The sequence below is a fragment of the Orcinus orca genome, chromosome 7 (assembly GCF_937001465.1).
Source record: "Orcinus orca chromosome 7, mOrcOrc1.1, whole genome shotgun sequence".
Classification (NCBI taxonomy): Eukaryota; Metazoa; Chordata; class Mammalia; order Artiodactyla; family Delphinidae; genus Orcinus; species Orcinus orca.
In genome coordinates this window covers 90851790-91106878 of record NC_064565.1, presented here as the reverse complement: position 1 = coordinate 91106878, position 255089 = coordinate 90851790, and the positions used below count along the sequence as shown (strand labels likewise).

General features: G+C 40.2%; 5 protein-coding genes, 2 non-coding genes and 1 pseudogene across 11 annotated transcripts; 4 read left to right on the top strand and 4 right to left on the bottom strand.

The window, feature by feature from the left end:
• The first annotated feature begins 36364 nt into the window (after positions 1-36364).
• On the top strand, positions 36365-38088 carry LOC101290250 (60S ribosomal protein L6-like; annotated as a pseudogene).
• A 34059-nt stretch (positions 38089-72147) lies between these two features.
• Positions 72148-102414, bottom strand: ZDBF2 (zinc finger DBF-type containing 2). The gene is made up of 5 exons (XM_033429231.2): positions 96979-102414; positions 96195-96273; positions 94534-94638; positions 90279-90406; positions 72148-84014 (listed from the first exon to the last, which is right to left on the bottom strand). Exons 3-5 carry the CDS (start codon positions 94591-94593, stop codon positions 76895-76897), a joined length of 7308 nt encoding a protein of 2435 aa, XP_033285122.1. The 5' UTR covers positions 94594-94638; positions 96195-96273; positions 96979-102414; the 3' UTR covers positions 72148-76894.
• Positions 102415-106148: 3734 nt separating this feature from the next.
• Positions 106149-189059, top strand: CMKLR2 (chemerin chemokine-like receptor 2). Of its 5 annotated transcripts, XM_033429272.2 has the most exons (6): positions 106149-106284; positions 108209-108885; positions 131942-136183; positions 139141-139292; positions 171639-171701; positions 183119-189059. In XM_033429272.2, exon 6 carries the CDS (start codon positions 183147-183149, stop codon positions 184212-184214), a length of 1068 nt encoding a protein of 355 aa, XP_033285163.1. In that variant the 5' UTR covers positions 106149-106284; positions 108209-108885; positions 131942-136183; positions 139141-139292; positions 171639-171701; positions 183119-183146; the 3' UTR covers positions 184215-189059. The 5 variants fall into 5 exon arrangements, with proteins under 5 accessions (XP_033285163.1, XP_049567882.1, XP_033285135.1 ...); XM_033429244.2 differs by lacking the exons at positions 106149-106284; positions 108209-108885; positions 131942-136183; positions 139141-139292 and adding an exon at positions 164981-165082; XM_049711925.1 differs by lacking the exons at positions 106149-106284; positions 108209-108885; positions 131942-136183; positions 171639-171701 and having other exon boundaries at positions 137300-139292.
• LOC101269427 (DBIRD complex subunit ZNF326-like) lies at positions 157623-160477 on the top strand. Its single transcript, XM_049711939.1, has one exon. The coding sequence runs from the start codon at positions 158686-158688 to the stop codon at positions 158896-158898; it is 213 nt and encodes a 70-aa protein (XP_049567896.1). The 5' UTR covers positions 157623-158685; the 3' UTR covers positions 158899-160477.
• A 4108-nt stretch (positions 189060-193167) lies between the features above and the next one.
• EEF1B2 (eukaryotic translation elongation factor 1 beta 2) lies at positions 193168-197175 on the bottom strand. The gene is made up of 6 exons (XM_004262808.2): positions 196741-197175; positions 196148-196270; positions 194367-194493; positions 194023-194089; positions 193479-193604; positions 193168-193366 (listed from the first exon to the last, which is right to left on the bottom strand). The coding sequence occupies exons 1-6, from the start codon at positions 196818-196820 to the stop codon at positions 193212-193214; spliced, it is 678 nt and encodes a 225-aa protein (XP_004262856.1). The 5' UTR covers positions 196821-197175; the 3' UTR covers positions 193168-193211.
• LOC117201903 (small nucleolar RNA SNORA41) lies at positions 193735-193867 on the bottom strand. Its single transcript, XR_004484043.1, has one exon. It is a non-coding gene; the product is annotated as a small nucleolar RNA SNORA41 (small nucleolar RNA).
• On the bottom strand, positions 194172-194250 carry LOC117201901 (small nucleolar RNA SNORD51). The gene has a single exon (XR_004484034.1). It is a non-coding gene; the product is annotated as a small nucleolar RNA SNORD51 (small nucleolar RNA).
• Positions 197176-197267: 92 nt separating the features above from the next.
• Positions 197268-227499, top strand: NDUFS1 (NADH:ubiquinone oxidoreductase core subunit S1). The gene is made up of 19 exons (XM_004262809.4): positions 197268-197454; positions 201280-201344; positions 201869-201960; positions 204006-204113; positions 204811-204887; positions 205541-205622; positions 205704-205834; positions 206289-206474; positions 208824-208958; positions 209631-209745; positions 210661-210806; positions 211171-211299; positions 215041-215170; positions 218199-218359; positions 222453-222607; positions 224219-224394; positions 225073-225207; positions 225311-225383; positions 227130-227499. Exons 2-19 carry the CDS (start codon positions 201284-201286, stop codon positions 227219-227221), a joined length of 2184 nt encoding a protein of 727 aa, XP_004262857.1. The 5' UTR covers positions 197268-197454; positions 201280-201283; the 3' UTR covers positions 227222-227499.
• Positions 227500-255089: the final 27590 nt, after the last annotated feature.

The following is a 255089-nucleotide window of genomic DNA, read 5'->3' as shown; positions in this document are numbered from 1 at the left end:
TTTGAATACAGCCATTCTATACAATTATTTGTATAACTCTAAAACAAAACCTAATTATGGTCCAGATATTTGTTTCTCACATTGAAATAGCATTCCACAAGACAGGGCCAAGATCCTCCCTTACCAGAGAATTTAATTTTTTCTAAAATTTAAATTAACCAACATAGCCACCTATTCGATTTAGTTTAATTATAACTAGCAACATTTATTAATCTACCTTTATCAATTAATATTAGCTTTTGCCAGCATATTAGCATGTTCAGATTTCTAATGACATAACAAAGAAAGCTTAAACCCTGATCAGCATTCATTAAATATTTTTATCCTTTTGTTGTTCTGAGGCAAAAAGAACGGCTAACACATAGCTCCTTAGATCATATAATTTGCTTTTGCACAATTTTGTCATTTACTATATTTTAGCACATACATTAAAACTGAACTAGCTATATTATTCCTGTTAGATTGTCATGGTATTAGACTGTTCATGTCATGGATATAGACATGACTTGGAGATAGAAAACAAATGACAGAGACAGACAATCACTTCTCTAGCAGAAAAAGATAAACTCTAGCCTTCTCCAGAATCCAATTCTAAGACTTTGTGTTTGTTATTCTGATAAATTATCTGAGAGATAGATTGCATGCTGAAAATGCCCTTGCAGAAAACATGAAGTTTTTCCATGTAATGAAATGTTTGGATGAACTGAGATAAACTGTAAACAAAATGTTTTGAAGCTGTGTGACCTGACCAAAAAAACTAAGAAAAGAATTTCAATATCAACAAGTTTCGGAAAAACTAATCTAAACTATTTGTATATCTAAATAGCTATACATCCCACTTTCAAATATCACGGCACACGTAGCTTATTATCCATATCACAGCTGGCGATAACACACACACACACACACACACACACACACACACACACACTCCACACCAACATGGGAAACAGACTGTGGAGTTGACTGTCCTTGAACAAAACAACTTTATTTTAAAATGCCAACAAAACAATATTGATCACCAAATGGAAAATATGATGAAAATTACACCAAACTGTGATGCACAAGCCCTATGAATAAATTGGACATGATCCAGGAGTAGTTCTGTTTCCTACGGCAAAATGTTAAAAACAACAAGACTAGCAACAAGATACAGGCATACCTCATTTTACTGCACTTTGCTTTATTGTGCTTCACAGATGTGGCATTTTTTTACAAATTGAAAGTTTGTGGCAACTCTGCATCAAGCAAGTTATCAGTGCCATTTTTAAGTAAGAGAGGCTCTTACTCGCTTCAATTCTGTGAAAGCTGAGAGATGTAAGGAAGCTGCAGAAGAAGAGTTTGAAGCAAGCAGAGGTTGGTTCATAAGATGGGAAGAAGACATCTCCCTAACATAAAAGTGCAAGGTGAAGCAGCAAGTGCTGATGTAGGGACTTCCCTGGTGGCGCAGTGGTTAAGAAGCCCCCTGCCAATGCAAGGGACACGGGTTCAAGTCCTGGTCTGGGAAGATCCCGCATGCCTTGGAGCAACTAAGCCCATATGCCACAACCACCAAGCCTGTGTTCTAGAGCCTGTGAGCCACAACTACTGAGCCCATGTGCCACAACTACTGAAGCCCACACACCTAGAGCCTGTGCTCCACAACAAGAGAAGTCACCACAATGAGAAGCCCATACACCTCAACAAAGAGTAGCCCCCACTAGCCACAAAGAAAGCCCACGTGCAGCAACAAAGACCCAACACAGCCCTAAATAAATAAATATATATATATATATATATATATATTTTTTAAAGTGCTGATGTAGAAGCTGCAGCAAGTTATCCAGAAGATCTAACTAAGATAATTAATGAAGGTGGCTACACTAAACCACAGATTTTCAATGTAGATGAAACAGTTTATATTGGAAGAATATGCCATCTAGCACTTTCATAGCTAGAGAGGAGAAGTCAATGCTTGGCTTCAAAAGACAGGCTGTCTCTCTTGTTAGAGGTTAATGCAGCTGGCGACTTTAACTGAAGCCAATGCCCATTTACCATTCTAAAGATCTTAGGTCCCTTAAGAACTATCCTAAATCTACTCTGCTTGTGCTCTCTAAATGGGAGAACAAAGGATGACAGCACATCTGTTTACAACACGGTTTACTGAATATTTTAGGCCCACCGTTGAGACCTACTGCTCAGATAAAAAAGATTCCTTACAGCTCATTGGCAATGTACCTAGTCACCAAGAGCTCTTATGGGGATGTACAACGTTACAGATTAATGTTGTTTTCATACCTGCTAACACAATATCCATTCTGCAACCCACGGATCAGGGAGTAATTTAGACCTTCAAGTCTTATTATTTGAGAAATACAAGGCTACATAGCTGCTAGAGACAATGATTCCTCTGATGGATCTAGGCATGGATCTAGGATCTAGGCAAAGTCAGTTGAAATCCTTCTGGAAGAGATTCACCGTTCTAGATGTTATTAAGAATATTGGCGATTCTTGGGAAGAGGTCAAAATATTAACATTAACAGGGGTTTGGAAGAAGTTGATTATAACCTGTAAGGATGACTTTGAGGGGTTCAAGACTTCACTGGAAGAAGTAATTGCAGATGTGGTGGAAACAGCAAGAGAACTAGAATTAGAAGTGGAGTCTAAAGATGTGACTGAATTGCTGCAATCTCCTGATAAAACTTTAATGGATGAAAAGTTGTTTCTTATGGATGAGCAAAGAAAGTGGTTTCTTGAGATGGAATCTACTCCTGGTGAAGGTGCTGTGAAGATTGTTGAAATGACAACAAAGGATTTAGAATATTACATAAACTTAGTTGATAAAGCAGTAGCAGGATTTGAGAGGATTGACTGCAATTTTGAAAGAATTTCCACTGTGGGTAAAATACCATCAAACAGCACTGCACGCTACAGAGAAATTGTTCGTGAAAAGAAGAGATCATCGATGTGGCACACTTCATTATTGCCTTATTTTAAGAAACTGCCACAGCCAGCCCAGCCTTCAGCATCCACCACCCTGAACAGTCAGCAGCCATCAGCACGAGGCAAAAGTCTCCACCAGCAAAAAGATTTCCACTCACTGAAGGTTCGTATGATGGTTAGCATTTTTTTAGCAATAAAGTATTTTTTAATTAAGTTGTGTATTTTGTTGGGTGTTTTTTTTTTGACATAGTGCTTTTGTACACTTAATAGACTGAAGTGTAGTGTAAACATAACTTTTATATGCACCGGGAAGCCAAATATTTCATGTGACTGGCTTTATTGCAATCCTCGCTTTGTTGTGGTGGTCTGGAACCGAAACCACGATATCTCCGAGGTATGCCTGTATTTTTACATTTTATTTTGAAAGGTACGCCGTAATATCTGTTAAAATTAAATGTTCTGGGAGGGCTTTAGTGCTTTTTAACATTTTGTAATTTTGTTTAACATTTTGTAATTTAAATAGATGTAGCATGCACTCGAAACCAAAAACTTCGTGCGACTCGCTTTACTGTAACATTCGCTCTATTGCGGTGATCTAAAACCTAATCACAACGTCTCGGAGGTCGGCCTGTAGTGCAACTGACATGGAGCTGGGCTGCCCAGATGCCACTTAAGAAAGGACTTCTTGGGCTTCCCTGGTGGCGCAGTGGTTTAGAGTCTGCCTGCCGATGCAGGGGACACGGGTTCGTGCCCCGAGCCGGGAAAATCCCACATGCCGTGGAGCGGCTGGGCCCGTGAGCCATGGCCGGTGGGCCTGCGCGTCCGGAGGAGCCTGTGCTCCGCAGCTGGAGAGGCCACGACAGTGTGAGGCCCGCGTACCGCAAAAAAAAAAAAAAAGAAGAAAGGACTTGTTGCCCCAGCTGCTGGGAGTGGTGTCAGCACACAGCCCTTAGATGTCAGCCCTTTTAGGGATTGCTTCAGTAGCAGAGAGTAATGCCATTCCCAGGGGTGCTTAGGGTCACACCATCCCCTAAGTGATCCACATGCAATAACAGGCAGGGAGATAAAAGCCTGCCCATTTTGGCTCGCACCGCCAGCTGTAGCAGATGAAAATACAATACAGCCAGCTAAATTTGAATTTCAGATAAACAATGAATAATCTTTTAGTAGAAGTATGTCCCATTCGAATTTGAATCTGAAATTCAAATCTAACTGTGTGTCCTGTATTTTATCTGGCAGCCATAATTTACCCTAATGCAGTAAAACTCTGATGAGCCATTTTCACTCCACAGCCCCCTGTGGGGTGTGCCAACGCAGCTAGTAGGTCAGCTCTCCTTCTCCCTTTGCCTCCCTCCTCCACCCTTCCACAGGGCATTGATCCCAATGCCTTTCCATAAAAAACATCCTGTATGCCAAACTCCATCTTCGAGTCTGCTTCCCAGAGACCCCAACCTGCAACAGAATGCAACAACCATCTGTTCTGCCCAACTTTTGAAAGATGAAGATCATAAAAATAATACCACAAAAGTTCTCCTAAGTCTAAAATGACAGGAAAATAATTACTAAGTAAATGTTTAACTGATGGTTACATTTTTTAAGTTTTAAAAAATATTTATTTATTCATTTAGAATAATATTAATAACCCATTACATGTCAAAAGAAATAGTATATTTTTATAAAAATAACTATTTCCAAAATAAAATAGTGTAGTGAGAAGAGTGGATCTCTTTTCATTTTACATTTTTGCAAGTTGCATTCTTGTCGGTCTTTTGAGAAGATTGTTGGATTTTCATGTCTGTTTATGCATTTAATTTGTTTTTATGGTTAAAGGATATGAAAAAATTCAGCCTCACACAAACATATGAGTATTTTTAATAATCTATTCAGATAATTATGGATTTTCATCTTTGATGCTAAACTAAAACTACACAAGTGTTGGTTTCTGAAAGGTTAGTTGTAATGTAGAACCTAAAACTCTGTCATTGAATATTTTTGTACTCTGTTTCATTAAAATACATAGGTCTGTCCTGCACACTTAATTGATGGTTATTTTAACCAGAATATTCACTTTAGGTGGGTGGTATTTATGATAAAGGAGAGCTAGAATTTTTCCAAACTTTATATAAACTATGCTATATTTGAGCCCTTGTGTAATCAACACATATAGACATTCCTTTCCATTTTATAGGACTTAATTTTATTATCTTTTAAAGAGGAAATACTGTAGTTAATCTTTGATTTATTTAATACGGTATTTCATGTTTTAAGTGAAGAAGGCAACCCTCAATTATGACATTATTCTTTGGGAAGTACACAATCCATTTTGTGGTGATTTGCTATATTGAAGGGCTTACAGAAAATGCATTTTAGCAAAACCCAGGAACTGCTAAGAGCAGCAGAAAGGCAGTACAGTACAGTGGCAGGAGCATGCAATTTATGATTGGAAGTCATGTCTCATCACGGTGTTACGAGGAATTTTAAAAGGCGTATACATGCAATCGCTAGGTAAACTCTAACATACTGCAAACTTGTCAATTATCATATGTTGGAATTTACATTTAGTTAAATGTTTGTGGTTGATATAAATTATTAAAGCAGGGGGACTTCCCTGGTGGTCCAGTAGTTAAGATTCCACACTTCCAGTGCAGGGGGCACGGGTTTGATTCCCTCCGGGGAATTAATGTCCCACATGCCGCATGGTGTGGCCAAAAAATAAACAAATAAATAAATAAAGATGCAGGTTTGACAATCCAGTTCTTCTCTAACATCAACATAATGTTTATTAAAAAAAATTATTAAAGGGAAGTAACAGGTTGACATATGGCTCTGATATTTGATATTTATGTCACGGAAGAAAAAGAGGCTTTATTGTCGCATGAGCCTTGGGACAGATCATGGGCTTTAGTTTGGTGACACCCAAGGGTATATACTCTATTTCATTTTCTGGGACATATCCCAGAGATGGGGCAACATCTGTGAGTGAAAAGCCACCCTATGAAGTAAAGTGCTGCATATATATGTTGCATTGTAGTGGTTTTATCATTATTAATATACATATCCCTTAGTATCTAGGGTTTCTTTTCCTTTTGTCATAATATCAAGTGTTCATCAATTTATCAGCTCTCTGTCAATACTTATAAAGAAATGAGATACAAGCCATGGTCAGTCAACGAGATGAGGCAAACACAAAATTAACCCACCTCCAGCCCAGTACCAAATTATCCGTAAAGGTGACAACAGTAATCAGAATCCCTACTTGACAAAGTTTCTCCTGCACCCACTCTGTAATGCACCCACACTTTGCTCTGTCCCTCTCCTGCCAGTCCCTCCTCTGCCCTACTGATGCCCCCTTGACCATCTGGCCTCCCCTTGTATCTATCCCCTGACATCCTTTGCATCCTCTTCCTAGCTTCTCTAGAATCATTCCCTGCCTTATCTACTTCCTCGTGGATCAGGTTTCTTTGTGCTGACTATGGACTATATAACCACTCTGTCATGGCTTTGGAATCACTTCTCAAAAATTAAGCCATGCTTAGCAGTCCAATAGGCCAACCAGGAACCATGTAGGGTGCTGTGAGACCCTGTTAAATAGTGACTTGGGAGGGCAAGCTGGGACGATGCACCTACAGCAAGTATTCAGGGGAGCCCCCATTCTCAGTGATGGAGCGCTGCGAGGGAGAAGTAGTGCCTCTAGCTAATTTGGCCACGTCCCTACTTGCGTGGGCTTAGGCCTATCTACAGATCCTGTTCACCATTTTTAGGCTTAATGCCAGTTGAAAACCTCACACAGTTTCTCTAAAGCAAAAAAAAATATTACCAGAACAATGAAAATGAAATAATGAGATGAAAAAATGATAATGAAAATAACACATCACAGAAGGAAACTGGTCTTATTTAAAATGAGATTAAGTTATACATAAATGTCCAAAGAACTTGGAATCAGAGAAGCTGTGAGTCAAGAGCTATTGAATTCATTTTCCTTCTCAGTGTAGAAATTCCCAATACAACAATTGTGGAAAAGTCAAATGCCTACATAGGGACCAGGCAGGTAATGAGAAAAATAGATGCCATACAATAAGGAATGGTGAGGACTGTGGCAAACAGTAAAGCACACGCCTTGTCTACATGGGGAAGACCTTACAGAGCTCTGTCCAACTGTTGTCTCCAGGTAGGTCCAGTAGTGCTAGTTCAAGAAGAACCTGAAATCCAGACTTCTGGTGACTTTTTTAAATTACTAAATATTAACTGCTTATTCAAATGTTTTAAAACACTGCCTAAAGTCAAAGAAAACATGAAAGTAGACCAGACGTGACTCACAGTGGTGACTTTTTCCCTATGAAAAACCTGACTGAGAGCCTAATACACATTTCAACACCTCTAATCCTGACCTCTTCCTTACACTGAACCAAAGTTTTCAATATTAGCGTAACTTCCACTCTAGATTACATAACTCTATCCTCTGGATCAACACAGGATAACCCTGTTCCTGTATTTCTTTTTCATTCTTGAAGTATGTCTTCCAAAAACAAAATGCCTAAGCCTTAATTACTTCTTTCCTTTTCTAACATCCAGTCCCTCTTTGCTCTCCAAACTTTTTTTTTAATTTATTACTGAGTTGTGCTTTTCTTTAAATTGTTTTCAGCTTGCTCCTTCTCAAGCACCTACAGTGACTCCCTATTGCCTTTTATTTCAAGAGCCTCCATGATCAGACCCACAATTACCGATATATATCTCCCAGTTTGTATCTTCTGCTCTAACATATCATTAGCAGGAAATGATTCTTCCATTCCTGATGCTGCTTTCCAAGGCAGTGGAAGTCTACTGCATTCTGCTCCTGGCTTCTCTCTGTCCCTTCCTGTCTCCACCTCTGGGATACAGAAGTGATTTGTCTGATGAGTAAATCTGAGGTGAATAAACTGGGCATGTGCAGATCAGCTTTCCTTTTTCCTACTGGGACTGAGCTACCCACAGAGGACAGAAGTCCTCCATCAGAACAGAGTGACGTTTTGGCCTCCAGCCTTCTTTCGGTTTGTACAGAATCTGGTTAGAGAACTGGGGAACTATTAATTGGGCCCTCTGAAAAATATAAGCCACCATATTCCTTCTCACCTCAGAAGATTCGGAAATGCCACAGATCATTACAACTGAAAGGAACCTCGGAGAATATTTAGTTCAGAATCATCATGTATCAGAGGTAGAAAAAGTAAGTCCTGGAGAATTTCAGTAACTTGTCCCCAAACTAGCTAGTTAGTAGTAGGCATTAGTTTTATGTTGATAACAGCAATAAAGTTCCTTATTTTTTCATTCTAAATGCAACCATTAGGCGATATTTGATAAGAGTTTTCAAAGTAGAAGAATAAGTAAGGCTAAATCAGAGAAGGATCTAATTAGAATGCAAGGAAAAAAATCTTTGGCAAAAATATCAGTGAGACTAAAACAGACTCATTGTAAGCTTGAAAAAGACCCCATTCAACTCTGTTTTTGTAATCTAGTCTGCAGTCACTGGTAGACTTGAGGACGGCAGTTAAATTTTGACATTTTCTGTACCCTCTCCATCCCAAACAACTCCAGCTTAGTCAGTTTTCAAATTTAAAGCATTTCTAGAAACAAGACACTGTTTAACATAAAGACAACAAAAAATATGATGTCTCCTTTTTGTCTTTTTCATCTTCAACATGTTCTACTAAGATTCATTTATATTAGTGACAGATGTGGAGAGCTAGCCAAAAAAAGGACACAGCCTTCTGCACATGGTCAGGGAGACTATCTTTCCACTGATCTATGTTGACATGAACTAGCAACATGGCTGACATTTCCCCTCCTTGGAAGTGAATTTTGCCCCGTTACTGAAATACCTTGCTTGCGCTTCACAGATCTGACCGTGTGAGCCTCAGGAAGCCCAATCATCAAAGTACTGGCTGGCACCACCTCTAGTGGGCTAGAAAATGAGCAGTTCTGTGTTTCTAAGGCCTCTGGCTATTTAGGGTGAAAACAGAAAGGACCCAACGGAGCTATCAAGATGCAAAATCGGGGCTTCCCTGGTGGCGCAGTGGTTGAGAGTCCACCTGCCGATGCAGGGGACACGGGTTCGTGCCCCAGTCCGAGAAGATCCCACATGCCGCGGAGCGGCTAGGCCCGTGAGCCATGGCCGCTGAGCCTGCGCGTCCGGAGCCTGTGCTCCACAACGGGAGAGGCCACAAATAGTGAGAGGCCCGTGTACCGCAAAAAAAAAAAAAAAAAGCAAAATCATGCAAACAGTGAAATTTATTTTTTTTCAGTTCTTCAGACTACAATCTGCCAATCACTTTGGATTTTAATGCACTGGGAATTAAAGGAATTACTATAAAGCAGCGTTTTAGCTGGTAATGAATTATCAGTTTTAAACTAAGACTTTTTTTCTAAAGGAGCATTTAGTGAATCAGAGAAACTATTCACCAAGAAGTCTCCTTCTCCTCAACCCACCCTGAGGCCATAACCCCAGTCACTCTACCATAAACACAAAGGTTCATTGATACAGTAGAAGATCCTTTGAAACCCATCCGAACACTTCTCTCTCTATTCCCTCTACTCACATGTCTCTAATATTAAGGTAACAAATAGAAAGCACATACAGATAAATAAATGTCAGAGGCCTAGGGAGTAAAATATGACGAAAGATGGACACTGGCACAGAGGGTGCTAGCTGCTCACCAACTAACACAGAGCAATCTAATCTTTCTCTTTTCTGGGCACATAGCAAAACTACATTTCCCAGCCTCCCCTGCAGTTATGAGGAGCTATGTGATTGAGTTCTGGCCAAAGGAATGCAGGCAGAGAAAAAGAACATAAAGATCTCTCATGCGCAATCCTCTCTCTCTCTCTCACCTCACCCGCCAATAGAATGAAGGAGCCCCCAAGAACATAAGGACTGAAAGAAGAGAGCTGCCTAGGAACTATTTGTCCAGGAACACCTATGTTGAATTACTGCATGAGCAAAAACCAAACTTGTATTATGTTAAGCCACTGAAATGTTGGGATTGTTTGTTTTAGCAGTTAGTCTACCCTGACTAAAAAAGATATGATTACATGAATTTAAGCAACTATAAAAAGAGGCATCTACATAGAGAAATTCACCTATTTTTCATATTCATGATGAAAAACAGAAACTAAAAATGACAAAGTTGATGTTTTCAGCCCATTGCTAAATACTTTGAATTGCTGTTTGATTTAACAAATCACTTGTTCTATGAATACAACATCTGAAACTTTTTTGCATAATTTGGCTGCTATAACTCTGAGAACTTCACATCACTCTACAAAGGTTGTGATTTAATTTGGGTGAAGGCATCCCAGAGGCTGTACTACTTCAGCTCAATCTTGAGAGATGTAAGAGTACAACAGATGATTAGTCCTAAAATAGTCCTAAAACATTAGTCTAATGTCAGTATAGATCAGTGAAAAGTCCCTTTCCAACATGAAAGGGTTCTTACAGATGAGACTAAGATCCAGAAAAGTTTGAGCTTGTCCAAGGTCACACTACTGTATTGTCGTAATTCTTAGCTTAGATGAGGAATTCCTTGGCTTCCAGTCAAGTGTTTATTATGTCACATTCTCCCCCATATCATTTCACCTAACAAAATGTTAATGTTCTCTAAATTATCTGTCATAAAGCAGTGACTACATGCATTTTCAAATTTTCAAATATCTATCTACACACACACACACACATAAATATATGTAGGAAGGTTCCTAGCTGAACTAGAGCAAAACAATCATGTCTTTCATTAAGGAATAGTACCCCATTCTTGCTGTTTTCAAATAGAAAATATCTCACCACAACACTATGTGGTAGCTAGTGTTCAAAGACACCTGCCAAAGTGCATGCCTATGGTATCCATGCCTTCTTCCTTTTTTTTTTTTTTTTTTTTTTTGTGGTACGCGGGCCTCTCACTGTGGCCTCTCCCGTTGTGGAGCACAGGCTCCAGATGCGCAGGCTCAGCGGCCATGGCTCACGGGCCCAGCCACTCCACGGCATGTGGGATCTTCCCGGACAGGGGTGCGAACCCGTGTCCCCTGCATCAGCAGGCAGACTCTCAACCACTGCGCCACCAGGGAAGCCCCATGCCTTCTTTATAGTCCCCTCCTACACTAACTCCAGATTTCCAATAAAATGTGCCAGAAGTGACACAATACCAATTCTAGCCTTTAGGAGGATTGACTGCTTCTCTTTTCTCTCTCTTGGAACATTCAGTTTGGGAAGTCAAGAAACCCCATATAAGAAGTTCAGGGATTTCCCTGGCAGTCCAGTGGTTAAGACTCCATGCTCCCAATGTGAGGGTCCCAGGTTCAGTCCCCGGTTGGGGAACTAAGATCCCGCATACCACAACTAAGCCCACACACCACAACAAAGACCCAGAGCAGCAGAAAGAAAGAAAGAAAGAAAGAAAGAAAGAAAGAAAGAAAGAAAGAAAGAAAGAAAAAGTCCAGCTACCCTACTAGAAAGATGATATAGAGAGGTCACATGAAGAAAAGAGTCTGAGACTACACAGAGAGGGAGCCCCAGCTGCCCAAGGATTCCAGTTACCATCTGACTGCAGCCATGAGAAAGACCACAAAAAATGCCAGTAGAAGAACTGCCCAGGCGTTCCCAATCAACACACAGAGCAATGAGAGATAATAAAATAGTTGTCATTTTAAGCCACTAAGTTTTGAGGTAGTTTGTTACATATCAATAGGTGACCAAACCAGAATTTGGTACCTAAAAGTAGGATGTTGCCCTAATAAAAACCTAAAATATATGGCATTGGCTTTGGGATTCAATGGCAGGCAAAATATGGAAGGATTTCAAGGGGATAATTAGTGAAGGCTTGAAGAACACTGAAGAACTTGCTATTGGAAGCTGAGAAAAAGTGGCCTGAATTATGTGCAGACCAATTAGCAAAACTGTCACCTATAACTTGGAATGTAGAAGGGGTATCTTTGCTTTTTGGCCCAACATATGATTGGTCCTGGAGAATGTTCTGTGTGTGCTTGAGGAGAATGTATGTCCTGTGGCTGTTGGGTTAAATTTCTATATATGTCTGTTAGGGCCATTTGGTCTAAAGTATAGTCCAAGTCCAGTGTTTCCTTACAGGTTTCTGTCTGGATGTTCTATCTATTATTGAAAGTGTTGTATTAAAATCTCCTACTGTTATTGTATTGCTGTCTATTTCTCCCTTCAGTTCTGTCAATGTTTGCTTTATATATTTAGGTGCTGTAATGTTGGATATATACGTATTTATATTGTTGCATCTTCTTCATGAATTGACCCTTGCATCATGTAATGTCCTTCTTAGCCTCTTGTGACAGTTTTGACAAAGTATATCTTGTCTGATGTAATTCTGACCACTCCTGCTCTCTTTTGGTTACCACTTGCATGGAATATCTTTGTCTACTCTTCACTTTCAGTCCATGTGTATCTTTAAATCTAAAGTGTGTCTCTTGTACACAGCATATAGTTAGATCTTGTCTTTTTACCCATTCAGCCACTCTCTGTCTTTTGATTGGAGAATTTAATCCATTTACATTTAAAGTAACTATCAATAGATTAGGACTTGATATTGCTATTTTGTTAATCCTTTACCTGCCAAGGGAGAAGCTGGTATTTGGGACTTTTCTTCTGCTCACTCTGCTTTGAGGAGCTCTGGTGGGTGACTGTGTACTAATCCAAGCCTTTGCCCTTGTTCTCAAGGACCTTCGGGAGTCTAGATTATGCCAGTCCCACCAGTGCTCTGAGGTGGGTGAGACAGATATCAGTCTCTCAGACAGCACTACAAAAAAATTGGAATCTTTGATGTATGGCCCACCACTTTCCCTCCCCAGGGAGAAGCTGAGATTTCAGATTTTTTTCATCCTCTAACTCAGTACTGAGCCAGGAGGAAAGGCTATGGTGAGTGCTTGCATGTTAATCCAAAGAGCTGCATTTGTTTTTAATGGCCCCCAACATAGGGTCTTTCCGTACCAGCACTCAGATTCAGGCAAGGAAGAAACCAGTACATGGTCAGAATGTTGGACGTTCAGTCTAATCCTTTCTTTCCTTCTCCAGGGAGAAGCTGGGAGCTGGGGGTTTACTCCCAGTCACGTAGCACTGTACCAAAGGGAGGGATTATGGCAAAATGGAGCCTCAAATTCTCCTACCAGCTTCAGTACAGGTGGTTTTGCTCTTGCCTTGGTAATAGAGTCCTCTGAATTGATTTCTGGATCTCTCACAAAGGGAATTGGTCCAGGTAGTGTTGTTGAATTGGTGTGTCCATGAGGGAGAGAATGATAGAAGTCTTCCTATCCCCCATCTTGCTCTATCTTAAGCATTTTTAAGTGTACACTTCAGTGGCATTAAAAACATTCACATTGTTGGGGAATACCCTGGCAGTCCAGTGGTTAGCGCTCCGCACTTCTACTGCAGGGGGCACAGGTTTGATCCCACATAGTCAGGGAACTAAGATCCTGCATGCCAGCATGACCAAAAAAAATTTTTTTAATTCATGTTGTTATGCTAATTTCACTGCCATCAATCCACAGAACTCTTTTCTTCTTATGAAACTGAAACTCTATATCTATTAAACAATAATTTACCATTCTGCCCTCTCCCCAGCTCATGGCAACCACCATTTTACTTTCCATAAAATATCAATGAATTTGACTACTCTACGTATTTTATATAAGTGGAATCACAGGATATTTGTTCTTTTGTGACTGGTTTATTTCATTAGAATAATGTCCTCAAGGTTCATCCATGTTGTAGCATGTGTTGTATCTTGAGTCTTCGAAAATTACAAGGAAAGCTGAATCTAAAGCCAGCAGTGGAGACGACAAAGACATGATTCAATTTACACATTAAAACTGTCAAAAATCTCAAAAACTGACAGTGCCAGAAAACAGAAAGAAAAAAGAAAGAGAAAAACATGAAATAGAGGAAATGGGGATGCAACAAAGGAGAAAGGATATGAGAATCCTCAGAATGACAATAAAGAGAGATGCCTGATGACAATGGTCCCCAGATAGAGAGGGGCAACTGGTTCACATTGAAGAAAGTCAGAGAGCTCTGGGAGAGTTTTTGTCAAGAAGATAAATTGTTAAAAGACATAATACAGCTGAATATAATAAAAAGAGATTTAGACAGCTAGAGGAATTTGGCCTTGAACTAGTGATATATACACAGAAAAATAAGCAAATACAAAAAGTAAGATAATTATTAAGTCCAAGGAAAGCAAATTTGGGCAGAAAAGGAAAAGTTGTCATATAATATCAGCTATCAGTAGCACTTTATAGCAATAAAAACAATAACTCCAAATATTAATCTAAACAAAATTATGGTATGACTGTATTATGTCAGATATATGGGAAGGGTATGTTCTCATCTGCCATAGCATCTTCCATAGCAGGAAATCAATAGATTTTGTATAAGTTCCCCTAAAATTATATAGTAATATAAGCGTGTTATTTAGGTACATGAAGGTAAATATCAAAAGAATCAGCTAAGATATTTTAACATATTTGCTTCTGAGAAATGGAGAAAATAAAAAAGTCAAGGTAGAAGCTGCTATTTTTTTTCTCATAAGAAACATTTTGGAATTATTTGACTCTTTTTCTTTACATTTTTTTTTAAATGTGGACCATTTTTTTTTAAGTCTTTATTGAATTTGTTACAATATTGCTTCTGTTTTATGTTTTGGTTTTTTGGTCATGAGGCATGTAGGATCTTATCTCCCCAACCAGGGATAGAACCTGTAACCCCTGCATTGGAAGTCTAAGTCTTAACCACTGGATCGCCAGGTAAGTCCCTGGAATTATTTGACTCTTTTTTTTTTTTTTTTTTTTGCGGTAGGCGGGCCTCTCACTGTTGTGGCCTCTCCCATTGTGGAGCACAGGCTCCAGACACGCAGGCTCAGCGGCCATGGCTCACAGGCCCAGCCGCTCTGCGGCATGTGGGATCTTCCCAAACCGGGGCACGAACCCGTGTCCCCTGCATCGGCAAGCGGACTCTCAACCACTGCACCACGAGGGAAGCCCTATTTGACTCTTTAACTACATATGTTTAAAACTTCAGTGCAAATTTTTCTTTTTTTGGCTGCATTGGGTCTTCGTTGCTGCACGTGGGCTTTCTCTAGTTGTGGCGAGTGGGGGCTACTCTTCATTGTGGTATGCGGGCTTCTCATTGTGGTGGCTTCTCTTGTTGTGGAGCACAGGCTCTAGGTGTGCGGGCTTCAGTGGTTGTGGCACGCGGGCTCAGTAGTTGTGGCTCACAGGCTCTAGAGCGCAGGTTCAGTAGTTGTGGCACACGGGCTTACTTGCTCCACAGCATGTGGGATCTTTCTGGACCAGGGATCGAACCCATGTCCCCTGCATTGGCAGGCGGATTCTTAACCACTGCGCCACCAGGGAAGTCCTTCAGTGCAAATTTAAAACTTAAACTAAGGACAATAACCATACTCTTGCAAATCATCTCCATCCATTGCCACCAACATAATGAGCTTGACTGAGAGTGGGTATGACTCAGTATGGCATTTCTTATTTTATGATTGCTATATACAGTCATCAAAGAAAATAGACACATGCATGTTTTTAATTATAAAATTAGGAGGTTCATGACAACTAAAAACAATGTGCAATCCTGAATTGATCCTGGACCAAAAGACAGATCTATCTATCTATCTATTTATCTCATTATTGGAATAATTGCCAAAATTAGAATAAGGTCCATATTATTATTAGATAATAATATTCTATCAATGTTATTTCCTGATTTTGATAATTGTACTATGGTTATGTAAAAGAATTTCCATCTTTTTTAGAAATATACACTGAACACTTTAGGGGTAAAGTAACATCTGGTCTACAGTTTATTCTTAAATAGCTCAGAAAAAAATATTTACACCTATATCTACCTTTCTAAACAGAGAGGATGCTCACAGACTTAGAGAACGAATTTATGGTTACCAGCGGGGAAGGGTGGAGGGGAGGGATAGACTGGGAATTTGGGATTGACATGTACACACTGCTATATTTAAAATAAAATGCCTTTCCATTAAAAAAAATAAAATACATTTTCCTCCAAAAAATAAATAAATAAAAAATAAACAGAGAGAATGATAAAGCAAATATGGGAAAATGTTAACAATTAGTGAAACTGAGTAAAGGGTATATGAAAGTTCCTTGTACTAATCTCGCAACATTTCTGTAAACTTGAAATTATTTCAAAATAAAAATAATAAGCAAGGCAATAGATGACAGTCATAAGTGGCTAGAAAGATGGCCACCACATTCCCCCTCAGCTCACATTCGATTCTCTAGTCCTTATATGTGCTACTCCCATTTCTGTAAAATACAGTGGTTTGAACAGCTAAGAAACTCACTTAACTCAATCTAGATATCATAGGGGTTCAAATATTTAAATTGATTGGCATATTCATGGAAAAACTCTTCTAACAGGAGTTGTGAAGGAAATATTTCCTATTCTCTTTTCTTTAAGCCTATGTTCTTATCTAGTGCAGGTCAGTTAACATGTATTTCTTTTACTTTAGCCTAGAATTGACCTAGTCACTTTAGTCTTTCAAAATATTGATTAAAGGAGCCAACTATTTTATTTCCACACTGTATCAATTAGAAATGCATATGGCTTAAAGTACGTTGATAAAAGCTAATTTTCCTTATATGACAAAATGTCCAATGGTAGGTACTGCTGGCACTCGCCCAGCTCAATGCGACAGGGCTGGTATTTCTATGATTCTCTTGGGCTGGCCCTCATTCTCAAGATGGCTGTCACATTTCTCAAACATTAATTTCAAGGCAGGAGGAAAGAGGTAGGAGCAGCAGCAACCACATGGCTCCTCTTCTTAGTAGACTTCCTTTTACATCTTATTTATTAGAACTGGGTCATATGGTCATCCCCTAGGAAGGGTGAGGGAGGTTGGCAAAGCAGAGAGCAGGATTGTCAAAACTGGCCTCTTGGACTGTGGGTTCTACTTGGGAATTCTGCTTGCTTAAGACTGAGCACATTGCCACCCTGAATGAAATTAGGGCTCTGTTAGCAAAGAAGGAGGGAGTAGGAAGATTGGGAAGGAAACCAGAAGCATCTCCCACACCTTCCTCATCCTAGTCATCAGATTATTGGTTATAGCCTAGAAGTCCCCAAAACTGCGACTCATTCAAGTTGATGCATATTAAGACCTTCCTGTCAGTTAAGAATAGAGTCTTACAGGCAATTTTTAAAATTCTAAATCAATTTTATGAAAGGAATACACTGGTAAAGAGAAGGTGAGCTGTCAGAATAATTCGATAACTTATATGTCATCTGAATACTTAGAGCCTCTGCAGCTTATTCATCATAGTGCCGGTGGCAGAGAAGTTAGGAGAAACTTTGGAAGCCGATCTGTGGAAAGTGAGATATTTTATATTGGCTGAAAAATAGCTTTACTATTCTAGCAAACTATTCAATAATAAAGGCTACAGTGGTCCAAGTACCATCGGCCACGCTTGCAGTTATACATAATTGCACAATTATTCTTGCAACTACCATTTTCATGCCTTTAGGCTATAGAAGGAAATTGAAGCCATAGGAGAAAACAGGTTGTGTAGGAAGAACACATAGGGTGAGAAAGGAGAAAAGTGAGAATCAAAGATCGCTCTAAAGAGCACCTTTGGACTTCCCTGGTGGTGCAGTGGTTAAGAATCCGCCTGCCAATGCAGGGCACACAGGTTTGAGCCCTGGTCCGGAAAGGTACCACATGCTGCAGAGCAACTAAGCCTGTGAGCCACAACTACTGAGCCTGGGCTCTAGAGCCCGAGAGCTACAACTACTGAGTCTGCGTGCCACAACTACTGAAGCCCACGCGCCTAGAGCCAGTACTCTGCAACAAGAGAAGCCACCACAATGAGAAGCCCATGCACTGCAACGAAGAGTAGTCACCTCTTGCTGCAACTAGAGAAAGCCCACGCGCAGCAATGAAGACAAAACACAGCCAAAAATAAATTTATTTTTTAAAAAATTTTAATTAAAAGAAAAATAAAGAGCACCTTCATGTACAAGACTGTCAGAGGAAGGGGGGAAATGTAATATTTATAATATTATTTAATTCCAGTTCACTAGAATGTTCTTTTACTGTGTCTAGTATAGTGTTTGCCCTATTAAACTTTTAATTTCATTAAATTTATTTTCATTCTCACAATTTCTAATTGTTTTTTATTTGGACTCTATCCGTTCTTTACTCAGATCTGCCTATTCCTGTTTTGTCATTTCTTGTTCTTTATCTCTTTGAAGATCTGGAACCTAATATTTTTAAATCATTCCATATGTTTGCATTTCAGTAGGAGTCAATCCATCTGATTAGTCTGCTGACTCACTTTTTTAGTGGTAGTTTTCATAATGGTGAATTTATATTTGGGTTGGTAGGCTAATCTTAGGTGGAACTGGGTTTGTTGTTGTTTTGTCTTATGTTCTCTCTCTGTGACCACGCCTCTCTATGTATAAATTATGTGGTTGCCTCCACTCAGCCCACAGGGAGACCCACCACCCAAGTCCAGAACCAGGTCTTACACTGGAGGGACAGCTCCAAGTGCAGAATGATGGGGCTATTTTAGATCCAGTTACTGAGCTAAACAAGTCCTGCTGCTGGGCTTGCTCTACTTCCTCCTGCCCCCCACAGGAACTCAGCTTTATAAAGCCACAGATTCAAGCAGTGATCAGAGCTGTTTCCACCTCCTTTCATGGTCATGGTAGGCCTACCTAGCCTTGGCTTTTACACGGTGATCCTGGCCCTGGTGCCCTACCACATGTGGACCACTTTGGTTTTCATTCCACTGCAGTAGTCACCCTCCTAACTCTGTCTATTTCTGGAACTATAGCCCAGCAGGCCTATGCTGCAGTCCCGGCTTACTGCCGAGTGTTTCCATTTCTGGCCCATGAAAACGTCTAGTTATTGTTTGGATTTTTTTCCCCATTGTTATGTCTTTTAGGTTTGGAACAGAGGGGAAACTTTTAAGGAAACACTCACAGCACCACTTGATGGGGAAATCTGGAAAAAAAAAGTAGGGTGTGGCTATAGATAAATCTGTAGGTCAGGAGTCAGAAGTTGAAGAATATCACAGTTTCCTTAAGGAAGGCCCTGCTTCCAAAGACATGGAAATAATCTAATCAAAGGCAGCAGGTGTGTCAGCTGAGGAATGAATAATGCTCAAATGCATATTTACTGTAAGACTAACACAGATACATTCTAAAGAGGAAAAGGGAAAAGAGAAAAAGGCATTGACAGGATAATCCATGCAATTTTTCAGAGTCCATTCCATCACCCCCCCATGACCTTAAACCCAGAAGAAATGCAATCAAGAGATTAATTGTGATACTAAATTCCAAATTTTATTGAAAAATCCGTCACTCCTGTAAACTGTCCTTTTTATTGCATGACTCAGAAATTTGCAGAGGGTTCCACCAATCCCCAGTGCTTTCTAGGATTCTCTTCTTATTGGTGTTCCTTCTGCATATTGAAAATTTCTTAAGTTGCTTTCATATTTATTCCCTTATTCCTGGTGCCCAAATGCTGGAATGAGTTTGAACCCCATCTAAGAGTACAGGTTCTTCTCTCTTATAACAGTTCTTGCCCATTTACAAGAGACATCTCCAAGCACCCAGGGTATTTTTCCCATAGTTCCAATTTCCTGCTCATGTCTGTTTCTCTGTCTCCCACCAGATGCCATATGTTTGTTTGTTTCAGGTCCTATGATATCATCTATGCCAAAGATGCTGCTCTTTTAGACTCTGGAGTCTAAAATTTTTTAGTCCTAACAATCCTACTTCCTAGGTTAATGTTTCCTTCTGCTACCACATTTGTACTAGCTGGAGAATCCTTCCATCAACGTATTTCTGAGCTGGAGTTACCACTGGTAACATTTCTCAAGGCTTTAGTGGTGTAGGAAAAAGCAATATGTCTTGTCCCATGGGCTTTCTAGCTTTCTTTCAGGCCAACAAAAATACTGCTTTCTCTACCTCTTTTTCTGCAGCAGCACAACCTAATTCCTTACTCTTGTGCTCCATTTCCATTTCCTCCTAAGGAATCCCTATTTCTTTCAGTTAGAGTCAGATTTTTTGGGGGGGTTTTCCCCCAAACTTCTGCCTGTGCCAAAGTTGGTCTCATTCCTCCTCTACAACATATAGGATTACACTGTTTGTCTGATGACATCGTTTTCATTATGTCTCTTTCCATTGGACTGCAAGACAAAAATGGTTTCTTTTGTTTTTTTGGCAGCATTGGGTCTTTGATGCTGCGCACGGGCTTTCTCTAGTTGTGGTGAGCGAGGGCTACTCTTCGTTGAGGTGTGCAGGCTTCTCATTGCAGTGGCTTCTTTTGTTGCGGAGCACAGGCTCTAGGTGCACAGGCTTCAGCAGTTGTGGTATGAGGGCTCAGTAGTTATGGCTCACAGGCTCTAGAGTGCAGGCTCAGTAGTTGTAGCACACAGGCTTAGTTGCTCCATGGCATGTGGGATCTTCCCAGACCAGAGCTCGAACCCGTGTCCCCTGCATTGGCAGGCGGATTCTCAACCACTGCACCACCAGGGAAGTCCCAAAAATGTATTTTTAAAGCTAGTCCTGTTCCATTCCATGCTCCAGACTTACCACTTGTACATGAAGGTGCTCTTTCGAGCAATCCTTGATTCTCACCTTTCACCCTTTCTCACTCTATGTGTTCTTCCTACACAATTTATTTTCTCTTATGGAGCTTCAATTTCCTCCTATAGCCTAAATGCATGAAAATGGCAATCGCAAGAATAATTGTGCAATTACATATTACTGCAAACAAATTTAGGCCCATATGATCAAAGACTCCATGAACAAAGCTAAAAGATAAGGAAACCTGATTAGGAGAAAGTATTTGCCACATACTTAAAAGATTATCTTACAGATTAATAAGAAAAAGACTAAAGATATAATAGAAATACAAAAATAGAGGTTATGAACAGACATTCACAGACGAGAGAATACAAATGGCCAATAAACATATGAAAGGATGCTCAGTCTCACTAGTAACCATGGAAATACAAATTAAAACAATAATGACAGTATTTCTCTCCATTAGATTGCCAAAAATGGTTGATTTTCTTATTGAGCTTTTGCAAGGTTTTGAGGAATTGAGTACTTTCAGATATTACTAGTGGAAATATAAATTGGTTCAACCAGTTTGTACATTCCCTACAACTCATAAGTTCCACACATAGATTTCTATCACAACATGGCACAGACATCTATATGAAGGTTCAGTGCAGCACTGTCTATAATAGATAAAAATTAGTAACATTTTAACTGTCCATCAACCAGGAAATAGCTAAATAAATTAGATTCACAATAGTATATTATATAGCAGTTAAAAGGAGTATACTAGATCTATTTGAATCAACATGGATAAATCACAAAACATAACTGCTAATTTAAAAAGGTAAACTACAGAATAACATGTATAATATGACACCATTTGTTAAACACACACACACATGATACTAAAACAATATTCTGAAAACTCATAATAGTGGTTTCCTTCAGGAACTGGGGAAAAGTACACATCACAAGTGGAAAGCAGGGTAATAATAACAAACATTTTTAAGAGCTTATTAAATATGATATGGTATTTGTTTTACATAAATTATTACATTTTATCCTTAAAACCATCCTGTGAGGTAGGTTATCTGGAGAATGGAAATTAATAACATTTCCATTCTCCAGATAAGGAAACTTAGGCACAGACGGGTTGAGCAACTTGCCTAAAGTTGCACAGCCAGTTAACTGGTAGAGTTAAACTTAAGCCAAGGCAATCTGGCTATAGGCCTCCTTTAATAACAATGCTCGGGATATGGCATTGGGGTAGTGGGGCAGTGCTCCAAGAGGACTTCACAGCAACTTTAGCTTTCTAGGTTGTTTTTGTTTGTTTGTTTGTTTGTTTTTGTTTTTTACGGTACGCGGGCCTCTCACCGCTGTGGCCTCTCCCGTTGCTGAGCACAGGCTCCGGATGCGCAGGCTCCGGACGCGCAGGCTCAGTGGCCATGAGCCATGGCCCACGGGCCCAGCCGCTCCACGGCACGTGGGATCCTCCCAGACCGGGGCACGAACCCATGTCCCCTGCATTGGCAGGCGGACTCTCAACCACTGCGCCACCAGGGAAGCCCTAGCTTTCTAGGTTTTTGAACGGAGAATGTATTCAGGAACCACTTATATAGCTAAAAATCTATTTTAAAGAGGAAAAGCAATTATTGATACATCTTAGATGGAACCACATCGAAAAGGAAAAGAAGAATGAATGAACAAAGGGAAGGGAGAAAGGAAAGAAGGAAGGAAGGGAGGGAGGGAGGGAGGAAGGAAGTCTTCTCCCACGTACTTTCTAGCTTGAAGGAATGAATGAAGGGAGGGAGAGAGGTAACTAGAAGGAGAGAGGACTTTCACCCCTCTTTATCTGTTTAGTGATGAATTTCATAGCTCTGGTTTATCAGACACTTCTAGTGATCCAAAATCCATGCCATTATTAAGATTTATCTCAGTCCAGATTGAGAAAAAGGAGATAAAAAGGAAAACAAAACCCTTGGATTGTGAATACACTCTCCTGTCCACAAATGCTGGCACTACCAGCCCAAAATTCTCTACAGAGAAGCTCTTTCTTTTCTGAGATGAGCCCTCCTTTGCCCTTGAAACTAATTCCCAGCACAGGACAATCAGTTCTGTCTCATTGCCCAGAGATGTTACCTGGCCTGCAGTTATCCCCATTGTTTGGCTCTGGTGGAGAGAAAAGACAATTCCAGCCAAATTGCAATTAAAGAAAGGAAAGAAAGAAAAGGTTTTCTTAGTCTTAGGAATCATCCATTGTTCCCCCAAGACCTTCCAGGGGGCAACAGAGCACATCTGTCTCTGATTAAAGAGGAAGAGCCCTCTTTAATCACCCCAGCTGTACGGGGAAACCAGTTTTCCTAAAAAGCCAACCAAAGAAAACCCTACAATATGAGAACCCAAAAAGAAATTTACCGCCAGGAACCGCATTTACCCTCTACTTCACCATAGAGAAAGTTCCAGGCCCTAGCACAGTGCCCTAAACTGTGTTCTTGGACTTGACCAATCCAATGTCCGCTATCAACCTCTTTGCGGGTGGAGTAATAACTGAGGGAAGTGAGATTTGAGCTCCCCCAAGTGGCTGAAGCCTTCTGCTAACCTGTACGGGCGGAATAGTCTTTTGCGGTATCATGGATTTCTCGGCTCTGTGTGCAATCCACTTATCTTCTTTTGATGTGTTTTTTATAGCGTTTTCTGAAATAACATCATTTTGTGACGAGTTCTTATCCGGAAACATTGAATACTGCAGTGTTTATGACTTGGGTTAGCCCAGAATTTTTCTCAATAATAGATAGTACAATCTGCTATTCCTTCCTTTCTTTTTTGCCAGCCCACACAGCACTACTTATGTGAACTCATTTTTTTGAGCCAGTTTTTGTTTTTAGGGCTGCATTACAATTAACTTAGTATCAGATTTTCCAAATATTCTATGACCAAGGAGAGAAATAACGCCTGTGTGTGGTTTACTCTGATGCAGTCCTCAAAACAAGGCATCTAGTTCTATGATTAAGAACAAAATAAAACATATTAAGTTTGATACACATTCTTCATGCCCAAATACCTCAAGAACACAAAACGCAGAGCCCCTTAGCCAAAGCTTGCAGTACTTCCTGTCTTCTCTGTCTTACGAACTCCTTCCACATATAGAACAAGTCTTGAATTCGGCAATTCTTCTTGCTGCAGCAAGAAGAATTTTCTTTTCTCATTTAAAAAAAAAAAAAAAGTTCTTTCTCCTAAAGAGTAAGATAACCAGAATTAAAAGGTAAACCACAAACTGGGGAAATACTGCAACTACTATGATAAAGCACTTATATGAGACTCTCAGAGAAAGACTATTACCTCAATCAATAAAAAGATATAAATATTATTTCCAAAAGAGGAAACACTAATGAGCAACAAAATTTGCAAATACTTCACCCTCTAAAGAGATCAAAGAAATAAAAATTAAACAAGGTAACATTTTTGTCTACCATATTAACAAAGATATTTAAAATGCTAAAATGATGCATTTACATACAGTAAAATAGACATTGGAAAACTTATTTTTGAAAGCAAGCTGATAACCCCTCCTACACTGTTGGTGAGAAAGTAAATTGGTGCAGCCACTATGGAGAACAGTATGGAGGCTCCTTAAAAAACTAAAAATAGAGTTGTCATATGATCCAGCAATCCCACTCCTGGGCATATATTTGGAGAAAACCATAATTCAAAGAGATACATGCACCCCAATGTTCATTGCAGCACTATTTACAATAGCCAGGACATGGAAGCTAACTAAATGTCCATCGATGGATGAATGGATAAAGAAGATGTGGTACATATATACAATGGAATATTAGTCCTAAAAAAAATGAATTCCCACAGGAATCTCCCCTATCTCACAGCTTCGACTATTACTTCTATGTCAGAATCTGGAACTCTGTCTTCCCCTGATCTCATCACTTCCCCAGTCTCTAATCTGGGGATTTCCAACCTGTAGGAAGAGGAATCTGGAGGGGCATGGGGCAGGCATTTATTAGAAGGTGTCTGGGAAATAATTATGAACTTCTGTCTGGTGCTCAATAAATAATACACTATGTGTGTGACGCATGAAATTAAAAAATAAGAATGAAATAATGCCATTTGCAGCGACATGGATGGACCTAGAGATTGTCATACTGAGTGAGGTAAGTTAGCTGGAGAAAAATAAATATCACTTATATATGGAATCTAAAAAAATGGTATAGATGAACTTATTTACAAAACAGAAATAGAGTCACAGATGTAGAAAACAAACTTATGGTTACCAAGGGGGAGGGGACAAATTGGGAGATTGGGATTGACACATACACACTACTATACATAAAATAGATAACTAATAAGGACCTAATGTATAGCCCAGGGAGCTCTCCTCAAGTGGCTGAAGAGAGCCTACATGGGGAAAGAATCTAAAAAAAGAGTGGAGGGACTTCCCTGGCAGTCTAGTGGTTAGGACTCTGCACTCCCACTGCAAGGGGCACAGGTTCGATCCCTGGCTGGGGAACTAAAATCCCACAAGCCACGCGGCGTGGCCAAAAAAATATAAATAAATAAATATGAAAAAGGGCGGATATATTAATATGTATAACTGATTCACTTTGCGGTGCAGCAGAAACTAACACAACATTGTAAATCAGCTACACTTCAATAAAAATTAATTAAAAAGAAAAAAGAAAAGCTGATAGCTTTTAAGTCTTATTCCTCTCCCTTCTGCTGCCCCACCTGGGCAAGCTGGTAAGAAAGCGCAGATGCTCCCTCCTTTGATTCAGATAAGAAGTTCCAACTATACAAGCCCTTGCCCGTGCCTGGGAACCCTCACTGGTAGCCCCACCCCTTAACCCAATAAAAGCCAAAGCCAGTCACCCTTCTTGCTCTCGCAAGCCATTTTCAGACATGCTTGGGAGCCTACCCTACTCCTTTCAAAAAGGCTCAAAATGTGAGTCATAAACCTCTTTCTATCCTCTTGAGGTATGTGTGTTTGTGTCTGTGTGTGTCTGTGTGTGTGTGTGTGATCACCAGTCTCGACATCTGAACCAACTTCAGGTAGGAGGTCCATCTCACCTCTACAAAAGCCCTGCTAATAGTTGAGGTGTTAACGTCACACGATTAAGACAGTATTTGCCAGATCCTGAAGAGTGTAAAGCCGTGTTTTCCCCCTTTTGCAATAGATAAATATTTTGTGGAGAGATAACTATGTAAAATCTGATTCTTTACCTCACTTTCCCTTACTAGTTTTGACACCCATTAATGTTAATTATTACTCTAATTTTTCAAATGGAGATTTTCTAATATCATCAATTCTTCTACATTTAGTAATTGGCTTTTTACTCAAAGGAAGACTTCTCTAGCCTTCCTATTTATTTATCCAACTTTACTGAGATATAATTGACGTATCTCATATAATTGACACATAACATTGTAAAAGCTTGGGGTGTACAAAGTGATGATTTGATACGTGTACATATTGTGAAGTGATTACTACAGTAAGGTTAGTTAACACCTCCAACACCTCCCATAATTACAGTTATGTGTGTGTGTGTGTGTGTGTGTGTGTTGAGAACATTTAAGATCTACTTAGCAACTTTCAAGTATATAACACAGTATTGTTAAATATAGCTACCATGCTGTACATTAGATTCCCACTTATTTATCTTATAACTGTAAGGTTTTACCCTTTGACCAATATCTCCATTTCCTCCACCCCCTACCCCCAAGCAACCACCACATTACTCTCTGTTTCTATGAGTTTGGCTTTTTTAGATTCCACATATAGGTGAGATCATACAGTATTTGTCTTTCTCTGACTTACTTCACTTAGGATAATGTCCTCAAGTTCCATCCATATTTTTATGAATGGCAGGATTTCCTTTTTTATGGATGAATAATATTCCATTGTGTGTATATATTCCACATTTTCTTTATCCATTCACATGTAGATGAACACTTAATGTTGTTTCTATGTGTTGGCTATTGTGAATAATTCTGCAATGAACATGGGGGTGCAGATATCTCTTCAAGATACTGATTTCATTTCCTTCATATCTATACCCAGAAGTAAGATTGCTGGATCATATAGTAATTCTAATTTTAATTTTTTAGGAAACTCCATACTGTATTAATTTGTGTTCTCACCAGCAATGTACAAGAGTTCTAATTTCTCCACAACCTCATCAATACTTACTTGTTATCTTTTATTTTTTGGATAATAGCTATTCTAACAGGTATGAGGTGATATCTGATTATGTTATTAATTTATATTTCCCTGGAAGTTAGTGATGTCAAGCATCTTTTCATGTACCTGTTGGCCTTTTGTATACCATCTTTGGGAAAATGCCTACCCATTTTTAAATCAGATTATTTGTTTTTTTCTATTGAGTTGTATGAGCTGCTTATATATTTTGGATATGAACATCTTATCAGATACATGGTTTGCAAATACTTTCTCCCATCTTGTAGGTAATAATTTCATTTTGTTGACACTTCTGCTGTGCAGAAGTTTTTTAGTTTGATGTAGACCTACTTGTTTATTTTTGCTTTTGTTGCTTGTGTTTTGGGTGTCATATCCAAAAAGTTGTTACCAAGACCAATATGAAGGAGCTTTTCCCCTATATTCTCTTCCAGGAGTTTTACAGTTTCAGGTCTTACACTTAAGTCTTTAACCAATTTCAAGTTAAGTTTTGTGAGTGGTGTAAGACAGGAATCAAATTTCATTCTTCTGCATATGAATATCTAGTTTTCCCAACATTGTTTATTGAAGATCTTATCCTTTCCCCATTGAGTATTCTTGGCTCCCTTGTCAAATATTAGTTGACCGTAAATGTGTGGGTTTATTTCTGGGCTCTCTATTCTCTTCTATTGTTCTACGTGTCTATTTTCATGCCAGTATCATGCTGTTTTAATTACTATTGCTTTCTGTTTCTGTACATGGGACCACAACAAGTCAGCCACGTGGTTGTGAGCTTGTCTTGCCAAAACAGCTCTCCTTGGTCTTGACCTGAACCAGGGTTTCACAATCTCCTACCTGGTGCCCAAAACTCCCATGGAGGCACTTTTGTTTGTAGATTTTTACTATTTTTCCAATGCTATGCTGATACCCCTGATACCACACTGCCTTGACTATAGTACCTTTATAATAAGTTTTGAAATGAAGCATTATAAGCTCCCCAACTTTCTTTTTTCTTTTTCAAAGTTGTTTGGTTATTCCAGGCCCTTTGTATTTCCATATAAATTGCAAAATGAGATTGTCAATTGCAACCAAAAAGAAAAAACAAACAAACTTTTGGGACTCACACTAGACTGTAATTTAGGGAGAATTGGCATCTTAATAATATCTAGTATTTTAATTCATGAACATAATATCTCTTTATTTAGTTAAGTCTCTTTTAATTGCATTGTTTCCATTGAGAAGTCTGTGGTTATTCTTATCTTTCTTCTTTCCATGTGTCTTTTTTCTCTGCTTGCTTTTATGATTTTTATCTTTGTCGCTGATATCAAGCAATTTGATTGTGATGTGACTTAGTATAGTTTTCTTCATGTGTCTTATTCTTGGAGTTCTTCTCATATCTGTGGATTTAGAGTTTTCATCAAATTTGGAAACCTTTTAGCCATTATTTGAATTTGAATTTTTTTTCTGTTCCCACTTACCTCCTTTAGGATCTCCCGTAATATGTGTAGTAGGCTGTTTGAACTTGTCCCAAGTTCACTGAAGCTGGGTTCACTTTCTTCAGTCTTTTTTCTTTCTGCATTTCATTTTATATAGTTTTTATTGCTATGTTTTTGAATCCACTAATCTTTCCTTCTGCAGTAACTAATCTATTAATTCCATCCAATATATTTTTTTATTTCAGACATATTTTTAATCTTTGGAAGTTTGTTTTGAGTTTTTAAAAATATTTCATGACTCTACTTAATATATTTAATTTTAATCGACTTTCTTGAATATATGAAATAAAATTACAATATCCATTTTTATGTCCTTGTCTACTAATTCTATAACCTATGCTGTTTCTGAGTCTATTTTTATTGATTGATTTTTTCCATTGTGGTCCACGTTTTCCTACTTCTTTTTATATCTGGTAATTTTTTTATTGTATCACAAACACCGTTAATTTTACCCTGTTGGGTGCTGGATGCTTTTTTCCGTATTTCTACAAATGTTCTTGGGCTTTGTTCTTGGAGTAAAGATATTTAGAAACAGTTTTACTTTTTTAAGGCTTGCTTTTATACTTCTTTATGTGAGACCAGAACAGCTTTTAATCTAGGGCTAATTTTGTCCCACCACTGCACAGCATTATCCTTCTGAGTACTCTCTGACTTCCATAACTTACAAGGTCTATCCATCCTGGCTGGTGGGAATACAAACTCTTCTAAGCCCTATGTGAATCCCAGTGATTTTTCCTTCTAGTCCTTTTAGGCAGTTCTTTCCCCAAACTTGAGTAGCTTCCTCACACAATTATGCTTCTCAGTACTCAGGTGAAAATTCAAAGGGGCAGGCGGGGGGGCTTCTCTGGTGGTGCAGTGGTTAGGAATCTGCCTTCCAATGCAGGGGACAAGCGTTCGAGCCCTGGTCCGGGAAGATCCCTCATGCCACGGAGCAATTAAGCCTGTGTGCCACAACTACTGAGCCTTAGTGCCACAACTACTGAAGCCCACACGCCTAGAGCCCGTGCTCCTCAACAAAAGAAGCCACCACAATGAAAAGCCCGCACACTGCAACTAGAGAAAGCCCGTGTGCAGCAATGAAGACCCAACACAGCCAAAAATTAATTAATTAATTAAAAATTTTTTAAAAAGAACTCAAAAGGGATATGCTCTTCAGAACTTTAGAGCTTTATTGCTCTAAAGAGTCATCTCTTTGGTACTTTGCCCCATGAATTCCAACTGCCATGGCCCCCCTGGACTCACACTGCCAACAACTCATAGGCTCCAAAGAGAATCCAGTCCTTAGTCTATCTTGTCCAAAAGCAAACATTTCCTTAATGACATTTTGATGAAGAAAGAAGGGAGAAAGAAAAAAAAGTAACAAAACAAATACTTTTTAAGAAAGAGAATGGAAGGGTAGGGAAGGAGAAACAAAAGAGGAGGCGGTAAAATTGCTTATAAAATTTTTAATAATACTGGAGAAAGCTTACGACACAATATTTTAAAGAATACAGAAGTGTATATGGTCTCAATTATGAAAACACACACACACACACACAATTGGGCCAGGATTAAGAAAGGTACTTAAAACACTTGCCCTTTGGAATAAAATTTTTCTTATTTTTAGTTTTTCTGTATTTTCTATCATTTTAGCAACAATAAGTAGAATTTTCATAATAAAGAACAAAAAACTATAAATGAGATGAACTGGATTCACCTTAAAATAAGAAGGAAAATAAGGAGAAAAAGATCAAAATGTCTCAAATTTTGTAACAATTATTTTAGGTAAAAGGCTTCTATGAGTTTTCATATCAAGATAAGAAAGTCCACTTATTTATTTATTTTTTATTTATTTATTTATTTTTGGCTGCATTGGGTCTTCGTTGCTGCACGCAGGCTTCCTCTAGTTGCGGTGAGCAGGGGCTACTCTTTGTTGCAGTGCCCGGGCTTCTCATTGTGGTGGCTTCTCTTGTTGCCAAGCACGGGCTCTAGGTGCACGGGCTTCAGTAGTTGTGGAACATGGGCTCAGTTGCTCTGCGGCATGTGGGATCTTCCCAGACCAGGGCTCGAACCTGTGTCCCCTGCATTGGCAGGCGGATTCTTAACCTCTGCGCCATGAGGGAAGTCCCCGGAAAGTCCATTTATTTAACTTCCCAGAACATCACCACTCACACCATCACCGCTGCTAAAAATGTAGCCACCAAAGATCCAAGAGACTTGTAATCCAAATAAGACACTACACAATGTTAGGTAAAACTGCCTTCTCCCTTACACTAACCTGAAGACTCTCCAATGATAGTCAGTGACCAAAAGCCTGCTGGCATTTGAAGTGAATGCCAGAAATCGGGCTCCAGCTCTCCAAATTCTTAACTCACTGCTATGATGTTACAAATAGGTTTTCAGATAGGATATTGAACTTTGCAGTAACATTTAAACTCCATAAAATTCAAAGAAAAAGGGACTGTTATTTTAAACAGTCCCAAGAACAAACAATCTGTAGGGGTTACTGCATATGAAAACCTAACTCTCTTTGCTAGACTTATGTGCAGCATGTCCTCCAACCATGCTTCCTCTGCCATCTTGTATTGATAAATTCAGTGTTTGTAGGATTTAAAGAGATTTTGTGTAAAGATAGTTTATCTAAATGAACGTAAACAAAGTAAAAATAGTCTTTCCCCAAAAAAGCAAACATTTTGCCTCTTTGTTCACTGATTTCCCAGTAAAATTCAGTGTTTCTTCTTCTATGTAAACCTTGTATATGCCATGGCTAACTCAGTTTTCTGCTATTCTGTTCATACATATTAAAGGACTCAATGACATAATTGGCTTTGCTTTTCACTCAGTTGCTTAGGGCTTATAAAAATAAAACGCAAATACCCACAGCTGTTCAAGGCAATCACTCAGCTCTTTGAGAAAAAAATACAGACATAGGGACAGGTGGCCTCAGTCTCAGCACAACATTCAGAATCAAGGGTGCAGCAACTGCAGCTGTGTTTCCAGGAGAAAACAGCAAAGTCCCTGGCTTTCTAGGCTAATTATAGCTATAATATGGACAGGCGAGATCAAGAGAGTGATGTGTCTTGAATCTTGCTTCTCCTGGAAGTTGACCAACCGATATCCAAAGTCTTCCTCTATGGGAATACCTCAGGATTTCTGATTACCCAGGGGAGGTAGTTCAACAATCCAGAAAATGAGGAGTTAGCAGCAAACTGATTTCTGGTGCTGAAGTCGGTGAAAAATGTACCAGGAGGTCTACCCGCCCTTTCTGCAGATAGCTTGATTGAAATAACTTGACTTTCTAAGTACAATTGAGTAAAGGCACAAAGATGGAGCAAGGGAAGGTGATAGCTGAGATGGATTTGAAGGAGAATAAGTAAGTGGGTGATACTGTCTGGTTCTACCCTTAATATACTTACAGCACTCTGCCTAGTCAAAGTTTCCAACTGATACCCAGGGGGTGTGAGATCACAGAAGTCATGACTCTTGTTTCAAACATGGCTGTCCTAGCTGGTTCCAGTTCCCTTCAGCCATGGCTACCCCCAGAGCTTGCCTTATGACCCCTTGAATCTCAGAATTCCTGCACAACAGTTTTCAGCTTTATTTACATTCCTAACTTCAGATTCATCACAGAATTGGGTTGGGAGTCCCTACTCCATGTCTCAGTCCTACTGGCCACAGCCCTGACCAGGTCATCCCTCCCCGAAGTGGCAAGTGAACCAAATAGCAGCTTAAATCTTGATACCATCTTTCTACCCTAAATTACCATAAAGCCTTTCCAAAACAATTCAGCCATTGATTTAGGGGCTATATTGGCACTTCTCAAACATTTTTTATGGCAGCTCTTTTACCTTATTCATTCCTAATTTCCAGTGGAAAAAGAATTTGAGAATAATCATCAAGATGATGATACAAGAAAAAAATCTAACAAAGGGAAAGCCTAGCGGTAATTTTTCATATATGTTAATAAATATTTATTAAGTTAATGAATATGTGTATAACAATGGAACACCATTAATCAATTCAAGTCAAAACTGATGACACACTCATAAAGATCAGTCCTTCCAAACTTTATGGACATTCCAGTCATCTCCTTTTACGAATTCTAAATTTTAAGAGGTTAGAGGATACCTACTTTCACTGCTTCTATTCAGCATAGTACTGGAAGTTCTAGCCAGAACAATTAGGCAAGAAAAATAAATAAAAGGCATCCAAACTGGAAAGGGAAAAGTAAAATGATCTCTGTTGGGAGATGATAGTAATACCAGAGCTGTGCTAAGCCATATTGGAGCCTATGGCAAAAGGAGAATTCGGTAATACTGATTCTGTATTTTATTTAAAATTTGATATTTTGTTCATCATTGACTTTTTACATTAATTTTGATGTTTTAAAATATGCTTACCTTGACCATTTAGTTTTTTGGTGCTTCCTTAAATTTTGTACCTGAGGTGAGTGCCTCACTTGCTTACCTTAGTCTGAGCCTTGTTTAAAACTCAGCAAGTTTCTAGTTTGTAGTCTTAATCATACCCCAAAAATTATGTCACTTTTCTGTAAGAATGGAAGGAAAATCTTATATCTGCAGATTACTTCCCAACCCATCTGGAGGCTCTTTACCATCTCGGGCTTTTGCATTTGCTATGTCTTGCCCTGCATTCTCTTCCTGTCTTCACATGGTTGGCTGTCTCTCATCCTTAACAGATTAAGTGTCTTATCAGAAATCTTCACCAAACTCCTTCTGAAATGGGTTTTTTAATGTCTCCCTTATTATTTGGAACACAGAATCCTATTTTTTTCTTTCATAGCACTTAAAAAATTGCATTTATGTACGTGTTTGCTGAGTTCTTTATCATGTGTACTCCCCCCTGCCATTACTCTATAAGCACCAAGAGGACAGGAACCCTATCTTGTTCACCATTATATCACCATTACCTAACAGAGGGCCTAACATACAGTAGGTTCTTAATATGTATTGATTGAATGGGTGAAGAAGCTAAGGGGGATTTAGAAACACCCAGATGAGTTGGGGACCTTCCCAGACAGAAGACTTTTGCTCTGCTTCCTGCTGAACGTCTGGAATGCAATCATCTTATCAGTTCCCCCTACCACCCACCAGAGTCCCAAACTCCTGAAATTAAATCAGGTGGTGAGCATGGTTTGGGAGGCGTGATCTAGATGGGATTCAGTTATCACTGAAAGCTGGTAAGGGGGTTTGGAAGAAAAAATACTAGTCAGGGTAGAAGTGGAATGTGTAGTGGGAGGGAAGAGTGTTGTTGCACCAGGGCCAAATGGGAGTTATAATCAGACTTCAAGGGGTTTCCCTAGTACTAGTCAGGACTGGGGTGAACCCAGTCAGCCAGGGAAACCACTGGCCCTGATCAAACCAGAGAGGCCAGAACACAAATTACACTAAGCAACAGCTTCGCCCTGGAATGCATTCAGGCCTGGCACCAACCAGGTTGACTACCGATATTGCTAAGGAGCCAGAAGACACAGGTTTATGAACACAAGGACGCCCTCCACTCAATACCATAAGGTTATATAAGCAAATACACCAAGACACCATCTTGGAGTGAAGCAAGGGGGAAGAAGAGGGGTAAAAACTAAAAGACCAAAGACCAAAAAGACTAGTTACAATTGTTTTTTTTTTAATATTCATTAGTTCTTTTCTTTTTCATTTCAGTAATACTTTTTCTTGGCCTTGTTAGAGAATTGTACAATAAGCATCTGATTTGCTGTTAATCTATTAAAAATAGAGAAGGATAATTGAAAAGTATGCTGAACATCAAAGCTGATCTTGTGCTCAATGGAAAAAATGGAGAACAGACACTATCATTTTGTCTCAGTCTGCTTAACTTTAGGTTTAAATCATTGAATTGGGCTAAATTTGTTTTTCTTCTTTCTCCTGTCTTGTAAAGAACACCACTTCAGTTTTGGAGAACTAAGAATCTACATTTTCTTAACACATTCAAGAGACAATGTAAGAAAATTAAAAGATTTCACGGCAAATGAACAAAAGAACTCTGATGAGCTATGATTTGGAAACATGGGTCTATATGGCTGATTTGAATACTAACTATTGTTGCTTTTTGTTTGGTCCTAGAATGATTGACTTATAGACTACTAGAGCTGGGCAATTCCTTAGTACTCACGTGTTTCAATCTTCCTTATTTGACAAATGAGGAAAGATATTATTTGTTCATCCCAGTTTTATTCCTTTAAAATGCCATCCTCACCTCACAAGTCATGCCAGAACTCATATGGAAGATGTCCCCACTAAGTTACATGGATCCTCCACCTTCACTTGCCCTGCACTCCCATCCTGTCCCAGGCTCTCACTCTCTGTTAATGCTTCATCCAGACTCTCCCTCCGGTGCATAACTCAATACCGTAAGTCCCCCTTTAGTGGTCTGACTTCAGAGTTGGCTCCATTTCTAAGCAGTTACTCTTGCTATGGCTGTGCAGTAAAATGATCTTATGAGTAGCTCCTATCTAGATAAGCTTCTTCCTGGTTTGACCCGGCCCTCAAGACTTCACACCAGTATATTGATCAGTAGGCAACATTCTCAGGTCTGTTCTGACCTTGGCAATGGGAATAAGTATCTTTTTTATTTTTCTACATCTTGATGTCTTCAATTAGATTATAAATTCCTTGAAACAAGGATTATTCATCTTTATATTCTTCCCCACATTACCTAAGACAGTTGTTGGCATATAACTAGTGACAAAAGTATTGGTTAATTGATTTAAATCACTCCCTGATCACCAATACAACCCCACTCCATATTCTGAGTGAGCAGGGTAGGCAGCTGCTGGCTTGATATAAATTTAGAATTTAGGAAAGCTCTCCCAGCCCAAGGACTGTTTCTCTCTGCCAGGATCCCTAAAATAACCACATTACTCACCGCTTTGAGTCAAGGCCTTGAAAATTCTTGTTAAAATGCAAATGTCATTTGAGAGAGATAACATGAAGTTATCAATACCTATTAATAACATAGAATATTATTAGTTTAGCAGAGAATATGAAAGATCCAGGAGATGGAAGGGCAGACTTAAGTCAACCCCAAAATTTAGGACCTAGTAATATCAGGAACAGTATCTTGGCAATAGGTGGATGCGTATTGAAGGGAACAATTATCTCAGAAAACTCAAAGGAGGTGATAGTAAAAATGCACCTGATACAGTGAAAAATGATTAATAGTAATATAATAACTTTTTTAGGTACATACGCTGTGTCATAGTTTTCTAGGTACTTTACATATTTTAGCTCACTTTTCATTTCTTCATCTCTAAGATAGGTATAATTATTATTCCACACTTTTAGTTGAAGAAACCAAGTCAGAGAGGCATTAGTGATTTGCCCAATGTCACAAAGCCAGTACGGGGTAGGGCTGGAATTGGAACAAGCTCTCTGGTTCTAGAGTTTCTAGGTTGAACCTCCAAGCCACAGCCTTCGATTGTTGTTTTCGTAATATGGTCATGATTTTAACCACAGAAAGAGGGTTGACCATTCATTCCTCTCAAACTCACTCACCTACAATCTACGAGTTTCTCCATATGTCTATTCATTTCCATTCCTCCTACAAGCTAACCCAAGTTCTCTATTTCTTTTCTAGGAAGCACTCACTGTCTGCCAAGCAACGTGCCAGACCTTATCTCATTTAAGCCTCAGATAAAATATTAATAATTTCTACATGAAGAAACTAAGGCATAGGAGGTTCATTACCTGCCCCCTGCGAAAGTCATTCTGTAATATTAGTCCTGGGACTTGAACCCACAAAGGCTGATTCCAGAGCCCTTAGTCATATTTCCCATGTGACCCAACCACATGGTTATCCTACAAGTTTCCTAACTCACCTCCCTTTGGCAGGTCTTTCCCCCAACACAACTCCCACATCTCAAACCCTAAGGTCCCCTCTCCTGGCTCCTAATCTGTTATTCAAGGAAATGGAGGCTGAGGCTCCCACCTTCTTCTTGCTTCTCCAGGTATAACTACCTACTGAATAGCTACTAACACATTTGACTACATTTTTAAAAAGAAGAAGAAATTAAACATTTCTCCAAGGCCACAAACAATTCAACAAACAAAGGGCAACACAGTGGGGAGTGGGAAGGGGGGAGGGGCAAGAAAGAGGTAGGGGGTTAAGAGGTACAACTACTATGTATAAAACAAATGAGCTACAAGGAGCTCTTTCCCATCTTGCAAGATGGCGGGTGAAAAAGCTGAGAAGCCAGATACTAAGGAGAAAAAACCTGAAGCCAAGAAGGCTGATGCTGATGGCAAGGTTAAAAAGGTGAAGAAGGTTAAGAAGGGGAAGTCCCGCTGAAGCTGAAACCCTGTCCTGGTCAGAGGAATTGGCAGACGTTCCCGATCGGCTATGTATTCCAGAAAGGCCTTGTACAAGAGGAAGTATTCAGAAGATAAAGCCAAGGTTGAAAAGAGAAAGAAAAAGAAGCTGGAGGTTCTTGCTCCTGTCACAAAACCAGTTGGTGGTGTCAAGAAAGGTGGTACCTGAGTGGTTAAATTTCGCAAAATGCCTAGGTATTATCCTACTGAAGATGTGCCCTCAAAAATTGTTGAGTTGGCAAAAAACCCTTCGGTAAGCATGTGAGAAAACTGTGTGCTAGCATCACTCCTGGGACCATTCTGATCATCCTCCCTGGGTGCCACAGAGGCGAGAGGGTCATTTTCCTGACGCAGCTGAGCAGTGGCTTGCTACTTGTGACTGTCCCTCAATTGAGTTCCTCGGTGTAGAAATTTGTCATTGCCACCTCCACCAAAATTGATGTCAGTGGTGTGAAAATCCCAGAACATCTCACTGACGCTTACTTCAAAAAGAAGCTGCGTAGCTCTATTTACAATAGCCAGGACACGGAAGCAACCTAAGTGTCCATCGACAGATGAATGGATAAAGAAGATGTGGCACATATATACAATGGAATATTACTCAGCCATAAAAAGAAACGAAATTGAGTTATTTGTAGTGAGGTGGATGGACCTAGAGTCTGTCAGAAAGAGAAAAACAAATACCGTATGCTAACACATATATATGGAATCTAAAAAAAAAAAAAAAAGGTTCTGAAGAACCTAGAGGCAGGACAGGAATAAAGATGCAGACGTGGAGAATGGACTTGAGGACACGGGAAGGGTAAGGGTAAGCTGGGACGAAGTGAGAGAATGTACTGGACTTATATACACTACCAAAGGTAAAATAGGTAGCTAATGGGAAGCAGCCACATAGCACAGAGAGATCAGCTCAGTGCTTTGTGACCACCTAGAGGGGTGGGATAGGGAGGGTGGGAGGGAGACACAAGAGGGAGGGGATATGGGGATATATGTATACACATAGCTGATTCACTTTTTGATACAGCAGAAACTAAGACACCATTGTAAAGCAATTATACCCCAATAAAAATGCTTTAAAAAAAATTTTTTTTTTTTAGAAAGAAGTTGCATGGGCTTCCCTGGTGGCGCAGTGGTTGAGAGTCCGCCTGCCGATGCAGGGGACACAGGTTCGTGCCCCGGTCCGGGAAGATCCCACATGCCACAGAGCAGCTGGGCCCGTGAGCCATGGCCGCTGAGACTGCACGTCCGGAGCCTGTGCTCCGCAACGGGAGAGGCCACAACAGTGAGAGGCCCGCATACCGCAAAAAAAAGAAGCTGCGTAAGCTCAGGCACCAGGACGGTGAGATCTTCAACACGCAGAGAGAGAACTACGAGATTACAGAGCAGAGCAAGGTAGATCAGAAAGCTGCGGACTCACAAATTCTGCGAAGAGTCAAAGCTGTTCCTCAGCTCCAGGGCTACCTCCGCTCTGTATTTGCTCTCACAAACGGAATTTATCCTCACAAAGTAGTGTTCTAAACTTCTTACAAAGAACCTAATTAAATAACTGACCCATTTGGGAAAAAAAAAAAAAAAGCTGCAAGGATATATACAACACAGGGAATAGTACAACACAGGGAATATAGCCAATATTTTGTAACTATAAATGAAATATAACTTTTAAAAATTGTGAAACACTATGTTGCACACCTGATGCTTATATAGTATTGTACCCCAATTAAACTATACCTCAATTAAAGGGGGAGGGCAATTCAGGAAGATATTTATAGCATATGTAGCAAAGGGCTAATTTTCTTCATTTACAAAGAGCTCTTAGAGATATGTCTCCCCAAAAGGAAAAATTGGCATGGGATATAAACAGGTTAAGTCCAATTTAAAAGATTTGCACTTAAGAGATGGGCCAAGATAGTAGAGTAGAAAGACCCTGAGCTCACCTCCTTTCATGGGCACACCAAAATTACAACTATTTACAGAACAACCATCAATGAAAAAGGCCAGAACCTACCAGAAAAGATCTTCTACAACTAAAGATATAAAGAAGAAACCACAACAAGACACAAGAAAAACTTTCTGGCCTCCCCCTCTGTACCAGGAAGGGCAGATCGATTCTCAATCATCGGAGAGAGAACTAAACTCTTATCAGCCCGCAGATGGCGCCAGAGAAACCTACAGAACAAACCTTGCTAAAAACAAGCCTTATTTTCCATTAGTTCCCTTTATATATTTACCTTTCCACAATTTGCCATCTCCTAGAAGCCCAACGTGCTTTTCCTTTGTTTTGTCACTACTCTAAAAGTTTATTTTTCTTTATTAAGATGCTATAAAAACCCAGCTGACACCTTTATCTTGGACTTTCCAGCTTCCAGGACTGTGAGAGATGTTTGTTACTTCAGCCACCCAGTCTATGGTTTTTATTATAGCAGCCCAAACGGCTATAAAAGGCCCTTAGCTCGCGGGGGGGGGTGGGGGGGGATTGTTTTGTTTTGTTTTGTTTTTTTTGCGGTACAGAGGCCTCTCACTGCTGCGGCCTCTCCCGTTGCGGAGCACAGGCTCCGGACGCCCAGGCTCTGCGGCCATGGCTCACGGGCCCAGCCGCTCCGCGGCACGTGGGATCCTCCCGGACCGGGGCACGAACCCGTGTCCCCTGCATCGGCAGGTGGACTCTCAACCACTGCGCCACCAGGGAAGCCCCAGCTCTGGGGTTTTAAATTACTTCTCCCTACTCCTTTTCCACTCCTCTTCCTCCTTCCCAGTCCAGTGCACCATATGACCCAGCAAAACAATTTACTCACAGATTCTCATTTCTGTATGCTGGGAGATACTCCTCCACGGGTCTCTCACATTCCTACATGTCTTACTGAGTGTGCCAGGAATGCAAAGCCCTAACTGATCTTTACCAGGACCATTTCTCAGGATTATATATAACCTTTGTAGATGAGGCAATGTCTTCCTCTGGGACAAAGAGCAAACTTGCTTACTGCTTGCTATAAAACAACAGGTTCCCAAGCTCAGTGTTTCTCTCTTGTAATACAACCCACTACGTGTGCAAGCATCCACTTAGACACTCTGTGTCACTGTTGTGGGGCTTAGGAAATAAGGAAACTGACACAAATATGCTGATTGATTTTTACGCTACTAGCCAGGCTGTGAGTAATATTGTCCTTTGTATCTTACCCAGGAATCTTGTGTCTTCTGCCAACACCCATGAAGCCATAATAGGACTTCTCTGGTGGCACAGTGGTTTAGAATCCGCCTGCCAATGCAGGGGCCTTGGGTTCCAGCCCTGGTCCGGGAAGATCCCACATGCCTCGGAGCAACTAAGGCCGTGCGCCACAACTACTGAGGCTGCGCTCTAGAGCCCTCAAGCCACAACTACTGAGCCCGCATGCCACAACTACTGAAGCCCACGCTCCTAGAGCCCATGCTCTGCAACAAGAGAAACCACCACAATGAGAAGCCTACACACCACAACAAAAGAGTAGCCCTGGCTCGCCGCAACTAGAGAAAGCCTGCGCACGGCAACAAAGACCCAACACAGCCAAAAATAAATAAATTTATTTTTTAAAAAAACATACTAGGCGAAGTTATTAGCATGTAAGTAGAGTAAAATCAAATTTACCTGACAGTGGAGCTTCTTCTCCACTCCTATGCCATTGCTCACACATTCTCTTGAAACATTCCTTCCTCCTGCCTTTGCTTCTTTGTTTCTTCTTCTTTCCTTCTTTTTTTTTTTTTTGCTATTACAGTTTTTAAATTTCTTTTTTCCTACTAATTTCAAAATTATACTTTATATTTTTATTCTTTTATTATCCTTAAGTCATGCTCCTGTACGTCCAAAAAATGTTTACTCAGAATCTCCTTTCCTCTCCCAAACTCTAAGAAGTTTCGGCATGCTTTAACACCAATTACACAACCTCTTTTTCTATGTTACGGTTGTCTTTTAACTTAATTTCACCTCATTTTAATTTTCCTCCCCTTTCATTAGTTTTATTTTGTCTGCTATAGGCAATTATTCAGGTTTACCACATGCTTACCAATCGTTTTGCTCACCATTGCCTCCTGCATCCCAATCCTTCCTCCCAGGTTTCAATCTTTTCTTACAGTGATGTCTTTCAGTAGTTCTTTCAGCAATGGTTTGTGAGAAGTAAATTCTTTCTGCCTCTTTATCTGAAATACCCTTATTTTATCCTCACTCTTTAGAGATTGTTATAGCAAATGTTTTTCACATTAGTGTACATAAGAGTGATCTGGGGAAATTTGTCAAATGCAGATTCTTGGGTTCCCTAGAGATTCTAGTTTAGTAGTTTGGGAAGGGATGGGATAAGATTAAATCTTTTCAATTACCACTCAAAGTGATTCTGATGTAAATAGGTCAAGGCCACATTTTGGGAAGAAATAGGTCTATAGAGAGACGGATGCCATGGAAAAGATTTTTAGTTTGTTTTTTACATTTTTTCCTTATAAAATTTATACATACACATTAAATGGATTTTAGAAAAGTGAGAAAGAAAAAGTCATTTAATTATATCCAAATATAATTGCTGGTAATATTATTTACAGCTGATGTTCATTATTAGCGGATCCCAAATTTGCAAATGCACCTACTCCCTAAACTTTATTTGGAACTCCAAAATCAGTACTTGTGGACAGGCACACAGCGCTGAACATTTTGAGTGGCCTATTGGACCTGCACTGGTTTCCAGATGAGGAAAGGCACACGCCGCCTTCTGGTTCAGCTCTCGTGCACAAGTGGCCAGAAGATGGAGCCGGTAGGGGGCAGTGTGGTGTAGCGAAAGAAGCTCCAGCTCCAGAATCACCTGGACAGGACTTGAATCTCAACTCTGGTTCCTGTGACTGATGAGATGGTCTCAGGCAAGTCACTTAACACCCCTGAACCTCATGGGTTTCTACCATGATGACTTGGTTTTAGTATTTAAAATGATAATCTATGTGACAGACATATATACATGAATATATTTCCCCTAGGAGCAATGATTCAGTATTTGCTAATACAGTGTTTCCAGACTTTATGGAATATAACTACCGTTTTGAAGATTGACTGTATTTTCTCCCAGACTTTTTAATATGCTTCAGGTTTTTGCAATATTGCTGTCGAGCTTTGTATATTTCTTACCCAGGTGAGCCTCTCCCTTTCCGGATCACCATCTCCAAGGCAGTGGTTTCAACCTGGCTGCGCATCAGAATCACCTGGGGAGCTCTTACAACATTCTGATGCCCAGACCCCATCTCCAGAGATTCAGATTCAATTATTATGAGGTGAGGCCAGGAATCAGTAGACTTTGAGTGCTTGCAGGTGGTTCCAGAGCAACCTGGAGCAGAACCTCTGTTTAGTTTCTTTGGCAAAGAAGCTAATGGTCTCAGTACACTTTGGAGGCACCCCTTTGGCAGCCCCCTATCCCTAAGGAATAGTACTACCCCACCCCCAGCCCTGCTCTGGCCATGGCCCATTCCTCTACCCGCCAGTGCCTGGAACTCACATCTAGTGTCCTTCCCCGGACAATGCTACTATTTGTGCCACTGAGCTCGTTGGAGGGGTGAGGTGGGAAGGGACCCATGGTGCTTTTACTGACCTGCTCCTTAATCGCCCTTCAACAGTACCACACAAGGCTGAAAGAGCGACAGGCTTTCTGGAAGACTGGAGGTAACGGAAGGGAACCGCAGAGCAAAGCAAAATGCAAACCAGGCACCAGAGGTGACTGTTCTAATAGTCCAGGGTAGAAGAGCCATCACCACCAAACCTGTCTGCTTGCAGACCCAGATCCCTGACGTTGCCTTCTTCCCCTTAGGCAGTCCACGCAACACACCTCAGTGGAGCATCTCCCAGAGTTCTGAATTTCTCAGACTCGAATGATATTCCAGGAAAGGTGGAAAGGGGTCTCTACCATTATAAGCTAAAGATATGCATCTTCCTTCCCGACAGATTCAGCAGATAACCATTGAATCAAATGCACACACACACACAGAGACAAAGAAAATTCTCAGAGCTCAGTCTCAGTTCAGACCAAGGGTTTAGAGAAACAGTTTCCTAAACGAGAGTTAACAAGGCCTCCACATACATCAATGATAATGTTTTACCTTATTATACGCAACAGTGTCAATCTCACCGCCCCACAACTGTCTGCTAGTCTCCCGCCCACAAACCCTTCCCAGGTCTGTAATGTCTGCATCTTTTTTAAGCATCAGAGCCACTTATCTCTGATGGCCACATCTGGCTCCACAAAGCGATAGGAAAGTATTGAAAACCCTTCTTGCTTTTCTATTCTATCAAATCATTTTCTTAGGCAGGGTATCTACAAGACTAGCTTTTGTCAGTAATAGAACGCAATATAAGGTTTATTAGCCTTCCCTACCTCACCCGGGGCAGGGGTTGGGGTGGAGATGGGAGGAAGAAAGGGAAGGTTTCAACTCTTTTTCTGTATTTTATGTTTGTAGATTTTGATACAGTTTTGTATTTTAACATGTTTACTAAACTTTGTTGCATAGGCACTTTCCTATGCTATAAAATAATATAATTAGGTATTTTTAGTTGCTGAAAAATATTTCATTGACTGGGTATACCATGGGCCACTTAACTATGTATATGTACATTGTTTGTTTCCAATTTTTATTATCTTAAATAATGCTGCATTAAACACCTCTATTCAAAGCACCTTGCTTAGGATTACCCGCTGAGGATGGATGCTGCGAAAAAGAACTGCCGAGTCACAAGACAGATATATTTGTTAAATTCTTGAGAAATATTGGCAACACTTTTCCAAAAAACATGCACAAACAAAAACATGCATCTTCCCCAAGAGACTGGATGGGAATGGTTTTTAAAAGAGAAATGACATGATCAGATCTGCATTTTAGAAACGTGTCCGGCTTCATGTCTAGGCCTGGTTAGGTGGGGTTTTGGTAGTCCAGGTGTAGATGGTAGGGGCCTGGTAAAAACTAGAGGGAAGGTTTTACTAAGTAGACTTAGTCACCAGACAACCAGGATAGAAGCAAGGTCCATATTGGCCTTAAAATCACCATGAATATATCACGAAGTTGAAGGGAGCCTAGAGCAGTATTCCCCTCTCTATCACAATTGTGACATCACATAGTGTCTGCTAGATTTGGTTGGAAATTACTGCAGCATCTGAGGACCCTTGAGGATGTTTTCTATCCACATAAAATTACATTGTGCAGAAATGCCATCTACGTGGATATCAGAGTATCAAGAAGCATACAAATAATGAGATATTTTTCATAATCAAGCTTTTGTTTTTTAAAAACAATTAAAACACTTTCCTTTCTTGATTTCTAATTGCAAAAATAAGCCATGTTCACTCTCCTACTTCTAATTTTCATGCTGATTCTCCCATGTTCTAGAGAGCTTTAATGTCTTCAGAATAAATTTCCCTCAAGATTACTTTAGAACCCAAAAATAGTCACTATAGCACTAGAGTTCCCTTTTACTTCACTAAGAAAGATAATTTTTTTTTTTTTTTTTTTTTTTTTTTGTTGCGGTACGCAGGCCTCTCACTGTTGCGGCCCCTCCCGTTGCGGAGCACAGGCTCCGGACACGCAGGCTCAGCGGCCATGGCTCACGGGCCCAGCCGCTCCGCGGCATGTGGGATCCTCCCGGACCGGGACACGAACCCGCGTCCCCTGCATCGGCAGGTGGACTCTCAACCACTGCGCCACCAGGGAAGCCCAAGAAAGCTAATTTTTATAAATCATTTTAAATTGTCCATTTACAAATAACTATAACTTACATTTCTATTTTAAAGACAGTAAAACTTACATTTTAAATTCCAGTACACAAAGTATATTGATCTAAACCTCAAGTCCCGGACATATTAACTCTAACCCCGACAGGAACAATTTTAACCAAAAAAGATCATCATCATCAAAAAAAAATCATCAAAATGATAATCATCAAAAGAGGTGAAGAATATTTATTTCATGTAGTTTTACCTAATTTTGTTTACTTTATATCTATGGAAATTTTTCTAAAGATTAAAAAAAAATCAAAGCTTTTCATGGGGACAACATGAAAAAACATTTGTTTAGGCTAAATCTTAACGGTTACTCTATCCATCTCTTAGGTATCTGTCTCAATTGGTTCTTGCATACGTGATGCTTTTCATTAAAATCGGACATGGTTATTTTTACAACAGAATCTGCTCCACACACTTAGAATTTTCAGTCTCATTAAAGGATACACCAGGCCTTCCCTGGTGGCGCAGTGGTTGAGAGTCCGCCTGCCGATGCAGGGGACGTGGGTTCGTGCCCCGGTCTGGGAGGATCCCACGTGCCGCGGAGCGGCTGGGCCCGTGAGCCATGGCCTCTGAGCCTGCGCGTCCGGAGCCTGTGCTGCGCAACGGGAGGGACCACAACAGTGAGAGGCCCGCGTACCGCAAAAAAAAAAAAAAGGATACACCAAAAGCCATGGAGTGTTGGGCACCTTCAAGAATATAATCAATTTCTTCAGATAATTTTCTGCAGACTATTAATTGGCTTTCCTCTAATACCAACTCTGGTTTTAATTACATTGAAGAATAAGCTTTTTGACCATTCTTTTGACTGTCAAATACCAGGGAGATAATGCTCTATATTTTGCCAAAATAGTGAAATACAAAAATTGCTTTGCTTGCCCGAGTATACTAAGGGTCACACTGTACCAGAAAGCAATGCCCAGTAGCCTGTGGGGAAACCTTCACTTAAAAAAAGCTTTTGGGCTTCTCTGGTGGCGCAGTGGTTGAGAGTCCGCCTGCCGATGTAGGGGACACGGGTTCGTGGCCCGGTCCGGGAGGATCCCACATGCCGCGGAGCGGCTGGGCCCATGAGCCACGGCCGCTGGGCCTGCGCGCCCGGAGGCTGTGCTCTGCAACAGGAGAGGCCACAACAGTGAGAGGCCCGCATACCGCAAAAAAAAAAAAAGCTTTTTTCTAAGACAGGAAAAGAAGCAGAAATGGCCAGCTACTATTGAAAACTCTGCATATAGTCCTAGAAGCATAATTTGTCGCTTCCTCTTATGATCCTTGTCTAAGCCTGTCACTCTTCTGGAAGCCACTGATGCATAAATCATGTGTCATAGAAGCCGTAACTGCTCAGCACTACTCTGTTATCCTACTTGCTCTCCACTGGGACCCAGAAATGCAGTTCCAAATGAAAATTACTTCCTAATTTAGGATAAAGAGAGAAGAACGGAACAAAAACTAATTTTCTTAGCAATTTTCAAAATGTAGCAGAAGGAGTGGGTTCAGAGGAAGAAAGACCTAATCTACATGCTTGTTCTCCAAGACAGGTCTTGGCTCCCCACACAGTCCTCAGCCCCTCCCAGTCTCAAGAGACTGGCAGTGGCCAATAGGTGCCTTTGTGGGTTAATGGGGAGGTGGTGGCAATAGGGACGAGTTAATATATATGTGAAGCCCTTAGAACAGCTCCTGGCACACTGTAAGCATTCTAATCGTCAGGATTATTATCACTGACATTAGGAAATGGTGAATCAGTCTTATTCCTTCTCAATACTCTGGAACATTTTGGAAATTCTGAGCCAATAAAGAAGACCCCAGAGTGTCTCATGACAAATAAATGTACAGGGTCCTTAAGTGCATCTGATCTTCTCCATTGGCCAGGCAGAGTCTCTGGTGGCTTGTGTTTTCTCACGAGAGGCCATGACAGCTTCTTGCTGCTTCTGTAGCACCAGCACTGTGGCCTCCCCACGCTACCACAGTGTAGTGATGAATAGCAGGTACAATTTCCACAACAGCTGCCACTCTCATCCACTGCTGCTGCTATTGCCTTTGCTGTGTCTATCACAACGGCTAAAGGTGATCTCATCACCAGGATTATGGTCCTTCTGGATGGACCACTTCTATATGGCTCATTAAAGTGTAATCTGACTCTTCCAGCTTATTTTCTCAAGCAAATAGAGGCACGTGTCCTTAAGGTTGGATCAGAAGACTTTATATGACATCGTGCGGTGCCTCCCTCGTCACAAACCCCAAATCTTAACAATTAATCCCCAAACCCTTAATGAGTCTTCTTGAGAACAGAAGTGCTGGTGGCTTTTTATGGACAATGACATTTCTTCTACCGTTGCAGATTAGATTTCCCCCCTTTACTCTTAGGAATATCTTCATTGCATTCACAAGGGTGATTACAGTGACTGATTATGAGCTCTCACAACCCGTTCGAAGTCAAAGTGCCAAAGATGACTGAGATGAACAGTCAATGGTTATCTTAAAGTATGAACAAGAACAAAGTCATATTGTGTGACAAATGAAAGAATACGTTTGAGATATGCAGCTGAGATCCATGTTGGCATTTTTAAGAATAACAGGTTTGTGGAGACAAATGTAAAAGAAATGTAAAACCAAGAGGGGCTTCCCTGGTGGCGCAGTGGTTGAGAGTCCGCCTGCTGATGCAGGGGACACGGGTTCGTGCCCCGGTCCGGGAAGATCCCACGTGCCGCGGAGCGGCTAGGCCCGTGAGCCATGGCCGCTGAGCCTGCGCATCCGGAGCCTGTGCTCCACAACGGGAGAGGCCACAACAGTGAGAGGCCCGCGTACCGGAAAAAAAAAAAAACCAAGAGAAGTGACACATAATATTTAATAATCCAGGAATATTCTGAGAAGTCAACAGTAGATAAAAATCTTTAGGATAGAGCCGTACTCAAAATCTTGTGATTGTAATCAAACTTCTTTGTCACTCTTACTAGGCAATTCCTCATTCTTGCGCTCCTACTGAAACATTTTGAACTCTCTACAAGCATTCTGTTATGGGAAAGAGAGACTGATTTTTTTTCAAATAATGGGATTTCAGGAGCATTCAGAAACATGATAGAGGCAACCTTGATGTGGATGTGGGGAGGGAATAGAACAATACTTTCATTTAAATGTAGAATATTTCATAGTTCTACATCTTAGAGCCCATTTAAATTATCTCATGAAAATCATAGTCTCACAATATTGGATGTTTTACGAGAAAGCATGCCTCACAATTTTTACCTCTCTGACCAGACATTAGAAGCCAATGGGAGGGAGTCTTCTTCTCAAAGTCTGTGGGTCTGTCTTTGAATTCTCAAGGCTACATTTGATTCCAAAAAACACAGGTAAAAATTAGTCTGGCTGTTGAATAGAAAACACTATTTTAAATATAGTTACATTTTCCTCTTCCTAGAATCGTGAGGAAAGTTCACTTAGGTCTCGAAAGTTCTGCTGATGACAAGCAAGATTCCATGTGAACTTTTTCCATCTATTTGGGAATGTCAGCAGGCCCATCGTGAACTGCAGCAAAAGTGTTTCCCTAAAAAAAAAAATGTTTCCCTGCTCCCTGCTTTGCATTCACAAATCAGTCATATGCACTCTGTTCTTTTGTCAAGGTGACCAATATTTATATAATGCCAACTATCTTTCCAGTACTACCTTAGATATTGAGCAGAATTCAGACAGATAGATGGATAGAAGATAGATAAAAGATAGGTAGGTAGGTAGATAGATCTTTTTAAATCACATAGTCCCTACTCTCTAAAATCTTACAATGCAATTGGGGAGCTAGTTATGCTCATGAAATAACTAGAAAAATGATACAAGATGGTAGGGAGTCAAGCGTTTGAGTGTGTGAAACAAACTGCCAATGTTAAAAGTATTCTCATATGAAAGAGATCAAAGTGGGCAGATAGGGAAGACAGCATGGAGTGTTCAGTTGTTACTGAGCTACAGTTCATGAATCGGGTAAGAATTTGATTGAAAGAATGGACACAGATTGGTGGGAAAGTAGGGAGAGAAAAGATAACAAGAGTAGGAGAGATTCCATAAGCTAGTGGGATTGCTCATGAAAAATGAAAGGGAAGGGAAAGTCAAAAACACCAACTAGTCTGAAATAATTTATGCTAGAAAGTAAAAGGGGGGACTTCCCTGGTGGCGCAGTGGTTTAGAATCTTCCTGCCAATGCAGGGGACACGGGTTTGATCCCTGGTCCAGGAAGATCCCACATGCGGAGGAGCAACTAAGCCCGCGAGTCACAACAACTGAGCCTGTGAGCCACAGGTGCCACAACTGAGCCCGAGTGCCACAACTCCTGAAGCCCGTGCACCTAGAACCCGTGCTCCGCAACAGGAGAAGCCACCGCAATGAGAAGCCCGCACAGCACAAGGAAAAGCAACCCCCGCTCGCCACAACTAGAGAAAGCCTGTGCCCAGCAACGAAGACCCAACGCAGCCAAAACATAATTAATTAATTAATTTTAAAAAAGAAAGTAAAAGGGGGTTCATTCATTCATTGAACTGTAACTAATGATAATTATGGGTAACGCCTGGCTCTGCTGTTAGGCAGAGTTCAAGTCAAGTTCCATGACTAAAGAGAGATTCTTACAGAAAAACAAAAACAACAACAAAAACAACAGATATGGTGGAGGAGGTAACTCTGGGAGAAGACCTAAAAATATCCCCACATACATCCCTGCCTATTATCTCCTATCCTCACCCCTCATCACCAAGACTAAAATTATTTTGGAGGTGCTAACTTCAAAGTAACTGTGGGGAGTATAAGACAGAGAGAGCTGAGGACAAGCCAATGGTGGGAAAACAAAGCATGTCTTTGAAGAGGAGGAAGCAGAGTATAAGGCAAGGAAACAGAAAGAAATCAAGCATCGCAGGCATATGAGGTGATGGCAGGGGCCTCAACACGGCAAGCAGGAAAGAACGGGACAGGAAAATTCCCCACAGAGGCAGAGCATATTGAAGGACTGGGACTCCAGCTGGTTTTTTGTTTCCATGGGGCATCTGAAGATTTACGTGTTATACGGTTTTCTGCTCAGCAAGCCATCCCAAGCAGTAAATTTCGCAGGCAGACCATGTGAGAGGGAATACCCAAAAGACGGTACACAGGCACAGGGCAGAGACAGCTCGTTGCATTCAAACAGCTATTCCCACCCTTTTCTTTGGCAGAGACTCCAAATTTACTCAAGCACATTGCTGCCTGAAATAAAGACCCCATTTCCCAGCCCTCCTTGCAGATAGCTATGGCCTGTAACTAAGTTCTAATCAATGAGGTACAAGCAGAAGTAGCAAGTGGATCTATTAGAAAAGCACCTCAAAAGAACTGAATCTTGGAAGACTCCTTAAAATAAGCCACTGATTTTCTTTTCCTTTGGGGAAATGTGAAAAATAACTAAATCCTACTTCAAGGTTGATGGGGATCATACCAGACACAGAGACAACCACCATCTGGTTAGACAGACAATATGCTATAGAAGTTCTTTGGAAGGAGATATGAAAGGTTTGAATGGGTAAAGTGAGAGCAGAAAGAATAGTGGTCAGGGACTGCCCTGGTGGTCCAGCAGTTAACACTCTGCGCTCCCAATGCAGGGGGCCCAGGTTCCACCCCTGGTCAGGGAACTAGATCCCACATGCTGCAATTAAGAGCCCGCATGTCACAACTAAAGATCCCGCACGTGGCAACGAAGATCCCGTGTGCCTCAACTAAGACCCATGTCAGCAAAAGGAAGGAAGGAAGGAAGGAAGGGAGGGAGGGAGGGTGGGAGGAAGGAAGGTGAGCAATTTTACTAGGGCGATAAATGGCAGAAAGTATCAAGAGAAAATACTAATATTTGCATATTCTCATAAACCTTCCAGAGAACTACGATTTAATGGGATGGTTATCACAATGAGGGTTTTCAGGACCATGTCAAACTGGCATGGCAAAAATTGGGGATCAAATGGACCTTTCAGTAACTCTTAAATCACACCTTATATGTAGGTGACTGATAAATGAAGGGAGATAAATAAGGGAAGCACCTTTAAAGCAGCTATATATTTAGTGAATACTTACCTACTAGGCATTCAAAGATGAATAAACGTAAGTCCCACTTATATATCCATCTTATATATCTCATCTTATATATCCATCAGATTTTCAGTTTATTTTATTTCCATAGAAGGGGACAGCTACTAAATAACTACTAAAAAGCTCTTCAATGTGACCAAATTACTGTGTTCTAAAATAGTTTGGTCTCAACTAAATCAAAACCGATCTCCTTTGAGCTCTGAAGACCTGTGACGCAAGCAGGATCAGAACAGTTTATATGCCCAAAAGATTTTTACGATAATGGTGTTTCCTGTACAATAGGTACACCCTGCAGAAACTATCTTATTCAATTCTGAATCATAGTCTAGCCACTTGCTATCTCTTCTAAAATGGAGGGAATAATATTCCAACTCCAAATAGCTCAGCAATGAAGACAGTGAATTAAACCAGAATACTGAGTAAGACAGAGAAGACAGTTTCAGGGCTTTCTCATTTAAACTGAAAATGAGACGTTAAGCTGAGGACAGGGGAGGAAAATTAGTGCAAAATGCAACGTTGGAGTTATGATAGCTCCAGTGCGGTACCATAATGACAGGCTTTTAACCCATGATTAGTTTAACTATTCACATGAGTCAACCTGCCAGTTACGTCAAAACAAGTTGGCCTGAACAATGAATTCTGGAAATAGTTCCAGCAGACCTGAGAGCGAGGGGGAAAGGAGGTGGAGAGAAAGGGGAGAGTGGGGAGATTAGTCAGAGAAAATGGGTCTTGGATGTGAAGCAGAATTCTATTCACCTGCCAGTTCACTGGCTTCACTTCAGCACAATGAACCCTTCAACACAGGCTCCATTCAAAGTACCTCATAAAGGAAGAAGTAGTCTAACTCCCAGTAAGACACTGCATGTTCAGATTTGGAACCAACTGTTCATAAAGTCAAAACTAGCAGCCACCTACCTCTATGGTGTGATTTGAGAGATACAGAACGGTCCATTTGCCCCTAAATTTTTTGCACTTCCAGCTTGACATAGGACCTGAGATCCTCACTATTATAACCCTTCCATTAATTTACATCATTCTCTGGAAGGTCTCTGGGAAAATGCAAATATTTGTACTTATGCCTAGTCCTGACTGCCAAACCATCTTGTTACACTCCTGCCTAGAAATCCTTTTTTTTTTTATCGTGACTGGGGTTTTCCAAAATCGCCTGGGCTAGTTCTGCGACTAGGCCCGTGGATTCTGACAAGTGACTAACCCAAGAGAGTATGCACATGGTTAAATATGTGGCTCTTTGGGAGATACTGACATATGCTATATATACTGCATAGACTGACATTCAACTTACAATCCAGACTTAAGCCCATTGTAAGTCGAGGAAGATCTGTACTTGAAATCTGTACTTGAGTTTACACGAGAGTAAAACTCAAGTGTTCTCACCACACACACACAAAAAAATGAGAACTATGTGAAGTGATGGATATGTTAATTCGCTTGATTGTGGTAATCATTTCACAATGTATACATGTTTCAAAATATCGTGTTGTATATACATTTTTAATATGTCAGTCATACTTCAATAAAGCTAGGGAAAACCATGGGCAATGGACTTGAATAGATATTTGTCCAAGAAAAATATACAAATGACCAATAAGCCCTTGAAAAGATGCTCTACATCACAATTCATATAGAAATCATGTAGGGAAATGTAAATCAAAACCACGATGAAGGGCTTCCCTGGTGGCGCAGTGGTTGAGAGTCCGCCTGCCGATGCAGGGGACACGGGTTCGTGCCCCGGTCCGGAAGATCCCACATGCCGCGGAGCAGCTGGGCCCGTGAGCCATGGCTGCTGAGCCTGCGTGTCTGGAGCCTGTGCTCCGCAACGGGAGAGGCCACAACAGTGAGGGGCCCACGTACCTCAAAAAAAAAAAACAAAACAAACCACGATGAAGTAGTTCGCTGGCGGTCCAGTGGTTGCAGTGGTTAGGACTCAGCGCTTTCACTGCCATGGCCTGGGTTCAATCCCTGGTCAAGGAAGTAAGATCCCACAAGCCACGTGGTGTGGCCAAAAACAAAAACCACAATGAGATACGACTTTATACCCATTAGGATGGCTATCATCAAAAAATCAGAAAATAACAAGTGAGAATGTGGAAAACTTCACTCATTGCTGGGTAAAATGATGCAACTGCTGAGGGAAATGTTATGGAGATCCCTCAAAAAATTAAAAATAGAATTAGCATATGATCCAGCAATTCCACTTCTGGGTATATACCCAAAAGAACTGAAAGCAAGGACTCAAACAGATATTTGTCAACCATTCTTTTTCTTTTTTGGCTGCACTGGGTCTTTGCTGCTGCACGGGCTTTCTCTAGTTGCAGCGAGCAGGGGCTACTCTTCGTTGCGGTGCATGGGCTTCTCACTGTGGTGGCTTCTCTTGTTGTGGAGCGTGGGCTCTAGGCACGCAGGCTTCAGTAGTGTGGCACGTGGGCTCAGTAGTTGTGGCTCGCGGGCTCTGGAGTTCAGGCTCAGTAGTTGTGGCACATGGGCTTAGTTGCTCCTCGGCATGTGGGATCTTCCTGGAGCAGGGATCAAACCCATGTCTCCTGCATTGGCAGGCAGATTCTTAACCACTGAGCCACCAGGGAAGTCCTGTATACCATCTTTAAGCAGCATTATTCACAATAGCCAAAAGGTAGAAGCAACCCAAGTATCCATCTACATTGTGGTATATACATTCAATAGAATATTACTTAGCCTTAAAAAGAAAGAAAATTCTGACACATGCTACAAGATGGATGAACCTTGAAGACATTATGCTGAGTGAAATACGCCAGTCACAAAAGGACAAATACTGTATGATTCCAGTTGTACGAGGTTCCTAAAATAGTCAAATTCACAGAGACAGGAAGTAGAATTGTGGTTGCCAGGGGTTGGGGATAGGAGAGAATGAGAGTTATTGTTTAATGGGTACAATGTTTCACTTGGGGAAGATGAAAAATTTCTGCAGATGGATGGTGGTGTCTGCAAAACCATGTGAATGTACTTAATGCTTCTGAACTGTACACTTAACATTGGCTTAAGTGGTAAATTTTATGTGATATGTATTTTACCATAATATAAAAAAAAAGTCAGCTACAGCAAAACACAGCCCACAACTGAAGCTGTACTCTCAGTCAGTACTTCTGGACCATGCCTCGTTAACTACATAGGAATTACTTTCAGAGCTTGGTCAAAATATAAGCTATATATAAGGCACACATCAAGATTCTAGTTCATGTTGTCTGGGGTGGGGCCTGAGCATTTTTTTTATGTTCCCCTGGTGATTCTAATATGTAGCCATGTTTAAAGGCTGCTATTCTGAAATTTCACCATATCAGATTTAGAGGCAAAAAAGCAATTATCTATCTTTTATTTGTAATTGACTCAACACTAAAAGGACTAATTTTATATAATAAAACATGGTGATATTTATGTATTTTTTACATAATGCTATATTGATGTATAGCAAAAAATTGAAGTCTGAAAACTTGACTTAGACACTTATTACTTAATAAAAAGAATTCATGTGAATCTTTTAAAATTAAGTTTTTAGACACATTTTCCTAATTCCTTCTGTTAACTTTGCGTTGAAATTTCTTAGATGTCCACAGAATACTTTCTAAGCTAGCAGGAAAATGTCATCTCACATGACATTTGTCTTAGTAGATGCTGGCATTATAAAAATGTTTGATTATTTGCTCATGGGTACATCACAGTTTATATTTTAAAAGTCAGCTTCCACCTGAAATAATCAGTGTCTTTTCAGTGAAAGCATGACACAGTAATTATATCCCATTTGCATCTACAGATTCATTCATTATTAACAACTTTATGATTTTACGTATTGATAAGCATCTTTCTGAAGCCAGGAAATTTTTTTTGATTACATGCTAAGTCAACAGCCAAAAGATGTCTACAGGCAATTCTTGATAAGTGGTGACACATGGTATCATGGAAATATTGAACTGAAACCAAAGACCTGGTGTCTAGACTATGTGCCACCCAGGTCCCGTGTTCAGAGCTAAGTACTCACTGCCTCAGCTGAATGAAAGAAAATACCCTTAGTCCAAAGGTTATGCTTCCTCCCAGGGTCAACCTACATACAATGACACATGGATCCAGACCTCTTGCCTCAATCCACACATCTCTGAAGGTCTTATCCCCGCTTTAGAGTTTCCTGGCTAAAGCTTGCCTATGATAACAGCTGCACCACAATTCAACCTCTCTCTCTCCCCAGTCCTGCTTTCCTCACTCCCAAGAGCAAGCTCTAATAAATCATTGGCAACAGCATAGTCATCTCAGAGTCTGTTTCCATGGAAACCAGACTTGCATCACCAATTTTCTCAACTAGCTCTGTAACCATAGTAAAATCACTTAATCACACCTCCGTCTGTAATTGAAGAAGATTTACTGAGCTTGGAACCACTGGAAATTTCCAGTGCCACAATGAACAATGTTCAGCACTGGCAGAGACCTGATCTCGGAACTCACCTGCTGTGACCAAGTTCATACATTTTCCAATCTATCCCTTTGCATCCCACCCCCTTTAAATGGCAAGGAGGGGAAATTCTGTATCACTACCAGGCACTATCTTTAAGGTCCATCAATTCCAAAGAAGACTTTGGCTTTCCACTGATAGAAAATATACTGGAATGGGGGTAGCTGAGGGTGATCAGGGTTTACCTGGGTTTGCACTAACAGACTCATGTACCAGAAAGGCTCTCAGTCCCAGGAAAACCTGGTCACAATTACGTGGCTCCATATATCCCCTGGTCCTTGGATTTGCACAGTTGGTCATCATCTTGGTGACTCTGGCGCCTGACTATACACAAGACAGAATATAAGTCCCAACCCACAAAACTAGGTCAGATCTCCTGCTGTACACATTCATGGCCCTCTCTGTTTTTCCTTTGTAAGACTTATCACAACTGTACTTTTTAGTTATGCAACTATTTGTCTAATTTTTGTCTCCTCAACTAGACTGTAAGTACCAAATGGACCCATGTGCCTTGTTCATGGTTGCATCCTTAGTGCTTAGCAGAGAACCTGACACACAAGCAATGACTAATAACTATTTGTTGGATAAATTAATGAAGTGGGAAGGAAGGAGATGTGTAATGCCTGGGACCCACTCAGAGGGTGAAAGACTAAAAGAGGATTAAGTGCAGGATACTGAGAGTGAAAATAGATAAATAGGGAGTGGAAGACTGTGTGGGCATTCAACCTTGTACCATGTTTCCACTTTCCTGTATCATATCACTATATTACTGAACTATTGGCAAACATTTGGTTAATTGCAACACTGAGATTTGACATATATTCATAATTTTCTATCAGATCAAGTACACTGTACCCGGAATATAGTAGGCCCTCAATTTAAAAAAAATAATAATAAGTGTTGTCTTAACGAATGAACTGTATCACCACTCTGAGGATTACTGTTTCAAATAAATTCCCTGACAAGGAGATTTTAAGCACTTTATCTAGAAGAAACCTTGGCACATATTTGGTCAAACCTTCCAATTTCTCTCTTAAGGCAACTACATATCACATCTTGGTTCCCTGAAAGTAGTAATATCTGTAGAATTCTAGTTTCTTCTAACTGGCTACTACTAGAATAAAGCAAGCCCTTTCAGAGCACTGCAAGACACACCAAAATTCCCCTTTTGTGTAGCTTCATGACCATAACAAACATTTTATAGTACAACTCCCCACCCACATAACAGCTTTTTGACCTTATTGATGCTTAACCTGAAACTAGCCTGAATTGAACATATGTTTAAAAAAATATAGAAACTTCTGTGTTCTGTGAAGTTACTAATCAATAAATGTTATTCATTTTGAACAACAATTCATAGAAACAAAATTCATATTGAAAACGCCATCCTCTTAGATTCTGGTGTAATTAATTTTGGAACATGAAAATGCATTTTGCCAACATGAGATACTAGAATTGATTTCTGCCCCTGTTCTTGGCTCTTATAAGTGACTTTTATCTTTGGACCACTTAGAGCTCTGTAGAAGCTGAACAGCTTCATTTGTCAAGCTGAAAGATTATTGTATCTCATCAATCTATATCATACCATTAAAATAGTTATAAAATTTTATTGATTTAAAATTCACTGCTGTAGCTTATAATGTAAACCATGTGAATCAAGTGATATAAATAAATAAGCAAACAAGCCAGATGATAAACAGATAATTGGTAGACTAAACAAGTCAAACCTTCTTTGTCTCACACCTAACTTCATCGCAAAATTGTGAAGTTTGCAGCCCCCTACCTCCATTATCAAGGCTCCTTAAGCTGAGATGATGGGGGGTTTAAAGCTTCTAGCAGTATTGCATTCAGAAAAAGATGCTCTAAGGCAGCAGTTCTCACAGCATGACCCAAGGACCATTGGAGATCTGGGACACCCTTTCAGGGGGTCATGAGATAAAAATTTAATTTTATAATATTACTAAGACATCATTTGAGGATTTTGCCCACCGTGTTAACATTTCTGTTGATAGCACAAAACAATAGTGACTGAAAGTGCTGGCACCTAAGTACATATCAAGATCGTGGCTCCGAGCTGTGCTAGTGGTCATTATATTCTTTACCAAAATGTACTTATTGAGAAAAAAGAAAAAAACAGTTTCATTTAAGAATGCCCTAGATGAATCAGTAAAAAATATTAATTTTATTATATCGGGCGGTTAGGTACACGTCTTTTAAATATTCTGTAAGATGAAATGATAAGTACACAAAGAACTCCTGTGTATTACACCTAAAACTCTGTAATATTGTCAATCAACTATACCTCAATAAAAAAAAATTAAATTAAATAAAAGACAACTACTGTGTACTAAAGTAAAGTAGTCTCCAGGAAGAGCATTTGTGTAGTTGATTTGCGAACTGGACTTTTTCCTGTAACCCCATTTTATTTGAAAAAACAACAAGTGGACAAGGTATGCTTATTCAGATTTGGATATTTGGCAGACATTTTACTGAAAATAAACAAAATGAACCTTTAACTTCAAGGAAAACAGCTGACAATATTGTTGCCAATAATAAAATGAAAGCTTTCAAGTGAAAATTAGGATTTTAGAAAACTGTATCCAACACTGTGAACTTAACAGTTTACCAATACTTAAAGATCTTTCTGATGAAATTGATAGTAACATCAATAATTTTTTGATATTATATAATGAACCATGTCACCATTTGAAATATCTGCATATCTCAGTGAAGCGGCATTTTCCAAATGACCAATGCCTGGGATGTTACAAAATCAAGCATGGGTGAAAGATTCATTCAAGATGCAAAATAGACCAATGGATTTTAATGTTACAAAATGTAGAACCCAGGCCTTTGAGTTCAGTTATTTTGTCATTTGCAACTAAAGTCAGAATTGATATAGAGGAAAAGGAAAGAAGTTAAGTTTCAAGTGCGGCATCACATCAATGCAGAGATAAAGAATCAGCTTCAATATTTAGAACAAAGAACAAAAATTCAGCCAATGTAGAATATAGGAGGCAGATGACTGAAAATTCAAGCCTTCTTCACACCCCCTACTTAAGGATCTGTAGAAATATCGAGGATACTTGGACTTGGAATTGTCTGAGTAGCCTCAATATTTATTTCAAATATTATCCTCAATATATATTTCAAATTTATTCAAAATACTGAGAGGAAGGATGATTCAAACTGACATCAGGTAGTGTAAGTTTCTAATAGAAAATTTTCTCGTATAGAAATTTGGTTTCAAGAATTTGTACCCAAATGCCCATCACTGGTGAATGGATAGGCAAAATGTGGTATATCCATACAGTGGAATGTTATTTGGCCATAAAAGGAAATGAAGTACTGATGCTTGCTACAACAAGGATGAACCTTGAAAACATGCTAAGCGAAAGAAGCCAGATCTAAAGGCCACACGTTGTAAGACTCCATTTATATGAAGGGTTCAGAGCAGGCAAATCTATTAAGAGACATAAAGTAGATGAGTGATTGCTAAGGACTAGGGTTAAGGGAACTGGGGAGTTGCTGCTAACAGGTATGGGTTTCTTTCAGGGGTGATGAAAATGTTCTGAAATTAGATAGTGGTAAAAGTTGTACAACTTTGTGACTATACTATAAATCAGTCAATTATACATTTTTAAAGGGGAAGTTTTATGGTATGTGAATTATATCTCAATAAAAAATTACATTAAAGGGCTTCCCTGGTGGCGCAGTGGTTGAGAGTCCGCCTGCCGATGCAGGGGACACAGGTTCGTGCCCCGGTCTGGGAGGATCCCACATGCCGCGGAGCGGCTGGGCCCGTAAGCCATGGCCGCTGAGCCTGCGCGTCCGGAGCTTGTACTCTGCAACGGGAGAGGCTACAGCACTGAGAGGCCCACGTACCACAAAAAAAAAAAAATTACATTAAAAAAGAAATTATAAACCTGGTGCATTAGTTTCCTGAGGCTGCTGTAACAGACAACCACAAACTTGTGGCTTAAAACATCAGAAACTTATTCTCTCACAATTCTAGGGGCCCAAAGTCTGAAATCAAGGTGTCTGTAGGGTTGTAGTCCCTCTGGGAGCTCTGGGGGAGAATTCTTTCCTTGTCTCTTCCATCTTTGATGGCTGCTGGCATTCCTTGGCCACATTAATCTCTGCCTGTCTTCACATCACCTTCCTCTGTGTGTGTGTGTGTGTGCGTGTGATATTCCTCTCTCTAATAAGGACACTTGTGACGGCATTTAGGATCCACCTGGATAATCTCATCTCAAGATCCTTAACCATATCTGCAAAGACTCTTTTTTTCCAAATCAGGAAATATTCACAAGTCCCTGGGATTAGGAGGTGGACATATCATTGCAAGTCATTATCAACCTACCACGCCTTAGCTTATATATAAATAACTGATGTAGTATGGTAGCCGTAGAGGTGTGCCACTTGGATCTGCCAATCAGCAAAAGGAATGAAGTTAGCGGACAGCCTCCAGCTACAACATCTTCAGGATCTGCCACACTCTGCCTGGCAGCCCCAGGCCAATGACTGATCATGGCATGTATGCAAGGGGCTGGTCATCTCCCAACATGGGACCCCTCTACCAGCAGTCCTTATGCCAGAGCCTTCCATTGAGCTGAGATTTAGCTCTTCCTATTTAATTCATCTCTCTTCTCCCTCTTTTTACCTGCCTGTTCCTGTTGCCTCTCCCTTTATAATTCACAGAGTCACTCTCATGAATCTCTTTCATTGCCAACTTGGACTTGACATCTTCTTCCCGGAGGATCCAAACTCAGTCAGTTGATCCTCAGAGTGGTCCATCCATGACAGCAGATAGCAAAATGGACTTTCAGGACTAGGTTACTCATTGCCCAGCTGCACATGAGGACCCCCATGCCCCAGTGGCATGGGTAGTCCCCAGCACAGTGACAGCTTATTCACTAAACTTTTACCAGGGCTGACACAGGAGAGTGTTCTGATGGAGCAGACTTCTCTGGCCAGTGCAATCATTCAGGCATTTGAGAGTGAACAACGCATACAAGGACAATGGAATTGGCCGGTTATTAAGGGATACAAAGGGCTAATGAGAAACCGAAGGCAATTAACACTTAAAAACTAAGTGTATGAGTCAGAGGACATCTTTGACAGCTTATAAAGAGATGTTATCTCCTGCAGTTAAAGAACAGACACAGCTGTGGAGCAAATTCAGCATAGCCAAATTTCAAAGACTATTGAACACACAGCCAAGGCAAGTCTGTTGTGCTAAGACCAGGGCTCTGGCTAGAAAATACAGGACACTAAAATATGGCATAAGAATGGATTTCCCAAAAGACTTTGGCTCTGTTGACTACCCTGAACCCTCAGAGACTGCAGAGGCTACCCACCCCTCCCTATGAAGACTTAGCATTTCCTGCATGAGGCTCTATTCTGAGTTAGCACTTCCCCTATGAGAAAGACACTGCAGAGACCTCTCCCCTGCCAGCCAACCAGCGCCCCACCTCAGAATCTGTCCCCATCTCCTCACTTGGCTGATCAATAACTAGGGTGAAATCCCAACCTAGTACAACTGGACACATGTTGGAAATAATAAGGGAAGAAGAGGTCATACCCTAAAGGACCTGCAAGGATTAGCTAGGATATACTAGTAGAAGCCAAAGGACTGGATTTTTGAGTGTGTTTGATCAACTCCTGTACAAGCAAGAGTTTACTGACTTAGGGACACTATATCAGAATACATGATTTAACACCCTGGCAAGGACCCAAAGGGATGAGAGAAACTCACTGGTAGGGTGGCTTTAAAAACCTGAAGAAAGCACTGACCCACGCTAAGTGAATTTGAAATGCATGAGTTGCCCTGGCAGGCAGTGGAAAAAATCATTTAAAGCCTCAGGGAATTGGACAGGTTGGGATGCAAAGATATATGTGGGACCGGAAGATCAATCAGAGAATAATATTCCACAGGAAAACCTAGAGGACACACCATTCACAAAGGCCATTAGAAATGCAGTGGGGAGAGGGGCACCAATGTCACTAAGAAATTCAGTGCGGTCCTCCTCTGCAGATTAAGGCTGATCGTCAGAGAGGCAGTCACAGAGAGTGGCTCAGAAATAGCAATGGTGATAATGGGTCCCTGAAATAGTAGAGACCAGGCACATAACCGCCCAGCAGAAGTCCCTTATAAGATGGAAAAGATACGCCTGGGATCAAGCTCATGCAAGACAAGAGAGCATGTGTAAGTTGCATGGGGAAGTAGTTCAGACTCCTATTTGCCTTCCTTGGTTGCACCAATGTTCCTCCTTTAGCTTACACCTCATGGTCATATGGAGGGTCCCACATGAACAGCTGAACCAAGAGGAAGAAACCTGAGCTTGGTTCACAAGTGGATTGGCTCTGAATGTGCAGGAAAGCTGAAAATAGATGGAGGCTTCATTACAGTCCCATTCAGGGTTGACTCTGAAAGACAGTGGTGAGAGAAAATCTTTACAATGGCAGGAGCCTCACCTGGCACACCTGATCATTCACTTGTGTGGAAGGAGAAATGGTCCAAGGTGAAAATATACACAAAATCATGGACAGTAAAGAATGGCCTGATAGGCTGGTCAAGGGGTTAGGAGGAAAATTCTGAGTGACTGGAGAAAAGAGGTCTGGAGTAGAGGCAAGTGGATGGGCAGATGGGAATGGGTCCAAAGTATAAGAATTTTTATATCAAATGCTAACCTCCGCCAGAAAGCATCCACCACAATGGAAGCAATAAACAACCGAGTAGATAAAATGGTTCAGCCAGTTGACATTAGCCAGTCTTCATCAACAATCACTTGAGAACTAGAAAGATGGACATACAAATAGAGTAATCACCATGTCAGAGATGGAGGCCCAACAGCATGGACTTTTACTTACCGAGGTCCATCGAGGTACTGCTATCTCTGAATGTCTAACCCACCAACAACAGAGACCAATGTTGAACCCATGATTTGGCACTATTTCTTGAGGAAACCAACTAGCCACCTGGTGGCAAGTTGACTACTTTGGACCCCTTATGTCCTGGAAAAGCCAGTGATTCTTCTCTCAAGAATACTTATTTCAAGTAAAGGGTATATCTTTTCTGCCTCCACCTTTCCTGCCAACATCCATGACCTGGGGGCTTAGAGTGACTAGTCTGCAACCATAAAATCACATACAGGGACTTCCCTGGTGGCACAGTGGTTAAGAATCCGCCTGCCAATGCAGAGGACACGAATTCAATCCCTGGTCCGGGAAGATCCCACATGCCGTGGAGCAACTAAGCCTGTGCGCCACAACTAATGAGCTTGTGCTCTAGAGCCCACAAGCCACAACTACTGAGCCCATGCACTGCAACTACTGAAGCCCACGCGCCTAGAGCCCACGCTCCACAACAAGAGAAGCCACCGCAATGAGAAGCCCGCGCACCGCCACAAAGAGTAGCCCCCGCTCGCCGCAACTAGAGAAAGCCCGCACAGCAACGAAGACCCAACACAGCCAAAAATAAATAAAATAAAAATAAATAAATTTATTTTTTTTTTAAATCACATACAGCTTAGCATCCAACCTACCTCACAGCAAAGGAGGTACAGTAATGAGCTTATGACCATGGGATTCACTGGTCATATTACACACAATACCATGCAAAGAGCAACCAGTCTGAAAGAGCAGTGACATGGTTTGTTAAAGTGTAAGTTTAAAGGCAATACTCTCCTCCAAATGTGATTGGAGAAGAGGATTTGCACAGCTCAAGGCGAGGACTATGGTAACCATGGAGATGCATCTCTCGGATCTCCCTTTAAGAGGAACTCACTGGTCAGCAACCAGGAATGCAGTTAACTGACAGCCTCTAGCTGCAGCATCTTCAGAATCCACTAAGTGTTTGAGCCGAGCCCATAAGCCCCCTGGACAGCCCCCAGCCAATGACTGAGCCATTGCTACCCAATGTGGAACTCTTCTATGGGTCATCTTTACCTTGGAGCTCCATTTTGGACTGGTCAAGACTTTATCAGGCTGTACCACAGTGGCTCTTCCCACCCAACCCTCTTTCTTTCTCCCGCTCCTTTCCTAGGTGTCAGATATACACTACATTTCCTAAGTGTCAGACATACACTACATTTGAAGACTTTCTCTGCCTACTCTTACTCCCTCCCTCTTTATATTTCACAGGCATTTTTACTTGACAAGCATGTTTCACAACAAGTCTCTAGTTGCACTTCTAACTCTATCCCAGTGTTTCTTCCTGGAACACATGCAATAATTAAATTTGTCTTATCAATCAATAAAGCTAAATTAACTTACATTTCCTGCCTCACCACTACCCTACCAATGGGCCTCTACTTAACACCATGCAATTCAAGCATTTGTTAATGACTTCAATATGTATTGTTAGCTACAGCACCTATAAAAAGCCCAGAGTCATTAATTTATTTATTCAAAAATTATGTATTGAGTACCTACTCCGTGCTAGATACAGGCATTGGAAATACAGTGTTAAACAAACCAGAAAAAAGTCCCTCTCTTCATGGAGCTTACATTCTATGGGGACAGAGAAACAATACGAAAGACACACTACCAGAAGTATGCCTATCTGTATTATATCGCTTTTTTTCCTCAATGGAATTTCCTTTCACAATATGACAGCACAAAAACTAGCCTCAGCTTTTTATTATGGACCAATTTAAGAAAGAGCCATATGTTAAATCTCTGCTGCACTTTTTTGGTAGAGCAACTAATTATAAAACCAGTTTAGTCTACATTCGAAAAAGCACTTGAAAATGCACATAGGCTGTGTTGCAACAATTTTACTTCTAGGAATTTATCCCAAGAAAATAATCATGAATATTCAAAAAGCTTTATCCACAGGAATAGTAGTTGCAGAGTTTTTATACTTGGAAAAAATAAACTGAAAACCATCTAGTATATGACAATCTAGAATTATTTAAATAAACATTTGGCCATCCATGCAATGGGATACTGCACGGCCGTTAAAAAGTATGTTAGTCAAAAATATGGCAAGGAAAGATGATCACAATGTGTTTAATGGAGGGAAAACTAGTCACAAAGCAATACTCCATACACTATTTACAGGGTCATCCCATTAAAATGAATCTGGAAGAATATAAACCAAAATACCAAAACTGTGTTATTTCTGGATGATGAGATTATGGATAATTTTAATTTTCTCAGTTTGCTTGTCCATAGCTTCAAAGTTCTCTACAACAAACAGGGAAATTTATTTTATCTGCTACCTTAAACTTATTAAAATTGTGCTTTCATTTTTGTTTTTGGTAAAGAAAAGTCACTCAACATCTCTGACATGAACATCAATACGTAAATTCGTCACATGACTTCCAGATAGTTAAGAAAAAACACACATGCGAACACATACACATGCACGCACAAACATACTCACAGGATCCTGCAATAGCAAGTCATCAGAAAGGACTTTGTAATGAAATTCAAGGAAGGGAGAAAAAAACCCTCTTCTGCATAATAACAAGTCAAAAACTGCATGGCAATTGACAAGAGGTTAACTCTTCCAGAAACCCAATGTTTGAATTTTAATATATAATTTACATATATTTTTATATATGTATAATTTTTTCCAAGGCCAATCATAAAGAAAGAAAAAAGCATGCTGCCACTCCAAGTGCACACCCCTCAGTGAATTTTCCCCTCTCCATCCTCAGGATCTTCTACTTCAACTTCCAAAACTGGAAATAAAAACAAAAAAGATTCATACACCACACCAAAGTTTCAAAAATTAAAAGGTATCTACGAGAAATAACCAAGATCTGGACTTCAAAGCATATGGGCTGAGTCCTGCAGAGGAAGGGAGGCATGGCCAGGTGAGGGAGAAGCATGTCACACATTTGGGTTGAGAGGACTCCCACTCTGGGATCAGGGCCCTGTAAAGGACACAGCAGCAAGAAAGGCCAACGCTGGCTACCAGATTCAACTGGTAAAGACACATTCGCTCTTTTTAGAGTTAGACAGTTCATTGTTTACGCTGGAAGCAAAAGAGTAGCCAAGACTCCAGCTCCTTGTCATGCTTGTTCCACACAACAGAAAGGATGACCCACTACAAAAATAGAGGCCAGAAGATTGTGACACAAGCTGTGAGACATTCCATTGGTGCGGACCCAATTCTGAACTGCAGCTGAGGGAATTTCCTGGTGGTCCAGTGGTTAAGACTCTGCGCCTCCACTGCAGGGGGCACAGATTCATTCCCTGGTCGGGGAACTAAGATCCCGCATGCCACACGGGGCGGCTGTAGATAGATAGATAAATAGATAGATAGATGATAAAATAAACTGCAGCTGAGTGGTTTTGGAGTCTGCAGCTCTATTCTGAAGTGGCAAGGCAGAAAACTTTATACATCGTTAGTACCCCGAGGCAATGAAAAACTCAAGAGTGATGGCCTTGGGCCAGCTCATCACAGACCTTCCTTCCACTCGTGTTCTGGGAGAATAATAAAGTGTTCGGCCAAGACTCAGATTAGCTGTGGCTCAGGTCTTTGCCTGCATGACCTATGTAGATACGTGTAAGGTTGCTAGGGTGCCATGTGGAGTTGTTCCCCTACAATCTCCACGTAAGTTCTCTCATGGTGAATTTTATGTAAAGACTCAAATAAACTTTTGGAGCTCTGTGAATACTCATTTGTATAAGACAGGAAGAAACCAATCACTTGACCAACCATACTCAGTAGGGTGAACCAGGGAGGCCCAGAATTTCCTGGCCTAGAGATCATCTGATTGTTAACCTGCGTAGTCTGCTAACCAAACCAATTTTTCTAATGGTCTTTCCTACCTCCAAGATAAGGAAATTAGTGACTGGATTATAGGGATAATGATAGGTATCCTAGACTAATTAAGATAATATATATAAATATAGTACAGCGCATGATATAGAGCAGATGCTCATCAAATGATTGTTCCTTTCATTCATTAATTTGTTCATAATTTATTCATTCAACATATATTTTTAAAAAGTTACTATCAGCCAGATATTAAGTCAGATGCTGGATAGATATTGCTGAATAAAGTAGACAAGACTCAATTCTCTTGAAGTCTCCAAGCTAGTGAGGAAGACAGGCACACAATAAATATACATTCACAAATTATGTATGCTGTGTGCTAAACAGGAAAACTAGGTATTACACTAGACACATTGAAAGACACAAAAATGTAATTGATATGATAACTACTACATGCTTAAGGAGCCTACATAACCTACTAAGGAGGACAAGATCAATAAGCTTTTAAAGAGAAATGTGTGAAAAACTTTTCAACTCTAGAATTTCTCTTTGGTTCTTTTTTCCAATTTCTCTTTATTAATATTGCCTATCTGGTAAAACATTGTTTTCATACTTTAATTCTTTAGACATGGTTTCCTTTGGTTCTTTATATTTATAAATACTAATTTCTATACTTATATTATAGATTGCATATCTATATTGTATATAATGACTGACTTAAAGTCTCCAGTAAGTGCAACATTTGGGTCCCCTCAGGGACAGTTTCTATACACTTTTTTTTTCCTGGGTATGGGTCATACTTTCCTCTTTTTAAAAAATATTTTAAAAAATTTTACTGAAAACTGAACATTTTTTCTTTTTACTTAAGCCATAGAAGTTTATTTTCTCATACATCTGGAGGCTGGAGAGGCAAGAATGAAGGTGCTGGCAGGACTGGCTTCTGGTGAGATCACTCTCCCTGGCTCGCAGACACCTGCTTTCTCTGTCCTCCCATGACCTTTTCCTTTGTGAGAACACATTCCAGGTGTCTCTTCTGCTTTTGATAACAACATCCATCTTATTGGATTAGGGCTACACTGTTATGACCTTATTTAGCCTTAATTACCTCCTTAACAGCCCTATCTCCAAACAAAGTCACATTCAGGGGTAGGGTTTTAACATATGGATATTGGGGGAACAAAATTCAGCCCATTTATATTAACCTCCCAATTTGAAAACTGGACATTTTAGATATATACTGTGACGACTCTGGAAATCAGATTTCCCCCACCCCCAATGGTCTGTTGTTATTGCTCTTTTATTGTTATTGCTGCAACTCTTTGTTAGTTTAGTGGCCTTCCTGGACTAATTTTATAAATTCCGTATTCTCTATAGTTGTGTAGCCACTGAGTTCTCTGATTGATTAGCTTAGTGGTCAGCTAAAGATGGGTCATATATGTCCTTAAATGCCTTGAACCAATAAGCGTTCCAGCCTTTGCTGAGAAGCTCTGTGTGTAGGTATGTTGGTACATGCCCTTGACACACAGGCAGTTTACATCTCTGTCTTAGCTGTCACTTCCTGCTTGCACAGGGTCTCTAATCAGCCAGAGGTGAGAGACTGGGGCCCTCTTGAGTCTTTCCCAGGCATGCACACAGCCTTTCACATTTGTAGAGACTTTTAGACCCCCAAGAATATATCAGAGTTTTTCAAAACCCCTGTGGACACCTCATTCCCCAGATCTGCCTTTTAAGTTTTGACCAAGCTCTTGTTTGCCCCCAACTGGTACCATAGCTTTGTGATGTTACACAATTGTACTGGTTGTTTTTGACAAATGCCCTGAGTATGGGCATTTTCCACAGATTAAACTCAAAGTCAGGACAAAAAAAAATAACTGAAACAAGCAGTTCTAAGAGGGAGGTTTATAGCAATAAAGCCTACCTCAGGAAACAAGAAGAATCTCAAACAACTTACATTTACACCTAAAAGAACTAGAAAAAGAAGAACAAACAAAACTCAAAGTTAGTAGAAGGAAAGAAATCATAACTATCAGAGGAGAAATAAGTGAAATAGAGCCTAAAACATTATTAGAAAAGTTCAATGAAACTAAGAGCTAGTTCTTTGAAAAGATAAACAAAATTGATAAAACTTTAGCCAGCCTCATCAAGAAGAAAAGAGAGAAGGTCCAAATCAATAAAATCAGAAATAAAAAAAAGAGAAGTTACAACTGACACCACATAAATACAAAAGATCATAAGAGATTACTACAAACAACTATATGCCCATAAAATTGACAACCAAGAAGAAATGGACAAATTCCTAGAAATGTACAATCTCCCAAGACTGAACCAGAAAGAAATAGAAAATATGAATAGATCAATTACCAGTAATGAAATTGAATCAGTAATTTAAAAACTCCCAACAAACAGAAGTCCAAACTAGACAGCTTCACAGGTAAATTCTACCAAACATTTAGAGAACAGTTAACACCTATCCTTCTCACATTACTCCAAAAAATTGCAGAGGAAGGAATATTTCTAAACACATTCTATGAGATCAGTATCACTCTGATACCAAAGTCAAACAAAGATATTACAAAAAAAAGAAAATGACAGGCCAATATCACTGATGAACATAGACACAAAAGTCCTCAACAAAATATTAGCAAATTGAATCCAACAATGCATTAAAAGGATCATACACCATGATAAAGTGGGATTTATCCCAGGGATGCAAGGATGGTTCAATATTCTCAAATCAATGTGATGCACCACATTAACAAACTGAAGAATAAAAACCATATGATCATCTCAGTAGATGCAGAAAAAGCTTTTGACAAAATTCAACATTCATTTATGCTAAACACTCTCCACAACGTGGGTATAGCAGGAATATACCTCAACATATTAAAGGCCATATGTGACAAGCCCACAGCTAATATCATACTCAATGGTGAAAAGCTGAAAGCATTTCCTCTAAGATGAGGAACAAGACAAGGATGCCCACTCTCACCACTTTTATTCAACATAGTAGTGGAAGTCCTAGCCACAGCAATCAGAGAATAAAAAGAAATAAAAGGAATCCAAAATGGAAAGGAAGAAGTAAAACCGTCACTGTTTGCAGATGACATGATACTATACATAGAAAATTCTAAAGATGCAATCAAAAAACTACTGAAGCTCATCTGTGAATTAGTAAAGTTGCAGGATACAAGATTAACGTATAGAAATCTGTTGCAGTTCTATACACTAACAACAAACTATCAGAAAGAGAAATTAAGGAAACAACCCCATTTACAACTGCATCGAAAAGAATAAAATACCTAGGAATAAACCTACCAAAGGAGGTAAAAGACCTCTACTCTGAAAAAAAAAACAGATGGAAAAATATACTGTGTTCTTGGATTGGAAGAGATAATGTTATTAAAATGATCATAACACCCAAGGCAATCTACAGATTCAATGCAATCCATATCCAAAGACCAATGGCATTCTCACAGAACTAGAACAAATAACATTAGTATAGAAACACAAAAGACCCCAAATAGCCAGAACAGTCTTGAGAAAGAAGGACAGAGCTGGAGGTATAACCTTCCCAGACTTCACTATACTACAAAGCTACAGTAATCAAAACAGCATGGTATTGGCACAAAAACAGATGCAATAGATGAATGGAACAGAATAGGGAGCCAGAAATAACCCCATGTACCTATGGCCAATCAATCTACAACAAAGGAAGCAAGAATATACAATGGAGAAAAGAGGGTATCTTCAACAAGTGGTGCTGGGAAAACTGAGCAGCCACATGTAAAACAGTGAGATTAGAACACTCTCTCAAACCATATATAAAAATAAACTCAAAATGGTTTAAAGACCTAAATATACGACTTGAAAACATAAAATTCTTAGAAGAGAACACAGGTGGGAAACTCTGTGGCAAAATTGTAGCAATATTTTCTTGATTCTGTCTCCTAAGGCAAAAAAAAAAAAAAAAAAAAAAGCAAAAATAAACAAATGGGACCTAATTAAACTTAAAAGCTGGGACTTCCCTGGTGGTTCAGTGGTTAAGAATCCACCTGCCAATGTAGGGGACATGGGTTCGATCCCTGGTCCGGGAAGATCCCACACGCTGCAGAGTAACTAAGCCCATGCACCACAACTACTGAGCCCATGTGCCACAACTACTGAAACCCGCGCGCCTAGAGCCCATGCTCCACAACAAGAGAAGCCACCACAATGAGAAACCTGTGCACCACAACGAAGAGTAGCCCCCACTCTCCACAACTGGAGAAAGCCCGTTTGCAGCAACAAAAACCCAATGCAGGCAAAAAATAAATAAATACATTTAAAAAAAAAACTTAAAAGCTTTTGCACAGCAAAGGAAACCATTAACAAAATGAAAAGACAACCTCCTGAATAGGAGAAAATATTTGCAAATGCAACCGATAAGGGGTTGACACCCAAAATATATAAATAGCTCATACAACTCAATATCAAAAAAGCAAGCAACCCAATCAGAAAATGGGCAGATGGCATGAATAGATATTTCTCCAAAGAAGACATATAATGCACATGAAAAGATGCTCAACATCACTAATTATTAGAGATGTGCAAATCAAAACCACAATGAGAATTACCTCACACCTGTCAAAATGGCTATCGCCAAAACATCTACAATTAATAAATGTTGGAGAAGATGTGGAGAAAAGGGAACCCTTGTACACTGTTGGTGGGAATATAAATTGGTGCAGCCACTATGGAAAACAGTACAGAGTTCCCTCAAAAAACTAAAAACAGAACTATCATATGATATAGCAATTCCAATCATGGGCATATATCTGAAGAAAATGAAAACACTAATTCGAAGAGGTATATGCACCTCAATCTTCATAGCAGCACTATTTACAACAGCCAAGACAGAGAAGCAACCTAAACGTCCATCAACAGATGAATGGATAAATAAGATGTGGTATAGGGCTTCCCTGGTGGCGCAGCGGTTAAGAATCCGCCTGCCAATGCAGGGGCCATGGGTTCCAGCCCTGGTCCGGGAAGATCCCACACGCCATGGAACAACTAAGCCCGTGCACCACAACTATTGAGCCCACGCACCTAGAGCCCATGCTCCACAACAAGAGAAGCCACTATAATTAGAAGAGTACTGCGCACCGCAACGAAGAGTAGCCCCCACTCACCACAACTAAAGAAAGACCATGCGCAGCAATAAAGACCCAATGCAGCCAAAAAAAGAATTTTTTAAGTGGTATATATATACAATGGAATATTACTCAACCATTAAAAAGAATGAAATACTGTCATTTGCAGCAACACAGATGAACCTAGAGAACATTATGTTTAGTGAAATAAGTCAGACAGAGAAAGACAAATACTGTATGATATCACACATGTGGAATCTAAAAAATAATACAGATATATGTATCCAAAGAGAAACAGACTCACAGATATAAAAAACAAGCTTGTGGTTACCAAAGGGGAGAGGGAAGGGGGGAGGGATAAATTAGAGGTATAGGATTAACAAATACAAACTGCTATATATAAAATAGATAGGGGCTTCCCTGGCGGCGCAGTGGTTGAGAGTCCGCCTGCTGATGCAGGGGATGCGGGTTCGTGCCCCGGTCCGGGAAGATCCCGCATGCCGCAGAGCAGCTAGGCCCGTGAGCCATGGCCGCTGAGCCTGCGCATCCGGAGCCTGTGCTCCGCAACGGGAGAGGCCACACAACAGTGAGAGGCCTGCGTACCACACACACAAAAAAAAAAAAGATAGGCCACAGGGATGTACTATATAACACAGGGAATTATACCCATTATCTTGTATGACCTATAATGGAATGTAATCTGCAAAAATACTAAATCACTATGCTGTATATTAACATAATATTATAAACCACCTATACTTCAATTAACTTTTTAAAAATTTTTTTAAAATAAGCATCTGATGAAGATATCAACTTTTCCTTAGGAAGTCATTTTTGTGCTGTGATTAAGATGGGTAACTGAGTCTATATAACACTTCATCCTGGTGCGTCAAACCAACACAGGACAGACTGTTCATAATAATGCAAACACAGGAAAGCAATCTTTCCAGGTAATCATGAGAAATGCCTTGCAATGGGCCTCAACGTAGAAAGTTGAGGAATTTTTCAATGCCAAACAGCAGTATCTTGTGTTATCTATACAGGTTTTTTAATGATCTTTTGAAAGCCTAAGAATTATGTTGTAATTCCAGACTTACCACTATTGAAATTGTCTTTCACTCATATCAGTAATGAAAGTTAGCAACTAGAGACCTGTTTGATTGATGTTTGGATCCTTGGCACCCAGCATAGGGCAAGGCACATAGTAGGGGTCTAAGTAATATTTGTTAAACGTATGAATAAGTAACTCTCTTATCTATGATCGGGTAGATGATAAACATAACAGATAAAATATTCACAGTTACAATTGCCTCAAAGCTCGGTTGTGAAAAAATGTAACTATTTGTTGATAACTCATCTTACCCTCTATAAGAGCCCCCATTTCAGATTATTAAAAGCTTTTAGTCTAAAGCATGAACAAAAACTGGATATCTTCAATCACCACATTTATTCAAATTGACATCACATGGCTTCTGTTATGATACACTGAGAAGTCCACAGAATTTCTGCCCTGCCCCCACAAAGAAAAGCATTATGAAGAAACATCACACAAACTCAAAATGAGGGACATTCCACAAAGAAACTTGTTTGTACACTTCAAAATGTCAAGTTATAAAAAATAAAGGCTGAGGAACGGCTCCATACTGAAGGAAACTAGAATCACGACAGTATGTGACCCTGAATTTAATCCTGGACCTATAGAGAATATTTTGGAACAATCTGTAAAATCCAAACAAGGCCTGTGGAGTAGAGGGTTGTATTGTATCAATATTGATTTCCTGATTTTGATGATGTACACTGTGGTTATGTAGTACAGTAATTTTAAACCAGAACTTTCACTATGACCTGTACATCATCAACAATTCCTGGCTTTACTGCTCATGTAGGTTAGAATAAAGGGCAACTTGAATATGAATCTCAGTTTGGTCACTTGCAAGCAATTCATAATGAAAGGATTGGGAACACAGAGTAATGTGTTGACACTGAAAATGAAAATTCACAAAGCACAATGAAAAGAATGCCAAGATGGTCAGTAAAGGAAATAAGAGTCAAAGACAGAGGAAGCATAAAGCATTCAAGTATGCAATAAGAGCACTCACAAAGGCAGATATGCAGGTGGTCGTGGATTTGGGGTAGTGATCGAGGATAACAGGTGTGAGAGGCATAAAGGAACATCTAGCCTCAAACCTAACAGTTTTTATCATATTTGTCATCAGAAGACCAGTGTTCTGTCACCAGCTTCATTAAAAACTAATTATAAGTATTATTCAGCAATTTAAAAAAGAAGAAAATACTGATACATGCTACATGAATGACCCTCTAAAACATTTTGGGAAATGAAAAAAGTCAGACACAAAAGACAACATATTGTATGATGCCATTTATATGAAATGTCCAGAAAAAGCTAAACTATAAAGACAGACAGTAGATTAGGGGCAGCCTGGGACTGGGGATGGGAATGGGGATTATCTGTAATCCCCATTTGATTACAGTCAACATTCATTTGTAATCCCAAAATTGAGGCTCTATGCCTTAATTTTCTCATCCGCTATTTAGTCACAACTATAGTACCTAACTCAAAAGGGCTCTTTGAAAATCAAATGAGATAATACAGGTTAAAAGTCTAGAACAATGCCTGGTACTTAGTGAAGGCTCAACATGTACACATACATGTCCAGTTTAAAAATCCAGAAAATAAAATGCATGAAAAAAGCAACATGCATGTAATAAATTATAAACATAGAGAAAAGTAAAAGTTCATACTTCAAAGATTCAGCAACAAACTATAGTTCATCCTAGACAACTCCTTAGCCAAGGTAAATAATTTAAAATACTTTGGGAGAAATTTTTAAATATGTATTGTACAATCAAGTATAAGAAGAACAAAGGAAACATTAAATATACTGTTACTTCCCTACTATTTACGGTCTCAATGAAGTATAAGGAAATGTTGAGACTCTTCCTCAGCCTGTAATCTTCTTACGTTGACATTTTGATGTGTAATTTCCTAATTACATGATTTTTCACATATTTCCACATTTTTTTCTATACATAAAAGTCCTTTATTGAAAATGAGCTTCCATCTTACATTTTTACTCTATTAACTTTTTTATATAAAGAGAAGTCTGTTGTTCATCTTAACAATATAATCCTGGACCAAAAACTCTAGAAGTCAATACTGCTGAGGCCAAAGGCACTGACCTCACTGACACAGATACACTCTTCCATGTTTTCTCGTTCTTTAAAACATACGCTATGGTATTGGAGGCACCAAAGTTCTCTCTTCCAGTAGGTGTCAAATAATGATATAGATACTGCCTCCTGAACTCAGTCCTGTTCACTGACTCTTCCAATACAGGTATACAAAGTAAAAAGTTGCTAACCCACCACTCCACCAAAGAAACAGTTGTTTAATTTTAATCCTTTGAAATAACTACTTCATTGAACATAACCTGCATATCTTTGGTTAAACTATTTTCTCACCAGCATCAACATTTATATTCCCCTATTTATTATCTCTAGGACCATTTATAAAATGAACTTCTGTTTTCATTAATCTATGATTCCTTAAGTATTCCCAGATAAAGTTCCTAACATGAAGAGAAACTAGAGGCAAATTTCAATTATTTGATCAATTTTATCTTGATAACTTTGAAAACAAACTTACTCTTTAAATTGCATTATAAAAAATACATTACTCTTCACATTAGTTTTACATGGAAATATATAATTATTTGAATATTTAAATATAGTTTCTCTTTAGCAAAAAAACCTGTCACTCAGAGCCCTAGTTACACAAAAAAGTTAAATGCACAAATCCAAAACACACTTCACACAACGTTGTCTACATACTGCACAATTTGGAACAATTATAGTAAACATCTATGCAAGATACTGAACAAGGACAAGATTAATAAAATATTCACTATAGTTATAATTCGATTTTTTACTATTAAAAGAATTTAATGCATACCTGAATACACAAAAAACATCTAATTTTTACCTAATTCGCAAATTAAGCCAAAACAAATTTTGACAAAGGGGCACTCTTGTATCCTACCAAATTCTGAAAGTTATTCACTATTTATTTAATTTCAATTATAACTTTTACAATTTCAAGTTTTCAAGCCTGTCTAAAATAATAATGATTATAGGAACTTAGTAAACATTTCCAAAATGTTTTAAAAAAATCATCAGGACTATTTTATACTTTAATATAATTCAGATATAAACCTTTTCCTCTAAAAAAAAAATGGTACTTAGAAGTTTCCAATGTGAAAAAGGTGGTATTTTTTTTCAACTTCAAGTTTTTATCACTTGAATTATAAGAACTATTCTCTGTGCACGATGTAATCACAATAGATATGATACATCATAATTACATGGTACATTTTTTCCGTATGATCTCTTGCTTTTAAACTGACACTAAAAGATGGCAGAATGCCTACCAACAATACTCAAGGGAATTATGTGTCTACTTCACAAGGAAAAAAAAAACAATACCCACAAATAGAATATTTTTATGAATTAGCTGCTTGTTTACTTCCTAATCAGTAGGACAGTTTTCTTTCTAAATTCAGATTGGAGGATTAAACTAGTGGTTTACAGATATTTTAAGAAAGGAAATTAAAATATTTGTAGATGAGGCAAAGTTGAAGTTGCTTTGGAACTAAAAATATAAACATTTGTCCATTTTTTTCAATATCATTACTGTTTTAAATTTACAAGTACAGAAATTACAACGTGACACCATAACATACCCACAGGTTCAATAATGGCCCCTGAAATAAAACTACATTTAGAAACCAACTGTTACACTATACTTAATTCTAAGATAACAAATTTTTATCTCTGAAATCATGGTACACTGATCTAGTTTCAATAAAATATGGTTTATACAATGTAGTAGCTGAAATTCATGTTTCTCTTTAACAACAGTGATAGAAAAGGATCCAGGATCCTTGACTTAACAGGATAATTATCTGTACCAGCTCAACCAGTATCCCTGAATAAAGGATCTAAAGACTTTCTGAGTACCTCAGACCTAAACTGCATATCTTGACATTTTTATGTGAACTACCAAAATCAGTTAGCAAATTGAAGGAAAGCCAAACCAATGCACAAATACAGTTTTTCACTTGCAAAATGGGCCACCACTTAAGTTATCAGTTTTTATTAGATCTTTTGAATTATTAAGATTATAACTTGTTAATAACAACAATTAATGATCTGCCCAAATTACCAAACCAGTCATTTCAGTTCAAGCTATTAAAAAGGATATGGAAACATCTAAAATATTTTTAAGAGATAAGGCCATAAGATAACTGGATTCTCACATTAAACCACCAACCCTTCAGGTGGAGGGGAGAAAAGGTGGTAGAAAAGCATAATCACACTGGCAAGATCATTTTCCCCTTAAGGTCTAATAATGCTAAAGAAAAACCTGCAGAGATTGCATGTACGCATGTGTCCAAATGAGGAAAGTTAGATACCTGCAGATTCAGTTTAAATGAAGGAGGAAGAGTTTGTGTTATGTTTGTAAAATCACCGGGCAGTTTTTTAAACTGGATTAAAGTTTATGAAATCTCATTCTCTGGAATGCTTTTAAAAGAAAGATAAATTATATTTTGTGCGTGATTATTTAGGTTAATCCCACTCAAAAGCTGAGATAATCTATTAGAGTTTCTTCTTTTTAATTATCTAGTTAGAATATGATATTGACAATGCCACTCTAAAACACACAGAAAATAACTACATATTCATTTGTTCCAATTTTTAAAAAGTAAAAGCATTTTATGTTTGCCACATCCATTTTTGCAATAATATAACCTGCTGACATGAGAGACACAATCATAAAAAATAAATAAGAGGGACACGATTTGAGGGAGAAAGTTGTATATACTGTGCTAAATTATGTGAAATAAATTAAGATGAAGCTCTTCCACAGCAAATGGACAAAGGAAGTTTTTTAATTTGAAAAAAAAGGACCCTAAACACTAACTTTAAATTAATATAAAAGTTCTGAAAAATAAGTCTATAGCAAAATAGTTGAAGGTGCATTTTTTTCACCAAAGTTAGGAAAGCTATGTACACTAGGTACCAAATATATTTTCAATTGAAGTACTGAATCTTCAACTAGCCCTTAATAGAAACACCTCTAGTTTACCTCATTACCTCACAATTTGTTAGAGAGCCGTGTCCTCATTCTATCAGAATATGGTACACCAGAATACATACTTCTCAAAGCATATGTTCTAACAGGTCTAGAAGGTTTTCTTTGTTGTCTTCTAGGGCGTTTTTTATTACCATTCTTCTTACTTCCTGCAACGACAGAAGAGCCCCGCACAGGTTGCTTGGGAGAAGAGCTTGCTATAGCTCTTGACTGCTCTTCAGCTCCAGCTGATGGAATCGAGGCATTTGAAAGAATTTTAGCTGGTCTCTTTGCCTTCTTTAACCTACTGACATCAGAGTTTTTCTTCTTAAGATGCATCCTAACAAAAGTGCTCCTGGACCGATATTTGTGACGCAAAAACACAGAGTATTTTGGAATATACTTTTTAATTATATCACTTAGTTTGGTCTGAATCCAAATCGACCGTTTTTCTGAAGCAATTCTGGATTTTTGCTGGGGAATAACTGGTCTACAGTCTTCTTTGGGAAAACCTGGCTTATTATTAGTTGTCAACTTCCTTCTCTGAATTTTCCTTTTACTTTCCAAAAACTTATTTCTAATTGATTTCAGAGAAATTTTGGCAACATCATGATTTAAAAGAGTAGACTGGAAATTACTTTCTTTTGAAACCTCACTAGAATTCAAAATCTTGGATTTTTCCAGAAACACAGATTCACTGGCCTCCTGATGTGCCATTAATTCATGTCCTACTGACACTGTCATAAAAGGTGCCGAAGCAGAGCTTTGTACATAAGTATCATCATCTCCTGCATTAGAATTTAGGTGGCTAAAATGAATTTCCATACAGTTATTCCTGTCAGGCCCCGGTACTTCTATGTTCAAAGAAGGATCAATTACAATCTGTTTATTCAATGGGTCATAACAATTAAAGGAACTCTGGTTAAATTTGTACTGTATGCTAAGATCCCAATTATTTCTACTACCGTGCCTCCTTTTAGAGAAGTCGTTGGATTCACCTTTCTTCAGCTTAATATTTGAAGAAAGAACATAAATTAAGGCATTTGGTTGCAAAGGCTTCAAAACTGTAATACAGGACTCAGGAAATTCAACTTTTCCAATTTTTACTTTCTTTCTTGTTTTTCTGTCATTCTGTAAAAGTAAACGCTTCCTTACTGGAGAGTCTTTCTCTTGTCCAGTTATTCTTCTTTTTGTCCCTGGGTGACTTCCAAGATTGGTTTGAGTTCCATGGCTGACTTTTATAGCCTGGCATGGAGAAGCCACTCGGCATGTTTGTTCAAAATGCTTCTTTGCTGAAGGATAATGGCTAGGTTTATCTAAGGCCACCGAAAAGTCATCAATATCTGAAATACCACCTGCATTATCATCACAACCCGAAAGAACTTGAATTGATGTAGTGTCCTGATTGAGGTCACTCCAGGTAACCTTTTTTCCTTCATTCGATTTTTTTTTTTTAATTTTCCTGGTCTCACAGTCATCATCAAAGTAACAGTGGAAACGACCTTTCTTAAATTCCTTCACGACAGCATTAATTTTCACGTCACCTTCTCTCATTATCTGAGACCATGTTTTCCCCACAAATGAAGGAGGGACATGAGGCAAGCCTTCAAGAACTGGTTCATCAGGATCATCTTCCGTGACTTCCTTTGCTTTTTCCAGGTTCCGTATAGAATCAACCATGGGAACAGAGCCTGAATGGGAATTATGGTTTGTTTCTTTCAGGTCAAAAGACGTCTTCTCAAATAGGTCTATTTTATTAACAGCTTCTTGAGGCTGGTCATTGTCAGACTGAAGAGAGGGATCACATTGAAAATTCTTCCCAGAACCACAAGGTTCACAGCTCATACTTTTTAGATTGGTATGTTTTAACTTCAAAAGGTTTTCTTTATCAGGCATTTGATGAATCACCAACTCAGGAGACTCATTACAATCCACTGCAGAAACACTCGATTCACAGTTCTTATCTTTTAGGCCAATATTTTCGACATCTTTCCAAAGGTTGACTCCTTTGTTAGCCTTCTGGCGTTGCTGAGTCACTGGCTGAGAAGTCTCCTCCCGTTCAAAATTTCTTTTAGGACGATTAGGTTGACAGCTCTTATCTTTGGGGTCAATATATTTGGCCTTTTTTTTCCCAGGCTCTTGTGACTGGGAAGTCATGGACTGATGAGAGGCATCAATTTGAAAATTTAGTTCAGAAATATAAGGCTCACAGCTTGTCTCTTCCAGAATAATATAGTCTTGCTTCTGGTTTACTACTTTAAAGGCCTTTTTGGAATGGTTTGTCACTGATTGAGGATATTCTAGTTCAGAATCACAAGAGTCACAGTTCTCATCTTCTGGAACAAAACTTTCTTCATTTATACAGCTGATTTCATTGACAGTCATCTGAGGTGAGTCAATCACCGGCTGAAAATGGACATCAGAATCTGAAATCATTTCACAATCGTTATCACTGGTCATCAGGTCCACAAATAGCATCTTCTGAAGATCTGTTTCTTTGTCTGACACTTGTTCGTTTATCACTATTTGAAGAGGAACATCAGAATCACACACTATTTCAGAATCACTAGGTTCACTGACTCTTTCTTCCATGCCAAGATGCTTTTCCATCTGAAGGTTTACTTCTTTGCAAACCACTTGAGGTTGGTCAACTTCTAACTGAAGATGAACACCAGAATCACATTTTATTTCAGAAACACTAAATTCACAGTTCTTATGAAGGTCATGATCCTTCTCTTGCAAGTTTATTTCTTTGACAGACACAGGAGAATGCCCAGCTATGAAGTCAACATCAGAATCATAACTTACTTCAAAATCACCTAGTTTATATCTCTTATTTTCCAGGTAAATATGGCCTTCCTCCCAAAGACCTATTTCTTCAACAGCTTTTTGAAGCGGTCTAGTCACTAACTGAAGGGGATCATCAGAAACAAAACTTATTTCAGGACCACAAGGATCATTGCTCTTATCTTCCAAACTGGCTTGTTGCTCTTCCAATATGTGTGGTTGCTCAACCACTGATTGGAGATGGGCATTTGAAACATAAATGACTTCAGAATCATTGGGTTCATAGCTCTTAGTACACAGACAAACATGTCCCTCCCTCAGAAGATTTATTTCTGGAATAGCCTCTTGAATTTCATTAGCCACAGACTGAAGAGGTTCATCAGAAACAAAATCTATTTTTGAATCACTAGGTTTGACCACCTTATCTTCCAAGTCAACATCCTCCTCCCAAAGGTTGATCTCCTTAACAACTTTAGTTTGGCCAGCCGCTGACTGAAAAAGGACATCAGAATCATACACAATTTCAAAACACTTAGATTCATCTCTCTTATCCTCCATGTCAACTTCATCCTTCCAAAGGCTTACTTCTTTAACAGTTTCTCTAAGCTGGTTGGCCACTGGCTGAAGGGGGTCAACAGAATCAAAACTTATTTCAGAGCCACAAGATTGATTGTGCTTATCCTCTAGCTCAGTATGCTCCTGCTCCAAAATAGTTATCTGAGCATGATCAACTACTGACTGAACCAAGAGATCAGAATTCAAACTCATTTCAGAACCACTACATTGGCTGTTCTTATCTTCCAAGTACACATGACCTTCGTTCTTGAGGTTTCTTCGTTTAACAGCTACTTCAGGTTGATCAGACACAGACAGAAGAGGAACATCAGAATTATGTATTAATTTAGAAGCATTAGGTTCATCAACCTTATTCTTCTGGCCCATACCCTCTTCTTTCCACAGGTTTGTTTTTTCAACCACTTCCTGAAATTGTTCAGTCAATGGCTGAAGAGGGTCATCAGAATGAAAAGCTATTTTACCATCACTAGATTCATTGTTTGTATCTTCCAGATCCACATGTTTTTCCTTCAAAAGGGCTAGTCGAGGTTGGTCAATGACTGAATGAAGAGGGGTATCAGTACCCAAATTTTTTTCAAAACCTCTATGTACAGTACTTTCATCTTCTGGGTCAACATGGTCCTCCTTTAAAATGGTTATTTGAGGTTTTTCATTCATTGACTGAAGAGGGACATCAGAGTCCAAAGTTATTTCAGAACCACTATATTTATCACTCCTGTTCTCTAGAACAACACGTTTTTCTTTCTGAACATCTATTTCTTTAACAGCTATTTGAGTTTCAGTCATTGAATAATCAGAATCTAAGTTTATTTCAGAACCACTAAATTTAGCACTTTTACCTTTTAACTTAGCTTGCTTTTCTTTTTGAAGCCATAGTTCTTTAACAACCACTTCAGGTTTGTGAATCACTGACTGAAGAGGGATATTGGAATCCAAATTTGTTTCAAAAACACTTAACTCATTACCTTTATCTGCTAAATTTACATATTCTTCTTTTTGGTTTACTTCTTTAATAGCTATGCCAGGATGATCAGTCACTAAATGAAAAGAAATATCAGACTTCATACTGCTTTCAGAAACAACAGGTACATTACCCTTACTTTCTAAGTGTATAATCTCCTCTTTCAGAAGGTTTCTTTCTTTAATGGGATCTTCAGAACATCCAGTCACTGAACGAAAAACATCATAATCAAAACTTAATTCAGAACCACAAGGTTCATTTTCCTTATTTTCTAAGGGTGCCCACTCTTCTTTTTGAGGATTTAGCTTTTTAACAGCTTCTTCTGGATGGTTAACCACTGAGTGAAAAGGGATATAAGAATCCAAACTTATTTCAGAATCGGTGGGTTCATCATCCTTCCCTCCTAAGTGTATATACTCTTCTTTCTGAATGAATGTTTCTTTAGCAGCTACTTCAGGTTGATAAATCCCTGAATGAAGAGGTATATCAGAATCAAAAGTTATTTCAGAAACACAAGATTCATTACTCTTATTTCCCAGATCAATAGACTCCTCCTCATAAATGGCTACTTGAGATTGGTCAACTACTGAGTGAAGAGGAATATCAGAATCAAAAGTTATTTTGGAGCTAATTGACTCAAAGCTCTCATCTTCCAGGTTAATGTGCTTCTTTCTTATTTCTTCAACATCCAGCTCAGTATACTCAGTAACTGACATAAGAGGAGGATCGGAATCAAAACTCAACTCAGAACTGGAGCACCCATAGCTCTTAATTTCCATATCAACATTTAACGCTTTCAGATTTATTTCACCACAATCCCCCTGAGGTTGATCATTAGCTGATCGATAAAGAGAAGCATGAGAATCAAAACTTAGATCAGAAATGCTAGATTTAACACTCTTATTCTCCAGGTCAAGAGCTACTTCCTGAGCGTTTACTTCTTTAACTGCCACTTGGGATTGGTCAGGCACTAACTTAGCATCTGTTTTCATCAGATGAAAATTCATCTCAGGACCATGAGACCCACAGTTCATATCCACAATGTCATTCTTCTCTTTCAGAAGATAGATTTCTTCAACAGCCCTCTGAGGTTCATCAGTCATGGTCTGAAGAGAGACATCACAATCAAGATGTGCTTTAGCACTACTAGGCTTACGATTCTTATCTTTCAGATAGACAAGCCTATCCTCCAGGTTTCTTTCTCTGACAGCCAGTTGAGGATGGTCAACTACTGACTGAAGAGAAACATCACAATCGAAACTTGTTTCAGAACAACTCGATCCATAGTTCTTATCAACCAAGCTAATGTGAACCTTCTTCCAGAGTTTTGTTTCTGTGACAGCCACTGGGAATTGGTCAACCACTGACTGACGTGAGAAAACAGAATCAGCACTTATTTCAGAGCTACCAGATCCATAGTTCATATCAACCAAGCCAACGTGTGCCCCCTTGGAAAGGTTTACTTCTTTTTCAGGCTGTTGGGGGTAGTTATCAGTTGACTGAAGTGAGGCATCACAATCAAACTTCATCTCAGAATCACTAGATTCATAGCTTTCATCAACCAGCCTAATATGCATTGCCTTCTGAACACTTACATCTTTAACAATTACTTGAGTTTGGTTGGAAGTCAACTGAAGGGAGCCATCATAATCAGAGCTTATTTCAGAAACACAAGATTTATTGTTCTTATACTGCAAGTCAGCATGTACTTCCTTTAAGAGGTTTATTTCTTTGGCAGTCACTTTAGATTGGTCCGTCAGTGAATAAGAAGAGGAACTGCCATCAGAACTCATTTCAGAACCTCTTGATTCACAGTTCTTATCTTCTTGGTCAATTTGTTCCTCCTTCCAAAGGTCTGGCACAGCCTCTTCATGGTGATCAGATGCTGACTGAAGATAGCCACCAGCAAACTTCATTTCAGAACTCACTGAGATCTTCTGTTCCAAGAAGGCTGACTTGTTAAAGACCAAATGCTTTCCTTCTTGGGTATGATCCATATTAGGAAAGAATTTCTCATGATGCTTTGGAATGCCATCTTCAAAGATTCCTTTATTAGAAGGCATGTCAGTTTTATTCAGGTTGACTGTTGGGTTTACTGTAAATCTGGAAAGAGATTCCAATTTTAAGAAGCCTTCAGCACCCACAAATTCACGGACTTTAGAGCCAGTTGACAAAGTTTTACCCTGAGATTTTACATCTTCCTGTATAACCAATTTATCTGAATTTATACATAAAGATTTCCTGTTTGATTCTTTAGGTTTCTGATAAGTTATTGAAGAAGTTTCTGGATGGGATGATAGCATAGGGTTTTTAGAGCCCCTGTCTAGCTGTTTAAAGTATTTGTCAACTTTGTCTGGGTCACATTTGTTAACTGAATCCAAATGGGATCCTAGTGGTAACCCAGTAGTAGCATTAGTTGTAACTGGTCTTTCATGAGAACTTTCAGGTAAACAACTAACAGAAGCATTAGAAACCACTGATGAATATATTACGTTTTGTCTACTATTTGTAGCATGACCAATACCAACTGGGTTAAATTCTTTCATATGGCTCCCAATTTTATGAATGAACTCCAAGGGCTGCTGCTGTCCTTTCTCCAGTTTTTGAATAACTGATGGCCGAATTGAAACACTCTGTATATATTCCTGAGATTTACTAGGTTTAGAATACAGCTCTTCAACAGGTTCAGAAGCCTTGGAAGACATCTCTTGTCTGACTCCAGTAGCATCCTCAGTCATTATTTCAGGAACAAAATCGTCATTCGGAACCACTCCAGAAGGTGACACAGTAGTCATATGAAGTCTCTCATTTTGCATTGATCTAAAAAGCAAGGGGGAAAAAAATCCATAAAAATACTCTAACATCTGTTTAAGATTTTTATTAAATGCATAATAAATGTTATTTTCTTCCTACCCTGGGCAAGATTCCTAGAGGACACAGTCTCAAATTAAAATTAATTTTGTAATATTTGGCTAAGAAAAGAAAGGAAGGCAGAATCATAAAATCAAACAAGTTGGAAATCCCAAAAAATTTTCATCTGTATTCATGTGTGTTTAAAATTAACAACTAAATAAATAAATAAAATTAACAACTAAATCACAATCTGTATTTCTACTCATTTTAAACTAACTTTACAACAAAAAAAGGCCTCCAAAAATGTAACCATTAAAGGTTAAAAACCACTCTTTTATATAACTCTTATGCTAAAAAGGAAAACTTTTTAAACTATCTACAAACAAAATAAATAACTATATATTAAATCTATGAGATGTGATCAAAATGAAAACTTCACACTTTTAAATTTCCCATTAAAATAGGAATTAGTAAACAGAAATTAACTAAATGAGCATCTAATTCAAAAAGACAGAAAAATAACCAAATCCCCCTACCTCAGGAAACTTGAAGATATAAATTAAGAAAAAGACCAATAAATAGGAAACAAAAGTAAAGCAAGAGCTGACTTTCAAGAAGTCTAAAATAATAGAAAAACCAACAATGTCTAGACAAGGGGGGAAAGAGAGATGAAATTTTTTAAAGATGAACTATATAATTCAGAAAGCTTATAAACATAAGTAATGTGGTACTGGCATGGGATTAAAACCATTCAATGAAAGAAAATGGTATTCAAAATCCAATATATAGATATAGAAGTAGATGTAGATACACACACACAAATACAGGAATTTTATGTTACAGGTGATGTTTTATATCAGTGGAGATAATTAGTATATTTAAAAAGTAAGTACTGCTATATACCACTTATAAAAATAAATTCCAAGAAGATTAAAAATATTTAAAAGAAGAGAAAAATGGAATTAAGAAAAAGACATGAAAGAAGCCATAAAGAAAAATTCTCCTTAGATTGTGTCAAAATGTTTCTTTCTATATGGTAAAAAATAACATATAGTTGATAAACACATGATAACAGAGTTGATAAACACATGACAGATTCTGATATTTAAAATACAAATAACATTTAAAATACAAAGAACTATTATTCATAAATATTGCATACAAACCCAAAATATACAAACAATTCAATGGAAAAATAAGCAAAGTATATTAAAAAACAATCCATAGGATAAATATATTTCTAATAACTATATAGCAAGAGAAATTCTACTTTACTCATAAATAAATAAAGGTTAATTAAGAGACACTTTTTGGCCTATTATTTTAGGGAGAAAGAAAGAGGTTGATAATCGCAATGTTGGCAAAAGTGACAGGAAATGAGCACTGTCATATACTACCGGTGTATATACATATATATACAATTTATGCAATAAATTATATATAAATTGGTATAGCCTTCCAGGAAATGTCTATCAAGAATTAAAATTTTCTTCTCTAAATGTCTGGTAGAATTCACCTGTGAAACTGTCTGGTCCTGGACTTTTGTCTCTTGAGAGTTTTTAAATTACTGATTCAGGGCTTCCCTGGTGGCACAGTGGTTGAGAGTCCGCCTGCCGATGCAGGGGACACGGGTTTGTGCCCTGGTCCAGGAGGATCCCGCATGCCGTGGAGCAGCTGGGCCCGTGAGCCATGGCCGCTGAGCCTGCGCGTCTGGACCCTGTGCTCCACAACGGGAGAGGCCACAACAGTGAGAGGCCCGCGTACCGCAAAAAAAAAAAAAAAAAAAAAATTACTAATTCAATTTCATTACTGGTATTTGGTCTGTTCATATTTTCTATTTCTTCCTGGTTTAGTCTTGGGAGATTGTATTGATACATTTCTAGAATTTGACCATTTCTTCTAGGTTGTCCATTTTATTGGCATATAGCTGTTCACAGTAGTCTCTTATGATCCTTTGTATTTCTGTGGTGTTTGTTGTAACTTCTCCTTTTCATTTCTGATTTTATTGATTTGGGCCCTTTCCCTTTTTTTCTTGATGAGGCTGGCTAAAGGCTTATCAATTTCGTTTATCTTTCAAAGAACCAGCTTTTAGTTTCATTGATCTTTTCTTAGTTTTCTAAGTCTCTATTTCATTTTTTTTATTATATCATTTTCTTAATTTTTTTTTGGCTGCATTGGGTCTTTGTTGCTGCGCATGGGCTTTCTCTAGTTGCGGCAAGTGGGGGTTACTCTTCGTTGTAGTGTGCAGGCTTCTCACTGCGGTGGCTTCTCTTGTTGCAGAGCACAGGCTCTAGGCGTGCAGGCTTCAGTAGTTGCAGCACGTGGGCTCAGTAGTTGTGGCACGCGGGCCCTAGAGCATGTGGGCTTCAGTAATTGCAGTGCATGGGCTCAGTAGATGCAGCACGCAGGCTCTATGGTGCGGGGCTTCAATAGTTGTGGTGTGTGGGCTCTGTAGTTGTGGCTCATGGGCTCTAGAGCTCAGGCTCAGTAGTTGTGGCACATGGGTTTAGTTGCTCTACGGCACATGGGATCTTCCCAGACCAGGGATCAAACCCATGTCCCCTGCACTGGCAGGCGGATTCTTAACCACTGCACCACCAGGGAAGTCCCTATTTCATTTATTTCTGCTCTGATCTGTATCATTTCTTTCCTTCGACTAACTTTGGGTTTTGTTTGTTCTTCTTTCTCTAGTTCCTTTAGGTGTAAGGTTAGGATGGAAAACTTCTGAATCAATCTATGAGGCCACCATCACCCTGATACCAAAACCAGACAAAGATACTACAAGAAAAGAAAATTACAGACCAATATCACTGATGAATATAGATGCAAAAATCCTCAACAAAATACCAGCAAACAGAATCCAGCAACACATTAAAGCGATCATACACCATGAACAAGTGGGATTTATCCCAGGGCTGCAAGGATTCTTCAATATACTCAAATCAATCAATGTGATACACCATATTAACAAATTGAAGAATAAAAACCATATGATCATCTCAATAGATGCAGAAAAAGCTTTTGACAAAATTCAACATCCATTTATGATAAAATCTCTCCAGAAAGTGGGCATAAAGGGAACATACCCCAACTTAATAAAAGCTATATGTGACAAACCAAAGCTAACAACATGCTTAACAGGGAAAAGTTGAAAGCATTTCCTCCAAGATCAGGAACAAGACGAGAATGCCCACTCTCACCATTTTTATTCAACATAGTTTTAGAAGTCTTGGCCACAGCAACAAGAGAAGAAAAAGAAATAAAAGAAATCCAAAATGGAAAGGAAGAAGTAAAACTGTCACTGTTTGCAGATGACATGATACTATACATAGAAAATACTAAAGATGCCACCAAAAAAAACTACGAGAGCTCATCAAAGAATTTGATAAAGTTGCAGGATAGAAACTTAATAAACAGAAATCTGTTGCATTTCTATACACTAACAATGAACTACCAGAAAGAGAAATTAAGGAAACAATCCCATTTACTATCACATCAAAAAGAATGAAACACCGAGGAATACATCTACCTAAGGAGGCAAAAGACCCGTACTCAGAAAACTATAAGACACTGACGAAAGAAACTGAAGATGGCACAAACAGATGGAAAGATACACTATGTTCCTGGCAGAATCAATATTGTTAAAATGACCATACTACCCAAGACAATCTACAGATTAACTGCAATCCCTATCTAAATACCAATGGCATTCTTCACAGAACCAGAACGAATAATTTTAAAAGTTGTATGGAAACACAAAAGACCCTGAATAGCCAAAACAATCTTGAGAAAGAAGAACAGAGCTAGAGGAATCACACTCCCTGACCTCAGACTATACTGCCAAGCTACAGTAATCAAAGCAGGATGGTACTGGCACAAAAACAGAAACATAGATCAATGGAACAGGACAGAGGGCTCAGAAATAAACCCACGCAGACTTCCCTGGTGGTCCAGTGGTTAAGAACTGGCCTTCCAATGAAAGGGACGTGGGTTTGATCCCTGGTTGGGGAACTAAGATCCCACATGCCACGGGGCAACTAAGCCTGCACACCACAACTACTGAGCCCATGTGCTCTGGAGCCCATGTGCCACAACAAGAGAGAAACCCATGCACTGCAACGAAAGATCCCGCATGCTGCAACTACAACCCGTCACAGCCAAATAAATAAATAAATAAAAAGAAATAAACCCATGCATTAATGGTCAATTAATCTATGACAAAGGAGGAAAGAATATACAATGGAGAAAAGATAGTCTCTTCAATAAGTGGTGCTGGGAAAACTGAACAGCTACATGTAAAAGAATGAACTTAGAACATTCTCTAACACCATATACAAAGATAAACTCAAAATGGATTAAAAACCTAAATGTAAGACCAGATAATATAAAACTCCTAGAGGAAAACATAGGCAGAACACTCTTTGACATAAACCACAGCAATATTTTTTTGGATCCATCTCCTAGAGCAATAGAAGCAAAAGCAAAAATTAACAAATGGGACCTAATTAAACTTAAAAGCTTTTGCACAGTAAAGGAGACCATCAACAAAATGAAAAGACATCAGGCATACCCAAATTTAGGAATATCCTACAAAATAACTGGCCAGTACTCTTTTAAAAAGTGTCAAGGTCTTGAAATCAAAGACAGACTGAGGAACTACTCGAGATTAAGGGAAAGTAAGGAATTGTGACAACTCAATGCACTGTGTGGTCCTGGATGGAATCTTGGTCCAAAAAAAGGACATTAGTAACACTACTGACAAAATCTGCATCAGGTCTGTAAATAGAATGGTATCAATGTAATTTCATGGATCTGATCACTGTACTGTGGTTATTTTAGATTTAACATTTGGGGAAGCTAGGTAAAAGTTACACAAGAATTCCTTGTACCAGTTTTGCAGCTAAATTTTTGTAAGCCTGTAATTATTCCAAAATGAAAAGTTAAAAAATAAAAAATATTTTTAATGTCCATAAACTTTAGCCCCAAAGTTCAAATTCTAGGAATCTACTCCACAGAAAAAGTTGCATGTACAAATATGTTTGTTGAAGCATTGTTTATATACACTATAAACTGGTAATTTATACTGACCCCAAGATAGGCTAATTCCATCTTTCCACCAGCTAAGAAACCACATAATTTTTTTTAACATCTTTATTGGAGTATAATTGCTTTACAGTGTTGTGTTAGTTTCTGCTGTATAATGAAGTGAATCAGCTATATGTATACATATATCCCCATATCCCCTCCCTCTTGCGTCTCCCTCCCACCCTCCCTATCCCACCCCTCTAGGTGGTCACAAAGCACCGAGCTGATCTCCCTGTGCTATGCGGCTGCTTCCCATTAGCTATCTATTTTACATTTGGTAGTGTATATATGTCCATGCTACTCTCTCATTTTGTCCCAGCTTCCCCTTCTCCCTCCCCATGTCCTCAAGTTCATTCTCTACGAAAACCACATATTTTTTTCCTGACTTTTTCCCATTAAAACTTTTTCGCCATTTACTAAGTTCTAGGTTGGTGACTTGCAAAGCGTTCAAGAAGTTTATCCTTTTTTCTGCTGCTAGTGCTGAACTCAAATAATTCTGCACAGATGTGCTAATGATCTATTTTGCCTTATCTTGTATAGCTGTAGTTGCAAACTCACCACAGTACATAATCTGATTTTCTACCAAAGTTCTTCTTTAACATAGGACATTAACTTTTTTAAATGTTATCAAAATATTTATTTTTATTAAAACCAAAATAAATTAATACAAGAGTAAGCTATCAAGATACTGACAAATTATAAAAAGAGCCAATTCTATTTGACAAAATAGCAAATAGTTCCATTAATGTGGAATTAACTTAGTTTTTACCTTAACCACCCTTACTTGGCTACTGTCACCAACTTTCTGGTTACTAATCTCGTAAAAGTTATGTTTGCTCCCACCTTTTTACCGTGTTTAATCCTGTGACATCCTTACAAAACACCTTAATGATATATAATTATTTATTGGCTTAAGACTTTTCTTTAGAAAAAGCACAGTGTAGTCCATAACTTTTAGAGTGAAATTTCTTACCTAAGCTAGGAAAAATTTTTAAATAATTGCAAAGGTAAGTTACTAGATAAAATTTCACGTTATATTCCTTGATTCAAAGGTTCATTTTAGGAAGTATTAGAACAATTAACACAAACATTTACTGTAACATATAACTAACTTTGTGCTAATATTATTCCACTCAGTTACTTTACCTGCTTTCTTGATAATGATATGGGTGGTGCCTCAGAACATCCTGCAAGAAACGATCCATCAAACTAGTGGTAGCCATCAATTGTCTACTCTGTGTGGTCAAGTATCTGTGTTGATCACTGGATATATGCTATAAAGTAAAAAGAAAATGAATATTTTTAAATGGGTAATACTCATTAGTAGTGAGAGTGTCACAATATAAATTCATTATACACCTAGTAGAAGTATAAATTAATATACCCTTTCTATAAAGCAATTCTAAAATATGCATCTAAAAACCATAAGGGGGGCTTCCCTGGTGGCGCAGTGGTTGAGAGTCCGCCTGCCGATGCAGGGGACACGGGTTCGTTCCCCGGTCCGGGAAGATCTCACGTGCCGCGGAGCGCCTGGGCCCGTGAGCCATGGCCGCTGAGCCTGCGCGTCTGGAGCCTGTGCTCCGCAACGGGAGAGGCCACAGCAGTGGGAGGCCCGCGTACCGCAAAACAAACAAACAAACAAACAAAAACATTCTGTTTTTCACTTTCTGTACAGTATTCAATAAATTACATGAGCTACTCAATTATTATAAAATAGGCTTTGCATAAATGATTTTGCCCAATTGTAGGCTGATGAAGTGTTCTGAGTAATTTTAGGGTAGACTAGGTAAGCTATGATATTCAATAGGTTAGGTGTGTTAAATGCATTTTCAACCTAAGATATTTTCAAATTACAATCAGGATGTAATCCCATCATAAGTTGAGGAAGATCTGTATCATCTTCCTCTCTGTGGCTTGCCTTTTCACTTTCTTTTGTGTATGTGTGTGCATTTAATTTTTAAATTTTTCTTAAATTTCTCTCAATGTTTATAGTTTTCTGTGCAAAAATCTTATACATATTTTTTATACATATTCCTTAAACGTTGATGATTTTTGATGCTGTTGTAAATACCTTCTTCAAATCTCATCTTCTATGTGGTGTTTATATATAGAAAGACAATTTTTTTATTCTTTTTTTCTAACTATTTTTTATTGAAGTATATTTAACTTACAATGTTATGTCAGTTTTATGTGTACAGCAAAGTGATTGCTATACATATATATATTTACTCTAAGAAGACAATTTATTTTTACGTTGGCCCAAAAGTTTTTAAAAATCACTTAACAATTCTAATAGTTCATCTAAATATCTTTAGGATTTTCTTTGTGCACAATCACACTGTATACAAATACTAACAGTTTTATTTCTTCTTCTCTAATCTTTATCATTTTCTTTTCTTTTTCTTTCTTTATTTCCCTGACTAGGACCTCTGATAAAATACTGAATATAGTTTAATTCAAACATCGTCTATTTTCACGTAATTTATTACTGATACATTTGTAGTTAATTCTTGTTTTTATTTTTAAATCTGTTTTATTATTCTATTCTTGCCTACACAGTGTCCCTATCTCTCTGCTTTCTTATTTTTTTGTGGACTACTTTTTATTATTCCAATTTTATATAGACTACAAAGATCTATATTTTATATAGACTTTTTCCTAGTCTATTAGTGGTAACAGACTATAACATGCAACCCTGACTGATCAAAAGTACTTGTTACTTTTACTCTCTCTCTCTCTTTTTTTAATTTGGCCATGCCTCACAGCATGTGGGATCTTGTGGGATCTTTGTTCTACTGACCAGGGATCAAACCTGCACCCACTGCCTTGGAAGCACTGTAAGTGCCGAGTCTTAACCACTGGACCACCAGGGAAGTCCCCACTCTCTTCTTGAACAATGCAAGGTCCTTAGGTATTAGCTCAATTTACTCCCCTTCCAATTTATATGCCACTGTTGTTAATCTCACAAGATATTATTCATTTACATTGCCCACCTATTTACCTTTCCATTGCTCTTCGTTCCTTCCTGTATCTCTGAGCTTCCAACTGGAATCATTTTCCCTCTACCTGAAAAACTCTTTTTAGTACTTCCTTTAATAAGTGTCTGCTGGTGATAAATTCCCTTAATTTTTGTTTCCTGAAAATATTTTATTTCACCTTATTTACTGAGTATAGAATTCTAAGTTGGCAGTTGTTTTCTTTCTTTTGGCTTCCATTATTTCTGTTGAATATTCTGATCAATATTCAGCTAGATCTGGGCCCCATATGTCTTCACTGCCTTAGTAGTTCACCAAAGCTTTGAATCATATATATACATATATATGTGTGTGTGTGTATTTTTTTCAAGCTTTTATAGTTAGTACAAATTACCTCAGCTACCATCAACAGAATCTTTTTAAATGTCAGTTTAGTACAGGAGTATCCAAATGTCTAAAAATTATTATTCTAAACCTTAAGCAAAAAAATTATACTGAATGCTTATTGACTAGAACTTGTAGTTAAAGCATAAACATGTTTTATCACTAGCAAAAGTTCAACAAATAATTTTCCATTCAAGTGATGATATAATTTCTCAATCATGAGAGAAATATTGAAGAGAACTTGAGATTTATTATCTGCCTCCTCATGTTTATAACCAGCATTAAAAATTATTTCTTTTTTAAAAAGGCAGAGATGTAGAAATCACAATAATAAAAACTCTTCCTAGTATGAATTTAGGTGTTTACTATTAGATCATTAAACAAAACAAATGCTACTAAACAGCATAATTTTTATATATTATAAACTTGTCTTAGATATCATCAAAGATCAAACAGTTTAGCACTAGCAGAAGCTTCATTATATGATTGCTTCACCTATGAGACAATTCCACAGCTGAAGAAAAACTTGAGAATCTTCTAAGTTAACAATCCTGGTCAGAAAGCTGCAGCTACTATGACCATGAATACTTATTTCAAAATCTCCATACTTGATGTTTCACAAACTCTTCCAACAAAAAGAAGAGAAAGGAATACTACTCAACTCATTCTATGAAGCCAGTACTACCCTGATACCAAAACCAAACACATCACAAGGAAAAAAAGCTACAGATGAGGACTTCCCTGGTGGCACAGTGGTTAAGAATCCGCCTGCCAATGCAGGTGGCACAGGTTCAATCCCTGGTCCAGGAAGATCCCATATGCTGCAGAGGAACTAAGCCCTCACACCACAGCTACTGAGCCCGCGTGCCACAACTACTGAGCCCACATGTCACAACTACTGAAGCCCAAGCACCTAGAGCCCGTGCTCTGCAACAAGAGAAGCCACCACAATGAGAAGCCCGTGCACCGCAAGGAAGAGTAGCCCCCGCTCGCCACAACTAGAGAAAGCCCGCACGCAGCAATGAAAACCCAACACAGCCAAAAAAAAAAAAAAAGCTACAGACAATATATCTTATGGATATATATGCAAAAATCTGCAACAAAATACTAGCAAGCCAAATCCAGCAACATATAAAAAGAATTATACACCATGACCAAGTGGAATTTATCCCAGGAATGAAAAATTGGTTTAACATCCAAAACTCAAACAGTGTAAATGCTATAGACTGCACTGCGTCCACCCCTCCCACCTCCGCCAAATTCTTATGTTGAAGTTCTAACCACTAATGTGGCCGTATTTTTAAAAGACAGGGCATCAATCTTCATGAACTTGGATTAGGCAATTTTTTTTTTAGGCAATTTTTATGACACCAAAAACACAAGTAACAGAAGAAGATAAGACAAATTCAACTATAGCAAAAATTTAAACTTTTGTGCATCAAAGCATAAAATTCAAAGTCCTTACCTTGTCTTACAATGACTTACAAAATCTAATGCTCTGAATTCCTCACCTGTCACTTAACTTCCACCCCCCACCTGACCTCCACCGCAGCCACATTGGCCTCCTGGCTTTTAGTTAGCATGCTAACCACTCTTCTGCCTCAGGGTCTCTATCCTTGCTCTCCTGTCCCTCTACCCAGAAATTCTTCCCCCAGATATAAGCAAGGCTGGCCCCTGCATTTCATTCAAATCTCAACTCAAATGTCACTTCCTTAACCTTACCTGGCCACTCTCCCTAAAATTGCACACTCTTCCCTATTTTATTTTCCTCATAACATTTATCACAATCTGACATACTATGTACTAAACTTATATGACTACTTACTTCCTGTCTTACTGCACTAAAGTATAAGCTTCATGAATAAAGGAAACTGATTTTGTTCATGGCCATATCCCTAGAAACTTAAACAGTATCTGCCCATTAGTAGAGTCTCAATATAGTCTGTTCAATGAAGGAATAAATGAATTTAATTAAACGTAAAAGAAGGGAAAGTTACGACTAGGTCCTTTGTGGTATAACCATAGTAATAGGATCTTCTCACCTGTTCCAGGTTATTATAGTGCACACAGCAATAGCTGCAATATCCTGGTCTGTTCTGCATATTGAATAACCAAAGTCAGATGGCTATTGTCCTTGAACACTCAAACTGGAAAAAAACAAAAATGGCAAAAGCACAGTAATTCCTTATTACCATAAGGAAAATAGCTATGATAATATCAGAGACCAGAAATTCATTCTTGGGTCCTACCCACTCATATTTCTAATAATTGCGAAAACAGACAAGGCTACCATGAGCTACTGAACCAATCAATGAGCCTGGAATAAAATGAGACCTCTGAATCTTCTTTTCTTTTTTAATTGAGGAATAGTTGAGGCACAATGTAAGTTTCAGGTGTTCAACACAGTACAATTCACAATTTTTAAAGGGTATATTCCATTTATAGTTATTATAAAATATTGGCCATATTCCCTGTGTTGTACCATATATCCATGTAGCTTATCTATTTTATACATAGCAGTTTGTACCTCTTAATTCCCTACCCTTATCTTGCCCCTCTTCTCTTCCCTCTCCCCACTGGTAACCACTAGTTTGTTCTCTATCTATGAGTCTGTTTCTTTTCTGTTATATTCACTAGTTTATTTTTTAGATTCCACATATACGTGGATATATATGATATCATACAGTATCTGTCTTTCTCTGAGACCTATGCATCTTCTAAAAGAGTAGTGTGTTGCCAGTATTTGAAGCCTAGATGACTACATTTTTTATTGATTTTCTAAGTTGTTAAGAGTTATCAGAAAGTGATTCAGTATTGAATACAGTACTCAATTTATAAAGACAAATTACTATTTCTAAGTTGTTACTATAGTATATTTACTATACTTTAACAAAGCTTATTAATTTTCCCATTATGTTTCTACACAAAATCCCAGATTATGTGAACTCTCAGTGTCATATATAACATCTTATTCTCTAGCATGAGAGTAAAGATACTACATTTATTTTCTGCTTAATCCACAGAGGCAGATTTTAAAGTAATTTATCCAACAAAGTTGCTAAAAAACAAAATAGCAACTAATACAGCCTCTGAAACAAAAGACATTTCTCTTCTGACAATTACATAAACCAAACGAATATGAAGAATTTTTTTCCAATTAGTGCAATAAGATTTCTCTACAAATAAAGAATAGTTTCCAAGTTTCTACCCTCCTCCCCAAAACTATAATCCTTCATCATTACATACTGCATTACATACTGGTTTCCAAACCAGGCTGAATATAAAAATCATACCCCAAAATTCTGATTTAGTAAATCTGAGAATAGAGCCTAGAATTCAGAATTTTTTAAATTTCCCAAGTAATTATGATACACACACAATTTATTCACATACACAAAATATAACAAATTTAAGTAATAAATTAAATACAATGAGTTTTTTTGCTGTTTTGTGAAAGTGAAAATAGGATTTTAAGAGATAATTTCATCAAGGTTTTAATTCTAATTATTTTAAACACTCTTATCTGTCGAAAAAAATAAAGAGAATGATCCTATAACGTTATGAGTGTTTCTGATAAGATTATCCTGCAACAGAAAAAGTTTATTCATTAAAATCAATGTTCAAAAATTGAAACCACAGCCTTAAAACCAATAAGAATAGAAAAGCTTCATTAAATCAAAATGCTATCGTAACATTCACTTACCCATTACTTTTTATTATGAGAAACTTTGATAGTTTCTGACTTCTCACTTATAGGGAAAATAAATCAATTAAACCAGCTTCTGAAATAAAGAATATATAAGAAATTATTTACTTAAAATTTCGTCTTTTTTCCATTAACTTACGTCACTTATTAACCTGAAGCAACAAAATGAAAGAAAGTTTAAGTTGTATTCATAGATGTGGCAATTTTCAGGCTGAGAGAACTCTAGAGTTTAAACCTGAACTCTGAAAAATCATTAAATAAACTTTTTAGTGCTTTATTTAAAATATAATTAAAACATTCATTGAATAAAAGGCAAAATGAAAGCATGAGTCTAACATCACACACACACACACACAAAATTTAAAAACTTTAAATATTTTTTGATCTTTAACCCTTATGGACTTTAACTCCCATGGCATTATTACCTGCCATTTCATCATCTCTAGTGCCATGCCACAATGAAACAGAGCCACAGTAAACCAAAAGCACCTGTTGGCATTTGGAAAAATTCACATGCTAAAACCCCAAAAACTTATGGAATCAAAATCCCCTGGTGGGAAGCCAGGCACATGCATATTACACATATTTAAAATGTTCCAAGGTGATTCTGATATAGGTTGAACCAATAATACGTCATTTTTCATGTACTAACAAAATTCTTAAAGAGATCATTTCTTTGGGGCCCGGGATTACATCACTTTACAAGACCAAATGGGTCTTTTTATACAAACTCTGAATTCTATTGGTACCTGGTATTTTTATAAAGTAACAAATCATTTACCTTGAGCAGAAAAGGTCAGATATTTCATCAGCTATATTTAGTCCTGGCAAACATCTATAAATTAAAATAAAACTGTTTAACAAAAAATGATAAGCCCTATGAGTGTCTACCATTAACCAAATTAAATAAATACCCTCGTCACAATTTAAGTTTGAAGACTGACACGATTATGTTTCCAGTAATAGGAGAAAAACTACTAACTTTTGAACACAAAGCACTTTACATACTATGACGCACTGAATCCCACATGACCTCTTAAGATGTTCTGGAACAGAGTAACTCTGAGGGTGCATATAACCCACCGTCAAATACTTCAGATCTCTGGGTTCTGGGAACAGTAGCTGTAAGAACGCGAGGCACACCTGTGCCTCTGGGAGGGTTAAGAACAGAGGCCATCAAACCCAAAATGAGCTTCATGAGAGACTTTTCAAAGAAATATTTATGTGAAACTTAAGTTTGAGTCCTGAACTAACTACACAACTCTTAGCTTTTGTGTTAGTTTTAATAAAAACTACTGTCAATTCCTTATCACCTATCTATATCAATTGACAATTAAGCCAAATTATCCTTTTTTTATTCGTCCACATTGTCGTGGGCAAAGTGTTAACCCCCCTACCGAGGATCACTGGTTAACAAGAAATTCCAGCACTTGAACTCAACACTTGACACCACCATACGATCAAGGAATAAACATTTAGCACCTACCCTGTGCAGGGTTCTATGCTAGGAGCGTCAAGGGATAGACAGAAATATAATACAAGCTTTCTTGCTCTCAAGAAGTTTAGATGGAATTGGGAAATAAATGCAAAAATATCAGGTGGTATCTGAGAAATGCCTAGGCACAAATAATAAGTGCAAATAGGTTTAGCTGCAAAATTCAGTTTTAGCTGGAGGAACCAGGGATGTCACGGTGGATATGTTTTTTTTAACTGGACATTGGAAACTGGGTAGAATTTGTTTACACAACTGTCAGGAAAAGCTATTCCAAGTAACAAAGAAGCAAAGTATAAAAGCAAGAAAGCGCAAGATACTTTTGGAGATAGTGAGTTGACAAATTCATCTGGAGCTAAGTTTTCATTTAAGAATTTAAGGGGCAATAAAGCAAGAAAAGTAGACTGAGTTTTGACATGATAGGATTTAAAAGCAGACTAAAGATTTAGACCATATCTTCAGGCAGTGTATAAATTTTTTGGAAAGCAGTGTACTCAAGGAGGGCTTTAAGAAAATTCTGGAACAACAGTTCTTTCCTACTCAAAGATGCTTTTCATAGGATAAGGAATATAACTGTTAAACTATTCAGCACTATTTCCTAGAATATTGGAGAATTAGTTAATACCCAAAACATCCAAGTTCAAAGAGTCAGTATCCCTTAGAGCAAAGACTTAGTCTCATTTATACTTATAAATTAGGAAAACACACATTAATTTTTTCTTTAAGAAATGACTTTTATTAATTTTATGATATTTATTAATTTATTAATTTTTATTATGAAAGTAAAACAAAATGATAGTACAATTATAAAAATTAAGAAATAAAGAGCATAAAATCAGCCGTAATTCCACTACCCACCATTTACATTTGCCATATATTCTTCTTTGTTCTAAACATGTTTTTACAAAAAATGGAATGGTACTACCCATTCTATTCTATAGTCTCCTCTCTCATTTAACCATATATGATGAGCACCTCTATATGAGATTATATATAATTCAAAACAGTATGTTTAAAGATTGCATACTATTGCATACTATTTCATTTTATCAGTGTAAGATAAAAGCCCTCTTATCTGATAAGACCCAGTAGTTGGTGAGTTAACTTTTTAAAAATTGGTCAATAAGATGATTTTTAAAATACATACACACATAACCTTAATATTTTATCTAACTTAAAACATACAAATGAATACATGTTTGATTTAAGGTCAAGATAGACTTTTTTGTTTCATTGAGGGCTTTTTGTGGATAGGACAGCTAGACTTCCAAGTCTTATTTTTTCATATTTTCATAAACACATCATGATTTACCCTCAAGGAGTTTCTGAAACCAAGTCCCCCTAAGACCAAGTTCCCCTGACGAGTTTATGATTAACCTCTCTATCCAAAACTTTACTCCCTTTCTTGTCCCACCCCTGCTCCCTTTAGGATTGAGAAGTATCAAAGAAAAGGGGAGACTGAGACCAAGCAGGACCCTGTGGGGCCCTCCCAGTTACAAAAGCCCCTCCATGTCCCCCATTTCTTGTTTGTAGAAAAAGGCTTTAGTCTCCTAGGCCTTCCCTGGTTCCAAAAAGCAGACTCAAACAGTTACAAATTAGGGAAGTGAGGGAATGCAGAAACAAAGGAAAAGCAGTTAGGCAAGAAAAGTAATGATAGCTTAAACAATATTTCAGCAGTAAAACAGAGTACTAGTTCCTCTTCAAGGGATATACATAACAATCTGAAGCATATCTTTGAGTTTTTCTGCAGAAACTAAGACCCCCCCACCCAGTGGAGGATGGTGACTACATGCTAACAGGAAGGCAGACCCCAGACTGGTTGGAACCAGAAGGTTAATGATTAAGAATCCCGAAAAATCACCCTGTTACCTCACCACCAACCAATCAGAAGAAAGTCCACGAGCTGCAACCCTTGCCCCAAATGTTGGCCTTAAAAAACCCTTCCCTGAAAGCCATCGGGGAGTTCGGGTCTTTTGAACACGAGCTGCCTGTTTTCCTTGCTTGGCACCCTGCAAATAAACGCTGTACTTTCCTTCACCACAACCCGGTGTCAGTAGATTGGCTTTGCTGTGCAGCGGGCGAGCAGACCCAAGTTCGGTTCGGTAACATTTCCATTTTGGTTCCTCTAAAACAGAATAAGAACTTAAAGACATTTTCAAAACTGAGAGAAGTATTACAATTAATGTTTAAGATTTCCCCCAACCTTTTACAGTTGTGATACCCAATTAAGTGCTTTTGCAACAGCCTTTTTTTGAGGCCAAAGCATTTGATTTATTTTTCATAAAAATAAAGTGCTATGAAAAATGACAATGCTTACACTCTTATTTCATTGGTTTATGTAACATTTAAAACTGCAAAACCAATCTGGGGCAGTGAAGAGAGATCTTTGAAATGCCTGAGATAACTTCAGCAGAAGTGTCACAAAATAGAAATAAAGTGCTTTTTTTTTTAGTATTATTTCTTGCATACCTGAGATCTTTACCTACTGCAGAGATAAACAAACACATTTTTGAAGTGCCTTGAATTATAAGTGTGTGAGTTTCTCAAGCTGACAGTGGTACTGAATAAGAGCTAACAAAACCCAGAATCCCTGTGGCAAATATTTTTCAGTTGCTTGACAATAGAGACATCAGTTCAATAATAAATAAGTAAAGACAATAGAAGGGCATTTGGTCTACTGAATAAGATAATCTAAATTACTTTTCTAGCAATAGAAAAACAATTGGGGAGCAGTCACAAAACAATGGCTAAATCATATAAAAAGACCATCTTAATTCAGTGTCCCTTTCCTTATAACATTATTAACCGATTTTCAATTTCCCCCTCTTTTGGATTATCCACCTTCTATGGGTTTACCTCTGGCGACAAGAATTATCCTGGATACCTCCGTTCAGTCTAAATAGCTAACCTGTAGTGAGTACTTAATCTGTGCAGGCACTAAATCAACAGTTTCACATGCATTATCTCATCTGAATATCAAACAGCCTTATATAGCTGGTGTTCCGGTAACTCCCACTTTACAAATCAGGAGAGAAGCACTATCTTGTTCCAGATCACACACAAATAACCAGCGTAGCTGGGATTTGACCCTAGGTCAATCTGAGCAGTTTATGCTCTTAACCTCTGAACTTCTTTAAAAGGCTTTCTCTCTGTATTTTCAGGAATGCTAATTGATTGTTTTAATATTAGGTGAAAACAAATAATTAAGATCTAATTCGCTACAATAAACACTGTCACATGTTCCAAAGAAAAAAGTAGAACTATTGTTAAACTTAATTGCATCATCGCTCCCATTCTTTTTTTTTTTTTCCCTCCCTTTCTGAGATGAGCGCTGACAGTACCTTAGTGACTGTGACTTTCAAATTTGATTAGCATGGCACACGGGAAGCAGTACATTTTATATCACAACCCAGCATATGTAGACACACATGCACACACCACACACACATGCACACTTTATAAGTTTCACAAAACAATATCTTCATTACAGGTAATGCATTCTGGTATTTTCTATGTTATCTTATTTCGGCTTATGAAACCAGTGGTTATGACCCACTACATTAATCTCACAATTCACTAATGGTTTGAAAACTGCCATTTAAAAAAACACATTGCCTCAAATTATTAAGCGAGCAAACAATACTTCATAGAAAATGACTGTTACCCTGAATTCAGCTTATTTCTATCCAACATCTTGGCCACTGCAGTGATATTTTATTAAATCTTTTAGGAGTTTCTTTGCTAAGGTTGGCCACTTGGTCAAGGTTCAGGGAGAAGAAAATTCTTGCTTTACAGGCTTTGGGTCCAAATCAGTGCAAGTTGAGAAGGCAGTGGAAAGATGTTTATGCATTGATATAGAAACAGTCCTTCATGTATTAAACAGTAGATCACATTAGCACCCCATTTATGTAACACGAATATCTGTTTATGTATCCCAAATTGTTAATAGTGACTCTCTCTTGACGATGAGATTGCTATAGCTTTTTCAGCGATTTTTCCCCCCCGATAGTACATAATTGCTGTAAAAAACAAAAACAAAGGTAAACAAAATTCAATTTGAAGGGGTAAAAAGCGTTTTAGTTCCGTGAGAGTCAGTATCTCTCCCACGCGCTGCCAGATTCATCGCGCCGGAAAATGTTAGGAACTGGAAAGGGCCTTAGGAGCACGTGATAACAACGGCGTAATTTGACCAGATTTGCACAACTGTTGCACGACAATAGTAAAATGATTGTTAACACAAAAATCTAACGTCTCCAAAATAAATTCTGATCGCCAGAGGCCGGTAAAGGCTAGATTTGGGGACAGCTGGACACAACGCAGGGCACTGGGAGAAAGGGATTTGTGGACAGGTGGCTCCGGATCTCGGCCCCATAGGTGCCCCTGCACTTCCCGCGGGCACAAAGCCCTAAATCCGACCTCCGCAGGCCGCCTCCTCCCCTGCCCCTGCCCAAGGCCTAGTCCGCGAGCCCCTCCGACCTGGGGCCCCCGACAGACGGGCAAGGCAGCCTGCGCGCCACCTCCACCCACGCCCCAGCCACCTCGATCCCGGCCCGGAGACGCCGGCCCCGCTCACGTAAGAGGGGCAGAAAGGGACTCGGGGTGAGGGGAAGCCAAGGACCTGCGAAGCGGGCGCTGGAGCCGGGCGAGCAGTCTACGCGTCCGTCTGGAGGAAGAAGTCTCCCCGCGAAAGAGGCGAGCAGGCCCCACCCCCGGCCGCGCGCTCGGGGCCCGAGATCTTCTCCTCTGCTGCGCGCCTCCCGGCCCCGCCCCTCCCGCGCTCGCCCCGCCCCCACTCCGCCCTGCGGCCGTTCTCACCTCGGTGGAGGCCGCCGTGATTCCTTCCCGGCCCGGGTGGAGGCCAAGGACCCAGGGAGTACGCTCCCTTCCTATTCCGGATCCACCACGACGCCCAGACCCCCGGGCTGTCCGGAGAGCCGCCCGCCGCCCGCGGAGCCAGAAATTGGAGCCACCGTCTCTCCCGCCAGTGCGGGAGGATAAGCAGAGCGAGAGCGTCACTCGCAGGACCCGGGTTCCGAATCACGACTCAGCCCACGTAGACGTCCACGGGGAATGTAGCGTTGCAGCCCTCATTAAGGTTTGACGTCAACGAAGGTGCGAAAACAGGGGCCCCTCTGACGCAGGAGCCACGGGACCGCCCCCTGCCCACCCCCGCCCCTGGTGGTTGGAGTACCCTTCCTCCCGCCGCGCTGTCCCGTCCCCACATCTTGAAAGGGAACACTTCCTCCAGGGTCAGGGCCCCAGTCCGGAGCTTGTGAAATTAAACGTGTTCCAACCCAAAAGACTAGGCTTATAACGCAGGATAGACATCAAGGTTTTAGCATTTGAGGGACCAAATAGAAATTGCTTGCCAATTCAAAGCCACGTAGGAACTGTAGAAAATGGAACTAAGAGAGCTAGTCTTTCGCGCTGCTTTCGTGTGTTTCCCGCGTGAGGTGCACCTAACAAAAGCTGCTGTTTAATGAGCGCTTACTTTGTGCTAGGCATCGTGTTTAAGGTTTACGTGTGTATTCTTGCAATTCATACTCAGGGCAACCCTTTATAGGACCTTAGGACGAATGCTATTATGACCCCCTTGGACAAATGAGAAAAGTGAGGTTTAAAGAAGTTAGGTATTCAGAGACCTGCATTGCATATGAAAGGGTGCCGAATATTGACCAGAATCTACTCAGTCATTTAATTATATTCTGTACCACTCACTACAAGTATAGTGGTGTGCAAAAACAGTTTTGTGTATAATGGATACAAACCTAAATCAATCACAGTACTGAATATATCATAATAATCTGTGATAAGGAAAATTATCATACCTAAAATGAGAGGGCCTCCAGTTGGAGAGCTTATGTCTTACGTAAAAATAATCTTAACATGAGCTACTTTGCTCTTTGGCTCTTGCTGTAACTATCATTATGCTTTTTTGGAGAGCTTGTGACATTGTCCCCCTCCCCTTTTTTAAACCTATCCATTGCTTTGGCATCCGTAGTTTCCATTCTTTATGTAATTCTCAGCTCCTGCCTCCCCCACTATATCTTTCCCCCTGTTACAACTTTCTCCTCTGCTTTAAATGAGGGCTATTGCAACTGTTCGTTCGTCAACCCCTTTAGATTTTTTAAACACACCAAGAAGTACTGATTTCTTTTAAGTTAAGCCCTTTCCAAATCCCAACCTTGGAACGGATCAAAGAAAACCCATCACCCATTAACCCAGCCACCATGACATGATGTATTTCACAGATGCTAAGACACACATTTTTCACTCTTTAACATTTCTGAAATCGGGGTGCATTTTACAAACTGGCCTCAATATTGGCCAGGTGGCTATTATATTAACCTAGTTGTCCTTCCCTCCACACATAGGAACTTGAATGTAGCTGTTCACATTGTCCTTATTTCAACTGAATTAAGTGCATTTTTTAATATAATAAAGCCCACAGCCCTCAGAGGAGGAAATTAACAGGAGGAGGAATTAAGGGGAGGGAGAGACACAGGAGTCTCTCAGACTTAAAGGGAATTTTTCTTAGAAAAAGAGGGAAGATTTTCTTAGAAAAAAGCTGTTCACATTGTCCTTATTTCAACTGAATTAAGTGCATTTTTTAATATAATAAAGCCCACAGCCCTCAGAGGAGGGAATTAACAGGAGGAGGAATTAAGGGGAGGGAGAGACACAGGAGTCTTTCAGACTTAAAGGGAGTTTTTCTTAGAAAAAGAGGGAAGATTTTTCCAAGACCAAAAAGAGATTTCTCCAGCACTTACAAAAGAGAGAGATGGCACTCGCTACAAGCTATTAAACCGTGGGAGCCCTGAATTACTCACCAAGTACATTAGTTCTTAATGCACTTTGGAAACCTATATCTGAACAGTTAAATAGTAAGCCTAACATCCCCCCCCCCAAAAAAAGTGAAATTACATAGTTATTATTCCTGATGGTATGGTTAGTCAGTTACAACTGCTCTTAAGTTTTAGTCCAAACAAATCATTGAAGAAGGAAAATGAGTCTGGATGTTACCTGAAAACCATCCATTGAACTCTTCAGGATAGATCAAGAAAGTGCTGGCATCAAAACTTGAGGAATAGGATCTGCAGCTTGGAAAAAATCCTGGATTTGGTAATGGAGCACTTTTTGAAGGCTTGGTGCACCACCAACACTTTTGGTGGCACAAAAGACAGTACTGTATGGTAAACCACAGCCATTAACAATTGATTCAAAAAGTGATTTAGAAAAGTTGGAAAGTGAAGAAATTTGGGGAACACCATAACCAATTTTACTTATATTTCCTTTTTTATTGCATGCACAAGATTGATACATAGCAGTCTGTATCTGAGTCTGAAACTGTTCTTTCACTAAGTATGAAATAAAAATACTAAGTTACAGGAAACCATTGCATGTTAGTTTGGTTGGCTGCATTTTTTTCCAACGTGACACTATCATGTAAAATTAGAGGAAGTGCTATCCTGCATCAGATTAGCAGTCCTTCCAGACCAGATTTCTGTCAAGTGGCAATGGGTGCATTTTCGACAGAGTTTAATTATCTTTAAGATGAAGCTCTAAAACTTGTAATTTCCCCCCAATCCTTTATTAATCCACTACAGATCTAAACCCATACATTCAGCAAATATTTATTTAAAGGACCCTAGGAATCAAGGTTGGGATTATATGTATTCCATTCCCTCCTCAGGGAGAAAAATGATCCTATGTGTATGTTATTTCATATTCTTTCTTCAAAGGAAGAATAAGAGCTTCTCTTTTATGTCCAGAAATCATTCCAATAATACCTGTATTTTGTGAACTGTGTAAGCTAACATTAGGCTAATGTCTTAAGGGAGAAGGCTATAGGGAAAACCTAGATCTCATTCCTGAGTCATAAAAGAATTTAGATTCCATAGGTTTAGAGTTTGGATTATATTTCCCCCAAGTTCTGTTATTGTGCCTATCTACCTATTCACAAGTCAGATCATTATGAAGGTCTTATCCATTAGCTTGGCATTTTACCTCTTTAAAGGGTATAATGTCATCTTTAAGGGAAAAGAATTCACGCATATGCCCCATTCAACTCACAATTTAAAAATTAATGAGAATGGTCACAAAATACATCCATTCATTTTATCTTGTTCTTGATTCTTTCCTGTAAGATATTTCCCATCCTTGACAAAAATTTCATCTAAAAGAAGAAGGAAGGGGCTTCCCTGGTGGTGCAGTGGTTAAGAACCTGCCTGCCAATGCAGGGGACACAGGTTCGAGCCCTGGTCCAGGAAGATCCCACATGCCGTGGAGCAACTAAGCCCGTGTGCCACAACTACGGAGCCTACAAGCCACAACTACTGAACCCATGTGCCACAACTACTGAAGCCCACGCTCCTAGAGCCCATGCTCCGCAACAAGAGAAGCCACCGCAATGAGAAGCCCATGCACCGCCGCAAAGAGTAGCCCCTGCTCGCCACAACCAGAGAAAGCCCGTGCACAGCAACCAAGACTCAATGCAACCAAAAATAAATAATAAAAAAAAAAAGAAGACGAAGGAAGGATGAGGAAAAGATAGTAGTGCTAATGTGTTCATCTTTCTGATTGTTGGAACAAGAGGTTCGTGAAAGGGAATGAAAGTTAAAGTATATAGCTTAAAGTTGCAGAGGTATATGGCGGACCGAGGTGAATGGCAGGGTAAATACGGGGAGGAGAGCACAGGGGGAGACAGTGCCCCAACCCCAGCCTTGTTCGAGTCAACTGCATAACGTCTAAAGTTGGCAAATCACTAAATAACAATATAAGCCTATTTCTAACTAAGCGTACAGACGATCCACCAGAACTAAAGACCAAAAACATTTTTGCTAGTTGCTTCTGCTTGTCAGGAGTGGATGTAGACAAAAGCACGGCACCAGGGCAAGCGGCTACACTTTTAATAGCATAACATTTTCCCCCAGATCGATTTAAAATTATGCACAGTGAGATTTAACATCTCTGTTCTAGTCTTCCCACCCTATTCTTCTTTCAGTCTAATCAGATCAACTCTATTCCACTTTTACAGTCTGTGGAAACACCTGTAATACACCTTCATACAAAGACAAAGCTGGGACATGTTTGGCATAGTTCGCAATAATTCTTGACCAGTTTTTACCATACTCTACTCCTTTCTCTTTTTTCTTTCTCTCCTTCCCCTCTTTTGCTTCCGCCTGCACATTTTTTCTTTTCCTTCCTTTTTTCTTGCTAGCAGAAACATAGGTTGTAGCCTTCAAAAACAGTGCTTTCAACTTCTGGTAATGATCAGGACCAAAAATGTCATTAACCTAACACTTGCTCCTTTCTTTTTTTTTAAATAAATTTATTTATTTTGGCTATTCATTGCTGCATGTTGGGTATTCATTGCTGCATGCGGGCTGTCTCTAGTTGTGGCGAGCAGGGACTACTCTTCACCGCGGTGCGTGGGCTTCTCTTTGCAGTGGCTTCTCTTGTTGCAGAGCACGGGTTCTAGGCATGCGGGCTTCAGTAGTTGCGGCACTTGGGCTCAGTAGTTGTGGCTCGACGGCTGTAGAACGCGGGCTTAGTAGTTGTGGTGCATGGGCTTAGCTGCTCTGTGGTGTGTGGGATTTTCCCGGACCAGGGATCAAACTCGTGTCTCCTGCACTGGCAGGCGGATTCTTAACCACTGCAGCACCAGGGAAGTCCCCTTGTTCCTTTCTTTAGCTCAAAAATCATGGCAAAACTTATGTTCTCTGGAGTTTTAACTTTAAAAAACACAATAATTCCTATTGGCTTTCTGTATGATGAAGTCATCAATATGAGAACTATATTCTTGAGCCTTTTCCTCTAAGCTCCCAGATGTTTTCACTGGTTGACTTGCAACAATATTAGAAGTATTCCATTGGAATACAGTTGCTATAAGGAAGAATTTAGAGGCTGATGTGAATTCCATAGACCCTATTTTTTAAAAATTCACTGGTGACATTTGATTATTTGGAAAGAGCTCCAGAATATATTAAGAGAAAAAAGCAAAGTATAATAATTTTGTGTTAGAGAAGGAGAACTAGGAGTATAAATATATACAGTAATTGTATTTTCACAAAGAAACTCAAATGAAACTCAGGAAATTAATAAAATCATTTATGACAGAGCTGAGGTTGTGAGAAATGGGAAAGATGACAGTGAAGAGAGTGAAATTTTTCTCTGGTGCTTATTATGTTATAGTTTATGAGTTATCTGAATTTTTTCTATGTGAAATATTAGCTAAATTAAAATTTAAACTAAAGTAAATTAGACAATGGAGAAATAGAGTTCTGATGATGGACTCTGGAACAGGAGCCCGACTCAAGAGGCTTTTGGAGAAGAGGGTGTAGGGATGAAAACTTTGGCATCCTTGGAAACACCATTTATGGGTATTTGCTCCTAAATGGACCTCAGAATCCCTTGTACATGACCATACAGTGAATAACAAACTGGAGTCAGAACTGGAGTCATTTTGGTGGTGGTGGTGGTGGTGGTGGTCATTGTTGTCATTGCTGTTGTTTTTCAGAAACTGAGGGGCTGCTTCCCCACCTGAACCTGAGACTGCCAGAACAACTTGTCCAGACCACCAGGGACCTGAGAGCAGAGAGAATATCTGCTGCCTGGCAGCCCTGCGTGGGGCTTTCCAGCATCAAAATAGACGAACCAGGGCTTCCCTGGTGGCGCAGTGGTTGAGAGTCCGCCTGCCGATGCAGGGGACACGGGTTCGTGCCCCGGTCCAGGAAGATCCCACGTGCCGCGGAGCGGCTGGGCCCGTGAGCCATGGCCGCTGAGCCTGCGAGTCCGGAGCCTGTGCCCCGCAACGGGAAAGGCCACAACAGTGAGAGGCCCACGTACCGCAAAAAAAAAAAAAAAAAAATAGATGAACCAGGGTACAGAGGACTTTCCACCTTTCAGAAAGGATTTTGGCTCACTGTTGGAAAGGACCTTGCCGCGGATAGCATCACCCCAGCCCAGGAGTTCACTGCTAAAGAGGACTTCGCGTCCTCCTCAAGCTCTTACGCAGAATTACCCCTTGGACTCAACCCAGCTGTGTCGCTCCACACTTACAGCAGCCTCTCCTACTCCTCCCCTAAGCGTCTCCGGGACCATTTACAGCAATATCACCCATGGGGTGTCTACCTTCCAGAGCTAGCCGCTTACTTCCCCCGGGATCCTGCTATAGTCTACCCTGCCTGGTAAACTGTAAGTAACAAACCTTTCAAACTTTTGCTAATTTTACTGATAGGTATGTTAGTGATCCATTGCCTGCTTGTTTGCCTCGTAAAATACTGTAATAATGTAGTTCCCTACTGTTATATTTATTTTATTATACTTCATTTTATTGTGGTAAGAACATTTAATGAGATCCACCCTCTTAACCGAGAGTCAGGTATACAATACTGCATTTTTATGTGTAGGCACAGTGTTGCACAGCAGGTTTCTAGAACGTGTTCATTTTTCGTATCTACTATGACTAAGGTATCATCCTTACCGCCAAGCCTCTGAGAAATGCTTGAGTGCCACAGGGTCAGTTGTATTAACTGTACTGTCTTATTTAATGTACTCCTAATTCTCTGGCATTTGGAGCCTGTGGACACTGGGAACCCGCTCTCCAGGATTAACTACATCCAAGAGATAACAAGCAACTTGCCCGCCAGCAAAACTTTGATATGCAAGCAAACCAATTCAGAGTCCATACCCCCTTGCCCAGGCGGATCCTTTTATCAGACCTCTGCAGTCCAGGACTCTATCCCCTGCCCTAATCACTGCAGGGCCAGGTGTGAGACTACTGGAGACCAACCTTATGGTCCAGGGTTCCTAGTAACTGTTCCAACTCTCCAATCATAGTTCCTGCTCTTGTTTATCTTGCCCATCCCCTCTGGAGAAAACCTCCAGAAAGGACCCTGCCCCCCGTTCACCTCTCTCTTCCCGCTGATCCTGCAGACTGTCTTCCCTGGTGGCCCTCCTGTTTCTAGGGGACTGTGAAATTAGTACAGGACTTCTTCCTCATCACAATTATTTTCGCTGCGCGAGTGTCTTACTATTTATGCTCAAAACAAATCCAGAGGGCTTCCCTGGTGGCGCAGTGGTTGGGAGTCCGCCTGCCGATGCAGGGGACGCGGGTTCGTGCCCCGGTCCGGGAGGATCCCACATGCCGCGGAGCGGCTGGGCCCGTGAGCCATGGTCGCTGAGCCTGCATGTCCGGAGCCTACGCTCCGCAACGGGAGAGGCCGCAACAGTGAGAGGCCCGCGTACAGAAAAAAAAAAAAAAAAAAATCCAGGGTAGGTTTTTAGAACAACTGGCACTGCATGGCAGAGTGGTTTCACCAGACGGAGATGGTAGGTCCTCGGACTGCTTGGCGCATCAGTGGGACCCAATGGCAGCAACCACTGCCTAAAGGGCACCGCTGGCGCTTGGCTGGCTTGCTGCTTGATGGCTACTGCATCGCGTTGCTTTTTGTCGGGTGTTAGTAGTGTGATTTCCCAGCCTCAAATTGTTTAAGTGGCAAGACATGTCTTACTCAGGAACATAGCAGTAGTACGGGGACTTCTCTAATGGGAAGTGGAGAAGTCCTTAAACCCTTCAAAAAAAAATTGAGTGTGAGGGGCTTCCCTGGTGGCGCAGTGGTTGGGGGTCCGCCTGCCGATGCAGGGGACGCGGGTTCGTGCCCCGGTCCGGGAGGATCCCGCGTGCCGCGGAGCGGCTGGGCCCGTGGGCCATGGCCGCTGGGCCTGCACGTCCGGAGCCTGTGCTCCGCGGCGGGAGAGGCCACAGCAGTGAGAGGCCCGCGTATGCAAAAAAAAAAAAAAAAAAAATTGAGGGTGAGTAGGTACAACCATTCTAGAAAACACAATGCAGTTTCCATAAAAAATAAAAAACAGAACTACCATATGATCCAGCAATCCCACTTCTAGGTGTATATCCAGAGGAAATGATATCTCACAAAGTCATGGCAGCATTATTTACAGTAGCCAAGACATGGAAACAACCTAAGTGTCCATCGATGGATGAATGGATAAGCAAAATGTGGTGTATAGATATATACAATAGAATATTATTCAGGGTTTAAAAAAAAGTAAGTACTGGGGCTTCCCTGGTGGCGCAGTGGTTGAGAGTCCACCTGTCGATGCAGGGGACACGGGTTTGTGCCCTGGTCTGGGAAGATCCCACATGCCGCGGAGCGGCTGGGCCCGTGAGCCATGGCCGCTGAGCCTGCGCGTCCGGAGCCTGTGCTCCGCAACGGGAGAGGCCACAACAGTGAGAGGCCCACGTACCGCAAAAAAAAAAAGTAAGTACTGTTATTTGCTGCAACGTGGATGAACCTGAAGGACATTATGCTACGGAAATAAGCCAGACACAGAAAGGCAAACACTGTGTGATCTTACTTTTCCGTGGAATCTAAAAAAGTATAGTTCATAGGAGCAGAGAGTAAAACAGTGGTTGCCAGAGGCTGAGGGTGGGAGAAATGGGGAGATGCTGGTCAAAGAGTACAACTCTGTCTCCTTGCATGGCCCTGGAATAAACCTTTCTCTGCTCCAAACTCTGACATTTCGGTTTGTTGGCCTCACTGTGCATCCGTCACACGAACTTGCACTAATAGTGAGTCACGGGGAGGTGTGTGTAGAGAAGCAAAGAAAGGCTGGGGGGCTTCCCTGATGGCGCAGTGGTTGGGAGTCCGCCTGCCGATTCAGGGGACGCGGGTTCGTGCCCCGGTCCGGGGGGATCCCGCGTGCCGCGGAGCGGCTGAGCCCATGGGCCATGGCCGCTGAGCCTGCGCGTCCAGAGCCTGTGCTCCGCAGCGGGAGAGGCCGCAGCAGTGAGAGGCCCGCGTACTGCAAAAAAACAAAAAAAAGAAGGGCTGGGAAGCTAAGGGGATGAGGGCAGATTCAGCGTGGCAACTACAATGCTGCAGGATGACAGTTCAGCAGGCCTCAAGCAATTGGTGGACCGTGGGCAGGGCACCTCGTGGACCGTGGGCATCTTGTGGGCTGTGGGCATCTGGTGGACCGTGGGCAGGGTACCTCGTGGACCGTGGGCAAGGCACCTTGTGGACTGTGGGCATCTGGTGGACCGTGGGCAGGGCACCTCGTGGACCGTGGGCACCTCGTGGACCGTGGGCATCTCATGGACCGTGGGCAGGGCATCTCATGGACCGTGGGCATCTCGTGGACCGTGGGCAGGGCACCTCGTGGACCATGGGCATCTGGTGGACCGTGGGCAGGGTACCTCGTGGACCGTGGGCACCTGGTGGACCGCGGGCACCTGGCGAACCATGGAGAATTGGCAGGACTCTGGCAACTGGCACACCGTAGTTCAACAGCAGGCTGTACTCTTTTTGCCCAAAGGGGTAGCTAATGATTTTTGGGTGAGTCTGCAGGTGCCAGACCCCCCCTCCCCCAACAGAGACCCCAAACTCAATTTCTTAGACCCCCAGGACTCAAAGCGGAGAAGGATACAGCCAGTCACAGGCAGACCCACCTCGGGCTAAGAGAGCCATTTGCAAAACAGTAAGGGGCATTTGAGCCTCCTTTGGAATTCAGTTGGCTTTTGAGTTTTTTCTTCTTAAAGAAACAGGGTGTCCCCAACAGGCTTTAAGGAGCTTCCCTAGGGATGAAATTTACCAAGGCCATCTTGGAGAGGCTTTGCAGTTGTTACTACTCTTGCCCCTTTGCTCCAGGTGGGAAATGAAGAGCGTACCCAGACCTTTAGGTCCCTGAGACCCGGAGAGTAGTCACACGCCATTTCAAGCATCAGAGATCTGAGCAAATGCTGGGAAACCTGGAAAATCATGGTGAAATGTGGTCACAAATCATGGTCTGGCAGGCGTGGAGCAGGGAGGCCAGAGGAACCTCAGAGAACCTCAGCATCTGAGCAGGATTGCGGTGCTGGGTACTGCCGGACCGCGGGCTACTGGCGAACCACCGCCCGAAGGAAGTTGCTGCTCAGAGTCCAGCAAATTCTGCAATCCATATTTAGAGCCAGCAGCATACAATTCCTCTTCACTTCCTAGCTACCGGCAGCCCAATCCTGTACTTGGGCTCAGGGCTTTTGGTGATCTTGGGGGAACCCTAAAGGGACCAAACTTTATCAGGAATCCCAAAGCTTAATTCCACGGTTGAAAAAAGGCGAGTTGTGCTCTCTTTGACCAAGGAGTGAGTCCATTCTCATTCTTTGGGGGGCTATGTCCGTCCTAGTGCTCTGGCCTCTGGTAGACAGAGTCATCACGAAGCAGCAGGAGGGCAGTAGGTAAAAAAGGAATATGGTAATTCTTTTGGCTCTTTGGTCTTTTCCTACCCCGTGGGTCTTCTCTTAAAGGGGCAGAAGATCTCCAGCCAGGCTTAAAGGGCAGTTTAAGTTTGAAACACTGAGTTCAGCCTGGGAGAAGTGGAGGGCAGCGGGGCGTGTGTGTGTGCGTATGCGTATGTGAGTGTGTGCACACGCGCACGTACGCACGCACGCAGGTATTCATTCTACTCTCTCTCTGATGGGGACCCACACAGTGGGAGCCACAGACTTTTGGAGTGACACTTAAGGCGTTCTGAAACTGAGCAGGACCCTGTGGGGCCCTCCAGGGTACAAAAGCCTTTCCATGTCCCCCGTTCCCTGTTTGTAGAGAAAGGCTGGAGTCTCCTAGACTTTCCCTGATTTTCAAAGTGTATAGATTCAAGGAGTTACTAATTAGGGAAGTGAAGGAATGCAAAAACAAAGGAAAAGCAGTCCAGAAACAAGTGTAGCAATAAAACAGAGTCCTAATTCCTCCTCGAGGGGCAGACATAGCAATCTGACACTTATCTTTGAGTTGTTCTGCAGGAACTAAGCCCCCCACCCAGGTGGAGGATGGTTATTGTATGCTGAGACCCCAGACTGGTCGGAACCAGAAGGCTGATGATTGAGATTCCTGGAACACCACTGTTACCTCACCACCACCAAGTCAGTCACGCACCCTGCAGCCATCACCCCAAATTTTGCCCTTAAAAACTTCCCTGAAAACCGTTGGAGAGTTCGGGTCTTTTTTTTTTTTTTTTTTTGCGGTACACGGGCCTCTCACCGCTGTGGCCTCTCCTGTTGCGGAGCACAGACTCCGGACGCGCAGGCCCAGCGGCCGTGGCTCACGGGCCCAGCCGCTCCGCGGCATGCGGGATCCCCCCAGACCGGGGCACGAACCTGCGTCCCCTGCATCGGCAGGCGGACTCCCAACCATTGCGCCACCAGGGAAGCCCGAGAGTTTGCGTCTTTTGATCACGAGCTGCCTGTCTCTTTGCTTCACCCTGCAATAAACCATTGTCTGCTCAAAAAAAAAAAAAAAAGATAAGTATGTTCTGAGGGTCTAAAGTACAACATGGTGACTATAGTTAATACCGTATTTTGTTCTTTTTTTAAATTTATTTATTTTATTTATTTATTTTTGGCTGCATTGGGTCTTTGTTGCTGCGTGCAGGCTTTCTCTAGTTGCGGCGAATGGGGGCTGCTCTTCGTTGCGGTGCACAGGCTTCTCATTGCGGTGGCTTCTCTTGTTGCGGAGCACAGACTCTAGGTGCGCGGCCTTCAGTAGTTGTGGCACGTGGGCTCAGTAGTTGTGGCACATGGGCTCTAGAGCGCAGGCTCAGTAGTTGTGGCACACGGGCTTTTTTGCTCCGTGGCATGTGGGATCTTCCCAGACCAGGGATTGAACCGTGTCCCCTGCATTGGCAGGTGGATTCTTAACCACTGTGCCACCAGAGAAGTCCCTGTATTTTGTTCTTGAAATTTACTAAAAGAGTAGATTGTAAGTGTTGTCAGCACACATACACAAACACAAGTAACTATGCGAGGGGATGATCGTGTTAATTAGCTTGGTTGGGTAATCATTTCACAATGTATGTGTATATCAAATTATAGAGCTGTACACTTTAAGTATTTTCAATTTCTATTTGTCAGTGATACCTGTACAAAGCTGGGGTCAAGGGTAAGTGTCTGGGACTCATTCCCCGGGGGAACTCTACATACGTGTCCCGGTTGGTGAGCACCCAGTGTCCAGGATAGAGCACCTGGGGGTATATAGGAAATTGAACTCATCAGTTTCTGGAAAAGGTGGTCTGAGGGGATGAGGAGTGACTCCCGTCCTAGTGAGAGTTGAGTCTGATAGGCAATGGGGCCATCTGAGTCATTTAGATGAAAGTGCCTGTGTCCAGAACGTTCTGTGCTTCTGGGGCACCCAGTAAACCACGTCCCATTTTTCTCTGCGCTTTGCTGTATCCACATCCGGCCTGTTTCACGGAGTACGGAGAGAGTGCACCACCGGATGCCATCTCAAGGGTCTCAGACCATTACTGGGGTCCAGGTGTGGGTCTCCTTCTCAGGAAATCGTGGCCCACTGAACATGGCTATTCAGGTCTAAAACATCACCACTGTGGGAATTCCCTGGCGGTCCAGTGGTTAGGTTTTCACGCTTCCACTGCAGGGGGCACCAGTTCGATCCCTGGTCGGGGAACTAAGCTCCCACGTGCCGCAACGCTTGGCCAAAAGAATAGAATAGAATAGATCACCACTGTTGTCTGCCTTGCTACTATCGTGACTTGTCCCCCAAACCAATGGGATTTCGGGGGTCACATCATTGGAGACCAACAGCTCAATGGTTAATGAAAAGGGGGGAAGGAGCAACTGGTTCCAGTTATCCCCAAAAGTCCCCAAGAGGTGGACCAATTCATAAAAGATTATATGAAAAAAAGGACTATAATCTGTAAAAATACTAAATCACTATTCGACACACCTGAAACTAACCTACAATAATATTGTAAATCCTCTATACTTCAATTTTAAAAATACTGTTAAACAGTAACCATCTGTATTCAGTTGAACCAAATGTTAAATACTGAGGTGATATATGGTATTCAAGAGAAATAGGACACCACTTTTTGGCAAAAAGATAAATATGTGCATAAAATTGAATATTACATTCTATCAGTTCACGTTCTTTGCAGTCATCAATTGACCTTTTGTCAAAACTAATCAATTATGAACCAAAAAAAAAAAACAGAGAGATTACACAGCACCTAATCAATGTATGTGTGCTATCAAGTGCTGACACTTTTTTTTTCTTTATTTGTCTGTGCTGCGAGGCTTGCAGGATCTTCGTTCCCCGACAAGAGATTGAACCGGGCCCACAGCAGCGAAAGCTGAGACCTAGCCACTGCACCGCCAGGGAATTCCCAGTGCTGCCATTTATTAGCATGCAAAAGCATCGGAAAGATAAAACTGATGCTACTAGGGGAGTTCCCTGGTGACTTAGTGGTTGGGATTCGGGGCTCTCACTACCATGGCCCAGTCCCTGCAAGGCTGCTGCTCAGAGCAGGCAGAGGGACTCACTGACTGTGTGTGTGGTGAACACCCGATGGAGGGAAATGGTGGGGGAGAGGAGGAGATAGAGACTGAGGAACTTTCCTAGATTAGAGAGAATTCAAACTATCCTTAAGGATTTATATCAAAGACAGAAAATAAGGGGGTGACAAATGCCATTTGCAGCAACATGGATGGACCTAGAGATTGTCACACTGAGTGAAGTAAGTCACACGGAGAAGGATAAGAATAAGGATAAGGGTATCGCTTATATGTGGAATCTAAAAAAATGGTACAAATGAACTTATTTACAAAACAGAAATAGACGCAGAAAACAATCTTATGGTTACCAGGGGGGAAAGGAAGGGAGGGATAAATTGGGAAATTGGGACTGACATATACACACTACTATATATAAAATAGATAACTAATAAGGACCTACTGTGTAGCACAGGGAACTCTACTCAAAACTCTGTAATGACTTATATGGGAAAAGAATCTAAAAAATAGTGGATATATGTATATGTATAACATTCGCTTTGCCGTACAGCAGCAGCTAACACAACATTGTAAATCAGTTATAGTCCAATAAAAAAAATTTTATTTATTTATTTGGCTGTGTCAGGTCTCAGTTGCAGCACGCGGGATCTCTGTCACACGGGATCTTCGTTGGGGCACGCAGGATCTTTGTCACGTGGGATCTTTCCTTGCCGCACGCAGGATCTTCCTTGCAGCACGCGGGCTTCTCTCTAGTTGTGGTGCACGGGCTTAGTTGCCCCGCGGCATATGGGATCTTGCCAGGGATCGAACCGATTCCCTGCATTGGAAGGCGGATTCTTTACCACTGGACCACCAGGGAGGTCCCCAATAAAAATTTTTTTTAAGTAAAAGAAAATAAAAGAGCGACTAATGTCAAGGGGTCTCTAACATGGTCTCCGAGCTACGGCTCACTGCCTGGGAGAAGCCGGCATGGCCTGCATCCCAAGGTTCAGGAGGTACTAAGATCCTCAGACTCTCCACGATCACGTTTTACACAGCTGGGAAACAACCCTAAAGCTAAAGAGCTATTCAGACTCTCCAGTGGTAGGTTGTTTGTTGTTGTCGTTTTTATGAGAAAGCTGTCATCCTCCGATCGTTCACTTTAGTTTGACTAATATCATCTCCATTCATTTTTACATTTTCCAGTGTATCTTTTCTTTACTTTTGAAATTGGTGTGTTCAGTGCTCAGTTTGATGTTGCCATCCTCTGACACCAAGGATTACAGTAGAATATATAAAAAATATATATACACTTTATTCAGTGAACCTTTCCAGGTCCTAAAGACCGAAGGCACTGCCAGCAGGCACGACGCACGGGGCCGTGTGGAAAATCGCTGACCTCGTCAGAAGACAGAAGACAGGAGCTCAGGGGGAGTTTAGGTCCCAGCTTTTATTGGGTTTTTTTTTTTTTTTTTTTTTTGCAGCATGTTACCCTTGCTTACATTGTGTATGATCAGGTCTCATAAGATGGCTGCTCTCTTGCTCTCTGTATATCCCCTGCTGGACCTGGCCCTGCCTCACCCTTACCTAGGTGTATGATTGCCTCCCCATCCTAAGCTGAAAGTTTTTTTCCCCCTGTTTTAAGGTGATTTTATTAAATTGGCTTGGACATACTGAAGATCAAATAATATTTTCCGAAGATAAAAACTATAGACTTTAGGGGCTTCCGTGGTGGCACAGTGGTTAAGAATCTGCTTGCCAGTGCAGCGGGCCACGGATTCAAGCCCTGGCCCGGGAAGATCCCACATGCCGCGGAGCAGCTAAGCCCGTGCGCCAAAACTGCTGAGCCTGCGCTCTAGAGCCCACGAGCCACAACTACTGAAACCTGGGCGCCTAGAGCCCACGCTCTGCAACAAGAGAAGCCACGACAATGAGAAGCCCACGCACCGCAGCGAAGAGTAATCCCCGCTCGCCGCAACTGGAGAAAGCCTCCGCACAGCAGTGAAGACCCAACACAGCCAAAAATAAATAAATAAATAAATTTATTTATTTTTTAAAAAAACTGTAGACTTTAAAGCTTGACGTAAAATTAGTAGCTTCTAAAGTGTTAGTCACAGCATGATAGTTAAGCAACAGTATGATAAAACAACTATGTAGAAACAGAACTCTGGGACTAGCTGGAAACTCGGAAATCATTTAGCCTATTAGCCTCATTTTGTAAGTGAGAAAACTAGGCTCAAAGATTAAATGATTTGCTCAAGTTCACCTAATAATATTAAAGCTAAAGTAATCAAGCTAAAAATCAAACCAATTTTTCCTAAAACTAAATCCTATCATTGATATTCCAACTGGCTCTCTATCAACTAAAAGTCTAGATTTTCCTCTAATATTCCACACTACTGTGGCATGAAAAAGCGTTAAGACACTACAGTAAATCTTAGCCAACGAATTCAGGCCCGAAAGGGGCTTTATCAAATAACTGAGCCAGCCCTTTCTTTGTAAAAAGGAGGAAATGTGTGGGAAATGACTTCCCAATGGCTTGTTAACAGAGATGTCTGGATTAAAATTCAGATAGTAGCAAATTTACCCCCAAATCCCATCTCTAGTTTCATGGCTCACCCACTAAGTTATGTGCTCCTTTTACATCTCCTTTATACGTTGAGGTTTAGTTATAACCTCACTCAGTATTATCCCTATTCTTAGTATTCTTATTATTCTTATTACTATTATTTTTGGCCGCACTGCGCGGCTTTCGGAATATTAGTTCCTGACCAGGGATCGAACCCATGCCCCCTGCAGTGGAAGCGGGGAGTCCTAACCACTGGACCACTAATATTATTATTGATTATAAACTGACATTTCCTTCCACGTGAACAGTGTAACTCATCAACACAGAACTTTCTTTTAGATCCTGAGCTGTCAACGTTCCAAGGGGCTCCCAAGGTGCAAACCTTTGCGTTTTTAAGCCTCTGGAATCTTCCGCTTGCAGAATAATGTCGTACTTCTCACTTCTAAAAAGACGACTACACGGTGTAGCAGAGGGTGAGATACTGCATGATGGTCTCGGTCCCCTGGAGCACCCCCCTTGCTGAGTCACTATGACATTCTGTCTGCTGCACATAAGACAGGAGCCCCCCACAGGAAGCAAGCCCCTTGGGTCCAGGTATGGCCGTCCTTCCTTGCGAGGATTCCCTACACAGGTATTCCTCCAGTCTCTTTTTTTTATCTTGAGGATGGAGCTCTTATCTTCCAGAGAGATGTGTCTCTTGATTTGCAGATCTGGGTGAGAATCCAGCCCTTGTTATGGTCAGACAATGGAGACGCCCAGCAGCTCTGCACTGGGTGTGCGAAGCGGTCCTCATGCTTGAGTAGGATGCTTGTCCGGCTCTGCTGGGACATTAGGTGCCTCCAGGTAAGGAGCTAAAGTGCCCCAGGCTGTGGACTCGCACACCCACCCTCCCTCTCCTCACGGGACACCCTGTAGGTGCGCTTCCCAGCCTCGTGCCTCTAGGCATCTCTCTAAGCTAAAAGGTTGTTTGTTAGTTTTTTTTACCTTAATCAGCAGAACTTTATCCCCTCACAGTTCTGGAGGCTGGAAGGCCCAAATGAAGGTATTGAGAGTGTTCGTTTCTTCTGAGTCCTCTTTCCTTGGTTCAGAGACAGAAGCCTTCTCACCGCGTCCTTACATAGTCTTCCCTCTGTTTATGTTGACCGTTTCCCTGTTTCCTCTTTTTATAAGGACACCAGTCATATTGGGTTAAGGCCCATCCATATGCCTTCGTTTTAACCTAATTACCCCTTTAAAGGTCCTGTCTCCAAACGCAGTCACGTTCTGATGAATTTGGGGGATTCGATTCAGTCCATAACAAGGACTAACTGAATTTGTTCCTTTACATTATCTTTGGGGAGTTTGTTTGTTTCACTGCGTTAATTTTTTTTATTGAAGTGTAATTGATTCACAATGTTGTGTTAGCTAAGCTGAAAATTTCATCAATAACTGCCCACGTGATTGGCCCAATCCCCAGCTAACGATTGTTGTAGCCCTCGGACCAGAATGGCTCCAATCTGTTCGGTCATCAGCAGGAAACAGCGGCCCTCTCAACAGTTGCTAACCCAAAATGCTGTGGGGGAATGCGTTCCATCAGTCCCCTCGCAACCAAGGAGCCCCTCTGACGTCATGCCCCCCATAAGTGATCACCTCCTCCTCCCGTGTGTAGCAAAGCCTGCTGTGCTTTCCTACCTGCCGAACTCAGTGGAGCGTCCCTCCAGGACCTTTGCCTCTGACTTGTAAGATTCCCTGTCGGATAAATCGTTGATATCTCTGACTCTGACTCTGACCCTGAATTCTTTCTTCAATCTCAAGACTGGGAAGTTGCAAGTATTGCGGGACTGCGGGTCGAAGCTTCACACGTTGCTTTTCCCATTCTTTCCCAAGAAAACCTCCCTAAAGGCTCCAACCCGCTCGATGTCCCCCTGCCTCTGCACCCGGTCCCCGCCTGCTGACCTTGCCTGCTACCTCCCCAGGTGGTCCTGCATGACCAGCTGTGGGAGACTATGGTGTCATAAATATATTCTTCCTTCAATGGAAATCATTTTCATATCTGTGTGTCTTTCTACCTCGGTTCAAAATAAGTCCAGGGTAGGTTTTTGAACTATTGGTATTTCGTCTTACCACCCGGGGCGCTGGACTCTAGCCTCCTTCAGAGTGATAAGAACCTCTCCAAGAAGGTGTCTTTCCCTCTGTTGTCCTGTGCAGTGTAATGTACAAAATAACTTGTGGTGCTGATCAGGGGTCTTGGCCCCTTGACATATACACTGTAAAATGGGGTTGTATGTACCTGTGTCTCACGTGAACCTATCAGCGAGTATAGCTGCCACTTTTGAATTCTCTCCAAGATTGTCCTGAATTTTGCCACTTTGAAATGATGTGCTGAATAATCTCAGCAACCAAAAATCATTATCTGGGAGGATCTCTTGTGACTGAGCTGATTTATTCTGATTCATTGTATCATTTTTAGCAGATCTTATACCCAGCTAGAAAATGAAATAGAAAGAGAAATAGCATTTCCTTTAAAAATGCTGGAGTGGGGCCATTCCTCGTAGAAGAGGCAGGATGATCAGACCTTGAGCATTTGAGGAAGTGTTGTCCTATGCTTCATTTCTGGTACGTTTTGGTTTCCAGTTTTACATTGAGCTCCAGGTTTTCTACATTTGGAAAGCAGAGCTTTGGACCCTCTGAGTGATTCCTTTTTTAAAAAATATATATTTATTTATTTTTGGCTGCACTGGGTCTTCATTGCTGCGCACAGGCTTTCTCTAGTTGTGGCAAGCGAGGGCTACTCTTTTTTTTTTATTTTTTTTGCGGTACGCGGGCCTCTCACTGTTGTGGCCTCTCCCGCTGCGAAGCACAGGCTCCGGATGCGCAGGCTCAGCGGCCATGGCTCACGGGCCCAGCCGCTCCGTGGCATGTGGGATCTTCACAGACCGGGGCACGAACCCGCGTCCCCTGCATCGGCAGGTGGACTCTCAACCACTGCGCCACCAGGGAAGCCCAGCGAGGGCTACTCTTCGTCGCGGTGCGTGGACTTCTCATTGCGGTGGCTTCTCTTGTTGCAGAGCACGGGCTCTAGGCTTGCGGGCTTCCGTAGTTGTGGCACGCAGCTCAGTAGTTGTGGCTCACGGATTCTAGAGCACAGGCTCAGTAGTTGTGGCGCACGGGCTTAGGTGCTCCACAGCATGTGGGATCTTCCCAGACCAGGGCTTGAACGCGTGTCCCCTGCATTGGCAGGTGGATTCTTAACCACTGCGCCACCAGGGAAGCCCCTCTGAGTGACTCCTTTGTAAGTGAAGAGAAAGGCTGGTTTTGCTGTTCTTGTTATTTGTTCCTAGTTATGTTGTTCTTGTTATTCCAAAAGCCCTGGTTTGGAGACTGTGTTCACATGCAGCGTTTACATGCAATACTCAGCCTGTTCAGATGCAGTGTTCTTGAGAGGTGGGGACCTAATTATTACCAAAGTAGCAGCCAAGAGAGGAAAAGGTGTCAATAAAAAGGAAAACATGGTTTTTACCTGAAAAAAAAAAAATTTAGGGAGCTCGAAAAGAACGTTGAGCTCCCTCCTCTCGCTCTTCCTGACAGTGCCATGCAAAGTGCCGCGAAAGGAGCGGCTTGCAATACCTACGGACTGGGCTAAGTACGAGACATGTGCGATGCCATAGATGCCTGTTGCCAGCAATGCAGTTTACAGTGTGGTATGCGGTGCCACTCTAAAACAAAAGTTCAATGACAGTTGTTAAGGTGGTAAAACAGGCTTCATTCAGGACCGCAGCCCTAGGGATAGGGACCTCTACGATTGGGAGTACACTGCAATCAGCTCCGGATACAGCATGGGCAAGTGGGAACTTCCAGCCAAGAGCAGGGTCGGGGGCAGTGGATGTAAAATTATGAGGAGGAAACATCATGAAAAGATGTGTTCTGGCTAAACCAATCCAACCGAATTCTTCTAAACACTCAACAGGCTGGTCAGACTCATCCAGGGGGCTGGAGAATGACAAACCTGATCAGATATCTAATGTGATCAGTTATGGAGGGTGGAAAGTTCTAGTGAAACTGATTAGCAGGGTTCTTGCCAGAACAGGATTCTAGAGGAATTGCACAGATGAGTCTAGAAGCTTCAGGGATCTGACTAAAATTAGGCAAAGCAAAGACTCACCAAAGAGTGCCCGGGGAAGGCCCCTCGTACCGAGCAGAGGTACAGGGCGATCCAGTAGGGAGGAAGTATTCAGCAGGGAGAAGTGATAGGAAGTATCACTTAGGGAGCCAAGGTGCAGAGTTCCATGAGACTCCGAGATCTGCACTCGCTCCAGGTGCTGAGGTCCGTGCGACACTGCAGTTTGGCCGCAAGGTGTCGCGGTGTCCCTTACGGTGCTGCCGTGAAGAATGATATTCAGTGATGCTTTGTGAAATAAAATTCATATTTTATGGCAAGACAAGAAAAATTTAAACAAAAGAATTCTTGGGAGTTCCCTGGTGGTCCAGGGGTTAGGACTCAGTGCTTTCACTGCCATGAGCCCGAGTTCAATCCCTCAGGTCGGGGAACTGAGATCCCGCATGTTCTGGGGAGTGACAAAAAAAAAAAAAAAAAAAATCTTCTTCTTTGCCCTTTGGTCTCCTCTCTCCGCACTGTCCACTGTATAGACATCGTGCATCGACCAAACCTGCTCAACCAAAAAGAGCAACCTTCTCCTAGCATCGAGACAACTCCTCCAAAGATAACATTCCTCCTTGATCTTGTAAGGATCAACGACCCACCATTGATGATGCTTAGATCTGGATCATATAAACTGTCGATAAACGTCATTTGATGTACAGCCCTTTGTCTCAAAAACTTATGTAACTGTGCCTTGACTTCTAATGGACGGAATAGTTCTCAGAGCTTTTTGATATGCTCTTCCCGGGTTATAATCCTCAAATTTGGCTTGAATACAATTTTCCACTTCTTTCTTAGATTGACTGATTAATTTGTCATTTACAGCTTGTTAAAATGGGAAGACAAGCATTATTCAGGGCAGTAGCAAAGGTATGGGAACCTCTCCAGCTGGGACTTCACAGTGAAGGAGAGACTGCACTTAACTCTCAATACAGCATGGACAAGGGGAAATTGACAGCTATGGAGCAGGAGGGGGGACAGTGAAGGGAAAATTACTAAGAGGAAACATCAGGAATAAGGAAGGTTATGGCAAAACCCACCTAACACGATTTGCTGAAGACAGGCCAGGGTGGTGAATCACCTGAGGGTGAATTCAGAATGAGGGTTCTGATCAGATATCCAGGGTGGTCAAATACGGAGGGCGGGAGGTTTTGGTGAAATTACTTAGCAGGATTCTTGCTAAAACTGGACTTTACAAAGAAGTGCACAGATGAGCCTAGGAGAACATTCAACAGCCTGATGAAAGTTATCAGGATCCTTTAATGAAGGTCAGTACCATGGCCCTCTAATGAGGGTCAGTCCTAGGAGTGTCTCAGAGAATGATTAATCCTTTCAGTTCCTTTCTCCCTCACCAGTGGGTTCTCCCCCCAAACCAGGACCCCCTAAGGAGGGTCAAAACCAGGAAGAGAAAACAGGATTCAGACTCATGTACAGAGATACTCACACACACACCCAAGGTAAAAGCCAAACCAATTCCAAAAGGCTCACTTTGATATTATAGCACAAAAAGCCTATGCATAAGGAATTTCATCCCATTTGCTTTCCCTTTTACAAGACAGTTCTAGTTGAAAGATGCTGTTATAATTTAGAGAGCCATTAGGGGCTGTTGTTCTCCACATCCCAAGGAGTACTGAAGCTAAGCAGTGTTATGATAAAATACCATTTTTTTTATTTCATGGGAACCTAGCTGAAGATCCCCCAGCTTTGCAAAATACATGCTAGGGGACTACAAGATGGAATAGAACACTTGTTTCTATTCATGGCCGATATTACTAGAGGCAGAAAAACTGGCAGATCCGCATCCAGCAGCTTCTCAGGGTGGCAAGTTCCCTAGCACTAGAATGGAAAGTTTCCTACCTGCCATTCCAGACAGAAGTGCAAACAAGCCTTGGTCTAACAGGGAGTTTCCCAATTACCACTCAAGCGGTGCCCAATGGCCAAGGGACTCCTCAACCCGGAAGGGAAACTCCAGTTAAAGTGGTGAAACCATGCAACTCAGACTGGGAGTTGAACCCACAGTCTTTTAATTGAGATTACACACCTGGTCTAGGACTTAACGAAGCTCAGGTTCTTGATGTCTCCTCACAGAAAGAATTCAGTGAGAAACGAAGTGATGGGTAAGAAGTGGATTTATTTAGAGAGAAACACACTCCACAGAGTGTGGGCCATCTCAGAAGGTGAGAGTGGCCCCAGGTTATGGAGGTGTCAGTTTTTAATAGGGGTGGGTAATTTCATAGGCTAGTGAGTGGGAGGAGTAGTCCAACTACTTTGGGGAAGGGGTGGAGATTTCCAGGAATTGGGCCCCTGCCCACTTTTTGACCCTTATGGTCAGCCTTGGAACTGTCATGGCACCTGTGAGTGTGTCATTTAGCTTGCTGATGTGTTACAATGAGCGTAGACTGAGGCTCAAGGTCTAGTGGAAGTCGACTGGTCCGCCATCTTGGACCTATATGGTTCTAATCAGTTTATGTCATGTTCTTGGGCTATGTCATTCTTTTAAAGATTGTGCCCTGCCCACTTCCCTCCTGTTTCAGAAATAGTTGCAGAAGAAGAGACCTCTGCCCCAATTCCAACAAGTATCTTGAGAATGAAGTCTCTCAGGGGGGAATTGTTAGGGGTGTAACTGCTCGCCTGGCCAGGAACAATAGTAACCACTTGGATGAGTTATCTTAAAACAGGAGGTCTTGGTAAGGAACGAGGAACTAACAAGCTACCACCAACCGGAAGAATTCGGGAAAGGTCAAAAGGAGAGAGGAGATGCCAGTCCATATGTCCTACCAACCTCCTAGAATCCTTCTCGCTGGAATCCATCTTGGCTGAGAGATGTGCATACCACCAGGAAGGACCTTGAGTCAGAGTGATTAGCCAGAGACAACCTGGAAACTAACCCCATTACCGTACAACTCAAGACTGCAAGCCACGTGGCAGAGCAGTTCTCCTGAGTTCCCTTACCTTCCTGCTTTCTGCCCGGGTGCCCCTTCTTAATAGAGTCTCTTGCTTTGTCACCATGTGTGTCTCCTCAGACAATTTATTTCCAAGTGTTAGACAAGAACCCACTCTTGGTCCCCCTTCCTGCAACAGCAGCACTCCACTCAAAATCAGATGACCAAGTCTTTTGCCTTTCTTCCCACCCCCAACCCCCAAAAAAGGAAAATCCAATCAAGGCCACCCAGTAGGGAAAAATACATTGGTGTCATCCCACATGAGCTTCCACCATGCATTAGAAATGTTTCCTTCATCATGGAATCGAAAGTGCCGTGGGCCAGTGATGGTCTGCTGCAAGCACAATGGTGGTGTGCAGCAAGTGCTCAGGACTGTCTGTGAGGCAAAGTTGTTGCGGCAGTGCTGGAGAGGATCTGAGTGACACCACCAGCCAGGAGCCTATGTGCCAAGGGTAAGATACTCAGGATAGCTGTCCCCTAGTAATCACCAAAATTTTTTTGGAACTGAACTTGGGTCCTCTTGCATGCTGCTCAGCAAAGCCAACCTACCTACACCAGACTGTGGCAAAGGAAAATACAGGTTTATTGCAAGGCCAAACAAGAAGAAAGGGCAGCTCTTTCTCAAAAGACCCAAATTCCTCAGTAGCTTTCAGGGCATCATTTGTGGTGAGGGTTGCAGCTCGTGGAATTTCTTCTGATTGGTTGGTGGTGAGGTAACAGGGTGATGTTTAGGGAATTTTAATCATCGGGTTCCACCCTGTGGTCAGCATGTAGTCACCATCGTGCAGCCGGTAGGGGTCTTAGTTCCTGCAGAACACTCAAAGATATACATCAGATTGTTATGTAAATCCCTTGAGGAGGAACCAGCACTCTGTTTTATCGCTGAACATTGTTTCAACTATCATTACTTTTCTTGTTTAACTGCTTTTCCTTCGTTTCTGCATTCCCTCATTTCTCAAATTAGTAACTGCTTGAGTCTGCTTTTTGGAACTGGGGAAAGGCCTAAGAGACTAACGCCTTTTTTCTATAAACAAGACATGGGAGATGTGGAGGGGCTTTTGTACCTGAGAAGGCCCCGCACAGTTCTGCTTGGTTTCACACCCCAACCCCCCCACTCCCACCCCCACCCCCCCACCCACCTCCCCCCCCACCCCCGCCCCCTGCCGCCATTTCTTTGATACTTCTCAATTCTGAGGGGAATACATGGGTGGAACAAGAAAGGGAACAAAGTTTTGGATAAAGTGATTAGTCATAGACTCAGCAGGGGGAGTCAGTCTCACCCTCATAGCAGCTGCCTAATACCACCTCACTGAAATAAACTTCTGCATCAGCAGTTCCACGGACACTCTCAGGGACAGAGCCTGCAGTGAGCTATAAAACAGGAAGAGCTGTTTTTCTATCCACTGGAAAATATTTCTAAGACAAAGCCTGGTCCTCTGAAGCATTAGCTAGGATTTTATGCCATGGGCAAATTAATGGCATTCCTGCATAGTGGGGCTCCGCAGAGGGAAAACTGGGAGAGCCAGTACTTTACCACCGCAGTTCCTGAATTATGACATCAAGATTAAGTCAGAGGGCTTCCCTGGTGGCGCAGCGGTTGAGAATCTGCCTGCCAATGCAGGGGACATGGGTTCGAGCCCTGGTCTGGGAAGATCCCACATGCCGCGGAGCAACTAGGCCCGTGAGCCACAGTTACTGTGCCTGCACGTCTGGAGCCTGTGCTCCACGACAAGAGACGCCACGATAGTGAGAGACCCGTGCACCGCGATGAAGAGTGGCTCCCACTTGCTGCAACTAGAGAAAGCCCTCACACAGAAACGAAGACCCAACACAGCCATAAATAAATAAATAAATAAAATTTTTTTAAAAAAAGGTTAAGTCAGATAACAAATTCAAGATCCTGTATGAAGATGGGGAAGGAATTCCTAATATTCCATTATGATTGTTTCAGAGTTTCCAGGCCTGGACTGCGTCAAATTTCCCAACCATTTTATTTGCCTTAAACATGTTCTTTGGAACTTCCCTGGTGGTTCAGTGGTTAAGAATCCGCCTTCCAATGCAGGGGATGCGGGTTCAATCCCTGGTCAGGGAACTAAGATCCCACCTGCCTTGGGGCAACTAAGCCTGCAGACCACAACTGCTGAGTCCACTCACGGCAATGAAGATCTTGCATACCACAACTAAAGACCAGATGCAGCCAAAAAAATAAATAAATAATATATTTTAAAATGTTCTTTGTTTCTTGTTTTTGCTTTTTTAATTAATTAATTTATTTTTTGGCCACACCACATGGCATGCAGGATGCAGGATCTTAGTTCCCCAACCAGGGATCAAACCCATGCCCCCTGCGGTGGAAGTGCAGAGTCCTAACCACTGGACCTCCAGGGAATTCCCTTAAACATGTTCTTTGAATGCTTACCAAGTCCTCTACACACTTCCTAAAGTTTGGAGTGTCTCATCCTGCTTCCTGTGACAAGATATGTAAAAACCGTCTCTGTAAACACAGAAAAAATGTGTTTGTCTAATACATCCCACAATTTGTCCTTTCCATGTTGAGTCAAGTGTATGTAAACCATATACAGTGAGTCAAGAGACAGACTTAGGAGCAACCAAACAACCATCTTGGTGTTTCCAAAGTCCATCTAAGTGGATCAAACATCCAGCTATCTCCCATCCAATTCTTTCTGAGTCTGAAGTTGCTATTTGAGCCATGTAGATCTCTCTTATGATTTCCTTAGGAGTCATCCTAAAGAAGTACTCTTCCTCATGTGGTACATATATACAACGGAATACTACTCAGCCATAAAAAAGGATGAAATAATGCCATTTGCAGCAACATGGATGCAACTAGAGATTATCATACTAAGTGAAGTAAGTCAGAAAGAGACAAATACCATATGATATCACTTATATGTGGAATCTAAACTATGACACAAATGAACCTATCTACGAAACAGAAATAGACTCACGGACATAGAGAACAAACTTGTGGTTGCCGAGGGGGACAGGGTTGGGGGAGGGATGGAGTGGGAAGTTGGGGTTAGCAGATGTAAGCTATTATATATGGAACTGATAAACAAAAATGTCCTATTGTATAGCACAAAGCACTATATCAGTATCCTATGATAAACCATAATGGAAAAAAGTATTTTAAAAAAGAATGTATATATATGTATAACTGAATCACTTTGCTGTATAGCAGAGATTAACGCAACATTGTTAGTCAACTATACTTCAATTAAAAAAATAAATGTGAAAGAAGTTTTCTTCCTCAGGGGAGGACGAAAATCCCACCAAAGGGCTAGAGCCTCAAAATGAAACCTAGGGGCATATTCCAGAAGCTTGGAAACTACTTAAATTTTGGGGGTGGTTGAGAAAGAGGCTGGTAATTTAGCATATATATCAGGCATCTGTGGGGAGTTCTCCTAAACTGACTTAGCAGGATTCTTGCTAAAACTAGATTTTGCAAGAAAGAATCCTTGGTGAAGAGAGGGTTCAGGGGAGATGGAGTAAAGTTTGGTCAAGCAAAGAATCTTTGTCAATATATACATATGCATACACACATGTAGATACATACATACACATACACTCTATCTTACTGTATGGTCAGACCACTCAAGATGGCTATTGTCTTGCTCTCTGTACATCCTCTGCCCTACCAGTGTCTGCTTCATCTATACCTTACTCACATGACTGACATTCCTGTGCCCTTGCCCCAGGCCCCAGCTAGAGATTATTGTTGTTGTTTTTTTAATTGGGGTATAGTTGTTTTACATAGAGACTGTTCTTACCAAAGGGACAGTGAGGGGCATGCCCCTCTGCTGGTTTCCCTGGTAACTAATGAACCAACCTAATGTCAATTCCCCCCATAACTGGCAATCTTCCCTTCCCCTGGGTGTGAAGACCGCCACCATGTGCTGCCCACAGGCTGCAGCACACAGTGGGATGTCACTCCAGGACCTTGCTTCAGACGTGTAGGATCCCCCATCCATTAAACCATTGATGTCTCTGTTGCTGACTCCAGGCTCTTTCTTTGGTCTTGAAGCTGAGCAAGTGCAGGCCTTGTAGGCCTTCAGAGTATAGCCCAACACTTACTCCAAAAGTAGCATACTGTAATATAATTCTGGACCCATCTTTTTTTTTTTTTTTTTTTTTTACTGAAATTATCTTGCTGAACACTCTACATCAGTATGTAGAGATATTCCTTTTTTTAAAAAAATACATTTATTTATTTATTTTTGGCTGCACTGGGTCTTCGTTGCTGCACGCGGGCTTTCTCTAGTTACGGCAAGCGGGGGCTACGCTTCGTTGCGGTGCACGGGCTTCTCATCGCGGTGGCTTCTCTTGTTGCGGAGCACGGGCTCTAGGTGTGCGGGCTTCAGTAGTTGTGGCACCCGGTCTTCAGTAGTTGTGGCTTGTGGGCTCTAGAGCACAGGCTCAGTAGTTGTGGCACACGGGCTTAGTTACTTCCACAGCATGTGGAATCTTCCCAGACCAGGGCTCGAACCCGTGTCCCCTGCATTGGCAGGCAGATTCTTAACCACTGCGCCACCAGCGAAGCCCTAGAGATATTCTTTATTCCTTTGTCACCAGCAGAAGACTCCATTGTATGGAGGTGGCATAATCTCTTTGATTTAGGTGTGTCTCCTATATATACCATAGAATTGAGTTAGCTTGTTTTTTAATGTCATAAAACAATTTATAACATTAGAATGTGATTACCAATTCTACACTATCTATGTATGAACTATCTATGAATGGCTGCCATAGAAAATGTTTCCTTCCACTTAAATTAGGCCATTGTTTGGATAAGCAGGACAAAATGCTGGGAAAGCAGTAGTCTTATGTGCTTTGCACATCATCTTGGACACTGTGGCTTCACAAAAGACGTCTCATGACATGGCCAACAATTTTCAGAGAGGCCCGTTTCCTAAGTCCGGTGAGAATAAACTTAAGATGAGATAAATATACATCGACTGGGCGCTGTCTCTGACATTTTATTTCTTTTATAGCTTAACTGAAAAGAGTATGATGCTGAAACAGACTGAGCCAATTAAAAAACTTCTCCTCAGCATGTGAATTGTGACTTCACTGAGGGTTTTTGGCAATGACCATCTGTCTGAAAGTTTCAAAGTCACCCATTAATCACACTGACCACCACAGGTTAGGGAGACAATCTTTGTAGATGTTTCCACTGTTCAGAAACACACAGAGCCACTGAGTTCATTCCTGTTCTGTGTTGTGATGTGCTGGTTGTATGACCAGCAAATAGGAGTAAAGCATCAGGCAGTGATGAGCCAAGCTCTCTGGACCAGGCACAGCTGTGCTTTTCTGAATACACATCCTACCTAGACATTAAACTGTGACATAATCAGTTCAGAGCTTAGATGCAGGGTACAAGGATACGTTTTCTCTCATAGACCAGAAACCCAATCTCCCATCAGGAGATTACAAATTGTGGCCTGGCATCATCTTTGACTAGAAAGTCACTCCTTTTGTGCTTCCAGACTCAGAAAGTCTATTGACCCTCCTTTATGACTTATCTTCTCAATCACTCTTGAACTGAAATCCTCTTGAATAATGAATTTATCAGACAAAAAAGATAATGATACATACTGTCAACTGATGAGCTATTAACATAATTGTCCCTGCTTTCTACTCCAAGGACAAGGCAAAGTTTTCTCAAGCCTGATTCCCTTTGGGATAGCCCTATCATGTTAGCCACTACAAACCAAATAATCACTGCATGCCAGGGACTGTATCAGGCAAGTCAATTCATGTGCTTTCTTTCTTTTTATTCCATCTTTACAACAACACTGTGAGGTATATTCCCAAAGTTTTTTGTTTGTTTCAAGACAAACTTACCCGGGTTACCTCACACAATGAGACTTTAATATAATTATAATGATTCCTTTTTTTTTTTTTTGGCTGTGCCACATGGCTTGTGGGATTATACTACCCCCACCAGAGATCGAACCCAGGCCCTTGGCAATGAGGGCGTGGAGTCCTAACCACCGGACCGCCAAGGAATTCCCTATAATGATATCTCGAATGATGAAGTTATTATTATTTTTTAAGGATTTTAGCATGGTGTTGTGTATGTGAGTTACAATTTGGTTTGGCAAAATATAATAAAATATAATAACAACAAACTCAAAGTAGTAGTGACCCAAACACATAAAGGCTTATATTTCTAATGAACAATAAGTTTGGAGGTGGGAGATTGTAATACAGCCTCAAGAATTTCCAGGCTGAGGTCTCGAGGAGTCTAGGCTTTTTGTAACATCTCTCCTGCACTTTTCCTTCCCTTGTAGTTCCTAAAGAGCTGCTGAATCTTCAGTCATCTGGTCGACCTTCCAAAGCATCCCTCCAAAGCAGAGCCAGCTTTTCTTCAAGCCCCAGCCCATGTTTTCTACATAAATCCTAGTGGTCATTCTCAGCATCCGTGGAAGCTGGGAAATGTAGCGTTTTATCTGGATACAACAACAATATTTATTTCCTAAATAAAATTGTGGTTCTGAAGGTAAGAAAGAAGAAAGGAATGGATTTTGAGGAGGCAGTTATGGTCCCTGCCACAAAGTGGATAGGTAATAATAGCCCTTCATCAACAGATTGTATAAGTGAAAAGCACTTTGGGCAATTCATAGCAAGTAATAATAATATAAATGTTTATTGAGACCTTACTCTTTATGTGCTTTACTATACTGTCTTATAGAAATCTCACAACACTCTGATGTAGATAATATCATGATCCCCATTCTCCAGATAAGCCTGTGGCACACAGGCTTAGTTGCTTCCACAGCATGTGGGGTCCTCCTGGACCAGAGCTTGAACCTGTGTCCCCTGCACTGGCAGGTGGATTCTTAACCACTGCGCCACCAGGGAAGTCCCCAAAAATAAAATTTACTTAATTATGTATATGTAATTAAAAGTCAGAATAATCGTTGCAGGAAGGGGGGCCAATTCCAGGGCCTGAGATTGGGCTCTTGTCTAACGCTTGGAAATAAGTTGTACAAGGAGACACACTTGGTGACAAAGCAAGAGACTTTATTGGGAAGGGGCACCTGGGCGGAGAGCAGGAGGGTAAGGGAGCCCAGGAAAACCGCTCTGCCATGTGGCCTGCAGTCTCAAGTTGTACGGTAATGGGCTTAGTTTCCAGGTTGTCTCTGGCCAGTCATTCTGACTCAGGGTCCATCCTGATGGCACATGCATTGCTCAGCCAAGATGGATTCCAGCGAGAAGGATTCTGGGAGGTTGGTAGGACATATCGACTGGCATTTCCTCTGTCCTTTTGACCTTTCCCGAATTCTTCTGGTGGGTGGTAGCTTGTTAGTTCCTCGTTCCTTACCAGGAACTCCTGTTGTAAGATAACTCATGCAAGTGGTTACTATCATGCCTGGCCACTGGCAGGCAGTTTCAGTCAGTGGTTCCCTTAACATAATCACAGCAATATTTTTTAGAACTTAAAGATTTTAAAGAACTTAAAGATTTTTTTTCAGTTGTTTAGAATTGCTGGCACACAGTGATCACAAAAAGCAGAAGGGCTTTAGTTGGTTTTATTACTGGTTTAAAATTCACTAAAGACAGAGCTCTCTATTATTGTCTGCACGGGGCAGATCTCTTCCATTGCTCTTCCTTTTCACCCACCAGTGTTCCATAGTTAAGCTAGTTGAAGCCGGTTTTGTTGATTTAATCATACTTTATAATGCAGTCAGGTTTTAGAAGGGAAGCACTGGGAATTCATATTTTTTAAATGACCAAACCTAAAATTCCTTATGCAATAAAAATGATTGCCCAATGACTTACCTTTCTGTGTACGCAATTGTCCTAAACTGAAGAAACTCAAGAGGAAAAGAATCGGAAAGGGACATGAGGGTTGCAAGTGCAAACTCCCAGAAGATCCAGATGAATGTGGTCCATGAGTGAGTGAGTGAGGCAGGGGAGAAAAGTGTCGACATGGAAAGAAATGCCCTGCCGGAAGTGGCCAGGTGGCATGAGGTGCGGCCCCTACTCAGCCTCGTCCAAATGTATCCTCGTGGGATGCAGGCCCGTGGTTACCCTGATCTGGTAATTTTTTTCATGAGGAGCCAACAATCTGATGTCTGTGTAAGATCCCTTGATTTTTAAATGATGGAAATTAATTCAAACTCTAGAAAACACTGTGCACTGCAAACAAAACACATCTGCAGCTGCAGTACGCTCGCAGGCTACCAATTTCCTAATGAAAAACGCAAGCAGTGATTGAACCAGTTACAGAAGCCAAGAAAATATGCTTTATTCTTCGATCCTTTTCCTTTCCCCAAATGTGACATTTTAGAAAAATCCGGATACACTTACATCATATCCATAATCTGCAGCTTAACAAGAAAAGCAGCATAATTAAAGAGTCTGAACGTCCAGAGCCCTCCTTTCTCTCGAGTCAGAGCCAAGGATGGTGTCACCCAGATGCCTGTTAACTAAGAGACATACACCAGATTTATTTAACCACTGGCAAACCGCATTTTTTTTTTCCCTAGGGCAATAAGTTAAAAGATTATTTACCTCCCTTGGTTACAAAAAGAGGAAATACTTCTTCAAAGACTCGGGGTAGCTGCGGCCAGTTCTCCCGGAGAAATTATTTTACCACAAAGATTCAGAGTACAGAGCCCGGAAGCCTTTGCCCACCAGCCTCCCTGCCGCTGCACTGCATGGGCACCTTCTGAGAAGTGAGTGTTTTATTAGCCTCCAAAAGTTTCAGGCCCTGAGCATCTGATAGTTAAGAACATCATTCTAAATCCCTGTATGTAGATTTCATTTGATTTGGCATTTGGCATATTAAAAGAGAAGGTTTTTTTCAAATGAAAGACAATAGAAGCTGTTCCCCGCTCCCCACCCCCCATTTCCACAGGGAATTAAAGCTTTGTGTATCTTAATTAAAAAGCTATTTGCTAAATCCTTTAACAGAATTTCTAAGTATCCTCAAGGTTGGGTTCCTGCAGGGGCCAAACAGAATTTAAAGCAAGAATTTGATGAAGCCTTTGTCCTCTGTGCCCATTAAGAATTCTCTGGTTTAAGTTGCATGGAAGCTGCCCCGTATGGCCAGGTGGGCATGGCTTCTCTATGTGACCTCCCAGAAACACAGAGTCTGCAACTGTGAGTCCCGAGGAAAAGCTTTGCATGGTCCCAAGCCTTACTGTTAACCCAGTAAAGACCCCAAAGTCTAATCTCTGACTCTGTCTACCACAAAGAAACAGGCCTAAGAAGGGCATTTACACGTGAAGGCAGTCATCTCCCTGTATAAGAGGAAAAAAACTCAAAAGAAGTGAAGTCTTTCCCTTTTTCACAAATTAGTTTCTTTTAAAAGAAAATGTCCATCTGTATCATATTATCTCTTTTCTAGTGGTTATGTTCTGGGTCAATTTTTTTTCTTTTTTTCTTTTTTTTTGCAAACAACAACAAAAAGGCTAGAAATGACCATTAACAAAAACCAATGTGACCTGATTATATTCTCCCAAATGTCTATTTCTGAAATTTCTATCATCAGAGTATTCAGGTGTTTGGGGCAAGTGTGCTATTTTAACATCAAACAAGAAAAGAAAAGAATAAAGATATTCTTGATCATATCGTAAGATGGGAGGCCAAGTTGCTGACCCCAATTTTTTCTGGAGGGGTTGGGGTAGGGAGAGGGGATGATCATCTTAAAATTACCCAGTCCATTCTAACTACTAGAGCTTCACTTGATTAATAGAAAGCCTGTCTTTTAAAATGGAACCTCGGGACTTCCCTGGTGGTGCAGTGGTTAAGAACCCACCTGCCAATGCAGGGGACATGGGTTTGATCCCTGGTCCGGGAAGATCCCACATGCTGCGGAGCAACTAAGCCCGTGTGCCACAACTACTGAGCCTGCGCTCTAGAGCCCACGAGCCACAACTACTGAAGCCTGCGCACCTGGAGCCTGTGCTCTGCAACAAGAGAAACCACCGCCATGAGAATCCCATGCACCGCAGCAAAGAGTAGCCCCTGCTTGCCACAACTAGAGAAAGCCTACATGCAGCAACGAAGACCCAACGCAGCCAAAAATTAAATCAATAATAAAATAAAATGGAATTTCTTCAAAAGAACAATTTTCTAACAGTGAAATTTCTAGCATCAGTGGAGAAAAGCTATTTTTAGAGAAAGATCCCATTCCCCAAAACAATATGATAGAGGCACTGTGTATCTTCCCCTCTGAGCCCAGCTGGCCCTATAGACCTGCTTATATACATGTGCCCCTCTGGAAAGACCCCTTGAAACCCTGACCACACGAGGCTTCAGAGAACTTGCAGTGATTTAGAACGTGCTGGAACCGTCCTGAAAGCCTTTCATTTGGCAGAAGTCATTCCTGCCCCTTCCTCCTAGTCTCTCAATTCTGGAAACATCTCCTCTCATAGAGAGCTGCACAGTCTAATAGTTACGTGTCTTAAGAGCATGGTGTTTGGAGTCAGAATGCTCAGGACTGAACTCCAACTCTGCAATTTACAGGAGAGGTTCCCTTAACAGACCTCCAATGAACGGACTCACCAGCTTAACCAATGCAAGTAAGTTATGTCTAGCACACCTGAGCACTTCAGCTTTCACTACTTTTGAATAAAGGATCAACTATAAGGCAAACGTTAGGATGTCAGAGGGAGCTCCTCAGACACATAGCAGACTATAGACTATAGGGCTGACTAGGAGAGAGATTTTATTTAATGTCCTTGATTTGGGGGGACCAATTTCAAAGCTAAGTAAACTTCTGTTACAACTCGATTGTTTTAGGTGGTAGGTAAAACGTAAAAATAAAAAGGCTGACATATTTTCCTGGGTTTCAGGGTGGGCTGTGTTTAAACTATGCTTGGCACACAGTAAATGCTTGTGAAATGTCATTTCTTTTGTCTTCTTTCTCCGTCCTTTGCTGCTCAATGCTTCTCACTCCACTACCAGAAAATAAACCCAAAACCATCTAAAGTAACCAAAACTTCCTGAAATTCTCCTCAAAAATGTCTTTTATGGATGAAATTGTGCTTTTGTGTGATTACAGAAGACAGCATATAACTCAGTAAATACTAATATAGCTGATGCCAAGGGGTGGGAACTGGTGACTGGATATCACCTCCAGCAGATGGTTTACTATGACCTCCTTCACCAACTCAGATAACACTGACAAAAGATACGCCTTGTTTATTAATAGTGATTATTTCTGTGGAATCAAGGGACTAGGGGCAAACGTGGGCGAGTGTACATCCTTATGGTGCCGAGGGATATTTGTAATTTGAAGAAGCATACCCACTCCCTCCCCCAGGGTTATTCTGCTCTGCTCCCACCCCACCCTCAGTGGAGATCGCTGCTTTCGATTTTCTAGACTTTGTCTTTTAGAGGAGGAAAAATAATTTTCCTTCTACCTTTCATTGTTCCTGGCTAAGTACCCCACTCCCACCCTGTAAAAAAGACAGAATAATAGAGGAAAAAACATTTTTTTTAATTAATTTATTTATTTCTGGCTGTGTTGGGTCTTCGTTGCTGCGCGGGGGCTTTCTCTAGTTGTGGCAAGCAAGGGCTACTCTTTGTTTTGTTGCACGGGCTTCTCATTGCGGTGGCTTCTCTTGTTGCGGAGCACGTGCTCTAGGCATGCGGGCTTCAGTAGCTGTGGCATGCAGCCCAGTAGTTGTGGCTTGCAGGCTCTAGAGCGCAGGCTCCGTAGTTGTGGTGCACGGGCTTAGTTGCTCTGCGGCATGTGGGATCTTCCCGAACCAGGGCTCGAACCCGTGTCCCCTGCATTGGCAGGCGGATTCTTAACCACTGCACCACCAGGGAAGCCCTAGAGGAAAAGTTTTTTAAATTATATACATACAGGAGCCCCACTTAAAAGGTGGCCAGAAGATTGAGGGTTATATTCCATCCTGAGCTAAGGAAAGGGATGGGGTCTGGGGCTTAAAGGTCCAGGAAGGCAATTCACCAGAAGGTGAAAAGAGGAAATGTTCGGTAAACAAAGGCGGCTGGGTCAAGCAGATAAGTCTCTCAGATGAAGAAGTATAATAGCTGTCTTCCTGATACAGATCCCTTTTCTCATGTAAATTTTCTTTACAAATGTAAAATTTCCCTTTACAAATGCGTAATTTCTATTCTGTTTTCAGAGCTTCTTCTATGCCTGCAGTTCATTAAAATAAACAGCTCAAAATAATTCTTATTCTCCGAAGAGGCATATTTCGCAGTGGCACATTCTGCTAAGCCCTCAGCATTCACAGCAGACAAATGCAAATTGTGTGTTCTTCTGGCTGCTCAGCTAACGTGTTCAATTAGCTTGCCTAACAACGTTTTATGACCCAATAATGTTCAGTTTCTCAAGCTGACCTTAGACGTTATGAAAATCACATTAGCTTTGCAGACGGACAAGTCAGCCGCATCAAGGCTGGCTTCCTGTCAGCCTCCACACATCTCACCCCGTGAGTTTCTGAATTCTGAGTCCTGCTTCAGGTATACAGACATGCCTTCATCTGCCAGGGCCACAGATAAGATGAGAGCTAAGAATCAGACCTTTAATTTCCTCAAAGCCTGGAAAATTCTCAACCCACCTAAGTAAAGAAATAAAAATTAAAATACATATTTAACTGGGATGAATTGGGTGATTGGGATTAACATATATACACTAATATGTATAAAATAGATAACTAATAAGAACCTGCTGTCTAAAAAAATTAAATTAAATTAAAAAAAAAAAACATACCTAACTAAGGTGTGATTCTGATTCTTCCCTATCAGAAATACACTGAAACCCAGGAAATAAAATCTCTCTCCTAATGAGCCCTGGTGCATTTGAAGAGCTCTCCTTTGACATTCTAAGGTTTTTTTCATCCCATTGTTGGAATTAAATTTTTTTAAATAAATTTATTTTATTTATTTATTTTTGGCTGCATTGGGTCTTCGTTGCTGCGCACGGGCTTTCTCTAGTTGCGGCGAGTGGGGGCTACCCTTCTTTGCGATGCGCGGGCTTCTCATTGCGGTGGTTTCTCTTGTTGTGGAGCACGGGCTTTAGGCATGCGGGCTTCAGTAGTTGTGGCACGTGGGCTCAATAGTTGTGGCTCGTGGGCTCTAGAGCGCAGGCTCAGTAGTTGTGGTGCACGGGCTTAGTTGCTCCACGGCATGTGGGATCTTCCCAGACCAGGGCTCGAACCTGTGTCCTCTGCATTGGCAGGCGGATTCTTAACCACTCTGCCACCAGGGAAGTCTGGAATGAAATTTAAATTGACTTTTCATAAGCAAAAGTCCACCCAAACAAAGGAGGGATTGGTGCCTCCCCCATCACTGGTTTTCAGCCTGCGGCACTGCAGCCAACAGTAATGATTTCTATTCAAAAAACAAACCTCAGTTACACACGTGTACACGCTGAGTAAAAGAATTTGTGCAGTGTGTTCATTGCTTACTTTTCTCCTGGAATACATGATGAATTTTTATGGAGGGTAGGATAGGAAGGGAAGAACCACATTCAAGTGAAACCCAACATCATTCTCCTCTACAGTGTCATTTCAAAAGCCAGATAAAAGCCAAACGAGGAGGCTGGGAGAAGAGTGTCCAACGTAGCTGTTCTGAAAACCACCCTCCATTTCATTCTGGAGCAGGGAGGTTACACCACACATCACAAAAGCTTCTCTCCTCGCAGAAAATTAACTGGTAAGTGCTTTCTTGTTTTCTTTGAACTGCCGCGTTTGGAACTGACCTGATGAGGATGCCTGCAGATGATTTATTTATAAAGCAGTATTTGGACTAACTACCAGCTGGCAAAAAAGGAAAAGGACTCCTGATAGTTTATGAAAAGCTCTCTGTGCAGATTCATATTTTTGGTCCTGTCAAAAGTGTTTAGGAAGAGTGTAACAGGGTTTACAACAGCTGTGATTAAATCTAAAACCCTGAGAGAACAGGAGGAGGTTGGTAGGGTAGGGGTTGGGAGGGCACAATGAACTTTCAGTCATTTCCTCAGATTTTACCTAGCAAATTACAACTCATAAATGTAGCCTTGACTCAGAAATGTCAAACATCATTAGTGGAAAGCCCACTGTAGTGAAATCTAGTAGGAGGAAATGGTACTCAAGATGAAAATTGACTTTGCCCTCCTTCAATTACAAGGCAGGAAAAAAGTTCTAAATTGAGTTGTAATGTGGCTTGGTTTTCTCCTGTCTTTTTAAAATGAACAGCTTGTGGCTCTTCAAAACAAACATTTCTTTGTTGTTGCTGCGGTTTTTTGAAATCTCCTAATCAATTACCTGTTAGAATAATTGGTATCTGGGCTCATCTAGTGAAGGACAAATGGCTAATTGAAGGCAAGTACTTGGAAGAAAAGGTTCAGCTAACTTGACTCTTCTTTTGGTAGTCAGATAACTGGGAGTACCAATTGTTTTTTGTCTGATGGTTTATCCTTCCCTCCAAATGAAAGCTAGTGAAAACCAAATGAAAATTTGATAACGGAACTTTCACCAGCAATTCTTCTCTTAAATTGGCCCTTCTCACTCAAAAAAAAACTCGTTCACCCAAGCTTCCACAAACTTGTTGCTAAATTAATCCACTAGTATGTTTTGTTTTGTTTCGTGAAAACTTCAAGGGACTGCTCTCCAATCTCAAATTACCTAGTTCAAATAATCCCTCTTTCTAAATAATTCTCATCATGTTTGCACTTCTTCCAAACACTAAATGATTTTTAAGTTTTTTCACGGCCTTTATGTATGATTTTACCCAAGACTTAAGTCCTTTAGTTTATAAAAGAAGGTCATACATTTTCTGTGTTACTTTACCACTGTCATCTCCCCGAGAGATAGCTATTTAACCCAACATTCCCCTTTCAAAGGCTACAGCAGTTGAAGCTAACTCATGGAAGTAATTTTAAAAGAAGAAAAAGTTTTATGCTAAAAGACTTTTTTCCAAATTGCTGATAATTTTAAAAAGTCAGAAGCTATCTAAATATCCAACAGATATGCAACAAATAGCTTTCTAGTGCAACCCAAATCTATGGTTGCACTAGAAAGCTAGTTAAGAAACATCTTGTATATTATCTCAATGGAAATATTTAGTAGTCATTAAGTTATAACTTGGAGGGATGTATAGCATCATGGAGGAGTACTCATAATACTGACAATAATTATAATTATGTAAAAAAGTAAATGGAGTTGAAAAAATTGAAGAAAAATATGCAAAATTGAAAATGGTTGTGTTAAGCTGATAGTGAACTGATGGTATATGAGGGAGGAAAAACTTTTACTCTGTCCTCTTAAGTTCTGGTTCTGAAGGCCTGTGAATTAAACTAACGAATGACAGATTAGCAAGAGATAACACAACAAAATTTAATCATGTATTTTTATTAACATACATAGGGGAGTTCACAGAAAATTGTGACTCAAAGGGAAGGCTAGAATTTGGAGCTTATATACCATCTTAAGGGGAAGGGGAGAGAGAGAAAGATACTTACAGGAAAACAAGTGACTTCTTAATAAGGGAAGGGGAGAGGGAGAAAGGGGACTTATGGGAAAACAAATGACTTCTTAGAAGTATAAATGGGCTTTAGGAGAATAGATAGACGATACGATAGTTTTTGTGAGACTTCTCATCTACGGCGATGAGTCAACCTTTCCTTGTTGCTCCTGGGGAGGGGATTTATGACAATTGAGTTCTTTTGGGACCTCAAATGCCTTCTGCTCAAAATAATTTTTATGCCACAGTAGCATATGCTGGACCCCTTCAGATGATACAGCTCTTCTTTTTTCCCCAAATTTTCTCTAATAGTCCATTACTTGTATAATTTTAAAACTTCAAAATTTTGAAAAGTCCCATCTACTTTTTTCTTCAGGTCTCAATTTTCATATAAACCACAAAAAGTTAAACCCTCAATCTGGTGGGGGGTCTTCAGTTCTAATTCACCTGGTTTCTTTGGTGGCATTAACTTTAGTAAAGGTTCCTGCCTCATAAAACTTCTTTTTTAAAAAGAAGATTTATTGAAGTATAGCTGTCTTACAATGTTGTGTTTAATTTCTTTTTTTTTCTTTTTTTTTTTTAAGTTCATTTATTTATTTATTTTTGGCTGCGTTGCTGCACGCGGGCTTTCTCTAGTTGTGGCGAGCAGGGGCTACTCTTTGTTGTGGTGCGTGGGCTTCTTATTGCAGTGGCTTCTCTTGTTGTGGAGCACGTGCTCTAGGTGTGCAGGCTTCAGTAGTTGCGGCATGCGGGCTCAGTAGTTGTGCCTTGAGGGCTCTAGAGCACAGGCTCAGTAGTCGGTGGTTCACAGGCTTAGCTGCTCCGTGGCATATGGAATCTTCCCAGACCAGGGATCGAACCCATGTCCCCTGCATTGGCAGGCGGATTCTCAACCACTGTACCACCAGGGAAGTCCCTTTGTGTTTAATTTCTACTGTACAGCAAAGTGACTCAGTTATACATGTATATATTCTTTTTCATATTCTTTTCCATTACGGTTTATCACAAGCTATTGAATATAGTTCCCTGTGCTCTACAGTAGGACCTTGTTGTTTATCCATCCTACATGTAATAGTTTGCATCTGCTAATCCCAAACTCCCAATCCATCCCTCCCCCACCCCCACTGCCTCATTAAACTTCTAATGAAAGTAGTAAAAGCCAAGACCACAATAAAAACTGATAGTATAAAAATTTTAAAGATAGAAAAACCAGAACTAGCTAAATGAAGGTTAGTAATGCAGCATTATCTTAAATTGGACAATTTCCAAACATGCCCCCAATCTGTGGCTCCACGATATCTTTATATTTGCTATTTTGCTTCCGTCTGTCACCCCAGAGCTTAATCCCAACTATGCCTCTAACTTGTTTCATGGCTTGAGGCAGAGCAAACTTCATGGGCCTCAGTTTCCTTTCCTCTTAAATAAACCTGACGGGCAAGTTTCCTTCCAGTACTCCAATCTCACCCCCTTCCCCTTTTTTCAACCTCTGCTTACTAAGTCATTGCTCAATGTGCTGTATATAATGGGTTCCTAGCACATACAGTGGGTACCTAATAAGTATTTGGTGAGACAAATCTTTTATTCAGATTCTATGTTTCCATATTCTTCAGTTGTCATAGTATGTTCTGATTATTCCAAGATACCCAAATAAGATGAAAAATGCTCTTCATTGTTAAAGAAACTGGTGTCAGTAGGAACAAAGTAAATATAAGTCAGGCACAAACTTTTTGCTAGAAATTATTTGCAAGTCCTTCCTTCAGCCTAATGAATATAATGGGCAAGATGATTCATTAGAAGGTAGAAGGGCAGGGGTTAAATAGACCCTGGCTTTGCCTCTGGAAGAGCTTCTCTCTGTGTGAAGCATACTGACCCAGGCGAGAGCCAACCATCCAACCTTAGTCTCATTGGCCCCTTGTTCAGCAAACACATCAACCAGCCCACGTGAACTCGAGTGTGTGAAACACTGCATACAGCGAGTCTTTGCAGGATGAGTACAAATAAAGAATTTGCTTGTGATAAAGGAATTTATCACATCAAATAAAGAAGGTATGTTAGGGCTTTCTGAATGATTTAAATTTTGTTTTGTTTTGTTTTGGAAGTTTGCTATTTTCCATTTTGGGGGTGGTGAAGGAGGTTGTTTGTTTATCATTAACTAAGAGAAACCATCTGACATATCACATTCAGTCAAGCAAATATTGAACCATCAGCTGATTTGCTAGGAGAGGACACAAGGATTTTAATGGAAAGTTCTTGCCCTCAGTAAGCTTAGAGTTGTGCTGCCTGGGAGACATAATTAAGTTATTAAACTAAAAAGTTTTAAAACTGGGCTTCCCTGGTGGCGCAGTGGTTGAGAGTCCGCCTGCCAATGCAGGGCACACGGGTTCGTGCCCCGGTCCGGGAAGATCCCACGTGCCGCAGAGCGGCTGGGCCCGTGAGCCATGGCCGCTGAGCCTGCGCGTCCGGAGCCCGTACTCCGCAATGGGAGAGGCCACAGCAGTGAGCGGCCCGCGTACCGCAAAAAAAAAAAAAAAAAAAAAAAAAAACCTATGTAATACTTACAGGATATAGAGTTTAGAAAAGGGAGGGATGGAGGTGGATGCGAGTATGCAAGTTAACAGTTTATGCAAGAGGTGACACAGTGAGAGAGGTGGGTACTGGTGTCCCATCATTAGTCAAAGTGAGATGACAAGATTTGGACTTGACTGAGCAACTGATGGAGTGTACCCACCAGAAGTCCTTCTTGGCCTGAGGAAGCTTGTGGAAGAACTTGCTGGAGGGGGATCCCAGAACAGCCTATGACCTCTGAGAGGAGAGGGGGTGTAAGAGCAGCATGCAATTAAAAATGCAGAGTTGGGCTTCCCTGGTGGCGCAGTGGTTGAGAGTCCGCCTGCCGATGCAGGGGACGCGGGTTCGTGCCCCGGTCCGGGAGGATCCCACGTGCCGCAGAGTGGCTGGGCCCGTGAGCCATGGCCGCTGAGCCTGCGCGTCCGGAGCCTGTGCTGCGCGACGGGAGAGGCCACAGCAGTGAGAGGCCCTTGTACCGCAAAAAAAAAAAAAAAAAAATGCGGAGTTGTTTCCACTAAAACATCAGGGCACAAGCAGGCCTATTTTGGGTCTCCTCTAACAAAAAAAAAGATCTATATAATGGAAGCGAATTGAGCCCACTGCCCTCACTTCACCCCAGTCTCTAGCCAGCTTTGACAAGGCGGGTAGCCAGCACTCTGGCAGCTCACCTGATGGAGTCGTGGTACCCAAGAGGAGCAAACGTGTCTACAGACACATGTAATGCATCTTCTGGAGGCCCTGGAAATACTTTCCAGTGAACTCTTCTCAAGTATGATCTCTTTATTGGGCAAACATAGTGGATATTACATCAGCCAATGGGGACACCTTAATGAATCCTGAATTAAAATTCTAAATACTACCCCATTTGTGCCCACTGTCAACAGGGGAAATTTTCAGGTTACAATAAAAATATACTTACATAGCACTTTACAGTTTTCACTGTGTTATTTCTGTTCTCTAGGAAATCCATGCCTAATTGAATTCTGCATTGAAGTTTCTCATTATGTCCTGAAAACCTGTAATACCAGTGTTGCTGATATACATACAGTATTTCAGAATTTAACCAAGCCAGATAATATAGGTGCAACTCAAAGCCAGGCTAACCCAACTAGGACCAAGAAATTCTCAAGTGGACTTTGCTTGGGGTGTATTTTTTATTTTTTTAATTGTATTTTTTAATTTAAAAATTATTTATTTATTTGGCTGTGCCAGGTCTTTAGTTGCGGCACACGGGATCTTTGTTGAGGCATGAGGGCTCTAGTTCCCTGACCAGGATTGAACCTGGGCCCCCCTCACTGGGGGCCCCTGCATTGGGAGCTCGGAGTCTTTTTTTATTTATTTATTTTTGGCTGCACTGGGTCTTCGTTGCTGCGCGCAGGCTTTCTCTAGTTGCGGCAAGCCGGGGCTACTCTTCGTTGTGGTGTGCAGGCTTCTCATTGTGGTGGCTTCTCTTGTTGCGGAGCACGGGCTCTAGGTGTGCAGGCTTCAGTAGTTGTGGCACACGGGCTCACTAGTTGTGGCTCGCAGGCTCTAGAGCGCAGGCTCCGTAGTTGTGGTGCACGGGCTTAGTTGCTTCGCGGCATGTGGGATCTTCGCAGACCAGGGCTCGAACCAGTGTCCCCTGCATTGGCAGGTGGATTCTTAACCACTGCGCCGCCAGGGAAGTCCCAGGGTGTAGCTTTTAAATTGAATACTGAAGTAGAGTAGAAAAAGAATTCAGGCCCACCAGGGGGTTAGATGGACTAAGTTAGAACACCAAAAACATGAGACCTTGTTGGTACTGCTGACAAAAATGCAATCACTAGATGGCAAAGTTCAAAGCATGGTGAAACCAAGAAAGTAATTTATTTCATAAAATTTAGCATATGAAGAATTCAGTAAGGAGAGGTCATAGTCTTCGCTCAGGAATCATGCAGAAGCAAAGGTTACGCTGTGTGCTTTGAAAGCCCTCAAGGGTTACTCTCTGAAGTTCTAATTTTGTGTTTCTTTTTATGCAAGAAACAAAAAAGTTATTTAAGAACAGTCCATGGTCAACCAGCCAGTCACTTAGTATAATAACCAAATCAGTTGGGTATTGTAGGGGTAGAAAACTTTTCCCTTCTTCCCTTCTAAGTTCTTTGGCTGGTGTAATAATTAAATTAGCATCAAACTGATTAACAGGAGAAAAATTTAATGTCATGTGTACAGGAGTCCATATAATAAGAGATTCAAAGAAGTAACCAAGGCAGGCAGATTTGATACCTTTTAGACAAAGAAACAATAAATTTGTGAAGAATTGACAGTACAAAGAAGTTTGGGTTTGGGGTAGTAAATTAGTGAAGAAGTAACAAGTTTTGTTTATACAGCCTTCTTGGCCCTAAATTCCCTATTTCTGGTGATAAGGATATCTTCTACCCTCCTGATACTGGGAGGGTACCTTTCACATAGGAAATTTATTTTCTGCTTTCAGGAGGACAAAGGAGGGTCAGAGTGTCCTTCTTGTACCAGCTGTTTCTCAAGTAATTTTAATTCAAAATATTAACATGCCAAAGTGGCATATTTGGGGGTGACATATTCTGCTCCCTTTCAGTATAGTTCCTCCATTATAAATGCTTTACACAATCGTGTATAACAGACCCCAGCATTCAACAAAAAGTGATCATTATACACAGACATAATAATTATAGAAGTGTTCGAGGAACACTAGGGGGTGCATCAGGGCTTGGGATAAAGGCAGAGTTAATACTAAAAAGGGAGAACTTCATGAAGAAGGACTTCTGCAAGGAGGTATGCAACCTGGCAGCTTAGAAAAGAGAGAATCAAAGCCAAGTGTAATAATATGTGCTGGGTTAATTTTCATTAGGACCTAAGGGCATGAAAAATAATTTGTATATGAAATTAGATCATTAGACCTAGAAGAAAGTGCTTATAGATATGACACCCTTAATTTTTCATAAAACTTTCTCTTTGGCAGTTTATAATGATAAACCTCTGTTTCAGTGGAAAACATCTGGTAATGGAGCATTCTGCTTAATTATGTAGTTAAGAGTTGACATAGGTTTTTTTTTTTGATGAAATTATACCATATAAAAGTGCTGTTATTTGACCTTGACAATGTCGTATGCTTCAACATAAAATATGGATTACTAATTTAACAAAAACAGTAAGATATATTCATATATTATTTGTTTTATTACATAAGTATTTGTTTGATTTGTGTATTTTATTTATGCCCATTATATAGTTAACTATGTTTAACACTAAAACTATACTAAACATACTATAGTTTTGAGGATGAGAAAGTACTTCCTGGGGCTTCCCTGGTGGCGCAGTGGTTGAGAGTCCGCCTGCTGATGCAGGGGACACGGGTTTGTGACCCGGTCCGGGAGGATCCCACATGCCATGGAGCGGCTGGGCCTGTGAGCCATGACCACTGAGTCTGCGCGTCTGGAGCCTGTGCTCCGCAACGGGAGAGGCCACAACAGTGAGAGGCCTGCGTACCACAAAAAAAAAAAAAAAGAAAGAAAGTACTTCCTCTTTTATTCACTAAACTTTTATTGAGCACCTATTATGTTTCCTGCACTCTGTTCTGTACTTGAGATACAAGGATGAGTAAAACTTAGACCTTGGCCTTAAGGCTCTCACGTTAAGCAAGGGAGATGAACACCTTAACAGATGATTACTACAGAGACGTTGTGTACAAGGATTAAGAAGGAAGTCCCTGAAGTCAGACAGACCCAGAAGTCTTGCCTGGGCTTCACCACTTTTGCTAATTGCCCAGCCTCTCTTAGCCTTATAGAAATAATAATAGTACCTCACAGGGTTGTTGTGAAAATGAAATGTGAAAATGCATGTAAAGTTGCTTAGCATTGTAGCGTACTTAACAAGTACTCAGGAGGTGTTACCGTATTACTGTAATGTGTTAAAAGGTATTATATACTTAGGTGTGCTTGGTATTTGCTTCCTCATTTTGCATGTATTAGGTAAACTGGTCTTAATTATAAGTAATACATTATTAGACAACTGGTTTATAGTGAAGTAATTTGCTCCTGATAATAGTTTAGAGAAAAACCTCATCATCTTTCCCTGTAAGTGGGACCTGTTGTCATTTAAAAGTCCTGGTCTAATTAAGTGGCCAGACAGATTTAATACATCTCTAAGGAGTGAGATGCAACATTCTTTTAACACCTTTAATAAGACGAGGAACTGAGAACAAGACCTAATGGATTTGATGGTAATTAAGAGCTTAAATTTCCTTCTCAAACTCACCTTTGCCTTCTCAGACAAATATAAATAAATGTTAGTTGCTGAGATGCCCGTGAGCATGAATGCCTTTTATCAAAACCCACTGAATAGCTGTTCTTCTAGTCAATAAATATTATTGAGCTCTATTCTCTGCCTGGCACTGTGCTAGGTTCTGGGAGTATAAGGTAAGCAAAACTACATGCTGGTGGAGGAGAGACATTCATCAGATAAGCATTCAAATATATAACTAAAAATTCTGTGTGAAGAGTGTAGAGCAGGGACCCTGAAATAAGTTGGGGGATAGGCTTGTAGAGATCAGGCAAGAATTCATTAGGAAAGTAATATCTAAAAACACAGCTTACCCTTTAGGAGAAATGGTGGTTTTCTCCTTAATACCAAACCATCAGCAAGTTCAGGAAATAAGAGCTTAGTCAAATCAATCGTTTGGTTACTTTACGGGAAATACTAAGTGTAAACAAATTGTTTATTCTATTACCCAACTGTATAGATAATACTAAACATGACTTTTCTGTTTGATTGTCATTCTGCCCCATATGGGCTTTCATTTCATTAACTCTATCCAAAATAAAACCATTCACCTCTGGGGTGATTTTATCATTATCAACACACTCACACACACAATGTATTTAATTCAGTTCTTTACATGCACCAACCAAGATGATGGAAAAACTTAGAAGATAGTAAAATGACTAAATTCTTCCTTCCTTGTCTGGGAGAGATGCCTTGCTCTGGAATGATATTTCATGTATAAGCATAGCGTTTCTCCTTGGTTTGCTTTTTGGTTTTTGAGAGATTGAATAAGGAAGGGGGAACTTCAGCATACACCTAAAACTGTTTATCTCTTAAGAGGAATTATAATATACCAAACACAATATAAAAGTGGTATTCTCAGATTTCCTCAGAAATGTATTCTATCCCCCAGAACACGGGCAGGCGTGGAGATGACTGTGGAGAGTGTCTCTTCATTTTAATGTTTTATTAGATTATTTACAAGAATATTCACTCATTTTATTTCAGTCTTAATTAAACAAAAGCTTGATTTGTTAAAAACTACATCTATTTTCAAGCCACGTCAAATGCAATCTGCTCAAATTCACTGAGTGCACTTCAATAATTTTCTTGAAAATGACCATTTCAGGACTTCCCTGGTGGCACAGTGTTTAAGAATCCACCTGCCAATGCAGGGGACATAGGTTTGAGCCCTAGTCCAGGAAGATCCCACATGCCACAGAGCAACTAAGCCCATGTGCCACAACTACTGAGCCTGCGCTCTAGAGCCCATGAGCCACAACTACTGAAGCACATGTGCCACAACTACTGAAGCCCACGTGCCTAGAGCCCGTGCTCCACAACAAGAGAAGCCACTGCAATGAGAAGCCTGTGCACCACAACAAAGAGTAGGCCCCACTCGCTGCAACTAAAGAAAGCCCGCGCGCAGCAATGAATACCCAAAGCAGCCAAAAATAAATAAGTAAATTTTTTTTAAAAGGCCATTTCTTCCTTTTTGCACTTTCTCAAGCTCAGTAAACAACTCATTCATCAAACTGAAGAGAATGCCCAAACAGAATTTCTTTGGGAAAGCTCGTTTTTTGTTTTTTGTGTTATTTTTTTTTTTCTGAGCCAGACAATTGCTGTATTTTCTAGCCAGTTGGATTACAGCAAGTCAGTGAGATTACAGCAAGAAGCTCAGCTACTTCGTTTCCATCTTCATCACAAGAAATGAACTCATCTACATGAATCATTTGATGTAAAATAAAATAAACTCCTTTAAGTAAAACATTATCACAGGGTCAAAATGTCCCCCTTTGGAAAGGAAGGAATGAGCATAATGTAGCTTTACTGTAAGAGTAGGAAACCATTATTTTGTTGCTCAGAGTGGTATCTTTCAGCTAATGTTTTCTTTTAGGATGAAACGTAAGTCCAAAATGATATCTAAACTAATTACAAATAATATCATCAAACGAGCTCTCTGATTAGAACCAGTGATCATTAAACTAGCTGCAAGCCCAAGAATTCCCTACTTTTCAACAAAGCGATATGTTAGTTATGTGAATTATTTCATAATACACCCTAAAAAGGATTAATAAAGTGAGATACAACACAATTCCTGAGCTCTTACTAGGAGCCAGGCACTGTGCTAGGCACTTATATACATTATCTTGTTTAATTCTTACAACAGCCTTACAATGGTTTACTGATGGTGTTTCTCCCCAGATCACAGATGAAGAAATTGAAATTGCTTGTAATCAAAAAATATGGTACATGTGACCACTGTCATTGATTTGCTAATGTAGGGGAGGAAAAAAATATCATTTCTTCCTCTTCTAAAGTCTCAGCTGGGGCACTTATAACAAAAGACAGGTTAACAGGGGGAAGGCATACACATTTTTAAATAAAAGTTTTACATGACATAGGAGCTTTCATAAGAAAATGAAGACCCGAGGAAATAGTTTAACCTGAGTATTTTTTTTTTTTTGCGGTTCGCGGCCCTCTCACTGCCGTGGCCTCTCCCGTCGTGGAGCACAGGCTCCGGACGCGCAGGCCCAGCGGCCGTGGCTCACGGGCCCAGCCGCTCCGTGGCATGTGGGATCCCCCCGGACCGGGGCACGAACCCGCGTCCCCTGCATCGGCAGGCGGACTCAACCACTGTGCCACCAGGGAAGCCCAAACCTGAGTATTTTTATGTGTACTAGGTTGCATGAAAAGTGGTCATCGAGAAATGTGATAGGACCAAAGGGGTATGTGCTAAGGGTGGTAAATTGGGGGAAACTTAGCAAGGCCTGTTCATTCAGATTCCTCTCAGCATCCCTCCTTCTTTGGAGATAAAGATGCTCCTTTCCTAAGGGTGTGGAGAGGGCACCTCTCACATGAGGATCTCACGTCCTGACTCAGGGGAAGGTCAGAAATCCTTCCTGTACCTGTTGTTTCTCATATTTCTTCAGTTTAAACTATTCCAGGGCTTCCCTGGTGGCACAGTGGTTAAGAATCCGTCTGCCAATACAGGGGACACAAGTTCGAGCCCTGGTCCTGGAAGATCCCACATGCCTCGGTGCAACTAAGCCCGTGCGCCACAATTACTGAGCCCATGAGCCACACTACTGAAGCCCACACACCTAGAGCCCGTGCTCTGCAACAAGAGAAGTCACCACAATGAGAGGCCCGTGCACGCAAAGAAGAGTAGCCCCCGCTCGCCGCAACTAGAGAAAAACCCGTGCGCAGCAACGAAAACCCAGTGCAGGCAAAAATAAATAAAATAAAATAAATATTAAAAAAAAAAAACGATTCCATATGCCAAGGTGTCATATTTGGGGCTAGCATGTCTTGAACCTCATCAGTATCTATGTTGGACTGAGGGGAAAAATGTGAAGTAGTACCTACAAATAAGAAAATAGGAAATTGGGCTTCCCTGGTGGCATAGTGGTTGGGAGTCTGCCTGCTGATGCAGGGGGCACGGGTTCGTGCCCTGGTCTGGGGGGATCCCACATGCCCCGGAGCGGCTGGGCCCGTGGGCCATGGCCGCTGAGCCTATGCGTCCGGAGCCAAGGCCCGCGTACCGCAGAAAAAAAAAAAAAAAAGAAAATAGGAAATAGAAGTACACTAGAAACAGAGGGAAAATAGGAAATAGGAGACTGGAAACTGAGAAGAAGGTTATAGTCATAACAGATGACTGTGTCCGACACTGAGCTTCACTCCATTGCCTCATTTCCTCCTCACAGCTGCCCGATAAAGTAGATATTATTGTCCCTGTTATCATTTTTACAGATGGAAAAACTGATGGTTAGAGCTTTTGACTGACTTCCCAAGGCCACACAGGTAGGTGGTAAGTGGCACTGCAGTTAGAAGCCGAGGCCTGTCTGACCCCAGGGCTCTCATTCTTAACCACCATAAAATACTGCCCAGAAAGGATGGTAATTGTTTCTGGATTACGTCGAAGCACGTGGTCAGGAGGGACTGGTAGGGAAGAGGAAATTTTAACCAAGGGGACAGAAGAGAAAGAAGACGGATCGGGAGGACTGGAGAAGGGAATGTAGAAATAAAAGTCCACTCTGCATAAACACCCTGATGGGTTTAGTTATCCCAAGGGAGAGCTGAGGCAAGGGCAGGAGCTGATCAGATAGTACTGGGACTTCTCTTCATCCCTCTTCGGTGAGGCAGACAGTGTATCCATCCTCAGGCCGAGGAAGGCATTCTGTGTTCTCCAGCTGCAGCGCTGATCAGGCAAAGTGCCATGTCTAGCCAATTATTTTGGAGTTTGGTGTGGCTAGAACACTGGCTTGACTCCCTTCCTCTGAGTAGCAGCTGAAGGGATTAAGAGGCCTCAGTCTGACTGCAAAAAAAGTAAAAGAGAGAGAGAGAGAAAAGGAAAGCTGCACATATTTGAATGCTGTGCTAATATCCTGGCTGTGTCAAACAAGTGTATTAATCTTCCAGCAGTCATATCAAGGGCCTGGCTTTAACATATGGCCTTAAAGAGAGCAGATAGGAATGAAGGATGCAGGGAAAAGAGGCTGGGATCCCTAAAGAAAGAATTTGCCTCAGCAATACAAATGTGGGGGGGCAGGTATCAGAATTCTCTCTCCTTCAGCCCTTCCCTGCTTGCCTGTTATTGCACTTAAACCAAGCCCCCCAGCCCTACCCCACCCCTTTCCCCTAAATGAGTGCTTCCCCCTGTCCCGATGCTCAGTTCCATCATCATCCTAGGAGTGGAAGGTAAATTTAGGTTTTGGAAATTGAGTGGGCCAGAAAAAAACTTCATGTACACTTTTTAAAAAACCACCTCTCCCTACTCATTTGTCCTCCTAAGGTCAGACTAATACTTTTAGACTGAAGGCCTATTAAAAGAACATTTTTTAAAAAACAGGTAAATCATGACTCACAAATATAAAGTTAACCTGTTTCAAAGGTTTTATTTAACTCTATTAATGATAGAATCAGTTAAGATGTTACAATGGGGGGCTTCCCTGGTGGCGCAGTGGTTGAGAGTCCGCCTGCCGATGCAGGGGACGCGGGTTCGTGCCCTGGTCCGGGAGGATCCCGTGTGCCGCGGAGCGGCTGGGCCCGTGAGCCATGGCCGCTGAGCCTGCGTGTCCTGTGCTCCGCAACGGGAGGGGCCACAGCAGTGAGAGGCCCGTGTAACCACCAAAAAAAAAAAAAAAAGAAAGAAGATGTTACAATGGGTAAAAAGAATTCACAGTCTCACAAATGTGTAGACCATCAGGAATGTTGAAATGGATTTATAAACAGTTACAAAACTGGCAGAACTGGTCGGTATTTACAGGGCAATAACTGATTGCGTTCCATTAGACACAATTCATTTGTATTTCTCTGGAGGAGACTATTGCACGATTGCAAAATAGACGAAGACAATGACAAGCAGAGAGAACCTGAAATAAAACCCAGCCATAAACCATATTTTTCAGGATGCCTAAATATCATAAGTCATGTCTGACAGCGTACCTCTCTGTATTAAGACCACTGTACTGATTTTACTTCCAGTGTTCCACCTCAATGTGTCAAGACATGGAGGAGTGTGGTCCTTTTTAAGCAGTATGATAAGACATCACTGTGAAAACATTTCAGATAATTTGCTGATCTGTTCGTTTAAAAGATAAATTATTCAATGCAAAATAATTATAAATTTAAACAAATTATTTTGAATAAAAGTTGCCTAGGGAGAAAACAGCTTTCTAGATTTGCAAATGAGAAGGTGGGCTCTGGATGGGAGGATAAAGATGAAAAATTGCAGGCTCTTGGTGATACTTTGCTCTACTTTCTCTGATTCTGAGCTGGAAGTAGAAACAGTAAGGATAGTAAAGCAGAATATAAAGGGTGCCCTGAAACAACAGCAGTGTGTGCCTCGGAGGGACACTTTAGCCCCAGTTAGCCACAAGCACCGTCAGCCCCAGTGGTTTGTCAGGAGGTCATGATCACGGGAAGGCTCTTGTTTCATGGTTAACACTTCTACCCAGACCCATGTGGGGAAACATCCAAAGAGGACAAAACTGATGCCTCCAGCTGCTGTGCCCTATTTCCACATTGGCTTAGTTTCCTCTTGGTTCCTGCTCCAGTCCTAATTTCTGCATTCTGATTCCTGGCTACTCTGTCTCCTGCAGCTTTAGTCATTTCCAGTCTCACTGAGTGAGTACTGACAATTTGCTAATAAATGGGCTATATTCTCTGACGTGCGGCTTCATAGAGCCTCCTGACTTCAATCCTCCACATGTAGTGGAGCATTGGTTCTCCTGTTTCAAGTCAGCTCAATCCTGTGTGGTGGGTCCTCTCCTCCTAAGCCCTTAGCTACCATTGCACCTCTTTCCTCAAGGTCACCCTGCACCTGAGCACCCTAATGGGTTTGCATTCAAAAGACTCTCTGCTGCTTCCCCCAGGAACCCAGAAGCACTACTTCAAGCTACTTCCCGGCTCAGCTTCACCCTGATTAACTACTTGTTTGCTGAAATAATTACAAAATTCTGATTCTCCCAACTTGTAGTAAGAAGGAGAAAGTAAGCAAAAACAGTAAAACCAAATTTAATTTTGGCCATAATGATAGGAGTTGATTTGGTAGGTAAAAGTTGATTTGATAGGAGTTTGGTAGGTAAAATTATCCATCTATACCAAAATCATAGTTATTTTAGATCTTCCTCACTTGTTCCTTTAACAGGTATTTACAGAGCATATTCCATGTTCTAGGAATTTATCTAGCAACTAAGGACATAGTAGAGAATAAAAAAAGACAAAGTTTTGGTACTGAGTTTATACTGTATATCTAACAGGGTTTCTTAGAGTGAGGAGGTAAATAGTTAATGATTTACAGAGTTCTACTTTATAGAGGGGGAAATTTTAAGAGTCTAATTGGTATGCTAATCTGTGTTCTCTAAGTTAATCACAAATAGAGTGACCAAAAGCTCGTGGCAGCAACCTGAAATAAAGGCATAATCTTTTTTTTCTTTTATTTATTTATTTATTTATTTTATTTTTGGCTGTGTTGGTTCTTCGTTGTTGCCCACGGGCTTTCTCTAGTTGCGGCGAGCGGGGGGCTACTCTTTGTTGAGGTGCACGGACTTCTCATTGTGGTGGCTTCTCTTGTTGCAGAGCACGGGCTCTAGGCGCTTGGGCTTCAGTAGTTGCAGAGCGCAGGCTCAGTAGTTGTGGTGCACAGGCTTAGTTGCTCCGCGGCATGTGGGATCTTCCCGGACAAGGGCTTGAACCCGTGTCCCCTGCATTGGCAGGCGGATTCTTAACCACACGACCAGGGAAGCCCTAAAGGCATAATCTTGCAAGCCTTAAAGAGGTAAGCCACAGCAAACATCCTGGCCTGTATTTTCTTTCCAAATTTTCATTATGAAAAATTTTTAACATTCAGAGAAGTTCAAAGAATAGGACAGAGAACAACTATATACTTATAACATAAATCAGTTGTTAACATTTTGCTACAGCTGGTTGATCTGTTATTATTTATATTTATATATACATATATACGTACATATATTTAATTTTTTATTTGAAAATAATTTCAGGCCTACAGAAAAGTTGCAAGAAAAGTAAGAAGAATCCTTTCACACCCCCTTTACCTAGCTTCACCAACTTTTAAACTCTTGCCCCATTTGCTTTTTTTTTTGGCCAACCTATGATTGAACCTGGGCCCTGGGCAGTGAGAGTGCAGAGTCCTAACCACTGGACCACCAGGGAATTCCCTGCCCCATTTTCTTTTACTATATTCTATGTATATGTGTATGTACGTTTTCTGAACCGTTCAAGAGGAAGTTGCATACAATGTGCCCCCTTTCCCCTATATTTTTCAGTGTCTATTTCCTAAGAACAAGGACATTTTCCTACATAACCACTGTATATTTACCAATTACAGGAAATTTAAAATTGATGCTGTACTTTTTCTTAATTGAAGTATAGTTGATTTACAAGGTTGTGTTCATTTCTGCTGTAGAGCAAAGTGATTCAGTTATACATATATACACATTTTTAAAAAAATATTTATTTGGTTGTGCTGGGTCTTAGTTGAGGCAGGCAGGCTCCTTAGTTGTGGCATGTGAACTCTTATTTGCGGCATATACGTGGGATCTAGTTCCCTGGCCAGGGATCAAACCCAGGCCCCCTGCATTGGGAGCATAGAGTCTTAACCACTGTGCCACCAGGGGAGTCCCTATACATTCTTTTTTTAAATATTCTTTTCCATTATAGTTTATCACAGGATATTGAATATAGTTCCCTGTGCTATACAGTAGGAACTTGCTAGTTTGTCAATTGATCCAGCAGTGTTCTTTTTGGTCTTTTATTTTCCTCTAGTACAGGATGCAGTCCAACATCACATATCTCATTTAGTTGTCATGCGTTTCTCTAGTCTCTTTTATTTTATTTTATAAATTTATTTATTTTACTTATTTATTTTTGGCTGCATTGGGTCTTCATTGCTGCGCGCGGGCTTTCTCTAGTTGGCGCGAGCGGGGGCTGCTTCTTCGATGTGGTGCGCGGGCTTCTCATTGCGGTGGCTTCTCGTCGCAGAGCACAGGATCTAGGCTCATGGGCTTCAGTAGTTGTGGTTCGAGGGCTCTAGAGCACAGGCTCAGTAGTTGTTGGTGCACGGACTTAGTTGCTCCGCAGCATGTGGGATGCTCCCGGACTAGGGATCGCACCCCTGTCCCCCCGACCGGGGACAGGCGGATTCCTAACCATTGTGCCACCAGGGAAGCCCTCTAGCCTCTTTTAATTCAGAACATTTCCACAGCTTTTCTTTGTTTTTGATGACACTGCTATTTTTTAAGAAAACAGAACTTTAAAAAAAAATGTTCATCATTTAGAGGTTGTCTGATATCCATCTTGTGTCGCAGATTCAGTTCTCCTAGAAGAAGACTTTGAGACAGAATTTAAGGGTCAGATATTTACTAGGTTGTGCCCTTAGGATCGATACCTGCATGTGGAATGGGGCGGGGCATTGGGGGAACAACACAACCGGGCAGAGGGAGACGTTGAGCTGTAAGGTAGGACTGACAGACAGAGCCAACTCCAAATGGACCTGTGAAGCTAAAATGGACCCATCAGGATTATCCCCCATTGGTCCAAAGTGACCAGGCCTTTCTACTTCCACCTCAATCATCGCTGACAGTTGGCTATCCTAGAAGGGCATGACCTTGGGCAAAGGGGCTCTGTGTAGTAGCAGCAGTCTCTGAAGGGCTATTAGTTGTATGTGGCCTCTTGACAGCTCTCCCAGGAGTTAGTTTGTCCTTGTAGGGGGATCTGGACAATGCATTTCCACTTACCACATTTCATGATTGAAATCAGATTTTACATGCCCAGCTAGACAACTACTATGTGTGTGTACATATATATATATATATTTCTTTTCTTGTCTTTTGATTTACAATGTTGATTTACAATGCTGTGTTAATTTCTGCTGTACAGCAAAGTGACTCAATTATACATATATATACATTCTTTTTTTTACATTATTTTCCATTTTGGTTTATCCCAGGACTATATATATATATATATATATATATATATATATATATATCTTTCTGAATCTTTTGAAAGTTAAGTTGTAGACTTCAGCCCTAAAAACTTCAGCATGCACCTATAATAAAGAAGATTCTCCTACAAAACAATATCATTAACATACCTAAGAAAATGAAAAGATATCTTAATGATATTCAATTCATATTCAAATTCTCCTTATTATCCTCAAAATATGTTTTAGAGTGTTTTAAAATCAGTATCTACTCAATAGTCATGTTAAATTCCTTTTTTTTTTTTTTTTTTGGTCTTTTCTCTTTTAAACTGGAACAATCCCTCTGTTTTTCCATATCAAAGACTTTCTAAGGAGACTGGGTGTGATGTCTTGAAGAACCTTCCTATTTTTCAGAGTGTTTTTTGTTTGTTTTTTTTTCAAATTTGAAAGACATAATGTCACAAGAACTGAGGAAAATACCATTTGCTTTTTCTTAGATGATTTTAAGTATTAATACAGATGAAAGAATTTTTAAAGATGTGGACTATCTTTGTTAGAATAATAATTAAAGGTCTGCTTTTATATCCATTATTAATTAAGGAGAGTCAAAGAGAAGTAAAGAGATACAACGTTTTGTTTTTTTTTTATAAAACGGTTTTTATACCGTTTTCATTACATTTTTATAAAACTGAGTTGTCATTATTTGTGCACGTATGTGTTTGTGTGGGAAAACATAGCCAGATTCTACTTAACGTCCACATCTTCTCTAACAAAATAAAGCAAAATGAAAAGCCACTTAGTTGTTTTTGTAATGTGTTAGTGAGAACAGGAAATGAAAGAATCATATTATCCCATCATATTATGTTATATCATAATCATATTATATTGTTAGTCCTTTAAATGTAGCACTCTCATTATAAGCAGCTCTAATCCTCTTAATATATTATGACTCATTCATTATAACAAATTAAGAAAGACATGAGACACAAGAATCTTTTCAGATGATTTCCAAACAGGCTTCTTTACCTAATATCCTTCAATTGAGTTAGTTATGAGTTTTCTGATGGAAAATAAGCCTATTTCTGCTAGGTGTTTGTCAAAATACTTGCAAAATTTGTCAGTGGCCACCACCTTGACAACTGACAAGAATATCTTCCTGTCTCCTCCCTCCTTTCTCCTTTCTTCTTTTTTTTAATGGAAAGAATTTACTGTTAAAACTATATTATAGGCTCTTGGTCGCGTTGACTGGCTGTGTGTAACCGCGGGTCACGGGCGCTCGCCTCCCACCACAGCTCAGCCCAGCGCCGCTGAGGCCGTCGGCCCCGAGCCTCCGCCATGGACTTCGAGGATGATTACACACACTTTGCTTGCAGAAGTACTTATCAGAGCTTTAATGGAATGGATCATGATTATGGCCCCGGATCTTATGGAGGGATGGATCGTGACTATGGCCATGGATCCTGTGGGGGTCAAAGATCCATGGACTCCTACCTAAACCAGTCATATGGCATGGACAGTCACAGTGGTGGTGGTGGGGGTAGCAGGTAAATTGCTTCATCACTTGGCCAAATAATTAGATGACTGTAAGATTCTGGATATTCTGATTTCCTATTCCTTAGGCATGTGACGCTACTTGAACTTTGCTATTTTAGAATCACCTTAAACGTTGAAAGGTGTTAGTGGTTCTAAAAATTATCTCAGCATCACTGGCAGACATTAGGAAAATCTCAGGAAAACCTTTATCATTTCATTATAATAGAGTAAGATTTTCTGTCTTTAGCAGTGAGCATTTTTTTTCCTTCTTTACCTTTAACTGCTTATCAATCAGAATGTCCTGAACAAATGATATAAAAATGTTATTGGAAATATTATTTGTGAAGCTTTTTGTTATGAATCTCCAAAAATCTTTACTACTGTGGGGTACTCTATAAAGCAGCAAAGCAGTCTTTGACTAGAATGGGTTTAACTGAACCAGTCTAGCAACATTCAATTTCTAAGAAACATTTAAAATAGTTATTCTTTTAATTTTAAAGTAAGTTACAAGAGCATATTGTAATAATAAAAGTGTTCTTTAGGGCTTCCCTGGTGGTGCAGTGGTTGAGAGTCCGCCTGCCAATGCAGGGGACGCGGGTTCGTGCCCCGGTCCGGGAAGATCCCACATGCCGCGGAGCGGCTAGGCACGTGAGCCATGGCCGCTGAGCCTGAGCGTCCGGAGCCTGTGCTCCACAACGGGAGAGGCCACAACAGTGAGAGGCCCGCATACCGCAAAAAAACAAACAAAAAACAACAACAACAACAAAAAAGTGTTCTTTAAATCATGTCTAGATTATTTATTGGCAGGTACTGCTTATACCAGAAACACTTGTGCTCTAGACTAGGAACATTATATTAAAGCCATGAGTATGATACCTTTGCTTATTTTAATGCAGTAGAATTTAGATTGTACTTATGTTTCACTGTCAATGCTGTGTAAAGCTTAAACCTAGTTGAACTCCTACAGGCTTTAGGGTTGACCACATTTCAGGTCAAGGGGGGTCTACAGTTTGAGGCACAAAGATTCCTACTAGATATAAGTAAAACTAGTTAGGAAACATTTGAAAGTATTGTCCTTCTTCATAAATTGAAGGATCTGGATTCCTTAAGGATGGACCGAAATGATGCTTACTTTTCTTTTTTCTGCTTCAAGTGTGCCATTATGGTTTATAGTAGAGAAAACTCAAGAAGATAGATACAACAATTTTGTTTACGTGATAGATGTTTTGAAAAATGTAGTTGAAAAGAGGAATAATTTTTACATGGTTACTAGGATTCAGAAGTAAATAGTACCTTCTATTTAGTGATCTGTAAATAATTGAGGTAATGTAACACATTTAAATGTTTTACCATATCTCTTCCTGCCCTATTACATTGTAAATGTAACGTGCGTAAACTATGTAGATGTTATCATTTATCTCGTGTAATTGTGGGCCTTTATAAAACGATGTTGTAAGTTAAAAAAAAAAAATCTATATTATAGGACTTATTTTTTACCCGAACTAAGATATATATATCCCATAAAAACTAAAGGAAGTGGGAAATCTTCAATATAAAAAGTATACAATTTTATGTGGGATAAATATAAATCCAAATATCTAATGTTATGAATAGGATAAGATATAATAGAGAACAGGTCAATTTTGCCTATTTTGAGCCAATCCATTTTGGCTCAGCACTATTCCTTGAGTGTCCGTTATGTTTAAGTCCCTGTACCGGACCCTTTGATGAGTCACAAATTTAACTGATTAATTCATTTATTTATTCATTCACTTTTATAGTCTCTAGGGCTAAATCAAGCTTAAGAAGGAGAAGGAAATGGTGGGAAAATACACATTTTTCCATAGGAATTTAACTATTAAGTAGTCTACATTCCTCCTAGATTTCATAAGCCTTTTAAAAGAACACCATGCTATTTGGGCCAAGTGGTTTCCAGACACACAGAGTATGCCAGTTCAAACTCCCTATCGAGGTGACATCAGCAAAAATAGTGGAGTAAGGACCTCAGAAAATTCTCTCTTCCACAGAAGCAACAAGAAACTGGCTAATGGTCAGAATCAAATGTTTCAGAACTCTGGAAATTTCCCAAAGGCTTGCAACAATCCGGGGAGTGTTTAAAAAGAAGGAGGAGGAGGAGAAGGAGGGGAAAAAACTGTTCAATCTCAGTAAAAGCAATGAGCTCTGTGGCATGTTTCACTTGCCCTAGTCCCATCTCGGACTCTCCTGCTTTGTGATATCCTTGAAAACCAACAGCCTGCATTCATGGTGAAGACCAGCAGCCCGACAGCCACTGGAAGGAACAGAAAGGGGCTGGAGCTCCTTCAAAGCTTCATCCCCAGAGACTTATTATATGACCTGTTTGTTCCCTGGAAAATCCCACTTGCAAGACTGACTTAACTCAGAGCTCATTAAGTGTGAAAAACTTTTTCCCCATAAACATTTGTCAAAAACAATTACAGGCAATTACTTAACCTTGCAGCTGTCTGAGGTGATGGATACCAGTTGGGGGAAAACATTAGACTAACAAAAAATTAAAAACAGAATGAGACATACAGAGGGGCTTTGGGAAGCTTCTGAATCAAGAAGGCCACATGCATGTATAGGGTGGTGCACATGCCCAGGGCTCTGTGCATTGACAAGAAAGACCCGAAAAGGCCCTAAGCTCTCACCTCTGGATGACCTTGAGATTCTGTGCAAGGAAAGTGGAAGCTAAGGCAGAGTTGAAAATGCACCCCCAATATGCACACAGAGCCTCTCACCAAAAACTGGGTTGCTTATTGGTTCTAGGCATTTAAGGAAATTTCCAGGTCCTACCTTATACCTTCTGAGCTTTGCATGGAGGTAAGAACAAAGGAAAGATCACATGGGTGATAAGACAGCCAAAAACTATGATGTCTCTCTAGATTCCTGTTCCCATTTCAGTTCAGGCCACTAAGGATTTTCCTTACTTTATTGCTAGCTCAGCCATACATTTAAGAAGATGATTTTTACATTTAGTACAGTGGCTTTTAGAGATTTTGTAGTGGAAAGATTTAAAAGAATATCTATAATACCATATTGCCAGAAACACAACTCCACCTAGCTTTTGAGATATTATTGTTGTCCCTAGGAAGGTTCTACCTACACTGTCATTTCTTATCTGACTATAGTAAGGAGGAAAAACTTATTATGTTGACTGCAGTGATACATTGTTGGGGAATCCTGCTTGTGTTTTTCTACTGTTCAACCTCAGAGCCAGGCTTGAACCAGCTGCCGGTTTTCTCTTCTTATCCTTGAGGAGCCCCAGAAACTCCGCACTTTCCTCTCTCTCAGTAGCTGACTCTACCTACTTCTCTTGTCACAAATCTCTCCAACTTCCATATTCTTTGCTCCGCAAAAATTTATATTTGTCTTAAGGACTTTACTATTACTCACTAGAGGAGAATAATTAGATAGCAAAAACATGATCAATATGAGAAATTTACAGGCATTTCATAATTTTACAAATCATGGTTCTCATTTCCTTTTAGGATGATTTTTGTCTTCCAATTTTATTCTCTTAAAGGGTTGTTCTATAGTTAGATGGAGACCACAGGAACCCTTCCTCCTAAACCACAGATGTAAGGATTTGTGGATGCTCTCAAGACAATGGGGGACCCTCTCCTCTCCAGAGAATATCTGGCACCTCTGAGAACCACCAGACTGAGTGGTACCCAAATCAGTCATCCTCTGTCCTGATTAGGACTATTATGGACATTATTTTATAATCCTTTATTATTGAATGATCAAAACATCTGAATATAAACTAGATTCTGATTGTGGATACACTTTTTCTTTTGTCTTTATTTTAAAAATTTTTTTAAAGATCCTTGGCTTTTACTTTCTTTCTTTTTTGTTTATTTATTTAGGTTGCGCCATGCCTTAGTTGCAGCACGTGAGATCTTCCTTGCGGATGCAGACTCTTAGTTGTGGCATGCAGGTGGGATCTAGTTCCCTGACCAGGGATTGAACCCAGGGCCCCTCCATGGGGAGCATGGAGTCTTACCCACTGGCCCACCAGGGAAGTCCCTGTGATCCACTTTTAACCACCTGGTTAACACAAGGCTTTATTCCCTTCTGAAACTCTGAGTTGATATATGTTAGATCTTCTTACTCTTTGCTCCTCATTTTTTAGCCTTCCTTTCATACCTTTCATATCATTGTCTCTCTGTGTTACATTTTGGATAACTTCTTCAGATATGTCTTCTAGTTTACATTCTCCCTTCAACTGGGTCTAAGCTACATCTTATGCATCCATTAAATTAAATTTCAAGATTAACTTTGTAATTTCTAGAAGTTCTTTTTGATTCTTTTTTGGCCGTGCCATGCAGTATGTGGGATCTTAGTTCACCAGCCAGGGATTGAACCCGTGCCCCCTCCACTGGGAGGGCAGAGTCTTAACCACTGGACCACCAGGGAAGTCCCTCTGTTTGATTCTTCATAAAACTTTCTTTGCCCAAAGTCGATATTCTGCCTAAAATTCTAGTGGTTATTGGTGCTTCTGTCTTTCTATTCAGGTCTTTTAAAGTGTTCTGCTAAATTTCTGTTTTCTTGTGTATAAAATGAAAGGACTAGAGTAGATTATCTCTACTAGCTCATCTTACTTTAAGGACTATGATTCTGTGGTTTTTAGCCACCAGACTCCTTCCTCCTTCAAAGAGATGAAAGAATTGAAACTGGTCTGTAAAGGAAGAGCTCCCATTCCCCAAGCAATAATGGCAACTTGAAAAAGAATAAAAGTAATAGAAATGACAACCAGATCTTTGGGGGTGAATATGGGACATAAGAAAATTTTTTCCCTTCACTGTACGTCACATATGAAAGAACTTTTATAGTGTTTTCTCTCCATGCCACCCCATCCCTCTTAGCATAAAATAAAATAAAATAAAATAAAATAAAATAAAATAAAATGAAGCTACACTTAGCAGAGGCAGCACTGCATATAGGCATTGACTGATAGAAGACCATGGCTAAGCCACAGAATCAGAGCCATACATCCTGACCCATGGCCAGGAGAGCCATCAAACTGCATCAAGTGTAACATTAGAGTAAACAAAACATAGAGTTTCAGGGTTGGCAGAACTTTAGACACTAAGTCCAGCCACATGCGATGCCAGAAAAACCTTCCATTTATGGTTGTCTCATTAAACATCTCTAAGTATGAGAAATGGGCCGTTATCTGACAAAGCTTTGTGCTAGGCTGAAAGCTCCATGGCTTCAGTTCATCGCTATTCGCTTCTGTTTCACTGGGGCCTAGAACACATAGGAGATGCTCAGGAAATACGCATTAAATGAAGAAATGCCAATTTTTAACAACTATAATCTCTGGAAAGTTTTGCTTCATACTGAGCTAAAATTTCTCTTTCCCTCATATTCTTAGCTTTACTCTCTGGCCAGATAAAACAATTCCCTTCTCTGCATGAAAAACGTTATCCTGCTCTTTCTTTTCCAGGATAAATAGCTTCCACCAGTTCATTCAGCACTCCTCCCATGATGTCATTTTAAGCTTTCTCTTCAACCTGTTCCCTCTCTTCTGGACATGCTCCAGTTTATCCTTGTTCTTCATAAATTTAATTCCAAGGAAAGAACACAGCACCCCCGGGTGCATTCTGACCAGCTCAGGCAGAGTTGGACAAATCCTCCCCCAATTCTATGAAAACAGCCAAGGGCAAATTCACTCCCCCTCTTTTTATTTTAGGCTGCCACATCCCTTTCTTGACTTACTTGAGCTCATGGTCAAGGAGAAAGCTTGTGCTGAGCAGAAATTTAGCATGCCCAAAGGTCAGAAGAGGTCACCAAAGGGCACCAATCTCAGTACCTGGGTGAACAGTGCCCATCCCGTGGAAATGCAGGTGAAAGTGGTTGATTGGGATACCTTCTGGGTACATCACATCGACTCCCTTCTCATGGTTGTTGAAAAGGCACTGAATGAGCCATGAGTTCATATTATCTATCTCTTCAATGCAGGCTTACCAAATCCATTTTAGGGTAATAATTCAGGGCCTGTAACTGCTGCCTCAGCACATTACAGCTGGGAGAACCTGTTTGAGAAGATGATTTGCTTTGCCCTGTAACTGGCATAAAGTTCAACGCAGGTGTTGCTTAACAAGCTAGTTCCGAAGTGAAAGACAGGTAAATTCTAAAGAACATTCTGGACACTGCCTTTCAGTCAATTTTCCAGGTCGGTATGGTGGAATTAGACTTTTTGGGTTTTTTTGTTTGTTTGTGTGTTTGTTTGTTTGTTTGTTTTGCGGTACATGGGCCTTGCACTGTTGTGGCCTCTCCCGTTGCGGAGCACAGGCTCCGGACGCGCAGGCTCAGCGGCCCTGGCTCACGGGCCCAGCCGCTCCGCGGCATGTGGGATCTTCCCGGACCGGGTCACGAACCCGTGTCCCCTGCATCGGCAGGCGGACGCTCAACCACTGCACCACCAGGGAATCCCGGAATTAGACTTTTTTAGAAGTAACAGAATGACCATTCTGAATATCTCTTTCCGGAACCTTCAAAACTTTATCTTGAATGCAAGCAAAACTAAAGTGTTTTTGACTCAAGATATCTATGGTTACTATTAACATGACTATTCTTAAGTGGCTTTAAAGTTGAGCTTAGAATTGCCAAGATTTTTCTTTTAATAACTAGTCACATGAGTTATTAAACATAGTTTCAGGGAATCAGACTTTAGGCTTGAAGTGGTTTGTCTGACTTTGTCTTATTAGAGAAAATCTGTGATGGACAGAAAAGATAGAGGAAAGTGTTCTAAAAGTAGAATTTTTAAAAAGCAATTTTATTGTATCAAGTGATTTGCTACTCAGTTTCTTCCAAGCTCCTTGTCAGGAAATAAACTGCTTGCATTATGTTTCAGTGATGACACATTGTGTTACTTGTATAGGTGCCAGGACATTTTCTGACTGCTTTCTTAGGCTTGAGTGCTTGGAGAAATACTTGGCTTTTGAATTATCCAAAGTACAGACCGTCCCCGACTTATGATGATTCAACTTATTTTTTGACTTTATGATTGTGCAAAAGCAAAGCACATTCAGTAGAAACTGTACTTGGAATTTTGGATTTTGATCTTTTCCCAGCTAGCAATATGCAGTATATGATATAGCGATACACTCTCTCCTGATGCTGGGGAGCAGCGGCAGACACAGCTCCCAGGGAGCCATGTGATCACGAGGGCAAAGAACCAGTCCACTTACAACCATTCAACTGTAGCCCCCTGCAGTGGAAGCGGGGGCTTTTGCTTCCACTGACGTCAATGGGCTCAGGTGTCATGGCAGGGCTGGAACTAGGGTGAGGTAATTAAGGCAAAATTTAACAGGCACCAAAAATCTCAGTAAACAAAATGTATGTAAAAGATCCATGCTGAACAAACTATCAAAATTTTAAGTGAAGTCAGGATCTGGCTCTGTACTTGCATGACCCAACCTCACTTGCCTCACCCTAATCTTGACCCTATGTCATGCAATCTGAATTTGTGGGTGGACCAATGGGGAAAGCCAACAAGAAACTATTCTGGAACCGGGACACCAGGGATAATTGTGAAGGAATCCTGGAATGGATAGAGTAAGATGTCCAGATGTTCAGAGATGGGTCACGAGTATCCACAGTAGCGTACTGAGATAAAATAGCTCTCGTTTGTTTTAATAAGAAACGTATCTAAGGTAAGAGGAAAATCTCGAGATGTGACGATGGGTCATGCTAACCTCTAGGGGGCACTGCTCCCATGAAGAACCTGGTTCCTGTTGAGGGCTCTGCTAGGTGAGGACAAAACGGAGTCCTCAGAGCCTCACAGTGGGGTTTGGTTGGAGTGCTTTGATCAGAAATAGAAACTGGGGGGCTTCCCTAGTGGCGCAGTGGTTAAGAATCCGCCTGCCAATGCAGGGACACGGGTTCGAGCTCTGGTCCGGGAAGATCCCACATGCCGCGGAGCAACTAAGTCTGTGCACCGCAACTACTGAGCCTGCGCTCTAGAGCCTGCGAGCCACAACTACTGAAGCCCACGTGCCACAACTACTGAAGCCCGCGTGCCTAGAGCCCGTGCTCCGCAGCAAGAGAAGCCACTGCAGTGAGAAGCCCGCGCACCACAACGAAGAGTAGCCCCTGCTCGCTGCAACTAGAGAAAGCCCGCGCGCAGCAACGAAGACCCAATGCAGCCACAAATAAAAAAATAAAGAAAGAATAAATTAATTAAAAAAAAAAAGAACTAGAAACTGGATTAAATTTTTCTTCGTCTTTCTGATTTTCTTCTCTCTCACCTATGTCCTGTGCCTGAAGTGTTAAGCCAAGATGTGGATATGCACCCTTTGAAAGTACCCTTGCCCATTGTAGGACAAGAAGAAATCACAGTGGGGTCCCGGCAGAAAGAAGAGGCTCTTGGGCAAATGCAGTCCATATATGGCCCAGGTCACCATAAGAGACCACGAGGGGACTTGAGACTTAACCTGCTATGGAGCAGTAAAGAATATGTGTTTGCCTAATGTCCTCAGAATCCAGCTGCCGTGGCTGGATAGGAGTCCAGCCATGGTCTGGTAATTTGGTTCCTGGTCTGGTAATTTGGTTCTTCACTTTTCCACATTTGCAGTAACTTTAACAGCAGAGTTAGAACCAGGCCCAGGAATAGAATAGATTCTGGGTAGATATGGGCCTCTGGCACAGCACTACTGTGTAGCCACAACACAAGCTCAAAGATAAAAACCGTTCTCACAAGCTGGGTCCACTGGGCCTTGGCGGGGGGGGGGGCAGGGGGGGCGGTGAGGAGTGGTGAGAAAGGGTCTAATTAAAAAACAGAGGATTTCTTTATCTTATATCATTCTGAGCTTCCTCCTACGTAGTCTTCCTCATTTGCAGGGGAGAGTGGTTTATTTTTGTTTTGCTTTTTTATTCAGCCACAGGTATAGTTCTAGAAAAGGAAAGTAGAATTATTCTCTAAATTCAGTGTCATTCTCAAAAACTATTTCCTTAAACACTCTTGAGGAAGGATTCTTGTACCTTGGGTGCCCAGAGGGTAAGAACTTGGGCACTTACACATTTCGATAAGAATCTAACCATGGCAACTTGCCAACTGAATGGTTTTTGCAGTTTCCTCACCTTCAGTTTCCTAAGCAGTAAATAGAGAATAAGGGCTCAAAAGTAATGTCTATTATCATAGACTCTTGTCCTTAATGGATGATGTTAAAGACCCCCTGAGTGCAGATGTCAGTGCCATCTACAGCGTCCCCACCAGCAGCCATTCAAGTGCAATGTATACATATCTCTTTGGTTTGTTGGTTGGTTTTCTCTTTTTTTTTTTGGCCTCGTCTCACAGCGTGCGGGATCTTAGTTCCCTGATCAGAGATCAAACCCAGGCCCCCTGCAGTGGAAGCATGGAGCCCTAACCACTGGGCATCCAGGGCATTCCAGCTGGTAGGTTTTGAACAGCTATAAGTTCTTGGTTCCAAGAACTAAGCCAACTAAGCCAAATGTTTTTTTAAATATTTATTTTATTTATTTCTTTTCTTGCTTTTTGGCTGCGTTGGGTCTTAGGTGTAGCACTTGAGATCTTCGTTGAGGCATGCGGGATCTTTTGCTTCAGCGCAGGCTCTTTTGCGGCACGCAGGCTTCTCTCTAGTTGTGGCATGAGGGTTTTCTCTCTCTAGTTGTGGTGCGCAGGCTCCAGGGTGCATGGGCTCCGTAGTTGTGGCGCACGGGCTCCAGAGTGCATGGGTTCTGTAGTTTGTGGCACTCAGGCTTTCTCGTTGAGGCGCGTGAGCTCAGTAGTTGTGGCGCGTGGGCTTAGTTGCCCCACAGCACATGGGATCTTAGTTCCCTGACCAGGGATCGAACCTGTGTCCCCTGCGTTGGAAGGCGGATTCTTTACCACTGGACCACCAGGGAAATCCCATCCACTAAGTCAAACTTTTCCTAGCTATTATGCCAACTAATTTATTGCCCTAGCTCCAACTTTGGAATCAACATAAATATCTTACTATTTATGATCTTAAGACAGCATAAATGTCTTACTTTTTCCTCATCTTCAAGTATCTGAAAACAGCTCTCAGACTCCTTTATTTTCTAATTAATTAGTTTGTATATTTATTTATTTTTATTTTATATTGGAACATAGTTGATTAACAGTGTTGTGTTTCAGGTGTACAGTAAAGTGATTCAATTATACATATACATGTATCTATTCTTTTTCAAATTCTTTTCCCATTTAGGTTATTGCAGAATATTGAGCAGTATTCCCTGTGCTATACAGTAGGTCCTTGCTGGTTGTCCATTTTAAATATAGCAGTGTGTACATGTCAATCCCAAACTCCCAATCTATCCCTCCTCCCCTACCCTTCCCCCTCCATAACCATAATTTCATCCTCTAAGTCTGTGAGTCTGTTTCTGTTTTGTAAATAAGTTCATTTTATCATTTTTTTTAAAGATTCAGCATATAAGTGATATCATATGATATTTGTCTTTCTCTGTCTGATGTACTTCACTTAGTACGATAATCTCCAGGTCCATCCATGTTGCTGCAGATGGCATTATCTCATTCTTTTTAATGGCTGAGTAGTATTCCATTGCATATATGTACCACATCTTTTTTTTAATCCATTCATGTGTCAATGGACATTTAAGTTGCTTCCATATCTTGGCTACTATAAACAGCGCTGCAATCTCAGACTCCTTTAGTCTTCCTTTCTCACTGATTCCTTCAACCATTCCAACAGATATAATTCAGTCTCTGGAGTCCTTTCTTCTGCACTGCTTCTTTTTCCAGTGGTCTCCTCAACATCTGTTTTTGCAGACCTCTACAAACTACACCTAATATAGACTGACCATGATAAAGTGGAATGCTGAGCCTGCTAGCTTTACTTTCACTACTGTCAAATAATTAAAAGTGTTCATGAAGGATGTCTCTAAACCATCGCAATAATGATTGTGGAACTCAACTGTTTGTTTACTGTCAATGGGCAAATCTTTCAAATGGTGCTTTATTTTATCTTCCACTACTACATTTGATCCTATACTCCCTCCTATATCTCCTTCTAAGTGAAAAAAAGGCAGAAATATTTTCAGGCGTAATCTTGTATGAATGGGAGGAAGTTCTAGAATTGTTGTCCATCCCACCTCCCCCCACTTTTCTGCTTCTGTCTTGAAAAACATTACTGTTGCTACCAAAACAAGTTTCCCTTCCACCTGCTTTACCAAGTTCACTAACTGCCTCTCTGGATGATGAATAGTTTTGTGAAGTGTCTGCAACTTCAATACATTTTGCAAATTACTTGAGTGTTGTTCCTTCTTTTTTTTTAGAAAGGAAATACCTTGATACACATTGAATAAGCATATAATAGCTGCTAATTCAGTTTCTATCCTCAACTGGGAATTCTTCCTAGATTTCTGTCAACGTTATTGACAATATGTGATTAAGGCCAAAACATTTTTAGTGCCAAGTAATGATGAAACAGAAAACAGAGGTATATTACGGTAGCAGCACAAACTTCCACTCGGTGTCCCTGAGTTTTCTGAAGCATATCTTTGCAGAGATTTCAGGTCATGGTTAACGATTTTAGACGCAGACCAACATAGTCACGTACAACCTTTTTTTACTGTCTAAACCATGGTATCAATTTTTGAGCAGTTTAATAATCTGGTAGGTATTCTGTTGTGGCTGCTGCTTCCAAGATCAGTTCTTCAGTAGACATAACATTGCCCAGAAGACCCTAAAAAGGATGAAAGCTCTAATTTTGACTGCTTATGTAGATGAAAATATCCACGACATAAATCGAACAATTCAGATCTCCAGTAGCTATCTAGTCATATGCCTACAAAAATAGAGTTACAGAAGTCCTTTGGCATCAAGGTTTCCAAATTAAGTGCCTACTTCTTCTTGCCAAAAAAATTATTTGCATACATAGAAATCACTTTTTAAGGAAATTTAGGGATTTCTGCTCTGACCAAGGCTTTGAAACATTACATTGCTAATGGTGGTGATTCTTTCCCAGACTCTAGATAAAATTTGGAGAAAAGTGAGGTAAAGACCTAGACCTTTAACAAAAGATGAAAATAGCTTTTTTAAAAAGGAAGAGAAATATAATGCTTTACAGTGTCTATTTTCTCACCACTCTCGGTCAGATTTGGGGATAATAGTGGCCTTTGGGGGCTCGACATAGGGGTCCCCCAACTGCCTTCAGAAGGCAGGCATCTAACAAGGTGTGATCTCAATACAGATCAATATTTTTCAAAATATAAAACACGCAAAACAAGTTTTAAAATCTGTACTTAAATCTTCTCATTTTTCTCCTGAAGTGATAGAAAGAAATCCCGTTACCTTTCTACTTTCCCTCTACCCCTCTCCATTGTGTACTGCTTTTAGTCTTCAACTGGTAGTAATCAATAGCTATAATTATTGAGCATGCTCTCTGTGCCGGGCACTGACCTAGTCACTTTCTGAGGATTTCCTTTTGTGATCATCATTAGCAACCCTATGAGTTAGAACTATTACTACTCTCATTTTACAAATGAAGAAACTGAGGCTTCAAGGTAGTAGGTGATTTGTCTAAGATTCCACAGCCAGGAAGAAATAGACTGGGATTTGAAAGCAGGCATTCTGATTCCAGAGGCGATAGACCACGTTATGGCCTGATATTTAAATTTTACCCATGTGTTCATTATCTTAAAGTCTTGCAAAGAAATTAAGCCTGAAAGTTTCTCCCTGACCCAAGGTTAATCATTCACTCTGTTTTCCTCCCCATAATCAACAGAGCCATACAGATTGTACAAATCGGGACACAAACTTCTGGGTGGAGCATTAAATCAACTGTTATGTAAGTAGGCGTTGACCTTTCAAATATGTGCTGCGTTCTCTTAAACTGTCCTAGTGAAGCCTGAGGGTAGGACGTGCAAATCAGCCTAGAAGTGCCTTTTATGAAAAGACCTTGATCTCAACAGAGTGAAAATAGGTATCATTTCATGTGCACTTGATTCAATTGTATTTTTTTCATAAAGAAAAAATTTTCTCTTCCCCCACCCCATTGCCTTTAAAATGGAATAAAACATTTGTATGCCTGAAATTAGCTAAAGTTTTTCTATCCAGGGTTGATTTTCAATGACAACTCAATAAAAAAAGTTATTGTGAAGGTTATCCTAGCTCAGCTGAGCTTCCTGAAAGCTTCTATTAATCTAAATGAATGTCTTTCAAATAAGTCTCCCTCATCTCCATTCTAACTCTCACTGCCTAAGGCCCTTCCATCTTTGACTTCAATTGCGGCAATATCTCCCAAACTGCTACCAGATGATCTTTACAAAAACAAAAATTCAGCAATGCCACTCCCTGCTACAAACATTTTTATTTGCTCCCAGCTGACAATGCAATAAAATCCAAATGCTTAAGTATGACCTTCAAAGGCCTTCATTACCAAAACACTCCCTTTTTTTGTTGTGTCTTTTCCAGCCAAACCAAAACACTTACATTTATCCTAATAAGCCAAAGAATATTGTCATTTGTCTTAAAGTATGGCATTAAGCAATAAATGACATGGGAGCTACAGATAGGCAAGACGCTTCTCTTATTCAAGGTGAGGCTGTGCCAGGCCTTGGGGTGGAAAGGTGCAATCCAACAGTTACCTTTCTACCACCTCCCTACCCCAGGAACCATCAATATCACACTCAACCTTCAATTTCCATTTAAAACTCCCTTGTTTCTCTTGGGTGAATAAACAGGGAATCTTTATAAAATACTACTGTGCCCCAACACCTTCCAAGCAGAGATCGTTTTTCCAAAGGGTAGCAAAATATTCTGCTGGTGCCAAACATCTTGAGCACAAACTGGGGTGTGGTATACAGTTTATATTTGATAGTTAGTGGAAAATATTGAGCAATGACCTCAAATAACTCCCCCCACCCTCACACACACACACACACACACACACACACACACACACACACACATGCTTTTCAACAAAATCTCTCTTCCCTAAGTAGATGGCTCTTGAAAAGTAAAGTTTGCTGACGATGTATGTTTGCCGGGTAATGGATCTGTGGTTTTCACCAAAGAGTTTCTCTCTCATGTCCATTGATTCTTTCTACTCATTCCTGTCATTCAATCAGAAGCAGAGTACAGGTTCCCTCAAGCTTCCTGTTCTTTTCACGGGAGATGCATTTTACAGGAGATACATTCTTTTATTTTCTTCTTTTTTTTTTTTTTTTGCGGTAGGCGGGCCTCTCACTGTTGTGGCCTCTCCCGTTGCGGAGCACAGGCTCCGGACGCGCAGGCTCAGCGGCCACGGCTCACGGGCCCAGCTGCTCCGCGGCATGTGGGATCTTCCCGGACCGGGGCACGAACCTGCGTCCCCTGCATCGGCAGGCGGACTCTCAACCACTGCGCCACCAGGGAAGCCCAGAAGATACATTCTTGAGTTCTTTTTTATCAGGGTGTATGGGGAACTCTACAAAGGCAATCCACGTAGACAACTGTCAGCAACACCAAATCCTTCTCTCTGATCAAAGCAGATAAGAGCCTAAATTTTCTTAAGGTTCTGTTAGGTATACATTTCTGCAATGGTCGATGAAAACCCATCTAACTCCACGATATGGAACTAAATTGAACCCCTCTGCATTCACCAAATGTTCTGCCAGAAAGAATCTGTGTTTTGTCAAGGTGGATAAACAAAATGTTTCCCTCTACAGCCAAGCCTCATTTAAAACCACACTTAAAAGTTTAATGATACACATTTCTACCAGACGTCCTTTCCCCAAATCATCTGGATTTTATAGACTATTTATCACTATTCTTTCTGCCAGAACTCTTTGTAGTGAAATCTATTTACTCAGAAAAGAGTTTCAGCTTTACCATCTATTAAATCTGCATAGATAAGAAACCAGTTTGTTTAATTCAATAAACAGTTCTGTGCTCCAGAACTAGATATTTGTCACTTGAGTATCGAAGTAAATGTAACCCAGGAATGTGATAACTTGGTTCCTCACAGCAGCTGAATCCCTGTAGTAAATATGCCTCTTCACATTCTTTGGAAACCAAACCACAAACTTGAGGGATGCTTCTCTGAACTTTGCTCCACACCAAGCACTTTTCACACATTTCTAATGGACTTGGGTGGACCTGTTTATATTCATGTCCACAATGCAGCTTGGCACTCACTTCAGTGGCTACTCAAAAGATTTAAGATCATATAGATCTTTATTAGTCTTTATTTCAGTCAGAATTATTTATTTGCCTTTCAGCAACACATATGGTTTAAGACAAATACAGTAGCTATTTCCTCCTTTCAGTCAAGTCTAAAGCCTCATCCTGGCATTGTTATTGTGCTCTTCTAAACTGAAAAAAATATATGACATCTCAATGGAAAGTCACTGCCAGCCAAGACAGTTTGACTCTTCCTATTTAATAAATGACAGTTTCCTTTAAACCTGGATTTAAAGACCTAAGCCTGCCTGCTACCCATCTTCATTTCTGGTTACTGCCTAGCAAGGCTTTTTTCTATTGCCCAGATATCCCTCTAGTTTCACCTCTGCATCTCTGGGAAATTGGGATTGACATATATACACTAATATGTACAAAATGGATAACTAATAAGAACCTGCTGTATAAAAAAACAAATAAGGGGCTTCCCTGGTGGCGCAGTGGTTGAGAGTCCGCCTGCCGATGCAGGGGACACGGGTTCGTGCCCCAGGCTGGGAAGATCCCACATGCCACAGAGCGGCTGGGCCCGTGGGCCATGGCCGCTGAGCCTAAGCGTCTGGAGCCTGTGCTCCGCAACGGGAGAGGCCACAACAGTGAGGGGCCCGCGTACCGCAAAAAAAAAATAAATAAATAAAAATATAAAATAAAATATGAAAAAAAAGTAGTGTGTGTGTATATATATACACACACACACACACACACACACATATATGCATATGTATGTACCTGTGTATGTATATATATAGCCACATGGTTTAACTGAGGGCAAATTTCCCCATATTTTCTTTCTGCACCTCTTTTTGCTCTTTCTCTCTTATCTCATTAAGAATAAACAAATCAGTATAACACATCATGATGGATGATAAGCAGAACATCAGTTTTTAAAAGTTTAAAAATACATGTTCTTAAATGTAGGTCCTTAAATTTAAATTGGCAGAAATGCCCAAGGCAGTAACCTTTCTTTGCAGACCACATTTTTACTTTGAGATTGCAGATATTATCTTGAGATTGCATTATCACACACTTCATTTGCACCCTCATATGTGTATAGTTTTATTTTTTTCAATAATTTTATTTCTTTTTTTCTTTAAATTTATTTATTTTTGGCTGTGTTGGGTCTTCGTTGCTGCGCGCGGGCTTTCTCTAGTTGGGACAAGTGGGGGCTACTCTTCTTGGCAGTGCGCAGGCCTCTCATTGCAGTGGCTTCTCTTGTTGCGGAGCACAGGCTCTAGGCATGCGGGCTTCAGTAGTTGTGGCTTGTGGGCTCTAGAGCACAGGCTCAGTAGTTGTGGCACACGGGCTTAGTTGCTCTGCAGCATGTGGGATCTTCCCGGATCAGGGCTTGAACCCTCATCCCCTGCATTGGCAGGTGGATTCTTAACCACTGCGCCACCAGGGAAGCCCAGTAATTTTATTTCTTACTATATACAAGGCATAGTGTTAGCAAAGACTTCAAATTCAAGTACTGACAGCATCCTGGAAAGTGTCATAAATGAGTGATTTGGAAGTGGTGGTGACCATGGCAAGTCAGAGTACATACCTTGTCTGGAGAGGAATGCAAATGCTGCTGCAGAAAATACAGGCCCGTTATTACCAGATGATACAAATTATCAAAAGAAGCTAAAAATTGCAATATTTTTGTGAAGTCTATTAATGTTTTGTTTTTGTTTGTTTTGTTTTTGCGGTACGCGGGTCTCTCACTGTTGTGGCCTCTCCCGTTGCGGAGCACAGGCTCCGGACGCGCAGGTTCAGCGGCCATGGCCCACGGGCCTAGCCGCTCCGCGGCATGTGGGATCTTCCCGGACCGGGGCACGAACCCATGTCCCCTGCATCGGCAGGCGGACTCTCAACCACTGCTCCACCAGGGAAGCCCTCTATTAATGTTTAATATTAGCATCTACACCAAACATCTTTAACACTTTTTCAACCACAGACACACAGACCAACACACAGACTAACAGTTTGCACCCTCTATAAAACACAGTTGGTTGGTAGCGGGATAGAGCAGACCAGGCCAAGCCAGGACTCCCAAGATGAAGGTGCCCACGGGAAAACAGCAGATTCAGCAGCAAGAGATAGAAGAAAGGAGTTCAGACTGAGCTCAATGTGTGTAGATCAGGGTTTCTTAACTTTGGCATCCTTGACTTTTGGGGCAAGATAATTCTTTGTTGTGGGGAGCTGTCTATTACAGGGTGCCTAGCAGCATCCCTGGCCTCTACTCACTAGGTACCAGTAGCATTTCCCCCCTCATCCTCCATCCCCTGTTGTGACAATCAACAGTGTCTCTAGACATTGTCAAATATCCCCTGGGAGGCAAAATTGTCCCTGGTTGAGTACCACTGGTACAGATGTTGGTGGTGGTAATAAGGGATGAGAATTAGTGTCAGAGCAATGCCTCCTGGGGTGGTAAGTCAGTAGTCTAACCAATGTAGGAGAGAAGCAGGGATCCTCCCAGAGAGCAAAGGAGCAGAGTCACGGAAATGTGGTAACAGAGGTCAGTGTTCTCCAGGGGACCTAAGGTATGGCAATCCAAAACTGGAAGCTGGGAGCAAGGACGAGGGACAAGGCAATAACCCAGTTACCCAAATCAGAGAATGAAGTAGAAAGAGAACCATGGATCAGCATGACTGCTAAGTTACACTTTGAACAAGGAACATATTTGAGTTCAAGTCTGGGGCACAGCAGAGCTTACAGGTAGGAGTTGAAAGGCCCAAGTTGTGGGACTTAGAGCAATGATGAGGCGGGGACATAGGGATCTAATGAGAGGTGGCAGAAGACAGGGTGAGGGTCATTTAGCAGGGAGTTTACTCACCATTCCTCTTGAGAACCAGCTTTGTTACCGCTCCAAGGGATAGCTCTGGTTCTAGGTTATGATCCATTTCTTTGCCTTTCTTATCATGGTCCTCTGTAGTAACTCTAACAGAAACCCAGTAAGGTTAGGAACTTGTACATAGCATCTTTTTTCCTGGAGAAAAAAAGAGTTGTCTCAACTCTTATAGTCAATCTCTTATATCAAATTGGAGAAGGTTAAAATGAGGATCTATGGAGAGGCCCCGAGTAGCATAAAATCTTATGGTTGCCTTGCTGGGACAAAGAGGCATGTCATTCTCAGAGGCCAACTCAGAGTTTCTATTTCCATTTTATTTTTATTTATTTGTTTGTTTTTTGAGATTATGGAAGTCAATTTTTATTTTCTCCTTTTATACTTTATACTTTTCTAACTTTTCTACAATGAACATTTACTATGTTTAGACACAGAAGATAAAAACTATATATGTGTGTGTTGTTTATTCAATTCTTTAATTATAAGACAAGCAGAGATCACTTCTTCCAGAAAGTCTCTGAATTTCTTTCTTTCTTTTCTTTTTTTATTGTGGGAAAATATATGTAACATAAAATTTACCATTTTAACCATTTTAAGTGTATGCTTCTGTAGCATTAAATACGTTCACATCGTTGTACAACCATCACCATTATCATCTCCAGAACTTTTTCACTTTCTCCAACTGAAACTCTGTACCCATTAAACAATAAAGCCCCATTTCCAGTCTTCCCCTAGTCCCTAGCAACAACCATTCTACTTTTTGTGTCTATGAACCTGAATAGTTATGCATACAAGAACAATCATACGTTTGTCCTTTTGTTCCTGTCTTATTTAATGTATAGCCTCCTCCTATGCTTTTGAAAAGCTCAGAGTCTTCAAAGAGTTTGCCTTCCCCAGAGGTCACAAATTTATAGCTGGGCTGAATACAGCCCACAACTATTTCCTTTTAAAACAGTAGTTTAGGAGTTGGAAACTTTTCACATTAAAAATATAGATATTCAGCCATTTGTCAAAAACTCTGGTAACACTAAGCCCTCATTTTCCACGTGGAAGCAGTTGGCTGGAACTGAGTAGCTGCTCTCCACTGAAAGCAAGTCCACTGCTCTTTGGTTTACCCAAATCCCATTGTCTCCCCAACTTGGACTGTTGCATCCATTAAAGTTCCTGCCCTTGGGACATTTAAATTATGAAATAAAGGGCAGAGGTTGTTTAACTCTGCCCAAATAACATAGGTCTATTACAACTCTAGATCTGCCCCTCATTTCCTTACAAAGCAGGAGTCTTACCAGCCCACCGTAATCAATTGAATCAATTGCAAAAACTCTCTCACATTCTCTTTTGATGGCTAAAAAGGATGTTCGTTAAATGGCTCCCTGACCATTGCTGGGGTAAAAGAGATCCTCCTTACAAAGTCAACTTTTTCCTCCTTCTGCTCTCCCTAAGGGAAGCTCCCCTCTCTTTCTTCCGGAAGCCATGACGATTGTTAGGAACAGTTCCCACCTCAAGGGTTTCTTATAACATCTTTCATAGGAGGTGAGCACTGACAAGTCTCCACCACAGTGCTTAAAGTCAAGGCCTAGAGAAGCTATATTAGTTAGGATACAGGTTCAGCTGCTTTAAAAGAATAGTGGGGGAAATATTTTCTCACTTAGTAATCCAGAAGGAGGTGGTTCAGAGAAGTAGGGCAGCTCTGCTCCATGAGGTCATCCAGGGACCCAAGCTTCTACCTTGTGAACAATCATGTTTTCCTTATCCACCTGGTACATGATGGCTCATCACTGCATCCTCATTCAGCCAATGAGAAGAAGAGAAAGAGGGTAGGGGAAGGCTCGAGACTCTGGCATAGAACGAAGAGATCAAAACATCTTGTTGCATGTACAAGCCAAGAACTGCCAAAGTTTGCCAACAAACCACTGGAATCTAGACAAGAAGCATGGAACAAATTCTCACTGATAGCCCTCAGAAGGAAACAACCCTGCCTACACCTTGATTTCAGTTTTCTCCAGACTTTGAAACAATAACTTTGTTATTTTAAGCTATCCAGTTTAGAGTACTTTGTTACAGTAGCCCTGGGAAACTAATACAGTTAGTTAGTCTCTAGATATTTGGGTAGGTCTAAGTAAGGTTTGGAAATTCTATCTGGAGGTGCCTATAAACTATAAAGCAATATACAAACAAGGTACAATAATTAAGCAAGAATATGCCCTCAAGGGTTAACTGTCTCTAGCCAAGGACTTGGTAGGATAGTTGCTGAATTCTGTCTTACTTCTCACTTTTCTTCATCCCACCCCTCCCTCTCACCATCACCAGCACACAAAAACATCTACTCAAGTCCAAGGGGAATTCCTAGCTTATATTTGTTGTGAAGGATTCAGCTGGGCAGTATTCAGCTCCTCTTTTTATTTTTTTAATTTTTTTTGTAAAAAGCTGCATTTATTGTAATTTTTTTTCTTTTTTTTTGAATTTTATTTTATTTTTTTATACAGCAGGTTCTTATTAGTTATCCATTTTATACACATCAGTGTATACATGTCAATCCCAATCTCCCAATTCATCCCACCCCCACCCCCACCACCCACTGCTTTCCCCCTTGGTGTCCATATGTTTGTTCTCTACTTCTGTGTCTCTATTTCTGCCCTGCAAACCAGTTCATCTGTACCATTTTTCTAGATTCCACATATATGTATTAATACACGATATTTCTTTTTCTCTTTCTAACTTACTTCATTCTGTATGACAGTCTCTAAGTCCATCCATGTCTCTACAAATGACCCAGCTTTGTTCCTTTTTATGGCTGAGTAATATTCCATTGTATACATGTACCACATCTTCTTTATCCATTCTTCTGTCGATGGGCATTTAGGTTGCTTCCATGACCTGGCTATTGTAAATAGTGCTGCAATGAACATTGGGGTGCATGTGTCTTTCTGAACTGTGGTTTCCTCTGGGTATATGCCCAGTAGTGGGATTGCTGGGTCATATGGTAGTTCTATTTTTAGTTTTTTAAGGAACCTCCTTACTGTTCTTCATAGTGGCTGCATCAATTTACATTCCCACCAACAGTGCAGGAGGGTTCCCTTTTCTCCACACAGTATTCAGCTCCTCTTGAAGATCTTTCTCCAAGCCTGAACTGTTCATTGCATCTAACCTACTCATCTGCTTTCTGGAAGATTAGGAATTTCTCTGGAACAAGGGTTTCTGTTTGAAGGGATTCTGTTCAGAAAAATCACTCATCCTCAAGGTACCTCCCCCTGCCCCAAGAGAAACGGGATGAGGGGTGGTTGGAATCCTTCAGCAGGCCCTGCGACCATTCCGGCTCAGCACAGTCAGCAATGACTTTGTAAGCTCCTGACTTGCTGAGGATAGTGGTTTTGTGTAATTAGAAGTCCTCCACTGGCTTTTCTATATTTGGGGAATCAAGTTCCATCTACTCACCGCTTAGGGTTTTGTAAGGTGATTTAGGGCCATTTGACCTCAGAATTGCTCATAGTCTAAAAGAATAGGTCATAGGCACCAGGAAGGTAAGGGTGTCTTAGTATACAGGCAGAAAACCAAGACAGGGAGTTGTAGATTAGGCTGGAAAGGATTTGACATGGAGGGGGTTCAGCTACCAGAAGGAGTGAAGAGGGCAGAGTAAGGTCCCAGACCTGAAAGAAAAAGGTCGCGGGAAAGAAGCCAGTCTTGGACACATGAAGGAAAGGACTCAGTGACAAGGAACAAGTCTAGATCTTGAGGATAGAACTGTGGGTCAAGGCCAGAGAGATTCTGGCAATGAGAGTGACTTAGGGGTGAACTCACAAACTCTCACCTGAGGCTTTAAAATTACATTTGGTTCTGAACAGGCTTTCTAGCAGAGCCAATTATTTACTGAGCACATGTTGAGCACCTGTGAGATGTTAAGACCTGTACTAGGCACTGTGGGTTACAGAGATGACAGTCATTCTCAAGGAGTTCACAGTTTGGTAGGGCAGGAATCAAAGAGAAATCAGTGACAGTATAGTGTATTAAGTACAATAAGAGAAGTATGGCAGAAGAGGGGAATGTCGTAGTGGTTAAGAGCCCAGGATCTGGCTTCAACAGATTTGAATTTAATCTTGACTCTCCAATTATAGGTTGCGTGAAACTGGGAAAGTCACTAAGCTTCTTGAAGCTTCAGTATTTTTTCTTGGAGATGGAAATATCCACTTGGAGATGGAAATTATCCACTTTATATGATTCTTTCAAGGGTCAAATTAGATCATACATGCCTGGCATCTAGTAAATTCCCAATAGCATTGACTATTGTGTGTAATAATAGTTGTTATTATGTATTATAATTATATGGGGGAAGGTAATGTCAGAAAATGTTTCCAAGAAAAGGTGGCATTTGAGCTGAATGTTGAAAGATAAAGAGAAGTTAGCTGGGTCTGGGGTTGGGAGAATGCTAATGAAGTGCTTTTGTTTTTAACTATGCTCTGCTAGATTCCTCAAATGATTTTAGGTAGGATGATGGATTTAGTGTTAGTCAAATTGAGTCTGAGCTGGCTGTGAGCAACACAAGATGTTTTGACCTCTTTGTTCTAACCCTACTATAATCTCAAATCTTACATATTTGCCCCATTAATGATTAGAGCACCATGAAATGAATATAACTATTAGTCTTTTTTCTACTTGATTTTGAATACTACAGATAGAAATAACACAAAATAAATTGATGAAGCTATATTTACACCCAGTAAACAATTTGGTTGAAAAATTGACATTCAAGTCTTCTTAACGCAGGAAACTGGACTGGATAGCATGGGGAAAAAAAAAAAAGGCCACAAAAGAAAACTTACTTTGCATGAAATTATAATAGATAACATTTGGTATGGATAAAAATAAACAAAATAGGGGTGAGATAGGGAGTGTGGGAGGGAGACGCAAGAGGGAGAAGATATGGGGATATATGTATATGTATAGCTGATTCACTTTGTTATACAGCAGAAACTAACACACCATTGTAAAGCAATTATACTCCAATAAAGATGTTAAAAAATAAAGGGGTTCCCTGGTGGCGCAGTGGTTGAGAGTCCGCCTGCCGATGTAGGGGACACGGGTTTATGCCCTGGTCCGGGAAGATCCCACATGCCGCGGAGCGGCTGGGCCCGTGAGCCATGGCCGCTGAGCCTGCGCGTCCAGAGCCTGTGCTGGAGGAGCCTGGGCCACAACAGTGAGAGGCCCGCGTACCACAAAAAATAAAAAAATAAAAATAAAACTGATTAATAAATCAAATCTTTGTTGTAATGTAGAAAAGAATTACTTTGAATTAATTCAAAACAAAGTAATTTCAGGAAAATAAAAAATTTAAATAAAGCTTAACTGCACTCTATAAGAAATTAATATAGAAATTAAGTGGTCATAGTCAAGTTCATTCCAAAATATATCTTGTAGTTGAAAAGCTTTCCATATTGATATAATTCTGGTGAACATATTTGAATTTATAAACCTAGAATCAAAACATCCATGGGTGCAAAACAGTGGGTCAAAATCTCCAGTGCTTGCCCGTGACATCCAGGTGGATGAGCCAAAGAAGCAATTGGAACTCTGTCTAGATCTTAAGAAGTCAGGGTACAAATAAGGATTTTGAAGTCATCACCACATAAGTATTCATCTGTTTTCTTTTGCATCTTCCATAAAATAATAATGCCTGGTAAGAACTTAATAAATATTTGTTGAATGTTAGATTCTCTCTAGTCAGCCCTACAAGCATTATGAACATAGGAATTGTACCTATAGAGTCAATCATTTTAATTTAGCACTTACTGAATACTTTACAAAAATAAACTCTCACAGCTTTGAGAATAATTATAGCAAAACTTAGGTCCACTGAGACTTGGACACCTGGAGTGTCCAACAGAAATATACTATTTCTAGTTCATAAGATGAAAAACATTTTTTTAACATATGATATTTCTTTAATGGTTGTAAGTCTATTCAGGTTTTGTTTCTGCTTGTGTCCATTTTGGAAGAGTACATTTTTTTCTAGGAAACATTTTGCCAAATATTTTAAATAAGTATTTTTTTCATAGCTTCCTCTCATTTAAAAAATCTCTACTTCTGTGGTTACGTCCCCCTTTTGGTCCTAAATTGTTATTAGTGTCTATTAAGATAAAATATTTTTATCCTTATGTTCTGTATCATTCATTAAACATTTGTTCTTTCAAAAATTGTTTTCTTTCTTTTTAAATTTGCTTCCATAGATTTCTTCATTTTGCATTTAGCAAGGTCATGGAAGATCTAGAGGAAACATTATTTGAAGACTTTGAGAACTACTCCTATGCCCTGGAATATTACTCCCCAGAGACTGATTTGGAGGAGAAAGCACACCTAGGAGTCATTCACTGGGTCTCCCTCGTGTTATACTGTTTGGCATTTGTTCTGGGCATTCCAGGAAATGCCCTTGTCATTTGGTTTACGGGATTCAAGTGGAAGAAGACAGTCACCACTCTCTGGTTCCTCAATCTAGCCATCGCAGATTTCATTTTTCTTCTCTTCTTGCCCCTGTACATCTCCTATGTGGCCATGAATTTCCACTGGCCCTTTGGCATCTGGTTGTGCAAGGCCAATTCCTTCATTGCCCAGTTGAACATGTTTGCCAGTGTTTTCTTCCTGACGGTGATAAGCCTGGACCGCTATATCTACTTGATCCACCCTGTCTTATCTCATCGGTACCGGACCCTAAGGAACTCTCTGATTGTTATTATAGTTGTTTGGCTTTTGGCTTCACTAATGGGTGGTCCCGCCCTGTTTTTCCGGGACACTCTGGAGTTCAATAACCACACTCTTTGCTATAACAACTTCCACGAGCATGATCCTGACCTCACGTTGATGAGGCATCATATTCTGACCTGGGTGAAAGTCATTGTTGGGTACCTCTTCCCTCTTCTAACAATGAGCATTTGCTACTTGTGCCTCATCTTCAAGGTGAAGAAGCGAAGCATCCTGATCTCCAGTAAGCACTTCTGGACCATCCTGGCTGTGGTCACTGCCTTTTTGATTTGCTGGACTCCGTATCACCTGTTTAGCATTTGGGAGCTCACGATTCACCACAATAGCTATTTCCACCAGGTGCTGCAGGCCGGAATCCCCCTCTCCACTGGCTTGGCATTCCTCAATAGTTGCTTGAACCCCATTCTTTATGTCTTAATTAGTAAGAAGTTCCAAGCACGCTTTCGGGCCTCAGTTGCTGAGATACTAAAATATACGCTGTGGGAAGTGAGCTGTTCTGGCACAGTAAGTGAACAGCTCAGGAACTCTGAAACCAAGAATCCATCTCTCCTGGAAACAGCCCAGTGAATTCTTACTCTTGCACAGATCATATGGCTTTTGTGTGGGTCCCCTGACAGATGCTTTCGGATTGTTTGGGTCCAAGACATAGAGCTGACTGTATCTTTTTATTGTTTTTGGTCATTTTATTGGCATCATATTTTTCTACTGATATAAAACATAAGAAGGATCTTCATTTTTTTCCAGCAACTTAAATTATCTGTGTTATTCTTGCTAATTATACTGTAGTGGATTAACACTATTTTTTCAATTTTAATGACTTTTTAAAAGTTCTAAATCTTAATATTAAATATATGACTAATTTCAAAAATATAAAAATATGTGTGCTTAAGCTCACTTTAATTTTGCACAAGTAACCTATTAAGACCTAGTCTTAAAATACAACATATGTACTTAATTTCTTTATTTCATGTAATCTGTATTTGCATTTATGAATTAAAGTAATAGTTGGTTAGAGTAGGTTAAAACTGTCCCAAAATCTAGTCGCTTAAAATAGCAATTTATTATTATTATTATATCTCACAAGTCTGAGGATCAGCAATTTAAACAAGGCACAGAAGGGAGGTTTGCCTCTCTGCTTCGCAATATCCAGAGCCTCAGCTGGACCAGGATGACCCAGCTGCCTGAGGTTTAGAACAGCTCAGGACTGGCTGAGCGGCTCTCCTCCCTTCTCCCCATCCCCTTCCCTTCCTTCTCCTTCCCCTCTCTCTCCTCCCCTTCCCTCCTCCCTTCTTCTCCTCTCCTTTCTTCACACGGGTATTCCAGCATAGCACCTCAGGGTTAGCCAGACTTATATGGCAGTGTAGGGCTCTAGAGACCAGGGTAGAAATTTCTACTCCTCTTAAAGGCTATGCCAGACACTGGCACAGTATCACTTCCACTGTACTCTATTGACCAAAGCAGTCACTGGCCAGCTCAGATTCAAAGGGAGGGGACATATACCCTACCTCTCAATGGGGATATATGCCCATCTTTAATTCCCCATGATATCATTATAAACATTAATGTTGGGCTTCCCTGGTGGCGCAGTGGTTGAGAGTCTGCCTGCCATTGCAGGGGACATGGGTTCGTGCCCTGGTCTGGGAGGATCCCACATGCCGCGGAGCGGCTGGGCCCATGAGCCATGGCCGCTGAGCCTGCGCGTCCGGAGCCTGTGCTCCGCAACAGGAGAGGCCACAACAGTGAGAGGCCCGCGTACCGCCAAAAAAAAAAAAAATTAATGTTTTTGGAAAATTCTGAGTATGTATATATGCAAATAAGTATAAGATTGCTATAAACATGAAACACTGACATCCAGATAGTAGATAGGCCAGCTCAATATCAGAATGATTTCAGGAAAATAAAGCATGTATGACGTATTGATATATTTCTACCTTCTATTCCTATATTTATAAGACCAATAAAGTATACCTTTAAGTCAGTGACCTCTTCATGGTGCAAATCTGTTGCACTTAAGACTAATAGTATTTTGACTTCTGTTCATTTATGCCTTTAGCAAATAGATGAATAAGAGTTATACAGAACCATGGTAGACAGATACTGTGAGGGATGCCAAGATGCATAAGGTACTTATAGGGGGTGAGATTAAACTTGCATAAAAACAATCCTAAAACAAGGTAGACAGTAGTAAGTGCCGTAAGAGAGCCAGGACAAATGTAGACTGTTCAGAGGAAAGAGATGGCCTCCAGTGTGCAGGTCAAGAAACACTGGAAATCTATGTCCTTGCAGTTGGGGTTTCCTAAAGATCCTGCTCCTTTTTCACGTCTCTGTTTGTACCCTGTCTTTTATGAATACAAACTCTGCTATTCACTGCAATTTTAAAAACATTTAATTTTCTATAATTTCTCGGTTTTATTTTGAAAGTCGTGAGGGGAGCTATGTTATTCCTTGAATCGGTATCCTTTTTTATTTCATCTCATAGTTTTTAAAAATGCTAAGATCAGATCATTTATTGGCTCTGTTCTTTACTGTTAGCCCCATGCAACAATCAGATCTGGTTTGGAAATCATTCCAAGAAAAAAAATGTGTGGCATAGCTCAGCCTATCCCAAATTTCTGTCGTTCCCAAGATTCCTGGCTTCCGCCATACTCAGTATGGGTTAAGGGAAGACAAGGAGAGAAAGGCTCATTGTGAGTTTCCAGCCCTTTGTGCAGCCTTGAACCCGGCCCCTGCACCACCAGGGCTTGCGATATTCCACTCTGGTGTCCCCCTCGACCCTCAATGGACAGGCTCTCAGGATCAGGAGAAAAGCTGGAGGATCCAAGAAAGAAAAGAGAATTCTGTAGGTTCATCCCTAGTTTGGGCAAAGGGAGACACTGACTCTGAAGGCTGGGGGAGAAAGAGGAAGGCTGAGGAGCAGGAAGGAAGGGGATTAAGCAACCAGGGGCAAGAGTACTTACAGAGCTGGTGGTGGTCGGGAAGTTACATTTCAGGGCGGTGCTTCCTAAGCTTTGTGAGTTAGGAACCCGGGCGGAGCTGTTCGTTTTTCCCACGCTACGGGCTACAGGCACAGTATCTAGGGCCTGTGAGCTTTCCAGAGGCCTATGAAAATATTTGAGATCCTGAAAAGTATCATTGGCTCTAGAATAGAAAAAGAAAACTTGAGGGAATTCCCTGGTGGTCCAGTGGCTAGGACTCCGAGCTTTCCGTGCCAGGGGCCTGGGTTCGATCCCTGGTCGGGGAACTAAGATCCAGCAAGGCTCGCAGCATGGCCAATAAATAAATAATAAATAATAAATGACTTGAAAAGTCAGAATTAATAAATACTCTGAATTCATTTGAAAATCGATTGAAAGTTATGGGTTCTTTCCCCAGGAAAATGCTTTTAAATAAAATTTCAGGGGATCCTTGTACCCTAGGCTAAGAACTCCAGTTTTAGTGGCTTTTTAAATAGCTGAGAGTGGGGCTGTGACTTACAGGAATCTACTAGTAGAAAGTAGCAACCAGGGCAGGAACTTTCCAGCAGAAACAGGAGTTAATTTTTTATTCTCAGCTTGAGGGAAGATCTAAAGTGTAGCATAGGACCCAAGCTTGGACCCAGCATTGGAGACTCCCCAGCCAGCTTCCACCCCTGGCAGCTGGAATCTGGATAGTGGGGCTCTCCAGGGGTCTAATGACCCCTAATGGGCAGGATGAGTGACTGAAAGGACAGAGGGGCTGGAGGAGAGGAGGGCACTGGGGCAATTTGAGGAGGAAGCAAGGAAGCTCAATGCCTAGTTGGCAGGAGAATAAAGAATCTCAGGGCTCCCAGGGACTGGGGCATAAACCCAACAAGACAGACCTGGCTCCCTCTCGATGGAAGGAAGCTCTTCGAAACAGTGGGCAAGTTTCAGGGACTCCAGAGGCAGGATATCTGGCTTTGCATTATGGCTCCAATATATCCTAGCTCTATGACCTTGGCTAAATTAATCCAAATTTCTAGACCTCAGTTTCCCCCATCTGCAAAATGGGATCACAATAGTAGTAACTGCCACATAGGGTTATTATGAAAATTAAATGAATTGACACAGGTAAAGCACTAAAAGTGGTGCTTAGCCCTATAAATACCTATTATTAATATAATATTACCTGGTATTATACATATGCAGTGAAACTCTTGGCACCTTCTGACATAGTAATTACCTAGTAAATGTTAGATCCCTTCTTCCTCTTGAATGAATGTAAAAATCTCATAGGAAGAATAAGGGAACTTACACAAAGAACTTCAAAATTTATACATTTTATTAAAAAATTCATAAAGTTTATTGGGAATTCCCTGGTGGTCCAGTGGTTAAGCCTCCATGCTCTCACTGCCTAGGGCCTGGGTTCAATGCCTGGTCAGGGAACTAAGATCCCACAAGCCGCGAGGTGTGGCCAATTAAATAAATTAATTAAATGTTTTCTAAATTTTTTTAAATTTACACAGTTTATAAATACTATAAAAGGATATGGGCTGAGAGGCTGCAAGGGGCAGGAAAAAGTAGACTGAAAGACTTCTTGAAAGAGGTAATTTAAGTGCAGTTTGAAGAATGACTATAATTTTAACAAGTGCAGGTGAAAAAAGGCTATTTCAGGTAGGTGGCATAGCAAGAGCAAATGTTCAGAGGCTGGAAAACAGGCTACGTTCAGAAAAGAGAGACTAGTCCCATTTTATAGGGACAAAGTGAGGATAGAAGATTCCCAGGTTGGAATCAGGCTTGAATAGTAATTCATAGTTCTTTAATATTCTCACATATGAGCAGTAGTTCTTTTTTTTTTTTTTTTCCGCACTACGCAGGCCTCTCACTGTTGTGGCCTCCTGAGCAGTAGTTCTTTAGGTGATGCATACTTAGAAGTCTACGGACAGTTTCCTTTGATTTTTACTTTACTAAAAGCTATTCAGGCCAATAACATTCCAAATGACAGACTTCCATTTGGGACATTTTCTAAATGCAACTAATATCATCCATACGGGGCATGTATTGAGAGAATATCTGTTTAACTGTCTTAATTTTCATTTTAGGTTTACACTTATGTGATTTTAACGTTCTTACTTTTCCTAATTGAGGGTATGAAGAAAGGGTTACGTGAAACAGAATCAAATTTCTAAAAGCAGGGATGAAGAACTTTCCCCATTATTGCCAATACATTATCTGGCCCATGAAGACCTGGTTTTGAGTTCCTCCTCTCTCACTTACTAGGTGGATAACTGGGGAATCATCTTTCAGAGTTGTCTCCTCACCTGTAAGTGCTGATAACAGTGTTTGCCTTTATCTCACAGGCTTATAATGGGGTTCATATTAGACAATGTATGTGAGGCATGCATTTTTTTTCCTTTTTTGTTCTAAGGACACATAACTGCCATTGCCAAATGTATTTGTTTGGGAAAAAATGACACATACATCCCCCAACACTAATGCAACTCTTTTGGTATCTGTGTCTTTGTCCATAAGTTTATCTTTTCATAGTTACAGTCAATGAAAATTCAAGCATTTTTCAATGCTGCTATAATCTCCATTACTTTCTAAAGTAAATATATTAAATTTATAAAATGCTTCACATATGCCATAACTTAGCCCTTTCTGTTTATTAAAACAGTCCTCTTATTTCCCTGATTCTATCCACATCATCTCCAGATTGGAGCTCTGCCTTTTTTTTTTTACTGAAATACAGTTGACATTCAATATTATTATTAGTTTCAGGCGTACAACATAGTGCTTTGACATCTATAAACATTAAAATTGATCACTACAGTAAGTCTGGTAATCACTTGTCACCATACAAAGTTATTACAATTTTACTGACTATATTCCCTATGCTGTACATCATATCCCCGTGACTTATTTTATAATCAGAAGTTTGTCCCTCTTAATTCCTCTCGTCTATTTCACCACCCTCCACCCCTCCCACCCGTTCCCACCTCCACCTCTGCTCTGCTTTTGTCATTCTCTGGCTTGGAAACCAGGCTTCCCATTGCGCTCAAAGAATGAGCCAGCCTATAATTCAGATGCCTCTAAAACCTGGCCCTATCTAATCCCAAACTGACGCTGCAAAATCCAGCCAAACTGGTCTAATTGCCTCCCAAACCTCTGTTCTCATTCTTGCCTTTATCATTCTGCCTTTCACACCATCCTGGATTTTTTTTTTTTTTTAAACGGATTACTAAGGTCTCTCCAGCTCAAGTCCTAACTCCTCTAAAAAAACTTTTATTTAATTCTAGCCTTCCCTGACCCTCTGGACTTTTGGATTATTGTCAGCCCTCCTTATCTGCAGGTTCTACACCCACAGATTCAACCAATCACGAATCAAAAATATCTGAAAAAAGTCCAGGAAGTTGCAAAACAACAAAACTTGAATTTGTCGCCTGCTGGCAACTACTTACATAGCATTTACATTGTACTAGGTATTATGAGTAGTCTAGAGATGATTTAATGAGGAGGGTGTTAGCAGGTTAAGGTTATATGCAGATACTAGACCATTTTATATAAGGAACTTGAGCATCTGAGGATTTTGGTACCTGAGGGTTGGGGGGTGGTTCCTGGAACCAATCCCCCCTCGGATAGTGAGGAATGACTGTACTTGTTTAATCACAAAATTACTTTTGTTCTTAACAGTTTTAAGTATGTTTGAACCACCTCCCTTATGGTTATTTTTTTTTTTTTCCTTTTTTTTTTCCTTATGGTTATTTTCTTAATCCTTTTGTATTTTTATAGCATCTAACATAGTGACATTAAATGAATCAGTTTTGAATTCCCACACTGTGCCCAGTCCTTGTACTAGCTATGGCTGAAGGTGAAAAAGAAACAAGGTTTCAGGGTCATGTAATCACTTATGGAGCATGCAAAAAAACGTGGGTTCTTATTCCAAAGCCAGAAACAATAAAAAAAAAAAATCTCTTTATGTATACCTGAGCCTTCTGAACCCACTGGTTCAAAAACAGTTCATTCAGTATCCTGGCTCACGTGAATATGTAAGCACTGCTCATAAGAGCAAAACACTGAAAGCAAACTAAGGATCCAATAACTAGACTGGTTCAGTAAGATATGAGACAATGGATTCTGTAACTGTTAAAATATGAGGAAATCTTTTATGTACCGATACAAAATATCCAAGATATAATCTCCAAGATATCCAAGTCTATTTCTAGGGACAAAACTTAAGATGCAGAAGTTTGTGTCATATGCTACAATTAGCCTACATATATGCTTAGACTAGCTCTGGAAAGACCTAAAAAACTGGTGACATTGGTTGCTTTTATGGAAGTGAATGGGAGACCTGGGGGACAGGGGAGACGTAACTGTATAACCTCTAGAATTTTGAATAATGTTAATGTATTATCTACCTTTTAAAATGACATTAAAAGATACCATTAAACACATTTTTTATTCAAGGCCATAGAGTCAAGATCTTAAAAGTCACATGCTTCATCATTCATTATTTTAAGATTCACAAGACAGCTGTGGTTTGTTGACTATTTAAATTTTTTAACCACATTTTTAATCATTTTTTTAATCAATAATTTTTTTTGTTTTCTGCGGTACGCAGTCCTCTCACTGTTGTGGCCTCTCCCATTGCGGAGCACTGGCTCCGGACGCGCAGGCTCAGCGGCCATGGCTCACAGGCCCAGCCACTCTGTGGCATGTGGGATCTTCCCGGACCGGGGCACGAACCCATGTCCCCTGCATCGGCTGGCGGACTCTCAAAAATCATTAATAATTTTTAATACTTAATGTTTTGGCCAAACTATTTGTTACTCAATCAAGCTGTTACTCATGTCACTGGCTGTGAATTATTTTTGGCTATTCACTACTACACCTCTACTTTTCCACAGCATTTCCAGAATCCCCAGGCTCTCCTGTTCTCCAGAAAATGAAGTGCTGCCCTCTGCTGGCTCTCACGATACTGAAAACCTGAAAATTTCCCCAGTGATTTTAGACTGAGTCTGTTGGACTAAACGTTGAAGGTGATTTTATTCATCAGTACATATATGTCCGATTGAGTACATTTTCTTTAGAATTTAAACAATTTCCCACATTCAAGTTGGTTGGCCACATACAAAGTAAATCAGATTGGGAGGGAAGAAAACAGCATCGTCTGGTTCAGCTAGGAAAACCTGGACCTCATTCAATTTCCTTGGCCTACAGAGACTACAAAATGATTTTTAGAGGTCTACAATTCCCAAGCTCTACTTTTGTGAACACTACTACTGTAAAAAATATATACTCAAATATTCGATACATCCCAAATTTAACTGTTAAGATGCAGCAGTTTCCAATACTGGAGTCTCACCTGACTACAGTAACACCATCCTCTGAGTACACTCACCTGCAGCACCACCGTAGTACTGAAGTCTCCACACCCCAACAGGCTCAATCAGACTTACAAACCCAGGTAAGATGTCCACCTCCACACCCAAGCCAGGCTTATGAACCGCACCCAAGGGATCAGTCACCCATGTAGCCTCCCTCCCAGGACACACTACTACTCAAAATCACATGCTCAACACAACTTCTCCCTGAACAGTACAGGAGGCATCCCTTAAATTTGCAACATCTGCCTCCACAAACTCTGGGAATCCTCCCCTCCCCTGGGTTAGGCGTCCTTTAGTAAATCGCACATGCCAACTCATAACATTAATTTTAGGTGGGGTTTGTAAATGTGTGATTTTTTTTTTTTTTTAGTCACAAGTAACCCCTAACTTGAAGATGCTAGGTCACAACAAATTACTTTGTCAGCCACTGTAAAGTCACTGGTTACTAACTATAAATTAGTCCTGGCATTTAATTCCTTTATCTCCAAATGTTTCATGACCTGGCAAATGACATTATTTGCTGTGTATTGACCTGAGCACTTCCCTGTTTTTGACTCATTTCTCCATTCTTTAAGGTACTCCCAACATTCACATCGAGGAAAGCCAGCTCAGATATTAAGTAACTTTGTAACCCCTTGCAAAGGGCAAGGTCTTGAACCATTATATATGGGACTAATTATCTAAAATCAAAACTCTTGGGAGTTCCCTGGTGGTCCAGTGGTTAGGACTGGCTGCTTTCACTGCCTTGGGCCCGGGTTCAATCCCTGGTCCGAGAACTAAGGTCCCGCAAGCCGCGTGATATGGTCAAAAAACAAACAAACAAAAAAACCTCTTACTACAAAATTTTCAGTCAAGTTTACCTCCGCGATTTCTTTTAAAAAACAAGGCAAATATAAACACTTGAAATACTGCAGTAAAAGTTGTATCATCGCATACTGAGGACATCACTAATGGGTAAAGAAGTTTGTACTGAGTCCACTTCTGTTAATTTGTTTATAAAGTCTACTCTACATCTATGCATAGTCACAGTATTTACAACAGGTAGTTCCCTCCTTCTTTGGGCTAAATGTCGAACGACAATGCGGACCCAAATTTATATTATTTATGAATTATCTATCCATTAAATTTCTTCCTTCAAAATGGAAGGAATATAAATAAATACCATCCTCTTATTTAGGAGTCAAGAGCCAAGAGTGTCTTTCAAGCTTTTATTTAAGAGCACTGATCCACGATGGATTTTAGATCTTGTTGAACGCAGCCACGTCCATAGACTGCACATACTCGTCAAAAGCAGTGATCTGCTCCTCCAGCATATCCGTTCCAACTTTATCGTCTTCAACTACACACTGTATTTGAAGTTTTTTAATTCCATACCCCACTGGAACTAGTTTAGCTGAAAAGAGCATCAAGAAAAATCTTAGTTAGATAAGTCCTGTTGATTGACAAAGGTTTAAACTGTATGCAAACTCCAGATGCCAGTGTCAAAAGGCAAAGACTAAACTCACAAGAGCCCCAGACTAAGCCATCTGCTTGAATGCTTCTGACGCACTCCTCTAGTTTTGCCATATCTGTCTCATCATCCCAAGGTTTCACATCTAATAAGATGGAAGACTTGGCAACAAGTGCTGGTTCTAAAAAAGAGTACAAGAAACAGCATTATTCAAATAATTATTTTTGCCCTACTTCAAGACACTTAACAAATCTTAATTTGTTTCTAAATGGATCATCTCCTTAGCCACATAAAACTATAGAAAATACACCTTGTGTTCGTCACACATATGCCCTCTTTCTATTTTGCTGAGAAAGAGGTGTTTAGTTGTGTAACAGTTTCTTTCCCACAGAGGAATGCCACAACTGCTACCATAAAAACAGCTGCAGACCAGTAGCTGTGGAAGTTTTGAAGCTCCACTTCAACAGAAGGTTTTGAAATACTGACATATTCAACGAATGGGGAGGAAAGGAAATTACTTTGGGGATCAGTCTTTGAAAAAGATTATTCAAATTATTATGAAAACAATTAAGTTAAACACAAATTATAAAATGACCTACTTTTGGCTTTCTTTGACTCATACTGTGCAAGGCGTTCTTCTCTTAGCCTCTTGGCTTCTTCACTTTCCTGTAAAGAAAAAATTTAATATACTTCACAAAGCTGGTTGTTCCTCAGCTTAAGGCTGGTGGGTCCTCAGCTTAAAGCAGACCAGCTTTATCAGAAAAAAGCAAATCCATCATGAGCTCAGCCGAAAGATGGCGATTTAATTTTATTCATCATGTAGCCAGTGAGAATTTTTAAAAGGCAGGTAATAAAGTGAAGCCAGGATTCAAACCCAGGCACTTTGGCTACAGAGCCTGTGCTTAAGCACAATGATACGCACAAATGTCAACTTATGCCATACCTCCTCATCATCAGATCCAAAGAGATCAATGTCATCATCATCTTTACTATCTGTAGCTCCACTTTCTGTGGTGTCTTCCACATTAGCAGGGCCATACTTGCCCAAAGCTTTCTTCACTCCTGGCAGGCTTGAAAAAAATTTAATCAGCTAGCTACTATTAGGTCGATATGATGTCCCTTTTCAAACAATACATGAGAACTTGTTTTCATTACAAGTTATCAATAGACCCCTTTTGTACCAAGAATTTACCCTTCAACATTCCCAGGTAAATGCTTTTATATGTTTAGCTCCTCACCCAACAAACATTAGTAGCATGTGAAACACTATATTCAATACGCACAAAGATTTACTTTCAGAATGAGTATTTCTGTTTGAGATTTCATTAAGTACGCTCAGTTCCATTCTTAGTGAACTGGAGTCCACCTGCCCAAACTTCCATCCTTGTTAGCAGTTTCAGAAGAATGGCAAAGGACTGAAAGAATGAGCCACCCCTCACCCCTGAGGTGGGTCCCCCAGGCCAGGGTCAGGCACAGTGGCAGGCCAGTGTGGGGAAAAGCTGAATTGCTGTTGTTGATGAACTAAAATTCATATTTTGTGGCAAGACAAGAAAAATTTAAACATAAAAATTTTCTTTGCCTGTTTGGGCCATCTCCCTCCTCTATACTGTGTATCGTGCATCTGCATTAACCAGCCCTCCTGAGGAGATAACATTCCTTCTGAATCTTGAATCTTGGGCCATGATGACCCATGACCCACTACTCGCTTTGCATCTGTAGATCTGGATTGTATAAACTGTCAATAATACGTTATTTAATGCGCAACCTTGTCTCAAAAACTTATATGCGAAGTGAGAGAGTGGCATGGACATGTATACACTACCAAATGTAAAACAGATAGCTAGTGGGAAGCAGCCGCATAGCACATAGCACAGGGAAATCAGGTCTGGGCTTTGTGTCCACCTAGAGGGGTGGGATAGGGAGGGTGGGAGGGAGGGAGACGCAAGAGGGAAGAGATATGGGGATATATGTATATGTATAGCTGATTCACTTTGTTATACAGCAGGAACTAACACACCATTGTAAAGCAATTATACCCCAATAAAGATGTTAAAAAAGCAAAACACAACACAAAAACCCAAAACAAAACAAAACAAAAACTTATATGGATGGAGACTTCCCTGGTGGTGCAGTGGTTAGGAATCTGCCTGTAAATGCAGAAGACACGGGTTTGAGTCCTGGTCTGGGAAGGTCCCACATGCCGCGGAGCAACTAAGCCCATGTGCCACAACTACTGAAGCCACACAGGCCACAACTACTGAGCCCGCGAGCCACAACTACTGAAGCCCACGCGCCTAGAGCCTGTGCTCCGCAACAAGAGAAGCCACGACGATGAGAAGGCTGCGCACTGCAACAAAGACCCCAACACAGCCACAAGTAAATAAATAAATTAAAAAAAAAAAACCACTTATATGCACAGAACAGTTTTCAGAGGTTTCTGATGGGCTTTTCACAGGTTATAATCCTCAAAGTGGCTTGAATAAAATTTTCTGTTTCTTAGATTGACTAATTTTTTCTTCAAAATTGTCATGTTCTACCTGTTACATGTTCTACATGAAAAAATGGAGGATTTCAGCCTCTTGGCCTTCTAAAGTCACAGAGAAATTTAGTCTACAATATCCCCACAAAACTAAAGTAGCCTGAACCCTAACTTGTCACGTGAAAACCCTGAGTTTAAGCTTAGAAAGCATTCTATTCTTCAGATAAACACAAAGATACTTTTACCTGGCCTTTTCCTTTTCGTAAGATTTGATGTGATTATACCAACGTAGAGCATGACACAAGTCGGCAGGTGGTGGGCCGGAGACTGCTTCAAATACTGCCACATCTGCTTGTGATGGAACATACCTGCCAACGATGCAAAAGTAACTGCACACACCTTTAAAAGAAAAACCACAAACACCAGCCAACGAACGACAAACGCTAGCTACAACCGTCAAATTAGTGGCAATTCGCCCTCTTCTTACCGGGCTACCTAAGCAGCTTTAGTTTTCTGTAAAAAATAAATTCCTTAGGATCAGGGATCATTTATTTGGTTCTCCGAGCTACCCTGAGACACAACTGCCACTTAGACGTCAGAAATTGCAATCGCTAACGTGGACCTACAGGTTTACATTTGTTAACTGAGCAAAGACGCGGAAACACCTGGTGGAGTCAAGTAAGCCGAAACAAAGCACATTTTTAACCCTTCTCCCCTCGCAGTCCCCTCCCGGGGGAGAGCCCTGGGGTCGGGCTTCCTTTCCTCCAGCCGCAGCCGAGGCCGCGCCACGTGGCACCACTGCTCCCGGCCCTGCCCAGACCCCGGCCCGTCAGCTCACCCTTCGATGTAGCTCTTGTCCGCCAAGTAGTCGTTGAGCACCTGGAGGCCGGCGGGGCTTTTCAGGTCTCCAAAACCCATGGCGACGGCTGACAGGGAACTGGGAGGCAGCGGAGGAAAAGAGGAGCGCAGACGGTCCCTGCCGAGCGCTAACAGGAAAAAAGGCCCGCAACGAGGCCGGAAATGCCTTATATAGAGACGGAGGCGTTTCTCTCCGATGCCCCCAGCCGCAGGTTAAAAGTAAATTACGTTAAGATTTCTCAACGTAAAAATCAAGGGCTCTTAATTAATGGCCCACAAATTATCCGCCGAGCTTTCTTTGTGTTTGCAAATCAATTAATAAAATCGGCATTGCTTAAATCACAACCTCCAAGGTTTGCAAAGACTACCGGAACCGCCCGTTGAAGCGCCGGAAATGACGGAAGACGCTCGGCCTCGGCCCCAGGTTACTTCCGGCGGAACTTCCCGCCCCTGCTTCCTCCCGGCTGCTACGTCCTCCACCCCGCCCTCTGTCAAGCTGACGGAAGTTGCCGAGCTCAATCTAAACGGGAAATTGTCGAATTGTGGTTTCTAGTCCCTCCCGACTTTCCGTTCTTCCAGGCCCGGCTGACTGAGATACCCGAGGCCGCCATATTGAATAAGAAACCCGGCCTCTGAAGGAGACGGCGGGTTGTAGACAATTCTGCAGGGCAGCCTCGGCGGCGCCAGGGAGAAGGTGAGGTTGTGTTTGGGGGAGAAGGCTGAGGTGCCTTGGTCCCCGGAGTGTGTTTATTGACGAGACTGTTTTCTTTGGCCCAACCGACTCATTCTCTTCTTGTTCTTGAATGGGCGCCGCGTCCCACCCCGCCTCCTCGGGAACCCCCGAGAGCTGGCAGGTGAGGACTGTTAGCCAACGTCTGTGCTCTGACGGAGCAGAGAGGAGGAGGAAATCACGAGGCCCTGGGGAGCACTGGCCCGAGTGCAGCCTTGTGGGTGACCTTCCGTCTGCAGGGGAATGCAGGACAGTCCCCTTCCTGGAGAGGAGGCCGTTTTGTTTCCCGGGAGAGGACCTGTCAAGTGACTTAGGCCTAAAGACTGAGCTTTTCCCCCCAATTACTACATAGCTGGTATAGTGCATCCTTGTTTGGCTGCTGTTGCCTTAGCAACCGTCCATGCCTCTGTTGTTTTGTGTTTTGGTTTTGTCCATAGATTGCGTTGGCTAATACTTCTTATTCTTTTCATTGGTGGGGCAACTGAGGAAAAAAGACATTTGAAAAGTTGGCTCGGGCTTCCCTGGTGGCGCAGGTGGTTGAGGTTCCGCCTGCCGATGCAGGGGACACGGGTTCGTGCCCCGGTCTGGGGGGATCCCACATGCCGCAGAGCGGCTGGGCCCGAGAGCCATGGCCGCTGAGCCTGCGCGTCCGGAGCCTGTGCTCCACAGCGGGAGAGGCCACAGCAGTGAGAGGCCCGCATACCACAAAAAAAAAAAAAAAAAAAAAAAAGTTGGCTCAAGGTCGCACTGCAAATAACAAAGCTACGTTGTTTAAAAATTTTGGGAATCCAGTGCATGTACATGTACTGTAAAAACGTGGATCCGATACAGCTCTGCTCAAAAACGAATTGAGGGTATAGAAAATGTAACGTGAACTGTTTCTGATGAATAAACATCAAGTTGGTTTTTTGCGGAACGTCCTTTTTTCCCACTGAATTGTGTGTGCATCTTTAAGCAGGGTGTTGTAAGGCTGCCGGAGCACCTGCACTCTTTAATACCAGGAAAGTGGAAGTGATGGCCAGAGAGTAGAGATAGAATTCATTTAACAAATAGTTGTTGAATACCTATTATAAGCTAGAAGTGAGTCCACAAGGAAGAATTAAATGGGTGATGTGACTGGGGAGTAGTTAGGATATTTTGGTTAGGCTGGTCAAGGAAAGTCTCCCTGAGAAATGCCTTTTAAGCCAAAATTTGGAGGATGAGGAGGGGCCAGAAAGATCTGAGGGAAGAGCATTTCCGTCTGAGGTCGCAGCCCCTGGGAAGATGGGAGAGGCTGTGGGAGCAGTGTGGAAGCCAGGAGACCTATTAGGGGGCTACTGTAACAGTCCAGGCAAGAGATGATGGTGGCTTGGAATAGGACAGTACCTAGAGAGAGAAGTGGATGGATGCGGGATACCTGGTGGAGAATGTGGAGTAGTATTGTCCCTGCACCAAAAAGTGTCCAGTCTAGTTTTAGAAATGATTATTCATTAGCATTTTCCCATCTTAGAGATGATTATTTCTGTTCTTACATGGTAGCCAAATAAGTGTAAAGTGCTTATCAAAGTTTTGCAAATCTGTATTTCTTATGTTGGGGCTATGCAGTCTTCCACTTGACGCTGGGTTTTCAACAGACAGCCTAGTCCTGGTGGATTTCCTAGCTAAAGTGGGCACCACTTTCATATTGTCTTGGAGACAAATGTAATATTAAAGTTTTTACATTGTTGTATGAAATATTGTTGATTTTGATCTGTCTTTAACTTAGCAAGTTCAGTTTTACCTTTATATGAATAGATTTTAATAGGACAGATGCTATTCATTCTGGAACTTGGTGGTAAGACTACAGTTGACCCTTGAGCAATGAGAGGATTAAGGGTTCCAACCATTTGTGCAGTCGAAAATCTGTATATAACTTACAGTTGGCCTTTTATATCCATGGTTCTGCATCTGAGGATTCATCTCAGGATTCAACCAATCTCATATCTTGTAGTACTGTAGTATTTACTATTGAAAAAAAGTCGCCTGTAAGTGGACCTGTGCAGTTTAAACCCATATTGTTTAGGGGTCAACTCTGTTTGATGGTTCATTTTCTTAGGGGCACTGTGCTAGGTCTTCAGAAAAGGGAAATGACCAAAGTGCACCATTCCTTGTCAAGGAGCTTACAGACTAGAGATACTGAAATTGATTGCTAACTTACAGTTTAGTAGGTGGAATAATAAAGATATATATATATATGTGTGTGTATATATATATATGTATATATATATACACACACATATACACAGTGTGTGCTGGTGGTAAAGAGAAGGAGCACAAAGGAAGAGCCCTTTAAAACTGATTTTCAGTGGCTAGTACCGTCTAAATTGAATTCAGATATAACTGACATTTATTGAGCTCCTACTGGTAACACATAGCCTAAGAGGTATTGTTTTCTTTTATAGATAAAGAGACAGAAACTGTGATTTACCAAAAAGTCACTCACTAGTAGGTGACAGATGTCTGCAGATTCAGTATCACAAATTCTGAATTAATGAATTGTTTGAGTTATTGATGTCTGAATTAATGAAATTTCTGTGAAACATGCTTAAAACTTATGTATATATACAGTTTTCTACTATAAACTTTGAAATTCTTTATGCGATACATTCTGATCACATAATTTGTTGTATTTTTAAGAGTTCCAAATGAAAAATTAGATGCTTAGCCCATATAATCAAGTGAGTAGACAGAAAGTTCAGTGCTTCGCCGATATGATCAAGTGAATGGACAAAAAACTCTAAAAGATCAGATAACTTTTCTCTCTTTTTTGCTTATGAATACCTTTAATTGGTGTTAATTTATATAATCCACTTCCATTTATTTCAGTAATTCAGCAAATCCTTTAGAGAGGGCTCCTCAACTGCAGATCTGTTGACACTTTAGGTAATTCTTTATTATGGGAGATTGTCCTGAGCCTTGTAGGATCTTTAGTAGCACGCTGACCTCAACCCACTTGATGCCAATAGCTTTCCCCTAGTCTCGACAACAGTTTGTCCAGACATTGCTAAATGTTCCCTGGGAAGCAAAATTATCTCTTATAGAGAACCACTGTTTTAGAGCTTACTGTGTGGCAGCCTTGGGGATAGGTACTGAGGATAGAAAGATTAAAGAAGTTCATAATACAGGGGGGGGTAGAACCGGCACATAAACAGATAATTGCAAATCTGTAAGATAAATGTACTACTGGACACAGAAAATAGCACTCCAGAGTTTTTAAAGGCTTGGGCTTGTGAGCCAGCTCAGAATATCTCAGAAGCATTTAGTAGATAACTGCTCAGAACGTAGAATGTTAGAATGCATTTTAGCAGGAAATGAAGGCAGAAAGGTAGGCTTTATTTTACATAGCAATTAATGATAAACTCACTGTTTTTAGTAAAATAAATTTGAAATAAATAAAAATAAATTTATTTATAGTAAAATAAATTTGAAATAAATTTTTCAAATTTATTTTATTATATAGTAATATATTAAGTTTGATCATTTGTTTATAATTAAAAACAACAAATCTGCCCTTTATATAGAATTAGAAGATTCAAATTTATGTGCTAGCTGCTCCTTTGTAGCTTCTTAATGTTGTACAAGTCAGTTAATCTGTCTGAGATGGAGTATTCTCATCTCTAGAATTTCAGGAAAAATATCAGGACTTGTGAAATCTTCAATGAAATAATGTATATATATGAAGTGCTTTAAAACCATAAAATATTATCCAAAAGTTTGTGATTGGCATTGTTTTTCCTATGATAATATAACTCTTCTTTGTTTTATTCTCAGCAATATGTTAAGGATACCTGTAAGAAGGGCCTTAGTGAGCCTTTCTAAGTCTCCTAAAGGATGTGGTGAGTGTCTTTTTTTGAATTTGCGTTTGTGGGTACTAGACTTTCTGTCTTTGTAAATTCATAAGTTTATGGAATGTTTCTTGAAAGACCCATAATATATTTTAAATAAAAATGGAAACAGTGACCCAAGTTGAATAGAATAATTTTCAAAATACAACTTTAAACATTTTATAGAAATTATCGTGGAATAGAAAGTAGTAGGAATTGCCCATCAGTGCCAAAATGGAAAAAGCAGTCATTTTGCTTTTGAGAAGTGGTCTTCCCAGGAACATATTTTCAGTGGTATTAAAAGTTACAACTTAAACTGCTGTTAAAAGTAGACAGCCATTTTCTGTTTGGTATTCAGGACCGGAAAAGCTTTCCTCTAAGTCAATAATTTAGAAGTTTGCGTCTAGAGAAATAGAAGGGAATAGTACAAAATGAGGAAAAAATTTAGATGTGAAGGTTAATTAATCCATTATCCTCTGCTTTAATAACTTGAACTCTGTTAATTTCATTTTCACCTCAATATTTTTGATGGTCAGTTCGAACAACTGCCACAGCAGCAAGCAACTTGATTGAAGTATTTGTTGATGGTCAGTCTGTCATGGTGGAACCAGGAACTACCGTCCTCCAAGTAGGCATTCATTTTAATTCTTTATTTTTGCGTTTGTTCTGATTTAAAAAAACAAAAATAATTTATTTTCTTTATACTGTTCATTTGCTTCTAAAATTTTCAAGATTCCTTGACAAATGCTCATTAAAGAACTATATATAGATAGTAAACTTATATGAAAATAAGTTTGATTTGAAATCTTGGCATTTCAGAGTGAGTGTGCTATCATCAGTTTCTGACTTTCTAAGTGAACTGTGGCCGTTCTTTTGTTTCACTTCTGCCTTCAAATAAATTCCCGTTTAGAAGTTTTAAGTTACCTAAAATAAAATTTTAGTTAATATAGGTAAGTTTGGGGAAAAGGTGACCTTTGTTGTGAGCCTGCTTGATGCTTTTCACTTTTATGTAACCTTTCTATCTTTAATAATATTTCTAGGAATGTGTCCTACAAAGCAGATAAATGGAGGATAGTAGGTTCTCGAATTTATGCCCTAAGTATTTAATTTCTCCAAATTCCTCCAGAACTAACAGAGTTGGTCATGGAGAAGAAGTGCTTCATTCCATCGTAAATTATTGCAGAGCTAAATGCTCTTTATTCATTTTAACAGTAATTTCTAGACTGTCAGGCATACACATGTAAACATAAATATATAACAAAATTATGTACAATGTACAGTGGAGAGTATTTTGGCATGTATAGGTAGAAAGAGATGTCAGGAATATCTCAGGTGACCTCTGAGAAGATTTTAAAGGATGAGTAGGTTTTTATATGTGGACAAGGAAGCTTCAGGTAGTTTGGTATTGATGGAACATAAGGTATGTGTAGAAGAGGAGATAACAGGAAAGCAGATTATTCTGGTAGAGAAGGTCTGGTCATTAAAGACAATCTATGCAATGTTGAAGAGCTTATAGTTTGGACCATCAAGAATATTCATGGCTACTAAGCAGTATGACAGTGACTGTAGAGGATGGTGGTTTGGAGAATAATAAGACTGGAATGAGACACAGAAAGAGTATATCTTGCATTAGTGGAGCAGGAAGTGAAAAGGCCTAAAATAGTGGCAATGGAAATGAAAACAAGAGGGTATATTCAGGGGAGAGTGAGATGTAGATAGACAGGCCTTTAGGAATGATGAAGAGCAGAGGAGTTTTTATGATTTCTGCCTTTGTTAGCTTATTTGGGGATGTATAGTAGGGGACAGAAATAGATTGAATTTTAACTGTCTGTAGAGTGTACACATGTGAATGCCTACTTACATCTAAAGAAGTGGAGGCCTATCAGGGCTGCAGACCCTCAGGGCCACAGATGAAGTTTTGAATGTAATCATACGTAAATGAGCTAGTGTGAAGGCTGGGACAGTTGACCCACTGCATCTAGCACCCAGGAAGACTCCATACGTTTTTGCTAAGTAGTTAAAATATTGAAAATCGATGAGATTGCTTTAGAGTGAGGGCTAAGGATGGAAGAACTAATTCTAGAGGAAGTTTGAGTATGTTTGTAGGCTCAGAGAAGGAGCAGGGATAATTGGTAGAGGGAACTAATATCCTTCACTAAGCAAATGGGAACTGGGAAGGGAGTGAGAGTCCTGGCTGGGGTATTTGGAGCCAAAGATAGAACCAGATTATAGTCAGCTGGAAGGTGTAAAGTGGAGTCTAATCTAAAGGAGGAGGGCTAGTCAATGAGGAAGTCAAGGTATGAAACCACTGGGACAGAGTTTGAAGGAGGAGTCTTTGTAGACAATGGTTCAGAGTAGAAATGGGGAGTCAAGCCTTTAGCACAGTCTGAATATGCTTCTTTATCCAGTTTCTTTCACGTAAGGTATAGGCACGGTGAGGATCTTTAAAGAGGTAGCTTCAGAGCAGACAGGGGTTGGAATCAAGAGGAAAGAAAAGGAGGGGAATCTCTCTGAGGATCAAGTTACAGATATTTGTAGGTAGGAGTAATAAGATAGGTAGGGGATGGCCTCATGTTTTTTTGTTTGTTTTTTGTTTGTTTTTACTGTGTTTTAGACAAGACAAGGATGAGGTCAGGTTATTCTAGTGCAAACGTTTTTTACTTTGTCTTCTAGGCTTGTGAGAAGGTTGGCATGCAGATCCCTCGATTCTGTTATCATGAAAGGTTGTCTGTTGCTGGAAACTGCAGGATGTGCCTTGTTGAAATTGAGAAAGCTCCTAAGGTACTTGATACCTAAAATTCCACACCATGCTGCAGAAGGTAGAAAACTTTAAATCTTGCAGCAGACTTTATTTAGAATCAGTATTGTTGTAGTGGAGAATCTGGTCCTGTTTACTTCTGTCTTTAAGTTTATTTTTTGTGTGATTGATTCTCTTCATTTCAAAACTGGAAACACATTGAAGAAAGTGCTTTATATAAATGCAAGTGGCATATAATGGTAACATTTAGAAATTAAATGGGTCTTTTTAGAGCACTCACTATTTCCAAATGGTGTGTGACACACAAGTAGGATGTGGAGCTGCCAAGCAGCACATTAGAAGTGCTTATGCTGTGCCATTTTCACTAGAGAAAAGGGTTGCAGTGAAGAGGTTCACTTTCAGTTTAATTTCATTTTGTCTTGTGCAATTTTAATTCAGTACTGCCTGCTAATCAAAACACAGTTATTTGACGTTCTATTTCAGAGCCTCTTATAAAAAATCTCATTAATTATTAGAATAAAATTAAGATGTCTAGTTTCTAAGAGAACTGTATCGTGCCAGATTGTCATATTATAAATATGAAAACTAAAAAACTCAGTCTTCAAAAATACTCTGTTCTTTCCTGGTTTTCTAATGTTAATTTAATATTTTTGTATATTGGGTTAACTTATAATTACAAATAAATACAAATACTTAGAGATTTTTGCATTGAAATTCCAGGTTGTAGCTGCTTGTGCCATGCCAGTAATGAAAGGTTGGAATATCCTGACAAACTCAGAGAAAACTAAGAAAGCCAGGTACTTTATTGTTAACTTGGCATAGTGACTTTTATTAGAGCAGAAAATTGCACATTTCAGTATGTAGACCTTCCCATAGACGAGAAATTCAGTATCAAGCTCTGAAGAAGTTGGCGTGCTTGGCTTCTAGGAGCAGTTGGAAGTGAGTACACATAGAGGAGGTGAAGTCAGGTGTTTATGGTTTTGAGCCTGCGGCAGAATCAGCATTAAAATCCCTTGTTTAGAACCTTGCTCATCTTGTGGTAACAGTGAGTTTGTTTGGGGCTTATTGAACTGAGATTATTGCAGTGATATTGTACTGTACTGTACTGGCACTGATTGTGTTTGTTTTTGCTTTACATTCATGTTTTTTTGAATTAATGCCAGTGTTTTCTGAAGACCATTCAGCAACTTTTGGTATTTCTGTATTGTTAAAACTCAATTTTCTAGGTTCTCTAATGATGTTTTATTCTGGACTCCTATAAACATTTTTTAGATTATGTATTTAATACTACTCTTATGATAGTTACATTGGCGTTTCTTATAGTAAATGTAAAATCCATGTTAACTATATTAGAGTATACATCTGTGACAGTTATTTAAATAGGCTATATGTAAACCATTTTGAATGTCAGCAATTTATGTAATTATATATATTACAATTTTCTTTACAGGGAAGGTGTGATGGAGTTCCTACTAGCAAATCACCCACTGGATTGTCCTATTTGTGACCAGGGAGGTGAATGTGATCTGCAGGTATGTAGTCTTAATTCCTTAAATCTTTTTGTTTTAATTTTGTTAGCAAAATTTGGTTAACTCTTTCATAATCTACTTAAGGACCAGTCCATGATGTTTGGAAGTGATAGGAGCCGGTTTTTAGAGGGGAAACGTGCTGTGGAGGACAAGAACATTGGGCCATTGATAAAAACCATTATGACTAGATGTATACAGTGTACTCGGTGCATCAGGTAATCTTTTTCTCCTTCTCTCTTCTGCAATATCATTTGTATACTTATTTAATATTCACAAAATTTGGTGGAATAACACCACTGGAACGGATATCAACTTTTATTTGGTGAAAGAAGAGGAATGTTGTATTCAGTGTTTTTTACATAAGCCAGTAAAATGAATAAGTTTTCACTTTTAGTTAATATCAACTTCACTTGGATTTAAAAATCAAAATCTACAAGCATTAACTTTGTGATAACTTGCTGAACTGTGCACATGATTTGTGCAATTTTTTGTACGTGTGTTACACTTCAAATTAAATGGAAACATTTATTATTTTTATTCAGGGAATACATTTTCCATTGAAAATCTATCTTTCTAGTGTTTGGAAAATCATTACCTTTGTGATAATGAATAGGAAATGAGGTAAGTTTGCTGCATTTGACCATTTGATGGTACATTTTTATCTTGCAGATTTGCAAGTGAGATTGCAGGAGTAGATGATCTGGGAACAACAGGCAGAGGAAATGATATGCAAGTTGGCACATACATTGAAAAGATGTTCATGTCTGAACTTTCTGGGAATATCATTGACATCTGCCCTGTAGGTGCCCTGACCTCTAAGCCCTATGCCTTTACTGCTCGGCCTTGGGAAACAAGGTATTCATCATGGTATTTTTTGTCCTTTAATTCAGTACTATTCAAAAAATTTTAAGATTCATTTTCTTCATGAGTTCTAATTGTTCTGGTCCAAGTTTTTATTTATTTGCTTTAAGTAAAACCCTTTTAATAGAAGATAAGTTGTTAAATTGAAGGATAGGATGAAACTGTGCAAATTAATTGTAATTTTCTTGGAAATTAATTCCAAAGTACTTAATCACAAAATTATTTTATTCACTTGTTCTTCCAAGGAATAAGATTGTCTTGATTTTTAAAAATTTATAGTTTCCTCTCATTGTACATTAAATTTTCAACCACGTATACATATTATACTTTAATTAGTTCTTATTAGTTCTTTATAATTACAAATCTATTTATTAAAATCTATCTATCTATTTATTTATGGCTGTGTTGGTTCTTCATTGCTGTGCATGGACTTTCTCTAGTTGCTGCAAGTGGGGTCTACTCTTCATTGCAGTGCGCAAACTTCTCATTGCGGTGGCTTTTTCTTGTTGCAGAGCACGGGCTCTAGGCGTGCGGGCTTCAGTATTTGTGGCACATGGGCTTAGTTGCTCTGTGGCATGTGGAATCTTCCTGGATCAGAGCTCGAACCAGTGTCCCTTACATTGGCAGGTGGATTCTTAACCACTGCACCATCAGGGAAGTCCTACAAATCTAAAATAAACATATTTATAACTTTTCTTATATATCTCTGATTCTTCTGATTAAATTAGGAAATGAAATAGATCGTTGCAATAAACTTGTATACTTTTAAGGTTCTAGAAATATATCATCAAATTGCCTTCTGATTTTAAACTCCTACCAGAGTACCAGAGTATATGGGAGTATCTTAAAATTCCAGGCTTTAAAAAAAAAAAAAAAATTCCAGACTTTAAACCATGTATTTGTGTATACAAAAGGTTTAGGGAGCTGGGGGCAGGGAGGAGACAGTACATAATTGAAATGTCTAAATAGAGAGTGTTTTCTCCTCTCCATAATACATACAAATGCTACACTTAATGTTGTGTCACAGGTCTTTGAGACACTATTCATTTTTCTTAAAACTTTTTTTTTCTTTATTCTTCAGATTGGATGAATTCTGTTGATCTGTTGTCAAGTTCATTCATTCATTCTTTTGTCATCTCAAATCTGCTGTTCAACCCCTATAGTGATTTGTTTTATTACAGTTATACTTTCCAACTCCAGAATTTCTATTTCATTCTTTTTTGTAATTTCTGTATCCTTACTGGGAGTCTTTGTTGATTCAATGCTTCATACTTCCCTTTAATCTTTAAACATGATTTTCCTTATTTCTTTGAACATATTTTAATATTCTTGTTTTTATTTTTAAGCAAGGCTTCTTAGGAGTTGCTCCTGTGTCTGCATAGCTTAGTAGTCAGATAATGACTGTGCTTAAATTCTTTGAGCCAATAAAGCTTTCATCCTCTGCCATTGGATCTGTGTGTGAATAGAAGAGCATATTCAGAGATGAGGCTGTTTTCAAGTCTACCCAGCTTGTACTTTACACCAGGTCTTTTGGGTCTCTGTGTTGTCCAGGAGAGTGTGAATAGCCTGGGCTCTCTCTGGTCTCAGCTGCACATATGTGCAGCCTCCACTAGGAATGCTTGCCCTGACTGTGACTACAGCCTCAGGCTAGTACTGTTGACTTTCCTCGGCTCGGTGGCCTCCAAGATACCACTTCCACAGACAACTTTTGCCATTTCTCCAAAACGAGTGAGCCTTGTCTGTAGGAAAGAAAGAAGCTCCTGTCTTCATAGCTTGCCCCATCTTGGCAGAACCTCCAGTTCAAGGTGGTAGGAAAGGGGATAAGAATAGTCCCAAGCCAGAACACCACTGATTTCCACTGTTCTTTCTCGAAGTTCAGGAGTTTTTCCCACACATGAAAGCTTTTCATGATATTGTATGCTTTTGTTAGCTCTCCAAAGAGCTGAATTGGTTGCTTTTGTCAGTTTTTGTCTAGCTTTATTTTTGTTTTTGGGGGGAGGATTTGTCAAGCTCCTTAATCAGCCATACCCCAAAATCTTGCCCCTCTTATTATTTATTTTGATACTCTAATTGTCCATATTTTGCTATTTGCAGCTGTTCCAGTTTGTTTCTGTTTTAGATAACAGTTTTAAAGGCTTCATTTTTGCATTACGGTCTGTTCAAATATGAGGGTATATTTATTTTATTTATTTAATTTTTTAAATCACAGTTCCTCTGAGTTCCATTAGTTTTAGAAATTCAGAAAAGAAATTTGTAAATTTTTTTTTTTTGGTAAACCCGGTAACAGAAACTTTTTCCTTATTTTCAAAATCAACTAGTAAATATATGTGTTTATTTTCTTAGAAAGACAGAATCCATTGATGTAATGGATGCAGTTGGAAGTAATATTGTGGTCAGCACAAGAACTGGAGAGGTAATGAGGATTTTGCCAAGGATGCATGAGGACATCAATGAAGAGTGGATCTCTGATAAAACCAGGTATGTGCTATATTGTTTCCTTTAACTTTTGGACTTGATTTAAAGGAAATTTTATAATAATTTTAATATTAAGGAACAGTCTTTTATATTTGCAAATTAATATAGACTATTGAAATCTGGACTGTTTATATAGAGAATTAGACAAAACTGACTTTAATAGTCCTAGGTATATCACTGGCTTTCATATTAACTGCCTTTCATATTGAGAAATATGTTTTTTCCTCCCAGATAGAGAAATTGAAGTAAATTAAGATACTTTATCTATTTCAGTTTGCCTCTGTTTCATTGGAGAATAGAAGCTAAATATAAGTTAGATTTGCACAATATAATTTTGATGAAATATCTGAAGATACTCAAGTTTTACAAATGGTTTGGCTTTTTCAGCTACCAGATTTCTTGTGTATTGTAATTTTAAGATTATTCAGGTAGCTGAAAATAAATTATAAGAACTCAAACATTTTAGGTGGTATTTTAGTTTTAGATGATGTTTGTAGAATATTTATTAGTTCATCTCCAAAGAAACCTGGAATAATTATTTTATCCAAGTGTTTGTTCTATTTGACCTTTAACCAGTACTGTATTTTAATAACATTTCTTTTAGATTTTAAACTTGAAAATTATAGTTGCCTTTTTTAGCAAGTTTCCACAAATGGTATAATTTCTGTCATCTAGATTTGCCTATGATGGGCTAAAACGTCAAAGACTTACCGAGCCGATGGTCAGAAATGAAAAGGGGCTTTTAACATACACCACCTGGGAGGACGCACTCTCTCGTGTAGCTGGAATGGTAAAAAATTGAAGTATAGAATAACTATATTTGTGATTTCCAAGGCACATCTTTCTAATGAAGAGGGGATATGTTTCTCTTCACTTCTTTCATCTTGCCAAGATTATCTTCCATTTAACAAACATTTATTGAGAAAAAAAGAAAACATGTATTGAGAACTGTACAACATGTCATGCTAGATGTAGGGATATAAAGACCACTAGCACATAGTTCTTAACCTCCCACAGTCTTTTAGGAAAAGATGCATAATTAAGCAATTATCATATGCTGCTTTGGGTAGTTATGCAGAAAATGATATATGAGAGAGCACATTGGAGGGATGCCTAACCAGGTATCGTGTCACATAGGTAAGGTGACTCCTTAGGCAAAGTCTAAGCATGAATAGAAGCTTGCCAGAGCAAAAACGGGGAATGGCCTTCTGGTCAGAGAAAAGCAACATACATAAAGGGCTTGAAGGAATGACAGATCCTTCAGATGAAGTTGTATTTAAATATAATTCCACAGTCTTCATCTTCCAGACCTCATTTTGAGACCCTTTGTTCCTAATTTAAAAACAAACAGGAACTTCCCTGGCTGTCCAGTGGTTAAGACTCCACACCTCCACTGCAGGGAGCACAGGTTCGATCCCTGGTCAGGGAATCAGATCCCACATGCCACACAGCGCGACCATAAATAAATAAATACATGCATACATACATACATCTTTATTCCAGGCTGATGTTATTAACCTTGGCCCCACGTACGCTTCTGCTTCTCACTTTCAGATTAATAATTAGTGTGAGAACGTTTTAGTTAGAAGTTTGTTCCTTTTATTGTACTTGAAAAATGACATTATTGTTTTGTTTTCTGAACATTTCATTGTGATCCTTTGCTGAATGAAGGTTTCTTGGTGATAGCCTTTCCATCCATTTTTAGTTGCAGAGTTTTCAAGGCAACGATGTGGCAGCAATTGCAGGTGGCTTGGTGGATGCTGAAGCCCTAGTATCTCTCAAAGATTTACTTAATAGAGTGGACTCTGACACCCTATGCACTGAAGAGGTGTTCCCTACCACAGGAGCTGGGTGAGAAGTTTGAAGCTAGAATCTAGGCTTTCTTTTTTTTTTTCTTTCTTTTTTTTTTTTTTTTCTGGTTACAAGTTGTGTTTAAACCAACACATCTATGGCATCAATGACTTTTATGTGACAGCTTGGATACTCCAACATACCAACCAGCTTATTATCACATATAGACCAAAGTCAGACCAGGAGCTATTAGAGAATCCAGTTATTAATAAGTATCTGAACCTTTGATGTAATTTAAGAATGCTTCATAGATTCTTTTTTTCTCTGGGAGTGCCATGGGTTTGATGACAGAAGAGTATTTCATGGATTGTCAGTGTGTATTAGTTTTAAAGTAAAACTTGCATTTTATATTTCATGTTTCTAGCACAGATCTACGTTCCAATTATCTTCTTAATACTACAATTGCCGGTGTGGAAGAGACAGATGTTGTCCTCCTGGTTGGTACAAATCCACGTTTTGAGGCACCACTATTTAATGCTAGAATTCGAAAGAGGTTAGTAATAATATTCAGGGTTTTAAAAACATTTATATGATAATTTGTTTTATATATGAAATAAAGACTATTTTAGCTGATTCCTAATAGTGTTAGTGGGAGTGAGACTCCAAAAGATAATTGGAGGGCAATTTCTAACAGCTCCATTCCCCGCTTCTCCCCCTGCTGATCTTTTTATCTTTTTAGTTTGAAATAATTCAAGATACTTGAAATGTTCTTTGTATACCCATTTTTGTGTAATGTTCACCCGATTAGTCAATGTTCATGTTTCATATATTTTTTTATTCTCTCTCCATGTATATATTTGTTTGAATATAACCATCTGAAAGTAGGTTGTAGACATAATGCTCTTTTTATCCCACACTGAGTACTTCTGTGTGGATTTCCTAAGAACAAGGGATATTCTCCATTTAAGAATTTGATTATTTAATCAAGAATTTACTATTGATACAGTATTCTTATCTTATCTGTAGTTTGTGTTCAGATTTCACTGATTCTTCCATAATTTCTTTTATAATTTTTTTTTTTTCCTGCCCAGGATCCAGTCTGGAGTTACACATTGCAGTTAGTGTCAGGACTCTTCAGTCTCCTTTTCTGACTTTTTTTTTGAAGAGTACAGGCCAGTTATTTTGTAGAATGACTCTCCATCTTTTTATATCTTAGAGACTTAATAGATCGACCATATAATTGATTGTCTAAACTGGGACACTGTTGAGAGTAGAAAGGGGAGTTGTTAATTACTCCAGGATGACAGGTTAAAACCACCACGGTCTCTGACAAACCAGAGTTATATGGTCACCACATTTATAACTATTTTTGGAGGAGCTGAATCCATACTTCCTTGTCATAGAGAATGAATATGAATGATGTAGTTTGTTTTTTATGAAATTTATTTAAATGGCCTGAATGGATAATTAGGAGGTAACTGACTCTGCTGTGTAAGTATGACAAAATAAAAACTACAGATCATTTATTCTAAAATTAAAGTCTTTGTTTATAGCTAGCTTAGAGTTAGCATTCTAACACAGCAAATTAATTCATTGAATTTCTTTGGTGTGTACGGGCTTACCTCATTTTGTTGCACTTTGCTGTATTGTACTTGCAGATATGGTGTTTTTTGCAAATTTAAAGTTTATGGCAGCCCTCATTCAAGTAAGTCTTTTGGTGCCATTTTCCAACAGCATCGGCTCACTTTGTGTCTCTGTCATATTTTGATAATTTTCAAAATATTTCAAACTTTTTCAGTATTATTACATTTTATCATGGTGATCAGTGATCTTTGATATTAGTGTTGTAATTGTTTTGGAACACCACAAACCATACCCGTATGATATGGTGAATTTAATAAATGTTGGTGTGTTTTAATAACCTACAATGGCTTCCAAGTGTCAAAGTGAAAGAAAGAGTTGCACATCTTTTACTTTAAATCAAAAGCTAGAAATGATTAAACTTACTGAAGAAGGCTTGTTGAAAGCCGAGACAGGCCAAAAGATAGACCTCTTGTGCCAGTTAGCCAAGTTGTGAATGCAAAGGAAAAGTTCTTGAGAGAAATTAAAAGTACTACTCCAATGAGCACATGAATGATAAGAAAGCAAAATAGCCTTATTGCTGATAATGGATAAAGTTTGAGTGGTCTGGATAGAAGATCAAACCAGCCATGACATTCCCTTAAGCCAAACCTAATCCAGAGCAAGGCCCTAACTCTCTTCAATTCTGAAGGCTGAAAGAGGTGAGGAAGCTGCAGAAGAAGAGTTGAAGCTAGCAGAGGTTGTTTCATGAGATTTATGGAAAGAAGCCGTCTCCATAACATAAAAGTGCAAGGTGAAGCAGCAAGTGCTGATGTAGAAGCTGCAGCAAGTTATCCAGGAGATCTAGCTACGATAATTAATGAAGGTGGCTACACTAAACCACAGATTTTTCAGTGTAGACGAAACAGCCTTATATTGGAAAAAGATGCCATTGCTGGAGAAGGACTTTCATAGCTAGAGAAGAAAAGTCAGTGCTTGGCTTCAGAGCTTCAAAGGACAGACTCTGTTAGGGGCTAATGCACCTGGTGACTTGAAGTTGCAGCCAGTGCTCAACTTAACCATTCCAAAAATCCTAGGGCCCTTAAGAATTTTGCTAAATCTATTCTGCCTGTACTCAGTAAATGGAGCAGCAAAGCCTGGATAATAGCACATCTGTTTGCAACATGGTTTACTGAATATTTTAAGCCCATTGTTGAGACCTACTGCTCAGAAAAAAAGATTCCTTTCAAAATATTACTGCTAATTGATAATTGCACCTGATCACCCAAAAGCTCTGATGGAGATACACAATGAGATTAATGTTGTTTTTTGCCTGCTAACACAACGTCCATTCTGTAGCTCATGGATCAAGGAGTAAGATTTTTGGGTCTTATTGAGAAATACATTCATAAGGCTGTAGCTGCCATAGCTAGTGATTCTACTGATGGAAAGTAAATTGAAAACCTGGAAAGGATTCACCATTCTAGATGCCATTAAGAACATTCTTGAGGGCTTCCCTGGTGGCGCAGCGATTGAGAGTCACCTGCCGATGCAGGGGACACGGGTTCTTGCCCAGGTCCGGGAAGATCCCACATGCCGCCTAGTGGCTGGGCCCGTGAGCCATGGCCGCTGAGCCTGCGCGTCCGGAGCCTGTGGTCCACAGCGGGAGAGGCCACAACAGTGAGAGGCCTGCGTACCGCAAAAAAAAAAAAAAAAACATTCTTGAGTCATGGGAAGAGGTCAAGATATCAGTGTTAAAAAGGAGTTTGGAAGAAGTTGATTCCAAACCTCCTGGATTACTTTGAGGGGCTCAGGACTTCAGCTGAGGAGGTAACTGCAGATGTGGTGGAAATAGAGAACTAGAATTAGAAGTAGAGTCTGAGGATGTGACTGCATTGCTGCAATCTCATGATAAAACTTTAATGGATGAAGAGTTGCTTCTTACGGATGAGCAAAAAAAGTTGTTTCTTGATATAGGATCTATTCCTGGTGAATTCTGTGAAGAAATTGTTGAAATGACAACAGTGGATTTAGAATATTACATAAATTTAAGTTGATAAAGCAGCAGCCAGATTTGAAAGGATTGACTCCCAATTGTGAAAGAATTTCTACCGTGGGTAAAATGCCATCAAACAGCACTGCATGCTACAGAGAAATTGTTCATGAAAGGAAGAGATCATCGAAGCGGCACACTTCATTACTGTCTTATTCTAAGAAACTGCCACAGCCAGCCCAGCCTTCAGCAACCACCACCCTGATCAAAGTCAGCAGCCATCAGCACGAGGCAAGATTCTCCACCAGCAAAAAGATTTCCATTCACTCAAGGTTCATACGATGTTTAGCATGTTTTTAGCAATAAAGTATTTTTTAATTAAGGTGTGTATATTGTTTTTCTGACATAATGATTTTGTACACTTAATAGACTGCAGTGTAGTGTAAATATAACTTTTGTATGCACCAGGAAACCAAAAGATTTGTGTGACTTGCTTTATTGTGACTCACTTTATTTTGTGGTCTGGGAAGGAACCAACAATATCTCCAAGGTATGCCTGTATTTTTACAACACTTTATTTTTGAAAGGTACGCAATAATATCTGTTAAATTTAAATGTTCTGGGAGGGCTTTAGTGCTTTTAACATTTTCTAATTTAAATAGATGTAGCACATAGCATTGAAGAGACCAGTAACTGCTAACTTAGTGATTTAGCTCTAAAAACTCTGTTGTTTTCTTTCAGTTGGCTCCACAATGACTTAAAAGTGGCCCTTATAGGCAGCCCTGTTGATCTCACTTACAGCTACGACCATCTGGGAGATTCTCCCAAAATTCTTCAAGACATTGCTTCGGGCAGCCATCCTTTCAGCCAGGTGCTCTTGAGTTATATGTATCTACTCTTGTTGATTTTTAAGTATTATTTTTAAAATTTATTATTTTTGGAATAATATGTGATTGCTGTTAAAAACTACATATATATAGCAACATAGAAAATAATATATAAGAAAGTAAACATTATCCAAAATCCCACTACCCCAAACAAGCATTGATGAAACATCATACAGTCATTTCTCTATTCATATATAGAGCAAGATGGATGGATAGGTAAACAAAAATGAAATCATTCTGTACATTTTTATTTATCAGAGTTTAATTTTACTTGAAGTTATCATTAAAAAATGAAGTAAAACTGAAAGAATTAAACTTTAAACTTCAGTGAAATCTTTCTTTACAGCAAGGGTTATTATTCCTAAAGAAATTTCACCAGTTTTTGTTTGTTTTTTATTTATTTATTTATCTTGTCCACACCACACGGCATGTGGGATCTTACTTCCCGGACCAGGGATCGAACCCATGCCCCTTGCAGTGGAAGTGTGGGGTCTTAACCACTGGACCACCAGGGAAGTCCCTCACCAGTTTTTTTTACATGACTTTTTCATTACTAAGTTCTTTATTTACATTCATTTAATTGCCATCTGGAGTTTAGAGCTTTTGGATTTGTTTTTGTTTGTTTTTGTTTTCTAGAGGAGATGTAAGTGCACCATTCCTTGAGTTCTTTCTTGCTTGAGAATGTTTATTTTATTCCTGAAGAGAGCCTTGACAGGATATAAAGATCTAGGGTTATACTTTTTTCCCCTCTGAACTTTATAGATACTGCCTTTTGTAACTGTGGAGAAGCAGCCCAGTGTCAGCCATATTCTCGTCCAATCCTGTCCTGTTTTTTGTTGTTGTTGTCTAGATACTTTTTTATTGATAGTTCATGCTTGATTTTTTATCTTTGAAATTTAGTAACTTCACTAGAATATGTCTTACTGATGGTGGTTCTCTACCATTTTTTTTTTTAATGGGACATACAGCTTTCAGTCTGAAGATTCAAGATTCTCTTTATTTTAGGAGTTTGTGTGTGTGTGTGTGTGTGTGTGTGTGTGTGTGTTTGTGTGTGTATGTGATGTGTGGGATGGTGATTGTTAAAAAAATGTAAAAGGTTTCTGTTTCTCACATAACAGTGGTTCTGAAGGTAAGCAGTTTGACAGATGGTGCAGTTGTCCAAGGATGTCATCAAGGCAGGAGCCTACCTTCCTGCTTTGCTATCCTCAGTGCATTTACTCACTCACGTGTGTTTGTGTGTGAGCCTCTCCTCATGGTTCCAGGATGGTTGCTTTACCGACAGCTTCAGGTGTAGGCAAGAAGAAAATCAAGTGTGAGGGGACAAAGCAGCCAAACCCAACTTCTTTGTCTGTCGGTTTTGAATAACATCATTATTGTTACTGTGATCAAAAGTATTTTTTTTTAATGTATTGAGAAGAATCCTTCTCTTCTCTCTAGCTCACATCCCCATACCCCAGAAGGTGATGAGTGTTCATCAGGAAAGTTTTCTTCTCTAATATATTTAAATGTATTTTCCATTAATTAGTTCTTTTTGTTAAGAACTCTTAACAGTGCAGATATTGGATTGCCTCTTCTATCTTTTCTGTCATTTTTTCTTTATTCTTTTCTTTTTTGGTTTATTTTATATAATTTCATATAAACTATCTTTCTTGTCCCGGTATTTATAGTCATGTTTAATTCTGTTTTTTATTGTTTCTGGAATGATTTTCATTTCTGCTTTGTTTATCTTCTATTTCTTTCTTGAATTCTCTGATGAAAGTCTTCCATAATACTCTCTATTATGTAACTTCTCTGAGCTCTTTTTTTAAGTGAGGGATTGTTTTTCATTTTCTTTGAGGCTATTGAAAACTGTTTCTTATTTTTTTGAGGCTACTGAAAGCACTTCACATTTCCTTGGGAAATTCCTCTTGTGAATATCCTCCTTTTTGTAGTATCTAGGCATAATTCTCATGCTGATTCATTGATTGGGTCCAGCTATTTATTGAAGAATGACACAGAAGATGGGCAGGAGAGTGAACTGTTATAGTCTACAGCTTTACTTCTAATTTTTCCATCCTCTACTGTATGTGTAGTTTCTTTTGCACTTGGGATGCATTTCCTCTCAGTTTTTGGTATTCAGGTAGTTACTGTGGCTTAAAGCAAAGCCCTTAACTTTAAGGTATTCTGCATTGTGATCTAGTGATCATTGCTTTCCCTACTTTCTCCTCCCTGTCTGGGGCATAGAGAGTAGATGGACTATAGTAGACATGGTACTTCAGCATGGTTTCTCCTGTTACAAAATATCACCTGAACCTCTGTATGGACATTCCACAATTTTTTCTGGGACCTATCCATAGTCATTCTGACCAAAGGATGTTTGGCTAGAGTTTTCATTCCCAATTATTCCTTTTTGAAAATCTGTTTTATTTGATACTAGTTTAGCTATTTCACAGTAGCATTGGCAAGAGATTTTTGAGTAAATCTGGTTGTATGTATATCCATATGTCGACTAGCAAATTAAGACATTCATGTTAGAACTAAAACTTGGGACAGCATATTATAGATGCAAATTTGGTTAGATTTAGTTACTTCTAATGTTTGTTTATTTTATTTTATTTTTTAAAGCTAATTCTTTTTTTTTCTTTTTTTTTCTTTTTTTTTCTTTTTTTTTGCGATACGCGGGCCTCTCACTGTCGTGGCCTCTCCCGTTGCGGAGCACAGGCTCTGGACACGCAGGCTCAGCGGCCATGGCTCACGGGCCCAGCCGCTCCGCGGCATGTGGGATCTTCCCGGACCAGGGCACAAACCCGTGTCCCCTGCATCGGCAGGCGGACTCTCAACCACTGTGCCACCAGGGAAGCCCTTTATTTTATTTTTTAATTAATTTTTATTGGAGTTTAGTTGCTTTACAATGTTATGTTAGTTTCTGCTGTACAGCAAAGTGAATCAGTTATACATACACATTTATTCCCTTTTTTAGATTTCCTTCCCACTTCTAATGTTTTTTTAAATGAAAGTTCTTTTTTCTTAAAGGTCCTAAAGGAAGCTAAAAAACCAATGGTGGTTTTAGGCAGTTCTGCACTCCAAAGAAATGATGGGGCAGCAATTCTTGCAGCTGTTTCCAACATTGCTCAAAAGATTCGGATGAGTAGTGGTGTTACTGGTGATTGGAAAGTTATGAATATCCTTCATAGGTAAGTTGAGTAGTTGTTTTTTTTTGTTTTTTTGCGGTACGCGGGCCTCTCACTGTTGTGGCCTCTCCCGTTGTGGAGCACAGGCTCCGGACGCGTAGGCTCAGCGGCCATGGCTCACGGGCCTAGCCGCTCCGCGGCATGTGGGATCTTCCTGGACCGGGGCACGAACCTGTGTCCCCTGCATCGGCAGGCGGACTCTCAACCACTGCGCCACCAGGGAAGCCCAAGTAGTTGTTTTATAATCTATAATTTTGTGTATATTTTGTGTACACTGTCACATTTAGATTTACAAACAACTTAATATTTAGCGACATTTAGCGACATTATCTCAGTAGCAGATGTGAAATAGAAACCTTTATTTTGTGTGAGAAGAAGCCAAGATAGTAAATAATATTTAAAATATCCAAATTGCAGTAAGTGCTAAGAAAATCTTAAAAATCTGTATCATATTAATATACTGTGGTTCAAAAATTGCAATAAGTCCTCTGACTTTTAAGTGATAAAAATGTAAGCTGGGCTTCCCTGGTGGCGCAGTGGTTGAGAGTCTGCCTGCCAATGCAGGGGATGGGGGTTCGGGCCCTGGCCCGGGAAGATCCCACGTGCCGCGGAGCAGCTAAGCCTGTGCGCTGCAACTGCTGCGCCTGTGCTCTGGAGCCCGCGAGCCGCGACTGCTGGGCCCACATGCCACAACTGCTGAAGCCTGCACACCTGGAGCCTGTGCTCTGCAGCGGTGGGGGTGAGGGGGAAGAGGGGGCACCACAGTGGGAGGCCTGCGCACCACGGTGGGGAGTGGCCCCCGCTCGCCGCGGCTGGAGGGAACCTGCGTGCAGCACCAGGGACCCAACACAGCCAAAAATAAATAAATTTATTTAAAAAAAATATATGTAAGCTAACGTGAGAATTCAAATAAAGTGAGGCTTTTCTCTGACAATATCAATAGTGCAGATTTATTTAGAAAAGTTGGAAAGGGAAGAAAGAATACAAAAATGGAAATTATCCATAGTTCACAATCTGTGGATAATTACTGTTGCAGTTTTTGTGTGCTTTGTTCTGGGTTTCTTTGTGTGTGTATATAAATATTTTTTTAGTTATATAGTTGAAGTCATACTGTGTATGCAATTTTGTGTCCTGATTTTGATTGATTTTCATTACCAAACAAGAATTTTCTCATGATTAGAAATTCTTTATAAACATAAACATTAATGGCTATATAATGTGAATATATATAAATTTTTTAACCTTTCCTTCATCTTAACATGTAATTCATTTTGCATTAGTGAGTGAATTTCCAATTTCCTATAATCCTTTCTACCTTAAGTATTATTTTTCAAATCTTCAAATTTGTTTAAGGATTGAGGCTAAACACTATTAAGTTTGCTAGGCAAACTTTTTTAAATGTAAAAGTGTTCAAATGCGTTCTTAAACATTAGTTTCAGTGTTGTATTTCCCCACTTACTGGTTTAATTTGGCATTGTAGTTCATCATGTAAACATTTTTTTTTACCTTTTTTTTTTTTTTTTTTAATTTTTGGCTGTGTTGGGTCTTCGGTGCTGTGCCCGGGCTTTCTCTAGCTGTGGAGAGTGGGGGCTACTCTTTTGTTGAGGTGCGCAGGCATCTCATTGTGGTGGCTTCTCTTGTTGCAGAGCACGGGCTCTAGGCGCGCAGGCTTCAGTAGTTGTGGCACGCGGGCTCAGTGGTTGTGGCTCATGGGCTCTAGAGCACAGGCTCAGTAGTTGTGGTGCACAGGCTCAGCTGCTCTGAGGCATGTGGGATCCTCCTGGACCGGGGATTTAACCCATGTCCCCTGCATTGGCAGGCGGACTCCTAACCACTGCGCCACCAGGGAAGTCCCCAAAACTTTATATTTTTAAAATAGTTTATTTGCATTGACCACCTCTAGATCCTTTCTAGCCACAATTTTTAGCATTTTAGAATTTTTAGAATAAAAAGAGACTAGATATTTTCTTATTTTTAATTCACTTTTGAATCCATGTCTTTATTAATTTTTTTTTTGTTGTTTGTTTTTACTGAATGGGTACTTAATAACTTTTTAAGAAAAATTTCTGTGTCTTAACAATGTCTTTCTGATTCCTTCTCACAGATGACCACTTGGCTAGATACAAAGATCACAAGTTGTTTCCTTTAATACTCAGTATTTTTTTCACCTTTCTTTCACATTTTAGAGAAGATCTCATCTAATCTGAGTTTTGTCTCTGATTATAACCTGATTTTATACATGTATGTGTTTTTGTCCACTTGCTTTTTTGGATTCCTTATTTTTGATGTTAAAATTTTCTACTAGAATATAACTGAGTGACATTCATTTGACATTACCTCTGCCTGGGAATATCATAGAACTCTCCATTTTCAAATTGAAATTTTTGATATGGTTTTTCCTTTTAAGTTCAGAAGAAGCCAGTTGGTTTACTTTTACATTGTTATTTGGTCTCATTTTGGCTCTGCCGGGTCTTAGTTGCAGCACGCGGTATCTTCATTGCGGCATGCAGGGTCTTCTAGTTGCAGCATGCAGGATCTTTAGTTGCAGCATGCGAACTCTTAGTTGTGGCATGTGGGATCTATTTCCCTGACCAACAGTCAAACCCAGGCCCACTGCATTGGGAGCTCGGAGTCTTAGCCACTAGACCACCAGGGAAGTCCCTTGTCTTTATTTCTTATAGTAAGTTTATTTCAGAGTAAAGCATATTTTCTAATTCTTGGAGAATCTTTTAATCCTTTTTTTGTTTACTGATCATTCTTGCAGAGGCAAACTTAGGTTACTTAGTTTGTTTTCCAAGATGAGGTGGGCTCTGTCATAAGTTAGTGTGTGAGTCTCTGCTCAGATCTTTGAGAGACATCCAGGCTTAGAAGGAGAGACATTTAAAAAATATATTGTGTAGGTGGGGCGGCAGGGGGAGCTAAGTTTTGAAATTGAACTTGGAAAGTGTGAGTTCTCTAACTTTGTTCATTTTTAAGATAGATTTGATTGGGAACTCCCTGGCAGTCCAGTGGTTGGGACTCCACACATTCACTGACGTGGGCCCAGGTTCAATCCCCGGTCAGGGAACTAGGATCCTGCCAGCTATGCAGAGTGACAAAAAAAAAAAGATAGATTTTGTTAGTTTTGGTCCCTTGCATTCCATATGAATTTTAGGATCAACTTGTCAGTTTTTGCAAGGGATTCAGCTGTGATTTTTTGATAGGGATTGCATTAAATCTGTAGATCAATTTGGGAAGTACTGCCATCTTAACAATATTGTCTTCCAATCCATGAACATAGATGTCTTTCCATTTGTTATGGTCTTTAATTTCCTTTGGAGTTGTTTTGTAATTTTCATTATACAAATCTTGCACTTCTTTTGTTAAATTTTTCAAACTATTTTATTCTTTTGATGTCCCATTAGAGAGTTTGACAGAGCAGCAGCATCTATCGGGAGTTCGTCTGACCTGCCCTCCTCCCTTACCAAATACGTAAAACCCAACTAGCTTTATTCACAGTAGGTCCTCAAAATGGCTACTATCTCTTGTAAGAAAATTAACAACAGCAAACTAGACCAAAGACTCCCAAATGTTCAAAGTATAGTTCTTTGAAACCTTTTCTTTAAAAGATTATTATCTGCTTCTCTTAGTAATATATGTTCATTGAAAAAATTCCATAAGAACATACAACAGTATACTAATTATAGTTTTCTCTGAATTAGTTTTATGAGTGGTGTTTAAATTTTTCCCTTTTGGTTTTCAAAATCATCTAATTTTTCTCTAATGACTGTGCTTGACTTATCAAGTCTTACTGTATTGAATAAAAATCAACTTAAGACAATTGCAGTTGGCATAAAGTTTCCAGAATTAGTCCATTAAGTATTACTTCATGAAGAAACAGTGTCCTAAGCATCTTATTTACTTTTTTGCCATTCTTGAAACAGTAAAAGACAGCTGCTTCTGGTTTTGACATCTATTTCAAATGGGTAAAAATGATGAGGGAAGATCTTTGACAGCATTGAATAGAAAAGAGACTAGGTATCATTTCAAGAATCACATTTAAATTTTTATAATGAAAACACAACAAGTATGCTAAAAACTCGTACTTGTTTTACAGGATTGCAAGCCAAGTAGCTGCTTTGGACCTTGGCTATAAACCTGGGGTGGAAGCAATTCGGAAGAACCCTCCCAAAGTGCTGTTTCTTCTGGGAGCAGATGGAGGTTGTATTACTCGACAGGATTTGCCAAAGGATTGTTTCATTATTTATCAAGGTTAGTAGCATCTATGGCACTAGAAACAGAAGAGAATAGTACATTGTGTATATTAGGAACTATATGGCAATATATTTAGTGGATTGATTATCTTCCATTTGAGAATTTCCCTACACACACACCAATTTTAAAAACATATTTGTTAATATGTATTTTTATAGATATTTAAATGTTTTAGATTTTATATTTAAAAAAATACGTTTATAAAAAATAGGTTTATTAGTTACATAGTTGCTATTGCTATTAAGAATTATCACCTCATGTTTTTTGTTTGTTTGTTTGTTTGTTTTTGCGGTACACGGGCCTCTCACTGTTGTGGCCTCTCCCGTTGCGGAGCACAGGCTCCGGACACGCAGGCTCAGTGGCCATGGCTCACGGGCCCAGCCGCTCCGCGGCATGTGGGATCTTCCCGGACTGGGGCACGAACCCGTGTCGCCTGCATTGGCAGGCGGACTGTCAACCACTGCGCCACCAGGGAAGCCCCACCTCATGTTTTTTAATAACAAATAATTAGAAGAAACCTAAATGCCCCCAGTAATAGTAATTTAAATTATGAAATATTATGTAACATTAAATTCAGTTTTTCAAAGAATATTTAATGTTATTATGTAATCAAGGAGAAGCTTTTTTATATATATAAACAGTGTAAAAGTTAGAAAATCACGAGTCCTGTGTCATAAGACACTTAATGAATTATATTTAATAGCACTCCTTTGGTTTTTTGTGTTTGACTCATTTTCTTGATCTCTAACTCATTGCAAATGTAATCAAGCCTCTTTGGAATAAAAGGAGTCGAGTATTCCTGGATATTTTATAGAGAAAAGTATATAACTTTTCACTTCATTTAACACAAACACCATACACTTACACTAGGCTTTTTATTGCCATACCACATAAAAAGCATTATGTAATATTCCGTATCTTTAGTTTAATAAAGTTAAACCAAAATGCATAAACTAAAATCCTATCCTAGTTCTATCCAGAGATAATCATTGATGATGGTTTAGATAGATGCACAGTTCATATGTACTTCTATGCATATGCAAACATGTACATATGCAAACATGTACATTGGCTTTTCTTTCAATTAACTAAAGTTTCTTTTTTCTTCCAACACCTTCTGTTAAACTTTTAATGAGTGATAGTCTTTCAGCATACTATTTCTGTAATCTTCTGTTTATGCTCTTAATCATACTCCTGTATGTCATACTCCTGACACTTTTTGTTCCTCCACCATTTCAGTTTACTTTACCAAATTTCACTAACATACATCTGAGCGTTTCACTTTGTAATGATCAAGAGAAATGATACACCTAGTTGCCCATAATATGTGTGTTTATGTTGTTATACGTATTTGTGTATTTGCAAAAATTAATCTGGGAAGACACATAGCAAATGCTTTCACAATAGTTTTCTTTGGGAAGGGAGTTTAACTGTGGGCAAAGTGGGCTTTAATTTTTATTCCAAATACTTCAATACTATATTGTTTTAATTTTTAAAACACTTATAATTATAAAAATGTAATTTTAAAAGGATATATACTGTGTTCATGTATAATACCTAATCAGCTTTGTGCTAAAATGTGGTTTGCCATTTTCCGTCTTTTCACAGGACATCATGGTGATGTTGGAGCTCCTATAGCGGATGTTATTCTCCCCGGCGCTGCTTACACAGAGAAGTCTGCTACTTATGTCAATACTGAGGGCCGAGCTCAGCAGACTAAAGTAGCAGTGACACCTCCTGGCTTGGCAAGAGAAGACTGGAAAATTATAAGAGCACTTTCTGAGGTATTTGTCCTTAGTGATGCTAATGGAATGTTTGACATGTTAGCTTGTCAGAATGATTTTCGAAGTCAAGGAAGATGCACGTCTGAAATGCAGAGATGACTTGAATAATCTCTGTAGGAAAAACGTGTTCAGAAAACGGGGATTTGGGGAATTCCCTGGAGGTCCAGTGGTTAGGATGCCACACTTTCACTGCCAAGGGCGCGGGTCTGATCCCTGGTGGGGGAACTATGATCCCACAGGCCACGTGGCGTGGCCGAAAAAAAAACAAACATGGGGATTTGAAATAGGTGTTTTTACTTTTGACTTGTGTTTTTAACTCTTTAACTATAAAAAGCATCATGAGATTTAAAATAATAATATACAGTTGTCTGTCAACTTTATATATGAGCAATAGCAGGTTAGCCAAAGCATTCAAATTTAGCAAAGCATTTCTTTATTTCATAATCAGTGTATTTTCTAAAAACAAATTACTAATGTATTGACAGCTGTTTATGAATTAGAAGAATTATTTACAGTAGTATTCCCCACTTAACCACCTGCTTAATATACATACAAATGGACACCAATATATTTTTCATAGTAGTACTGCATTATTTTACCATAGTTGCAATGATGTATTATTTGAAATATTTAAGTATTAATGCTTTATGTCAATTTTTGGAACCTGTTATGTTATAGATTGCAGGTATGACTCTTCCATATGATACTCTGGATCAAGTAAGGAACAGATTGGAAGAAGTCTCTCCTAATCTTGTTCGATATGATGATGTCGAAGGAGCTAATTATTTCCAGCAAGCAAATGAGCTTTCCAAGGTAAAAACACGCCTATACGCAGTTTTCATAATAATGTATCCTCTGGTGTAACAGTACTAATTTTCAATACTATTATTATTGATCTCTTACTCTTTTTTTGCAGCTCGTGAACCAACACCTTCTTGCTGATCCACTTGTTCCACCTCAGCTAACAATAAAAGACTTCTACATGACAGGTACGCAGTTGTCAGCATGACTGCCAAACATGAAAGGTAGAGAGGAGTAAAATCACCTAATTTAGCATTATGATTCCAACGTGCTAGTGGTAGTATTTGATGTTTTTAATCTCAGAAGATTTTTCAAATATCAGAACTAATGTAACTTTATATTTTCTGATTTTACTCTAATTTTTCTTTCTGAAATGTAAGTAGTGTTTGAAAATCCAAGAATTAACAGATTTTAAATATAAAATTTTACTACTGTATGAAGAATTACTGTATAGCAATTTAGGGAGAATTTTCTAAGTGACAAACATCTGTGAAGGTTTTTCTGAGAATTACAGTAGAAGAATCAAAACACTAAAATGTGAAACATGCCAAATGGTGCTTCTGATGTAAATGGTTAAGAATGTGCTTAAGGAATGCAGACTAATAAACTTGTTTACTACAGATTTTACAACACTTGATATAACATCTAGGTTATGAGATAGTTGATAGACAATTTAAAATAATTTTCTGTCTAAAAGCAGATAGGAGTATATTTTTCAAGTTCTTGGTGCAGTTTGTATCTAAGATTATTTTTTTTTTAATTTTAATTTTTGATTGTATTGAGTCTTTGTTGCCGCATGCAGGCTTCCTCTAGTTGTGACGAGCGGGGGCTACTCTTCTTTGAGGTGTGCGGGCTTCTCAGTGTGGTGGCTTCTCTTGTTGCAAAGCATGGACTCTAGGCACACAGGCTTCAGCAGTTGTGTCACGCAGGCTCAGTATTTGCAGCTTATGGGCTCTAGAGCACAGGCTCAGTAGTTGTGGCACACAGGCTTAGTTGTTCCACGGCATGTGGGATCTTCCCGGACCAGGGCTTGAACCCGTGTCCCCTGCATTGGCAAGCGGATTCTTAACCACTGCGCCACCAGGGAAGCCCTAAGATTATTATTATTATTTTTTTTTTGCTGTACGCGGGCCTCTCACTGTTGTGGCCTCTCCCATTGCGGAGCACAGGCTCTGGACGCACAGGCTCAGCGGCCATGGCTCACGGGCCCAGCCGCTCCGCAGCATGTGGGATCCTCCCGGACTGGGGCACGAACCCGTGTCCCCTAGCATTGGCAGGCGGACTCTCAACCACTGCACCACCAGGGAAGCCCTCAGATTATTTTTAATAGGTTTTTTTCAGTTGTATTATAAAAGTTATGTTCATTGTAGAATACATACCTAAGCCCACAAGAGCAAGGAAAAATCACTATGATCCCACTACCCAGAAATAACTATGTTTAACATTTTGGCCAGTCATCCAGGGATATACACATATATTAATTTATTTAAACTAAAAATGAGATTACTTATTTACTCTGGGAGAGAGGGTTTGGACAGCTTTATTGAAATATTCACATACATAAAATTCACCCATAAAGTGAATTCATGGATTTTAGTACACTGTTCTGTAACCTTTTTTCAGTAATGGTATATTGCACATTCTTTTCCTGTCTCTAATACTTTTCTATAATATTTTTAATGGTTGCATACTGGCCCTTTATATGGCTGTATATAATTATTTAATCATTCCTAGGAGTACTTATTAAAAGCATTTAGCTATTAAGGGGCTTATCTTCTGAACTTATTGATTTTACAATGTTTATGTATAGTTACATAGACTCTTCCAGTCTTTTTTATTGTTGTTGTTCCTGAATATGTGCAACAGGAAAGTTTTACTGTGTGCTTCTTTTGAAGTTGTGTTATCAAAACGCACATTTTCTTGATATCTTTCAGATTCAATTAGCAGAGCCTCACAGACAATGGCTAAATGTGTCAAAGCTGTCACAGAGGGTGCCCATGCAGTAGAGGAACCATCCATATGCTGAAACATCTACTAGCACCCAGTTAGTTAAAGGACAGTTACGTTGGCATGATCTCTTAGAGGTGTATCTCTCTAAAAAATAATCTAAATGATGTAATATTTAAGGTTCTACCATGATTTATTTGAAAACAATATTGCAATTGTCAAAGAACTTTGAGGTTTCCAAACATTTATGTATTGCGTGTAAATGTTAAATAGTTTAATAAACATGTATAGATGCCCTTTCATGTAAAAGCACTGATAATCCTTGTGACATAAAAAAGAAAATCCTTAAAATATGAATTTTTGTTTATCTTCATTGATCACTTAGTTTATAAAATGGATGAAATAATAGCTCCATTAGGACCTATTTTTTTCTAGTGCTAAAGAAAAGATTTAAGTATTCTGTGAAGCTGGGTAGATAGAAAATATATATAATATAATCATACATCAGATGTATACTTGGACAGCGCTAATAATAATCATAATAATGAAGGCTAATGATTATTCAGGATTTTCTACATACTAAGCACTCTGGCTTTACATACATTATATTGTTTTGTCCTTTTACTTCCCTGTCAGCCAGTATTATCTCATTTTACAGGTGAAGAAGCTAAAGCCCATGGATATTGGTTAGCTTGCCCAAGGCCACAGCAAAAGAGTCATAGAATCAAGCCTGGTTCTCTGACTTCAAAGCCCATTGTTCTTAACTGCTGCACATAATTTCCTCCCATTAGTACAGATTCCATAGGTTGTTACGTCTAAGAATCAGTATTGAGAAGCTTAATGGATAACACATTTTTCTGTTTTCTTTTGAATCTGTTTATATAATGTCATGGTGATTTATGGGATATTTTTCTTTGTATAATAGATTGCACACACATACACCCTTGGAATGAGGGAGGTTTCAAGAGACATAATTTAGGTCCTCATTGATGTTCCATATTTATTATATTAACACCATCTGTAGTACTAAGTCAACTAAATTATTCCAGTAATAAAAGGCAAAATTAACAGCTCTCATAATTTTCTATTGTCAAAAAAAATTAAAAATTTACAATTAATCTAGGAGATAATCTAATGCTATATTAATTTGTTTTCAAAATCTATGTTCAGAATCCTTTGTTTTGTAATCCTTATTCCTTTTTGCTTTCATCAAAGACTTAGCCCAACTATAGGTTGTGATTTTACTGATATAACAGAGGATAAAAATTTTAGACTATAGTATGTCACCAGTACTTTATCTTCAAAAATTGTACAAAATTTGTCACCTGTAACAGTTTTTTCAGAATTATTTTATTCACTTCAGTCATGAAGTTGTATACTTTGCTTAAAGTACTTTGCTTAAAATTCTCAGTTGCCTGAAATTGTATAAATTGTATAAATTCTTGGTGAAAGTCTTTGAATTTAATACAAACTTCTTATCTCTCTCTACCTTCTTTATCCCTTAGCACTGTTGCTGACCTCAAGGGGGCAAACACTTTCAGTTTTGTGTTTTGCACAGTACTCTTCAATGAATGAGTGTAGACTTCATAGGATTCTTGGTGAGGGAATATTGCATTCAAATGGAGAAAAGGTGATATATAACTAAGATGGTCCAGGATCCTAGGACTGCCATCTAGGCAGCATGTGTTGAACTTGGAATTCTGTAAAGAATACCTTGTTTGGGCTAAGTAGTACTCAATAAAATTTGTTGGTTTTTACATAAAGTAAACATGAAAGTCTGTCCCATGGGTGCCTATTAGTCACCTAACGCTAAATATTAAGGTTATTGTGACCATAAACATTGAAGATGGTTGCAAGACTTTCTGAAGAAGAGACCCAGATAGAAGAAAAATACATATAGATGAGAAGAATAACAGCTGATGTAATTTTGACTGTAAGCAACAAGGGAGTCAACAATGAGAAATCTACAAAGGATCAAGGCCAAGTCCTTTTAGGTGAAGACGGCAATCTGGAAGACCCTGGAATAATAAATAATACCATTTAGAAAAGATATTCTAATACGTGCCATTAAAGCTTTAAGTACATTGTGTCTAATTTTCACAAAACCCTGCTAACAATTGGTATTAAGACCCAAGAAGTATCAAATAACTTGCCCATTGTTACCCAGTTAAAGACTAAAGGCAAGAATGTTTAATTAGAGATATTTTTTACTGTCCCATTTTGCCTCAAAAAACCTTGTGGACCACTATAAGAATTGAATATATATACAGGAAAAATTTTAAAGCCTAAACTTCATACAGAATGCCCCCCCAAATTTATTGTGAATTGTATTATAATGAATACATCAATAAAAAGCATTATACCTTGTTAACAATACTCAGTATACAATAATTTATTATTGTTTGGTGCTGAGTTGTTTAAACACTGTTTCTTGCCAGGTCAGATCTTGTTCAACTTTGGAAATATTACTTGGAAAAATTTAACTATTTCTTCATCTGTAAAATGAGGATAAATGTTCTAATAAGAACAAAAACCTCCAACCTTACAGGGTTGTTATGAGGAGCAAGTCAGAAAGCCTCTAAAACTTGCTTGGCCTATTTCCTGACACAGTGAATGCTCAATGTGCTTAGGGACTAAGAACCATCATTATAGGAAAATGTGTGTGCAGAACTTTGCGGGATGTTTCAGGAGGTTGCAACTAACCATCCATGGGAGCCCTTGAAGTCCCCCTTCTAAGTGAATTGAGTACAAAACTCAATTCCATTGATTGTGAGGGAAAGTCATGCCTAATATAACCTCTAGCTTCTGTTTTCCTAAAGAAATGTATTTCTTTCCTAAGACTGGAGAATTAAATGACTTGTCCAAGGTCAACCTAAGTAACAGAATACTGCTACTACAAACTGTCCACCAGGATTGTGAAGATTAATTTATTATTGCAGAGCTCTGCATATTTTGATGGAATTTTTACTAGTCACAGTAAGATTTACTGAGTCTGTTGGATTCTAACCCTTAAAAAAGACTACTTCTGAAAGCAAAACCAAAAAGCAATGCAATCAGAAGAGGGAAAACTATATGCTGGTGATAGAAAGGGTACTGAAGGAGGGTAAGAGCTATTGATGTGCATAAAAGGGGACAGGTGAATTCTTTTGCCAACATGAAGCTTTGGCTAATAACTGTCAGCTTTATTGTTGCCGGAACAAATTACCCCACCACGATTCAAGCTCCCACAGGGAGAAGAACTAAAGCAGCTTAGCAACAAAAGCAGTGGTAAGAGGTGGGTTTTTTTTTAATGTTAACAATGTCATTCATGACCACTGTTAAAATGTCACTAGCAAAGTGATTACAAACCCCTGTTACCAAAGGCCCAGTGTGGCTGGGGAATAGTTCAAGCAGAAATAAATGACACGCATGAGTATGACAATTTTTTAGACATTTTGTAAGGTTAATCCTACCTTAGCATAGCTAGACCTTAGGTTTGTGATTGACCCAACTTTTGGAAACAAGTACATGTGAAAAAAATGAACCTTGATAAAGACATTTTGGAACCAAAAAAGTATGTGTGTATACATAATGGCCACCTTTTATAAAAAGATAAAGAAAACAGTAATCCCCAAATAATTTTCTAATAACCAGTATTTTAAAATGTCTTAACAGTTGCACAGTATGTTGCTTATTTCATTTAGCCCAAGAGACAAGAATGTTAATGAGAAATTTGATTAGACCTCAGATCTAGATTGTAAGAGAACAAAGATCTCAGAGCCAAATACCCTTGTGCTTAAAGTGTTTTATGGTTTTTATTACTGAAAAATTTTAAAGATTAAAGACTTACCTATGACTGATATTCAAACTATGATTGATATTCAAAATCATTGACATCTTAATTTTTTTAAAATAACTTACACTGAAAAGCATATGTTGATATTGAAAAACAGGGTAAAATGTACAGTCTAGAACTAGTAATTAGTTTACAATATTTAATTTGAATTGGTATATAAAGAGATCATAAGATGAATAACAATTTCCTTCTTATTTCTTTTTGGCCATGCTGCACGGCGTGCAGGATCTCAGTTCCCCGACCAGGGATGGAACCCATGCCCCCTACAGTGGAAGCACGGAGTCTTAACCACTGGACCACCAGGGAAGTCCCTAATTTCCTTCTTAGACGCATATAATTTCGGATCTGAAAAGGACTGTAGAAAAAAATCTAGTATCACACGTACATTTGGTAATTATGGAAATGGAGGCCAAGGAGAATAAGGAGTAAATGAAGGGACAGATCCTGTGATTTGAACCAGCCCTTCCGACTCCCGATTCAGTGACATCTCAAAGCCTGAAACTCAGCTCCAACATTTATTAAAGATTTGCAGAGTATCTGCTGTGTGTGAATACAATATTAAGTATTAGGACTACAAAGAGAAATACATATATGAAAAGTATCTCAGCAGATGCAAAAAAAACCAATTGTGTTTACCTCTAGGTAGTTCAACTAGTCTGAGGAATAGCATAAAGAAAAGGATTGTATGCCTCTATCATTTGCGCATTTGGGGCTTCCCTGGTGGTGCAGTGGTTGAGAGTTCGCCTGCCGATGCCAGGGACATGGGTTCGTGCCCCGGTCCAGGAAGATCCCACGTGCCGCGGAGCGGCTGGGCCCGTGAGCCATGGCCGCTGAGGCTGCGCGTCCGGAGCCTGTGCTCCGCAACGGGAGAGGCCACAGCAGTGAGAGGCCGCGTGCTGCCAAAAAAAAAAAAAAAAAACCCACAACATTTGAGCATTTGAAGGCTTTTACAATAAGAATATATTGCTTCTGTAATTTTTAAAAACATTGTTTAAATGAAAAATAGCAAAACAAAACATTTAAGTTGATGAAAACTAAAAATAGGATGCAAAATTGTATGCATACTACATGTGGTTGGCAGCCTCTAACATGTGGTTGGCAGCCTCTAACATGGCCCCAATGATCCCTGCCTCCTGGGATTCACACCCTTTTGTCATCTTCGCTCCTTGCGTGTGGGCTAGACTTCCTGATTCACTTCTAATGAATAGGGATGCCTCTGCTGAGATGAAGTTTTAAACAGTCTGTGGTTTCTGTCTTGGGCTCTCTGGTTCTCTCCGTCTCAGATCACTGCCTGCCATGTTGTGAGGGTACTTAGGCAGCCTATGGAGAGGCCTCATGTGGTAAGGAAGAGGCCTTCCAGTAACCGTATCAGTGAGCTGAATCCTGGCTGCCAATTGAGTGGAGGTGACTGTAGCCCCAGCCAACAGCCTAATTGCAACCCCATACATTTCTGGATTCCTAACACACAGAAATTATGAGCTAATAAATATTTGTTGTTTTTAACCACGAAATTTTGGGTTATTTTGTTATGCAGTAATAGATAATACACTATGATTACAACCAGGCAAAGGCATACACCAGGGTACCCACATCCAATGACTGACTCACGTGGGAGTATAAAGGCCTGGCCATCTAGACCCAATGGAGGACACTTCTCAAAGGCTGTTTAGCTCTCAAGCGTTCTGTGGGGCTGGCTGAGGCTGTCATTGGACCTGCATTGCAGCTCAACTTTTCCCTCTGCCCACTCCTGCCTTCTTCCTCTCCCTTACAGGTGTTGACCCCCATGGAACTCTTTCATAAATATTTTGCACATTGAATTCTGCTCAGAGTGTGCTACCTGGGGAATCCAAACCGTGACAGCCATGTAGAATATCTATGGATCCTACGTAGCTGCTCCAATTATCACTATGTCTCAGCCAACAAGAAGAGTGAGCGAGAAGTGGAGGACAAGCACTGATGTTTTATTGACATGACTTGGAAATTGCATCACTTCCATTCACATACCATAGGCAAGACTTATAGCCACACTCACCTGCATGAGAGGATGCTGGGAAATGCAGCTTCCAGCTGGACAGCCATCTACTCAACTAAAACAGAAATTCTAAGATGTGTTCTAGTTGATCTTTTGCTATGTAACAAACCACCCCAAACTTAGTGGTGTAAAACAACAACCATTTTATTATGCTCATGAGATTCCGTGGATCCAAAATATAGAAAGGGCACAGGGAGATGGAGTCACAGCTGGATGACTAGAATATTGGGGGATGACTCAAATAGCTGGGAACTGGAGCAGCTGTGGCTGGAGGACCTTCAGTCCCCAGATGGCATTTTCACTTACATGTTTGGCTCCTGGGCGGGAATGGTGGAAGGACAGGGTCAGATGGGATTGTCTTACAGAGCATCTACCTGTGGCCTATTCAGCATAACAGTCTCAGGACAGTTGTACTCACAGGGCGGTTCAGGGCTCCAAGAGCAAGAGCGTTCCTAGAGACCAAGGAGGAAGCTGCTTTATATGACAACCTCAGAAGTTATATAGCATCACTTCACTGTACTTTATTGGTCAAGCCAGTCTCAAGAGCCCACCCAGATTCAAGGGGAGGAAGCATATATCCCACCTCTTGATGGGAGGAAGGTCAAATAATTAAAACCACCACAAAGGGAGAATAGGTATTGGGGGACAATTAGTTCCTGCCATCGGCCCTGTGATACATACTGCAGTAATGAAGAGGGAGATACACAGGAAAAAATGACTCTAATCAACTATAAAGTGAGGTTTCTATAATATACCAATTCATCTATAGCTATTTTCTCATTACTTACCACAACTCGACTGCTTTTGTATTTAGTATAAAGTTGGTAAGTCCCCTCTCATATATAGGATAGAGTTCAGGCCCTTCTCTTTGGCTCTAATTCTTTAAGCTTTTAAATACAACTCAAGAACCTTGGCACCTATAACTGAAATGCTTTTGGGGGGATTAAGGCTATTTAGAGGAGGAAATGAGCCTTTGTTAGGTTGCCTACAGATTGTCCACCCTGGGTTACTGCAGATTGGGTAAGTACTAGGCCAAATGGAGTAATGTTCCTCAAGTAATATATTTAGTATCACAGTTTGAGTACAGTAGTGGAACCCAAAGTGTACTTTTTCAGTATCTTCTATTCCATTTCCACTTCACAGGATTTACTATATTCTTCAGCAGAGTAAGCAACCCCCCTGCTAGACAATGTACTGTATGTTATTAATGTAAATTATTTTCTGAATTAAAAAAAGGTGGCAAGTCATGGGCAAACTAGGACAGGAACTGAGTCTGTTGAGGTCTTTAAACTCTTCCAAGACTTGGGGATTTTCCTTATGTGCCTAGGGTTAGGGTGACCTTGTCCCATTGTTCTAGAACAGAAGCATATACCTTGCTGCTGGAAAGCCCTGGGATAATGTTGGAAATCTAAAAGGAGCAGTAAAGCATGACTAAATTTCATTAATCTCAATTTCCCCTGCCAAGAAAAATAAAGGCCAAAAATTTTTGCCTGTTTCTGCTTTTTTTCTTTGAAGACTGAAAATAACCTGGTCTTGATCTGAGATGTGTTGTTATGTGGATAAAGTTCAATCATAATAGAGCCTTCAGATAGCTCCTCAAACCCCAAACTACAATTCCCATAAAGCATAAAGTGGAAATTTATGGTTTGCTTAGTAGCCGCAACTAAACAGCTGCACCCCGTCATGGGATGGAGCTTGTTTTGTATCTGCAAACCCAGAGGGAATGAGGAGTGAGGGGCAGCAGCATTCCCTTGGGAATTTGGGGTTGTTCCTCAGTAACTTGCGTATGTCTTTACTCTGTGACCGGTGCCCTCCCCTATGTTTGCCCTTCACTTTCTAGTCAAATGCAGCTGTCCATCTCTCTTAAAACCTCTTGCTCCATAAGAGGTGGGATTTGCTCCTCACTTCGTTCACTCTTCCTCTCTCTAGTGGTTTGTCTCTCATGTTCTTAGCTAATACTTTTCCTCTCACGTCGTTCCCAGTCATATATGAGGCTCATTTTCTACAGGTTCACATTTGTCATTGTCATCTCATGTAATCTGTACCTTTCCTTCATTGTGACTCAGCATACAAAATATATTGCCCTTTGGTTAAACCAGAACGATTCTCAGATTCTCATCCAAAACTGGAATATTAGGATAAATATTTTGTAAGGGAGTGGCTTCAGGAAAGTGTGGTACCCTGTATAAATCTATTGACTGCCAGAAAAGAGATACCTAATCTTTTTAAATAACTTGTTTGATTCTTTGAGAGTCCACATCTTATTCCACTAAGATCTTTTTGATTGGAATTGGTTCTTCCATTTCATGTTTTGTGAGTTAATTCATTAAGTCCCTGTGCAAGAAAAGCAGTTTTCAGAAGGAAAACAGAAACCACCCTAAAAGGGGTCAGAGACATTTCTGCTAGGCAAACTACCAAAGAGATTATTGGGAGCTTCTATGCTATGAATACACCAACCTGCTATTATCTTTAATAGCTTTACAACTAAGGCTACTAGGCAAGGACTGTGCCTGCTCAGTTTTTAAATTTGAACATTGTGATGTTAACTCAAATTATAATGCCTAATCCTCAAGCTTGAGTGGAGCAAGTCAACAGCTCACCCCTGGGAATAAGTTAATTTTTCCCAGGCACCAAAGTACTGATTAGGGCGCTGGGCAAGGAATTTTCCTAAATCGGCCCTGCAGCCCAGGAAGTCATTCCTTTTCCCTGGCAAGCACCTCCCAGAGAGCAGTGTTGACTCACTTCTGACTTAGCATGCTTACCACACAATAAACGGTTGAGAAATTATTGTCTCTGCTAGAGTTCCTGTTGCAGTAGAACATATGTATGCATTTAATGGCCAAAAAGACCACCAGATCTCAGTTTCCTATGGGGCCCATAATTCTTTCCCTGGTCCCTTTTCTCCCCTGAACCCACCCACCAAACTAATACATCAAAAGCGTTAGCTGGTCATTTGCAGCAACATGGATGGACCTAGAGATTATCATACTAAGTGAAGTAAGCGAGACAGAGAAAGACAAATATCATATGATATCACTGATATGTGGAATCTAAAAAATAGTACAAATGAGCTTATTTACAAAACAGAAACAGACTCACAGACAAAGAAAACAAACTTACAGTTACCAAAGGGGAGTGAGGAGGGAACGGATAAATTGGGAGTAGGGGATTAACAGATGCAGACTACCATATATACAACAAATAAACAGCAAAGACTTACTGTATAGCACAAGGAACTATATTCAATATCTTGTAATAAACTATAATGGAAAAGAATAAAAAAGAATATAGATATATACATAATATATATGTATAACCAAATCACTTTGTTTTACACCTGAAACTAACAGAATATTGTAAATCAACTATACTTCAAAAAAAAAAAAAGCTCAAGAAGAGTGATAACTAGGGATAATATCCATCCCCAGTTCCTGTATGTTAATTGAGCAACTATTATGGGTTGAGGACTGTACAGGTGCTGGAGATAGACCCAGTCATCAGTGGCAAAGACAGACAAGTCACTGATGATTGCATCTATGTGCAAGTGCTGTGACAGAACAAGAACAAGGTGCTCTGGGAACAGCAGAGAAGGCACCTTCATGACAGCCCTGACAGGGAGGGTGTCAAGAGCTATCAGGGAAGGCTTCCAAGAGGAAGTGCTTACTGTGAGGAGTCTTGTGGGTTGAGTAGGAGTAAGCCAAGTGGACAGAAGGAGCACAGCAAACAAGGACGCAGAGATCTGAGAAAGCATGCCCTTTTGGGAAAACAGCGGCTCTGACAAAATGGTGCCGTAAAGGTTTGTAGATGCCAGACAATGTGGTTTGCTTCATGAAGGAACTTATGCTTTATTTGGAGGCACTGATGGATGTGCTTCCTCACCTAGAGAGGACATTTAAGTGAAGAGCATCGAGCTGAGAAAAGTATCTCGAAGTCATGAACTAATACAGGTTTGGAGTTTCACAGATCCTGGTCAAGCCCCATGTGTGACTTAACCAGCCCACTTCACCTCTATGATTTTGTGGTCAACCAGCAAGAACACCCACCCCTTAGGGTTACTCTGAGGACTAAATGGAATTATTTACTCACGTCAAATTGGCAGCAAAGTGTGTGTCACCTAACAAACATTTTAATAAACATAAGTTTTCTTTGCTTTAAAAAAAAGAAAAGTTGGCTGGTCTTTTCTCTCCTCACCCTCCATGTTGCCCCAAAGCCTCTCACCTTCCTTCCCCCGCAAACCCTCGAAATTTACTCTTTTCCACCAGAGCCCCCCCAAATTTACTCTCTGTTCTTCAACATATATGCATCAAATTTAGCCCCTCTCTAGCTACATATTTTGGGGGGCATTGGAGGGAGGGAGACAGAATGAGTCAGCAACAGACTGCCTTCTGGTTAAGTAGTGCATAAAGCTGTCTTTTTTAAAAAGCTGCCTAGTATTCCATCGTGTGCCTCTACAAAAATGGATCCCAATTCCCTATCAATAATGATAACTAAAATGTATTGAGCATATACTATGGATTAGGCACTGTTCTAAATACTGTCACAACCCAGTGGAGTAAATTTTGTTACTAGCTTCACTTTACAGATGGGTAAGATAACAGCACAGTGAGATAATTTGTCCACGATCACATAGTAAATTATGGAGATGGGATTTGAATCCAGGTGATTCTTAACCACTATACTATACTGCTTCCTTATTGATGGGATATTTAGGGCTTTCCTAGATTTTTTTTTCTATTACAGATAATGTAGTAATAAATATCCTTATACGTAAACATTTGCATACTTTTCTAAATACATCCGTTAGGACACATTCCTTGAAATGACATCATGGGATCAAAGAGCAGCACAATTTTATTTGAAGAGAAAACGTTTCTCCTCCAAATTTATCATTTGTTTGGAGGAGGGAGCATTTTACTAGAGCAGTAAGCCATCCTCTTTATACATTTAAAATTTTGCTTGCAAAAGTACTAGAAAGTCATCTTAGTGTTTTACCATCTAGGTGGTTCTCTTCTCACATCATTTCTGTTATTTAACTAGGAGTAGAGACAGGGAAACTAAAGCAAATAGGCCCTGGGTCATAGCAGTTGTTATTGATTTAAATGACTGGGTCTTTGATATATATTTTTTCATCTGTAAAATGGGGATATTAGGTACCACCTACTTTATCTACCACCTATGGATTTAGAGGCACAAATATGAATGTATACATTTTTCATATGTATCACTGAAAACACATAATGGAGGGTTACCCATCCAGGGACCAGGGAAAGAACTATGGGCCCAATAGGAAATTGAGATCTGGTATCTTTCTGGTCACTAAAAGCATACATGTGCTTTATTGCACCAGAAACTATCAGAGACAATAATTTCTCAACCCCTTATAGTATGTGACCATCTGTATAAGTCCTAGTACAGTTTCCTTAAGTAGGCTCACTGTAAATATTTTATGAATAAATTAATAAAGTTTTCAAGGCCATGCATAAATTTTCCAAAGCTAAAACTAAGGTCCTCTCTTAAAAAAACAAAACTTTGTCTTACCCCTAAATAATAAATATCTGTATCTTCTTTAGGAGAACCCTGTTCATAATATAGTTTAAGGGTGTTGCAATTTGATCTCAGGCAAACTAATAAATCAAAAGATCCAGAGCAAAAAGTCTGAAATTAGCTAGTTTGTCAAATGTTGAGTAACTGCCTCTTTATACATTTGGAATACATTATACATGCTGTGTAATTTTTATTGGTCTTTTAGGATACTATCTTCTATTTCTTTAAAGTTATTGATAGACAATAACTAATAATAAAATAATAATAATAACCAGGGTTCGAGCCCTGGTCTGGGAAGATCCCACATGCCGCGGAGCAACTAGGCCCATGAGCCACAACTACTGAGCCTGTGCGTCTGGAGCCTGTGCCCCGCAACAAGAGAGGCCGTGACGGTGAGAGGCCCGCGCACCGCGATGAAGAGTGGCCCCTGCTTGCCGCAACTAGAGAAAGCCCTCGCCCAGAAACAAAGACCCAACACAGCCAAAAATAAATAAATTAATTAATTAAAAAAAATAGGTTGGGAAATATCTACAAACTTCAACATGAAAATATTTTTGATTCAGGTGTTCTGGAATGGAAAAATTTACACGTTTCTATGAATGAAATATGTAAGTACTCAAATGTATAAAGTAAACATGAAAATCATTCTTTCTGACTAGATGTGAACAGAATATATTGTTAAGAATCTATCACAAGGGCTTCCCTGGTAGCACAGTGGTTAAGAGTCCGCCTGCCAATGCAGGGGACACGGGTTTGAGCCCTGGTCCGTGACGATCCCACATGCCCCAAAGCAACTAAGCCCGTGTGCCAAAAAAAAAACAAAAAAAATCTATCATGAGGCAGCAAAAATTTAAGTTTCCATCCAGGATTTTTCCAAGAACTGGAGAAATAATACTGTTTTAATCTGTTTGGGCTGCTATAACAAAATACAACAGACTAGGTAGCTTATAAACAACAGAAATTTATTTCTCACAGTTCTGGAGGCTGGGGTCAAGTTCTGGTGAAAACCCTCTTCCAGGGTCTGCAACAGATGGTAGCAGACTACCATCTCTCACTGTGTCCTCAACACGGAAGGGACTAATCCCATTCATGAAAGTTCCATCCTCATGACTTAAGCACCTCCAAAAGGCGCCACCTCCTCATATCATCACCTTAGGCATTTACGATTTCAACATATGAATTTTAAAGAGACACGAACATTCAAATCATAGCAAATACCTAAATGGATAGCAGTCCAACTTAAATATGGGAAAGTAACGGCCAATGGCAAAAGATACTAGTGTATAGTTCTACCTTATTCTGAATAACTGTGCTGGGAGCTACATTCTCCCTGAGTAATGCCCTCAAATTAAAGAGATGATTTCAACAGCGGTAATGATGAACTTGAGTCTGAAATGTCCTGGGCTTATTGTATGTGCATTCAATAGGACTTAGATTTACTAAGTCTGTGCAGCATTTAGGCTGTTTCTAAAGTTTCTGTTCGCATGTATCACAGTCTATTGAGATTATAGTTTTTCAGCTATATGTCAAAGTTGGGGGAAATGATCCAGTTACGAGCAGGATCTGGAACAATCATTATATCCAAAATTTTTTTTTTTAACTGGGTGGCAACACTACGTGATACTGTACACACCGATCTGTGTGTTAGAGGAGAAAGCTCTGGAATTGGTTCCCTAGATTTAAGTCCTGGTTCTACTGCTTAGCAGCCATGTCATCTCTATTACTGTTACCTATTGATATGGGGGTGATGATGATAGTAACACCTGCCTCATAGAGTTGACTAAATAACATATTATGTGTAAAGCACTGGGCAGGAATAAGTGCTTAATAAGTTGTTGATATTTCATCCTTTAAAAAGAAAGAATGAAAAAGTATACCTAGAAGCCTGTGATTTAGTATGCAACCAATCTATAGTTTAGTACTAGAATAGAAAGCATTAAATGGCTTTCCTTTTATTTGTTGGTTTTTAAAAAATTAATTAATTAGTTTGTTTTTATTTTTGGCTGTGTTGGGTCTTTGTTGCTGCGCGAGCTTTCTCTAGTTGCAGCGAGCAGGGACTACTCTTTGTTGCGGTGCATGGGCTTCTCACTGCGGTGGCTTCTCTTGTTGCGGAGCACGGGCTCTAGGCGCGTGGGCTTCAGTAGTTGTGGCGCGTGGGCTCAGTAGTTGTGGTGCATGGGTTTAGTTGCTCCGCGGCATGTGGGATCTTCCCGGGTCAGGGCTCGAACTCGTGTCCCTTGCGTTGGCAGGCAGATTCTTAACCACTGTGCCACCAGGGAAGCCCCTAAATGGCTTTTCACACATAATACTTTACATCAAAAATTGTATTTCTGGTTTGTTGAAAGTAGTAAGAATGGGAAAACCTTGGTTTTAGAAACGAACTCCCAGACAGAAAATAAGTATATAAGAATTAGATATTTGAATTATTCCCTGAGGTTAAGCTTCTAAAAGCAATATCCCCATATTTTGAACCATGATTTATTACATCTTACTGGTCATCACTAATATCTATCTAGTGTCTTGCACAGTCAGAAATGAATAAAAAGTAAATGCACAGTTATAGGCAGGAGTATGAAGAGAACATTTTTTTGTTTGTTTGTTTGCGGTACGCGGGCCTCTCACTGCTGTGGCCTCTCCCGTTGCGGAGCACAGGCTCCGGACGCGCAGGGTCAGTGGCCACGGCTCACGGGCCCAGCCGCTCCGCGGCATGTGGGATCTTCCCGGACTGGGGCACGAAGCCGTGTCCCCTGCATCGGCAGACGGACTCTCAACCACTGCGCCACCAGGGAAGCCCAGAACATTTAATTTTTTTCATTTATCTCTGGCAATGTAATTTCCAACTAATAATGTACACACAGGTTATAGAAACCGAGCTCTTTAGACAGCAGAGTAATGCATCATGGTAAACTATAATAATTGCTTTTACAACTGGGTGTGGTCCTGTAAAATCTGTGCTGTTGGTGACAGTGAAGAAGGAGGAGAGACAGATGAACAGGAGTTCTTCACTGCTTCTGGAGGACAAATCAAAACCAATGTCCTACCAATGGAGGATTAATGACATTACTTTTACAAAGGATTTAGACAAATGTGCAAATATATTGCAATTTTTAAAAAAGGGACCTACTGGGCTAAGAAGTAAAAAGGGACCTGTTATTAAAGGGATATTTTCCTTTTGCCTGATTTATGTGGACTGATAGTCCCATTAGTCCAAATATATTTATGTGGTTGGCAGAATAATGGCCCCCAAATATGTCCATGTTCTAATCCCCTAAACTGTGAATGTTACCTTACATGCAGAAGGGATTTCGTAGATGTGAGTGAATTAAGGGTCTTGAGATAGGGAGATTATTCTGGATTGTCTGGGTGGGCACAATGTAAGCAGAAAGATCCTAATAAGAGGCAGGACAAGAGTCAGAGGAGGTTGAAAGACACTATGTTGCTGGCTTTAAAGACATAGGAAGGGGAATTCCCTGGCGGTACAGTGGTTAGGGCTCCACACTCTTGCTGCCTAGGGCCTGGGTTCAGTCCCTGATAGGGGAGCTAAGATCCCAGAAGCCATGAGGTGCAGCCAAAAAATAAATAAATAAAGACGTAAGAAGGAATCAGGAGTCAACAAAAGCAGGTAGAAGCTTCTAGAAGCTGGAAAAGGCAAGGAAACAGATTCTCCCCTAGAGCCTCCAGAAGGAACGTAGCCCTGCTGACACCTTGATATTAGCCCAGTAAAACCACTTCGGATTTCTGACCTGCAGGACTGTAAGATAATAAACCTATGTTGTTTTAAGCCACTAAATTTGTGGTACTTTGTTAGGACAGCAAATCGAAACGAACACATTCATTAATCTGCACCTAACCTGTGGAGACACCAATTTGTAGCCAGTACAAACTGAAACGTACTTCTAGTTCTCTTGGATTAAAACTGGAGTTATCCGTGGAAAAGTGATTTATTCTGGGGCTGGAGCAGGAAAAAATACAAGGTGAATCTAGAGTGTCTTATGGTGTTAGAAAGTAAAGAAGTGCTGAAAAAGGATGAGAGCATGTGGAAAGGGCACAGGAGCTAACCTGAAAGAGCTCCCAATGGCCAAAGCTGGAACAATTAGAACAACAAAATAATGATAGTGTTGGATTCTAATTCCCCAAATAAAATATATATCCACGCATCCACAATGAAATAAATAAATGGAGGAGAATGGACAGTTCCACTGATGAATGTTAAAATTAGTGTAGGAAGGTTTGAGGAGAAATAAAATATTCGCATAGTTCAAAGTATCTCCCCCAAGGTATCTTTTAATTACAAATGGCAAAATAGTAACGTTACAACGGAGAAACCAGAAGACACCAGCCAAACCAAGTAATTGGGCTAATAGCACTAGTGTGGTAGGCATAATTCTAAGATGTCTACTCCCTCCCTTTCCTCCCCACCTTCGACATGCCTTTCATAACCATCCAGGCTGTGAATACGATGGATTTTAATCCGTGACTAGGTTATGTGACACAGTTGACTTTAAAAAAGGGAGTATGGGTTTGGGCCTGACCTAATCATATGAGCCTTTTAAATCCGGGTCTAGAAGTCAGAGATTCAAAGCGTGAGAGGGACTGTAGGAAGGGAAATTCTCCTGCTGCCCTTGTAAATGGAGAAGCCACCAGTGAGAATTTGAGAATGGCTTCTAGGAACTGAGAGTGATTCCTGCTGCCAACCCGCAAGAAAACAGTCCATCCTGAATTCTGCCAACAACATGAATGAGCTGGAGGACCACAGGCTCCAGCTGAGGACACAGCCCAGCTGACACCTCGATGTTGGCCTTGGGAGACCCTGAGCGGGGAGCCCAGCCGCACTCAGCTTGGCCCTCTAAGCTGCAGAAACTGTGAGATAAGAAGCTGGGTGTTGGGCTTCCCTGGTGGCGCAGTGGTTGAGACTCCACCTGCCGATGCAGGGGACGCGGGTTTGTGCCCCGGTCCGGGAAGATCCCACGTGCCGCGGAGCAGCTGGGCCCATGAGCCATGGCCGCTGAGCCTGCGCGTCCGGAGCCTGTGCTCCGCAACGGGAGAGGCCACAGCAGTGAGAGGCCCGCGTACCACATACACACAAAAAAAGCTGGGTGTTGTTCTACGGTGCCAGGTCTGTGGGGATGTGTCACAGCAGCAGCACAAAACCATACAGCCAGTCGTAACACAGGTCAACATCATGTGCTCCCTGATAGGATGCTCTGAAAAGGACATATGATGTCTGAGATTTTCTTGCCAAAAATACATTCCCTCATCTCATCATGAGGAAATATCAGAGAAACCCAGACTGAGAGACATTCTACAAAATAACTGACTGCCCCACCACTGGAAAGCAGTTATACTCTAATAAAGATGTTTAAAAAAAAAAATAACTGACTGGTACTGTTCAAAAGGGTGGAGGTCATGAAAGACAAGAACAGACTGAGTACCTGAAGCAGAAAAAGGACATTAGTGGTAGACCTGCAAAATCAGAATAAAGTCTGTAATTTAGTTAACAACAACAAAAATTACAACAGAACATACCCAAAGTTATTCCTCTATAGAATCAGGTGACTCTATGTAATCTTAAGCAATTCGCTTCTAGAATGTTTTTCCAGTTATTAGGTAACACGAAAAGCATTTGTAGTGCACTTTAGGATTCTTAGCTGAAATAGTAACGGTTGTGTTGCTTACTGTTTGTCTTTGCTATTTTCCTTTAAGATGGCTAAATGTTGGAAGAGTTACTGTGTTTTGGAAGACTCAGTATGCTTCAACATTGTAATGGCTTTGGTGCAACAGTATAGATCAATGAAAACAAATACTATTAATGGATGCAATCCAAAAATGAAAAATTAGACAACTTAGTATATTGTGGAGGCTTTTGTGGTTGTTGCTTTGATGTTTGCTTTTTACTATTATTTCAAATTAAGGAGTTGGCATGTAAAACTATAAATACACAAAATCCTTTCAACAGCTTAAAAAAATCAACATTTCAGAAGTTTCCTGAATTCAAGTCAAGACAGAGGGAGGGAAGCAAAAAACACTGTTTGAACAGTTTGATTCAGACAAGATAGAAATGCCCTTCCAGTAGAGGAAAAAAAGGGCAAATGATCTGCATGGAGTATTTACATCAGTTTTCTAAGAATGGTATCATGCGTCTCCTTTCCCTATAATCTTTTTCTTAGCTTCATTTCAGAGAACTGGACACATCCTGTAGAGACTGAGTGATAATTTATCACTGCATCAGTGATTATTGCATGAAGTACTCTGACTTTGCTGCTCATACATTTTAGGTAACGTAATTCTTCCCTCCTTCCTCCATAGAGAGAAACATAGTGCCTAACATCTAGCTCAAGTCTGGCTTAACGGCCTCCTCTGAGGTTAATGTTAACATCATTCTGGACGGAGCAACAGGAAGCATCTGTGTATCTTACCACAAACCGAGATGATCCACTCTTTCCCCATTTGAAGTATAAATTTTGTTGGTATTAAATTACTTAACCGCTCTTGCTGTGCACACCTAAAACATTTAGATATATAAAACATCATGGTAATAAGCTCTGAGAAAACTGAAATGATTTATGACTATGTAAATATTTATTTAATTCTTCCCAGTTGGTCAATATTGATTTTTTTTTTCTCGTCTATAATTTAAAGGAAACTTGTAGTATGAAAGCTATTCTGACAAATCTTTGGTTCTTATGTTCTGGAACCATCTATGGTGACAGCAAAACTCAGGGAACAATGTTAGTCAATTAACAGCTGCCAAGTTACCTGGAGGAGCAGATGGTATAGTTGATTACGTCCTACAAAATGGGGGAAGGGAACACTCCAAGATATTTGCTCAAATATGCTTGAGCGTTTCCACACAAAAGGCTTTAATTGAAAGCCATACTTTTTCCCTCTTGTATGTTTGCCTTTTACTTCGGGTGATTCTCTTTTATTGTATTTATTAGCCTGTCAAGTGTTCAATATTAAGTGACAGTCATTTAAAAGTAGAGTATACAGAAAATAAATACATAAACAAAAATAGAGCATACATTTTAAGTGTTTTTACCAATGAAGAATGTACAACAATTGGGGAATTCCCTGGCGGTCCAGTGGTTAGGACTCTGAGCTTTCACTGCCAAGGGCGTGGGTTCGATCCCTGGTCAGGGAACTAAGATCCCACAAGCTGCACAGTGTGGTCAAAAAAAAAAAAGAATGTACAACGGAAATACGCCAAGAATACTTAACACCAATCCCAGATATTTTTAACTGGACTATAACATGGTCAAATGGAATATAATGCTCAAAGGTTATTGACATAATTAAAATTGTACAGATATTTTACTAATCGTCTTGGACCTGTATTGAGATTGACAACAGAAAGTCCATACTTGCTTCCTTAGAACCTTTCTCATTTAACCTATCCAGAAGCCATATCTTGATTATCTAACAATCTCAAAGAGATTGTACTGCTTAAAAATTCAAAATCTCAAATATTCATTAATTCAAATATTTATGGTGCATAGTTTGTGCTTGGCACTCTTCTAGATGCTAAGTCAACAAAATAGCTCAAGAGGAAAAAAAAAAAAAGGACAAAACCCCTAGCCTTGGGACTTCTCTGGCTGTCCAGTGGTTAAGACTCCACACTCCCAACACAGGGGGCCTGGGTTCGATCCCTGGTCAAGGAACTAGATACTGCATGCCGCAACTAAGACCCACACAGCCAAATAAATAAATAAAAACAAAACAAAAACCCCCTAGCCTTCACAGTTTATATATATATATATATATATATATATATATATATATATTTTTTTTTTTTTTTTGCGGTACACGGGCCTCTCACTGTTGTGGCCTCTCCCTTTGCGGAGCACAGGCTCCGGATGCACAGGTTCGGCGGCCATGGTTCATGGGCCTAGCCTTTCCGCGGCATGTGGGATCCTCCCAGACCAGGGCACGAACCCGTGTCCCCTGCATCAGCAGGCGGACTCTCAACCACTGCGCCACCAGGGAAGCCCCACAGTTTATATTTTGAAAAGTAGGATCTGTATAAAAATAAAACATCCCCCAAACAATAATTCTTTCCTTTCTTGCCAGACGTAAGACACTTGAGGGCAGGGACTGCTGTTTCCCTAATATCCTAACCACTGTGCCTAGCACAGTATAAATGATTCACAGGTACTCCTTGAATAATTAAATAGCAGATCTTTTTTTAAAAAACTTTTATTTATTTATTTGTTTGGCTGTGCTGGGTCTTAGTTGCAGCATGCGCGATCTTTTTCAGTTGCAGCATGCGGGATCTTTAGTTGTGGCACTCAGGAAATTAGTTGCAGCATGTGGGATCTAGTTCCCTGACCAGGGATCAAACCCAGGCCCCCTGCATTGGGAGCATGGAGTCTTAACTATTGGACCACCAGGGAAGTCCAGAAGATCTTGCCTGTTACATCTGTTTGAACTTTTCAGCTTGGCTCTCAAAGTCCTCTTAACTGGGCCCTACCCTACTGCTGTCTTTTCCTCCATTTTTCCACACACACCTTCTGTTGAGACATGCTCACTCCTGCTTTACCAAATGCCATTTTCTCTGTCCAGGTAAATAAAAATTCTCTCCATTTAAATTCAACAAACACTGATCTAGTATCTCCTATGTGCCAGGACTGTGCTAGAGACGTCCACAGATCTTCTTGAATCTATACACGTACTCTCATTGGTTTTAAGAGTGGGAGAGGCTCACGGTTCTGAGAGCAGCCAGGGGTCCCTCAGCTACTGAGTCAGGGCCGGATCTCCCACAATAACCCAAGGCAGGCTTCTCTTACTCTGCCCCTTTTCTTCCCTACTGAGCCCTTGATTGTTCTCCAAGGGCTTCCCAGATGTCATTTACCTTGCAAGTAGATCATAAACTCCCTGTGCACAACTGTGCACATATGTGCAACTGTGCACATATTTTCTTTTACTTCCCTGCAGAGCCTAACCGAGTACCATGCCCATTGAGCACTCAATAAATACCCTGCTAACTGAGAAGGTTAACCAACTCGGGAGTTAACCTTTGCAACAAATTCTTTTCTTTTTTTTTTTTTTTTGCGGTATGTGGGCCTCTCACTGTTGTGGCCTCTCCCGTTACGGAGCACAGGCTCCGGATGCTCAGGCTCAACGGCCATGGCTCACGGGCCTAGCCGCTCCGCGGCATGTGGGATCTTACCGGACCGGGGCACGAACCCGTGTCCCCTGCATCGGCAGGCAGACTCTCAACCACTGCTCTCAACCACTGGAGATGCAAGTTATCTTTGACTTGTAGGTAAACAATTTAATGTTCAGCTGATCTACTTCCTTCATTGACTTGAATTACAAGCCTGTTCAGTTTATTTTTACCAGCAAAGAAGACCTAGTGTTTCCAGGTTCTCTCTGACCATACAACCACTCCTTCGTGTCTTTGAGGTACAGCCAGCTAAACTGCATGGACAAGCTGTATTTTGATGAGATAACCTATCCAGGCTCAAATGTTCTCATCAGCCAGCACATTTACCACAGATGCGTCCAGCTTGGCCGGGAGTCGGAAAAAAAAAAAAAACTTAAAATATTTTTAAGTGCAGTGGTCTCCAAGTTCCTCTCAGGCCTCACCTTCCTTATAGTGTTCAACCAGGGCAATTCAGACCCTTATCCTGTAGCTAGACTGTAAAGCCAATGAGGACAGGGACCACCTGTCTTGCTCACTACTTCACCACTGCAGGATGCTACGAACGTCAGCCTCATAAGATATAGCAGTATCTCTTCAACTTTTTGTCCTTAACCCACCATAAAAATATACATATATGTATCTATAACTGAAATTTTTTGTGAAATAATACTTCGACTGCAATGACTTTGGGTATTTTCTATTCTATATCACTCTACTCTTTTTAGTAGGTCATAAGCTGCGAAACTGATTTAAGTCCCCTCTTGTAAAGACTCTATGCCAGAGGTGAGATGAGGTCTCTCACCACTGTATCACCCAGGACCCTGAATAAGAAGACCCCATAATCATTTTCTGTTAGAGCCAAGTGCCAGGGAAATGCATAGCTGTCTGGCACAAGGCTGAGTGAATAAATGCTTGTGGTTTTGTGTTGGCTGAGCCTGTTCTTACTGTGAAAATATACAGTTTGATCATATTTTTTAAAAATAATTAATCATTTTCTCAAGAGCACTAGTAACTAACCAAACAGAGAAATCTCACACAAATCATGCAAAAAAGTAGTAAATATGTAAATAGGGTTCTAATTAATTTGATATTTGTTCTTCAGTACTTGAGAAATTGCTTCTAGAGCATGACCCCTTTTTACAGTTTTCTAATTAAAGTCCTGCCTTAATTCTAGGCACTTTCTATGAATTCAGCAACAAAAAATGGAAATGGACAGTTGTGGAGTGGCTGTTATATGTCATATATGTCATATAGTATACTACATATGGTTCTATAAATCATCTTATTCAAGCAATTGTGTTGAGAATGAGGGCACTGAGGTTTGAGGGTCTAGGGAAACTGCCTTAGTTTGTACAGTTAGTAAATAAATATTAGCTCTGGAATTCACACATGGTTTTCTGATCTAAACCCCACACTTTGTCTACTACTTAACACTGCATTTTAAAACAATAAACTAGTACCTGCCCTATCAAACAGTTCATTGGAAACATTAAATGTGTCAGACACCTACTACTCCCTTTGTGGGATGACTCTTTAAAAATTTTTATTTATCTATTTATTTATGGCTGCATTGGGTCTTGATGCACATGGGCTTTCTCTAGTTGTGGTGAGCAGGGGCTACTCTTTGTTGCGGTGTGGGCTTCTCCTTGCGGTGGCTTTTCTTTGTTGCGGCGCACAGCTCTAGGCGTGTGGGCTTCAGTAGTTGTGGCACATGGGCTCAGTAGTTGTGGCTCACGGGCTCTAGAGTGCAGGCTCAGGAGTTGTGGCACACAGGCTTAGTTGATCTGTGGCATGTGGGATCTTCCCAGACCAGGGCTCGAACTCGTGTCCCCTGCACTGGCAGGCGGATTCTTAACCACTGCACCATCAGGGAAGTCCCAGGATGACTTGCTTTGAAGATATTTCATAAACCTTTTTATGCCTTATTGTTAGAAAAGTCTTCTCCAATATCTCATATTGAAATTTAAATGCATCTCTCTCTTTAGAACGGCTAATGAAAAGGCATTAACTGGTAACAATATTTCTCTTGCTATATGTTCTATATGTACTCTTCCTGTATCTCATTTTATATATATATATATATATATATATATATAAAATTTATTTATTTATTTACATTTTATTTTTGGCTGCGTTGGGTCTTCGTTGTTGCACACACGCTTTTCTCTAGTTGCTCTGAGCAGGGGCTACTCTTTGTTGCAGTGCGCAGGCTTTTCATTGCAGTGGCTTCTCGTTGCGGAGCACTGGCTCTAGGCTTGTGGGCTTCTGTAGTTGTGGCACACGGTTCAGTAGTTGTGCGCTGCAGGCTCTAGAGCACAAGCTCAGTAGCTGTGGCGCACGGGCTTAGTTGCTCCTTGGCATGTGGTATCTTCCTGGACCAGGGCTCGAACCCGTGTCCCCTGCATTGGCAGGCAGATTCTTAACTACTGCGCCACTAGGGAAGTCCTCATTTTATATTCTTTAAGACCTTGATTGAGTCTGAAGGACACCCAGATCTCAGCTAAACTTAAAAATCTTTGCTACTGACTGTCAACTATTTGGGTATTCAAAAATATCTGGGAAAAAAATGGATTGTTTTTGGAGGTATTTGGTATGGCATAATCATAGTCTTCTATCTTTTTCTGTATTGAATTAATTCAACTTGTGACTAGTGCTGCTAAGTCCACTGTCTTGGTGGTGTTTAAAAACAAAACACAACACAAACAAAGCAGTACTCCCTGACCTTGGGATGTGCTGCCTGTAAGGTGTTTACTGGCAAGCAACCAGAGAGAGCAGCTGAGCTTTACACGGCACTAAGACCCGCCTTGTGCCTTACATGCACTATGACCTGTAATCCTCAAACAATGCAATGAGGTAGGTACTGTTCTTATTCCTTAGAGGTTAAGTAGCTTGCCCAGGGTCACACTACCAAGGAAAATGGTGGAGCCAAGTTTCTAAACGAGATGGCCTGGACTGGAGATTAAGCTCTTAAACCATTACAGCTCCTCCTGCACCAAAGGAACGCATGTGGGGAAAAAAAAAATCCTAGAGAACAACTCAAGGCATTAAAGTAAGAATAAGGTCACTGTACACTCAGGTTGGCACCAGAAGGCTTCAGGAACAAGATTTTGAAGAAGTCCTCAGAGCAGAGCAGGATTTACCTGGTAGAGCTGAGAAGAAAAGAGGCATCACAAGAATGGCTGTGGCTTGCTCTGTGGGGCAAAAACAGCCTCAGCCTAACAGGAGGAGGCTAGGTTGGGTAATTTTTAGTAGAATCTTATCTACTTCTGTGCCCTCATTTCTTTCTCCTGGTTTTCCTTAAGAATAAAACAAAATGCAAATACCTACTGTAAGACCATACAGCACCCAGGTATGTATGAAACAGAAACACCAGTGTATACGGTTAAGGTAAACAGTACAATTTTTATTTTTGACTGAGGTCTTTTCCTCTTCCTGGTGTACTACAACTGGCCTCACCATATTGTATCTTTGATAATCTTCCTTACATGAATTTAAATCAAGCTGTTTAAATTGTGTTAAATAGTTATTCCTTACCTTAACTGAATGAGAGGATTTCCCCCTTTTCCCTTACGATTGAATTCTGGCAGCCTGTAACAAATATATGGCAAAGTTATTATAGAACAGGAAGTCCAAACTTATGAAAGGGCTGTGTTCCAGAATATCACTGTGAACTAGTTATTTGGAAACTGGGGTTTATTTTCCCATGGAAATAGTGATTAAGGTCCCAGCGGGTCTACAAAGCTTGCTTAACCAGGAACGTAGCAGAAATGAACAGTCACCTTTGTGTTGATCTCTGCCTATCATTCCGAGGACTCTGGATTTCTCTTCTTACTACAATGTTTTAGCTAACCACCACCTCTGGGACACAGTTTTCTCATTATGAATTATAGAAAAAGTTGGCTAACACTTATAATTCTGCCCAAATCCGATCTTTAATACTGCTTTGGGGTGTTTTTACTAACCATTACTTTAAAAACGACTTCAGTTGGAGAGGTGTTTTCCCCAGTGTAAGGTAAGGAGTCAATACAACGGCCCAAGAATGCTATGGCCACGGCGATGGCGCATCCTCTGCCTGCAGCGTGACGAGAAGGCAGGGAAATGGCACCAGGGATGTGTCTTGCACCTGCTGCTGCCAGTGACCATCTGGTTTTTGGAGGGTATCTTTTGCCCCTTATGGGGATTTAAAAAAAAAAAAAAAAGACTTTCTTGGTTTCTGGCTTGGCATTAGGTAGTAGTCCCCAGGTCTCAGTGCCCCTGGGTAGGTGTCAGAACTTGGAGATTACCTGATCATGTGTGTTTTGACTACAGTTCCATCTATATTATAGAAATTTCATATTCGAATAACCTAAAGCTATGATGTGGATGTCTCCCAAATACAATGCTTGTCTCAGAAACATTTTCTTCAGGGCACAGTAACCACAATAAAACTAAAATCTTTGTTTTAGATAGAAACATTACCAACAAATGTTTCCAAAACAGAAATGCTTGAAGTGAAAAAAAATTACATTTATGGCCATCATAATAGTATGATTTTTGAAAACTTTTAGGCTCTGTACACACACTTCTTTTCACCTCCTTGGAAGTTTTCAAACTACTAGGGACCTCTTGGTATCACTTCAGAGTTTGCCTTTAGAAATGTTAGAAAAAAACATTTCTGTGATTAGGGAAGGTTTATAATCACACCCCTACTCTCCCAAACCCCCCCACTAAATTTGTATAATCATGTCTGCTGTCAGTGTCTTTTTAAACACTTGGTGATTCTGTCAGCAAAACATTCGCCAATAAAGGCATGGCTTTATTGCTTAAAAACATCTAATATATTAAACATGCATAAATCTTTCACTTTAAATCCACACAATCTGTGAATGAGCTCTTTTAAGAATATAGGTTGTATTTTCTTTTCTTTTGGCCACACCCTGTGGCTTGTGGGATCTTAGTTCCCAGAGCAGGGATTGAACCTGGGCCCTTGCCAGTGAGAGTGTGGAGTCCTAACCATTGGACCACCAGGGAATTCCCTAGGTGGTATTTTCTTCACCATAGTGTTCACAATAAGGTGGTCAATTTTTACAAAATTAAAATCATTAATACCAAAAGGCAGATCAATTAAAGTTTATAATAGTAAAAATATTAAGGCAAGTGTCTCCTATTTCAACTAAAGGCCAAAACAAGCTACTGGTGAAATTAAGGCATAATAACAGAATAAATAAAAGACACTACTGCTCTAAGTATCACATAGGTAAAACTTTGGCATTCATGGCTCCAGGTCACTTCATCCACTGACTAGATCTTTTAGAAAATACCATAACTTTACAACATAGGTAACATTTCTAATTATGCTAGTGCATTACATGTACTGTTCCCTTTCAGGATCAGGAAGGAAATCTCTCTTAAACACAGTGCATTTCAATTGACAAATATATATTTGTCTGAAAACAATGGAGACTTAGGTACTAGACTTCATGAAGGTGAAATAAGCCGCTGGTTGCCACTAGTGAATGAAGGGGCTCCAGCTGCCGGCTACTCAGTTTGTTTTTGGCAAAGAGTAAATGGCAGAAATTTAGCATTTCCAGATATAGCGTACAGAGCTGTGGAAGGCACCTCAGAATATAGAGCTAAAGGATTTGGAATCTTATTGAAAGCCTTAGGGCCAAGAACGTCTACATTCCTTGAAATTGAAGACGATTATCCCAACTGTATTTAAAAGAAGAAAGAAGTGGAAAGGAGGAGAAGGAGGGGAGAAGGGAAAGAAAAATAATGCTTTTTGGAGCCCTTGGGGGAATTAAACCAGAGCACATACATAAAAGTGTCCAGCAAGGTTACCAAGATGTATTAGGGGCTCAATGTTAGCCAAATTTGAGTACAGTACTGCGAATTTTATTGGGCAAAATACGTTTATTTTAGGTTAATTATGTCAGTAGTTTTGTCAGCACCTGTAGTTTCTAGGAATTAGAGATAACACCGGAAATGAGTTCAATTATCAAGTGAAATAAACACTGACCAATCAAATTCACCAATGTTACAAACCTAGCAGGATTTCTTGTCGTTGGGGCTGTAATTCCCCAAGTCTGGGCCATTTAGCTCAGCTGGTGGATAAACATCATGGATCACAGCCCTGTACAAGTCAAGCTTTATAAAGAGAAAGACATTGAAATGCTAAGATTATGCACCATATCCCTATCCCCTGATGGACATCACACAAACAAGCTTGTTGGTCACAAGAGGGATTGCATAAAAGGGTGCAGTCAGCTTAAGGCAAACACATCTTAATTTCTTGAAAAATTCAAAGCATATCTACAAAGTCATGTCATGTCACATATAAGAAACAAGTTGCTCAAAAACACGTTTTTCAAGTCCACTAGATTTCTTCATTAAGGGAACGGATTTCCTTGTTGTGACCGAAGTGTTTGATTTCCAAACGTTAAAAAAACAACTAAATAGAACACAACTTCATAACTGAGGTTTCTGAGACGATAAGAATCAGTTAATTTTACTTTAATTACTTTAGATTTTTCTAGCAAAGAGTAAGGGAAAAAAACTGCAAAAGAAAACCAAGACTATTCAGGTACTGTATTCAAATATAGATGATAAAGATGGGGGTCAGCATGAAAATAATAAATATGTTATATGCATTATCTGAACTCATTTTAACATTATGGGAATTTCAAAATTTGGAAGCTCAAAAAACATTTTAAACTGAGTCATCAGTTATTTCTAAATGCTTTGTAATAAATTTTAAATGAAAGAAATTAAATATTCTACTGAGTCCATCAACAGATGAATGGATAAAGAAGATGTGGTACATACATACAATGGAATATTACTCAGCCATAAAAGGGAACGAAATTGGGTCATTTGTAGAGTCCTGGATGGACCTAGAGACTTCATACAGAGTGAAGTAAGTCGAAAGAGGAAAACAAATATCGTATATTAACGCATACATGTGGAATCTAGAAAAATGGTACAGACGAACCTGTTTGCAAGGCAGAAATAGAGACACAGACATAGAGAACAAACGTATGGACACCAAAGGGGTAAGGGGGGTGGGGTGGGATGAACTGGGAGATTGGGATTGACATTTATACACTAACATGTATAAAACAGATAACTAATGAGAACTCTACACAGGGAACTCTACTCAATGCTCTACGGTGACCTAAATGGGAAGGAAAGCCAAAAAAGAGGGGATATAGGTATACACATAGCTGATTCACTTCACTGTACAGCAGAAACACAACATTGTAAAGTAACTATACCCCAATTAAAAATAAATATTCTACTGATGCAAGGCACTACTATTACAAATTCATTCCCACTATGTCAGCCAACCTGCGTCAGAAAAATAACTCTTTGTACAAGATTCACCATTCCCTGCAGAACATACAAAAAGACTTTTT

What these genes read in the sequence shown, in the direction of transcription:
- ZDBF2 (XM_033429231.2), bottom strand. Translation starts at nt 94,593, where the DNA reads ATGCAGAACAGACCAGGATATTGCAGCTATTGCTGTGTGCACTATAAT. An exon ending in ACTATAATAACCTGGAACAG is followed by an intron (nt 90,407 to 94,533) that starts GTGAGAAGATCC and finishes TTTACTTTATAG; the next exon opens with CATATATCCAGTGATCAACA. An exon ending in TATCATTATCAAGAAAGCAG is followed by an intron (nt 84,015 to 90,278) that starts GTAAAGTAACTG and finishes CTTGCTTTTTAG; the next exon opens with ATCAATGCAAAATGAGAGAC.
- LOC101269427 (XM_049711939.1), top strand. Translation starts at nt 158,686, where the DNA reads ATGGACTTCGAGGATGATTACACACACTTTGCTTGCAGAAGTACTTAT.
- CMKLR2 (XM_033429272.2), top strand. Translation starts at nt 183,147, where the DNA reads ATGGAAGATCTAGAGGAAACATTATTTGAAGACTTTGAGAACTACTCC.
- EEF1B2 (XM_004262808.2), bottom strand. Translation starts at nt 196,820, where the DNA reads ATGGGTTTTGGAGACCTGAAAAGCCCCGCCGGCCTCCAGGTGCTCAAC. An exon ending in GACAAGAGCTACATCGAAGG is followed by an intron (nt 196,271 to 196,740) that starts GTGAGCTGACGG and finishes CATCGTTGGCAG; the next exon opens with GTATGTTCCATCACAAGCAG. An exon ending in TGGCTTAGTCTGGGGCTCTT is followed by an intron (nt 193,367 to 193,478) that starts GTGAGTTTAGTC and finishes TGCTCTTTTCAG; the next exon opens with CTAAACTAGTTCCAGTGGGG.
- NDUFS1 (XM_004262809.4), top strand. Translation starts at nt 201,284, where the DNA reads ATGTTAAGGATACCTGTAAGAAGGGCCTTAGTGAGCCTTTCTAAGTCT. An exon ending in TTCCCTACCACAGGAGCTGG is followed by an intron (nt 210,807 to 211,170) that starts GTGAGAAGTTTG and finishes TCATGTTTCTAG; the next exon opens with CACAGATCTACGTTCCAATT. An exon ending in TTGTTTCATTATTTATCAAG is followed by an intron (nt 222,608 to 224,218) that starts GTTAGTAGCATC and finishes GTCTTTTCACAG; the next exon opens with GACATCATGGTGATGTTGGA.